This window comes from Perognathus longimembris, chromosome 6, assembly GCF_023159225.1.
Source record: "Perognathus longimembris pacificus isolate PPM17 chromosome 6, ASM2315922v1, whole genome shotgun sequence".
Taxonomy (NCBI): domain Eukaryota; kingdom Metazoa; phylum Chordata; class Mammalia; order Rodentia; family Heteromyidae; genus Perognathus; species Perognathus longimembris.
The window spans coordinates 63,214,898-63,502,384 of NC_063166.1; the positions used below are offsets into that span (position 1 = coordinate 63,214,898).

General features: G+C 44.8%; 4 protein-coding genes across 10 annotated transcripts in view; 3 read left to right on the forward strand and 1 right to left on the reverse strand.

The window, feature by feature from the left end:
- Tmem230 (transmembrane protein 230) overlaps positions 1 to 805 on the forward strand; it is a 9,928-nt gene extending 9,123 nt beyond the window's left edge. For both annotated transcript variants that reach the window (XM_048348838.1, XM_048348839.1), the window contains exon 4: positions 1 to 805. This exon is cut by the window's left edge and continues 647 nt beyond it. The gene's annotated coding sequence lies outside the window, so the exon portion shown is untranslated.
- A 72,791-nt stretch (positions 806 to 73,596) lies between these two features.
- On the forward strand, positions 73,597 to 192,924 carry Slc23a2 (solute carrier family 23 member 2). 3 transcript variants are annotated; one of them, XM_048348841.1, is made up of 17 exons: positions 73,624 to 73,652; positions 74,596 to 74,648; positions 138,678 to 138,946; positions 145,263 to 145,361; positions 149,190 to 149,306; positions 152,833 to 152,990; positions 166,297 to 166,385; positions 167,326 to 167,396; positions 169,671 to 169,852; positions 172,338 to 172,458; positions 172,923 to 173,079; positions 175,857 to 176,004; positions 177,475 to 177,580; positions 182,554 to 182,683; positions 183,805 to 183,942; positions 186,783 to 186,878; positions 188,215 to 192,924. In XM_048348841.1, the coding sequence occupies exons 3-17, from the start codon at positions 138,839 to 138,841 to the stop codon at positions 188,445 to 188,447; spliced, it is 1,953 nt and encodes a 650-aa protein (XP_048204798.1). In that variant the 5' UTR covers positions 73,624 to 73,652; positions 74,596 to 74,648; positions 138,678 to 138,838; the 3' UTR covers positions 188,448 to 192,924. The 3 variants fall into 3 exon arrangements, with proteins under 3 accessions (XP_048204799.1, XP_048204798.1, XP_048204800.1); XM_048348842.1 differs by lacking the exon at positions 74,596 to 74,648 and having other exon boundaries at positions 73,597 to 73,652; XM_048348843.1 differs by lacking the exons at positions 73,624 to 73,652; positions 74,596 to 74,648 and adding an exon at positions 123,020 to 123,651.
- Positions 192,925 to 209,682: 16,758 nt separating this feature from the next.
- Positions 209,683 to 251,332, forward strand: Rassf2 (Ras association domain family member 2). Of its 4 annotated transcripts, none has more exons than XM_048348845.1 (12): positions 209,683 to 209,701; positions 210,803 to 210,861; positions 228,996 to 229,086; positions 232,658 to 232,733; positions 235,351 to 235,502; positions 239,133 to 239,218; positions 240,507 to 240,667; positions 241,516 to 241,617; positions 243,165 to 243,216; positions 245,255 to 245,376; positions 247,006 to 247,103; positions 249,636 to 251,332. In XM_048348845.1, exons 3-12 carry the CDS (start codon positions 229,028 to 229,030, stop codon positions 249,703 to 249,705), a joined length of 978 nt encoding a protein of 325 aa, XP_048204802.1. In that variant the 5' UTR covers positions 209,683 to 209,701; positions 210,803 to 210,861; positions 228,996 to 229,027; the 3' UTR covers positions 249,706 to 251,332. The 4 variants fall into 4 exon arrangements, with proteins under 4 accessions (XP_048204802.1, XP_048204801.1, XP_048204803.1 ...); XM_048348844.1 differs by lacking the exon at positions 209,683 to 209,701 and adding an exon at positions 209,774 to 210,033; XM_048348846.1 differs by lacking the exons at positions 209,683 to 209,701; positions 210,803 to 210,861 and adding an exon at positions 212,800 to 213,156.
- An 18,925-nt stretch (positions 251,333 to 270,257) lies between these two features.
- On the reverse strand, positions 270,258 to 270,791 carry Prnd (prion like protein doppel). Its single transcript, XM_048349367.1, has one exon. It carries the CDS (start codon positions 270,789 to 270,791, stop codon positions 270,258 to 270,260), a length of 534 nt encoding a protein of 177 aa, XP_048205324.1.
- Between the last annotated feature and the right edge of the window lie 16,696 nt (positions 270,792 to 287,487).

Genomic DNA, 287,487 nt, shown 5'->3' on the forward strand with positions numbered 1-287,487 from the left:
TACTTTTTTTTTTCTTAGCAGCAACCAGGACTTTTTTTAAATTGCTTAGTATGTTTTCAAAATGTTACACACTTTCTCTGATAACCAATGCCTGGCCAGCTCTGAACTAATTTCCTGATAGGATGGCCAACATAATTTGGATCATTCTATCCGGTGGAGATCAAGACATTCTGAGTATCGTGCCTTTAAGGGCTGGACTTTTAGCTGTTTCTTAATGAGAAATGTAGATGGGTGATTACTATTTAGGGTTTATAACCTTATTGCTAGCACTTACTACTATGATGTCATTCCGCTAAAGATTGCAATATTTGGCCTACATTCCTGGAAGATTAGATTGCTTTTCAAGTTGATTCTGTTTCCTACCTTGCAAAAAAAAAGTGACTTTTATTCAAGAGAAAATGTCAAAATCCAAATCCTAGACTTAAATGAACTTGAAGCATGTTTCAAAAAAACATTTTAGTGATTATATGGTATCTTTGATCTTAGTACCAAAGACTTTATTTTTAGGTAACATGATTCAGACTTTCCAGTGATTCTTGTACTCTGAGATTGTGGGCTTGGACAGCTAGAGGCCTAGACATGCCATTGCTGATACTTAGAAGGCTGTGAATAGGACAAGGTTTAAGGGAACATTAGTTCATTCTTGCCTGTGTTACACACTCTGGATGTGTACTCAACATTCCTGGGGAGCCATGGAGGAGGCAGATGCAGTATAGTACCACTGGACTTTAGGAGTCAGTCTTTGGGCAGTTACCCTCAGAGCCATGCTGTTGGTTGAAGTCACCAGTGCAGTGAGTATATATGGGTAAGGAAAGAGGACTTGAAAAACAAAGAATGACTCAAAGCATCCTCTGAGTTTGGGTGCATTTGGTAATGGGAGGAAAGCCTGGGACTCTAGTGCTCTGAAGTTTTGGGGCCTCGAAAGTTAAAATGTGAGTGGCATATAGTAATGTATAGTTTTGTTGGGCAGTGCTTGCAAGTAAAGCTCAGACTGGGTGTTTTCAGCCAAACCCAATTACTTTTATTTGGTAAACATAATGATAGTGCTAGTAAGAAAATTCAAAACTGAACGAAAAGGCCAGGTGCTGGTGGCTCATTACTGTAATCCTAGCTACTCAGAAGGCTGAGATCTGAGAATCACCGTTTAAAACCTGCCTGGGCAGGAAAGGCCATGAGACTCTTTATTTCCAATTAACCACCAGAAAACCAGAAGTAGTGTTGTGACTCAAGTGGTAAAGGGCTAGCCTTGAGCGAAAAAGTGCAGGGGCAGCCCAGGCTCTGAGTTCAAAACCCACCACCACCAAAAAAAAAAAAAATTGAACAAAAGCAAAAAACATTTGCTCCTCTATGTCCCTTCCCAAAGTTGTCCAGTTCCTTATGTAACTCTCCAGAATGTTTATAGTACATATCTTAGCAAAAACAAAAACTTGGGGTGGATGCTAGTGACTCATATCTGTAATTCTAGCTACTCAAGAGGCTAAGATCTGAGGATGGCTGTTGGAAGCCAATCTGGGCAGATAAATCTAAGAGACGTAATCTCCAATTAACCAGAAAAATGTCAGAAGCAGAGGTATGGCTCAAGCTGTAGAGCACCAACCTTGCACAGCAGGCCCCTGAGTTTAAGCCCCAGTATCCCCACCCACACAAAGAGCCCTCATATGGTTACTTAATTTCTTTCCCTCACCTCCCTTTATTGTATATCTTTATATATTTAAGTTCTCAGCTACATTTTTTTGCTTGTTTTTTATTTCAGTGTTGGGAATCAAACTCTGGACATCATACATGCTAAAATTTTTATCACTCAACCATATTCTCATCCATAGCAACATTCTATTTTTCTTTTTTCAAAAAAAATAGTACTGGTCTTTGAACGCAAGACCAGATGCTTGCTAGACAGGTGCTCTACTACTGAGCTTTGCTTCCAGCCCTAGCCACATTCTAAGTGTTATTTTCATCCTGTGCCTATATGTAGGTATAGGATCCTGAAACAGTATCTCCTTAGGAATAACCATTGCTCCATTCCATTCCACTTGGCTTTACTACAGAAGTACCTTTTAACAAACTGTGGTGGCTCACATCTGTAATTGTAGCTACCTGACAGGCTGAGATGAGACAGGATCAAGGTTCAAGGCCACCCTGGGCAAAATTCTTAAGACCCTCCCCTCCCTCATCTCAACCAATAGCTAAACACAGTAGCACACTTTTGTGATCTCAGCTACATGGGAGGATCAAGGTCCAGGCAACTTGAGCAAAATGTGAGACCCTGTCTCAAAAATAACCAGAGCAAGAATTTGGTGGAACTCCACTGAGTCAGGAAGCCCAGATTTCCAACTCCAGTACTGCAAAAAGAAAAGTATCTTATTAAGCCAAAATCAGACTTCCTCAGCTTGTATGCACTGACTATAATTATATTCCTTGGTGCTTTATTGAAAATACCAAAATTTCCAATAATGGTGAAGGTTTCTTGGCCACTTTGTCAGAGGTTGTGCTAAATACTCTCATTACGTATTCATTTAATATTTGGGGAAATGTTTAAGGTTTCTAGTAGTAGAATAGGGTATTTGGGAGTCAATTAGATGTGTTTAGAGGCTGAGCAATTAAATGGGGAAGGAGATATGGACAAGGAATAGTAGGGACCAAAGTCAATTGACAAATGGATATTTGCCCATTAGTAGCACTCTCTGTTTAAAACTGTTGGCTAAACTAGGTGCCCCAAATACTTTTGTGGTAACAATTGTGCTTCCTGTTAGTCATTTCCAAGGCTGCAAACCAGCCCTAGCTGCTTCAGCTGTTCCGTACAAGGAATCCAGATCCATTACCACTGATCACTTCTGCTGGGAAGATGGTAGGTGCTAGGAGCCCAACAGGAAAAGATGCTGTTTAATGTTTCACATGTTTTGAAAAGTATCTGTTCTTTTGCAGTATGGACAGGTGGACTGGTTTCATGTCATTCAGGCCTTGATAAGTGGACCTCCATCAGACGCCCAACAGGCCAGGTACTCTCCAAACAGTTGCCTGGTTAGTCAGCTCAGGGTCCACAGTCTATGCCCTGCAGCTAGCATAGAAGAGCCTTGAGTTAGTGGTGTGTGCCAGGAGAGCCTGGTATAGGATCATTCATGACTCACTGCAGCTCTTTGAAGAGCCATTTGCCAGGTCCTCTGTAGTTGCTAAATTCCCATATTGAGGCTCCTCTTCTAGGTCTGAATCTAGAAGAGGTATGTGCTTCATTCATGATTTACTGCATAGGAGGGAAGAGCACTGACTCATTAGCCATAAAGTTGAGATAACTAGTTTTTAACCTTAGGGAGTAATTAGAATAAAATGAAACAATTCTGAAGGGGGCTCCTGCATGCAGAGCCTGGCACATGGTAGGGCATTCAATAAATGAAGTTTCTGTTGGAAATCACTTGGCATCGAGGGAGCAGAGTCTGGTGTGAGGCAAAGGAGGATGGCAGAGAGCCCATCTACTGTCCCTGGGGCCATCCCATGGAACCTGCTGTTCCAAAGTGGAAGAACTCCGAGCCAGAAGCAGGAGCTGGCTCAGGCAGGGCTTGCTTACCAGGCAAGTATAGAATGATGGGAGGAGACCTAAGGCTCGTGGCTCTTCACCAATCTGTAGCTGGATCTGAGTGGCTGTGTGTTCTAGTCCTCAGACAGAAGGACCACAGAGCATCCTGGTGTGTTCAGAGGACTGCAAGCAGATCTTAATGAAATGCTGGAACAAGATCAGAACTAGAGTATGTTCTTTCCTCTGTTCACTGCCCCCCCCCCACACACACACACATACCTTGTCCCTTGCTACTCAGGTTGTAATATGTAGTCCAGCAGCATGGGTATCACTTGGGAGTTTGTTAGAAATGGAGCATCTTAGGCCTGCCTGCTAAGTCAGAACCTGCATTATGACAAGTCCAGTGCACTTATTGTACTTGCCTGAGAAGGCTGGTCTGGTCACCTACTCCATTTCTTCATTCTTGGTCTGCATCTCCTGTCAGTAGGAAGAGTATAGTCTCTTCGTGATTTTCATTTACCCTGACTGAAAAAACAGTCATTGGCAGAGCCCTGCCAAGGAAGCTTCACAGAAAGGCAGGGATACCATATAGAAAGACCGTTTTTCAGTAGTGAGAAAGACAGGAGTCCCAATGGTGGGGAAGGTCCATGACAGAAAAGGAGCATGCTTGAGTTCCCTCAGGCCAAGAAAAGGAGATAATGTGCAGTTTATGGCCCAGTGGGAAATAGGACAGGCTTTTGTCTCAATTTCTGTGGGAGGCAGACTTGGTACTTTGCAGAGTTACCTCTGTCATTGGAGGTAGTAGCTTTCCTCATATCTGTGACTTGCATCTTCATGCTTTTATCCAGCTCACTAGAAATGCTCTCAATCTGAGGGATGAAGTTTCTTGGCCAAGATACTAATCCTCTGAAGAGAGATTCTCTTAGTAGAATTAGTAGTATCTAGAAACTCTACAAAGACTGACAGCAACCTAATCACCAGTAGTCTCTTGGAGGGTTTGTGGCCTGGCAGAGGGGTGAGTGGGGGGAACAGTGCTCACAGCTATACTGGGAATCGGGAAGTAGGAGTGACTGGGAGAAGCCTGGGGCGAGTCAGGCCATTGTCCTTGTTTCTGTGGTCTGTGATTTTTTTTCTTTATTGCTGTTTACTTTTCTGGTGCTGGGAAGAACTTAGGGTCTAGCACATGCTAGGCAAATGCTCTTAACACTAAGCCACATTTCCAGCCCTGTGATGTATAATATTAAGATGGGGCATTTGCTGAGAGCAAGATGTTTTCCTCACAGAGATATCAGTTTTTCTATGTAGCTGTTATAAATAGGATTGTTTTCTTGAAGTCAGTATAAACACTGCTGACTTGTATGTTGATTTAGTATCCTGCAACTTTACTGAATTTGTTTAGTTCCAATAGTTTGAGTTTTGTTATTTGTTTCTAAGGGAAGCAGTCTTTAGAGCTTTGCCATCTATAAATAGGGACCTTTTACTTCCTTTCTAATGTGGATTCCTTTTTCTTGCCTAATTATCATGGCTAAGACTGATATATAGCAGTGCTAAGGTCGTCTTTATCTCATTATGAATCTTAGAAATGTTTCCATTTTTCCTCATTAAGTACAATATTAATTAAGGTTTGTCATATATGGCCTTTATTGTATTCTATACCTAACTCCATGAGAGTTTTACCATAAAAGGATGTTGAATTCTATCAAATGCTTTTCTGCACTTATTAAGACAATCATGTTTTTTGTCCTTCATTCTGTTAATGTTCTTTATTCTGTTATCCATTTGCTTATGATAAGCCAGGAATGTGAGAAAATGGCAAGTGTTTCTCCATTTAATGGGGAGTAAAACCTCAGACTAAAAGGGCCACTGGGCACCTGTGGCTCACACCTGTAATCCTTGCTACTCAGGAGACTGAGATGTAAGGATCACAGTTTGAAACCAGCCTGGGCAGAAAGGTCTATGAGACTGTTATCTCCAGTTAACCACCAAGAAGGTAGATATGGAGCTGTGTCTCAAGTGATGATAGAGTGCTAGCCTAGAACAACAACAGAAACTCAGGGACAGCATCCAGGACCCAAGTTCCAGTCCCAGGACTGGCGTGCGCACATACACACAACTAAAACAGCTATGGTATAATGCAGCTCTAGATTTAGGCTCCTGGTCTTGTGAATCTTGACTCACCAAGATCTTCCACCGTGCTACTACCCTGGTCATCTCTATCTCCCACCTCCAGTGGTAGGCAAGAAAGTCACTTCCAATCGTTTTAATCTTATCAGATTTGTTAATAAAAGAGGTTAACTTCTCAGTGTACAGAGATTAGGACTTTGCAATTTAGAAAAACAGGTACCAAGGTACCTCCTGTGAGTCTTATGAAGTCACATTGAACATAGGCAGAGTGGACCTACATTTACCTACCAAGCCCCAAGTCATTGAAACTTGGAGCTAGAAAATACTTTGGGAGAAAATAATCTCTTCATTAAAATAAGTAAATTTAAACATTAACCAAAAAAGTAGACCGCAGAACTTTGAAGTCAGTTCTATCTTGATATAATTAGGTCCTTCACATGTCTTAACTATTATCAGTACAGCATTAATCTAACCTTGGTTTTATCTCCAGACTTTGATTTGAATTTGCATGCTTATTCACCTTGATTCTTACATTTAAGTTTATCCATTATTTTTGAGCACCTTCCTTGGATATAGCACTTTGCCAGGCATCAAGAAGAAATTGTACAGGGTAGAGCACTAGCTAGTGAGCTAAAGCAGCCTTAGATACCAAGTTCAAGTTCCAGTCTTGGAAAGGGGAGAAGGGATTGTTTACCTATTTTCTAGAAGCCTGCAACACATATAGGAGAAAAGTTCATATATGAGCTAGCTCAACAGATGTTATACAAATAAATGAGTGATTTTAAAAATAGTTTCTCTGGCAAGTCAGTTGATCTGTAATGGTCTCTGTTAGGGCCGATGGGGTATAGGGACTTAGGGCTGGGCTGGGAATATAGCCTAGTGGTAAAGTGCTCGTCTCATACATGAAGCCCTGGATTCTATTCCTGAGTACCACATATATACAGAAAAAGCAGGAAATGGCGCTGTGGCTCAAGTGGCAGAGTGCTAGCCTTGAGCCAAAAGAAGCCAGGGACAGTGCTCAGGCCCTGAGTTCAAGCCCCAGAACTGGCAACAAAAACAAAACCAAACAAAGAGGGACTTGGGGCTAACCTATAGCTGGTAATGGATGCTCTTGTCTGGAGTCCACATCTGGACATGGGAAGAGTTGCAGGGCAAGCTTGGGCAAACAACACACGATTAGGTGTGTTAACACTACTGCTTAGGACTGGGAATATGACCTAGTGGTAGAGTGCTTGCCTTGTATACATGAAGCCCTGGATTTGATTCCTCAGCACTACATATATAGAAAAAGCCAGAAGTAGCCCTGTGGCTCAAGTGGTAGAGTGCTAGCCTTGAGCAAAAAGAAGCCAAGGACAGTGCTCAGGCCCTGAGTTCAAGCTCCAGAACTGGCAAGAAAAAAAAAAGACTACTGGTTAGAAGTATGGGGCTATGATGTTTTTCTTTTCTAAATTATCAAATGCACATTTATTTTTGATATTTAGGTCACTTGATTCTTCATATAATGAGAACAGACATTATGTCTTCAACATAAAAGGCATATTTCATAAGGTCACATATTTTAAATAATACAAATGTTTATAGTGAACATTTAACTTAAATTTCAGTTACTGATAAAATGGTAATTCCAAGAGTTACCTAGATAAGAAAATACGTATCTCACTAAGTGGTGGTAAACCATACAAATGTCTCACGATGGTAAAACTTTATGATGTTCTACAGGAAGATATAAACACCTTAGTCTTTCTGAGGGTAAAAGTATTCAACATTATAAATTTAAAGTGTAATGCATGAGTTCATAAATTTAAAGTATAAATTCATATAAATTGACAACATTTAAACCATATAATCTCTTATGAAAGCAATAAAAATGTATTTTTAATATGTATACAATTAAAACCAATTGATTTTTTTCCTTTACTAGCAACTTTTGATGCTTTTTAAGATTTTGGTTCCCAGAGAGCTTTTTTTAAATTTTTATTTTTTTAAGTCAGTTGTGGGGCTTGAATGTGGTACTGAGAAATCAAACCCAGGGCTTCATGCATAATAGGCAAGCACACTTACCACTAAGCCACATTCCCAGCCCTTCCATGAGACTCTTTATCTCCAATAAACTACTCAGAGCCTGAGGTGGCACTGTGGCTCAAGTGGTAGAGCACTAACGTTGAGCAAAAGACACTCAGGGACAATGCCCAGGCCCTGAGTTCAAACCCCAGAACACACACACACACACGCAATATATCCTCCTCTATATTCTTTGACAGCCTCTCTAGAGTGTACAAAGACAGACCTGGCAAAGATTAGTTCCTGAGATTCAAAACCCTATGAGTAACTGACAATCTGGAGTGAGGCCAAAAGGTGTGGTTGTCTGTTGTCCAGGAAGGAGTTGCATGATGAAATCTCTGGACACAGCTAAGGCCATGGGTCACCTAGGGACAGGCAGCCCTGGGTGTTTCTGCTAACCGTGTCATTTTTAAGACATTGAAAAATAATGTATTTACATATGAAGTTGTACCACACAAAATATTCAAACCCCTTATTCCAGAAAGCACAGATAACTATAGACAGATACATACTTTTAAAACTCTTCATTGCAGATGTTGGGTGCCAGTGGTTCACACCTGTAATCCTAACTAATCAAAAGGCTGAGGATTGTGGTTTGAAGCAAACCCAGGCAGGAAATTCTGTGAGACTCATCTCCAATAAACTACTAAAAACAAATGGAAGAAAACCTGTGAACAAGTGCTAGCCTTGAGTAAAAAGATCAGGGACAGCACCTAGAGTCTAACCTAAGTTCAAGTCCCAGTACCAGCAAAAAAGAAAGAAATGAAAGAAACCTCTTCACCAAGGACAGTGCTCAGGCCCTGAGTTCAAGCTCCAGGACTGGCCAAAAACAAAACAAAACAAAACAAAACTCTTCATTGTAAGAACATAATACATCTGGGAATATAGCTCATGCAGTAGAGTGTTTGCCTAGCAAGCATGTAGCCCTGGGTTCAGTCCTCAGTGCTACAAAACATAAAACATAATTATTTACACTTGTCATAAAATGTGAAACTTAAGGACATATTTTCCAAGAAATAAGACATTAGCATCCTGATAGATGGAACAGCACCAGCACTGTGGTGACAGGTAACAGCAAGAGAGCCCTGAATACTGCCTGACTTCTTGGCAGGGAGATTATCAAGAAGGACTTTAGGCATAAGATAGTAGAGGCCCTCTATTTTGGGTAAGAATCTGACCTGTCCTCTGCCTGGGTGTATAGCCTTTCTCCTTACTCAACTCATCCTCTAAATCTAGTAAGATGAAAGAAAGCATAGCTTTCTAGAAGATGAGGACAGAAAAGGCCTATCACAACTCTTGACACTAGACAGAAACAGGTAAAGCACTCATGAAAAACTTTAAGAGCGGGGCCTGGGAATATGGCCTAGAGGTAGAATGCTTGCCTTGTATACATGAAACCCTGGGTTCGATTCCTCAGCACCACATATATAGAAAAATCCAGAAGTAGTGCTGTGGCTCAAGTGGTAGAGTGCTAGCCTTGAGTAAAAATAAGCCAGGGACAGTGCTCAGGCCCTGAGTTCAAGCACCAGGACAGGCAAAAAAAAAAAAAAGTTTTAAGTGCGCAAGAAAGTAGAGCAGAAGAACTGGGGGAAGAGTTTCTACCAGTAATAGAAAATTTGTGTAGAAAATGTTTATGGAAGATTAGATATCATTGGAGGAGAGGACAATCGAGTCTAAGAATGTTGCTTTCAGATGAAACTCAATTCAGGGAGAGATGTTCCATTAACAACATTTTTACTTAATATTTCTGTAAGGTTCGCCAAAAGAAGACTGCTACACAGTTCAGGCAAAAAAGTTTATTTTGGGGGGGGGGATCAAACTGCCAGCTGCCAGGAAATAGAGGCATGCAGAGAGAGAAGAGAGAGAAATTGTAGGGAAAGATGAGGAAGTGTGACCACAGCAGATGCTGAAGCAATCTCAGCATAGGGAGCCTGAAGGAGGCATGACCAGGGAGGTTCAGGAAATGACCGTAGTGGATGAAGAAGTGACCTCAGAGTCTGAGCTCTTTTGCTGACTCACTGTCAGGTGATTGACAGTAGGTGATTGCTGGTTTCAGGCAGATGATTTTTGGTAAGGCTACATGCTGTCTTTCACAAAGAAGAAGGGGGATGAGGGCTATTCTCCTGGGCAGACCTAACAATTTCAACCTTATGCCTAATAATTACTTGAGCATTTAGAAATTCAATTTATTTTTTACAGTGTTGGGAGTTGAACCCAAGACTTCATGCATGTTAGACAAATGCTATACCACCGAGCTATACTCCAAGCCCAAAATAAGTTGTGTTTTTGTTTAGATTTGGTTTTGCCAGTCCTGGGGCTTGAACTCAGGGCCTGAGCACTGTCCCTGGCTTCTTTTTGCTCAAGGCTAGCACTCTACCACTTGAGCCACAGCACCACTTCTGGCTTTTTCTATATATGTGGTGCTGAGGAATCAAACCCAGGGCTTCATGTATACCAGGCAAGCACTTTACCACTAGGACATATTCCCAGCCCCTAAGTTGTGTTTTTAAATGAGAAAATGTAAACTATTGAAATAGAAAGAATTGGAATAGAACAATTATTCAGATAGGTCAACTTTAGTAGATAGAAAAAGGGTCAACGAAGTCTTAATATGAACTGGTGTAACTCAGTGTTAGAGTGCTTGCCTTGCATGTATAAGGCTCTGGATTTAATCTCTAACACAGAAAAAAAAAAGTCTTTCCCAAATATTTAAACCTAGTTAGGCAATATTGAGGAAATTTTCTGCTAAACTTTGAAGAGAGAAGACTGAAGGTAGTTTTATATTGTAGAATCTAAAGTGTTTGTTTTACAAGCCTCATTTAATCTCCATACCAAAATTTGTGCAAATAAATCTAAAAGCAAACTGTGTGCTGGGCCCCCATGGTTCACACCTATAATTCTAGCTACTCAGTGGCTGAAATCTGAGAGTCATAGTTAGAGACCGTCGGGGTTTTTAGCCCTCCACGCCCCCCCTGACCCATGGGAGAGATGGGGAAGGCACACCGCGACTGGACGAGCCAAGAAAGGAAAGGGCCGACAGACTGCCTGCACCCAGCCCTCCCTTACCGGAGGACAATCAGACAGGTCCGGGAGCTAAGTCAGTGCAAAGTCTCGTTTATTGAGGTAGAGCCCACCATTAAATAAGGCACAGGAGCCAATCAGGTCAAAGATCGGCAGGAAGGGTAGGGGTGTACATGCACCTATCTAGGGACTGTGAGGGGAGGCCTGAGCTGTCCGTCAAGGGTGGAAAGGCCAGGGACCAATCCTAAGAGGCGGCCTAATTTTCCGTCACAGCCCACAGGACTGCCTCCGGGTTCACCATCAGGCGCCATCTTAGCCACATGTGGTCCCAAGGCCAGGAGGCGGGGCCAACTAGAACCACCTTCCCAGGTCCCAGCATAATAGCCACACGTGACCCCGGGGCTGGGAAACAGGCGGGGCCAGCTAGTTGCCTCTTCCTGATCTAACATGCTCTGGCATGTCCCACAAGAGACCAGCTTGATCTCGAATTAACTAGTAAAATGCTGAACTGGAGATGTGGCTCAAGTGACAAGCATGACCAAAGAGCCAAGCAAGAGTGCAAGCATGAAGCTGGTGCTGGTGGTTCATTTCTGTAATTCTAGCTACTCAGGAGGCTGGGATCTGAGGATCACATTTCAAAGCCAGTCCTGGCAGGAAAGTCCATGAGACTCTTATTTCCAATTAACTACCAGAAAACCAGAAGTAGCACTGTGGCTCAAGTGGTACAGTGCTAGCCTTAAGCTAAAGAGCTCAGGGACATCACCCAGGCTCAGAGTTAAAGCTCCATGACCCACAAAAAGAGTACAAGCATGAGTTCAAACACTAGTACAAGAATGAAGAGGAGGGCTGGGAATATGGCCTAGTGGCAAGAGCGCTTGCCTCCTACACATGAAGCTCTCGGTTCGATTCCCCAGCACCACATATATGGAAAACGGCCAGAAGTGGCGCTGTGGCTCAGGTGGCAGAGTGCTAGCCTTGAGCGAGAAGAAGCCAGGGACAGTGCTCAGGCCCTGAATCCAAGGCCCAGGACTGGCCAAAAAAAAAAAAAAAGAATGAAGAGGAGGAGGAGGAGGAGGAGGAGGGGGAGGAGGAGGGGGAGGAGGAGGAGGAAAAATGTACATACTAAACTAATTTATAAATACTTTAAAGTTGTAAATATTAGCTGGGTACTTGTGGCTCATGCCTGTAATCCTAGCTACTCAGGAGCCTAAGATCTGAGGATCATGATTCGAGACCAGCCTGGGTAGGAAAGTTTATGAGACTCTTATCTCCAATTAACCACCAGAAAACCAGATGTGGAGCTGTGGTCCAAAGTGATGGAGTACTAATTTTGGGCAAAAAAGGCTCAAGGACAGGTGCTGGGAATATGGCCTAGCGGTAGAGTGCTTACCTTGCATGCATGAAGTCCTGGGTTCAATTCCTCAGCACCACATAAGCAGAAAAAGCTGGAAGTGGCACTGTGGCTCAAGTGGTAGAGTGCTAGCTTTGAGCAAAAAGGAAGCCAGGGACAGTGCTCAGGCCCTGCATCCAAGCCCCAGGACTGGCAAAAAAAATAAAATAATAAAATAAAAAGCTCAAGGACAGTACCCAGACCTGAGCTCAAGCCCCATGACTGACCAAAAAAGAGAGAGAGAGAGAGATTGTGAATATTATCAGAAAATAAAGCAAGTGCACATTAAAACAGTCAAAGTAGAAGATATAAAATTCTGCTGTACTATTCATTACTGTAATGGATAGAGAATCCACATTGTCTTAGTAGATGCCAAAAAACAAAAAGACAGATAAAATCCAACATCTATTTCTGGCTTAATATTTAAAAAAATAATTAAGGGTGACTGATTAAGATTGTACTAAAAAAGACCCATTATACAACTATTTAACAATAATAAAACAAAAATACATTACAACGTTAACCAGCTTTAAATAGATGGGCCTTACCTTCACATCATTCAGATTGGAGAAATAATAGCAAAACACAACAATAAAATACCAGTTATAGTCCCAGTAAAATTAGAAACAAGGTAAAAAGTGCCTGTTAACATTTGTCATTCTGGTAAAGCCAAAATGGACATGATTTTTACTCCACACACCGAGTTTGAAAAAAAAAAAAAAGACCTTCTAATATGTATGTAGGTATGTGTGTTTCTTTTTCCTTTAAAAAAATTTCCATTGAATTTCCATTATGAGTCACCATTCTCCCAGATGATGGAAATTTACTCTTGGTCATTTAGAGTATTCCCCTTCCAGACAGCATTCCCAACTCCTTTGGAGGCAGAGGTGTCACACCGTCTTAAGGAATCCAGAAAAGGGAAGCATCTAACTCTTAAGTGTTCGTTCTGACATTGCTGAAATCATCTGTGTCCTCAGATGTCAGTGCATACAGTAACTGCTCCATGGTTCTTTGTTCTTGGTTGAGAATTTTCTCTTTCTTTGCTGAGATCAAAGCCAAGGCCTTGTGTATGCTAGGTAGCTGCTTCACCACTAAGTCTCATTCTCATTGCCAGGTTTGTTCAGGTCTGTTCTTTCTTTCCTAGACCCCATGTACACAGGTGGAAGCATGAAGTGGCCTGTGTGCTTCCACCCCATAAGCTGTCCTCATTGACCAGCTGTACCCATACCTTTTTCATTTCCTTCCAAAATAATGGATCTTGCTGTGTCCTCCACAATACTGAGAAAGAAGCATGGACCTCATTAGACTTCCCAGTTTGTCAGGAATATCTTATTCTCCAACTGGCAGGTCTCCCCTCTCAGTGTCCATTATGGTGTCCATTGTGGCCATGTATGGGCTTCTGGTGCATGAGAACAGGATGCAGGGACAAGTAAGTTCCATTTCAATTCCCTGAGTCATTGACTCTTCTGCTTCTTCTTCTTTTTTTTTTTTTTTTTTTTTTTTTTTTGTCGGTCATAGGGCTTGAACTCTGGGTCTAGGCACTGTCCCTGTGCTCTTCAGCTCAAGGCTAGTGCACTACCACTTGAGCCACAGCACCACTTCCGGTTTTATGGTGCCTAATTGAAAAGAAGAATCCCACACAGACTTTCCTACCTGGGCTGGCTTTGAACTGAGATCCTCAGATCACAACCTACTGGGTTGTTAGGATTACAGGCATGAGCCTCCGGCACCAGACTGGATTCATATTTTCAATGCATGCAGTGTTCAGTGAGTTCCATTTTCCATTTGTTCCCCTTAATATTGGGACATCTAGAAATGCTGCTGTTTGTAACACATAGCTCAAGAACCAGTCATGGCCCAGGGGCTCCAGTGTAATCTGATATTATATATATATATATATATATATATATATATATATATATATATATATATATATATATATATATATAGCTTGGTTGCTTCATCATCATTGTCCCAAATCTGATAAAGACTTTACAACTTCCTTTTCCTTCACGTTCTGCTGTGTCACCCTGCCCTAAGCCAGTGGGCACAACCTCTGCCACGCCAAGAAAGAAACAATCATGGGATTCCAGAAAATAGTGGAAATGCAACTGTTATCAGCTAACATAGCAAGTTTCACTCTTGCTACAGAAATGAGAAGTATAACATCAGCTAGGAAAGAAAAAAATGAGAGACAAGTTGTGGTTTGTAAGTAAATTGAACAAAATCAGAAAAACAATGTCAAGCAGTTGGGACTATTATAAGAGAATAATTGTAATAATAAAGATATGGGTCAAGTGATAGAACACCTGCTTAGCAAGTGTAAGGCCCTGAGTTCAAACCTCAGTATTACCAAAGAAAAAGTTTAGTAGACTGGTTACAAAGAACACCGAAATTTAGATCATTTCTACTATAGTGGATAAACATATTTAAAATATATTTAGGCTTAAATAAGTTATAATGAAAGACTAATGAGATAATAATAAATGTCTCATTCACCAAAACTATAAACCAAAATGCTTGGATATTAAATTAATAAGTTACTGAACATGTTTGAAGAAAACCATAAAACTTTTCTATGTAAAACAATTATTAAACTATTAAATCTCAATAATGTAAAGAAATTTAAATTAAACTATAAATCAATTGCACTCTAATCAAAACCACCTAAAAAGCTGTGTGCTGGTAACTTGTGCATATAACATAATGAGGGGGAAGGGGTGTCTGAGATCTGAGGATAAAAGATTTGGAGCCAGGGGCTGGGGATATGGCCTAGTGGCAAGAGTGCTTGCCTTATATACATGAGGCCCTGGGTTCGATTCCCCAGCACCACATATACAGAAAACGGCCAGAAGTGGCACTGTGACTCAAGTGGCAGAGTGCTAGCCTTGAGCAAAAAGAAGCCAGGAACAGTGCTCAGGCCCTGAGTCCAAGGCCCAGGACTGGCCAAAAAAAAAAAAGATTTGGAGCCAACCCAATCAAGCAAGTCCCTAAAACTTAATCTCCAATTAACCAGCAAAAATCCAGAAGTGGAGCTATTGCTCAAATGATTGGCTAGAGTTCCAGTCTTGAGGAAAAAAGTTGAATATAAGGCCTAGTAGAGCACACACACACACACACACACACACACACACACACACACACATCAAATAGGATGAGTAGGGGCTGGGGATATGGCCTAGTGGCAAGAGTGCTTGCCTCATATACATGAGGCCCTGGGTTCAATTCCCCAGCACCACATATACAGAAAACGGCCAGAAGTGGCGCTGTGGCTCAAGTGGCAGACTGCTAGCCTTGAGCGGGAAGAAGCCAGGGACAGTGCTCAGGCCCTGAGTCCAAGGCCCAGGACTGGCCCCCCAAAAAAAACAAAACAAACAAAACAAATAGGATGAGTAGAAGGGACTTGACAAAAGAGATTCTTAAATCTAGCCAGGAAAAAATAAATCTCAAAGGAGACTTTTGGGGGAACTTTTACCCTTCTTCATATTGAAAGGCATTGTAAAGCTACAGTAGTTAAAAATCAGGTGATATTGCATAGGCAAATCAATGAAACAGATGATTGTCCGCAATAGAGGCCTATCAATAGAAGTTTAGCATTTTTTAAAATTCATTTGATTGTAAAGATGATATATAGAGGGGTTACAGTTACTTAAGTAAGATAGTGAGTACATTTCTTGTCAAGCATTGTTACCCCCTTCCTCATTCTCTCCCATAAGTTTAGCATTTAATAACTAGAAATGAAAATCACTAGGGAAAGTCAGTCATTGGTGGCTCACACCTGTAATCCTAGCTACTCAGGAGGCTGAGATCTGAGGATTGTAGTTCAAAGCGAGCCTGGGCAGAAAAGACCAGACTCTTATCTCCAATAAACTACTAAGAAAAGGCCTCAAGTGGCGCTGTGGCTCAAGTGTTAGAGCACAAGCCTTAAACACAAAGAAGCTCTAGGACAGAGCCCAGGCCCAGAGTTCAAGCCCCAAGACCAGCAGAAAGAGAGAGAAAGGGAAAAGGAGAAAGAGAGGGAGAGGGAGGGAGGGGGGGAGATGGAGGAGAAGGAGAGAAAAGAAAGAGAGAGAGAGAGAGAAATCACTAGGGAAAGGAGAGTTTGATTGTTCAATAAATGGTGTTGAAATAATTCATTCATAAATGAGCGAAGTTTCCTTGACCAAATTTGAACTGTATTTCCAAATGCCTTAAAGATGATATGGCGGGGCTGGGAATATGGCCTAGTGGTAAAGTGCTCGTCTTGTATACATGAAGCCCTGGGTTCGATTCCTCAGCACCACATATATAGAAAAAGCTGAAAGTGGCGCTGTGGCTCAAGTGGTAGAGTGCTAGCCTTGAGTAAAAAGAAGCCAGGGACAGTGCTCAGGCCCTGAGTTTGAGCCCCAGGACTGGCAAAAAAACAAAACAAAGATGATGTGGCCATGTGACTTGTCCTGGCCAATGAAATGAGGTCAGATGGCATGTCACTTTCAAGAAGCCACAAGAGCCGGGGCAGAATTTCCCTTTTCCATTCTGCCACGTTCCTGCAAGTGTGACAGAGTCCTCAGTGGACCTTAATGAACATGAGAGAGAGGGAGGGAGGGAAAGAGAGAGAGAGAGAGATCCTTGTTCTTTTAAGCCACTGAGCTTGTAGGTTTCTATCATTCAGCATAACCACCACCCCCCAATTTGGTACAGCTTCCATCTCTCATTTCCTAAGTGTCAGAGGACAAGTAAAGCACACCAATATATTAGAAACATGAATCATCAGTGCTTGCTGGGAGTATGTGCTCTCAGAGTGCTAAACAATACTGAAAGAAAAAAAAAAGGACTGTGTGCTGTGTGCAGGACTGCCTGTGCAACCCATACGTGATACCAAACACACAGGAATGGCCTTTTGAAAACCATTATCAGACTTCAAGATAGAGGCAGAGCATGAAGCATTGTGAGCATAGCTTCTCATATGATCTCGCAGGCCACACACTCATGATGCTGACTGGGGCTGTGTATAATTGATGTGTTGATGTTCTCCCCTTTCTCCTGAGGCAACTTCTTTTTTTCTTTTCTTGTGAAATTCTTTTTGTTCCCTTTATTGTCAAAGTGAAAGACAGAGAGGTTACAGTTTCATATGTAAAGCAGTGAGTACATTTCTTGGTTAACTTGTTACCCCCTTCCTCATTTTTCCCCCACCTTCCCTCTCCCCCTTTCCTTCTCCCCCTCCCCCCAATCTGAGGCAACTTCTTTCTTATCTACCTCAGATTATATGTCACTAGACACTGAGTTTGAGGTCTGATCTACTTGTGACATCATTTCTCAGATATCTCCTTACCCCTGATTTGGATTTATTTTTCTTAGTTAATTCTTAATTCTTACTACTATCTGTCATAATATAGCTAACTCACTTACCTTATATATGTGTTTCCCTCTACTGTTTTGGTCATTGTTTGCCTGTCAGAAGTAACTAAGTAAATATTTATTTAGAGACTAAATAAATGAATTTAACAAACATCAAGCCAGCACTGGTGGCTCATGCCTATAATCCTGGCTACTCCGAATGCTGAGATCTAAGGATTGTGGTTCAAAGCCAGCCCAGGCAGGAAAGTCCATGCAACTCTTATCACCAGTAAAGTGCTCCTACAAAAAAGCTGAAAGTAGAGTTCTAGCTCAATTGATAGAGTGCTAGCTTTGAGCAAAAGAACCTCAGAGACAGTGCCAGGCCTTGAGTTCAAGCCCCAAGACCAGTACAAAAAAAAAAAAAAAGAAAAATCTGGGCTGGGGATATGGCCTAGTGGCAAGAGTGCCTGCCTCGTATACATGAGGCCCTGGGTTCGATTCCCCAGCACCACATATACAGAAAACGGCCAGAAGTGGCGCTGTGGCTCAAGTGGCAGAGTGCTAGCCTTGAGCAAAAAGGAAGCCAGGGACAGTACTCAGGCCCTGAGTCCAAGGCCCAGGACTAGCCAAAAAAAAAAAAAGGAGAAATCAACAAAGAAAGAAAGAGGGGGGAGAGGGAGAGAGGGAAGGAGGACAGGAGGGAGGGAGGGAAACAAAAAGAAAGAAAATCAACCAGAGAATATATAGGAGGCATCTATGTCGTGGCTGATCCAACCTCTCAGCATAGTTATTTCAAAGTTGCCTGTCCAGTCACTCAATCACACCACCTACGGAGAACAGTAATGGCAGACAACAGTATCTGCCTCAGGATATTCCTTGTCCATAAAGGAGTTGGGTGATTGGGGTGTCCTTGAAACCCTGACAACAATTCTGAAATATGTCTGTCAGTATATCATGAGACTAGAACCCTGTAAGGAAGCTACTTATTTTTTTATGCTCCAGATCAAACCCAGTGCCTCATACGTACTAAACAAATGGAGCTATACCACCAGACATTTTTCAGTTTATTTTTGTGTGCATGTTGGTCCAAGGGTTGAACTCATGGCCTGGGTGTTGTTCCTGAGCTTTTGTGCTCACAGAAGGCCAATGATCTACCACTTGAGCCATACCTCCATGTCTGGTTTTTGCATGGTAAGAGTCTCATCAACTTTCCTGCCCGGGCAGGCTTTGAACTGTGATCCTCAGTCTTAGCTTCCTGAGCAGCTGAGCCACCAGCACCTGGCTTTCTTTCTCATTTTCTAACTCAACTTTACTGAGATAATTTATGTATTTCAAAGTGTAGATGTTTTAATATAGCACTAGATGCATTAAGATACATGAATACATCTATATTCCACATGATGTGTGTGTGTGTGTGTGTGTGTGTGTGTGTGTGTGTGTGTGTAGCAGGGCTAGAAATTGAATTCAGGGTCTCATACTAGGCATCACAGAGCTACTTAATTTTTCCCTACTTAATTTTTCGTAATTGTAGTAAAAAAGCTACATAATGTTAAATGTAATTATCAGCCATTTTTGAATGTACAAAAGAGCAGTGTTAAGTGCATTCACATTGTTGTGCAAGGGAGTTCTAGAACTTTTTCATCTTGCGAACAAGCTCTCCACGCAATACTATTTCCCTCTTCCTTCTTCCCTAGGGAAGAGATTCTTTTTGTTTCACCTTCATAAATGGAACATTAAGGATATTTAAAGAACTCCTTAAAATGATCTCTAAATAGGGCCACTTCCACAAAGAGTCAACAAATCAGACTGCAGATTTAACACACACACACACACACACACACACACACACACACACACTTTGGATGCAGAGAATTCAGGGACTCTTACACCCGAATAGCCCTTTTCAAATGACATGACCAGGATTGTTGCATCTTTTGTTTTTTAAAGGTATACTTTTTTTTTTTGGTCTTTTCTTTACTGGTACTGGGGAATAAACCTAGGACGTTGCATTTAGTAGGCAAGTGATTTGCCACTGAGCTACATCCCAGATGTTGCATCTTTTGACAAGCATTGTCTCCAGATGTTGCCTCCCTTCCAGGTAGGGGTGGGAGGTAGGGGGATGAGGCAGCACCAGTGGTTCCAGTCTGCCTTCATGGTCTTTCACAGCCTTCTTTTCCTAGAGCTTCCAAGAGTCTTCTTTTCTTTGGAAACCCAAGCAGATGCCTTTTCAAGTCTCTGTTCAATCGGTTTGGGTTTCCTGGCCACCATGGTCAGGTAATGAGTGTTTCGGGGGAAGTAGACTTCAGTAACTATGCTGCCTCCTATCTCCCATTTCATCAAACTCGGCACGGAGGCTGGCACTAGATCATCAGAATGTTCAAGCTCCTGCTCATGGCCAACAAGGACCAAAGGTTCTCCCATACCTGCTCCAGGGAGAACTCTGCCAGACCAGACGATTTTATCTCCACTTAGCCACCCCAAATCTGGAAACAAATCTATGGTCCAAGTGACAGAGCCCTAGCTTTGAGCAAAAGATGCTCAAGAACAGTAACCACACCCTTACTTTGTTTTTTTTTTTTTCAAATTTTTATTATCAAACTGATACACAGAGAGTTTACAGTTTCATACGTTAGGCATTGGATACATTTCTTGTACTGTTTGTTACCCTGTCCCTCATACCCCCCCTCCCTCCTCCCCCTTTCCCTTTCCCCCCCTGAGGTGTTCAGTTCACTTTCACCAACCGTTTTGCAAGTATTGCTTTTGTAGTTGTTTGTCTTTTTTACCCTGTGTCTCTCAATTTTGGTATTCCCTTTCAATTTCCTACTTCTAATACCAGTATACACGGTTTCCAAAATACTCAGATAAGATTACAGAGATAGTGTAGGTACAACCACTAGAAGGTGATACAAGAACATCATCAATAATAGAAGCTACAGATACACATGGTACGTTGAAAGTAGTTACAACTGTGATATAACAATCGTTTCCATAACATGGAGTTCATTTCACTTAGCATCATCTTTTTTTTTTTGGCCAGTCCTGGGCTTGAACTCTGGGCCTGAGCGCTGTCCCTGGCTTCTTTTTGCTCAAGGTTAGCACTCTGCCACTTGAGCCACAGCACCACTTCTGGCCATTTTCTGTATATGTGGTGCTGGGGAATTGAACCCAGAGCTTCATGTATACAAGGAAAGCACTCTTGCCACTAGGTCATATCCCTAGCCCCTCACTTAGCATCATCTTATGTGTTCATAAGGGTATAGCTATTGGGCTCTTGTGATGCTCTGCTATGACTTGCCTAAACCTGTACTAATTATTCCCAATAAGGGAGACCATAGAGTCCATGTTTCTTTGGGTCTGGCTCACTTCACTTAGTATAATTTTTTCCAAGTCCTTCCATTTCCTTACAAATGGGGCAATGTCATTCTTTCTGATAGAGGCATAAAATTCCATTGTGTATATGTACCACATTTTCCTGATCCATTCATCTACTGAGGGGCATCTGTGTTGGTTCCAGATTCTAGCTATGACAAATTGTGCTGCAATGAACATTGTTGTGCTGGTGGCATTACTGTGATATTGTTTGTGGTCTTCTGGATAAATACCCAAAAGTGGGGCTGCTGGGTCATAGGGGAGTTCTATATTTAGCCTTCTGAGGAATCTCCATACTGCTTGCCAGAGTGGCTGAACCAGTTTACATTCCCACCAACAATGAAGTAGGGTTCCCTTTTGGCCACACCCCCTCCAACAATTGTTATTGCTAGTTTTCTTCGTATATGACATTCTTACTAGGGTGAGATGGAATCTCAATGTTGTTTTGATTTGCATTTCTTTTATGGCCAGTGATGTAGAGCACTTTTTCATATGTCTCTTGGCCATTCTCATTTCCTCATCAGAGAAGTCTCTTTGCAAGTCTTTAGCCCACTTGATGAGGGGGGCTGTTGGTTCTTTGCGGTTTTGTTTTGGAAGAAGGTAATTTTTTTAGTTCTGCATATATTTTAGATATGAGGCCTTTGTCCGTTGACTGGCCGGTAAAGATCTTCTCCCAGTCTGTGGGCTTTCTGTTTATCTTGCGAGCTATGTCCTTTGCTGTGCAGAAGCTCTGCAGTTTGATGCAGTCCCATTTGTCCAACCTTTCTTTGATTTGTAGCCTTTCTGGGTCATTGTTAAGGAAGGTCCGTCCTGCGCCAAGGAGCCCAAGTGTTTCTCCTACTCCTTCCTTTAGTGTTTTCAGGCACACCCTTACTTTGAGCCCCAGAATAATCATGCATGCGCCCACATGTATGCACGCGCACGCAAACACACACACACACACACACACACACACACACACCTCTCCTCAGGAGTCAAGTACCAGTAGCTCATGCCTATAATCCTATTACTCAGGAGTCTGAGAGTGGGAGGACTGAGGTTGAAAGTCTGCCTGGGCAGGAAAGTCTGAGAGACTCCATCTCCAATTAACCAGCAAAAACCTGGGCTGCAGGTATGGCTCAAGTGGTAGAGTACCAGCCATGTGCAAGAAAGCAGAGTAAACGCAAGACCCCGAGTTCAAGCCCTAGTACTGACAAAAATAACACATACACACACAATACCATACAAAAATCCATTCTCAGGAGCTAAGCTTGATGGTGCATATGTTTATAATCCCAGGACTTGGGAGACAGAAGGGTAGGGAGGAGCACAAGTGAGGGGCTAACCTGGACTACATAACAACACTGAAAAATAAAAAGAGGGCCAGGGATGTACCACAATGGTACCACACTTTGTTAGGATACATCCTCAGCACTGGAATAATAGTAGTAATAATAATAATAATCTTTTTAAATAAAAATTAAAACATCCCTACAATTGGACTCCTAGGACCTTTGCAGACTGGTACTTTCTCTGTTTTTTGGTTTTTGTTTTTTTTGTTTTTTTTTGCCAGTCCTGGGGCTTGGACTCAGGGCCTGAGCACTGTCCCTGGCTTCTTTTTGCTCAAGGCTAGCACTCTGCCGCTTGAGCCACAGCGCCACTTCTGGCCGTTTTCTGTATATGTGGTGCTGGGGAATTGAACCCAGGGCCTCATGTATACGAGGCAAGCACTCTTGCCACTAGGCCATATCCCCAGCCCCCAGACTGGTACTTTCTCTCCCACTATTTCTTCTTTTTTTTTTGGTCAGTCCTGGGGCTTGGACACAGGGCCTGTGCACTGCCCCTGAGCTTCTTCTTTTGGTCAAGGCTAGCACTCTACTACTTAAGCCACAGCACCACTGCTGGCTTCTTCTGTGTATGTGGAGCTGAAAAACTGAACTCAGGGATTCATGCATGCAAGGCAAGCACTCTACCACTAAGACATATTCCCATCCCTCTCCCAATATTTCTTAGCCTGAGCTCCCACTCATTGTCTCTGTGGGTACCTCTAGATTATTGACCTCCTATTATCTGCCTGACTCCTGGACTTTGGAAGTGATTAAGCTGCCTTTGAAAATATCACAGAGTTACACAGGATGGGTGATCTCTAAGGAGTATTCTATGCACTGTGTTCCTAATACAGAGCAGTAGAGGGCCAAGGTCTGTTGACTTGGTACAGGCTAACTGTGAAGTTCTTTTGCCTCCTTAAAAGAGGAAACAGGAGCATGAATGAGTCAGTGCTTTCTTGTGTTTACTTTCTGGCTTGATTTCCTGAAGCAGGACCCAGAAAATCTTCATGTCAGCATCCACAGGACAAGCTGCTTTAATGAACTCAGAGACTAAACCTAGTGCCTCCTGGGTTTGAAACAATCATAGACCTAGCAACAAGACAAACACCATCTCTACTTTGCTGATCCAAATTCTCATTTTTTTTAGTGCTTATTTTCCACACTCTTTTTTTTTCTATCTAGCTTGTACCTTTAAAAAAAAAGAGAGAGAGAGAGAGAGAGAGAGAGAGAGATGATGTCTTGCTATGTTGTCAGGCTGGCCCCAAACTCCTAAGCTCAATTCATCCTCCCGCTTCAGGCTTCAGAGTACTGGGATTATAGCACATGCTACTTTACCACATTGAACTATTCAACTTTTACCTTTTAAATGTGTTTATTGGCAAATATTAGAAAAATCGTTTTAAAAGTGTAAATAAAAGTGATCAGTTCCAATCTACTTTGCCAACACAGTCTGTGTGATTCCTTTCATTTCTGTCTTTGGAGCACATTTTTACTTATTTATTTCTATTTGTTTTGTTTTTGTTGCCAGTCCTGAGGTGTGGACTCAGGGCCTGAGCACTGTCCCTGGCTTCTTTTTGCTCAAGGCTAGCACTCTACCTCTTGAGCCACAGCTCCACTTCTGGCTTATTTCTATATATGTGGTGCTAAGGAATCGAACCCAGGGCTTCATGTATACGAGGCGAGCACTTTACCACTAGGCCATATTCCCAGCCCCTGGAGCATATTTTTAAAACATAATCACACTCATCGTACATGCATTATTCTACATACCAACTTTTAAACTTACATTAAGAACATTTCCAAGTTTGAGGGTGAAAGTGTGGCTCAAGTGGTAGAGTGCCTGCCTAGCAAATGCAAGGCCCTGAGTTCAAACCCCATCGCCACCAAAACAAACAGGATATTTTAGGGTTGCTTGGAATTTTCCATAACCACGATTGTTTCTGAAAAGATTACATCAAGGAAATATTTAACTAGGCAGGAGCTCTACTACTTGAATCACACTACAACTCTTGACATGTTTAAAATATTTCCAGCCCTCTCAACATTCTCTTCCAGCCTTATCAGGAAAAAGTCTACCTGCCATACACATATTTATATTTTTATTTGCCATAACAGGTAAATAATCTCATTTAAGCATTTCACTTGCATATTTTCTGTATACATTTTCTTTGAAACGCACACACACACACACACACATATGCATCAACGTGTACAACGTGAGCATTTTCTTTTTCCCAGAGCTGAAGACCAAACTCAGGGCCTTATACTTGCCAGGCAAATGCTCTTCCACCGAGCTAAACCCCAACCCTATATGTGTGTGTGCACGTGTGTGTGTGTGCGTGTGTGTGAATTTATATCTCTTGACATATATTCAAGTCCTCATCTTTCTCCAGCTCCACATTGCCACACTCATTTCTGTATCTATGTGTATTTTATGCATGAAGATGAATTTGGTTCTAAAATGTAGCAGAGAAGCTTCCCCTGCTAAGAGTACATCCTATATCCATTCTATCCTCTACTTTAGTGACAGAACCATGAAATCTTGGCTTGATCACCTTAGCTAAACTACAAATGTAAAAACTCTATTTCCCAGTATCTCATGTAGTAAAGTATGGTCATGCGACTAAGCCTGGAGCAGTGGAATGTGGTAGAAGTTGTGTGAGGGTGGGATGCAGGAAACTATCCTTAACAATGTATATCTTTTACCTTTCTACCTGTCTAGTTGTAGACATGATCACTGGAATTGTAGTGTGGGCTTTGCCATCAGGAAAAGTTCTTGGTGACAGGCAATAGGACAGAAAAGCTAGAGACAGGACAGTATTTGTGTACTATAGTCATCCATACCTGCTGGACAGTCTCAGGCACCTGGCACATTCCCACTTAGCTGGATGCCAGTAGCTCTTGCCTGAAACCTTAGCTACTCAGGAGGCTGAGATCTGAGGATTAGGGTTTAAAGCCTGCCTGGGGCGGAAAGCCCACAAGACTCTTATTTTCAATTAACTACCATAAAAGCCAGAAATGGAGCTGTGACTCAAGTGATAGAGCACTAGCCTTGAGCACAAAGGCTCAGAGGTAGCACCTAGGCCCTGAGCTCAAGTCTCAGGACCAGTACACAAAACACACAAACAAAAAACAACAACAAAAGATCCTTGGGTTTTCTCCAACATTGTGGAAAACATAGCCAGTCAGTTACAGTGAGAGTCTGGATATACTGAACCTGCACCCCACATACAATCTCAAGCAAATACTAGGTTATCATGGACAAACAACTCAGTTTCCCACCTTCCATCAAACCATTCTGAAGCATCTTCTAGAGGACTTCCCAGAAGGTCCCAATAGGACTGACCTAGTATTCCACAGAGATTATCTTTCCTTCCCTGTCTCTTCTTGGAATTAATTCCAAATAACCTGAACTCAGAATATACTTTTGCCAAACCCCAGGCTGAGACAGGGTACAATAATATCTCCATTTGTAAGTCCACAGTGTGAGCCACTGGCACTTGGTGATATTTTTAAAGAAATTTTCTCTGGGGCTGGGATGTAGCTCAATGGCAAACTGCTTGCCTAGCAAGTGTATTATCCTGGGTTCAATCCCCAGTACCAAAAAAGAAAAGACCAAAAAAAAAAATACAGTTAGAAAAAAACAACCAAGAAATTTTCTCTGGGCTGGACACTGGTAGTTCATACCTGTAATCCTAGCTACTCACCAGGCTGAAGTCTGAGGTTTACAGTTCAAAGCCAGCCCAGACAGAAAAGTCCCTGAGACTCTTACTTCAATTAACCAATTAAGTGGAGCTGTGGCTCAAAGTGGTAGAGTGCTAGCCTTGAGTGAAAAAGCTAAGGTACAGCACCAGGCCCTGAGTTCAAGCCCCAAAGCCAGCCAAACACACACACACACACACACACACACACACACACACACACACACGAATGAAAGAAAGAGAGAGAGAAAGAAAGAAAGAAAGAAGAAGAAGAAGAAGAAGAAGAAGAAGAAGAAGAAGAAGAAGAAGAAGAAGAAGAAGGAAGGAAGGAAGGAAGGAAGGAAGGAAGGAAGGAAGGAAGGAAGGAAGGAAGGAAGGAAGGAAGGAAGGAAGGAAAAGAAAGAAAATGCCCTCTGCTTTATGCCTTTTCTGGAATGCTCTGGAACCATAGGGGAATACAGCACCCTTCAGGGAAGAGTGACTCACCAAGCCTGGACAGTAGAGTGGCTCAAAGCCAGGTCTTAGGGCAGTTGGCTGGCCAGTACCAGCTCCACCCAGAAGGAGGCAAGCCAGTGTGGCAATGATGTGTCACCTCCTTGGTTTACCAGACTTGGCTGGCCTGACCATGACTGAGCAATTTTGAGAGGTTTCCCAGTCTAGGCCAGTGTGACTGTGTGGGCCAAAGAGAGCTAGAGGGTGGTAGGCTGCACAGATGCCAGAGTTGAGACTTTGTGGTAGCCCTTTTACCTAGTGTTGCATAGCTCAGCTCTACTTCTCTGGTCTTCCCAGAAATGAGGGTCTATACTGCAGTCCCTCTCCTCTATCATGGCACTGCCCTTGTCCAGGGAAACTCTAATCTGACCTACAGTTACAGTCTCCAGCATGGCAGAGGTGTGTCATCAATACCCCAATAATGAGTCAGAGCCTGCCTGTAGACAAGTTACTTCCTGTCCCTCATTTTTGGCTTTAACTTGATTATTCTAGAAGCATGCTCACATGTATGCAGGGAAGCTGGGAAACTGGTAGAGCTGAGGAGTGGTCAGGGAACTTCTCCAGGCCACGCTCACTGTGCTAGTCCTCAACAGATCATTAGAGCAACTTTGCTGCTGGTAATAACAATAAACAACAATAAGTAATAGCAAACAGTTAATGAAGATGGATCATGAAAATCCCAGAAACAGAACTCTGTGTTCTGTTTTCTAGGAGCCAGCAGTCTTGCCGGACAACTGGTCTACCTCTCAACCTCAAAGCGTGTGATGTCCCTTTGTAGTGATGTAGTTCATGCCAATCATGGATCATTCCAATTTGTTAGATGTTATTCTATGTAATAGATTTTATTCTGATAATAAGACAAAAGTTGCTCTCCTCTATTTTTTATTTTTTGCATATGTCCATTGGATACTTGTTTTTTGGTTTTGATCCTTTGAAAATTAATAGCTTGTTTTTAATTTATCAGATCAAACCTAGGACCTTGTCCCTGCTAGTCACATGATGAACCACTAAGCTTCAACCCCAGCCTTCTTTTGGTGATTTGTCCCTGTAGTCTCAGCTACTCAGGAGGATAAGGCAGGAGGAATGCCTGAATGCAGGATTTCAAGGCCAACCTGGACAATGTAGTAAGACTGTCTTAAAAAGAAAAAATATATACTTTTATTTCTAAACTTTTCAAACTTATTGCTATAACGTCATGTGTATTTTCTTTTAATCTGTTGAGTATATACTTTTGTCTCTTTCTTATAGATGTTACCCACCAACCTTATCTTTGATCACATTTTTAACCGATGTTTCTTTTATTGCTTTTCCATTTTCCTTCAACAAATTAGTATTTGGTTTGATTGATTGAAGGATACTCAGTCATGAGATGATCCTTACCTAGTTCCTGTGCACTTTCTCCCTGTAGTCCCTGAAGATAATCCCAGCCCTGTTCTAGAGACGGAATGTTAGAAGCTGGAGAAGGATGTGCCTGTTAGAATGGCTATCAGAAATAGGAAAGAGGGGCTGGGGATATGGCCTAGGAGCAAGAGTGCCTGCCTCATATACATGAGGCCCTGGGTTCGATTCCCCAGCACCACATATACAGAAAATGGCCAGAAGTGGCGCTGTGGCTCAAGTGGCAGAGTGCTAGCCTTGAGCAAAAAAAGAAGCCAGGGACAGTGCTCAGGCCCTGAGTCCAGGCCCCAGGACTGGCCAAAAAAAAAAAAGACAAAAAAAAAAAAAAAACAAATAGGAAAGAGAAGACATTTCCCCAGAGTGACCTGGCCATGCATGCTTTTTAGTAGAAATGACTAGGAGGTTGGAACCTTACAAAACCGAAATAATTCATTACATGAATTTGGATACACACGTATCAACACTTCTTTTCTAAGTATAATTCTATTCATTTGGTCTATCATTCCAGCCTTCACAGATTGCCTTAAAACCTGGTGATATTATTTAATGTTCTGTTCCTCCAACTTTGAATCATTTACAGTTCGATATTTCTTCTAGTTTATTTTCCCCCCAAATTGCTGTTAAACATATGGAATAGGGGCAAGGATAGTCTCTCACAGAGCACTTTTGAAGAGAGTGTGAGTAGGACTGGAGACATGTCCAAATGGTAGAGCACTTCCCTAGCGAGTGCAAGCTCCTAATTTCAAATTACTAGCTCCAAACCAAGGAAGAATTATTAAGTAAAAAGTCCTTTAATAAATGCGCACACTTCTTGATTATGTACATGAGGGTATCTTAAATTCAGTTACATTTCACTATGTAAGGGTGTTAAGATTTGGAATTTGGCTTATACCAGTGGATAATGTATAAAGACATGGGCTTCTGCCATTAGAATCCATGAATATATTTAAATGACTTTTCTTTTTTTTTTTTTAATTTACTTTTTGTTGTGCTATGGATTGAACCCAGGACCTTGAGCATTCTATGCCACTGCTTTACCACAGAGCGATGCTCCCAACCTTGAAAACATTTTTTTTTTTTTTTGTGGGGGAGGATGGCCAGTCCTGGGCCTTGGACTCAGGGCCTGAGCACTGTCCCTGGCTTCTTTTTGCTCAAGGCTAGCACTCTGCCACTTGAGCCACAGTGCCCCTTCTGGCTGCTTTCTATATATGTGGTGCTGGGGAATTGAACCCAGGAATTCATGTATATGAGGCAGGCACTCTTGCCACTAGGCAATATCCCCAGCCCATTGTTTTTTCGTTTTTTTTGTTTTGTTTTGTTTTGATTTTGCCAGTCCTGGGCCTTGAACTCAGGGCCTGAGCACTGTCCCTGGCTTCTTTTTGCTTAAGGCTAGCACTCTGCCACTTGAGTCACAGCGCCACTTCTGGCCATTTTCTATATATGTGGTGCTGGGGAATCGAACCCAGGGCTCCATGTATACGAGGCAAGCTCTCTTGCCATATCCCCAGGCCATATCCCCAGACCCCTGAAAACATTTTTTTTTTTTTTTTTTGGCCAGTCCTGGGCCTTGGACTCAGGGCCTGAGCATCATTGCTGGCTTCTTCCCACTCAAGGCTAGCACTCTGCCACCTGAGCCACAGCGCCCCTTCTGGCCGTTTTCCATATATGTGGTGCTGGGGAATCAAACCGAGAGCTTCATGTGTAGGAGGCAAGCACTCTTGGCATTAGGCCATATTCCCAGCCCCCCCTGAAAAAATTTTTTTTAATTTATTTTTTTTTATTAATTGAACATAAATTTTTTTACAAGGTGTTGTGCAAAGAGGGTGCAGTTACATAGTAGGGCAGTGTGTACATTTCTTGTGATATCTTACGACGTGTTTTTCCATCCCTTGTCTAGGTCAGGTAGACACATATGCAATATACAATGTATCAAGAACATATACAGTGTTCACAGACTTGGTCTCTACTGTCTCTCCATCTCCCTTTCTTAACAGTCATATATCAGGGAGATCATGCCCCTTTGTTTTCTGTGTTCTAGGCTTGTCTCACTCAACATTATTTGTTCGAGTTCTGACCATTTCCCTGCGAATAACAATATTTCACCATTCCTAATCGCTATGTAGTATTCCATTGTGTATAAGTACCATATTTTTTGGATCCATTCGTCTGTGGAGGGGCATCTGGGTTGTTTCCATATTTTGGCTATTGTGAATTGTGCCGCGATAAACATGGAAGTACAAATGTCTTTTTGATACTTAGGTTTTGCTGTTTAGGATAGATGCCTAGGAGTGGTATGGCTGGGTCATAGGGTAGGTCTATATTGAGCTTTTTGAGAAACCTCCATACTGTTCTCCAAAGTGGTTGTACTAATTTGCACTCCCACCAACAATGAAGAAGGGTTCCTCTTTCCCCACAGCCCCTCCAGCATTTGTTGTTTCCTGAGTTCAGAGTATAGGCCATTCTAACTGGGGTGAGATGGTATCTCAGGGTTGTTTTTATTTGCATTTCCTTTACTAGCAGGGATGTTGAGCATTTCCTCATGTGTTTCTTTGCCATTTTTATACCCTGAAAACATTTTTAAAATAGGGCTGGGAATATGGCCTAGTGGCAAGTGCACTTGTCTCATATACATGAAGCCCTGGGTTCGATTCCTCAGCACCACATATATAGAAAAGGCCAGAAGTGGCACTGTGGTTCAAGTGGCAGAGTGGTAGCCTTGAGCAGAAAGAAGCCATGGACAGTGCTCAGGCTCTGAGTCCAAGCCCCAGGATTGGCAAAATAATTAATTAATTAATTAATTAAAATTAATTGTATCTCATATGTGGGAGCTAGATCCGAAAATAGATGGGGACATAATAAATTATACAGGATTCTAGGCATTCACACACAGTAAGACCAAAGGGTACTCTTAGGAGAGGAACACAAAGGTACAATGTCTGTGTGCATCTGATCATATAAAATAACATTTATCAAAATAAACTCCAGGATATGAAAACAAGGGTTTTTTTCTTCTTCTTTTTGCTGTTCTTATTTTCTTTTCTTTTCATCTTGTTTGTTCATTTACATGTGTAAGGTGAGGCACAGAAATAGAAGGACAAAGGGTAAACAAATGCAGTAGTGGTACTTACTAGACACTATATTGAAAATGAACTATATAATTTGGGGGTGGAAGGGAAAAACTGGGAGTGAGCAAGGGAAGGGGTGACATTATGGAAAAAGAAATGTACCCTTTATCTGACTTGTGCAACTGTAACCCCTCTGTACATCAATCACCTTTGCAATAATAATAAAAATTTCAAAATAAAATAAATTATATGAATGATTGAATTATAACACTGCTGCCATGGGACTGAATGTTCCTCTCCTCCTTTTGGGCATTGAATAAATGTTTCCACATTTGGGGTTTAGAGGCAACCTCAAAGACATCACATAGGATCTATTTGCTTTTGGTTAATTGTCTCAACCTATTTCTTGCTGTAAAAGAATGTCTGGGCCGTGCACTGGTGGCTCACTCTTGGAATCCTAGCTTCTCAGAAGGTTGAGATCTGAGGATTGCTGTTCAAAGGCCAGGAAAGTCCATGAGACTCATTGCTAATACACTACTACTCAGAAAAAAGCTGGACGTGATGCTGTGGCTCAAATGGTAGAGTGCTACCTTTGAGTACAAGAGGCTCAGGGAGAGCGCACAGTCCCTGAGTTCAAGCCTCAGGGCCAGAAAAATGAATGAATGAATGAATGAATGAATGAATGAATACCTGAGAGTCTGTAATTAATTGAGGGGGGAAAATAGGAGGTTGACTTTTCTGGTTGTTCTGCAAGTTCAACGGCAAGGTGTCCATATTTTGTTGTCTGTGGAGGGCCTCAGAGTAGAAAATGGAAGGAAAGTAGCTGTGTGCAAAGAGGCAAAATGTGACAGGTGGCATGTTTTATGAACAACATACTCTCAAGAAAATATGCTGTGAGAACAAGAACCATTTCATTCTCTTGGCCTGACATTAATTCATCCATGATGACTCTGCCCACTGTCCCCTGTCTGAACCACCTCCTACTATGACCACAACATTTCCTCTTTATGGAATTAAGCTTCCAGGGTCAAACAAACCATTACTCTTGTGTTCTTTTCTCCACCCCTCACTTTTTGTAGTACGGAGATTGGAGTCAGTGCCTCATACTTGCTAGGCAGGCACTCTATCAAGTGGGCTAAACACTCAGAAGTTTTTGCTTTAGTTATTCTAAGATATAGCCTTGTGCGCGTGCATGCGCGCACGTGTGTGTGTGTATGTGTGTGTGTTGGTTCTAGGGTTTGAATTCAAGGCCTGGGCCCTCTCCCTAAGCTTTTTTGCTCAAGGTTGGTTTCTATCACTTGAGCTACAGCTCCACTTACAGCTTTTTTTTGGTAGTTAATTGGAGATAGACCTGCTTGGGCTGACTTTGAACTGTGATCCTCACAGCTCAGCCTCCTGAGTAACTAGGGTTATAGGTATGAGCCACCAGAGCCAAGCTGGTCTTGCACATTTTTCCAGAGCCAGTGAACTGTGATTTTTCTTCCTATACCTCCTACATAGTTGGGATTATAGAAGTGCCCTAGTATAGAGGGACACCGAGGTGGTAAGGCCTTGGGAGAAAAGCAAGATTTTTTCCAGGAGAAGTGGGGATGCAACATGGGGAAAAGTCATTAATTCTAGACAGTAAGGACAGGAGGCCTGATTTAATACCTAGTCCCATGAGTTGTTGAGGCTAGGAAGGTAAAGTAAACCATACTGGGTAGTGGGCCTTGAAGGCCATGTCAAGGCAGATGAACAAACTGACTCATCAGATTGACCAGGGGAAGTAATGGAGGGTGGTACTAGAAGCAAGTTGGATGAGCCCTAGAGTTTGGATATGGTTTGAGTGCAGCCATCAAGGGTTTATGTGCCAGAAACTTGGTCCACAGTGTGACAATGTTGAGAGGTGATGGAAGGTAATTAGATTATTGGGAACCCTGCTTTCAGAAGGAATTAATGTAGTTCTCATGGCATTTTGGTTTGTTTTCACAAGATTTATTTGTTATAAAAAGAAAGGAACCTGACCTCTAAACTGTTGTGGTTTCCTGTCTGTATGTTCTCTTCCTATCTCATGTATTTTTCCATTTCCATGCCATCCATCATGTGAATCTCCCCAGAGGCCAGACTGATGGGGCTGCCTGAGCCTGAATGTTCAGCCTCCAAAGCTGTGAGCTCAAAAACTTCTTTTATTTATAAAGTACTAAGCTATAGATATTATGGATATATTCTTCTTCTTCTTTTTTTTTTTTTTGCCAGTCCTGGGGCTTGGACTCAGGGTCTGAGCACTGTCCCTGGCTTCCTTTTGCTCAAGGCTAGCACTCTGCCACTTGAGCCACAGGGTCACTTCTGTCAGTTTTCTATATATGTGGTGCTGGGGAATCAAACCCAGGGCTTCATGTATACGAGGCAAGCTCTCCTGCCATTAGGCCATATTCCCAGCCCTAAGCCACATATTTTGTTATAGTAACAAAAGATAAACCAATACAGCAGATACTCTTGGCCTGAGCTCTGTCCCTGAGCTCTTTTTGCTCAAGGCTAGTGCTCTATCACTTGGAGCCACAGTACCAATTCCAGTTTTCTGGTGACTAACTGGAAATAAGAGTCTCATGGACTTTCCTGAATAGGCTGTCTTTGAACTGCAATCCTCATAAGTCAGCCTCCTGAATAGCCAGGATGACAGGAGTAAGCCACCAATGCCCGGCTCTAGATAGTTTTAATCAGGCCAAAATGCATTCCTAATGACATGAAAAGATACTATGGAAAAACAGGCTGGGAAAAAACTGCCATGAGCTTTTGTCCAGGAAAGAGTTGCTAACACCTCTAGTTAATTTAGTGATTATAGGAGCACAGAGTGGCGGAACAGAATCAAGGGCCATTTCAAAGATAAAGGATGCAAAATACAATGGTAAGGTAGCTTTTCACCTTCCATTCCTAGATTTTAGAGTTAAAGATGGAATAATCCTAAAGGAAAACACCACTATCTTAAGTTATAATCTCTAGAAGCAGAGTCGAACAGGTATTTTGGCGTGCATGACTTATTGGGGTGAGGTTCCTAGGAAAGGAAACATACGGAATCCAGGTGGGGAGAAGTAGAATAAGGAGGTGGGTTTTTTTTTTTGCTAGTTTTTGCCTGTTGTAGGGCTTGAACTCAGGGCCTGGGCACTGCCCCTGAACTTCTTTTGGTCAAGGCTAGCACTCTATCACTTGAGCCATAGCTCCACTTCCGGCTTTTTTTCTGTATGTGTGGTACTAAGGAATCAAACCCAGGGCTTCATGCATGCTAGGCAAGCAGTCTACCACTAAGCCACATTCCCAGCCCAAGGAGGTATTTTTTTTCTTAGTTTTAGAACGATCCCATAGAGCCAGGCACTGGTGGCTCATGCCTCTAATCGTAGCTACTCAGGAAGCTGAGATCTGAGAATGGTGATTCAAAGCCAGTTCAGGCAGAAATTTCCCTGAAACCCTTATCTCCAATTAACCACCAAAAAGCCAGAAGTGGAGCTGTGGCCTAAATGGCAAGAGTGCTAATCTTTGGGCGGGGTGGGGGGGGGAAGCTCAAGGACAATACCCAGGCCTTGTGTTCAATCCCCAAGAATGGTACCTACACACAAAAAAATCATATGCCATTCCAGTGACTTAGAATGTGGCTCTATTAGAGAGGAAAGCAAACTAAAATGAGACCCTTAGAGTGACCTTCTAGTCCAGTGCAAATGATGTCTTTAAAAGAAAAAGAAACCAGTATGCTCAGACAGACAGCAGGGATGTGCATATACAGAAAAGACAGCAGTAAAAGTTAGGTGGCCATCTGCAGACCAAAGAGAAAGGCCTCAGAAGAAACCAACCCTACTGGTGTCTTAACCTTGAACTTGTAGCTTCCAGAATGGTGAGAAAATAAAGCTACCCTCTCTTCTACTTAGTTCCGACAGCCCGTGTGAACCAAGACAGCAGGTCATCAGGATCTAGAAGGCTCCACCAGCATCATTTTATCTCATCATGCTCTTCAGTCAAGCCATTCTTTTCCTTCCCACACTTTCTCCAGCACAGCCCACTGTCACCCTTCTCTTTGGTGGGAGCTCCAGGGCTAATTACAAGAAGCAACTAATTTTTCTTTTAGATGGGAGGCCAACTGTCTACCTTGCAAAGAAGCCAAACAGCTTTCCTAACCTCTATTAACAGTTCTGGCATCTCAGTGGAAGGAGTACAATAGCAGAGAGATTTATGGCTCTTCAGCAATAAACTATCAAGTAAAATTGCCTGTGTTGTTGGATTGCAACCCTTAACCTAGCCCTGATATCCAGTTCTAACGACTGAGGGGATTTGTGTGCTCTTGTCTTGTCTATAAAGAGCTTAAGAATCGTTTCCATGATTTTGACTGAAAGGCAGATCAATTAGAAAGGGAAGGAGGCTGGCTGAATTGGCTAGGCTTTCCAGAGGAGATTTTAATTTATAGGACTATCATTAAAGCTAATGTCTCTTGATGGCCAATTTTTTCTTTCAAAGCTAGATTCTTTTCCACTTGGAACAGTAACTCTGTTGATCCAGTTTCCATGTAGCAACAGCAATTCTTTAACTTTCTAATTTGCTAGAATAATTAGTTTCCAACCAACAGACATCAAGTGTGATAAGTTTATTATTTACAGATTTGTAAGTTTGAATACTGTAAAAACTTTGGTTGTTTTTCCCCCCTCTATATAAAATCAAGAGCCATTGGAATATATTAGTTTGTGTCGGTTGCCACAACAAAGCACCACAGACTAAATGATTCAAACAACAGAAACGTATTCGCTCACTGTTTTGGAGACCAGAAGTTCATGGTCAAGGTACCCTTCAGGATGATTTTTTTCCTACAGCTTTAGCTTGGACCTTCTCCTTGAGTCTCCCCACTAGACTTGCCAATCCTGGGGCTCGATCTCAGGGCCTGGGCACTGTCCCTGAGCCTCTTGTGCTCAAGGCTAGTGCTCTACTATGTGAGCCACCCTACCACTTCTGACTTTTTCTGAGTAGTGTATATGGAGATATGAATCTCACAGACTTTCCTGCCCAAGTTGGTTTTGAACCAGATCTTCCCATCTCAGCTTCCTAGGTAGCTAGGATTACAACATTTTCTTGAGTGAAGTCTTTGAAGATACATAGTAGCAGACTGAAGGAGGAAGCAAAATGTAAGTCTCAAGGGTAGACAACAATAGTGGACAGCAATGTTTTTTATTATGTTTTTTATTTGCAGTCCCCAAATGTTGAGCCTTTTTTTACGTACTTTTCGGCTACTTGTACATTTTCTTTGGAGACATCTTGGCACTTTTGTAAAATGTCATTGGTTGTATTCTCAAGGCCTTCTAGGTTTTCTGTTCTATTCTATCAGTTGATGGCTCTCTTTATGTTGCTACCATTGTTTTTTGTGGGGCTGTTTTTAAGGGAGGAGGAGTAGTATTAAGGTTTGAATTTAGGGCCTGGCATTTGCTAGGCAGGTTCTTTATCACTTCACTTGTGTTCTCAACCCTTTTTGCTTTAGTTATTTGCTTGAAAAGAGTCTCACACTTACACTTGTTCCTATCTGAACCCACAATCACCCTATTTACATTTCCTTCATAGCTGAATGACAAGCATGTGCCACTACACTCAGCTTCTTGTTGGCTGAGATAGTCTCACAGACTTTTTGCCTAAGCTGGCCTTGAACTGGGATCCCAATTTTTGCCTCCTTGAAGAGCTAGGATTACAGGTATGAGCCGTGATGCCCTGTCATACCACATCATTTTAATTGCTGTAGTTGTATAGGAAGTTAGGAAACAAGAAAATGGGAGTCCTTTAATTTTATTCTTTTTCAAGCTGGTTTTGGCTATTTCATGTCCCTTAAGATTCCCTATGTGCTGGGCACTGGTGGCATATGGCTGTAATCCTTGCTATTCAGGAGACTGAGACCTGAGGATCATGGTTTGAAGCCAGCCCGGGCAGAAATGTCTGTGAGACTCTTTTCACCAATAAGCCACTCAAAAAAAGCTGGAAGTGGAGCTATGGCTCAAGTGGTAGAGCACTAATCTTGAGCCAAAGAAGCTCAGGGACAGTGCCCAGGTCCTGAGTTCAAGCCCTAGGACCGGTACAGAAAAAGATCCCATATGTATTTTTTATATGTATTTTAAAGAGAGTTTTCTATTCGTCAAATAATGTTATTGGTATAATATTCTAAACCTATAGATAACTTTGAGAAGTATCAACATCTTAACAGTATTGTTTTCTAATCGCTGAACATGGGACGCATAGCTATGCGAGGCAAGTACTCTAGCACTAGGCCACATTCCCAGCCCTGGGATGCATATCTAAATTTATGTACCTCTTTTTAATTTCAGCAGTGTTTTTTGTTATCACTATACAAGTCTTTCACATACTTAGTTCATTTCTAAGTATTTGTTCTTTTTATGATGTCATGAATAGAATTAGTTTGCTAAAATCTCTAATTATTCTTCCTTAGTATATAAAAATGGAATTGATTTTTTTTTTAGAGGGGCTCCAGTCCTGGGTCTTGAACTCAGGGCCTGAGTACTGTCCCTGAACTTTTTGCTAAAGGCTAGTACTCTGCCGCTTGAGCCACAAGTTCAGATTTTTGGTGGTTAATTGGAAATAAGAGTCTCAGGGACTTCCCTGCCCAAGCTGGTTTTGAATTGCAATTCTCAGTCTTTAGAGTAGTTAGGATTATAGGCGTGAGCCACCGGTGCCTTATGCAATTGATTTTTATGCATTGGTTTTGTGTCCTACTGCTTTGCTAAACTTGTTTATTTGTACTAATGAGAGTGTTTTATTGGTGGAATCTTTATGAGTTTTTCTCATGTAAGATCGTATCTATGAGTGAATAATTTTCCTCCTTCCTTTCCAATTGGATACCCCTTATTTATTGACTTTTTTTTTTGGCCTAATTTCCTGGCTAGAAATTTCAGTACTGTGTTGGATAGAAGTAGTAAGACTACCTTGTGTACTTACTCATTTGACCATTGATCTCACCATCTCTCTCTCTCTCTCTCTCTCTCTCTCTCTCTCTCTCTCTCTCTTTTTGCCAGTCCTGGTGCTTGAACTCAGGGCCTGGGCATTGTCACTGAGTTCTTTTGCTCAAGGCTAGCGCTCTACCACTTGAGCCACAGTGCCACTTCTGGCTTTTTCTGTTTATATGATACTGAGGAAATGAACTCAGGGGTTCATGCATGCTAGGCATGCACTCTACCACTAAGCCACATTCCCTCATCTTGCCGTCCTGTTATTCCGTCTTTTACCACTGGCTGTGGCAATCACTGTTGAGTTTCATATTGTGTTGTGGTAGTCTCATCTAGTTCCAGTCTGCTGCATGGTTTTCATACCAAACATGTTAATTTCATCAAATCCCTTTTCTGCATTAATGATCACGTTGTTTCTGTCCTTCTTTGTACTCATGTGGTTCATTATATTGGCTGTTTCTGGGACTGATTTTAAATCCTTCTTTCCACTTCCTGTATTGACAGTCTTAGGCTGCATTTCCTCCAGATGTTTAGGAAGAGGACATAATAGGAATAATTCCTCAACTTCGAAACCACATTTAGGATCACTGCATTTTATATGACACGTTCTTTCAAATAAGTTCAGATGGTACACCCTTGTCAATCCTTTGTACCAGGTCAATACATACACTGCTGTCACTTACCCTGTATAGCTGAATTCCTTGGAGATACCAAAGGAAGACTTTTCCAGGAATATCTGGAAGGTAGCCTCTTATAGACAGTGGAGAAGGGGCTGGAGTGAATGGGTAAGAACTTATATCTAGACAGATATCTAGAAACTTTTTTTAAATATTTTTGTCATTGTAGGGCTTGAACTCAGGGACTAGATGCTATCCCTGAGCTCTTTTGTTCAAGGCTAGCACTCTGCCACTTTAAGTCACAGCTCTACTTCCAGCTTTCTGGTAGTTAATTGGAGATAAAAGTCTTTCCTACCTGGGCTGGTTTTGAATCATGATCCTCAGATCTCAGCCTCTGAGTAGCTAGGATTATAGGATTATCAGGATCTGGCTTCTGAAAGCTTTTTAAAATTATTATTTGGGGGGCTGGGGATATGGCCTAGTGGCAAGAGAGCTTGCCTCGTATACATGAGGCCCTGGGTTCGATTCCTCAGCACCACATATACAGAAAACGGCCAGAAGTGGCGCTGTGGCTCAAGTGGCAGAGTGCTAGCCTTGAGCAAAAGGAAGCCAGGGACAGTGCTCAGGCCCTGAGTCCAAGGCCCAGGACTGGCCGAAAAAAAAAAAAATTATTATTTGGAAGTACTGGGATTTAAACTCAGGGCCTGACATTATACCACTTTGACCCTTGCCCCAGCCCATTTTTACTTTAGCTATATTTTTCAGGTAGGCCTTTACATTTTTACTCAGGCCAATCATCTATGTCTATAATCTTCCTGCCTATGCCTCATACATAGCTGGGGCTATAGACAAGTACCATCATGCCCAGATTATTGAGATGGAAGGTCTCATTGAATTTTTGTTCATGCTAGCCTTAAACTTAGATCACTATCTCTACCTACCAAGTGACTGGGATGATAGACATGAGCTACCATAACTGGCTTAGAAGTTGTTTTCTCTTGGACCTAAGTGGGCTTTGCAGTAGGAAAATTGTTTAGAGGGGCTGGGAATGTGGCCTAGTGGTAAGAGTGCTTGCCTCATATACATGAAGCCCTGGGTTCGAAAAACATGTGGTAAGAAGACTCTCATGGGGGGCTTCAAAAGGACCCAACCAAGACTTGAAACAAAACAAATTAAGAATGTATCTGTGATAACTAGAAATCTCCTGGAGGCAGTCATTTTAAGCCAAGGTGGAAACTGTAAATCACCTATGTGAAGCTTCAAAACTACTGAGGCCTGGGACCTGGTGTAGCCACTCACACTATAACCACAGTTACTTGGGAGGCTGAGATAAGGAGGATTCGAGTTTGAGGCCAGCCTAGGCCAAAAAAAAAAAAAGAAAGAAAAGAAAAGAAAAATGTTAGAAAGACTGTCTCAAAGAACAAAGCCAAGTAGGGTGACACATCATACTTTATCTGAAAAATAATCAAAGCAAAAAAGACGAGGAGTATGGCTCAAGCAGTAGAGTGCTTGCCTTGCATGTACAAAGCCTTGAATTAAAAACCTGTTCCATGGGGCTGGGGATATAGCCTAGTGGCAAGAGTGCCTGCCTCGGATACACGAGGCCCTAGGTTCGATTCCCCACCACCACATATACAGAAAACGGCCAGGAGCGGCGCTGTGGCTCAAGTGGCAGAGTGCTAGCCTTGAGCGGGAAGAAGCCAGGGACAGTGCTCAGGCCCAGAGTCCAAGGCCCAGGACTGGCCAAAAAAAAAAACAAAAAAAAAACCTGTTCCATGTTCCCCCCTATGGCCCCAAATAAAAATTTAAAAATACATAATAAATAAAACCACTGAGGCCTGGTCCCCATCACCAGAGGTTTTAGTAGAAGCTACCTGCAAGTGTGCCTGAGCATCCACAGGTGCTTTCAGAGTGTCCCCAATGATGTTTTGAACAGCTGGCCTTGCTGGAGAACTTTCCTATGCCTCCAACACTCAGCAAATGGGCAGGAAAGATAGTAAGACTCTTTCCTCCAATTAATCACCCAAAAAGCCGTAAGTAGAGCTATCGCACAAAGGGTAGAACTCTATCATTGAACAAAAAAGCTCAAGGACAGCATCCATGGGGCTGGGGATATGGCCTAGTGGCAAGAGACCTTGCCTCGTATGCATGAGGCCCTGGGTTCGATTCCCCAGCACCACATATACAGAAAACGGCCAGAAGTGGTGCTGTGGCTCAAGTGGCAGAGTGCTAGCCTTGAGCAAAAGGAAGGCAGGGACAGTGCTCAGGCCCTGAGAGTCCAAGGCCCAGGACTGACCAAAAAAAAAAAAAAAAAAAAAAAAGGACAGCATCCAGGCCTTGAATTAAAGCCCCTGGACTGGCATTGAAAAAATAAATAAATCTGCCATACACCGATGGCTCACACCTATAATCTCCCTACTCAGGAGGCTGAGATCTGAGGATCACAGTTGGAAGCCAGCCTGGGCAGGAAAGTTTGTGAGACTCTTATCTCCAATTAACCACTCAAAAAATGGTAGTGGAGATATTGCTCAAAGTGGTAGAGCAACAGCCTTGAGCAAAAGAGCTCAGGGACAGTGCCTAGGCCTTGAGTTCAAGGCCCACAACTGACCAAAAAAAAAATCTGGGGTGGGTTATCAGAGCATTTCACCTTGGGTTTTCAAGTATCATTTAGCTGCACTGGTGGCTCACACCTGTAATCCTAGCTATTCAGGAGGCTGAGATCTGAGGATCAGTGTTCAGAGCCAGCCAAGGCAGGAAAGTCCATGAGACTCTTCTCCAATTAACCACCAGAAAACCAGAAGTGGTGCTGTGGCTCCAGTTGGTAGAGTGCTGCTAGCCTTGAACTGAAGAGTTCAGGGACCACGCCCAGGCCCAGAGCGCAAGCCCACGACCAAACAAAGAACAACAACAACAAAAGAAATACAGTTTGTGGGGGCAGCAGGAAATAATCACCTGAAAGCTTAAGCAACTGGAGAACTCTTCCAAGAGGGTGCACTCACCTGGCTATGGCCCACGGCTTCGAGTCTCCCAGGATGGGTGCTAGCTTGCATCGAAGGATGGTTCTGGGCTTGGGATGTAGCTCAGTGCTAGACAAGTTTGGCCTAGCATATTCTAGGTTCAGTCCCCAGCACAGAAACAGGGCACTGTCCTAGTAACACATTTTCATTCACCTTATGATGGAACTATTATGAGGAAACTGAGACATAGAGAAGTTCAGCTACTGGCTCAATCCTAGCTAAGAGGAATGGAGACAGAGTTTGAACTCTGATGACCTGGTGCCTAAGCCTGGCTGTCACCCACCCAGGGAGCATCACACCTTAGTGAGAAATAAAATCAGGATTAAAACAATGAGGATCACATCATATCAAAAGAGTTGAACAGCAAATAAGGAAAGGAAAAGTAGAGCAGGACAAAAAAAAAGACAAGAAACAAGAAAAATGACAGCAAGTGAAAGGGCTGGGGAAGTTAGTATGTTAGTGCAGATAAAAGATAAAATGAGGGCTGGGAATATGGCCTAGTGGTAGAGTACTTGCTTCATATACATGAAGCCCTGGGTTCTATTCCTCAGCACCACATAGATAGAAAAGGCCAGAAGTGGCGCTGTGGCTCAAGTGGTAGAGTGCTAGCCTTGAGCAAAAAGAAGCCAGCGACAGTGCTTAGGCCCTGTGTCCAAGCCCCAGGACTGGCCAAAAAAAAAAGATAAAATGAGTAGTACAAAGTGATACTTTGCATGGAAGAGAGAAGACCAGGGAAGAAGATGAAGCAGAATAAGACTAGAGCCTAAACTACTCCCGACTCAGATTAAGCATTTAAAATTGGTACAGGTTCTAGGTGAGGGTTTGTGACATTTCTCTCCAGAAGTAGGAACCCTGTACTTAGGGGTTTAGTCCCTGGCCCTTGACTTTGATCATGGAGTAAACATTAAGTTGCTAAAAAGGAAAAAAAAAAAAAAAGGAAGCTGTTGAGAGAGATGAAAGAGGTGGCATCAATCACAATGGTAAGAAAAACTTGGCAGAGCACTATTGAGTAAGCAAGAAAGTAGGCAAGCAAGGAATCAGGAAGGCAGAGACACACTCTAACAGTGTGGGTACTCAAAGGGAGACATACAGAGCTCTTTGACATCAAGTGTATATGCCATGAAAAGCAGGGTCAAAATGATTTTAGGATAAATATTTGTCTTTGTTCTTACACCTGGCACATTTAGTCTCACTTGGTGTTACCCTTTTACCACTTGGGCTCAGGGTCTCAAATACTCATCTGCTCATTAAACTTTGGTCATCAAGTTTAGGCATTCCTTCAAAGAAGGGATGCATTCTGCCATACATTGGTTTTTCGGTGTGGGCGTGTGCGCACGCACCAGTCCTGGAGCTTGAACTCAGGGTCTGACCACTGTCCTTGAGCTTTTTGGTAAAGGCTAGTGCTCTACTACATGAGCCACAGCTCTACTCCCAGCTTTTCTTTCTATCTTTCTTTCTTTTTTTTTTTGAGTAGTTTATTGGACATAAGAGTCTCAGGGATTTTACTTGCCTTGTCAGGCTTCAATGCATTACCCTGGGCTGGGAATATGGCCTAGTGGCAAGAGTGCTTGCCTCCTACACATGAAGCTCTCGGTTAGATTGCCCAGCACCACATATATAGAAAACGGCCAGAAGGGGCGCTGTGGCTCAGGTGGCAGAGTGCTAGCCTTGAGCGGGAAGAAGCCAGGGACAGAGCTCAGGCCCTGAGTCCAAGGCCCAGGACTGCCCCCCCCCCCAAAAAAAAATGCATTATCCTCAAATCTCAGCCTCCTAAGTAGCTAGGGTTACAGGTGTGAGCCACCTGAGCCCCAGCTCTGCCATACATTTTTAAGACAGATGTCCATCTTTGTTCCAGGAAGAAACATTTCCCCAAATATTTGCTTTTCCATGCTACATATCTTTCTTTAAATTATTATTATTATTTGTTGGTCATGGGGCTTGAACTCTGGACCTGGGCTCTGTCCCTGAGCTCTTCAGCTCAAGGCTAGTACTCTACCACTTGAGCCATGGTGCCACTTCCAGTTTTCTGGTCTTACAAACTTTTCTGCTGGACTGGCTTTGAACAGCCATCCTCAGATCTCAGCCTCCTGAGTAGCTAGGATTATAGGTGTGAGCCACCGGCACCCAGCTATTTATCTTTCTTTGTTATATTCTTACTTAGTTTTCAGTGCACACTAATTTTGGGGGACAGCAGGCAAGGTCAGATGGAGAAAGCTGCTCTTGCTTTTTTATTTTTCCTTATACTAAAACTGCAGTTTATGAAAAAGAGTAAGGGTTAAAGCAAAGAAGATAGTGTGTCTGTGTTTCTAAAGACAGTGTTTGTTTCAGAATTCCTGGATGCTGTTTACCATGCCTCCTTTTCTTTTCTTTTTTGTTTTTTTTTTTTGCCAGTCCTGGGCCTTGGTTGGACTCAGGGCCTGAGCACTATCCCTGGCTTCTTTTTGCTCAAGGCTAGCACTCTGCCACTTGAGTCACAGCGCCACTTCTGGCCATTTTTCTGTATATGTGGTGCTGGGGAATCGAACCCAGTGCTTCATGTATATGAGGCAAGCGCTCTTGCCACCAGGCTATATCCCTAGCCCCCCATGCTTCCTTTTCTCTAATCTATCCTGCCTCCAAATGATGGCAGAGAGCTACAGCTGCAGCACAAGGAAGGTTTACAAAGGCAGAAAAGATAAAAATCTGGAATAAAACCTTTGTGATCAAAAGTTAAGCATAAAAAGATAGTCAGGGAGGAGATTAAAAAGGCTAGGGAGCTTTTAAAATCCAGTCACAGGCCTCCAGGGAGAGGCTGAAAGAGGGTTTTCAGGCCAGGCCAAGCTTCTAACTGTCCTAAAATAGCTCCCTCGGTATCCACAGCCCCTGGGGACTGAGTCTCCTGTGGAGTCTTCTGAGCTGGGTCTTTGTCTCTACCTCAAGAGGCCTAGGATGGAGTTTTCTAGAGCACTGCTTTACAAAGAGGGGCCTTGGAGCCAGCAACACCACATCTTTAGGGCTGGTTAGGAAGGCAGAACTTCAGGCCTTCCCGGACAGCCACAGTCCCTTGAATCAGCAGCAACCAGTGTGCCTGCAGGCATGACAAATGCTGCTTTAGAAATGTCTTTCTCATTCATTCATTCATTCATGTCTGCCCTTACTAAGGTGTGAACTCAGGGCTTGGGCTCTGCCCCTGAGCTTTTTTTGGCTCAAGACTGGCTCTCTACTACTTTAGCCACAACACTTTCTTTTGGGTGGTCAATTGGAGATAAGAGTCTCATACTTTTCTGCTGGCTGGCTTTGAACCACCATCCTCAGATCTCAGCCTTGTAAGTAGTTAGTTAGGATTACAGACAATGAGCCACCAACTCCTGGTCTTTCTTTTATTTTTAATTGATTACTGTACTTGTCACTTTGATGTTATAAAGACAAAATACCCAAGACGAACAACAGAAAAGGTCTGAGGTTTATTTGGCTCACAGCTATGAGGTTTAAGTGCATGGTTTCTTGGGCTTGTGGCCCTTGGGCCTTGGTGAGGTAGAACATCATGGTGAATGGGGATGGGGGGTTGATGAAGGAGGCTGGTCACCTTACAACTGTTAGCATAAAAGATAAAAGCATAAAAGATCTGGATGCTAATGGCTTATGCTTGTAATCCTAGCTACTCAGGGGGCTGAGATCTGAGGATTGAGGTTTGAAGCCAGCCCAGGCAGGAAAGTTAATGAAACTCTTTTATCCAATGAACCACCAAAAAACTAGAAGTGGAGCTGTGGCTCAAGTGGTAGAGTGCCAGCCTTAAGAACAAAATTCAGAGGCAATGCCCAGGCCCTGAGTTCAAGCCCTAGGAAGGGCACCAAAAAAAATTTACAGACAAAGCTGTGTGGGCACTAGTGGTTCACACCTGTAATCCTAGCTTACTCAAAAGACCGAGATTTGAAAATAATGGTTCAAAGTAAGCTCAGGCAGGAAAGAAAATCTATGAGACTCTTATTTTCAATTAACCAGAAAAATACAGGGCTAGAGGCGAGCTTTTGAAAAAGGCAAGCAAGAATATAAAGCCCTGGGTTCAAACCCCAGTACCAGCACAATTTCTTTCTTTCTTTTTTTTTTTTTTTTACAGACAAAACTATGTAGCCAGGCACTGGTGGCTTATACCTGTACTCCTAGCTATGCAAGAGGTTGAGATCTGAGAATCATGGTTCGATGCCAGCCTGGGCAGGAAAGTCCATGAGATTCTTATCTCCAATTAACCACCAGAAAACCAGAAGTGGGGCTGTGGCTCAAAGTGATGGAGCACTAGTCTTAAGCAAAAGAGATCAGAGGCAAAACCCAGGCCCTGAATTCAATTCCCAAGACCAACAAAAACAAAAGCAAAAGAACTCTGTATGTATAAACTCTATACAACATAGTATTTGTAGAGAGCTGGGTGAGTGGGGGGAGGCAGGGAGGCCATGCTAGTCCTGTGGCTTGAACTCTGGATGTGGCTGCATCCCTGAGGTATTTTTTGCTCAAGACTAGTGCTCTACTGCTTGAACCACAGCTCCTTTCTGGCTTTTTTGGTAGGTAGCTGTAAAGAAGAATCTCGGGAAATTTTCCTGCCCTAGATGGCTTCAAACTGGGATCCTCAGATCTCCAGTCTTCTGAATATCTAGGATTACAGGGGTGAGACACCCAGCCTGACTCAACATGGTATTTATAAGTCCAAGTACATGGTAGAATGACTAAACCTAGCCCATTAACATGCATTATCTCATTTAAAAAATCAGTTTTGTGGAACTGGGAATATGGCTTAGTGATAGAGTTCTTGCCTTGCATGCATGAAGCCCAGAGTTCGATTCCTCAGTACTACATAAACAAAAAAAGGCCAGAAGTGACATTGTGGCGCAGGTGGTAGAGTGCTAGCCTTGAGCAAAAAGAAGCCAGGGACAGTGCTCAGACCCAGAGTTCAAGCCCCAGGACTGGCAAAAAAAAAAAAATCAGTTTTGTGTTGAGAATACTTTACTTTACACTCACCCCCTGCCAGCATTTTCAGGAATACAATATATTAATTATAGTCACCATGGTGTATGTAGCTCTCTTGGGATTACTTTTCCCATCGAGGTGAAATTTTGCATCTTTTCATATCCCCAGCTCCCTGCCTCCACCATTCTATTCTACTCAATTTCTACAAGATCAACTTTTTTTAGATTCCACATAGCAGTGAGATCATGCAGTTTTTTTTTTGTCTTTCTGTTTTTAATGGTGAAAAGAAGTATATATTTAGAATTAGCCAGCTGGGCTCCGTTTAGATGAGTCCAATTTTGTTGGCAGCATGCAAAGCATGATAATCAGGAGCTAGCAGAAGGAAGGTAGCCCTCTTCCCCTTGTCAGGCCTGGTCAAGGGCTTGACCTTGGCCACATCAATGTCACAGAGCCTCACAACTTTTTGTGGCCTGGTGGCTTGTTGGATTTTTTGGTTGGGGCTTTTTGTGGGGAAGGAAGGAGGTTATTGGTTTGTTTGCCAGTCCTGAGGCTTGAACTCAGGGCTTGATCTCTGTCCCTGAGCTTTTTTGCTCAAGGCTAGCACTCTACCACTTGAGCCACAGCTCTACATCCAGCATTTCAGTGGTTAACTGGAGATAAGAGTCTCACAGACTTTCTGAAATGCTTGAATTCAGATCCCCCGAGAGACCACCAGAGACCAAGACCAATGCAAGCAGCAAAAAGGGCGTTTATTTGGGGCTAGCTCGGTCCTCTGTGCACTCAGTAAACTAGTGACGCTAAGAGGCCCTGAGCCTAGGGCTTCCAGCTGTTTTATACATTCTTTGGGGAAGGCAGGGACTTAGCATACATCATAGCATCTTTTAACAAATCAACACACACCGCGGCAAAATTATAAAATAATTCTAAAGCATGTTTGGTGCATTTGGCAGCAGGAGGAATCTGGAAAGGGTCATTGGTCAGATCAAGGGACTGATGCATTTAAAATTGATTGGTTAAGCCATAGGGGTGTAGCAAGGGGGATACGTGCACAGCTGCAGGATTTTAATTAAATACTGGAAACCACACCTGGGTGGGTGAGTTCTGGAGTAACTCCAAAACTTGTTTTTTTTTCTCTGCTGGTCACCCTTATGGGTGTTTATGGTTTTTCTGAGAACTCTCTGTCCCAGGGCGTTTTATGGTCTTTAGGGCTTACAGTAAGGTCAATCAGGTGCATAATGGGGTCTTACTACAATATGGTATTACTCTGGTCCTTCACTGTGACTCATTTCCTGCCCAAGCTGACTTTGAACCATGACCCTCAGATCTCAACCTTCTGAGTAGCTAGGATTATTATACATTGTGGTCCTGTTGTAGGGAGTACATCTGACTCCATCTTGATTAGGGAAACATGGTAGCAATTGTTAAAATGGAATGAAACATTAGGTCAATTTGGCTGCAAAATTCTGCTTCTGTAAATGGCTTACTTAACTTGTTTGTTGCTTACTCTACCCCCTGTGTTATCCCCCTACATCTCTACTATGCTTCTACCTTTATAAACCCCAGCTCAATAACTGTTAGTCATCACAGTGTTAGCTCCTGAGTCTGCACTGCGTCCCTGGCAGGTCAGTTCACTTTTTGCTTCCCCAATAAATCCATCTTTTTTCTTGAGACTGTCTCTGAGTGGTAGACTCTTGGAGGATGTGGAATCCCCTCCCTTGGATCCTGTAACAGTCCTCTAGCTTCATGCTGACTCAGTGATAGAGGAACTTGATAGTGGCTAGTGGTCATATCTGTTTTCCCTAGGGCAGTCTTCCCAGGATATTGGGGCTGCCTCTGGAGCCGCTGAGCCTTGGGATGCTGAAAGATAGATGGTGGATATGTGTGTGCCATCTTTTTGTGGCTGTGGATTTCTTTTAGCCCTGAATGGCCTTCAAAGCCTTGGCTTTGGTTTGGACTTCAGAAGGCACAGGACCTTTCTCCTAAAGTACTATCTTGGCAAAACAACAACAACAACAACAAAAAACCCCAACTGGGACTTTTTCTTATTTTCTTGGAGGTATTAGAACTTGAACAGAAGGCTTACCTGGCTCTTTACTACTTGAACCATGCCTTCGACCCTGATTTTTGCTGGTTATTTTGTAGACTGAGTCTTGAGAACTGTTCTGCCTAGGCTGGCTTGGTACCTTGATCCTCTGAACCTCAGTCTCCTGAGAAGCTAGGATGACAGATGTGAGCTACAGCACTGGACTAAAACAAACAAACAAAAAAAATGCTTGCAGGTGTCTTTCTGTGCCTGGTTAACGTTAGCATGTTTTTGCAAATGACATAATTTCCTTCTATTTTATGGTCGAATAACATTACTTGTAGTTTTGTTGTTGCTGTTGTTGTTGTTTGCCAGTCCTGAAGCTTGGGACTCAGGGCCAGAGCACTATCCCTGGCTTCTTTGTACTCACAGCTAGCAGTACTCTACCCCTTGAGTCACAGCACACCTTCTGGCTTTTTCTGCTTTTGTGATGCTGAGGAATTGAACCCAGGGCTTCAGGCATGCTACCAAGCATTCTACTGCTAAGCCACATTCCCAGCCCCTCTTGTGTTTTATTTGTTTTGTTTTTGCTGCCAGTCCTGGGGCGTGGACTCGGGGCCTGAGCACTGGCCCTGACTTCTTTTTGCTCAAGGCTAGCACTCTACCTCTTGAGCCACAGCACCACTTCCAGCCTTTTTCTATATATGTGGTGCTGAGGAATTGAACCCAGGGCTTCATGTATACGAGGCAAGCACTAGGCCATATTCCCAGCCCCCCTCTTGTTTTTGTTTTTGTTTTTGTTTTTTTTTGGCCAGTCCTGGGCCTTGGACTCAGGGCCTGAGCACTGTCCCTGGCTTCTTCCCGCTCAAGGCTAGCACTCTGCCACTTGAGCCACAGCGCCGCTTCTGGCCGTTTTCTGTATATGTGGTGCTGGGGAATCGAACCTAGGGCCTCGTGTATCCGAGGCAGGCACTCTTGCCACTAGGCTATATCCCCAGCCCCCCCTCTTGTTTTTTATATACATTTTTTCCAGTGTTGGAATTTGAAGCCAGGACCTAGTTTTTGTTTTGTTTGTTGTTATTTGTTTTGTCGGTCCTAGAGTTTGAACTCAGGTCCTGGGCTCTGTCCCTGAGGTTTTTTTGCTCAAGGCTAGCACTCTGCCACAGCACTACTTCTGGCCTTTTCTGTTTATGTAGTACTGAGGACTCAAACCCAGGGCTTCATGCATGCTAGGCAAACACTCTACCACTAAGCCATATTCCCAGCCCAAGGACCTTGTTTTTACTTAGCAATTTAGGCATCTAGTCGGGGACTGGTGGCTTACACTCATAATCCTAGGTAGTCAAGAGGCTGATCTGAGAATCCTGGTTTGAAGCTAGCCTGGAAAGGAAAGTATGTGAGACTTATTATTTCCAATAAACTACCAAAAAGCCAGAAGTGGAGCTGTGACTCAAGTGGTAGGTACTAGCCTGTGGAGTGAATGAAGCTCAGTATCAGTGCCCAGACCCTGTGTTCAAGCCCCAGGACTGGCACAATCATCATTGGTATCATCAGAAGTATGTGTTATATTGTTTTCCGTGCTTCTGTATTTTGAAATACTTTATGCAGAAATAATTATTTGGAAGGCACCAAACACTTTTAGTTTTTATACAAGGAGTGTTTCTATGTTAGCTTTGTTCTTTCTTCTCTGATTTGGGCTTTAAAATCTGATGAGATGGGCTGGGGGCTGAGGGCTGCATGTTTGTCATCCTAGCTACTTAGGAGATTAAGATCTGAGGGACATGGTTCAAAGCCAGCCTGGGCAGGAAAGTTCTTGAGACTCATATCTCCAATTAACAACAAAAGAGAGATGAATCTGTGGCTCAAGTGGTAGAACACCATCCTTGGTTAAAAAAAAAAAAAGTTCAGGGAGAGTGCCCGGGCCTTGAGTTCAAGCCTCAGTACTGGCATAAATGAATGAATGAATGAATGGCAGAGGCCATCCTTTTTATCTGTTATCCAGTGATTTCTAACATTGAGTTCAGAGTTTAACAACACCAAAAAGTAAGTTAAAAATCGATCTCGTTCCAGTGTGTTAGAATGTGGCAAATAGTGTCTGAGCCTCATCTATATCTTGTACATTTTGAGGTCTCAAGGTTCCACATAGAGTGCCAGAACCAGCCCCTTTGATTCCATTCCAATCTATGCAGGGTGACTTTGTTCAGAGGAGGGAGGGCTGGCTGAGCTGGGGAATGAATGGACCCAACCAAGATCATTTCTCAAGCCATGGCTTTCTCTTGGGAAGGAGAATGTAAGCATCTGCACTCCTTGCCCGATTCCAGTAGGATGATGATCAGGTATGCAGTGTGCATTTTTCTAGAGGTCCCCACCCTAGAGGTCTGAAGCACTTCTCCTGGGCCATCTTGGTCTCCTTCACTGTCTCACTTCCTCTGTGTGCTCCTCACTACTTACCCCTGACCCCCAGCTCAGGGTCTGCCTCTCAGGGAACCCACTTGAGGACTAAGTACTTTCCTAAAGTGCTTGCTGAACTTCTCCTGCTTTTGTTTTTCCTGAATCTGTGGAGATGATTGTATGTTTTTTTTTCTTCTTCTTTAATCTGTACTGTGTAAATCACATTCCTACTTCCTAATGGTAAAATAATGAGCTTGTCTCCTGGGGATAAACACAACTTGGCAATGCTTAATTTTGCATATTGCCGTGTCTGATTCACTAATGTTTTATTCATAATTGTTGCATTTGTGGAAGTGAAACCAAACTCTGTTTCCTTCTTTTGCTGTCCTTTCTGCTCTTGGTAAATCTGCTGGCAGCAGCTGGTGACCAGCCTTATACAAATTGTTCTCTCTCTCTCTCTCTCTCTCTCTCTCTCTCTCTCTACTGGTCTTGAGGGCCTGAACTCGACCTGGACACTGTTCCTAGGCTCCTTTTGCTCAAGGTTAGAGCTCTACCACTTGAGCCACAGTGCCACTTCTGGCTTTTTCTGTGATTAATTGGAGATAAGAGTCTCATGGACTTTCCTGATCTGTCTGGCTTTGAACCGTGATCCTCAGATCTTACCCTTTGGAGTAGCTAGGATTACAGGTGTGATCCATTAGCACTTGGTAATCGCTCTCTCACTCTGTGTGTGGTGGGGGGGTGAGAGAGAGAGAGAGAGAGAGAGAGAGAGAGACTGGCTTGAACTTAGGGCAGCCCAGGTGCTCTCCTTTAGCCTTTTCCACTCAAGGTTGTCACTGCAACCAGAGCTCTACTTCCAGCCTTTTGCAGGTTAATTGGAAATAAGAGTTTCATGGACTTTTCTGCCTGGGCTGGCTTTCAACAGCAATCCTCAGATCTCAGCCTCCTGAGTAGTTAGGATTACATTCATGAGCCACTGGTGCCTGCCTCAAATTGTTCCTTACTTTGAGTAAGATCAAGTGGTTTTTGTTGTTGTAGCTGTTCCTTAGAAAACCCAGATTTAAGCTGGATGCCAGTGGCTCAAGTCTGTAATCCTAGCTACTCAGGAGGCTGAGATCTGAGGATCACGGTTCAAAGCCAGCCCAGGAAATAAAGTCTATGAAACATTCATCTCTCAATTAACTGGAAAAAAGCTGGAAAAAAGCTGGAAGTGGAGCTGTGGCTCAAGTGGTAGAGTACAGCGGTAGCCTTGAGCACAAAAAGCTCAAGAATAGCACCCAGGCCCAGAACCAGCAGAACAAAAAAAGCAAATGAAATTCAGATTCAGCTTTATTACTGTGTTAATTACATTCACATTTTCTACTCACATTGAGCAATTTTTAGTGGTTGGAATTGTTCTATATATTTTTCCAGTTTAATTTTTTGAATGAATAGTCTGACATACAGAGTTCAGAAATTTAGCCTTTAGAACTTAGAGCCTTGGGCTGGGGATATGGCCTAGTGGCAAGAGTGCCTGCCTCATATACTTGAGGCCCTGGGTTTGATTCCCCAGCACCACATATACAGAAAATGGCCAGAAGTGGCGCTGTGGCTCAAGTGGCAGAGTGCTAGCCTTGAGCAAAAAGAAGCCAGGGACAGTGCTCAGGCCCTGAGTCCAAGCCCCAGGACTGGCCAAAAAAAAAAAAAAACACACACACACACACACACACAAGAACTTAGAGCCTTGCCTTTACTAGGCAGGCTCTCTACCACTTAAGCCATGCTGCCAGCTGAGTTCATAACTTTAGAAGGAGAGCTATCAGTCTCTGTGCTTGTTGGAGTTGGGGGGAAAAGTGACAAAGAAAAGTGACAAAAAAGTTTTATTCCTCTCTAGTGAGCCACACCCTCAGAAAGACAAGAAAGGAATCGTTGATTTTTTTAGTACTCCAGACTTCTTGTGATAACTTTAAGAATCTCATGAAAGGACTGGAGGTTAGCTCAGTGGGGGTGCACTTGTCTAGCATGTGTGAGTCCCTGAGTTTGATCTCTAGCATTTTAGAAAATACAACAAAACTGTTAAATCACAAGGACATTCTGAATATGGGCCCACAAGTTAGGCAGGAAAGACAAAGTTGGTTTTGTTTGAAAGTGAATCCCAGCTTGGGCAGATAGGGTAGCTTCCTTGGGCCAGGTATAGAGATAAGCTGGGATGATTACCTGCTCATCAGTTCACCTAGAAGAGGCTGGGATTACATGATGGAGACCTTGAGGCCGGGCAGCCAAGGAGGAAGAACTTTACCCTGGAGTCACCTGGTCTCCAACCTTTTGCCAAATGCACCATTCTGAAGAGAAGCACAGCTGGAGAAAATGGAGAGGCCAAAGGTGATTTCAGATGAAGTAGAGCCCCAACTTGAATAAGAGAAGGGGATTGGAGACATAGCTCAGGGAAACCTGAAGTTCAAAACCTTGTGTCTCATACTCAGCAAGCAACACGGAGGACTGAGGTTCAAAACCAACCTTAGTAGCAAAGTATGACAGATCCCATCCCCAATTACCCAGCAAATTGTCAGATGCTGAACCAGAAGCATGGCTCAAGTGGGTTGCCATGAGCAAGAAAGACAAGAGCAGCTGGGCATCAGTGGTTCATATCTATAATCCTAGTCAAGAAGCTGAGACCTGAAGATAACAGTTCAAAGCCAGCCTATAAAGAAAAAGTCTGTGAGACTCTTATCTCCAATTAACCTCCAAAAAAGCAGGAAGCAGAGCTGTGGATCAAGTGGTAGAGTGCTAACCTTCAGCAAAAAGCTAAGGGACAGCACCTCCAGTTCAACCTCCAGTACCAAGAAGGAAAGAAAGAAAGGAAGAAGGAAGGGAGGAAGGAGGGAAGGAAGGAAGGAAGGAAGAGATTTGGGACTGATGGACACAAATGTACTTTTTTGTTTTACTATTTCTAAGCCTAATTTTGTTTGCTTGGTTTTTTGTTGCCAGTCCTGGGCCTTGAACTCAGGGCCTGAGCACTGTCCCTGGCTTCTTTTTTGCTCAAGGCTAGCACTCTGCCACATGAGCCACAGCGCCACTTCAGGCTTTTTCTGTGTATGTGGTGCTGGGGAATGGAACCCAGGGCTTCATGCATGCTAGGCAAGCACTCTACCGCTATGCCACATTCCCAGCCCCTCTAAGCCTAATTTTAAAAGACAGTTTACAGGGCTGGGGATATAGCCTAGTGGCAAGAGTGCCTGCCTCGGATACATGAGGCCCTAGGTTCGATTCCCCAGCACCACATATACAGAAAACGGCCAGAAGCAGCGCTGTGGCTCAAGTGGCAGAGTGCTAGCCTTGAGCGGGAAGAAGCCAGGGACAGTGCTCAGGCCCTGAGTCCAAGGCCCAGGACTGGCCAAAAAAAAAAAAAAAAAAAAAAAAAAGGCAGTTTACAGTAGAAGAAAGATTAGCTTGGCCTGTGGAATGGGAGTCCCTGCGGGGCAGGGGGTGTAGGAGTGTGCCCTTAAGGTGTTGAGTTGCAGCTGGGACCAGAGCAATAATAAGCCAGCAAGAAATAGAAGTACAGCTGCAAAAGTGCCCTTGGGAGGAAACTGTCCAGGGTGTGGGAAGTGCAGGTTTTGCAGCTGTGTGACCTTGAGTGAGTTACTCCACATCCAAAGCCTTGAAAGACTGGAATGAGGTCTGCACTTTTCAGTTGAGTGAAATTCCTGTGGGTTGGCCACAGGGACCTGGAGATCAGTGGGCTGAAGGAACATCAGGGTCTTATTTCCCAAGGCCCCTTCTTCAACTTCATTCCCCACTCCTGACTTGTGTACTCTGCACAGGGCATCTGGGCCATTACATAGTGTGAGGGAAGCCAGAAGATTCTGCTGTTCCAGAGACAAAGTCCCTAGGGGAAGGACAAAGAGAAAGACAGAAGGCAATTTTTTTTAAATTTTTTATTGCTATTACAAAGGTGATGTACACAGAGAGGTTACAATTACGTAAGTCAAGCAATGAGTACATTTCTTTCTGGACAATGTCAACCCTTCCCTCGTTCTCTCCAAGTTGAAGGTGAATCATTTTAACAGAAATATGTCTACTCACCTCAAATATGCATGATATTTGATTTTATAGAATTATGAATCAGCTGGGTGCTGCTGGCTTATACCTGTAATCCTTGCTACCCAAGAGGCTGAGATCTGAGGATTGTGATTCCAAGCCAGCCTGGGCAGGAAAGGCTGTGAGATTCTTATCTCTAACAAACTATTCAAAAAAGCCGGAAGTGGCACTGTGGCTTAAGTGATAGAATGCTAGCCCTGAGCAGGAAGAGGCTCAGGGACAGCACCCAGGCCCCGAGTTCAGGTCCCAGGATCTGCAAAACAAAAAACAAACAAAACAAAACAAAACAAGAAAGTGAAGGCAAGGGGAAAAACAGAAGGTTATCAATTTAGGTGTCCTTTCTTTTTTTTTTTTTTTCCGGCCAGTCCTGGGCCTTGGACTCAGGGCCTGAGCACTGTCCCTGGCTTCCTTTTTGCTCAAGGCTAGCACTCTGTCACTTGAGCCACAGCGCCACCTCTGGCCGTTTTCTGTATATGTGGTGCTGGGGAATTGAACCCAGGGCCTCATGTATACGAGGCAAGCTCTCTTGCCACTAGGCCATATCCCCAGCCCCTTTTAGATGTCCTTTCTACAAAGACAAATCTCTCCTTTAACACTGTGCAGCACTGACCAGGTTCTGAAATCTCATAGTGAAGATGCAGGAAACAAAGTCCTCCCAGTAGTGTGACAGGAGAGGTATGAAAGTGAACTTGAACTTCCATCCCATAATTTGCCTTCGGCCAGCTTATAGTAGGACATTTCCCAGGCTGTCCTAAGAAAAGACTCACCCAGAGTAAGTAGAATACGTGCTAAACTCCTCTTTTTTTTTTCTTTTCTCATCAGGATCAATGCTGTAATTATAATTTAAAACTACTCATTACTTGTCTGTGGAACATAGCACGAATTTGCATATTGTGAGTTACTTTACATTTTTTAAACAGCTTTATTGAGATAGTCATCCACCATACAATTCACTCTTTTATAAAGCACAAAATCCAAAGAATTTTTAGTGTTTCACAGAGTGGTGGGAGCAGTGCCACAATAAACCAGAGCGCATATATATATATATATATATATATATATATGTTATCAATGCCAAGCTGTCCTCCTTCTCTCCACCCCTCCCCACCCTAGGCACTCATCTACTTTTGGCCTTTATGGATTTGCCTGTTCTGCATGTTTCTCCTAAATGGAACCAGACAACATGTGGCCTTTTGTGTGACCTGTTCCTTCACTTGGCATTAATGATGACAGGTTCATTGACATTTTCAGCTCATAAATTAGTGAAAAGAAACAATCTTTTTAAATGGGTGAAAGTCTTGAGCGGCTCACAAGAGAATATACAAATACAGTCAAGGAATTATGATGAACATCCTTGTCACTGAGGAGATGCATGAGGACTGGGTTGGGGGGAGATAAGAGTCTAGACCTTGGGTTCAAATTGCAGTACTACCAAAAATAAATAAATCTACTGTGGGAAGACTGAGAGGTAACTCACTCAGTAGTAGAACTCTTACCTATTATTTTGTCTTTACCAGGATGGCTAAAATATAAAAAAAATGGACAACATTTAAGGTTAGGGAGGGAGAGTATATGCCCCTTTAGGATACTCAGGTAGTCCAGGGCTGGGGGTGGGGGGCAGCCATTCAATGATGCTCTAGCTGCAGGAAAAAAAGGGAGGGGCCAAGATTTAACCAGAAGGCTGGACGGGGTGTATCTTAATGATAGGGCATATGCTTAGTTTGCCAGAGGCCCTGGATTTGATTCCACAATTAAAAAAAGAAAAAGGAAGGGAGGGGCTGGGAATGTGCCCAAGCCCTCAGTTCAAGTCCCAGGATTGGCAAAAAAAAAAGGAAGGGAGGGAGGAAAGAAGGAAGAAAAGGAATGAGGATTGGGGGTGAGTGAGTCCTAGGCTCTTGGATCTACTCGGGACACAGAAGACAAATCTATCATCATTCTTTATGCCATAAAAATCACTTCTTTTCATTTATTTATTTATATTGTTATTATAAGGATGATATACAAAGGGATGACAGTTACATTAGTCAGATAAAGAGTACATTTCTTTTTGGACAATGTAACCCCAAAATCACTTCTCTAATTAGTCATCCATACATGGGCTCTACATCCTGGGGTTCAGCTAGCTGTAAATCAAAAAGAAAAATCTAGTCAAGTGCCAGTGACTCACACCTGTAATCCTTGCTACTTTGGAGGACAGCTGAGGATCAAAGTTTGAAGCTTGCTGAGCCGAAAAGTCTATGAGATTCCATCTCCCATTAAGCAGCATAAAGCCAGGCTGAAGGCAATAGCTAAGGTGGATGAGTGCCAGCTCTAAGAAAGCTGGGTGAGAGGCCCTGAGTTCAAGCCCCAGTACCAGCACTAACACATACACACACACACACACACACGTACACACACACCCCTATACCTGTTTTCCCCAAGCTCTCAGCCAGTCAATGCTAACAGCTTCAAGGCAGCCTTTTAAACCAGTTTGTAACCTTTTTCACATCCTGCCCCACCTAGACAACAGCTGTTGCTGGGGAAGCCACAGTCTCTAAATATACCTGAAAGCCACTCACAGCACCAGCAGGCCTTGGCAGTGGGTGGTTCAGGGTGAGTGCACGTTCCCTTCCTGGTCAACTGAACTGAGGTCCAAGGTTATGATGAGGAGTGTGGAAAAGGCCTCCTTGCTCTTAGAAAGAGACCCTCAGGCAAAATAGTCCACATTCACTTGGCATTTCCAGTGAATGCACCCAGCACAGGGAGCCACCAAGCCACCTAGTTAGCCTGGTAGTTCAGAAGCCAAATGAATGAATGATGAAGAATGGAGGGGAATGTTGAAGGACCAGAGTGGCTCAGAGCACCTGCTTAGTCAGTGCAAGGCCCTGGGTTGAAACCCCAGCACTGAATGGGGGTCCTTAAAGATATCACTAAAACTATTCATCAACATGAAGCCCATCCTACCTCTGAGCTTCCTGTCAAAAGAATTTTACTTTCCTTTTCTTCTTGTATACTCTACTCCTTACATATAAATCAGAGCTGAGATTCTGTTATTTACAGCCAAGACCAATCTAATTTATTAATTTTATTTTATTTTGGTGCTAGTATTAGGGCTTGAATCTAGGTCTTGGGCACTGCCCTTTAGCTTTTTCTCTTGAGGCAAGCACTCTAACCACTGGAGCCACAGATCCACTTCCTGCTTTTTGATGATATATTAGAGATGAGAATCTCACTGGACTTTTCTGCCTGGGCTGGCTTTGAAATATGATCCTCAGATCACAGCTGACTGAGTAGGTAAGCTGTATTTATTTATTTGTTCTGCTGGTCCTGGGGCTTGAACTCAAGGCCTGGGCATTGTACTTGAGTTTTTGTTGTTGTTGTTGTTCAAGGCTAGTGCTCTACCACTTCTGCCACAGCTCTACTTTGGCCTTAATTGGAGATAGGCTCTCATGGACTTTCCTGCCCAGGCTGACTTTGAACCTCAATCATCAGCATCCTGAATAGCTAGGATTACAGGTATGAGCTGTCAGCACCCAGCAAATGCATCTTGATGTGTGTTACTGATTCCATCATTCCTTCTTCTCATCTAGCCAATCCCCACTCATCTCCTGTGTCCGGTGTTAGAGGGGTCCCCTGGGCCTTTCCTCTTTTCCATCTATGCTCACTACATCGATGACCCTATCGAATTCCTTGGTTTTTACTATTACAGGGAACTGATGACTCTCATGTGTGTAACTCCAGCCCAGTCCTCCTCCTTATGTGGAGTAAATGAACATGGACGCGGAAGCCCAGCTGCTTACTTGGTGCCTGCCTCCTTTGGAGATGTCACAGATAGAAGTCTTCTATGCAGTCCCCCATCCCAACCTCTCCTCTCCTTTCCCCTTTGTACATAGAGTGGCCCCTTAACTACCTGGCACCCCAGTCTCCTAACCCTCAAACTGTCCTTGGTTCCTTTGTCCCTTTTGTCTTCCACATAGAGCCGATTGGCAAGCCCTGTCAGTACTCCATTACCTTCAAAGTGGGTTTCATAGTTGCCCTCACTCCTGGCCCAGCCACCACTTCAGCCTGAACTATTATAACTGCTCTTGGGCTATTTGCTTTATATTTAGCCCCTTCGACCCATTTGCTGCTCATCAACCAGAATGCTGCCCTCTCCCTCTCCCTTTCCCCTTTCCCCTTTCTCATTCTTCTATTTATTTATTTCTGAGACAGAGTCAGGGCTGGCCTTGAACTTGCCTGCTTCATACTGCTGAGTACTGGGGTTACAAGTGTGCACTACAATATTCAGTTCAGGGTGATCTTAAAACATAAATGTGATCATGTCACTCACCTGTTGAAACCTTCTAACACCTTCTGACCATTTTGCAGTCTCTTATTATTTCTTTTAAGCACTTATCCTAACTAGTTTTTATTTGTTTATTTCTTGTCTGCTATCTTGGATCTTAGAACACAAGTCCAGTGAGAACCAGGAGCCCAGCCCAGGCTCCAATTTTACAATCGTTTCTATATGATCATACTTCCCAACCCAAAGGCTCCTCTGGGGGCAGTCGGATGTCAATATTGTCACTAGCCCAGTGCCTGCAAGATTGCTTGGGACCAGAAAAGAGGGTGCCAACTTATATCAGATGAGTGAGTGACAAAGCCAACAATCTAGCCACAAAGAAACTGAATTCCAAGTAACCTTCCATAATTGGAGGGTTTATCAACTAGATTAGGCTTCTTGTATCAATTCTTTTATTTGTCTAGGACTAGAAAAAACATTTGAAGAACACACATTTATTTCAGTTATCTCATTTAGTCCTCAGAAATAATCTAGGTGGTAATGGGTTAGACAGAATTAAGTTTGCTTATGAGGAAACATATAGGGGAATTTGGTTACACTGTGTCCTCAAAGTCACCCAGAAAGGCAGTGGTGGAGCAAAAACTGCTTTTTCTCTCCAAGCCTGCAATTATTCTACAATTAATGGAGGCTGGGAATATGGCCTAGTGGCAAGAGAGCTTGCCTTGTATACATGAAGCTTTGGGTTCGATTCCCCAGCACCACATATATAGAAAATGGCCAGAAGAGGCACTGTGGCTCAAGTGGCAGAGTGCTAGCCTTGAGCAAAAAGAAGCCAGGGACAGTGCTCAGGCCCTGAGTCCAAGCCCAGGACTGGCAAACAAAACAAAACAAAATACAATTAATGGAACATTCAAGACGGGCATGGTGATATACACTTGGAAGATGGGGAGTTTGAGGTCAGCCTGGGCTATATAAGGAGATCTTCCTGTCTTAAAAAATAAACAAATGGGCTGGGAATGTGGCTTAATGTGGAGTGCTTGCCTAGCATGCATAAAGCCCCAGGTTTGATACCTCAGTGTCTCATAAACAGAAAACAGAAGCGGCACTGTAGCTTAAGCCATAGAGTGCTAGCCTTGAGCAAAACAAAGTTCAGGAACAGTGCTCAGGCCCTGAATTTAAGTCCCACCACTGACCCCTCCCCCCAAAAAAAGTAAACTAATAAGCCAGAATAGTGGTTCATCCCTGTAATCCCAGCCCTCAGAAAGTAGAGGCAGAAAGATCTCAATTTCAAAGTTAGCCTGAGATACAGAGTAAGACTCTATCTTAAAATGAAATAAAATAACCTGGGCACATGTGGTCCATGACTGTAATCCTAGATGCTGAGGAAGCTAAGATCTGAGGATCAATGTTCAAAGCAAGTGCAGGCAGTAAAGTCTGTAATATTCTTTTTTTTTTTTTTTGGTCAGTCCTGGGGCTTGGACTCAGGGCCTGAGCACTGTCCCTGGCTTCTTTTTGCTCAAGGCTAGCACTCTGCCACTTGAGCCACAGCGCCCCTTCTGGCCGTTTTCTGTATATGTGGTGCTGGGGAATCGAACCCAGGGCCTCATGTATATGAGGCAGGCACTCTTGCCGCCACTAGGCCATATCCCCAGCCCAGTCTGTAATATTCTTATTCCCAGTTAATCAGCAAAGAGCTGGAAGTGGAAGTGTGGTTCAAATGCTAGAGTACTAGCTATGAGGGGAAAATGCCAAGCAAGAGTGTGAGGCCCAGATTTCAGTTCAAGCTCCAGTATTGACACACAGACACACACACAGACACACAAATGAATACATTAATTAATAAAATAAAATACAGAAAAGGAAACAAAATGTTTTATCTGTCATCCAAGAATTTTTTGAGTAAAATATTTAATGAATAAAACCTCCATATCTTAAACATATTCCTCTTCGAGGCTAAGACCTGGATCAGTTTACTTTCTTGGGTCTGAACTTTTGCCTCAAGCCCCTCCCTGGTAAATCAACCATGCTATTTCAAACAAGGAACTTCTAACTTGTGTTGTTGGTGGTCATGGGGCTTGAACTCAGGGCCTGGGCACTATGCCTGAGCTTTTTTGCTCAAAGCTAGTGCTCCACCACTTTGAGCCACAGTGACACTTCTGGTTTTCTGGTGGTTATTAGACTTTCCTGCCTGGGCTGGCTTCGAACCATGATCTTCAGATCTCAGCCTCCTGAGTTGCTAGGATTACAGGTGTGAGCTACTATCACCAGTACATCTAATTTACTGAATATAAACAAGATTTTTTTTTTACTAAGTTTAATTGTTGTATTCACCCAATACATTTTTTTTTGCATTAGACCTAGAGAAAAAAATGCACTTAAGTATTTGGCTTAATAAAATCTCATAAAGTAAAGTGCTATGTGTCTAGCAGCCATACTAAGACAGCCTGAGCAGCTTCTCAGGAGATCTCTGTCAATCCTAAATTCTAATAGCTTAGTGTTTACTCTTTTCCACTTTGTTCTACTCTACAGATACATTTTTCTTTCCTCACCCAAAGACCATCAATGAGAGTCTAGGTTCAAATAATTCCCTTATTAAATAAAAGCCCAGTTTCTTTATCCAGGAATTGGCAATGTTCCTTGTTTTGCCTCTAATCTAGGTTTCCTTCTAGGTTTTTGTGATAGTTCTTCTTAGATGTCAACTTGACTGAGCTAAGAGATGCCCAGATAAAGATAAAACACTATTTCTGGGTGTGCCTGGGCCCCTGAAGGTGTTTGCAGAAAAGATTAGCATTTAAATCACAAGACTGAGTTAAAAAAAAAAAAATCTACCCTCCCCATATGAGCCAGATCATCCAATCCGGGGTGAGGGATGTCAGAACAAGAGAACAAAAAGAGGAAGAGCAAATGCTTTCACCGCGTGCAGTGAAGCTGTAGCTTCCTTCTTCGGCTGCCCTTGGACCTCAAGGCCCCAGGTTCTCAGGAGTCAGACTGAATTGCCATCACCAGCTTCCCTGATTTTCCAGCTTGCAGACATCATCATGATTTTGTGAGCTAATTCTCATAATAAATGTTCTCTTATATAACTATATGTCTCTTTATATCCTATTGGTTCTGTGTCTTTGGAGAACTCTCTGTTTTCAGTTCCCTAGGAGCCTGAAGGTTAGTCCTAAGTCCTTCTTTCTCTTCATGTTTTACCTTCTATCTGTGTCTACCCCTGTCAATTCAATTAGTAGCAAATGTCATTGAATACCATCTGGGAGTGTGGGTCAAGTGGTAGAGCACTTGCCAAGGAAGCATGAGGTCCTGGGTTCAACCTTAGTACTGCCCCCCCAAAAAAAGTTGGTAAACACTGAGTAATGACTGTGTTGAGTTCTATGTAGAGTTTGCATAGAGTTACGTGTAAATCAGGATCTCTGCTCTCTGCTCTGAAGAACTGACATTTAGTGTCAAGAGAGAAATAGAAAAATAAGTCTTTTCAAGGAAGTTTCATTCTACATGCTAGGAGTCATGGGGGGAATTCGTTTAAATCAACCTTGGAGAGGCAAAGTGAGACTGTATGAAGAAGAATGAGCCACAGAAGGAATTAAAGTAAGATTTAGGCAATTGGGTTGGGAATGTGGCTTAGTGGTACAATGCTTACCTAGCATGCATGAAGCCCTGAGTTTGATTCCTCAGTACCACATACACAAAAAAAAAGCTGGAAGTGGTGCTGTGGCTCAATGATAGAGTGCTAGCCTTGAGCAAAAGAAGCTCAGGGGCAGTGCTCAGGCCCCAAGTTCAAGCCCCAGGACTGGGAAAGAAAGAAAGAAAAGGAAAGAAAGAAAGAACGAAAGAAAGAACAAAAGGAAAGAAGGAAGGAAGGAAGGAAGGAAGGAAGGAAGGAAGGAAGGAAGGAAGGAAGGAAAGATCCAGGCAATAGAAATGGCTTCCCTGGCTTTACTCCTTTTCATTGAAGGGACAGGAGGAAGAAGAGGCTAAGGAAGGAGGAGGAGGGCGGGGGATGAGGAGGGAAAGTAGGAGAACCAGCAGGAAATGAAGCTGCAAAGCCAAGAAAGGAGAGATTGCCCAAGAGCACACAGTACTAGGTGTGCCAAACACCTCTCCAAAGTTCTAGTAAAACGTACCAAAAAAAAAAGAAAAAAAAAAAAAAGAAAAAAAAAAAGAAAAAACCCTGGATTGTGTAATTTGGAGGGTGTGGCTAATTTAATTTGGGAATTTCAGTGGAGTGAAGAGATAGAAGCCCAATTGTCATGGGAGAGGAGGAATGTGAGGGACAGGAAGCAAGGCAGGAGGTAGTTTTTTCTGGAAACTGAGTTGAGAAGGGATGCAAATTTCAGGAATGGGAAGAGGTGGTTTTCAGAAAGAAGGAGTGGACCCTATGGAGATGTGATGCCAAATCTCAGGGGTCCCTCAATGAAAGAGATGTTGTGAATAAAGAGTAGTATGGAGGGGTCATAAAGTAGGTCTATTTTTAACTTTTTTTTTTGCCAGTCCTGGGGCTTGAACTCAGGGCGTTGGTTCTGTCCCTGAGCTTCTTTTGCTCTAGGCTAGCACTCTCCCACTTGAGCCATAGCGCCACTTCTGACTTTTTCTGTGTGTGTGGTACTGAGGAATTGAACCCCAGGCTTCATGCATGCTAGGTAGCACTAAGCCACATTCCAAGCCCTTGGCTAAGGATAGTGAACATTGCTTCATGTATCTATTAGCCATTTGTATGTCTCCTTCTAGAACTCTGTTCAATTCACTTGCCCATTTACTAATTGGTTTATTTGTTTTATGTTATTCCTATGGCCTTATGTTGTTTAATTATTTTAGCTACTTTATTTGTTGAATAGCTGGCAAAGATTGTTTTTTCTTTTGTTGATGGGTTATCTCCTGGTTCTGGTAATTGTTTTTATTTTGCTGTATAGAAATTTTTAAATTTGTGGGCTGGGGATATGGCCTAGTGGCAAGAGAGCTTGCCTTGTATACATGAGGCCCTGGGTTCGATTCCCCAGCACCACATATACAGAAAACGGCCAGAAGTGGCGCTGTGGCTCAAGTGGCAGAGTGCTAGCCTTGAGCAAAAAGAAGCCAGGGACAGTGCTCAGGCCCTGAGTCCAAGGCCCAGGACTGGCCAAAAAAAAAAAAAAAAAAAAAGAAAAGAAATTTTTAAATTTGATGTGGTCCCATTTGTCCATTCTTGCTCTCACTTTTAGGTAACTGGAGTCCAATTCAGAAAACATATATCTGAGTTTTCAAAAGGATAACTTTCATATTATGTGTGTTTTACAATAATTAAAAGAAATGGAGCTTAGGACCTGGCTCAAGTAATAGAGTGCTTCCCTAGCAATCAGGAGGTCCTGACTTCAATTGGCAGTACCACCATTAAAAAAAAAAAAAAAAAAAAGATATGTGGTATAATGTGAGTGAACCTTGAAAACCTGCTAAACAAAAAAAAGTCACAAAAGGCCACACATTATCACTTCATTTATTCTGAATGTCCAGACAGCTAATGTCCATGGCACATACCTGGAATCCTAGCTACTTAGGAGGCTGAGATCTGAGGATTAAAGTTCATAGCAGGCCTAGGCAGGAGAATTCATGAAACTCTTATATCTAATCAACCACAAGAAAACTGGAAGTGGAGCTGTGGCTCAAAGTGGTAGAGCTCTAGCCTTGATCAGAAAAGCTCAAGGACAGTGCCCAGGCCCTGAGTTCAAGCCCCAGGACTGACAAAATAGATAAATAAATAAATATTCAGAGATGGCAAATGTATAAAAAAGAGAATATAGACTAGTAGTTTCCAGAGGCTGGGGAAGAGGGTGACTGGAAACAATACCTTTGTGTGTATGTGTGTGTTTATGTATACATGTATATATATATATATATACACAAATACTGGAATACATATATATACATATATACTGGCATACATACATACACATACATATACATGTATATGTATATATACATAAAAACTGGAATACATACATACACACGTATATACTGACATACATGTATATACATATACACGCACACATATACACTGACATACATATAGCCATACACATATGTAAAAGAAGAAAGCATGGGTTAATGTGGGGGGGAAGTCTCTCTGGTAATCCATATAATGCTTATATTACCCAATGTTTATTTTATTCTATCTCTGTCTCTGTCTCTGTCTCCTTCAAAAAGGGACTTGCCGTGTATGGGGCTGGGAATATGGCCTAGTGGCAAGAGCGCTTGCCTTGTATACATAAAGCCCTGGGTTCGATTCCCTAGCACCACATATATAGAAAATGGCCAGAAGTGGCGCTGTGGCTCAAGTGGCAGAGCACTAGCCTTGAGCAAAAAGAAGCCAGGGACAGTGCTTAGGCCCTGAGTCCAAGCCCAGAGACTGGCACAAAAAAACAAACAAACCCAAAAAACAAAGGGACTTGCCATGTAGCCCAGGTTGATCTCAAACTTTCAGTCTTTTTGCCTCTCTTTTCTAAATACACAGACACCACCATGTTTCTAACACAGATCACTGATCACAGGAAGAGGTAGGGGGAGGCCTTTCTCTTCCCAAGCTGCCTGACACCGGGCATCTATCCCTCTCTATAGGAGACGGATGGGGTTCTGCTTACATAGATAGCAAATGCATGGAGCTCTTGCCTCTGTTTCCAAGTTAGATGATGGGACCTTGAGAAATTTTCCTTCAGTTTTCTCCTATCATCCAATCAGATCTTTTCAAAATTAAAACTTGTATCTGTCCTGAAGCATTACCCTGATGAGAGGTTACAGTCTAGATTGAGACCTAGCAATGTAAGGCCCAATTGCCTGTTCTTAGTTGTTGTTTTTTTTCTTTTTTTTGAGATAAAGTCTTGGTAGTCCAGGTTGGCCTGAAATACACTATGTTGCTCCAAGCTGGCTTTGAACTGTGATCCTCCTGCTTCAACCTTCAGAATACCTGGACTACAAGCAGGTGTCACAACCCCAGCTCAAGAATAATTTTCCACTCCTCTCCTTTCTTTTTCTTCACCTTCCTTTGCTTCTTCTTTCCTTCTCTCCTTCCCTCCTTCCTTCTTTTTCTTCTTCCCTTCCCTTCCCTACCCTCCCTCCCTTTCTTCCTTCTTTTATTCCTTCCTTTCGCTCCCTCCCTCCCTCCCTCCCTCCCTCCCTCCCTCCCTCCCTCTTCCTCTTTCTGTTCTCCTAGTACTGAAGCTTGAACTCAGGTCATCATACTCCTACTTGGCTTTTTCACTCAAGGCTGGAACTATCACTTGAGTCATACCTCCACTTCTGGGCTTTTACTGTTTAATTAGACACAAGAGTCTCATGGATTTGTTTGCCTGGACTAGCTTTGAACTATGATGCCCAAATCTCAGTCTCAGGAGTAGCTAAGATCACAGGTATGAGCCCATGGTGCCTGGCATAAAATGTCTTGCTGTACTCTTCAGGTTTTAGCTTGGAGAAGTAGAGGGTAGGAATGTTTGTATCAATTACAGTAAGAAGGAAAATAAATGGAAAAGAAAAAAGTAAATAGGAACAAACACATCTATTTTTTGAACTGATGATGACAAAAATATTTATATAAAACAATAACATTAACCTCAATACTACCACCAAAATAATAATAATAATAAACACCTATGCATCCAAGTGTCCAGTATGTATTTTGCATGTATGATCTCCTGCAATTTTCATAAAAGTTGTCTTTTCTTTTTTTTGGTACTGGGGATCGAACCCAGGACGTTGCACTTGCTAGGCAAGTGCTTTGCCACTGAGCTACATCCCAGCCCTTCATAAAAATTCTGAAAGGCTAAGGTTAAGGGTTTCTTTTGACACCAATTCCAGCCTGCCAGCAGTGAAAATAGTACTCGGGTATTAGGTCTGCCCTAGACAACAACCTCTCTCCTACTTCTTTAGCTGCCTGAGACCAATAATCACATGACTGTCAATCACCTGTGAGGTCACCCAGACTCTGAGGTCACTTCCTCATCTGCTGAGATCACTCCTGGACCTTCCTGGTCATGCCTTTTTCAGACAGTGAGAGGTTCCCAGGCTCTGAGATCACTTCCATATCCACTGTGGTCCTGCCTCCTGCTTTTCCCTATAGAATCTGTGTCCTCTTTCTCTTTCTCTTTTTTCTTCTCTTCTTCTTTCACCTCTATCTCCCCAAACCTTCATCTGTGTGGGCTTACAATTTGCTCTCCCCCCAATAAACTCTTCCTGAACCATGTGGCAGGTTTCCTTTCTGGTGAACCTTATAGTTGTCCACAAAAAACAAAAGACAAAAAAGAAGATTAAGATTAAGTCAAGGGTCTTGATTGTTTCAGTGGGCTAGAGTCTGTTCTGCTTGTTTGCTGGGTCATTCTTCTATTGTGTTGAGTTGAGGCCCTTGAAAGATTCTAAGAAGGGGTGTGAGGTTGGTCAGTTCTGTTTGGAGATGATAATAGGGATGGTTTTAGGAGATACTCTTGAAGTCAAGAGGCATGTGAGAGGACAGTACATACCCATGCTGGATGAGAAAAAGATTTCAGAGACAAGTGGCTCCAGTTGACTGTAGATGATTGAGTGGATATGTGGTCTTAAAAAAGGATAAGGAGCCAAAGATTACCTCAGAGTTTCTGGTGGTAAAACGTGAAACCCCAGATAAGAACTAAGTGTGTGGGGAAGGATGAGGGAGTGGAGATGTGTTAAAATGATCCTTGGTATCCATGAGACTTGGTTCCTGGAAACCCCACATCCAGTTACCGAAATCCCCACAGGCCCAAGTCCTTGCATAAAATGTCCCAGTCTTTGCATATAACCTGTACACCGTGTTCTGTCTATTTTGCATCACCTCTAGATGATTTATAATTGCTAATCCAGTGTAAATGTCATGCAAATAGTTGTTATGCTCTAGGGAATAGTGACTAGAAAAACAAGTCTATATGTGTTCAATATAGATTCAATTTTCCCTACTTCTTCCTTTCTCTCCTTCCCTCCTTCATGCCTTGCCTCCTTCCTCCATCTGTCCCTTTCTTCCTTCCTTTCTACAGGTGCCAAGCCTCCTGAGCTAAGTAAGGTCCTTGTACTCTTTTTTTAATCTTGAATTTTTACATTAGTTATACAGAAGGGGATTCGTTATATTTTCACAATCTATACCAATCAGTCTTGTACTTCTGCTCAGCTTTATTTTTTTAATAGAAATTTGACAGTGATGTCCTGAGGGGTTACAACTAAATAAGGGAATGGGCATGTTTCTTTTTGGACAATGTTATCCCTTCCCTCAAATTGCTCAGTTTTTTTCCTTTACAGTTGGTGTGAACCATGTTCTCTAGTACTGTTTGTTGCTGGCTTATAGGAGCTGGAATTGCTCAGAATTTTCTGCCAGGGCTAGTTTGAACCACTCACTATTTTCCAGGTGTCAGCCTCCTGAATAATTAGCTACTGTACCCAGGCCTTGGGATGTTTTTTTTAATCTACAGTGGTTTGAATCAACTGATGCAGAACCCAAGGATACAGCCAACTCCATCTACAATTTCTGGAGACCATTTAGGGCTTACTCTTGAAGGGACATTGGAAATGTGTTTCTAGAAGCTCAGAAGAATGTCTGGTATAGAGAGAAACGCCTAGGAAGCATGAAGAGATGACTTTCTGTGGGATTTTGAGGGATGAGTAGGAGAAAGGATGGGAAAGGAGATATTATGGGAAACTGGTGTGTCTAGAGTAAAGCCTGAGCTCTGAGGTCTTCTACCACTGAAGGGGATAGAAAGCAAAGTACAGAACCCAATGCCTTACCAGGTGCTATGATCTCAAGAGAAAAAAAAGTAGTGTGGTTTTTTGTTGTTGTTGTTGTTGTGCCAGCCTTGGGCTTGAACTCACATCTTGGGTGCTGTCTCTGTCACTGAGCTTCCCCCCCGCCCCTCAGGGCTTATATCTGTCACTTGAGCCAGAGCTCTACTCTAACCGTGTGTGTGTGTGTGTGTGTGTGTGTGTGTGTGTGTGTGTGTGTGTATTTAATTGGAGATCAAAGTCTCCCAGACTACCTTTCCCAGTATGGCTTTGGACAGTGATCCTCAGATCTCGGCCTTCTGAGTAGCTAGGATAACCAGCATGGGCCACTGGTGCCTGGCTAAGCAAATAATTTTTTTTTTTTTTTTTTTGGCCAGTCCCTGGGCTTGGACTCAGGGCCTGAGCACTGTCCCTGGCTTCTTTTTGCTCAAGGCTAGCACTCTGCCACTTGAGCCACAGCGCCACTTCTGGCCATTTTCTGTATATGTGGTGCTGGAGAATTGAACCCAGGGCCTCATGTATATGAGGCAGGCACTCTTGCCGCTAGGCCATATCCCCAGCCCTAAGCAAATAATTTTTAAGAGGAATAAGTCAATGGAATGTTACAGAGCCATCACCGAAGAAAAGGACTACAAACAGGCAAATAGACTTGTCACATAAAAATAAAAGGTCACAGATGATGTCTGAGGAGGCTGCAGGGGACAGAGCATGAGGAATGATGGAGGTGGGGACAGGAGGAGAGGCTTGGAAGAGAGGCTGGACAACTGCAGAGCCCAGGATAGTGGAAGTTTTTTTGTTCTTTGTTGTTGTTATTGTTTGCTAGAATAGGGGAAAAAAAACAAAAACCAAACAATAACAACCACCACTCCCCAACTATAAATGTCTATGGAAGGACAGGAAAGGTATTGAAATAATTCATAGAATTATTATGTGGAAGGAATAAATTAAATGTCTCAGGAGGTCTTGACTTTGGAGCATCCTCCTAATCCAGAGGATTTCACCCCTTTGCTGAACAGAACACGGAGCATTTTCTTTTTAACTGGCTGGGAAATATTCTCATAGGTATAGGAAAGTGAATATTATTATTTTTTCTAGTCCTGGGGCTTGGACTCAGGGCCTAAGCATTGTCCCTGGCTTCTTTTTGCTCAAGGATAGCACTCTGCCACTTGAGCCACAGTGCCACTTCTGGCCTTTTCTATATATGTAGTGCTGAGGAATCGAACCCAGGAATTCATGTATGCAAGGCAAGCACTCTACCACTAGGCCATATTCCCAGCCCCTAAAGGTAATTATTTAAGAGTACTCAAATGTCTCACAAAACCTTCATCTCTTACATTTTTCCATCTTCAGTGAAAAGTAAACATCTGGCCTCTCAGTGTATTCTGGATTTAGTGATCCAACACTTACTATTTTATTTTGTTTGTTTTTTGAGAAAGGGTCTTATTAGGTAGCCAAGGCTGGCTTTATACTTGTAGTCTTAACCTTGGCCTCAGTGAAGTGCTAGGATTACAGGTGCATGCCACCATGCTGGACTCGATGCCTGTAATTTTAAAATATTAAAAGTTATTAGAGGGCCGGGAATATGGCCTAGTGGCAAGAGTGCTTGCCTCATATACATGAAGCCCTGGGTTCAATTCCTCAGTACCACATATATAGAAAAGGCCAGAAGTGGAGCTGTGGCTCAAGTGGCAAAGTGCTAGCCTTGATCAAAAAGAAGCCAGGGACAGTGTTCAGGCCCTGAGTTCAAGCCCCAGGACTCCCCCCCCACCAATTTATTTAAAAAGTACAAAGCACATACCTGTTTGTCATCAGAAAATAGACGAAAGTTTCCAGCTTCCTCCTCAGTTCACATGCAAAAACCATAGGTCTTTGAGATCCATTCATAAGTAGTTCGGGGTCCTTGATTCATCATTTGGCCAGGTAGCATCCGAGAAGGATTTGCTTGACAGTTTGGTTGGTAAAGGTCCTCATCATTTCCATGAGAATAGTTATCAGAGACAATGGGTGTCATGGTTCTTCTGGCTACCTCCTGAAGCTTGGGCACATCAAGGAGTCACTGGGGTTGGGGTCTTTAGGATCCAGATCTGTGCTGGGCAGTATAAATGAAGCCTCCAGTTGCATGTAGTAACAGGATGGCCTTGAACGGCAAGTTCCCAGGTGGTGTCCTGGGTGAGTGATGTTATCCTGTTAAAAGAGACTTTTGAAAAGGTGAGGCAAAAGGTTGACAAGTTCACAGGGCCAGTTAACATTAACGACATGGGCGAACACACCCTGGCCACAAGCCAGAAAAGTTCCATTTGGAGCATAAACCCAATTGTGGCTCATTACAAGGAAAGAGGAATAACTGGACTGGGGGGGGCAGGAAGGGAGTGTTTAGGGGTATTATTTTTGGGAAACTGAGTAGTGGACTGGTTGGGAGTAACCAGTCAGAGGCTAATATATACAAATAGCCAATAACAAAGCAAGAATGCAAGTTCCTGTCCAGATGGAAAGTGGACAGGTATAGACATTAGGTGGGCAAGCAACTATTCCTCTTGATCCTACTACTTCCCCCTTTCACAGCAAGAACTAGCTCCAGAAGAAACAACCTCGGCCCATACTCCCAGCCTGGTACCCCTCCCTAGTTATTAATAAACAACAGATGGGGGAATGTTAGCATTCCCCCCTCCCCCCCTCAGGTCCTCAACTCTTCCCATTAGCCCCCAGATCAACCCATACCTAAACTCCCTGCCCTAGAACTATAATGGGCCACTCCCACTCACCATTAAGACCTACCTACTTCCTCTTTAGCCCCAGAGAAGCTACTACCTGGGTAAGGTGCAGAAACCAGCTGCCATATTGTTAATAAGCCTCCTTATAAACCTTCGTCTTCTGTCCGTGACTATCTCCACATGGTCCCCTGTGATGGCTGGGACATATCCTTTCAATAAGAAGCACTTCAGGTTATCTCACAAGCTGAAATTTTTAGTAAGGATTTATTTTAGTATTTATTTAGTACAACAGGATTAAAGTAGGGAGAAGTAAAAAAAAGAAAAAGAGAAACACTTGCTGTTTCTCATGCAGGGTGTAGGAATTAAGGGTTCAAAATGGCAGCTATTGTCTGCTGCCCTTTCATTCTTTCTTTTTTAAAAAAATATATTTTGTGAGATAGGACCTTAGGTCAGACTAGCCTCAAACTCACTCTCTCTCCTCTCTCTTACTCTTATGCCAGTACTGGGGCTCAAACTGAGAGCCTTGCACCTTTACTTGCCTTTTTCTCTAGAGGCTGACAGCCTATCACTTAAATCATACTTCCAGTTCCCTGTCTTTCTTCTTTCTAGGCTTGGGAATATGTTCATGTCCATCTAATGATACTGTCCAGGGCTACCCGTCCATTCCTCACCCGTAAAGAATTAAGAGGCAAAGTGATAGTTGCTGGTGAATCACTGTTCCATTGATCTGTGTGATGCTAGTCCCCCAAAGTTCAAATGCTCAGGCAATTGCAATGATATAACCTGCTTTTAGCCATGCCATGCGAGGACAGACAAGGTCTACCATACTTTTAAGGCTCTGGAGGAAGTGGCAAATTACTATTCGGTTAGTAGAACAACAAGCTGTGGCTTCTAGATGAAAGGCTTAAAGTGCTATTAGCTGGTCCTAGTGGTTCATGCCTTTAATCCTAGCAACTTGGTCTGGAGGCTGAGATCTGAGGATTATGATTGGAGGCCTGCCCAGGTTGGAAACTCCATGAGACTTCTATTGTCAAATAACCATTAACAAGTCAGAAGTGGAGCTGAGGCCCAAGTGGCAGATGGCTAGCCTTGAGAGAAAAGGGTAAGGGACAGCGCCAGGTCCTGAGTTCAAGCCCCAGGACAGGCATCTAAAAAAAAGTGCTATTATTTTAGCCATGAACACAGATAGTTTTAGCAGTGGCTCTCAAGTGGTTCCCACATCATCAGCATTGAGTCCCTTCCAGAACCTGTTGAGAATGCAAATTCTAGCACCTCTGGGGGTGGGGCCCAGTGTCCTAACCTTGCAGGCAAGCTTGCAAGGGAGCACCCGAGAGGGCCCAAGGGGTTTTGCACCTGGCCCGTCTGCAAAGCCGCCCAAGCGTCTTACTTTTGGACTTCCATCACCTGGGGTGGGGGGTATAGTTTAGAAACGCAGAATCTCCGACTGCACTCCGACACTCCCCCCCCCCCCCCAGCCAAAGTTGTCCCTAACCCTCTCTCCAGGGAATTCCCAGTCTGAGATGCCAGGTGCAGACCTCCGGGTGGGCACCCAGCAAGGCAGACCCCCCTTCTCCAGCCACCAAAGCCACCCCACGGCCTCATTGGAGAAGCGGTGAGACCGGTGCCAAACACGCAAGCCAAGGAGCCCCGCGCACCGCCCACTGCTGGACACCAGCCGGCAGCGATGGCAGGGCTCCGGGTCCAGCCGCGTGCAGCCCGGGAGGCGGGGGAGGGATCCGGAGGGGAGACTCCAGGCGAGCGCCGTGCGCCCCAGGTGGGTCCCCGGAGCAGGTGTGACGCGAAGGGTGGAGAACGCGGGGCAGGCTTTCCGTCACCGGGTCGGGGAATGAAAAGAACAGGAAGGGGACCGCGGGGGGTGGGGGCGAGGCCCGCCCCGGGGATGCTCCGCGGCGTGATCCCGGCTGGGGGCCGGGAGGGCGGGAGGGCGGGGGTCGGGGGCGGGGAGGGAGGTGGGTCCCGGGCCGGCGTGGGGGCGGGCAGCTCCGCGGCTCCCCGCCCCCGGCCCGCCCCTCCGCGGCGCCATTTTGCAGGCGGCTGACGCGGGGACCGGAGGCGGCGGCAGCGGCAGCGGCAGCGGCCACGGCGGGCACTGCGGCGCCGAGGCGCGGAGACAGGACGGGAGCCCGGTGAGCTGCGGCCAGGTGAGAAGCGGACCCGCCGCGTCCCCCCACGCCTCCCGTCCAGCCCGAGGCTCGCACCTGCCGGCCGGGTCGCCAGTTGCCCGCCGCGCCCACGAGGCCGGCCTGGCACGGTCCCCTCGCGCGCTGTCACCGACCCCGCGGCGCGGCCTGCGCCCTTCCACACCACGGGGCTCCCGAGGCCCTGTGTCCGCGGGTCACCCCTGTCCTGCGGCCCGAGATGCCCATCGTCTCCAGTCCCTTGCTTCCCCGGCAGGCCTGGTCGGGGGCCCCCCCCCGGGCGCTCACCTCTGCCCGGCGTGGGAGCCGCCGCGCGCTCCGGGGAGACAAGTGGGGTTCCCCCAGAACCGAGACCCGCGGGCCGCCCCCGCCTCCACCCTTCGCCCCCGTGCTGCGTCCGCCTGTCCCGGGTTCGGTCCCCTCGCTTCTCTCCAGGTGGTGCGCGCTGGCATCATCCCTGCGCCCCCCGGAATTGAGAGCCAGGCAAAGGGGCAATGGTGGTGTGACGGTGTGTGTGTGGGGGGGGGGGGGCACGAGGGTGCCATTTACATGCTTGCTTCCTGCCCTCCCATGACTGCTACGACAAGTAATTTTTAGAAGCATCTGCTTCGACATCTGGGCCATTCTCTCTGGTCTGCCCCTCAGGAGTCCTGGGCTCCCTCCTCCGTGGTTGGCACCTTTCTGGGTGGAGACATGGACGTTTTGAGTGTAGTACTTTAAGGGCGCGGAATTTCCTCCGTCCTTCGGCTCCGAGTAACCCCCCTTGGATGGGTAGCCGATAGGAACTCGGCTTACGGACTAGGAGATCTTAAGCATGACTGATGGGAAATTGACTTTCGGCAAAGGGTAAATGAGGGCAAGCACAGGTGGAGGGAAGTTACCCGGTCGGGCTTTCTGGGGTCGGGGGTGGTGGGGCTTTTGCGGTGGTTGTTAGTGTTTTTTGCAGTGCTGGGAGAAAGGAGACGGAAGATGCCGTCCCTGCTGACATTTGGGTCATGCGTAAGCAGGGAAGGCCAGGAGGACGTGGGACCCAAGTCTGGGGACAGTCTGGCGTTAGCTGTCATGGATTGACCATGTGACCCCACTTAGCCAGTTTCCTCCTCGCTAAAGCAAGAAGGCTGGAATCCGGGGTTGGCAGTCGCCTTTCTGTTTTTATGATTTTGCATTTGAGTGCTGTTGGGCGCCCAGCCTCACCTGTTCCAGTCTTCTGCACTTACCTTTTCACCTTTGCACGTGACTGCCAGCTGCCCAGAAGGTGTTTGACTCTGGGGAGATTTATCCAGGGCTCCTTCAAGCCTCCACATTCAGAATTCTGGGTTAGAGTTGACTCCCACAGGGTCACTTATGAATGCAGAGCTTACTGCTCGCTCTGCACGCATCCAAAATTTAATAGCTTGTGGGCTCTTATGGATCTGAGCTGTGTAAGCCCTTGTGACTCACCTGCTAGTTAAAAGGAGATGTTGGGTGTGTCCAGCCAGACACCTGGGCTACCAACCTCCTCAGCACCGGGTGTCTGCTTTCTAGACTTACTTTGCTGAAAGCCATTGGCTTTATTTTTAGTATTTTTTCTTTTAGTTGCTTTGCTTGGGGTGGCAAGTGATTTTCGTAATAAAATAGGCATTTCCCAAACTTTCTTTTTTCCTCTCAAACAATTTTTTTTTTTTGCTGTTTTTGCACCAAGATGGTACATGGAAGACCCCCTACCCCCAGGGTCCTAAGGTTTGAACTCAATAGGACCTTGTGCTTGTTCTAAAGTAAGCAGTTCTAGCTACTTGAGCCATGTCCTCAAAGCTGGCAGTTGTTTCTGATTGCTGTTATGCTGAGATTATTAAACATCTATTAAGATGCTTAAAACCAAGTGTGTTGGCACATGCCTGTAATCTCATTACTCTATACATAGGTAGAGGTAGGAAGATTAGGAAGTTACTGGAAGCCCTGGACTACAGAGAGACCCTGTCTCCAAAACAGTGTAAAAAAGGTTTATGAAAGTACCTGGCAAAAATTTTATAGAAGGTTTTGCTAGTTTTCTTACCTCGATGCTTGTCTTGTTGTGAAGCACTGCAGAAATGTTTCCCATCTAGTCATGTATCTTCTTCCATCCATCCACTTACTCTTCCCTCCCTCACTTTCTTTGGGGGGGGGGGTGTCAGTCATTGGCCTTGAACTCTGGACCTGGGCACTGTCCCTGAGCTCTTCAGCTCAAGGCTAGCGCTCTGCCACTTGAGCCACAGTGCCACTTCCCGTTTTCTGGTGGCAAATTGGAGATAAGAGTCTCATAGACTTTACTGCCTGGGTTTTGAACTACCATCCTCAGATATCAGTCTCCTGAGTAACTAGGATTACAGGTGTGAGCCACTGGTGCCCAGGTCACCTCCCCTATTAGAAAAAAAACCAAAACCAGGTCATTCTTGATTAAAACCTTGGCTTTTTTTTTTTTTTTGTACTCTTGGAGCCTAAAGTCTGATTTGTTGATTGTTGGAAATATCAAGTCAATTTTTTGCATGATCTTGGGTGTCTTAAAAGACAAACATGGGCTCCATCTGGGGAATCTATATCTGGTACCAGTAGGAGGTTAAGAAACTTTATCATTTTGGTGAACTTTCTCATTAAAAGTGCTGAAGTAATAATTAGCAATTATACTGGTGCTTTGTACCTGTTAATGGAAGCTTTTGAAAACCTTATTTTTATTTAAAGTTCTTAGGGTTTTCAAATTTAAACCTCATAACTGCCTTCCCTTGGCCTGTTTTCCTGACCTTGCTTATAAAAGTTCCCTAGTCCAATAACCCCATTAATTCATCTTTACATCCTGCTGTTCTCCCAGTCTTTCTCTGCTGAAGGCTAAGACTCTAGGTTTGCTTTTATTCTTTCTTTTCTGCTTCAGGCTAAGCTGTGCATTACTGCCTCAGGGTTTAAACAAGCCCTTTATGCACCCTGAGTCAATCTTCTCATTTTCTCTTTGGCTTTGCTGTCTTTAGTCTGTTATTTTGTCTAGGTTAGGGGTGGGAGACCTTACTTCTGCCTTTGTTCATGGGCCTTACAAAATTATCAATACAAGCCTAGGGGCTAGAGGCAGCTGACCAGAAACATACATGTCATCATATGATGGGCCCAGTAATTTTTTTAGCTTTATGCATACATGGGGAATGAGAAGAATCTAGAATCTGGGTTGTGGCCCTTCTGTAATTGAGATCCACTTTCAGTCTGTAACTTTCTTGAGCCTTTTGAAGTCTGTCAGTCTATCTGCCTACCTATCTTATCTAATCTATTAATCTATTTATGTACTTTGTGCAAGTCCTGGGGCTTGAACTCTGGTCTGGGCACTGTCAGTTTTTTTTTGCTGTATTCTAATGCTCTACCACTTGAGTCACAGCTCTTGCAACTTTTTGCTAGTTAATTGTAGGTATGAGTCTCCTGGCACTGGTGGCTCACACCTGTAATAATACTAGCTACTCAGAAAGCTGAGATGGAGGATCTAGGATCAAAGCCAGCTTGGGCAGGAAAGTCTGTGAGACTCTTACTTCCAGTTAACCACCAGAGAAGTGCGCCCTTGGCTCAGGGTTGTGGAGCACTAACCTTGAGCAAAAATGCTCAAGGACAGTGCCCAGGTCCTGAGTTCTAGCCCCACAACTGACAAAAACCACACCGAGTCTCCCAGACTTTCCTGCCTGAGCTGGCTTCAAACTATGATTCTCAGATGTTAGCCTCCAGAGTAACTTGGATTGTAGGTATCAGTTGTTAGAAAAATGGAGAACAGAAAAGGAATAGGTCGGACTAGATCACCAACTGGTGAGGACTGTTTATTGAGGAACAGCAAGGGGCATAGACTTTCCCTCGGTGGAGGGGGTGAATTTGGGACCAGGCCTTTATGGGGTCTGAGCAAGGAGGCAGAGGTTATTGAAAGCTCCTCTAGGTCTGGGAAGTTGGTGGCTTTTCCTTGGGTGCAAAGGACTGTTTACAGCTGGGCCTAGGTGAATTGCCCTCCAGGGATATGGAAGCAGGTTTGCAAATATCTGAGGTCCCCCCCCCCCCCCACACTATGAGCCTGGGGCAATAGGGTGGGTGTCTTAGAAAGAATGGGCCTAGAGGGGGTGAGGAAGGCATAACTTTACATTTTGTATTTTCATCTCTTTTGGTTCTCAGTATTGAACCTGAGGTCTCTAGCTTGCTATTTGGGTCACACCCTCAATCCCTTTAGTTTTTTATTCTCTTTTTGAGATATCCCTCACTGACTTTGCCCCAGGCTTATCTCAAATGCAGAATCCTTTCCCTTCCCCCCAGAGCTTTACCACCTTACCTAGTCATTTATTTATTTTGATAGTTTTCCTTGCTTCCTTGCCCAGATAGGTGGCAAACTCCTGGGAACAAGCCATCCTCTTGCCTCTGCTTCTCCCATTGCAAGCTAGCTAGTACTAGGCTACCCTCGCAGCCTTTTACACATTTAATACTGTGAGTTTCTACTGGGTCAGGAGAGTATATTGGTGGTCAGATTCTGCAGGGAGATTGGTTGCCCAAATGGAGGGGAGGTAGGTAGTAAGACCTCCCAAGAATGTGTTGGGCCCTGGCTGGGAGCTGAAACTTCCTGAGGCTGGGAAGATATATTCATCTTTGCAGGCTGCATAACAAAATTCCACAGATTGGGAGGCTAAAACCCTGAAACTAATTTCTCTTGGTTTAGGAGGCTGGAAGTCCAAGGTCAAGGTTCTGGCCTATTTGGTTTCTGGTGATGGCTCTCTGCCTGACTGGTATGCATTGAGTATTCACTTGGCTTTTCCTCAGGGTCAACTCTTTGTCTCTGTCTCTCACCCCCCACCCCTACCCCCCTTTTTTTTCTCTTGGTGCTGGAGATTGGATCCAGAGCTTTGACATACTAAGCTTGTGGTCCACCACTGAGCTACACTCCAGCCCTGCTGTAGCTTTTAACTTGGACCATTGCTGTATGAGGATAGATGGGAGGCAGGGTAGGGTTGAGGATGGCATTGTCAGTCAGGGTATTGACTACAGAGATGTGAGAAGTGGCCGGATTCTGAGGTAGGACTGAGATTTCCTGATGGACCAGTCAGAAGCAAGTGACCATTAGCTGCCTAGGAGCAAGTTCAGGGTATGTGAAGTTGTGATGACAACTTGATATACTCCAGTGGGAAATCATGCTTATTTTAACCTCACTAGAAATGTAAGTCTTCTAGGAAACAAGTCTTTGAGGTACAGCTCTAAGGTCCTATTAGAAAATTGACTCCATTTCCTAACTAAGGCTCTCTCTAGTCTGTGGTCAGGAAAGCTGCCTCTCCACTCACAAGTTCTCTCCATAGGTTTTGTCCAAAGCATCTGATAGCCAGACTTAGTGTCCATTGCCTTTGGCATTTCATAAGTACTGGTAAAGGTCACTGTTCTATCTGGCTTCCTCTGTGTGTGTGTGTGTGTGTGTGTGTGTGTGTGTGTGTGTGTGTCCTCCATCACCTAAGTTGAATGGGAATTGGATTAATAAGATGCACCTCCTTATGGGAACCATGGCAAACAATACTGGGGCTGGTAGAAAGGTAAGACAGTGAGCTCATATGATAGGGTCAATGAAATGGTGCTGGTGCTGGGTATAGATTATATGTGGCAGGCAGGGTGTTTCTAGTCTGCATCTTATCCAAGGAACTGGAGCTCCAATCATAACTGGATCTTGAATTCTGCTCCTAACATTCCTTTGGACCTTATTGGTGGTGGACCATTTCCAGGTCGTATCTGGGTTTCTGAGTTCCTGTTGAAATAGAAGAGCAGAAAAGCCAGTGGCTGTTGGTGCCTGGTGATTTACCCAGCACTTAGTTGAATCATAGTAACCCCCAGTGGGATGGGTATTAATTAACTCTCCCCATTTTACAGCTAGAATGCTAAAGACTGGAGGTTTGGGGCTCCTTCCAAGGTCTTTTGTGTCAGTGAGCAGTAGATAGAGTAAGGACTCACTAGGCTAGTCATTGCCAACCTCAAAGTTAGACTCTAATCATACCATGCTTCTGTGTTCCAGGAAGCTCTCCACCAACTTGGGATAAAAGATAAGGTTGGGCCAGGTACTTGTGGCTCTTGCCTGTAATCCTAGCTTCTCAGGAGGCTGAGATCTAAGGATCAAGACTCAAAGCTAGTCCAGGTAGAAAAGTCCCTGTGAGACTCTGATCTCTAATTACTCAAAAACTGGAAGTGGTGCTGTGGTTCAAGTGGTAGAGTGCTAGCCTTGAGCTGAAGAGCTCAGGGACAGCACCCAGGCCAGAGCTCAAGCCCCACCACTGACCAAAAAAAAAAGGTAAGGTTGGGCTGGAAAGATGGGAGCAACATGTATGAATATCAGCAAAGGGTGAAGGTGGGAAGTCCTGTGGGGGTTATAACTGGATTGGGACAGTGGGAGAGAAGCTCAGAATGTGACATGGTGAGGCCGAAAGGGCCCATGCCACTGCATTCCGGTGGGCAGTCCAGCAGATTCCCAGAAGAGGTGGCTTGTTCAAATGTGCATTTTTAGGAAACTCCAAAGCGGGGTAGAAGAAGATACACTGGCAAGAGGTGCAACAGGACTCTTCTTGCTTCCTTCGCTCCGGAGTTCATTTGTGGCTAGGGTGTTTTCCTTTGTGCACCCCAGCTGGTACTCCTTTCATTAGTAACTCACTTATTTCTCTGGAGGATTCTTCCATGACTCTTCTACACCCAGCTTCACAATACTGGCAGGCGTGTTTTTGCTCAAGTAAATAAAACTTCCCACCAGCTACATTCGCGTAATTAAGTTTGAATAAGCTTTTTGTGGATCACCATTTCATTGTAGGCCTTGATTTCATGGCTCTGGGACTGTCTTCACTCTGCTTTGGATTTGAACGCACAGGGAATGTTTCCTATAATTCTTAAGCTATGATTGCAGCCACAAGTCTGGCTTGGCTTCCTTGTCTCCTCTGCACCTCTGGCTAAAAGCCTTCCTTATCCCCAAAGGCAGATCACCTGCCTGGGGCTTGATTACTTGTCTGACTTGGTGGGTCTTATAATTTAGTTTCTCATTCAGAAAGGTCAGGTAGGACCCAGAAATTCCCACTTCTAGTAAGTTGCTGAGTGATAAGGTTACTGATTTGATCTGTGTTTTTGTAACATAGCCATACATATTCAGGAGACCGTATAACCTGCAAGGCTTAAGCACTTTTTGCCTTTTTTTTTTTTTTTTAATGCCAGTCATTGTACCTGAGCTTTTTTGCTTGAGTAGCTTTCTACCACTTGAGCCATAGTTCTGCTTCTGTTTTTATTTTTTTATTTTTTTTTTTGTGTGTGTGTGTGTGTGTGTGTGTTTAATTGGAGATGAGTCTCATGGACTTTCTTGCCTGGTCTTGCTTCAAACCATGATCCTCAGCTCTCAGCCTCTTGAGCAGCTAGGGATATAGACACGAGCCACCAGTATCCTGAGCTTTCAGACTTTTCTAAGTTCTGTTTCACAGGACTATGTCTTACTGTGTTACATGTGATCCTTCTGCTTTAGCCTCCAGAGTTCTGGGACTATAGTTGTGCTCAAGTTTATGCCAGCTGTCTGGCTTCTTCCATTGTTTTGTGACTTCAAGATGTTGCCTAGGCCATTGGTTCATACCTGTAATCTTAGTTACTCAGTAGGCTGAGATCTGAGGATATCAGGTCATAGCCAGCCTAACCAAGAAAATCCTTGAGACTCTTATCTCAGGTTAACCACCAAAAAAGCTGGGAATGGAGCTGTGGCTCAAGTGGTAGAACATTAGTCATGAATGCAAAAGTTTAGGGACAATATCAGGCTCTGAGCTCAATCCCCAGGATGGGCGTGCACGCACCCTTGTGCACACACATACACACACACACACACAGATGGAGCTTTGGGCTGGGCTTGTAGCTGAGTGGAGGAACACGTACCTCACGTGTGCAAGGCTCTGGTTTGATCCCAATGTTGGGGGGAGAAATGTGGCCTCTAAATTTGCCATGGAATTTTGTGCATGAAAGATTTTTTTTTTTAACAGCCCAAGTTTAGAAAATAGTGTTTTCTCCCACCGTCTGTTCACTCTTAGAAGCAAGAAGCCTTGGGAATGAAGTCCTTCTGTGTATTTGTTTAAAAAAAAAAAAAAAAGATGAAATGGTCTGCAGTACAACCTGACTTATTTTTCTGTTGATTCTCTTAGGTTTCATCTGAGTGAGCAGCTTGAAGCTTTCCTCCTTCTCTTTCTCTGTGCATTGTCAAGTCCTTGTAGAATGGATTAAAATGGGATCCATAGTGGTTGGTCCTGATTTTATTGGAAGGAAATATTGTAGATTTTTAAATTTTTCTGTGCTTAAATGCCCAACCCAAGGCATCAAAGCATCTAACCTTGAGCTGTAATCCCAGCCCTAGACATTGTCTTTATTTCTTACTTTAATTTCATTTAAACATTATTATTATATAAAGGTGATGTACAGAGGGGTTACAGTTATATAAGTCAGGTAAAGGGTACATGTTTTTTTTTGCTAGTCCTGGGGCTTGGACTCAGGGCCTAAGCACTGGCTCTGGCTTCTTTTTGCTCAAGGCTAGCACTCTACCTGTTGAGCCACAGCGCCACTTCTGGCTTTTTCTATATGTTGGTACAGAGGAATCGAACCCAGGGCTTCATGTATGGGAGGCAATGACTCTACTACTAGGCCATATTCTCATTTCCCAGAATGTATTTCTTTTTGGATAGTATCACCCCTTCCTTTGCTCTCTCCCAGTTTTTCCCTCTTATACCCACTCACAAGTAGCGTAATTCCTTTTAAATCATAGTGTTTAGTGGATACCACTGCTGGATTTGTTTACTCTTTGTCCCTCTATTTCTGTGCCTCCCTTTTTCCCTCCTAAAGGCAGATTAACAAATAAGACAAAAACAAAAAAGAAAACAAACAGCCACACACATATAAAAACCCCTCCTGTTTTCATTTCCTGGAGTTCATTTTGATAAGTAGTATTTTACATGACCAGATCCACATAGGCGTTGTACCTTTTTATTTCTATCCTGTGAATATTCTCTTTTAGTCTCACTATGTGTGAATGCCTAGCGTCCTGTATAATTTATCATGTCCCAGTGTATTTTAGTTCTAGCTTCTGCATATAAGAGAAAACATGGACTGTTTGTGTCTCTGAGATTGGCTTATCTTACTTCACATGATTTGTTCTAGGCCCATCCATTTCCCTGCAAGTGATAAAATACTCTTTCTAATGTCTGTGTAAAATTTCATTGTGTATGGGCACCATTTTGGGGGGATCCACTCATCTATTGTAGGGCATCTGGGTGTTTCCATAAGTTGGCTATTGCAAAGAGTGCAGCAACATGGAAAGTACAAGTGTCTTTATGATATCCTGGCTTGTGATGTTTTGGGTAGATGCTGAGGAATGGTATGGATTGGTCTGTTTACATTCATTCATTTTATTTATTTATTTTTGTCAGTCCTGGGCCTTGAACTCAGTGTCTGAGCACTGTCCCTGGCTTCCTTTTGCTCAAGGCTATCACTCTACCACTTGCACCATAGCACCACTTCTGGCTTTTTCTATATATATGGTGCTGAGGAATTGAACCCAAGGCTTCTTGTATATGAGGCGAGCATTCTACCAGGCCATATTCCCAGCCCCCCCCCCCCCCCCGCTTGTTTGTTTTTAAATGAGCAAATGGAACACTTCTTTGGAATGAACAAACTATCACTTTGTTGGAACCCTTGGTAGAATCTGTTCCTGTTAACTGCACTACTTCTGTTTCCCTATGATTTTAGCATGACTGCAGATTTGTCACAGGGAGGAGATAGGTGAGATCTATCTATGTTCAGGATATCCAGGGGCTTCTCTTTTTTGGCTCATGCTGCTGGATTGTGTAGCTGTTTGCCTCTTCTGTGTCAGCTTCTTTGAGAATATTTCTGTCCTTGGAAGCCTTGTGGGCTCTGGTTTCTCTTCCTTTATTCTTTGATGCTAGCCTTGTCTCCTAGGCTAGCCCACCTGGCTCCTGGTGAGGTTTTCTCTGATTTCCAACCTTCTTTTTTTATTTTGGCCAGTCCTGGGACTTGGACTCAGGGCCTGAGCACTGTACCTGGGTTCTTTTTACTCAAGGCTAGCACTATGCCACTTGAGCCACAGTGCCACTTTTGGCCTTTTTTATATATGTGGTGCTAAGGAATTGAACCCAGGGCTTCATGTATACAAGGCAAGTACTCTTGCCACTAGGCCATATTCCCAGTCCTCTGATTTTCAACCTCTTGACACCAGGCTTTCCAGGCTACCCATCCTGGGGCCTGCATTCCCCCACAGCTGTCCAGTGGTTGCTGGGTGTATTGGTTGTTTGTTCTCATTGCTCCTGAGCTTCCTCTGAGAATTGGTGCAGCCTCCCCCACAAAAGCCACTAACAGGAAGCTTGGCTGAGCCCTTGGCTGAAGCCTAGGAGATACACTGGGTATGGAATCTTTTATTACTACATGTGACCCATCAGAACAGATGCAAGGTCAAGCTCACTTTTTCTGGGGTTTATTTTGGTGTTTACTTAGGGTGATGGGCCAGAATACCTTCTACTTCTTTTCAATTTCTGTTTTTGGCTCTGAGATATCACACTTACTGTTTTATTTCTTGAGGTGTCCATCAACTCCTAAAATAGATTTTCCAGACTTTGTTTTGACTGACCCACTTTTTCATCCAGAGATATACATATCTTGATGTATCTCTCTCTCTTTCTCTCTGTGCGTGTGTGCGTGCGTGTGTATGTGTGTGTGTGTGTGTGGTGTGTATTCTGTATTCTGAATTTTTCTTTTCCTATTTCACAAAAGCGTACTTCCTGATTCTGATAACCTAAATTGATTTTGTGATCTGGTTATAAATAAATACAGGGCCTGGAGTCAGGCCATTGAGTTAGAAAGGTTATTTATTCATGCTCTGTAGCCCATGCAAAGGCAGGGAGGGGCTCCTGACATTTCAGGATGACACTATAAAGCTCTGTAGAGAGAATATACACACCATAAAATTTACCCTTTTAAAAGATACACTTGAGTTGCTTTTATTATATTCACTGGATTTTATAACCACTAGTACCTAATTTCAGCCAATTTTACTATTCTAAAAAGAAACCTTTGTGTCAGTTAGCAGTCATTTAGCAGAAGTAGCCCCAGGAAACCTTTATCTGTTTTTTTGTTTTGTTTTTTTCTTTTTCTTCCCTGCCAACACTGGCCTTATGTTCTCATTTGGCTTTTTCACTCAAGGCTGCTGCTCTTACCACTTGAACCGCACTTCCACTCCTGGCAACTTCTAATCTACACAGTCCTTCCCAATGGATTGCCAATTCTGAACAAATCAATGATGTTTGTTGTTTCATTTCGGATAAGTCTTCTCCAAAGTAGCTTCTTGTCCTTTGTCTTAATTGTCTCTTCTATCTCAGTCTAGGTCTAAGGTCCTACCTACAAGGAAATTCATCCCATGAAAGAGACTGGCTTTCTCTAGGTCTCTTTTACTCATTGATTCTCTTCACAGGTTTTTGTCCAAACAGCTGATAGTCAGACTTCCCTGCCTTTAGGCGTCTCATGAGTACCTGGTGAATCTTGGTGACCCATGTAACTGGGTCCTCTTTGCTATGTCTATAAATCTTACAGAGTTGAGGCCCCTCATCACCTAAGTTGAATGTGAATGGGATTAATAACATGTGCCTCTCTGTAGGAACCTTGGCAAGCAATATTGGGACCCCTAGAAAGGTAAGACTGAGCCTACATGATAGGGTGCTGGGTGTAGACTATATGCTGGATACTTGATGTCCTTGCTTCTGGTCTTTATGACTGGTGGGCAGGGTGCTTCTGGCTTGCATCTTGTCCATAAAGGAATTGGTCTTTTGTGATTGACTGTTCTTTTCCCTTCCCTCCCACTGTTCTTCTCTCCCTTAATTCTGCTCATCATCTTTTGTTTTTTTGAAACAGGATCTCACGATGTGGCCAGGTGGCCTGGAACTCTGGATCCTCTGGCCTTAGCTTCTAGAGTGCTAGGATTCAGGGTGTGCCACCTGCAGGGTTATCAGCATATGTCAGCACTTCTTTATTACTTACTGCTATTCAGATTCAACCACATTTGTGTGTATTCATTCTTGAATTACTAGACATTTGGGGTATTTTCACATTTTGGCCATTATAAATAATGCGCATGTGTAGATGGTGGTGTTTTTAAATGTTCCTTGGTAAATACCTTGTAGTGGAATTAGTGGCTTGTATGGTGATTCCATACTTCATACTGCTTTCCAGAGGGGGTTGCACTGGCAATGGAAGTCTTTCTCCATATCCCCTCCATTTTGTTCTTGTCTTCCTGTTTGTGGTTGTCCTGCAGGGAGTGCCAGGGTTTGGAGTTGCATTTCCCAAAGGACCACAGGAGCTCCTTTTCATGTGCTTATTGGCCATTTGGATGATGTCTTTGGAACAATGTCTGTTTTCTTTTGTTCATTCCTATTACAATTCAGTGCTTAGTTCTTTTGTTCTTCATATGAACGCCTTGTGTGATATGTTACTTGACAGTGTTTTGTTTTTTTGCCTTGCTGTGGGTTGTCATTTCACTTACCTGCTGCTGTGGTTTGAAGTACCAAGGATTTACATTTTGATAAAAAATTAAATTCCTCTTTTTTTTTTTTTTTTTTGGTGGTACTGGTCCTAGGGCTTGAACTCAGGGCCCCTTAGCTGCCCCTTAGCTTTTTTGCTTACCACTTGAAACACAACTCCACTCCCAGCTTTTTGGTGGTTAATTAGACGTAAGAGTCTCACAGACTTTCCTTCTGGGCTTGCTTCAAACCTTGATCCTCAGATCTCAGTCTCCTGAGCAGCTAGGATTATAGGCATGAGCTACTGATGTCTGGCATTTAATCCTTGTAACTGAAAATTTTCATGATACGGCAGTACAACTCATCAAGAGTTCATTCAGCTTGAGTATTGGAGTTTTAAATCTTCCAGGAAATTTTTGTGTAGTCAGGGTTGAACACTATTATCCAAAATGAACTGAAAAAAAGTAGATATTACAAAGACTTAAAAAGATTAAAAGCCTTTGCATAGTTGTGAGCAGATATGAACTGATGGAAATGCGCACATTACTAACTATAGATCTTCCGGTATCTCTTGGGTGACGGAATCATTCTCCCTGTTTGCGCAGTATGTCTTAATTTAATGTGATTTGATCCCTGATGTTGCTCTTCTGAGAAATGAAATGGTTTTAAAGTTGACTTTCCAATGTGTCTGTAGATTGTGTCCCTGGACTACATTTTGAGTGGAGATAGTGCTGAGTCCCTGATGAGGGTTATTTCTCAGGAAGTTTTGTGTTTTTTTTTTTTCTTTTAAATCGGAAATAGATTGAGAAAAATATGCAGGAAACTCATGTCTATTTTTAGTATTTGTCATTTAGAAAACACTGAAGCTATGGGTTAGAATTACTGTTGGAATACTTGAGGTGGTTGATGGGAATATGACAAGAATTACTGGGAAAGTTTCTGAAACAAGGACTAGTATCCTGTCTTGTAGATACCAAGAAATATTTGGATTGCTGGGCACCAGTGGCTCACACCTGTAATCCTAGCAACTCAGGAGGCATAGATTTGAGGATCAGTTTTAATTTGGCCTGGGCAGGTAAGTCTGAAAAACTCTTAACTGACCAGCAGTATACTGAGAAGTAAGGGTGTGGCCCAAGTGGTAGAGTGCCAATCTTGAGGGGAAAAAACCAAGCAAGAGCTCAAGGCCCTGAATTCAAGCCCTAGTATTGGCACCAAAAAGCAACAACAAACTAGAATTGTGGTGAAATAAAGTAGTCTTATTTTATTTACCTGGTGCTCTTTTTCTGGTTATGTTTGAAAGCAAAATTCCTGTATATGTGTATGAATATATTTGTACATATTTGTATACTTAGTGGTTTGTTTCCAAATAGAGATCACACACAAGCTTTTGTACTTATCTAACCTCTTTTAAACAGCAGTGAGTCTTAGAAATGCAACTAAGTTGTTAACTATTTCCTTAAACTTAGTATTTAACAGCTCATTTGTGCTGAGCACATCCTTTTTTGCTGGACATTCTTACATTGTTAGATCTTTAACTTGAGCCTTTATAGTTTGGGTGTGATGAACATAATGCACTGCTGATTAGTTGTGTACAGAAATCTATGTGTGTTTTTTGTTCTGTTTTGTTTTTTGCCAGTCCTGGGGCTTGAACTCAGGGCCTGAGCATTGTCCCTGGCTTCTTTTTGCTCACAGCTAGCACTCTACCACTTGAGCCACAGTGCCACTTCCGGCCTTTTCTATATAGGTGGTGCTAAGGAATCGAACCCAGGGATTCATGTGTATGAGGCAAGCACTTTACCACTGGGCCTTATTCCCAGCTGGTTGGTGTGTGTGTGTGTGTGTGTGTGTGTGTGTGTGTGTGTGTGTTTGGCCAGTTCTGGGGCTTGGACTCAGGGTCTGAGCACTGTCCCTGGCTTCTTTTTGCTCAAGGCTAGCACTCTGCCATTTGAGCCACAGCGCCACTGTGTATATGTGTATATGTGGTGCTGAGGAATTGAACCCAGGGCCTCATGTATACGAGGCAAGCACTCTTGCCACTAGGCCATATCCCCCCCCCCATGTGTGTTTTTTGAGTTATTTCTTTAAGCTTTTGAAAGGGGTATAATTTGAAATTTTCGAGTTCTTATGTATGCATAACATACCAACTGATACCTCTTGTACCCAGGTTAATGTAGTAGACATAAGTGCTATATTTAAACTCCCTTCTTCCTTTCTTCCTTCCTTCTTTCTTTTTATTTTTTTCCTATTTGGGTAACGAATGGAATCACCATGTTCATTTTGCTTTGCTTTTTTTTTTTTTTTAGCCAGTCCTGGGCCTTGGATTCAGGGCCTGAGCACTGTCCCTGGCTTCCTTTTTGCTCAAGGCTAGCACTCTGCCACTTGAGCCACAGCGCCACTTCTGGCCGTTTTCTGTATATGTGGTGCTGGGGAATTGAACCCATGGCCTCATGTATACGAGGCAAGCTCTCTCGCCACTAGGCCATATCCCCAGCCCCATTTTGCTTTTCTTTGATAACTAGCAAGCATGAATAATTTTTAATCATCATTTTGTCTTCATCTTGTTGTTCAGTGTATTTTTCCCCAAGTTTTTTACCCGCATTTTTCTTTTTTTCCTGTGGTGATTTATAATACTCATTTTTTCTTTAACAATTTTTTTATTGTTATTATAAAGGTGATGTACAGAGGGGCTACAGTTACATAAGGTAAAGAGTACATTTCTTTTGGGACAATGAAGATTCTAATTTACTTTTTAAATCTGTTATTGTTATAAGGATGATATACACAGGGGTTACAGCCACATAAGTCAGGTAAAGCATATATTTCTTTTTGAACAATGCTTCCTTCACTTTCTCCCAGTTTTTCCCTCCCATCCCCACCCATAAGTTGTATAGTTCATATACAACATAGTGTCCAGTGAGTACCATTGCTACATTTACTTACCCTTTGTCCCTCCATTTCTGTGCCTTCTCTTACACTTCCAGACACACAAAACAGAAATAATAAAAAACTCTTGTTTTCACTTCCTAGAGTTCATTTTGATAAATATTATTTTGTATGATCAGATTGCACATAGATATTGTGTCTTTCGGGCTTGGGAATATGGCCTAGTGGCAGGAGTGCTTGCCTCATATACATGAAGCCCTGGGTTCAATTCCCCAGCACCACATATACAGGAAATGACCAGAAGTGGCGCTGTGGCTCAAGTGGCAGAGTGCTAGCCTTGAGCTAAAAAAAAAAAAAAAAGAAGCCAGGGACAGTGCTCAGGCCCTGAGTCCAAGCACCAGGACGGGCAAAAAAAAAAAAAAAAAAAAAAAAAAAGATACTGTGTCTTTCTGTTCCTCTCCTAAGAGTATCTTCCTTTGTTTTTTTTTTTTTTTTTTTTTTTTTTGGCCAGTCCTGGGCCTTGGACTCAGGGCCTGAGCACTGTCCCTGGCTTCTTCCCGCTCAAGGCTAGCACTCCGCCACCTGAGCCACAGCGCCGCTTCTGGCCGTTTTCTGTTTATGTGGTGCTGGGGAATCGAACCTAGGGCCTCGTGTATCCGAGGCAGGCACTCTTGCCACTAGGCTATATCCCCAGCCCAAGAGTATCTTCCTTTGATCTCATTGTGTGAGAGCGCCTAGAGACCTGTGTATAGTTTGTTAGGTCCTGGTATTTTAGACCTAGCTTCTGCATAGAAGAGAAAGCATGCACTGTTTGTGTCTCTGCGCTTGGCCTACCTCATTTAACATGATTTGTTCTAGGTTCATCTATTTCCTTGCAAATGACATAATCTTATTTTTTCTAATGGCTATAAAATTCCATGGTGTATAGGCACCACATTTTTTTGGATCCACTCATCTATTATAGGGCATGTGGGCTGTTTTTACAACTTGCTATTGTGAACACTTGTTTTTCTATCAAGGTTATTAGTACTTTAGTAAGAATTATAGTTTGCCATTTTTGTTTTTGAAATTTTATTTTGTGTGACATATTGAAGAAATAAGTTTTGTGTACTTCCTCAGGGAAGACACTATCACTTGACCAAGGCCTCCAGTCCAAAGTTGTATTTGTTTTGTTTTGTTTTGCCAGTCCTGGGGCTTGGACTCAGGACCTGAGCACTGGCCCTGGCTTCTTTTTGCTCAAGTCTAGCACTCTACCACTTGAGCCACAGTGCCACTTCTGGCTTTTTCTGTTTATGTGGTACTGAGGAATCGAACCCAGGTCTTCATGCATGCAAGGCAAACACTCTACTGCTAAGCTATATTCTCAGCCCCCATAGTTGTATTTGAAAATCATTTTTCTTGGGCTGGAGGTATGGCCTAGTGGCAAGAGTGCTTGTCTCGTCTACATGAGGCCCTGGGTTCAATTCCCCAGCACCACATATACAGAAAACGGCCAGAAGTGGCGCTGTGGCTCAAGTGGCAGAGTGCTAGCCTTGAGCAAAAAGAAGCCAGGGACAGTGCTCAGGCCCTGAGTCCAAGCCCCAGGACTGGCAAAAAAAAAAAAAAAAAAGAAAATAATTTTTCTTGGATTTAATTTTCAAATTAGAAAACTGGATTTTTTTTTTTTTTTTTTGGCCAGTCCTGGGCCTTGGACTCAGGGCCTGAGCACTGTCCCTGGCTTCTTCCCGCTCAAGGCTAGCACTCTGCCACTTGAGCCACAGCGCCGCTTCTGGCCGTTTTCTGTATATGTGGTGCTGGGGAATCGAACCTAGGGCCTCATGTATCCGAGGCAGGCACTCTTGCCACTAGGCTATATCCCCAGCCCAGAAAACTTGATTTTTGAACTTTTAAAACCACAAAGGAAACATTTTTCTTCTTCTTTTTTTTTTTTTTTTTTTTTTGGCCAGTCCTGGGCCTTGGACTCAGGGCCTGAGCACTGTCCCTGGCTTCCTTTTTGCTCAAGGCTAGCACTCTGCCACTTGAGCCACAGCGCCACTTCTGGCCGTTTTCTGTATATGTGGTGCTGGGGAATCGAACCCAGGGCCTCATGTATACGAGGCAAGCTCTCTCGCCACTAGGCCATATCCCCAGCCCTAGAAACATTTTTCTTAAAGATGACAAAAATAGGTTTTTTTTTTTTGGGGGGGTGCCAGTACTGGGACTTGAATATAGTGCTTGGGTGCTGTCCCTGAACTTTTTTGCTCAAGGCTAGTGTTCTACCATTTGAGTCACAGCTCCACTTTGCTTTTTGGCAGATAATTGGAGATAAGAGTCTCATGGAGGTGCTGGGAATATGGCCTAGTGGTAGAGTGCTTGCCTAGCATGCATGAAGCCCTGAGTTCAATTCTTAGTACCACATAAACAGAAAAAGCCAGAAGAGGCACAGTGGCTCAAGTGGTAGAGTGCTAGCTTTAAGCAAAAGAAGTTCAGGGACAGTGCCCAGGCTTGAGTTCAAGAACGAGGACTGGCAAAAAAAAAAAAAAGAAGACACAGATTTGCCTGCCTAGACTTGGCTTTGAACCATGGTCCTCAGATCTCAGTCTCCTGAGTAGCTAGGATTAAAGGTGTGAGCCACCAGTGCCTGGCTAGAGAATAAAACTTTAATTTGAATATTTTTATCCCAATAAACATGAACTTTTAATGAGGTGGTAGAGAGCGGATGCTCTTATTCCCAGCAGCAAATGCATGTTCAGTGCCATTCACAGGCTTTCCATTTTACTATTACCTTTGGCTAACTGGGATGGTTTATTTCCTGGGCACATATAAAGACTGTTCCCTGGGTTGTTAGAACTTTCTTACAATCCTTAGTTTTGCTAAGTAGAATAACAAAGTAAAACATGAGACTTTTGCATCATGTTTAGGTAATAATAGCTTTTAACTGTTTGATGTTACCCTTCAGGTATGTATGTATATAAATATGTAGTATGTCATGGGGCTTGAACTGGGGCCCCGGGTGCTGTCTGCTCAAGGCTAGTGCTCTACCACTTTGAAACACAGCTCCACTTCCTGTTTTCTGGCAGTTAATTGGAGGTAAGAGTCTCGCAGAGACTTTCCTGCCCTGGTTGGCTTTGAACCTTGATCGTTAGAACTCAGCCTCATTGCAAGCATAAATCACCAGTGCCCAATAGGACTTACTTTTAAAAGGAACTTTGGAATCAGTTGTGCTAACTAGGTTTCTTTGTTCTTATATATAGTCTCTCTGTGTGTGTGTGTGTGTGTGTGTGTGTGTGTGTGTGTGTGGTGAGTGTGTATTGGTACTAGGGCTTGAATGAACTCAGGGCCTACACACTCTCCCTGAGCTTTTGCTCAAGGCTAGCACTCTACCACCTACACCACATCTCTACTCCAGCTTTATTTGAGTAGTTTATTGGAGATGAGAGCCTCTTAGACTTTCCTGCCCATGCTGGCTTTAAACCTTAGTACTCAGTTCTCAGCCTCCTGAGTAGACAGGATTACAGGTGTGATCTGCTTCCACCACCAGGCTTTTTAGTGGTTTCCTTCCTTGAAGTTGTGAAGGGAAACAGTGTTTGCTGCTTTGAGGTAGCTGGCTTGATACAGAGGGGAGCTAAGGACCCTCTGTGCATCTGACCATTTCCCTCCTGACAGTGAAGGGAGGCAATGGGTATAGGTTGTATTTCTGGAGCTACCTTCAATGGGATGTGAGCCTCCTCCTGCTGGATGCCCTCCACTGACTGCAGAAGCAGTAGGGCTAAGTTCTTGCTGTTTATTCCTTCAGCTACCTGTGCTGGGCACAGGGGCCATCCTTTGGCAGGATGCTGGGTCAGATGTGGTATGGCCAGGAGGAGCAGCCTGCCTAGGACTTGGGCAGAACCATTTCTAGGTCTCCTTCCTTCTACCAGCTTCATCATTCTGATTGAGTCACCCTAATCTATTTATTACCCAATTGTGATTGCTCTAGGACATTTTGGGAAAGGATTTGTTTTGGGGGTTGGCACACTTAAAATAGTGTTTTTCTCCCTAGCACAAGGTTGGCAGAGCTTAGTCACATGGAAAGGCAGGCACAGTTTATTGAAGGAAAACCAGAATCATTTGTTAATGAGTGTGATTGAGTACCCTGATAATTGCCACTGGACTATATCTTTCAAATGTTGTCATTTTGCCAGAAATATAAACGAGAATATTTCTACTTACATCTTAATTAGGGTAGGTGAAACCTTCTTGTTGTTACCACCCTCCTCTCACTGCTGCCCACTCATTTCTTTTTCTAGGATCGATTATCCTATTTCCGTGAGGGAATTAAATGTGTCAAGTGAAGGAAAAATGCATTGGTTTGTTTGTTTTTTGTTGTTGTTTTGTTTTTGTCAGTTGGGGGGCTTGCATTCTCAGCCTGGGCACTGTCTCTGAGCCCTTCAACTTAAGGCTAGCACTAACACTTGAGCCACAGTGCTGCTTCAAATTTTTTGGTGGTTAATTGGAGAAGAGTCTCATGAACTTTTCTGCCTGGGCTGGCTTTGAACTGTGATCCTCAGATTTCAGCCTTCAGAGTAACTAGGATAACAGGCGTGAGCCACCGGCACCTGTTCTCTTAAAAAAAAGTATGTATTTTTGAAGTTAGTTAAAACATAAGCATTGGATACAGTTGTCTTACTTCTTAAGGCTTTTATTTGTTGGGCTTATGTTTATGATTTTTTTTTTTTTGTCATGCTGGAGCTTGAACTCAGGGCCTTGCATCTGCTAGGTGAGTAGTTATCTACTTCTCAAGCCATGAGCAAAAGAAGCTCAGGGACAGTGCCCAGGCCCTAAGTTCAAGTCCCAGAACTGGCAAAAGAAAATGGCTTTAGAGTATTTTTATTTTAAAATATCCTGCTAGTATAATTTATTTAGACAGTCCTTCAATATCAGACATTTATTTATCTTATAAGTAAAGTGAATACAATTGTATTCATCTTTTTTTTTTTGCCAGTCCTGGGCCTTGGACTCAGGGCCTGAGCACTGTCCCTGGCCTCTTTTTGCTCAAGGCTAGCACTCTGCCACTTGAGTCACAGCGCCACTTCTGGCCATTTTCTTTTTTTTGGCCAGTCCTGGGGCATGGACTCAGGGCCTGAGCACTGTCCCTGGCTTCTTTTTTTTTTTGCTCAAGGCTAGCACTCTGCCACTTGAGCCACAGTGCCACTTCTGGCCGTTTTCTGTATATGTGGTGCTGGGGAATCGAACCCAGGGCCTCATGTATACGAGGCAAGCACTCTTGCCACTAGGTCTGGCCATTTTCTGTATATGTGGTGCTGGGGAATCGAACCCAGGGCTTCATGTATACAAGGCAAGCGCTCTTGCCACTAGGCTATATCCCCAGCCCCTCTATTTTTTTTTTTCTGAGAAGAAAAAAAAAACTTTAAAAAACCTTTAGAAAGAACTTAAACTTTGATTATAGTCTGTTAGTTGCTTGGGGTGGGGGAAGTGTTTGTGACACTTCCATATATGCATATAATGTACCTTGATGCACTGACCTATACTGTGTATCTTGATGAGGCCATAAGATGTTTACTGACCATCAAACTTGCCTCCTGCTATTACTTTCCCTTACACCCCCTCTATTTCTTAAAATGTCACCTGGTTTCATTGTTCTATTTTTGTATATGTTGATAATTACTTTAATCATATTCACTCTCATTTACCTTCTTCTTTAGCCCTCTCCCTACTGACCATACCCATCCTCAAGATAAAACAATGCTCTTAAAAGAATTAAGGGTTATACATTTTACTTTTTTTTTTTTTTTTTTTTTTTTTGGCCAGTCCTGGGCCTTGGACTCAGGGCCTGAGCACTGTCCCTGGCTTCCTTTTTGCTCAAGGCTAGCACTCTGCCACTTGAGCCACAGCGCCACTTCTGGCCGTTTTCTGTATATGTGGTGCTGGGGAATCGAACCTAGGGCCTCATGTATACGAGGGAAGCTCTCTCGCCACTAGGCCATATCCCCAGCCCCACTTTTTTTTTTTTTTACTAGAAACATCAGGCTGAAATAATGATGAATGTTTTTCTGATTTTGGAGTGAAGAAAGACTTCCTAAGTATGAAGGAATTGCAAAATGATACCACATTTGACATGTATGAAGCCCTGAGTTCGATTTCTCAGTAAATAGAAAAAGCTGGAAGTGGTATTGTGGCTCAAGCAGTAGAGTGGGTAGCCTTGAGCAAAAAAAGCTCAGGGACAGTGCGCAGGCCCTGTGTTCAAGCCCCAGGACTGGCAAAACTTAAAAAAAAGTACCACATTTGATTTCAGAAATATTTTAAAATGACTCTTGTTTCAAATGCTAGTAACGGGAGCTGGGAATATGGCCTAGTGTTAACGTGCTCGTCTCGTATACATGAAGCCCTGGGTTTGATTCCTCAGCACCACATATATAGAAAAAGCCGGAAGTGGCGCTGTGGCTTAAGTGGCAGAGTGCTAGCCTTGAGCAAGAAGAAGCCAGGGATAGTGCTCAGTCCCTGAGTTCAAGCCCCAGGACTGGCAAAAAAAAAAAAAAAAACAACAAAACAAACAACTCAAATGCTAGTAACAAATGGCAGCCCCCAAAGGATTATTATCCTAATAAGGAACTCACGAAATTGAGTAGAAACTACCTGAAAGCATTTAGAGCTGCTAGAACTATAGGTAGACACAAGATCAAGACTGGAACTGGAGGTAATCCTGTTCATGTCAAAGCTGAAAAGACCTCCCTTCCCTTCCTTCCCTTCCTTCCCTCCCTTCCTTCCCTTCCTTCCCTTCCTTCCCTCCCTTCCTTCCCTTCCTTCCCTTCCTTCCCTTCCTTCCCTTCCTTCCCTTCCTTCCCTTCCTTCCCTTCCTTCCCTTCCGAAAGGAATTAGGAAAATTTGCTGTTTTCCATTTCTTAATGGGAAAGTTGTGAGTCAGAGACCTATGAATTTGAGCCTGTGCCTGTTTTGAGGATAGTTATTGCTTTGTAATTTCCTCCACTCACTTACTTGTTAAGTTTTTATTTGTTCATTTGTTTATTGTCCTGGGGCTTGCTTTAGGGCCTGGGCACTATCCCTTAGCTCTTGTTCAAGGCTGCCAAGAGCTACTTACACTGTGAGATTTGTTAAGGTGTCCAGAGAAAGTTTCCTGCCAGGAGCCTGTGGCTCATGCTACTCGGGAGGCTGAAATCTGAGGGCCACAGTTCAAAGCCAGTCTAGAGAAGGAAGTCCCTGAAATTCTCATCTCCAGTTAACCAGCAAAAAGGCAGAAGTTGAGCTGTGCCTCAGTTGTTAAGGGTGACAATGTGAATAAAAAAGCCAATCAAAGAGTGAAAAGCCTTGAGTTCAAATACTCTAATACCTCCACAAAGAAAAGTAAAATAAAATAGAATGCTTAGGAGTAAAAGTGATTCAGAATTCTTTGGGGTTTTAGAATATTTGTAATGATCTCCTTGAAGAGATTTTAGGAATGAGACTCTAATTCACACATGAAATTTATGTGTTGCATAGCATGCAGGAATTTTTTTTTTTTGGAGGGATGTCAGTTGTGGGCTTTGAACTCAGAGCCTGGACATTGTCCTTGAGCTTTTTTGCTCAAGGCTAGTGCTCTACCACTTTGAGCCACAGTGCCACTTCTGGTTTTTTGGTGGTTAACTTGGAGATAAAAGTCTCATAGACTTTCCTGCCCAAGCTGACTTTGAACCACAATCTTCAGATCTCAGCCTCCTGAGTAACTAGGATTATAGGTGTGAGCTACTGGTGCCCAGCTGTATATAGGAATTTTATACATGATTTTTAAAACAACTTTATACATTAAAGAAAATTTTGTGGTGTGAATTTTCCCCTTGTGATATCATGTTTGCACTCAGAAAGTTTCAGATTTTGGATTTTTAGATTAGGGGTACTCTTTTTTTTTTTTTCTTTTTGGCCAGTCCTGGTTCTTGGACTCAGGGCCTGAGCACTCCCCCTGGCTTCTTTTTGCTCAAGGCTAGCACTCTGCCACTTGAGCCACAGCGCCACTTCTGGACGTTTTCTGTATATGTGGTGCTGGGGAATCGATCCCAGGGCCATATCCCCAGCCCCCTCTTTTTTTTTAAATATTGTCAGTCATTGGTGGCTGAGACTACAAGTCCTAGCTACTCAGGAGGCTAAGATCAGAGGATCACAGTTTGAAGTCTGCCCAGGCAGGAAAATCCATGAGACTCTTATGGCTAATTAGCCATAAGAAAACTGGAAGTGGCACTGTGGCTCAAAATGTTAGAGTGCTATCTGTTTTTTTTTTTTTTTTTTGCCAGTCCTGGGGCTTGAACTCAGAGCCTGAGCACTGTCCTTGGCTTCTTTTTGCTCAAGGCTAGCACTCTACCATTTGAGCCACAGCGCCACTTCTGGCTTTTTCTATATATGTGGTGCTGAGGAATCGAACCCAGGGCTGCATGTATATAAGGCGAGCACTTTACCAGTAGGCCATATTCCCAGCCCAGAGTGCTATCCTTGAGCAAAAGAGCTCATGGATATTGCCCAGGCCCTGAGTTCAAGCCCCACGACTGACAAAAATTTTTTTAAAAAAATGTTATTAAGTACAGAGAAGTTTCAGTTCTGTAAGTCAGGTTATGAGTATGCTACGTCTTGATCAGTGTAACCCCTTCCATCATTCTCCCCAATTTCTCCCCTCTTATCTCTACCCTCAAGTTACACAGTTCATTTTTTATATAATGTACATTGATTCTAATGACTGCATTTGCTCACCCTTTCTCTCCCTCCTTTCACATGTCTTCTACCCCATAGTCCTCCTGAGGTATTCATTCCTATAGGACTTTTTGCAAACTTAATAAGCAACAGTAAATACTAGTTTCTTGTCAGTTCACCCTGGCCTTTATTCAGGGAGAAAGTTAAGTGGCTGACCTTGTGCTCCCAGTGATATATATGCCTCTGACCTGCTCCAGGCCCTGGGCTTTGATCTCAGCCTTGTGGCCTTGTGTATGAAGGGCTGGTTTTCTTGTTCCCAGAGGATGGGGTGGCAGGGGGTGGCAGGCAGGGGATGGATGATGATGCCTGTGCCCTGACTCAGGTTCAAGTTCATGGATAACTCCGTTTGTTTGGTCTCCTGCCTAACTCTTTGGTCAGTGATTTCTCTCTCAAAGACTGCATCCCCCCTCCTCCCCCTATTATCAGAGCTTGTGACCTAGTTCTGTGATTTGGTCTCATAGCCTTTTCCACTGAGGTAGAAAGTCATGTCCTTCTAAATACTCATTTTGCCAAGCAACATAGGATAATACTTTGAGATACAAATCTTTGTGGAACTTTGGCTTGCCCTTTGAGAATTTTCCTGCTCTAGGCAGCTAAAATGGCATTCTTCTAATTTGCAAATTTTGTCCTAAATTAAGACTTTTTCAAAAAGAAGCACACATGGGAAAATAATTCTAATTCACGATAACTGTACATTGGGAAAGCTTCATAATCTCTTATGTGACTCCCCCATTTCACAGTAGCTTGATGCTTAACCCTGCCAGCCCTTTCCTGTGTACGTAAATCCATACATTAAATGAATACTTCTCAGTGAAAGTGGGTGCCTACTATAAATATTGTGCAATTCATTTTAAAAACTTCATTTAAAAAAAGCACATATTACGTTGCAACTTACTTAACTGGAAGAAAACCTTTTTTTTTCTTTTTGTTTTTCTTTTTCTTTTGTTGGTTGTGAGCTTGAACTCTGGGCCTGGACTCTGTCACTAAGCTCTGGAGCTCAAGGCTAGCACTCTACCACTTGAGCCACTTCTGGTTTTTGGTGATTTATTGGAGATAAGAGTTCCAAGGACTTTCCTGCCCGGCTGTCTTTCCTGCCCAGGCTGTCTTTGAACCCTGTCCTCAGATCTTAGCCTCCTGAGTAGGTAGGATTAAGAGTGAGCCACCTGGTGCCTGGCTATTTTTAAAATTTTGTGCTGATACAGGGCCTTTGTACCTTCAGCTTACAGCCTTTTCTCTTGACTGGCACTCTCTTACTTGTCCAGTTCAGGCTTTTTACTGGTTAATTGGAGATAAGAGGCTCAGATTTATCTGTCTGGGGTGGCTTCAAACCTTGATTGTTAGGATCTCAGTCTCCTAAGTAGCTAGGATTATAGGCAGGAGCCACTGGCACCCAGTGTCTGTCTTTTAAAGTATTACTCCTCCTAGTGTTTTATGTTCAATGATTCCTCTTAATGAACCTTTGTTCTTTTCATCTCATCAGACTTTATCAAGTTCTAGTTGCCATGGCTTGAAATCCATTTATTGTGGTAAAGATTTTTTGAGATTTTTAAAAATAAAACCTTGAGTGCAAAATACATTTTAGCAAGGAAAATATTTTCTTCATTCTTAATCATGTGTGTGTGTGTGTGTGTGTGTGTACACGTGTGTGTGAATGTGAGCAACACTAGGGACAAACCAGAGCCCATGTCTATGCTGACCAAAGCATTCTGCCAATGAGTTACAGCACCAATATCACTTCATATCCTAGTCACTTAAATATTTCCCAGTCCCAAACACAATAAAATAAAATAAAACACAAATCTTACTCTGCTCATTGAGGGCTAGACTGCTAAGTAGTTTGATGACATTTGTGTGCTGATTTACCTCCTGGCCTGGTGAATCAAGATGCTAATTCATCCAACAACAAATGGAAGAGATGAGAGATTCTCAGCACAAGTATTTTCCAAGGAGGCAGAATCTGGCTAAACTGTCAGTTACCTCGAACATCTTTCATCACTTTGGAGAGCTGGGCTCATGGCTGGGATTGTGCCAGCTGTTGCTGAGACTATATTGTGAAATATTTGTATTGTGAAATGTATGCACAGGTACTAGAGTGTATAAGACGTTCATTTAGTGAATAGTAAAAGAATATCTGTACCTATCAACATCAACAACCTAGCTTTAGAATAGATTGTGACTGGCTTTTTGAGAAACACTGTCTCAATATATGAAAAAGAATCTGGGTTTTTTTTCCCCCAGTGGTATTTAAGGCAATGTGGAGCAGCAATGAAAGGCAAGACTCTGATCTCTATTCTGTTGGTTCTGAGCTCTATAACCTTAAACCTCTTGGGTTTTCCTACCTGTAAGATGTGGACCAGGTAGTTCTTGTGTGTGTGTGTGTGTGTGTGTGTGTGTGTGTGTGTGTGTGTGTGTGTGTGTGTGTGTGTGTGTGTGTCTTTTTCTCTCTCTGTGTATGTATATATGTCAGTACTGGAGGTTGAACTCAGGGTTTCCTTCTCACTTGGCTTATTTGCTTAGGGTTGGCCTCCTCTCACTTGAGCAACGGCTCTACTTCTGAAAAAAATTTTTTTTTGGTTGGTTGTAGGGCTTGAACTCAGGACCTGGGTGCTGTCCCTGAGCTCTTTTGCTCAAGGCTAGTGCTCTACCACTTTGAGCCACAGCTCCACTTCCAGTTTTCTGGAGATTAATTGGGGATCAGAGTCTCATGACTTTCCTGCCCAGGCTGACTTTGAACATTAGTCCTCAGATCTCAGCCTCCTGAGTGCCCAGTTCTACTTCTTGATTTTTTCTGGTTAGTTGGAGATAAGGGCCTCACAGACTTTTTTGCCTGGGCTAGCTTTAAACCACAGTCCTCAGATCTTAGCCTCTTCAGTAGCTAGGATTACAGGTGTGAACTACCATCTCCTGGCCAAAGTTGCTTTGAACCTCCGATCCTCAGATCTCAACCTCCTGAGTAGCTAGGATTACAGGATGAGCCACCAGTGCTTGGCCCTGAGCTTTTTTGATCAAGGTTACTTCTCTACTGCTTAAGCCACATCCATTTCCAGATTTCTGGGCAGTTAATTGGAGTTGAGTCTCATGGACTTTCCTGTGTGGGCTGGCTTCAAACTGGAATACTCAGACTTCAGCTTCCTTAGTAGCTAGGATTATAGGCATGAGCCATCAATGCTTGGCAAAATTGCTTTTTTTTTTTTTTTAAACACACTTGTTCTAAAAACCTTTTCAGGATATTTTGTGCAAATGGAAAGTTGATGTGATACAGCCTGTGGATGGGCTGGAACCTTGGAGATGTTCCACAAGGAGTGAAGAAGAAAGGAGGGAGGGATGTGGGATAAATGAAGAAGTGATAGAGGGAAGGGGTTGGAGTGGCATATACTGTTTGCACATGTGGAAATATTACATTTACCACCCCCCTTTTACAACCAGGACTATGCTAATAAAAATCAGATCGAGAAGAGGGGAATAAGAAAGAATACCGAAGGGGGCAGACATTAATCTAGGACATTATATGTATTTATGAAAATGCCATGATGAAACCCTTTACTTAATATACACTAAAAAAAAAATAAACAAAAGAAAAATGAGTTAGTTCAGAAGTAAAAGAGTTAAGATCTAGAATTAGGTATAGTCCAGTGAGAAATAGCCTCCATTCCTGCAGAGTCCCTCCTGCTAAGTTTTTGATTACTTTTAGTTTTAATATACCATTTCCCCCCCCCTCTAGCTAGGACTTAGCTCCACTCATTAGGGCTTCCTGTGTGGCTTTGAGCTTGGACCTGGGCAGCACAAAGAAAGGTAGCTCAGGCACTTGTAAGGAAAGCAACAGGCAGGCTTGTACCATGACATTTAGGTGCATCTAAACCACAGTCTCTACTTCTTTCTGTGGAAAACACTATGCTGACAGCCCTTCATCATCCAACCCTTTTGTACTTGACCTCACCCTCTGTGCTTGCCAGGAATGGTCCAAGCACACAACCTGGGAGTAATGAGCTGTTAAGTTAATGCTGATGATAAGGTAATGGGGCTTCTTAAGGCCAAATTCCATGTAAGTAGATTATACCAGAAAATAAGCAGGCATAGTCTTGCCACTTGTATTAATTGCAAGGTAGGAGGTAAATATTTTTGTTTTTCTTTCCATGCTTTTGACTTTTTTTAAAATCATCAGCAAATATATGTGTTGAGTGCCTGCTGGTGTTTGGGGGCCCTGGGGAGGGTTGCACGTGAGGGCCCTGGGGATAAAGTGAATTGAGAACTGTTTCCTTGCCCCTTTCCAAGCTTTCTGTAATTTAATTAAGGAGGCTAAGCACATAAATATTACTAAGAAGCATTCTCCCTGGTCCCTTTTTTCTATTTGCTGGTTTTTTTTTTTTTTTTTTTTTTTTTTTTTGCCAGTCCTGGGGCTTGGACTCACGGCCTGACCACTGTCCCTGGCTTCTTTTTGTTCAAGGCTAGCACTCTACCACTTGAGCCACAGCACCACTTCCAACCTTTTCTGTGTATGTGGTGCTGAGGAATCAAAACCCAGGGCTTCATGTATATGAGTTACCAGTAGGCCATATTCCCAGCCCTCTACTTTCTTTCTTATCCCAAATCTTGAGAGACAGATTTTGTTTCCCTGTGTAGACTCTGTCTGTCTGTCTGTCTGTCTGTCTGTCTGTCTCTCTCTCTTTCTGCTATTATGAAGAATACAGACAAGGACATTTTTTCTTTTTGGGGAGAATAGCCTAGTGGTAAGATTACCGGGCACAGTGCATAACATTTAAGTTTAAAAGTTTGATAGACATAGAGTCTCTTACTCAACCCTTTTGTTCACTACGGTTGCTCTACTACTTGAACCACGCCTTCAGTCCAGCATCTTGGCTGCTTAATTGTAGTTGGAATCTCATGAAGTTTTTCTGTCTAGGTTGGCTTTGAACTCTGATGCTCCTGGTCTCAGCTTCCTGAGTAGCTAGGATTATATAGGCCAGTACCACTTACGCATGCCTAAGAAATGACACTTTTTTTTTTTTTTTTGCCAGTCCTGGGGCTTGGACTCAGAGCCTGAGCACTGTCCCTAGCTTCTCTTTGCTCAAGGCTAGCCTAGCACTCTCCCTCTTGAGCCGCAGCACCATTTCCAGCTTCTTCTGTTTATGTGGTGCTGAGGAATCGAACCCAGGGCTTCTTGCATGTTAGGCAAGCACTCTACCGCTCAGCCCCATTCCCAGTCCAAGAAATGACACTTCTATTAATACATTTTCTGGTACTTTTGTCAAAACTAAATGTATTCAGTGTGGTATGTAATATGTCATGGTTTTTATTTAATTTATGACAGTGAAATTCACTATGTAGGTATATAGTTATGGAGCTTTCAGAAATGTAGATTTTTTTTTAAGAAATATTACTAAGAATTACTAAATATTACTAAGAAGCATTCTCCCTGGTCCCTTTTTTCTATTTGCTGGGGTTTTTTTTTCCAGTCCTGGGGCTTGGACTCACGGCCTGACCACTGTCCCTGGCTTCTTTTTGTTCAAGGCTAGCACTCTACCACTTGAGCGACAGCGCCCCTTCTGGCCATTTTCTATATATGTGGTGCTGGGGAATTGAACCCAGGGCTTCATGTATGCGAGGCGAGAACTCTTGCCACTGGGCCATTTTCCCAGCCCTCATTGCCTTATTTCTAGTAGGGACATTTTTGTTCTTGTTCTTAAAGGTCATCTTCACTTGTTTTCTTTGAAATCAGTCCCTCTATTCATTCCTGTTTCTTGTCATGTTCTAGTTGCCAAGATTTTAAAAAAAAAATTATTTTTTGCCAGTCCTGAGGCTTGAGCTCTGGACCTGGATGCTGTCCCTTGAACTCCCTCTTTGAGACACAGTGCCACTTCTGGCTTTTTCTGTGATTTAACTGGAGATGAGTTTCACAGACTTTCCTTCCCAGGCTGGCTTTGAACCATGATTCTGAGATCTCAGCCTCCGCTCAGTAAATAGGATTACAGGCGCGAGCCACCAGCACCCCGCTGCCAAGATTCTTATATAGCAGACCCTCAGTGTCTCTGGGTTCTGCCTCTGTGAATTCAGCCAAGTGTTCATTAACCAACTGAGATCTTCATAAATACTCAGAAGAAAAAACTGTACCTGTACAGAAATAAATATTTTTGTTGTCTTTTTCTTTCTCTAAACAATACAGTGTAACAAAAGCAAATGCTATTGGCATAGTATTTACATTATGTTAATGTAATGTAGGGATTATGTAAAGTATACAAGGCAATGTGCATATGTTATATGCAAATACTATGCTATTTGTATAGGACTTGATCCTCTCTAAGTTTTGGTTTGGAGTCCTTGATTCCTTGATGGACCTAACCAAAGGATGCCAAAGGACAATTTCTTGTATTAACATAGTAGCCTGTTAAGTTTTCGTGTGTGTGTGTGTGTGTGTGTGTGTGTGTGTGTGTGTGTGTGTGTTTTACTGGGGATTAAACTTGAGGCCTTGAGCTTGCTAGTCAGGCCTGACTCCCACTAGAGCAATGCTTCCAGTCCCACAGTAGCCTTTTGATCTTTCATCTTGAAATGGTTCTGTGATAGACTGTGTGTATTCTTACACAGTCCCCTCTGACCTTGTGAGAGATATTCTTCTCCATCACCCCTTGAGTTGTATAGCTGGGCTGGTCTTTTTTTGGGAGGTGAGGTGGAGGGGGGCAGGCAATTGAGATCCTTCCTTTACTTGCGTACTTCTGTCGACCTCCATTGTAATCCCTCTCGATTCAGGCTATCTGACAAGGTGCCAAGTCCTACTTCCCAGAGTGTTCCTGATCTTTTCCTAAGCCATCACAAGCCTTTCAGTACCTGCTGTAATTCTTCTCTCCCTCGCTTGTCCTGGCTGTCCACTTATAGATGGGAAATAGCCTCGGGTGTGGTCCATTTCCATCTCAGTGCTTAAACCATGGTCAGGGTCAGGAAATGAATGGGATGGTTGGTTTCATTCACTTGGCTTTCAGACTGTCAGTCCAGATGCTAACATATCAACCTTTTACTAAGTGAGAAGAAGAGAAAAACCCTTCCCCTTTGCCACCAGAACATGCGGGTTACTTCAGTGCTTGGCTTTCCTAGTTGAGGACTTGTCAGAAATGTGTGATTCAGGGGCATTTTAGAAATTGTTAGACCTGCCACACATGTGAAGGGACTTGGATAACTTTGAGCTGTGAGGAGAAATGCTTATTATTTTGATTGGCACCTGATTTCCAAGAGACCTTAGTATACTGTCTGTCAATTTCTGTGTTTTTTGGTTTATAGATGGTGCTGTTGACGTCAGTGACTGGGCTTTCTCATTACCAAATATGTTACATAAAAATAACGTGTTGTTTATGTCTTGATTCATGGCAACAAGGGAACTAAATATTTACTGGAGAAATTGGGCAGTTTCAAAAACCTATGTAAACACTGATGGTGAATACACCGCTTGCATAAGAAGGAAAGAGAGAAGAGACGGATGGTTGTGTAATGAATGGTTGCTATGAAGGAGAGTTCAAGCAGACTCAAAAAATGGGCCTTTTCTATTGGAATTAAAAAAATAATAAATCAGTAAGTTAGTGGTGGATTAAGACCAACTGTTTATATAAACTAAGTTGTTTGCCATTTTCCTCTGGAGTGGAAAAATGCCACTAATAACTCTGTCCTATTCTTCCTAAGGACAGTCCTTTTCAAACCACAGGTATTATTTTGTCTTAGGTTTCCATTCAGAGGTAGAACCTGCAATCTAGAAGTTAAAAGCCCTTTTGGATTTCAGTAGTGTTTACTCTGTGCGGCCTGTGTCATAATTTAAAAGACTTCTTCCGCTGGTTCTGGGTTTTTAGCAAACAGCCCTTGACTAGAGCCCTTTTGACCTTTCTTTCAGTTTTAAGCTTCTTGTTAGCACACGGATTTCTGCTTTGGCCTCTCTCTTATCTGCCCTTTCCCTCCAGTTACCTGTGTGGACAATTAGGTGATGACAGCTGTTCCTTCATGCAGGCTGCTGAGCTGGTTGGGAAGATACCAATTACTGGGTTTGTATTTGGGCTAAGGCAGATGATGGCTGTGTCTGTGCGTACATGAGTGGGTGTATGTGTGCGTGCTCTCCAGTAGCCTTTTCTCACTTCCCTGCATCCATTTTCTTGGGATCAATGCTGTCTAATACAACCATACAACTGAGAGTCATATAGATAACTTTTTAGTAGCTACATTTCACAGAGTAAAGAAACTTTAGATTTAACAGAGTAGAAACCAACAAGGAAGAACAATTAATCTATACTGAGAAATCTGCTACTGAGTAATCTCCTTGGGGCCTCTTAAATAATTGGGATTTGGGGTGTGTTTTGCAATCCACTTCTCTTTCAGGAACTGTATGATACTCACTCTTCCTGTCAGACTCAGAGGTTTTCTATTGCCTGGAAAATACTTGCGAACTGCTTTAGCAAGTAAACTGATTACCACCCCCACCCTGATTTGAGAAGAAGAAAACAGTCTTAACGTATTTTAAGTTCATACCTCTCTCTCTATTTTTTATATATAAGTCAGGTATAAGTACATTTCTTTTTTGGACATTCGTGTGTGTGTGTGTGTGTGTGTGTGTGTGTGTGTGTGTGTGTAAAAGTAATCTTTTTGTTATCCAAGAATTGCAGACATGTCTATAACCCATAAATTCTAGGCAAGGTAAAGTTTAGGTAGCTCCCCCCCCCCCCCCATAAATTGTAGACCTAGGATAAATGAAATAGTACAGTAACCATGGCTAAATGAAATTGGCCTTTGAAAAGGTTGAGGTGCAAGAATAAAGGATATGAGAAGAAAAACAGAACCCTCTGAACATAGCTCTGCAGAGTGCTAAGAGTGACTATCATTTTTCTTTTTATGCCAGGCCTGGGGCTTGGGACTCAGGGCCTGAGCACTGTCCCTGGCTTCTTTTTGCTCAAGGCTAGTACTCTACCTCTTGAGCCACAGTGCCACTTCTGGCCTTTTCTGTTTATGTGGTGCTGAGGAATTGAACCCAGGGCTTCATGCATGCCAGGTAAGCACTCTACCGCTAAGCCACATTCCCAGCCCCAAGAGTGACTATCTTATAAGGTTCCTTAGGTGTTGGAGATGAGGGACTTGTGTATCTGGTCACTGGGGGGCTTACTTGCCTCCATGCTCTCTTGGGGAGCATATATCTCTTCATAGGGCATACTAGGTTTGAGTGCCTTCATTTCTAGTTGTTTTCTCTGTATAGTCGCCTGACTATTGTCCATAGGCAATGACTCGTGGTTTAAAAAATTATGAAAATGATACATACATATTGTAGAAAAATAATATACTAAAAAATCATTCTGATTCTATCAGCTAACCACCTGCCATGTTGATGCCTTTCTGCACAGGGTTATCAGGTATGTTTTACTACTGCCTGTCTCTTCACAAAGGAATAGATGGCAACAGAGTTACTGTGTCAATGACGTTACCAGGGTGTCTTGTTTTATTTCATTGTTTGTTTGGGGGTATCAGGGTTTGCTCCGCACAAGGCTTCACATTTGCTAGGCTTGTTTGGTCTGCTGGTGGTCTACCACTTGAGTCATGCCTCTGACCTGGCTTTTTGCTGGTTAATTGGCAATGGAATCTTTCAGATTTTGTTTTCTTCTTTTGCCTAGGCTGGCTTTGAACCACAGTCCTTGAGATAATAAACTCCAGAGGGGCTAGGATTACAGGTGTGAACCATTGGTGCCTGGCAACAATCTTAATTCTTGTGACTAAGCAGTTTTCCCTGTTGACCCCAGACTGGCCTTGAGCTCTTGATCTTGATGCTGCCTCCACCTTCAGTGTACTGTGCTAGCAGGAGTGTGCCTGAGTTATTCTAAAGCCAGTGTCCCCACCTTCCTGACCTGACAGCTTGCTGAACATACTTTTTTCAGTATATCCTTTACTCTCCAAAGTTGTATCTTTTTGCTAACTTAGAAATCATATAGACACAGAAGACATGGATCTGTCACGGCATGAACTCCAGAAGAGTACAGATCTGGATAAAGAAGGATACTTAGTATGAATTATAGTCACTGCTTTGGGGAGAGAGTACAGTGAGTGATATTTGAGTTTGCGGGAGTCTGGAGGAATTTGCTGATACTTAAAACAGATCCGAAATATGACTAGATTTCTCTTGGGGGTATAGTATTCCCAGGCAGAGAGAGCAATAGGCAGCATCCTCCAGCCTTAGTCAACACCATCTTCTGCTTCCTGCCATAACTTATAGTATGTGATCCTCTGCTCCCAGCTTGCTGCCTTATGTTGTGTCTTGTAGTCCCAGCGCTGAGTTGAGGCTCACCCGGCCTCTGTGCTTCACTGACCCTTCACCTTATCTTTGCAGGGAGCTTTACTTCCAGCCTGCTTCTGAGCATGACCTTCTCATGCATGCTCAGAGACGATCTTTAACTTTGGGGTTCCCGAATGTGCATGTTCCCTGTCCTTTGTATCACTCATTCCTCTCTCCTGTAGTTGTCTTCCTGTAGACTTTTCCTTCTGTGGTCTCTGACTTTCTCCTCTCTACCTACTGAGGACTTGAACCACAGTACCTGTGGGTCCTCTTACCTACATTTGTACTTTGCTGTCCCTGGCATTGCTTTAGTGTCCCCCACTCCTCTCCTGCAGGGCTTTAGTCTTATTTGTGTGTGTGTGTGTGTGCATGTGCGTGGGTGTGTGTGTATACTTGCATGAGTGCTGGTTGCTGATTGAAATCAGCCAGGGAGAAATCAGGTAATAAGGTGACTTTTCTCAGAGTTATGAGTCTGGGGATCAAAATGGACTTTTTTTGTTTTGTTGCTGTATCCTTTTTTCCTTCCCACAGCTGCTTCTATCCATTCCCTTACTCAGCCACCTTAACTTTCAACTGGAACCTTCAATTGTGACCTCCACTACTCAGTTCATTAAGAGAATAAGCCATCAGATAAGTGCTCCCTGACCTGTCCTCCCACCCTTCAACTGGGAAGCTCCTCCACTCCTTAGTTCATTAAGAAAATAAGTCATCAGATCCATGTTCCCCCAACTTCCTGCTCTCTTGGCCTGATCTAGTTTACTGGCATAACTAGATACCACCCACTTATAAGCCGCAGAGGAAGTGACACCAGGGCCACAGAGGGTCTGTGTGAGCAGTTGTAGCATTCTGCATGTTTCCTGACCAAGGTGACGTGCTGTGGTTTCCTGGGGCAGAGGGAGAACTTACGGGGATCTGTTTATGTCTTCCTGGAGGACAAGGAGGATGGATGTTTAGAAGTGGGATGGTAATGACTCTTGTGGAGAGGAGGTTAAGGCCCTCTCTACTGCCCCATCCTCAAATGATAGGATTCCTTCTTGACACAATCAGGACTGTAGACTCCCCCCTGCCTCTCCTGATCGTAAATAAGAATACTTTAGACTGATTTCCCGCCAGGAGGAGGGGAAATTGAAGATGAAGAGGACATCAGGTTAATTTGTCATTTAAGTAATTGATCATAGATATAAATGGAATAGAAATCAAGAGGAGCATGAGACCAGCACAGAGACATTAAGTCTTTCGGTGTGATTCTAAGTCTCATCTGGGGGTGGGGGCAGTTGCTTTTACCTTTTTTTTTTTTTTTTTTTGCCCTTCATGGGGCTTTGTCTCAGGGCTTGAGCACTGTCCCTGACTTCTTTTTGCTCAAGGCTAGCACTCTACCTCTTGAGCCACAGCGCCACTTCTGGCTTTTTCTGTTTATGTTGTGCTGAGGAATTGAACCCAGGGCTTCATGCATGCTGCCTAGGCAAGCACTCTACCGCTAAGCCACATTCCCAGCCCCACTTTTACAAATTTTTCTGTATCATTTTGTATACCCACTAGCAACAGCCTTTGGTTAAACGTCCTTTCTTTTTTCTTGGTTTGTTTTTAAACTTAAGTTTGAAAGTTGAATGCAAAGAGAAAAGAATCTGGGCACTGGTGGTTCATGCTTGCAAATCTTAGGAGGCTGAGATCTGAAGATTGAGATTTGAAGCTACCCTGGGCAGAAAAGCTCATGAGGGTCTTATCTCTAATTAGCCAACAAAAACCTGGAAGTGGGGTATGTGGCTTAAGTGGTAAATTGCCTGTTTTGAGCAGAAAAAGCCAAGCAAGAGCACAAGGCCTTGAGTTTAAGCCTCAGTACAAGCACAAAAGGAAAATTAAGAAAAAAAAGGGGGCTGGGGATATAGCCTAGTGGCAAGAGTGCCTGCCTCAGATACACGAGGCCCTAGGTTCGATTCCCCAGCACCACATATACAGAAAACGGCCAGAAGCGGCGCTGTGGCTCAAGTGGCAGAGTGCTAGCCTTGAGCGGGAAGAAGCCAGGGACAGTGCTCAGGCCCTGAGTCCAAAGCCCAGGACTGGCCAAAAAAAAAAGAAAAAAAAGAAAAGAATGTGGACTAGAGATGTCGCTCTGAAGTAGAGTGCGTCAAACAGGCCTGGTTTCCATCTCCAACATGGCAAAAAAAACAAAAACTAAAGCAAAACACAGAAAGCATAAAGTTTGCCTAATAAATCTGAGTATGTTTGCTCTTCAGGTTTGTGTTTTTGTTGTTGTTTTTTTTTAAATAAAACATTTGAGGTAGCCTTGCGGTAGCCTCTGCTAGTCTTAACTTCCCTCTGTCTCTTCTCTGGTAACTTTGCTTTTTTATGTTACATGGTATTTGTATGTCTACAAACCAACCCATAGTATCGATTACATAATTAATACCATAGGTGGTGGTTTGCTGTGTGTGTGTTTAGTTACTCTGGCATAGGAACCACTGATCACATTTTCAAGCCACATTGCCACGTGGCTACATTCAATCATTGTGACAACTCGCCTTATCCCATTGTTTAAATACATCATAGCTTGGAGATTTTCCTGCTGCTGCTTTGGTGGCATACTGTTAACAAAGTGGCATCATAAGTTGGATGATGGTGGCGCATGCCTGTAATCCCAGCTACTCAGGAGTCTCTTTTCTGGGGATTGAAATTCAGAGCTGGCCCAGGCAGTAAAGTCTTTGAGACTCTTATCTCCAGTTAATCACTACAAAAATGTAAGTGGAGCTGTGGCCCAAGAGGTAGCATCATAGACTTGAGCAAAAGAAGCTCAGGGACAGTGCCTAGGCTCTGGGTTCAAGCTCAAGGACTGCCACCAAGAAAAAAAAAAAGGCATCATGATGTACATAGTGACTGCTCTCACCTGGGGGAGCTTCTCTAGAGTCCGAGCATGCTGAGGTGGCCTTGCTAGGTGATGCAAATACCTCAACTTGTGTGTATTACCAAAATGGTTCCCCTAGGCATGTGAACCAGCTTACAGTTCTGGCAACAAGTGAGGGGAGTTCCTTTATCCACATAATGCTCTCACTTGGTGGCATGGAACGCTTATTCTGTTCTCATCTAGTAGATGTGAAGTGATATCTTCATTGAATGTGGATGTGTCATGGCTTGTCTGGCCATTCACTAGTTGCAGGTGGATGTTGTTTCCTGGTCTGGGCTGTCATTAAGTAAAATCAGTATAAACACTTACATACAGGCTTTTGTCTGAATACAAGTTTCATTGTGATAGGTGGGTATACCCAGCCCTGGTACTGCTATGCATGAATGAAGGTAAACTTATAACAAATGAGCTATTCAAATTAGTTGTACCATTTTGCACACTGGTGAGGAGTGCATGAGAGTCCTAGGTTCTGTGTTTTGGTCAGCAGTTGGTATTATGTGAACAGTGTTTCTTATTATGTTATCTGTATTTGTTTAATTTGAAAAAGGTTGAGAAAAGTTGTGCTTTAAAGTAATTGTAATTATTTAAAGTAATTGAGTTTTGCCCATTTGGTCATTATTAGGGACTTGAACTCAGGGCCTCACACTCTTGCCTGGCCTTTTCACTCCAGGCTAGCATTCTACCACTTGAGCCGAGCTGTACCTCCACTTCTGGCATTTTGTTGATTAATTGGGGATGAGAGTTTCCTGGACTTTCCTTTTCTGGCTGACTTTGAACTAAGGTCCTCAGATCTTAGCCTCCTGAGTAGGATTAAAGGGGTGAAACCATTGGCTCCCAGCAAGTCTCCATTTTAATGATACCCTCCACTTCTATTTGGGTGATCCCCATCCCCTTCTTCAGGGCTTTGAATAAGATTTAATTTGAATATTCCTTTTCCATTACTAAACACCTAAGTGTGAAAGAGCAGATGAACAGTGCCCTTATTTTACAAAGTGAGTGGTTATGGCTAGTTTAATGACTTTGCGGGGATCACAGGCTCCAGGGGGGGTACTGCAGCCGTGCATTGCTGATTCCTCCAGCCCTGTGTCTGCCGTGTGGTTGGTGCTGGGCAGGGCACACAGGGATGGCAAAAGTGCAGAGGAGACCATCCTCAGAGCTTACCTGGAGAGTCGAGTGAACTCTGGTTTTACCTCAGTGCTGGAATCACCAGGTGCCTGCCAGCACACATTCCAAGTCTTGTCTTCAGATTATGGATGAATAGCTAGCCTTTTAAGCATCTGCCAAAGAAGCCAATTTAATAAATCTGATAGCCAAGGTGAACAATGAATTTATTCATCTGCACCAGACGCTTACCCTTTATCATGAACCTTCCATTTGGTCCCTCTGGAGGAAAATAACTTTGACCCTTTCCCCCAGCACGCCCCCAATTTTGAAATATGTGCTGACCTATTCTTTTTTGAACAGGAATTAGCTTATGCTAAATAGCTTATGCTATCTTGCCAGGACTCTGCTCAGATTTTTCTCTCTGTGTGATTTTTCCCCCTCATTTGATTGTCAGATTATTTTATAGTTTATATAAATATAAATGTGTATGTGTCTGGGGGTATATCTCAGTATTAGTGTGCTTGTCTAACATGTTTAAGGTCCTGGATTGAATTCCTCGGATATGTCTCTCCCCCATGGAAAAAAAAATTTTTTTTAAGTGCTGGGGATTGAACCCAGGGCCCTCATGCATTCTAGGCAAGTAGCCCAGATTTCTTTATTTTTTAGAGATGCCTTTATGTGAAAGAAAAGCTTTTTATTCACACCATTGGGGTTCTTTTTTCTTAATAATTAAAAAAAAATAATCCCCACCCCTCACCCCACCTCCAGGTACTGGGGTTTGAACTAAGGACCTCACATTTGTTCAGCTTGCTTCCTAGGCTGGCCCTCTACCTCTTGAGCCAAGCTTCCAGCTTTGTTTTGTGCTGGTTATTTTAGGGATGGAATCTATTAACTTTTCTGCCTGGGCTGAGATTGAAGAAGGGTTGTGATCTTCCAGGTCTCAGTTTCCTGAGTAGCTAGGAAAGATTACAGTTGTAAGTCGCTAGTGCCTGGCAGAGTCCTGACTCCTGAACATGGTGGTGGATGGAACTGATGGCAAGAGAGGCACAGGAAGGGGAGTCATACTTCTTTCACTCATGTCCTCGTAGCCAGAGCTGCCCCAGATAGCTGCAAAGGGGGCTGTAAATGGTGCCTTAGCTGTTGGCCACGTGCCCAGATTCAAAACCAAGAGTTGTTTTAGTTTGAATTAGTAATTAAAGGAAAGAGAAGAGTTCACTTGTTTCTTTGGAATTTCCAAAATAAATTTTCTGTAAAAAAAATATATATATTTTATCCTTAAAAAAAGCACCAAAAATGTATTATGTATTCATTCAAACACTAGAGGGCACTGCAAGTTAATTCATTTGCTTTGTTTTTTTTTTTTTTTTAATTTTCCCTCCCTCTGACCTTTCTTTTTTTGCCTCAGAATTAGTTTTTGTCCATCTGATAATCCTAAATCTCTTATATTTACTTAGTTTCACAATAGTAGGGGCACTGAAATGTCAGTGTGTATGGTTGTTTCATGAGAAAGATCAAACAGATAATTAGTAAGTATGGGGAAGTTTTTGTTCTTGTTTTTGGTAAGTTAAAAAAATAATAAAATTTTGTGTTGGTATTGGGGTTTGAACTCAGGGCTATGTCATCTTGCTTTGATTTTTCTCTCAAGGCTAGTGCTGTGTTACTAGAGTCACCCCTTCATTTCTGTCTTTTTGTTGGTTAATTGAAGATAAAAGTTTCGTGTACTTTTCTGCCTTGGCTATCTTTTGAGCCATGACCCACAGATCTCACTCTTGTGAATAGCTAGGATTACTCTGAGCCATCAGTGCCTGGGCTGAGAAATGTTTTAGAGTTTATTTATTTATTTATTTATTTTTATTTTTTATTTTTTGGCCAGTCCTAGGCCGTGAACTCAGGGCCTGAGCACTGTCCCTGGCTTCTTTTTTGCTCAAGGCTAGCACTCTGCCACTTGAGCCACAGCGCCACTTCTGGCCATTTTCTGTATATGTGGTGCTGAGGAATTGAACCCAGGGCCTCATGTATACGAGGCAAGAACTCTTGCCACTAGGCCATATTCCCAGCCCTACTTATTTATTTTTATGCTGGGGATTGAAGTCAAGGTCTCGAACTAGCTAGGCAGACATTCTACTACTTCAACCATACCTCCAGTCCCCTCCTCGCTTTTTTTTTTGGCCAGTCTAGGGGATTGAATTCAGGGCCTGAGCTCTGCCCCTGAACCCACCTGTACTCAAGGCTAGCACTCTACCACTTGAGCCGCATTGCCACTTCTAGCCTTTCCTGTTTATGTGGTACTGAGGAATCGAACCCAGGCCTTTATGCATGCTAGGTAAGCATTCTACCACTAAGCCACATTCCCAGCCCCTCCAATCCCTTTTTTACTGGTTATTTTTGAGGGAGCATCTCACTTTATGTTTGGGCTGTCTTGAGCTACAATTCTTCTAGTTGTGCTTCTCTACATTGCTAGGGATGGCAGGCATACCCACCCTGCCCAGCCATTGTTTGAGATGGAGTCTTGCAAGCCTCTTTTTGCCTGGCATGGCCTTGAACTGTGATTTCCCTACCTCTGCTTCCCAAGTATCTAGGATTAAAGGCTTGAGCCCACTGCATATGACTTACAATTTATTCTTTTTTTTTATTTATTTATTTATTTATTTATTTTTTTATTTTTTTATTAATTGGACATAAATTTTTTTACAAGGTGTTGTGCAAAGAGGGTGCAGTTACATAGTAGGGCAGTGTGTACATTTCTTATGATATCTTACAACCTGTTTTTCTATCCCTTGTCTAGGTCAGGTTGACATATATGCAATATACAATGTATCAAGAACATATACAGTATTCACAGACTTGGTCTCTACTGTCTCTCCGTCTCCCTTTGTTAACAGTCATATATCAGGGAGATCATGCCCCTTTGTTTTCTGTGTTCTAGGCTTGTCTCACTCAACATTATTTGTTCGAGTTCCGACCATTTCCCTGCAAATAACAATATTTCACCATTCCTAATCGCTATGTAGTATTCCATTGTGTATAAGTACCATATTTTTTGGATCCATTCGTCTGTGGAGGGGCATCTGGGTTGTTTCCATATTTTAGCTATTGTGAATTGTGCCGCGATAAACATGGTAGTACAAATGCCTTTTTGATATCTTGGATTTTGCTGTTTAGGATAGATGCCTAGGAGTGGTATGGCTGGGTCATAGGGTAGGTCTATATTGAGCTTTTTGAGAAACCTCCATACTGTTCTCCAAAGTGGTTGTACTAATTTGCACTCCCACCAACAATGGAGAAGGGTTCCTCTTTCCCCACAGCCCCTCCAGCATTTGTTGTTTCCTGAGTTCAGAGTATAGGCCATTCTAACTGGGGTGAGGTGGTATCTCAGGGTTGTTTTTATTTGCATTTCCTTTACTAGCAGGGATGTTGAGCATTTCCTCATATGTTTCTTTGCCATTTTTATATCTTCTCTTGAGAAGTCTCTCTTTAGCTCTTTTGCCCATTTCCTAATAGGTTTATTGGGCTTGGAGGGGCTTAGTTTTTTGAGTTCTCTGTAGATGACCGATATCAGGCCTTTGTCTGTTGCTGTGCTGGTAAATATCCTTTCCCATATCGTTGGCTGTCTTTCTATTTTGGTGGCTATGTCCTTAGCTGTGCAGAAACTTTTTAATTTGTAGTAGTCCCATTTGTCGAGTCTTTCTCCTATTTGTTGTGCCCCTGGGACTCTATTCAGGAAATTCCTTCCTGTGCCTATAAGTTCTAGTGTCTTTCCTACTCTGTCCTTCAGTAGTTTCAAGGATTCAGGTCTGATGTTGAGGTCCTTGATCCATTTTGAGTTGATCTTGGTGCATGGTGATAGGCTTGGGTCTACTTTGAGTTTTTTGCATATGGCTGCCCAGTTCTCCCAGCACCAGTAGTTGAAGAGGCTATGTTTATTCCATTGTATATCTTTAGCTCCTTTGTCGAATATCAGTTGGCTGTAAGAGTGCGGTTTTATTTCTGGGTCTTCAGTTCTAATCCATTGGTCTTCCGATCTGTTTTTATACCAATACCATGCTGTTTTTGTTATGATGGCCTTGTAGTAGATCTTGAAGTCAGGTATTGTGATACCTCCTGCATTGCTTTTTTTGCCTAGAATTGCTTTGGCTATTCTAGGTTTTTTGCTGTTCCATATGAATTTATGGATTGGTTTCTCTATTTCAGTGAAGAATGTGGCTGGGATTTTGATAGGTATTGCATTGAATTTGTATAACAATTTGGGCAATATGGCCATTTTCACTATATTGATTCTGCCTACCCATGAGCATGGGAGGTCTTTCCATCTCCTTGTGTCTTCTTTGATTTCCCTTATTAGATTTTTGTAGTTTTCATTGAATAGGTCCGTCACTTCCTTGGTTAAGTTGATCCCTAGGTACTTTATTCTTTTTTTGGCTACTGTAAATGGAATTGTTTCCATAATTTCCTTTTCTGTTTGTCTATTGCTGGTGTACAGAAAAGCTGCTGACTTTTGTGGGTTGATTTTATATCCTGCTACTTTGCCAAATTGGTTTATTAGGTGTAGGAGTTTGGGTACTGAGGTTTTTGGGTCCTTCAGATACAAGATCATGTCGTCTGCGAATAGGGATAACTTGATTTCTTCCTTGCCGATGTGGATCCCTTTGATGTCCTCCTCTTGCCTTATTGCTATGGCTAGGGATTCCAGCACTATGTTGAACAGAAGTGGGGAGAGTGGGCATCCTTGTCTTGTTCCTGATTTTAGGGGGAATGACTTAAGTTTCTCTCCATTTAATATGATATTAGCAGTTGGTCTGTTGTATATGGCTTTTATTGTTTTGAGGAATGTTCCATCTATTCCTGTTCTCTCCAAAGCTTTTAATAGGTATGGATGTTGTATTTTGTCAAAGGCTTTTTGGGCATCGACTGAGATAACAATGTGATTCTTGATTTTAGCTCTGTTTATGAGGTGAATTACGTTGATTGATTTACGGATGTTGAACCATCCTTGTGACTGAGGGATGAAGCCTACTTGGTCATGATGTATGATATTCTTGATCACTTTCTGGATCCTATTAGCTAATATTTTATTGAGGAGCTTTGCATCTGTGTTCATTAGTGATATTGGTCTGTAGTTCTCTTTTTTTGTTGGGTCTTTGCCTGGTTTGGGAATTAGTATGATATTAGCTTCGTAGAATGAGTTTGGAATTTCTCCCTCCATTTCTATTTCGCGGAAGAGTTTGAGGAGTATTGGAATTAGCTCCTCACTAAAGGTTTTGTAGAATTCGTTGGTGAATCCATCTGGGCCTGGGCTTTTCTTAGTAGGGAGGTTCTTGATTACCTCCTGTATCTCACCGTAAGTTATTGGTTTATTTAGCTGATTTATTTCTTCTTGGTTCAGTTTGGGCAGTTTGTACTTCTCTAAGAATTGATCCATTTCTGTAGAATTATTGTTTTTTGCTGAGTAGAGGTTTTGGAAATAGCTCCTTATGATTGTTTGAATATCGTGTGTACTTGTTGTAATTTTTCCTGTGGAGTCCCTGATTTTACGAATATGAGTCTCTTCTCTTCTTTTTTTTGTAAGTCTTGCAAGGGGTCTGTCAATTTTGTTTATTTTCTCAAAGAACCAGCTTTTAGTCTTATTTATTTGTTGAATGGTCTTTCTATTTTCAATCAGATTTATCTCTTCTTTAATCTTTGTGATCTCTCCTCTCCTAGTCGTTTTAGATTCTGTCATTTCTTGTTTCTCCAGTTGTTTTAGTTTCATCGTGAGGGTATTCACCTGCTCTGCTTCCATTCTTTTAATGTGGGTGCTGAGTGCAATGATCTTGCCCCTCAGAACTGCCTTAGCTGTGTCCCATAGGTTTCTTTGTGATGTGTTTTCTTTGTCATTGTGGCTTATGAATTCGTTGATTTCATCTTTAATTTGATCTGTGGCCCAAGTGTTGGATAGCAGCGTGGGGTTTAGCCTCCAAGAGTGTGTATAGGCTCTGTGGTATCCTTTGTTGTTGAGGGTTACCTTTAATCCACTGTGGTCAGATATAATACATGGGATGACGTCAATACTTTTGTATTTGCTCAGGTTCTTTGTGTGGGCTATGACGTGGTCTATTTTGGAATATGATCCATGGGCTGCTGAAAAGAAGGTGTATTGGGTCTCTGTGGGGTGAAAGGTTCTATATAGGTCTGTTAGATCCATTTGGGAAATGGTGTTATTTAGGTCCTCAGCTCCCTTACTAATCCTCTGAGTGTTGGATCTGTCTCTTGGAGAGAGAGGAGTATTAAAGTCACCCACTATGATTGTGTTTGCGTCTATCTTGCTCTGTAATTCTTTGAGAATTTGCTTGACATATGTCGGGCCTCTTTTGTTTGGTGAGTATACATTTATCACCGTGATTTCTTGATCCTGGATTTTTCCTTGTATTAATATGTAGTGTCCTTCTTTGTCTTTTTGAGTGGACTTTAAAGAGAAGTCAAGCTTGTCTGAGATCAGGATGGCTACACCTGCCGTTTTGGTGGATGCATTTGCTTGGTAGATCTTGCTCCATCCTTTCACTCGAAGCCTGTTTTTGTCCCTTGCTGTAAGGTGGGTCTCTTGTAGACAGCAGATGTCAACTTTTTGTTTGCGAATCCATTCTGCCAGTCTGCTCCTCTTTATCGGGGAGTTTAAACCATTTATATTTAAAGAGATCAAGGATAAGGGTGTTTTTTCTCCTTCCATTTTCTTGGTGGGCTGTTTTTTCTTCTTTTTTTTTTTTTTCTTCTTGTCTTTAGTGAGCTTGTGTTTCTGCTGGGCTTTGGCTATTGAAGTTTCTTTCTGATTCTGTCTGTGTGTCTTTTACGATCTCTGTTGGGTGGGGTTCCCCTCTTAATATTCGCTGTAGGGCTGGTTTTTTATTCACATACTCCTTTAGCTCCTCTTTGGTGTGGAAAGATCTGGTTCTCCCTTCGAATGTGAACTCCAATTTCGCTGGATATTTGATCCGAGGTTGTAAATTGTTATTCTGGAGTACTTGGATGGTGTTCTTCCACTCGCTTCGAGCTTGGTAAGTTTGTGTGGATAAGTCGGATGTTATTCGAATCCTCTTCCCATTGAAAAAAGTTTCCTTCTTCGCTTTGGCTGAATTCAGAATTTGCTCTTTAATCTTGAGGTCTGAAGTCTTGAATATTATGTGCCTTGGGGTGGCTTTCCTGGGGTCTGGCCTGCCAGGTGTCCTATAGGCTTCGGTTACCTGGATGGGGTCCCCTGTGAGATTGGGGAAGTTTTCTGCAATAACTTTATTGAGAACATGATTAAGCCCTCTGCTCTGATATTCGGCTCCTTCTTCTATTCCAATTATGCGCAGATTATATCTCTTGTCTTTGTCCATTAGTTCCTGGATTAGTCTTCCCTGAAGCTTCCCCTTTTCTTGGAGTGTGGTCATTTTCTGGTTGTTGTCAGCTGCTTCATCGTCCAGGCGAGAGATTCTGGATTCTATATGGTCTACTCTTTGTGTCATGGTTTCAATTGCGGAGTTTATGGATGTCAGAGAGCTATTTATGGTTGTCATATCAGCTCTGATCGTGGAGATTTCTTCCTTTAAAGAGTTGTATTTTAAATCTATTTTTTCATGCATTTCAATTCTTAGGATGTGGAGATTTTCTTTAAAGGCAGCTTGCATTGTATCCATTTTTGCTTCCATTTCTTTAAAGCAGGTTTGCATTGTATCCAGTTTTGCTTCCATTTCTTTCTTGGCTTCCTGGGTGTCCTTCCAGATTTCCGCTCTAAATTCCTGGAATTGTTTTCTGATTTCATTTCTGACGCTTTCGATCATTCCTGTTAACATGGCCTCATTTGCTTTTTTAGTCTCCATCTCCTCTTCAGTCGTGCTGCTTTTTGGAGCTGGCGAGTTGGCTTGCCCTTTGATGAACTGAGTTATGTTTCTTTGTGATTTGCGCATCTGGAGATCTGGATGGCTTCTCAGGTTTGGTTTGTAGCTCCTCCCTCCCTCCTGTGTAGACGTGTCTACGGGCAGCAGGTGTTGTCGCTGTGTCCCCGCCCACCAGTGCAGGGTACGCCTACCAGAGCGGGCGCTGTCGCCGGAGGCCCCGCCCTCCTGTGCGCTGTGCGTTCAGTGCAACAGGCACTTCGGCGGGATATGCCTCCCAGAGCGAGCCCTGGGTTGTTGGGTTGTGCTTGCGCCCTCCCACGAGTCCGTTGTGGGGGGGGGGGGGTACGTGTGGGGCCCAGTGGGATCGACTGTCCGGGTGTGGCTTGGCACCTTCAGACCTCACCTCCGCTGTTAGGAGGGGGGACGTGATCAGGCTCCAGTGACCCTGCTGGGCTGGTATTGCCCACCAGCGCCTGTGGTTTTAGTTGTAAGAGTCTGCGAGGTCCAGGCGCCTCAGGTGGGGTTTGCACAACCGGCTGTCTCCCGGCCCCTGTTGGGAAGGGGGCGGGGCCGGTTCTGCCAGTTCAGGAACCTGTGGGGTGTTGGTGCTGCTGAGCCCTTCCCCTGCTAAACTGACTTCCCAGCGCCTGATGGGGGTTTCCCCCGCCTGATTTGTGGGTTCTTTGTTCCGTCAGGGGTGGGGGAGGGGGGAGGGGAGGGCACTCACTTTTGCTGCTTTGTGTGTGTGTCCCGCGCTGCCGTTGGCCCTCCAGGGGTTGGCTAAGTGTCGTGGTGGCTTCCCTGGTTCCCGATTTCTGCCGCGCTGGGTTCCCTTGTCCAAACCCGGTGTGGACCCGAACTTCTCGTCGCTGCCGGTGTGTCTTGGTCCGCACCCTGCCTTGTGGCCGTGGGGTCTCCCGCTATATGAATTCTGCGCTCCTGGCAGCCTGTCTGCCGATCGCCGGGTTCCCCTTTCCCAGCCTGACCCTGTTTGGGCCAGGGTCGGCTGGTGGGGGGAGGGTGCCCCGGTGAATCTCCGGCTCCGTGTAGGTTTTCGGTTCTTCTTTTTTGCTCCTTTTTGTTTTCCTGCGTTTCTCCACTGCTTCTGGCTGCTGGTTTTGCTGGGTTCTTGATGGGGTGTTGGGTGTTGGGGTTCCCAGCTCACTATGCCGTTGGAGCGAGTCGGAGTGCCTCCCTATTCCATCGGCGCCATCTTTCTTCTCCCCTACAATTTATTCTTAAAGGAAAACATAAGTCAGAGGTTTCATTAATAAAATTAGGATTTTTTTCCTTGTATTTGTATTGTCTTATTTTCTGCCTTAAATTTATCAACCATATAAAGGTGTTAAGAATGGAGGTGCTGGGGCTGGGAATATGGCCTAGTGGCAAGAGAGCTCGCCTTGTATACATGAAGTCCTGGGTTCAATTCCCCAGCACCACATATATAGAAAACGGCCAGAAGTGGCGCTGTGGCGCAAGTGGCAGAGTGCTAGCCTTGAGCAAAAGGAAGCCAGGGACAGTGCTCAGGCCCTGAGTTGGCCTAGGACTAGCCAAAAAAAAAAAAAAAATGGAGGTGCTCATGCCAGGCATGGTATTATGTGACTGCACTTCCAGCTATATGGGAAACAGAGGCAGGAAGGATGAGAGAGAACCAGACCATCCCAAAGCAAACAAACAAGAAAAGGACAAGGTGCATTGCTTGGTTGGATTCAGTCACCACTACCACTACCACCACAGAAGAAAAGAATGGCACTACACATTTGTTTTGCTTCATAATACAAAGAAAGAGACAAACTTGGAATTTAGAACATGCAGATAAACACAAAAGTGGCATCTATAGCCAGCTCTCAGTGGCACAGGCCTGTGATCTTAGCTGTTCAGGAGGTTAAGATCTGATGATCTTGTTTCAAAGCCAGCCTGGACAGGAAAGTCTGTGAAACTGTCTATCTCAGTTAACCACCAAAGAGCCAAAAGTGCAACTGTGAGTCAAATGGGAGGGTACCATCCTGAATTCAAGTACTAGTACTCTAGTGCATGTGTACATACACACACACACACACACACACATGCATACACATGTGCGTGCGCGCGAGCGAACTATATGAGTTAGTGGGGAAACGGGAGTTTTTGTGTGTCTGCCTACTGGGGATTGAATCCAGGACCTCGTACATACTTGGGAAGTACTACTTGAGCTACTTATTTCCCCTGTCTTTGTTTTTATTTTGTATTTGAGCTAGGTTCTTCATACCATTGAACTTACCATCCCTGCCTCTGCCTTCCAAGTAGCTGGTATTTGAACCACGGTGTTTAGCTATTTTTTAGCCTTAAAGTAGGTTTCTAGACTGGCTGGCTTTCTTTTCCCTCTTTCTTTTCCCCTCTCTTCCTCCTCTCTCCCTCCCTTTCCCCTCAAACTTATTAATAATTACCTATTAGTAATTGTTTTGCTTTTCCTTTACTTTAACTTTCAGTCTTATTTGTGTTATATTAGTTAAGAACTTTTCCTGACTTTTTGCTGGTTAATTGGGGACAAGAGTCTCATGGACTTTTCTTCTTGGTCTGGCTTCAAACTTTGATTCTCAGATCTCCGCCTCCTGAGTGGCTAGGATGACCAGTGGGAGCCACTGGCCTCAGTTTCACTGTTACTGTTTCCCTTGGCTCCTGCAGTATGTGTTCTCAGAGGCTGGAGCCATCATGGACTATCCAAATAACAGTCCTTGGCTCCTTGGGCATGTTGGCCCATCAGATTGGGTAGTCATGAGGTCATGTGGGCCTTTGGTTTGCAGTTACTCGTGGTGGTGAGTGGCCCTGCATTTGACCCTGAACGGTCTCCTCAGGTTTTAGATGGCAGCTTCTTCATCACGTGCTATTGCCAACTTACTTCCTCAAGATTTTCATGAATGAGTAGACACCTCCTCCCTCCTGCTCGTTGTCACCCAAGCCTCGTGGTCCTTGTTTGGATCAGGGAAGCACAGGCAAGTCCAAAGGAGGTATGGCAGGTCCCTGCCCTTGTGACTGGTGGGCCCTGGCCTAGGTCAGGAGTTAGGACAGTCTGACTACAAGTTTCTGGTGTTCCTGGTGTTAGGTGTTGTTTTGCTTTTTTTGTGTCCTCACAACCACTTCCACTGCTCAGAGGAACTGTGAGGCTGGAGCCTGCATGCCAATACTGCAAAGGCCTGGGCTCCGCTACCAGCCCTCCAGCACTGGTTATCTGTTCACCTTGTCTACTTAAGGAAGGGTTCCTATCCTGAGATTGGTGATAGGCTTTGACAACGATTGGCTGTCTGTGGAAAAAGAGAGACTGCCAAGGAGTAAAGTTCTTCTGTGCTGAGCTGACAGCAACAGGGTGGACTTACTCATCTAAACTGTAGGGTTTGCAAGGACAGGTTTTAATGTCTTCTTTGTTTGGGCTTGAGGAATGTAATCTTATGTGGGCTTCTACAGTAGGATATAGAAAGCAGCTACAGATGAGCTGGAGCCAGGAACAAGGGCCTGCAGTAACCGTTTGTAACCAGGCGGTGGCTGTTGTGTAATGCAAATAGCATTTCTGACGAGGCGGTGCAGTTATACAATTTTGGCCAGCCTGTGTGGGTTATAAAAGCTGAAATTGCCTCAGCACCTGAAAGCGTCTCACGGTGCACACCCGTAGTGTCACGGCTGGTACTGAAGGAGGACCTGAGCCTTACACAGACGTGGCGGGTGGGGCTCTGATTCAAGGACGCTTGTGTGGACTGGGTGAAGTGTCAGTCTGAAGGTAAGACCATTCTGGGTACCAAAGCTTCGTTTTTGGGAATGAGTTCCGAGGCTGAGGATTGATTTCCTGTCTGTGTCTGGACATGTCTGTCTGTTTCTGTGTGTGCCTCTGTGACCATGTGCGCATTTTGGTGACACTGTCTGTGGCCATGTGTCTGGTTTGCGGCATGTCCAGCTGTCTGTGCCTCCTTGTGTACGTGCATGTGTGTGTGTAAGGAGCCTGCAGTTCAAGTTCACCCAGTTGACTTAACTAGAAAATTCTCTAGTCTTTCTCAGTACTGCCAGACAGTATTTAAATATTAATAACAGAATAGTCACATTTATGCAACTGTGAGAAGACAGTGTCCCTCATTAAGTATGTGTGAAAGACTTATCTGCAGCAATTAAAGAGCCAGAGTCCATGTTTTCCAGATACATAGCTTGCTTTATAATTCCTGGGCAGGTCCAGGCTGGGATTGCCAAGGACGGCTCTGTGTGTTCTTTTATCTTTCCTTCCCTTTATTTAGAATTTCAGATGACCAGTGAAAACCAAGTGTCCAGCAAAAAGAAATGCAGATTGAGCAAACTTCAGGGATATCTTCTTTTAGCTGTGTATATTAACTTTGTTTCATCCCATTAAGGTTCTGGATTATAAGATGCTAGAGAAAAGTAGAGTATCTGTGGCATATAATTCTGTGACAGTAGTCTCTGTCATTAGTGAAAATTTTGGTTTTGTCTGGTATTATTTATTTATTTAGTGCCAGTACTAGGGCTTGAATTCAAGGCCTGAGGACTGTTCCTGAGCTTCTTTTTGCTCAAGGTTAGCACTCTACCACTTGAGCTACAGTGCCACTTCCAGCTTTGTTTTGTTTAGGTGGTACTGAGGAATCAAACCCAGTGCTTAATGCATATCTAGCAAGCACTTTACCACTGAGCCAATTTCCCAGCCCCTTCACATTGGGCTCTTTTTTTTTTTGTCTTTTAAAAATTTAATTTTATTGTCAAGGTGTTATACAGGGAGGTTAGTTACATATGTAAGATAGTGAGTATATTTCTTGCCAAACTTGTTACCCCTTCCCTCATTTTCCTCCCACCTTCCTTCCTCCACAACTCCCCCCAAGTTGTACAGTTAGTTTCCAACATATTGTCTTGTGAGTATCACTGTTGCATTGGTTCACCCTTTATGGTCTTAAAAAAAAAAAACCCTCTACTTTTCTGCTTGGGCTGACTCTGAACAGTGATTCTCAAATCTGAGCCTTATGAGTAGCTAGTATTAACTCATAAGCCACTGGTGCCTAGCTGTATTGTTTTTTTGAGACAGGGACTTGCTATGTAGCCTCGGCTGGCCTTGAACACCCCATCTTTTTTCCTTAGCTCCCTAGTGGTAGGATGACAGGTGACACTACCACCAAGACCAGTAGGGGATGCATTTTTACTGTGTGTGTGTGTGTGTGTGTGTGTGTGTGTGTGTATGTGTGTGTGTGAGTGAATGTTCCCCTGTAGGGAACAAAAGGAAAAGATAAGAAAAGTATGCCATACATACAAACACGGAGTATTTAAAAGGTTCTTGCTTAGGCCAGGTGCTGGTGGCTCATGCCTATAATTATAGCTACTCAGGAGGAAGAGATCTGAGGATTGTGGTTCGAAGCTAGCCCAGGCATGAAAGTTTGTGAAACACTTATCTCCAATTAGCTACCCCAAAAAGCTGGAAGTGGAGCTGTGGTTCAAGTGGTTGAGTGCTAGATGTGAGCAAAAAACTCAGGGACAGCACCCCGGCCCTGAGTTCAAGCCCCAGAACTGGCAAAAAATAAATAAATCTAAAGGACAGCCCCCAGTACAGGCACACAAACAAAAAGGTTCCTGTTTAGAGTAGATCAGAAACAGAAAGAAAAAAATTTACAAAATCCTTGCTACCTCTCATGGACTTTCCTACTCTGGCTGGCTTCGAACCTGTTGGAGCATCCTTTGAGATACTTGGGACCAGAAGTGCTTCAGCTCCTTCTGCCCACCCAGTGTTTGGAATACTTGCACATACAAGTGAACACTCACCATGTATTTGTTCCAGGCCTGGCATTGGGAGAAGACAAAGAAGGAAGAAGGAACTCAGTCCTGGCCTTCAATAAGTTTCCTGCCCTTATTGGAGCTTAAGTGTGAAGCAGAAGATAGATATGAATAAAATGATGACACAAATAAGTGGACTCCCCTAACTTAAAAAAAAATCCCTGCTACCTAGTTTACAGTGTACTTTGATGTTCCTCTGGGTAAGAATTATAGCATCTGGCCCAGGTAATAGAGTGCTCTAGCCACGTGATGTCATTGGGGTGTGTGAAAGGAGCATTCCTCTTTCCTCGTCTTGGGAGAGGTTGCCAGGAGGGAGGAGTAACTAACTCCAGGAAAGGTCCTGGAGCCAGCCAGGGTGGGTAGGCAGACAAAAGATAGTGTGAAAGAGAGGGAAGCAGGTGGTTGTGAGAGTGTCCAGGTCCAGCAAAACTGAACGGATCATTGGGAAAAAAAATAAGAGAGAAAGAAATGTGGCTCTGGCACTTGAGACACCAGGGAAGGACGGGAGCATTGAATGATGTGCTCAGAAGAGGGACCAGAGGCAGAGCGGGAAGCCCATGAGCTCAAGGCTGGGTTGTGGACACTTACTTGAAAGGCTTCTCTTGGTACATGTAGCTCCCAACCGATGCACAGGAGCTGGTGGGGACCCAGTGTGTACTTGGAGCTGATTTGGGAGATGACCTGAGTTGTGGGCTATGCTGGATATGGATAATGGAGCTGAGAGCCTGGCCCAGTGGAGCAGAGCCACGTCCTGAAAGTTAACCTGAACCTCCAAGGTCACCTTCGGAGACTGGGAGGGGAAGAAAACTTCTCTCTGCTTGTCATCTAGGAAGCTGGACCAAGAGAACAATGTGTGCTGTGGAGATGTGGAAGAGGGACAGCCAACTCAAGAACGCTTCCTGGAGGAGGTAGCCTCTTGAGCTAAAACCTGGGTGATCAGTGTGGGTAGCATCTGATGCTGTGGCAGAGTAGTCAGGATCACCGGGCTATAAGAGGGTCTTGTTACCGTTATTATTTCTGCTGCGAAGTAGTAGTCAAGGCAGGTAGGAGAAGAGCATCGGATACTTACACTGTTAACATCAGGGAAAAAAAGTGAAGGTTGTTTGATGACTTTGTATGTTAAAGCTCGTAAGCTCCCCCACTGACATTGTATGTAGGCTTAATGTCTCCCTAAGTGAGTCAGAATCTTGTCATCTCCACAGCATGGCCATTGCTTCTTATGGCTCAGATGTGCATGCCAGCTGATGCCGGGGTGGCGGGGGAGAAGCCAGGGGCAGTGGCTCACCCCTATAATCCTAGCTTCTTGGCAGGTAGAGATTGAGAAATTGCTGTTCAAGGCAAGCCTGGGCAAAAAAGTAAAAAAGTCCTAGAGCCTCCATCTCAACGGATGCTGGGAGTATTGATAGGTGCCTGTCATTGATCACAGTAATGCCGGGACGTGCAGATAGGTGGATCGCAGACCAGGCTGGCTTAAACATAAAGTGAACACCAATACAAAATGGGCTAGTGGAGTGAGTAGCTCAAGTGGTAGAGCTCCTGCCTAGCAATTAAGAGGTCTTGGGTTCAGCAGTGCAGAGTTTACTCTTCTAGGCTAGGGCTCCGGGTCCACAGTTTTTTGGCAGGCTGATGGGTTCTTTTGTGGACAAGTCCTGTTCTGTAACATCTCTCTCTATTCTGTCCATTGTGCTTCTGCTTTATGTTCTATGAAATACTTTTAAAAATGCTCCTTTTGCTAGGAGCCTGTGGTTCATGCCTGTAATCCTAGCTACCCAGGAGGCTGAGATCTGAGGATTGCGGTTCTAAGCCAGCCTGGGAGACAAAAGTTTGTGAGACTCTACCTCTACGTAAACACCAAAAAGCCAAAGTAGAGCTGTAGCTCTACTAATCTTGACCACAAAAGCGCAGGGACAGTGCTCAGGCCCAGAATTCAAGTCCCAGGACCAACAAAATAAATAAATACTCCTCGTCACTCACCTCATCTTAATGTTCCTAGAGATTTTGTCATGTTTATCCAGCAGCTCTGTGTCCTCTACCCCACTGGTAAAGACTTGGAATTTAGTTTGCAGGTGATTCCTAACTGCATTTAGCAGCATTGATCTGGGGACCTTTCTTCTACCGTCAGGGCGAAGCTGTTGCTTTGCTCGCTTCTATGCCTTGGAATTGTGGGCTGTAAGAGATCTCCCCACTGAAGCTGCCACTGGAAAGAGTTTGCCAATAAACCTGGGTTTTCCTACAGAAATCCAGGCTTCACTCACTTCTTTGGAAAAGCTCTTGTTAAAAGAACAAGACCAACAAGCAAGACAGCAAGTGACAGGTTGCCAAGATGGCTCATTGGAGCATGAAGGGTCCTTAGTTAATTTTGTGACAGAAGACTAGGCTGGTGGCAATGATTATAGGCCCCCTGCCCACTGAAGTGGCCAGGGCTGCATTATTTCATTATCATTGCCACTGTCTTGCCTCCATGCACTCACATCAGTGGATTGTTTCTTTGAATCTGTTGGTTTAAGCTCAGCAGATAACTTGACTTAATTCAGGCAACTGGAGTATGCTTTTGTGTCACTGTGTAGAGCTTCCGTTACATGACTGACTTTGAGACTTGTTTTGTTGACCAGCACTCCAAAGTATTTTATTTGACAACTTGGGTATATTTAATCAGTTTCCCCATACTGTAATGAAATACACCCAAGTCTGGCTAATTTGTTAAGAAAAGAAGTTTATCTTATGACTTTGGAGCCTGAAAGTCCAAATTCTATGGAGTAGATCTACTCTAAGTGAAACAAGGTCCAAGCAAGGTCTTGCCTCATGCCAGCATCATGGCATGGCACCATGGCAGGGATGTGTAGTTGAGAGGACAATTACAGGAATCCAGAGTAGGATTCCTTTGTAACAACCTTCTAGCAAGAACTGTCTAGGTCCCAGGAGAATTATTTAACCCCTTCCCAGGGCAGTGACTTCCCACTGGGATTTACTGCTCTGTGTGTGTGTGTGTGTGTGTGTGTGTGTGTCTGTGTGTCTGTGTCTGTCTGTGTCTGTCTGTGTCTGTCTGTGTGGTGTGCTGGTCGTGGGGCTTGGACTCAGGGCCTGGGAGCTGTCCCTGAGTAGCTGAAGGCCAGTATTTTTATCACTGGAGCCATAGATCTACTTCTGAGTACCTCCTTTCCCCCTTTATTTGAGATAAGAGTTTCACCATCTTTTCTGCCCGAGCTGGCTTCAAACCATGATCCTTAGATCTTAGCCTCCTGTGTAGCTAGAATTATAGGCATGAGCCACAGGTACTTGGGCCCACTGTGCTTTTCAACACCGTGAATCCTGGGAAGTCACAAAACAAATCTAACCCCTAGGACTAGATGAGCCTCATCTTGTGCTATGTGCTCTGAAGCTGGTTTTCTTTTCTTTCTGTTATTCTATTTTTTTTTGTTTTTCTGACACAGAATCTTTATATATATATATATTTGGCCAGTCCTAGGCCGTGAACTCAGGGCCTGAGCACTGTCCCTGGCTTCTTTTTGCTCAAGGCTAGCACTCTGCCACTTGAGCCACAGCGCCACTTCTGGCCATTTTCTGTATATGTGGTGCTGAGGAATCGAACCCAGGGCCTCATGTATACGAGGCAAGCACTCTTGCCACTAGGCCATATTCCCAGCCCCTCTGACACAGAATCTTAAACTCTGTTCCTTCTGCATCCCAGCCTTCTAAGTGTTAGAATTATAGGTATATACCATCACACACATACACACACACACACATACACACACAACCATTTCATTGTTTTTAATACTTCTGTCCAATGGTAGATCTCTTCCTTAGCATGTACCAGGCCTTCAGCTCAAACCCTAGCACCACAAAACACATAGCCTAGTCAAGATCACTGATATGGTAATGCACTAGTGCATAGTGACTTTGCAGTATAAAAAACAAGAAAAGTATTCTTGAAGTCTTTTGGAGAAGTCAGTAAGATAATTCAGTATTTTTCAGCCATGTCTTGTGAATTGTCATCCCAAGATCTAATAATTTTCACTGCTTACAGGTTCATTCTTTGCTGTTTAAAGATTTATATGGAGTAATTACAGCTAGGAATACCAAGCAGTAAACTTTCCAAAGTAGGACCCTTAAAGTATTAGGTAATCATTTAGTAATTTCATTTGAAGGGAGTTTGATCATGTGTAAAATGAAGGTATTTGTTCTTAGAATCATTTTTTAAAATTTCTAAATTGGGTTAAATGTGTTTAGGCCAAATGTTTAGCATTTAACAGATTTAATGCAGTAGCCTCTGTTCAACTATAGCAAACCACAGGTGGGCTTCAGAAGGTGATTTTTCATGGGATCAGGAACTTTCTTTTGAGGTGTTTTTTGTTTATTTGTTTGTTTAGCTTTGGTGCTGGTCCTAGGGCTTGAACTGGATGTTGTTCCTGAGCTTCTTTAGCTGAAGGCTAGCCCTCTACCACTTGAGCCACAGCTCCACAGAGTTTATTGGAGATAGAGGGTTTCTTGCCCAGGCTGGCATCAGACCACTGGCACCTGGCCAGAAACATATCTTTATCTCTCTCTCTCTCTCTCTCTCTCTCTCTCTCTCTCTCTCTCTCTCTCTCTCTCTCTCTCTCTCTCTCTCTCTCTCTCTGTGTGTGTGAGAGAGTGTGTGTGTGTGTGTGTGTGTGAAGGATAAATTCCTGTAGTTGAATCCCACCAAAGTATATTGATATTTAGGTCCTAGGGCTTGACCTCAGGGCTTAGGTACTACCCCTGAGCTTCTTTTTGCTCAAGGCCAGCACTCTACCACTTGAGCCACAATTCTACTTCTGGCTTTTTCACGGGACTTTCCTTCCTGGGCTGGCTTTGAACCATGATCCTCAGATCCCACTCTCCTGAGTAGCTAGGATTACAGGTGTAAGCTATTGGCACCCAGCCTTGTTTGAGTCTTGGTAGGGACCAGAGTTCTAGCTAGCATGTGGAGGTTCGATGTCCTCATCCCTATTTGTCCTTGGCCATACTCCCACCTATTTAGATAGGTTTATTCAAGTTGAGAAGATACCTTCTTCCCAATCCAGTTAGCCAGTCCCCAGGGGGTAGGGACATGATAATCACAAGCATGGGAATATATGTGCATTTGTAGAAATTTAGGATCCCAGCCCCATAGCAAAACTGCAGAATCAGAATATGAAAAGGGGATGTTTCTAAGTTGGCTGGGATTATGTAAGTTTTCAAGCTCCTTTCCCCACTTCCCAAGTTAACTTTATTGAAATAGGATTTATCTATAGTCAGTACATAAATATATGCATGGAACCCCAGAATCACATTCCAAATGGACCAGTTTCTGTCACTCCTTGGGCTCTCTTTTCTCTCTTGGTGTCATGTCCCATTCCTGTTTTTGGTCACCACTGTTTGCTTCTTCAGGTTTGTCTTCTGGAACTCTGATAGCATGTCTTCAGTCTGGCTTGTTTTACTAAGCACAATAGCCATGCATAGGATCTGTGATGCTGCATACATCAGCAGTTGCCTGTTTTTACTGTCTACTAGGATGCCTTTGGAGTTGGACCCACCTTGATTTGTTTAGCCATTCACTTATTGGTGGACCTTTGGGTGTTTCCAGTTTAAAGCTCTGAGGACTAGAACAGCATTATACTTTTGCTTATAAATATGTGTGCATAAGAAATCTACATTTTAGGTGAGTCTTGAGCACAGACACCACAGATTCTTGTTCTTTCCTTCATCCTTGTATCTTCTGAGAGAACTGTGTAGTATTTAGATCACATGATGGATTTACAGTGTATTTTTTTGAAGAGCCATCTGTCTGGAATAAACATGTATTTTCATCTGTTTCTCTTTTTTATTCGGGGTGTGGGGCGGGGGGGAGGTGTCCCAGACTTGGGGCTTGAACTCAGGGCCTGGGCACTATCCCTGAGCTTCTTTTCCTCAGGCTAGCCCTCTACCACTTGAGCCACAGTACCACATCTGCCTTTTCTGGGAATGTGGTACTGAGGAATTGAACCCAGGGGCTTCATGCATACTAAGCTACCTTCCCAGCCTGTCTTCTTTCTCTTTTTTCACTTTCTTTGAAAGCATTGCACTTGAACTCAGCCTTGCTTTTTCCCTTGGCTTTTTTTTTTTTTTTTTCTCTCTCTCAAGGCTGGTGCTCAACCACTTTAGCCACAGCTCTGCTTCTGACTTTGTGTTGATTAATTGGAGATAAGACTCTCAGGACTTTTCTGCCCAGGCCAACTTTGAACTTCGATCCTCAGATCTTAGCCTCCTGAGTAGCCAGGATTATAGGTATGAGCCACCAGTGGCTGGTATAAATGTATATTATATTGGCATTTGTTGTTAGCCTACTCTAAAAACTGGTACTATGATTTGTAGGAATGCAGATTTTACCCCTGGGGAGGAAGGACCCTTTTTGATTAATTAATTCAGCCACTGTCTGCTTTAAGCTAGGGACTCAGCTTGGGTGCTGATGAGGATACATTTTCAGTATTTTAAAAACAAACAAACAAAAAACCCCCACAGGTTTTTGGGGGTTTTTTTTTGCCAGTCCTGGGGCTTGGACTCAGGGCCTGAGCACTGTCCCTGGCTTCTTCTTCTTCTTCTTCTTCTTTTTTTTTTTTTTTTGGCCAGTCCCAGGCTGTGAACTCAGGGCCTGAGCACTGTCCCTGGCTTCTTCCCGCTCAAGGCTAGCACTCTGCCACTTGAGCCACAGCGCCACTTCTGGCCATTTTCTGTATATGTGGTGCTGAGGAATCGAACCCAGGGCCTCATGTATACAAGGCAAGCACTCTTGCCACTAGGCCATATCCCCAGCCCCCCCACAGGTTTTAAGACTCCAACAGGAGTATCTTTGACTTAAGATCTTTGTTTGGATAATAACATCATAGTTCCATGTCAGGTAGCCTGCTTAGTTGATTCCTAGGTGTGAGAGAAATATCTGGACAAAAAAAAAAAAGAAAGAAAAAGAGAAAAGAGAGAGAGAACAAGTGCAGAAGAAATTGTTACTAGCAAAAGTTCTAATCAAAATCTGTCATTCTGCATTTGTGCATAAATATGGGTAGCTGGAGAGCTAGTCCTTTCTTCCTTAAGGATTTGAAGGATTTGTTAAAGTAGGAATACATTTATACGCATATTTTCATACTCACAGCCCACTGCTAACGTGTTTGTTTTTGAGATAACTTTGATTGATGGTTTCCTTCTTGCTCTGAGGGAGTGCTGTTTAGCTCCTGGCTGCCAGAAGCTTAATTTTAAAGCAGTCCTGAAGCTGAATACAGTGTGCAGAACCTTGACTTTTCTCCACTGCCTTCTGTTTTGTTTTGTTTTGTTTTGGCCAGTCCTGGGTTTGGACTCAGGGCCTGAGCACTGTCCCTGGCTTGTTTTTGCTCAAGGCTAGCACTCTGCCACTTGAGCCACAGCGCCACTTCTGGCCATTTTCTGTATATGTGGTGCTGGAATTGAACCTAGGCCTCCTGTATACGAGGCGAGCACTCTTGCCACTAGGCCATATCCCCAGCCCTCCACTGCCTTCTGATGACAGAAGTTATGCTTGAACTTGAAACACGGATTACATTGTTCCAGCTGCTGAGCTCTCAGAAGGGCTGGATAGCTTTCCATCCTCTGCAAAGGGAAAGGATTGATAAATAATTTTAGAGAATACAAAGGATTATAGAGAAAACAAGAAACTATTTGGTGTGTGTGTGTGTGTGTGTGTGTGTGCTGGGACTTGAACTTGGGACTTCGTGCTCTCACTTAGCTTTTCCACTCAAGGCTGGTGCTCTACCATGGGAGCCACAGCTCCATTCTCTATTTGCAGTTCAGCTACTGTTTTGTTGGGTACACACACACACACACACACACGCATGCACGCACTATAGCCTCTTTTAAAACAGTCCATCTCTACAGTTACCTCTTTTGTAATTCTTTGAGAGCATTTAATACGAGATAAATATTTTTGGTGAGTGTGTATGATGGGCTACACAACTGTCTTTTTGCTCAAGATTAGCACTCTACTTCTTGAGCCACAGCTCCACTTCTAGCTTTAGGGAGGAGGGGGTGATTAATTGGGGATAAGAGTATCATGAGCTGGCTTTGAACTGCAACCCTCAGATTTCAGCCTTCTGAGTAGCGAGAATTACAGGTGTGAGCCATGGGCATCTTGTGGGCTACACATTTAAAACACCATTTAAAATGTATAGTAACAGTATAGCTAACTGTATGCACAGTATTTTAGAGCAGATTTTAAAAATAAAATTTACTCATCTTGTACAAAGGAACTATGCCTGTCCAATGGCAACTCTCCATTTCCCCTTTCTGGCCAGTGACAATTACCCATTTTTCCCTTAGTGTCCCGTGGCAGCTTTTCGTTTCCCTCTTCCTGTCCAATGACAATGCTCCATTTCCCCCTCCTTGTCAAATGGCAACTTCCATTTCCTCACCTCACCTCTTTCTGTTGGGGTGTCTCCTGTCAGTGCTTCTCTGATCACCTCATCATGGTGTCTGACAAACCGCTGGAGGTGATTGCACCACAGAAAGGTCTCCTGTGTTCAGCCAGACAGCTGCAGGATCCAGAAACAGACCTATCCCTCAGCTCCCCGACAAATGACAAGAAGGGCAATACAACCAGCAAATCTTGCTGAGATTGTGCTTACAGGCCATCTGGCCTGTGTCTGGCTGGGGAAGTCAGCTGTACGCTGAGCATTGAAAGGCCAATTTTATGCCTTGCTTGCAATAATAGCTAGAATGGGGTAGAAATACTGATAAGTTCACTTGCCACTATTATACAGTTAATGGGCAAATTAAATACTAATATATTCACTGACCAGAAATAACTGACACTTACAATGAGGCAAGATGTGCCTGGTGTATATAGCAAGTTGACAACTGCTGTTAATGTCATTGTCACCATCATGGTCTCTCATCCCTTAATCCTTCCTTCTCTATGGCAAGTGGCCAGCACAAGACAGTAAGTAGACTTTTTCTCTTCTCTTCCCCCTCTCCTCCCAAGGAGTACAAAGAGGAGCCCAGAAGCGCTATATGTTGATCACTGATTATAGTTTCCCAGGGTTAGAGACCTGGGAGGAGGGGGAGTGACATGTTAGAGGATTTGAAATTAGATCCTTGTGCTTACTAGGCTGCACTCTACCATTTAAGCCACACCTCCAGCCCTTTTTGCTTTATTTTTGATAAAGAATCCTGTATTGATGCCTAGCCAGTCTGAACTGCCCTTTACGTTTCCTATGTAGCTGGGATGATAGGTGTTCACCCCTATGCCCAGCTTTTAATGGGTTGAGATGAGGGCGGAGGTATGTCTGTTGAACTTTTTGCCTAGACTCCCAATCTTTGGCTTCCTGAGTAGCTAAGGTCCAAGCCATCATGTCTGGCTTCACAAATTCCCCTCTGCCTCCACCCTTTCCTTTCATCTTTTGCTTTCTGCTTCTGGACCTTGGCATTTACTTGCAGCAAAGTTCATCCGGTGGATGAAGCCTCTTATCTCAGGTTGGTGTGTGCTTTCTGGCCTTGCTGTTTGCATCAGCCTTGACTACTTGGCTGTAGTGTGCTCAATCTTTTTTAGGGACTTGTTAAAGCATTTTCTAAGGATACATTTCTTTGTGTTCAACAGCCACCGTGTTCTTTCTTTTGCTCCACAGTGATGACACTCCCTTACCCCTACTCTGCAGCCTCCTCCCTGAAGCCTTGCTCAGACCTCTGCCCCATGTGCTGTGGGGAGGGGTCTGTTGAGCAGCATCCCTCCCTGACCTCTACCACTCAGGTCCTGTTAGCTGTCTCCCAATCCTAATGGCCAAAAATACATCCACACTTCCTACCAAGAGAACACAGTCACTCCAGACTGACAAACTATTGCTTTTTTTTTTGGAGGGGGGTGTGTGCTTGAACTCAGGGCTGGACACTGAGCTCTTTTGCAGAAGGCTTTTCCTCTACCACTTTGAGCCACAGCACCACTTCTGGTTTTTCTGGTGGTTAATTGGAGATAAGAGTCTCATGGACTTCCCTGCCTGGGCTGGCTTTGAGCTGAGATCCTTAGATCTCAGCCTCCTGAGTAGCTAGGATTACAGGCATGAGCATCAGTGCCTGGCACAACTGTTGCTTTAAGCAGCTGTGAATATGATAGGAATGAAAATACAGACCACAGGGGCTGGGGATATAGCCTAGTGGCAAGAGTGCCTGCCTCGGATACACGAGGCCCTAGGTTCGATTCCCCAGCACCACATATGCAGAAAATGGCCAGAAGCGGCACTGTGGCTCAAGTGGCAGAGTGCTAGCCTTGAGCGAGAAGAAGCCAGGGACAGTGCTCAGGCCGAGTCCAAGGCCCAGGACTGGCCAAAAAAAAAAAAAAAAAAAAGAAAAAAGAAAATACAGACCACACACAGACCTCCCCTCCACAGAGTGCAGTTAGGCTCACAAAGTTCTCTGTCTCTCCCCACTAATACTACCTGATGGGGCTGGGCACAATGGCAAGAGTGCTTGCCTCGTATACATGAAGCCCTGGGTTCGATTCCTCAGTACCACATATGTAGAAAATGGCCAGAAGTGGCGCTGTGGCTTAAGTGGCAGAGTGCTAGCCTTGAGCAAAAAGAAGCCAGGGACAGTGCTCTGGCCCTGAGTTCAAGGCCCAGGACTGGAAAAACAAAAAAACAACTACCTAATGTTCTGGTAGCTGTTTGTTTTGGTTTTCCTTTTTGCCCTTTTGACCTCTGAACTGTGAAATTTTACATAACTTTCTCTTGTCTTGTTTGCTTGGGTGTCACCCTGCTCCCCATTCAAAGTACTTGTTGAATGAGAAGGTATCCCATGGTGAATAGCTTAAAACAGAAAGTTTTCATGCCTTGTAGCCTGTGGTTAGGTCCAAAGGATGGCTGGTTGAACTATTCTTTTTGTGGGGGAGGGAGGCTGATATGGAGGCTTGAACTTAGTGCCTAGGTGGGCTGTCCCTTAGCTTTTTTGCTTAAGGCCAGCACTCTGCCACTTAAGCCACCACTTCATTTCTGGCTTTTTGGTGGTTAATTGGAGATTAACTATGGATTTTCCTGCCTGGGCTGTCTTTGAACAAAGATCTCTGCTTTCCTGCGTAGTTAGGATTATAGGCTTGAGCCACTGGTGCCTAGTTGGATTTATTTGTTTTTGATAGGAAAGGAGGCGGTAGGATCTGCTATTTTCCCTAATTGCAGTGCTGGTGGGTGAGTCAGTGCACTTTGCCTTTTGCTCTTCTACCTACTTACTTTATCCTTTTCTTTATAAAAAAAAATCCAGGCACACCTAGGTATATTTATTGTGTGTGTGCCAACCCTTGTAGGATCTTTTGTGACTTGCAGCTTTGAAGCCAGGTTCTCACATGCTTGTTAACGTAGGGTGGGTCACTTTCATTAGCCAGACCACATTTCATTGAAATTGGGTTTTCATTTTCTGCGACATCACTGAAACTTGGTAGAATTGTTCCAGAAGCTTTCTGCATTTTCTCCATTTTTCTCCCCCCTGTAGTGTGGAGTATTGGGTATTGTCAGAGCCTCCATGATTTTCCAGGCTTCTCAGGTCCATCTTGGGTCTAGGGGTGTTATTTCTCTCTTCCACTTGCTACCCCTGGGGTTTGGGTTTCTTTTTTTAGGTTTATGTTTTATTTGATACTGAATTGGCCCCTTTTTCTGTGGCATACTAGCTTGTATACAACTCATTCTTCTGCCTTCCTGGAGTTCTGTGTGACTGTTTAGTCCTAGATTGGGTCTGTCTCCATTCTTTTTAGTGCTTGGGATGGTGGACAGTAGGGAATTCAGAATTAATTCAGAATTATTTTGCTCTCTTCCAGTCATAGCAAATTGACCATATCACATTGTCTAGTGTGGTGCTCTCTCTCTCTCTCTCTCTCTCTCTCTCTCTCTCTCTCTGTTTTTGGTGCCGGTATTGGGGCTTGAACTCAGGGTGACCTGCTTGCTTGTGGCTTAAATCTCCATGACTTGAATCACCCTTGCAGCCCAGCATTTTGCTGGTTAGTTAGCTAGAAGTATATAGTTTCATATACTTTTTGCCAGAGCTAGTTTTGACCTTGATCCTCCAGCTCTTAGCCTCCTTAGTAGCTGGGATTAAGGCATGAACCACTGGCCCCTGGTAGATATCTACATTTTTTTTTTTTTTGCCAGTCCTGGGCTTGAACTCAAGGCTTGAGCACTGTCCCTGGCTTCTTTTTGCTCAAGGCTAGCACTCTGCCACTTGAGTCACAGCGCCACTTCTGGCCGTTTTCTATATATGTGGTGCCAGGGAATTGAACCCAAGGCTTCCTGTATATGAGGCAAGCACCCTTGCCACTAGACCATATTCCCAGCCCCTAGATATCTACATTTTAATTAATTACAGTTCAGTTCCTTATTGGCAAGTGTTCCACAGCCACACGTGGCCAGTAATGATGCTCGGATGAGAAGATACAGAACATTCTACTGGGCATTGGCTGGTCATTAGATATATCCCATAATGCACAGCAGAGGAAGAACTTACCTTTTTTTTTCTTTTTTCCTATAGCATTGTGATATTTCTGATAATCCAGTTCAGTGTTCCTCCTTCCCCAGGGGGCAGCTCAGAAGCAATAGGTGACTGTCCTTGAAAAGTGTTGATGATGTCCAAGTGCCAGTGGCTCATGCCTGTAATCCTAGCTAATCAGGAGCCAGAGATCTAAGGATTGTGGCTCCAAGCTAGCCTTGGCTGGAAATTCTGTGAGATTCATATCTCCAACTAAATCACACACAAAAAAAGCTGAAAGTGGTGCTGTGGCTCTCAAATGGAAGATTGCTAGCCTTGAACAAAAGGAGCTCAGGGACTGGGCCCAGGCCCGGAGTTCAAGCCTTAGGACCAGGAAAAAAAAAAAAAAAAAGCTAATGATGTATTTTATGGTGTCTGGATGTAACTTGAGCTATATAACATTCTTTTAGTGCAGGGACCTGGATGGCTTTAGGTGTCCTGTTGTTTGTGTGCTTTGAAGTGATTTTCATGCACTCTTTCTTGCAGGTGCTAAGAGATGGTACTCACAGGTCTCAACTTCATCTAAGAATCAGGTGTTCCAGGTGTGCCAGAAGAGCTGACTGTGAACTTGGGCTCCCTGCTTGACTAAACCTTCACCGCAGCCCCTGGAGACCCAACAGCTGAGCAGGACTGCTCGGCTTCTCTTGATGATGGGTATTGGTAAGAACACCACATCCAAGTCAATGGAGGCCGGCAGTTCCACGGAAGGCAAATACGAAGATGAAGCGAAGCATCCCACTTTCTTTACTCTTCCGGTAATAGTAACCCCCTTGCCTTCTTTTGTTTGCGGACCACTGTAAAGTAGTTCCACGTGGGCTTTCACACTTGTGTGTTCAGTGAACATGGAGGCATGGAGGATGGTAGGATGTTGACTTTGGGCTGAGTCTCCTGACCTGGCTGGGCTCTTAGACCACAGTCACCTGCTGGGATTGACTCCTGAGGGGAGACACATTGTTACTCATGTTTTAAAAACTGGCCCAGTGCTTATTGGAGGAAACTGAAGTCTTAGATTTTTCTCTCCAAAAATGTGCTCTTACAAAATAACATGTAGGGTTGGGAATATGGCCCTGTGGCAAGAGTGCTTGCCTCATGTACATGAAGCCCTGGGTTCAATTCCCCAGCACCACATATATAGAAAACAGACAGAAGTGGCACTGTGGCTCAAGTGGCAGAGTGCTAGCCTGGGGCAAAAGGAAGTCAGGGACAGTGCTCTGAGTCCAAGCTCCAAGACTGTCTCCCGCCCATCCCCCCAAAAAAAGAAGAACAAAATAACATGTAATGCAACCTCTACTGATATTGCAATGGGAAAGAGGGGGTGGGGAGATGACATTATTTTCAGCCCGGCGTCCCTGCTTGGTACTGGAGCAGCAGTGTCCAGTGTAGAGGTAGTTTAATCTGAATAAGTGCTATTGGTTAGACAAGGATGAGTAGATTCATTCATCATATTCAATAGTAGTCACACTTATTCCCAGATGCAGGGTTGTGACTTGTTATGTGTAAAGTTAGAGAGAGCTTGCCTCAAGGTATTTTTCCTTCCATTGTTGAACGTGTGGTTAATGACTGGGATGTTCAAAAGACAGTTCTGGGATTTGTCTCCTCCTGGTAAGTTTAAGTACAAACAGGTTTCATTATTTGATTTCATACATGTAAACTATCTACTTTGACCACTTACCCCCAGTTCTTAATTTTTTTTAAGTTGCTTTCTTTCTCCTCCTCCTCTACTTCTTCGTGTGTGTGTGTGTGTGTGTGTGTGTGTGTGTGTGTGTGTGTGTGTGTGTGTGTGTGTGTATGCGTATGCGTATGCATGCCAGCACTGGGGCTTGAATTCAGGACCTCCCACTCTTTCTTGGCATATATTATATTGTATTGTATTATATTGATGTGTATGTGTGTGTGTACACGCAAGTGTATCAGTCCTGGGGCTTGAATTCAGTGTCTGGGTACCATCCTTGAGCTTTTGTGCTCAAGGCTAGCATTTACCATTTCTGACTTTTTGGTAATTAATTGGAGCTGAGAGTTGCACAGATTTTTCTTGCCTGGGATGGCTTTGAGCTGTGATTCTCAGATCTCAGCCTCCTATGTAGTTAGAATTACAGGTGCCCCTCCTCCTCCTCCTCCTCCTCCTCCTCCTCCTCCTCCTCCTCCTCCTCCTCCTCCTCCTCCTCCTCCTCCTCCTCCTCCCCCCCTCCTCCCCCTCCTCCTCCCCCCCCTCCCCCTTCCCCGCCTTTTCTGTTTATGTGGTGCAGGCCTTATGCATACTAGGCAAGCACTCTACCACTAAGCCACATCCCCAGTCCCAAATAATCTTTTCTTTTATTCTGGTGCCGAGGCTTGAACTTAGAGCCTCATATTCTCACTTGGCTTTTTCATTCACTTGAGCCACACTTCTAGTTCTGTTTATTTTGCCAGTTCATTAGAAAAGGGACTTTTTAGGATCCTCAGATATTAGCTTCCTGAGTAGTTTAAGATTACAGGTGAGCACCACCAGCACTGGGTGAAATCATCTTTTGTATGTATCTGTTGGGAAGGTAGTTTTAAGAATTACGTTATTGGCTTGAAGATAATGGCTCATACTTACAAACTTAGCTTCTTGGGAGGCAGAGATTGGGATTATGGTTTAAGGACAGCCTGGGCAAAAAGGTACAAGATCACATTCCAACCAATAATAGCTAGGTATGGTGGGGCTATCAGCTGAGGTACATAGGGAGCTGAGATAGGAAGGATTGTGGTTTCAGGCTAGCCTGGGCAAAGACCCCATCTCAGCAAATAAAAGCTGGCCCAGTGACATTCTTCTGTCATCCTTTCTACAGTGGGATGCATAAATAGAATGATTGCTGTCCAGATGAGCCTAGGCAAAAATTGAAATTCTATCTCAGACAAACTAAAGTAGAAAGGTCTGAGGTTTGACTCAGCAACAGAGTGCTTGTCTATCAAACTAAAGCCCTGAGTTCAAACCCCAGTACTATGAGAGAGAGAGAGAGAGAGAACGAACACTATGTTTTGCCTTTTTAAAAGAATAAAAATAGTTAATCTGAAAATAATTGGTTTAGTATTAAATAATTGTCAGGCCTGCTATCATGGTGGGTGGATTACACCAGATCCTAAATAAGTGAGGAATTGAGTTCTGAACCTTCTGTGCAGAGGTGTGGCGATCCAGATGTCCCGTGCCCTTGGCTTTCCATGTGTCAGAAGCAGCAATTCACACAGTTTCTGTTGGAATAACAGCATAGGCACACTTGGCCATTAGTTTAAACACTGGCCTGCTGTGATACAGATTCTCCTATGACACCCCAGAGGTGGCTCCTGTCCCTCCCTCCCTTCTACACCTGCCGTCATTCCAAGAACTGATTAGAAACAAACACTTCAGCACCATCAGCTTTGCTTGGTACAAACAAAAAATAACTCATTCTTGAGCAATGGTCACTCCCACCATTGAAGTCAAAACTAGCCCCGTACTTGGAGGCAGACAAACCTGGGCAAATTCCAGTAGAGGAAGCTGCTTTTGTGGGTGAGTAAGTACAATAGCTTTAGGAGGCAAAATTCAAAGTGCAAATTTGGTTTCAAATCCTCTTACTAGGGAAAAGGGACATCATGTCACATAAATGGATTGTAAATATACAACCAGTTTGTGTTTTTATAAATTCGTGGTCAATTTCCTGAGAGGAGAGATGACAAGATTGTCCTCTGTTAAGCACTTAAACACTCCAGAGACAAAGGGATCAGATAAGAATGGCCCCCAAAGAGCCTGGCCTGTCACAGCCTTCCCCCCTCTAGGTCCAGTCCCTCACTGCCTTCCCTTTCTGTTTCCATTCCTATGTTCTGATGGAACAGGACAAGGGAGCAATGGAGACAGGGCCAGTCTCCTTTTAGGGGTGAGGGTGGCCTCCCACTTCTGTTGTTCCACTGAGCTATACCTCTGCCTTGTGTCCGTCTTTTGGGGAACATTTAGGCTGTGTCCAAGTACTCAGTAGTTCAGAAAATGTTCCAGTGTCCCATGGTGAACATAGGACCAGGTAAACAAGTACCAGGGGCATGGAAACTTCGGGAAGATAAGTTTGTGTATGTGTAATTGTTAAATCTAGGACATACCTATCTTAGAATGGCCAGAAGGGCCACTTGTCCAGAATTATAGCAAAATCTTCTCCTTCATCTTGATTCATATTTTAACCCCCCTCCCATGTTAAAAAGTAGAGTTTTATTTTAATTCTCATTTGCATAATTTTAAATGAGGTGGGACAGCTTTCTGTATGTTTATTGTATATTTTATGTTTCTGTGAATTGTATATTGCTAGCTTTTGCCCATCTCCTTTGGCTTTTTAAAAATTATGATTTGGTGTGTTCTTTATGAGTTGTTGATATATACCTCTTGAATGATATCTTAGATTATCATGTCTTCTTTGCGTATTTAAATCATAGTGATGGAATTGAAATTTTACATACTCTGTCTTCTAAAAATGTCTGTGCATTTCGTCTTTTTTTTTTTTTTGGACTGGGGATTTACTAGTATTTTTGAAATCAGTATCCTATACTTGCTAAATATGTTATTACAATGTCGTTGACTGAGTGCCAGTGGCTTACACCTGTATACTAGGTACTTTGAGGCTGAGATGGGGAGGATTGCAGCTTGAGGCCAGTTTGGCAAAAGGTTTTCAATACATCCATCTCAACCAATTGTTTGATGGGCATGGGCCTGTCACCACAGCTATAGCAAGAAGTATAAATTGAAGGATTATAGTCCAGGCAAAAAGCAAGACTAGAGCAAAAGGGACCTTTCTAGAAAGCTTGAAACTCTTGAGTTCATACCCTGCCAAAAGAAACTGCATAGTTGCACCATTACCATATATATAGCTAGCAATATTATCATATGTACATTTTCCTCAGAATTCCATATTCCATGTAAAATTATTTTCCTTTAAGTGTGATAGCTGTTAATGGTCTATAATGAGGGTGGTGGTTTTTGTTTTGTTGTTTTTTTGTTTTTTGGGTTTTTTTTTTTGCCATTCCTGGGGCCTGAACTTAGCTTGGACACTGTCCCTGAGCTGCTTTTTTGCTCAAGGCTAGCAGCACTCTACCACTTGAGCCACACCACTGTAATGGCGTCGGAGGGATGGGCGATCCCCCATCCCTCCAAGAGTCCACCACTCAGAGACAGTCTCAAGTAAAAAGATGAATTTATTGGGGAAATTCCGGATGGACCGGTCCCAGGTTTCAGAAAAACATATAACACAGAACAGGACAGTGACACAGAGACTTCTGAAGGATTTCCAATGGAGAGCTGAATTGGGACGCAATGGGGACACCAGACACAAGACATGTGGCATGGTGTAATGGCGCCTGAGCTGGCCTGCCCCTAAATAGGGTCAAGCCACAGGGAGCTCCTAGTTCCAAGCACTGGACAGACAGGTTCAACCTATAGGCCATGTGCCACCCCTGCCTCTTGGGATTCAGGAACTCCCATTACCTAGGGATGGGGCTTCCCTTCCTGTAGGAATCCAGGCACGCCTATCAAGAATTGGCATGCTGATTCTGGGAGGGGGGGACACTATTGTTTACAGGGAGAAGGAATCTTCCCTGGCCTCTGAGCAGAGGGGGCAGGGGAGATAGCGGAGATGGAGTCAGCTTCTATCCTCTTTCACTGGCCAGGTCTGACCTCCATATTACACCACCAGTTCTGACTTTTTCTGTGTTTGTGGTATTTAGGAATGGAACCCAGGGCTTCATGCATACTAGGCAAGCACTCTTACCACTAAGCCACATTCTCAGCCCAAAAATGTACTCTTTACTTGACTTACGTAGCAATAACCCCTCTGCATATCACCCTTTAACAATAAAAAAAAATGTTAAACTCATTATAAGGACTAGGAATATGGCTTTGTGGTAGAGTGCTTGCCTAGCATGCATGAAGCCCTGGGTTTGATTCCTCAGTACCACATAAACAGAAAGGCCAGAAATGGCGCTGTGGCTTAAGTGGTAGAGTGCTTGCCTTGAGCAAAAGCAGCTCAGGGACAGAGCTCAAGCCCTGAGTTCAAACCCTAGGTCTGCCCCCCTCACCCCCCCCCCCAAAAAAAAGTACATTCTTTTTTTTTTTTTCTTTTGCCAGTCCTGGGCCTTGAACTCACTGTCCCTGGCTTCTTTTTGCTCAAGGCCAGCACTCTGCCACTTGAGCCACAGCGCCACTTCTGGCTGTTTTCTATATATGTGGTGCTGAGGAATCGAACCCAGGGCTTCATGTATATGAGGCAAGCACTCTTGCCACTAGGCCATATTCCCAGCCCCGTACATTCTTTTTTGTTTTTTGTTTTTCCGCGGGGCTTAAACTCAGGGTCTGGGTGCTGTCCCTGAGCTTTTTTGCTCAAGGCTGGCACTCTACCACTTTGAGCCATAGTATCACTTCTGGTTTTCTGGGATTAATTGGAGATAAGAATCTCACAGACTCTCCTGATTGGGCTGGCTTTGAACTGTGATTTTCAGATCTCAGCCTCCTGAGTAGGATTACAGGTATGAGCCACTGGTACCTGGGTATTTCTTTTTGGGCAATATCACTCCTTCCCTTGCTCTTTCCCAGTTTTTTTTCCTTTCATCCCCAAATTATTTTTATTATACTGTAATAGTGATTACTTTGGGTGTGTGTGAAAGCTTCTTGCTTGATTTCCATATCCTTTTTTTAAAAATATGGTCCCCAAAACTTCATAAGGTTTTCCATATTCTTTAGGATAGATTCCTAGGAATCTAGGAACCTTGGATGAACCCAGTGCTTCATGCATGCTAGGCAAGCACTCTTCCACTAAGCTACATTCCCAGCCCCCATGGCCCAATAAGCTTCCTTTACCTGAACAAAAGGGGAAGCAGGCTCATCCAGCTTTAGCCCGTGGAGCATAGCATACTCTTACTCCATCAAAAATACACACAACTGTAGGCCATATCCATCAGTAGTTTTGTGTAAGAAAGCCCAAAGTTTTGCTGTTGTGATATGTGGAGATGTACACTTTGGAGCTCTTAGAATGGCAGGAGGCATTTTGGAAAGGACACATTTCTGTACGGCACCCTGTCTTAATGAATGTTTCTCCTCAGGTTGTTATCAATGGAGGAGCCACGTCCAGTGGGGAGCAGGACAATGAAGACACTGAGCTCATGGCTATCTACACTACGGAAAATGGCATCGCAGAGAAGGTAGCTCTCTCTCACCCCAGGCTGCTGCCGTTCCTGTGCTGCAGGAAACTGGACTGTTCCCTGGTCTGGAGCTGTATCTGCTTTTGTGTGTGTGTGTGTGTGTGTGTGTGTGTGTGTGTGTGTGTGTGTGTGTGTACGCGCTCGCATGCACGCATGTGCATATGTAAAGTTATTAGTATCGTAGACTGTTATATTCTCACAGTTCAGTAAATAAGATAAACCATCAGTGAGTTTCCATAGGTTACAGATGCCTTTGAGGAAATTCTTTGGCCAAAGCAGTGGAATCACACCCTGTATGATTCAGCTTTGCATCACTACAATGAAACCCTCACCACCTTCTACTCTCTCTCCTCATGGATCAAGTTGAAGATCAAGTGGTTTTAATGGGCTACTGGCAAGGACGGCTCATCAGGGTGGAGAGTGTATGTGAGCAGGTGCTCATATCCTGAGCTTGGGAACAGAGAGAGGAGGGACAAACAGGTATTCATATTTCTCTTCAAGGCCATATCACTGGTGGCCAAGGGATGTCTCATTAAAGCCTGCCTCTTTTTGACACAGGATCTTGTTCTGTAGCTCAGGCTGACCACCTTGAACTTGTGAGCCTCCAGCTAGGTTCTACCTCTTACAGGTCCATAGCACCTTCTACTAGTATGATACTTTGGTGGGGAGTATATTTAACCTCACCACCACCACATACTGTATGCTTTGTTACTTTGTAAGCAGTAACACTCTGTACCTGTGAGGGTTGTCAATTATGTGATGAAATTGAACTGACTTTGTGTAACAAGCTTGTATCCATAGTTGAATCATGGCTGAGCATAATGGTTACACCCATTCAAGGGCTCCTTAATCAGGTTTAAAATGAGTTTGTAGACAGACTCAGAGAACTCAGGCATACTACCATTCTCCCAGCGATTTCTAGAGAAAGGATACAGATGAGAATCAGCAATGGAAGAAAGGAATGGAGGCAGTGTCTGCATGACTGGAGGCACGCTGCACTAGCCTTCTTCATGCAGTCAGGCAGCCAGTGTCCTGATGGTCCCCAGTCACAAGGTGTGACAAAACTCAGCTTGTTCCCAGCCAGAGAAGCTCCCTGGGGCCACAATGTACTTACTGGATGTAACTCCTTTAGGTGTGGCTGACCACTGTGGCAGCTGACTTTCATCAGTTTCCCATCCCCAGAGGGCAAGCTGAAGCTCATGTCCCGAGCCCCTTGCTGTAAATCACATTGTTAGTGCAAGCTCTTGGCCAGCCTAAGGCTTTGGGGTTTTTCTTGTTGTTGGTGGTGGTTGTTTTTAAGCCTCTCTTCAGAGTCAAGATATTCCAGGAACTTAGAAGTTATCTTCCGGGTGCCAGACAAGCACCACACCAAGGTGCAGGGTTTGGGCAGTTCAGTCCTGTTGAGTGACACTTCCACACCCAGACTCCTTACCTGCAGGAGCCATTCCTACCCACTCTTCAAGAGACACACTGTCCATTCTGCGTCATTCACTGTGCAAATCTTCCAGTACCTACTTTTGGAAAAGAAGACAGACTTCTGTCTTATAAAGGTCACATTCGGTTACATTTGGATTAGACGAAATGTCAACTTACATCAGACATTTACCTTTAGGCTCTAGAAGGTGAGGTAGAACTAACTGTATCATTGCTTGTGTTAAGGGATCTTTCCTCATGTAAAGTTGAGTGACAGGCACATGGAGCCAGCATCTTTCTTTTCTTTTTTTTGCCAGTCATGGGGCTTGAACTGAGGGCTTGAACACTATCCCTGGCTTCTTTTTACTCAAGGTTAGCACTCTGCCACTTGAGCCACAGCACCACTTCCAGCCTTTTCTGTTTATGTGGTACTGAGGAATTAAACCTAGAGCTTCATGCATGCTAGGCAAGTGCTCCACTAGGCCACATTCCCAGCCCAAGCCAGCATCTTTCTTTGGGCCAGATTCATTAGATAAAAGCACTCATTGGACTAGATCAGGTCAAGGTCACAGTCATCATTTTCATCTTTTGTGTGTGGGTGTGTGGGTGTGGGCGTAACATCTTTTAATTTTGTTTCCTGTGAGGCGTTTTGTTTGCTAGATTATAAAAGATTTGAGGGGGGGGGGAAACCCCATACACCTCAGGTTCTAAGAAATGCAAAATTTATTTTCAAGGTTTAGACTCGAAAGCCTTTTAAAGGCTCTGTGGGTGAACTGTGTGTTACCTTGAATCTTCTGTTTGGCTCAGATGTTGCATGAGCTCAGAAGTGATGCCAAGGCTGACTGGAAATGTCTAGGCTATCTGAGTCTAGTCTTTGTGATGGTTATTTATTAGTTTAGCAAACATACAGCACTTAGCATTTAAAAATTTTTTTTGCTGATGGGGGGGTGGATTTTCACCTAAACTGCATTTTTTCATTTGTTTCTTTTGTGGTGCTAGACATGAAACCCAGGACTTGAGCTTTAGAGGCTGGCAGTCAACCACTTGAGCCATGCCCCAAGCACCTGTTTCTTTCTTTCTTTTTTTTTTTTTTTTGCACCAGTCCTGGGCCTTGGACTCAGGGCCTGAGCACTGTCCCTCGCTTCTTTTTGCTCAAGGCTAGCACTCTACCACTTGAGCCACAGCGCCACTTCTGGCCATTTTCTGTATATGTGGTGCTGGGGAATTGAACCCAAGGCCTCATGTATACGAGGCAAGCACTCTTGCCACTAGGCCATATTCCCAGCCTGTACCTATTTCTTTTTTTGGTGGGTGTGGGGGTAGGGGATTGGGCAGGACTAGAGTTTGAACTCAAAACCTCATACTTGCTCAGCTTGCTTGGCTGGTGCTTTACCATTTGAGCCATACTTCTAGCCTGACTTTTTGTTTATTTGTTTTGTTTTTGTTGCCAGTCTTGGGGGCATGGATAGGGCCTGAGTACTGTCCTTGGCTTCTTTTTGCTAAAGGCTAGCACTCTGCCACTTGAGCCACAGCGCCACTTCTGGCCATTTTCTATATATGTGGTGCTGGGGAATTGAACCCAGGGCTTCATGTATATGAGGCAAGCACTTTTGCCACTAGGCCATATTCCCAGCCCCAGCACTCTACCTCTTGAGCCACAGTGCCACTTCCGGCTTTTTTCTGCATATGTGGTGTTGAGGAATCAAACCCAGGGCTTCATGCCACTAGGCCATATTCCCAGCCCTAACCTGACTTTTACAGGTTATTTTTTTAGTCTTATGGACCTTGCTAGCCAGGCTGGCTTTGAACCTTGATCCTCAGGTCTCAGCCTCTTGAGTAATTAGGATTACGGGCATGTTTGCTTATCTTTGTGTACTGTTTTTATTAGTTAAAAAAAATGTGAGCCATTGTATTTACTTTTGAATTTTGCTACTTTTACTTAGTGTTGTTGCCTGAGTCATGAAGTGTTCCAGCGGGAGGTAGATAGTCTGTATTTTCAGTACAAAGATGTCTATGATGGAGTAGGAAGGGCAGATCAGTACTTGTGTTTGAAAATGACTTAACATTTTATATTTATTCATTGGCAAGAATTGAAGCCTTCGAGACTTTATAGTCTCAATCTGGAGCATCTTTGTCCATGCAAGAGGAGCTGCAGGCTTAGAGGGGCACTCTGAGCAAGTTGGGGCTTCTCAGGGATGAGTTGATACCAAGGAGACACAGAACTCCCAATTCTGAGAATTGACTACCCTCCCTTCCCACCTCCCTGAGAAAACAGACCTGATCTTTGTTTCAAAGGTGTCCGCTGCTCAAAATAATGGAAGAAGGATGACTTTGGGATACGTTGTTTTTCAGCAACAGTGGGTTTGCTGAGCTGGCATTGACTTAAGTCCATTGTCTTCTCCCTCCCCCTGACAGAGTTCTCTTGCGGAAACCCTGGACAGCACTGGCAGCCTGGACCCCCAGAGGTCCGACATGATTTACACCATAGAAGATGTTCCTCCCTGGTATTTGTGCATATTTCTGGGGTTGCAGGTAAGATAGGTCCTTCAGGATGTGTAGTCTACCAGCAGATGCTTGAATTATCTTTAAAATGTGTTGTGTGTGTGTGTGCACGTGTGCACACACATATGCTAGTACCAGGACTTGCACGCATGCATGCATGTGTATGTGCATGCATACACTAGTACTAGGACTTGAACTCAGTCTAGGCTCTGTCTCTTCACCTTTTCACTCAAAGCTGCCACTCTACCACTTGAACCATAGCTCTATTTCTGGCTTTCTTGTCCAAGCTGGCTTTGAAACACAATCCTCAGACATCAGTCTCTCGAGTAGCTAGCATCACAGGTATGAGCCACCAACATCTAGCTAACTTTTGATTTTTATTTGTTGAGGATTTTATTGTAAAAAATTTATTATTTTTTACTTTTTGTTATATTGGGTTTAAACTCAGAACCTTACACTGCCTGGCTGGTGTTCTATTGCTTGATCCATACCTACAACCCACCCTTTTGCCTGTTACTTTGGAGATAAATCTTGTAGATTTTTCTGCCAGGGCTTTCCTTGAACTGTGATTCTCCATAACTCAGCCCCTTGAGTAGTAGATAGAGTTTTAGTTACAAGCTGCTGCTGTTCGACTATGAATGAGAATTTTTAATATCAATTTTAAATTTCTTTTTTTTTTTAATGAGAATATGAATTCTAGGGCTTGAACTCAGGGCCTGGGTGCTATCTCTGAACTCTACCACTTTGAGCCACAGCTCCATTTCCATTAACATCGATTTTATAATAGGAAAAAGAAGGGGGGGAAATGTTCCAGGAGCAGAAAAATAGTGATATAAAAGGAAGAAAAAAGATGGCAATAGAATAGAAAAGAAGACAGAACCAGGTGCTCTTGACTCACGCCTATAATCCTAGCTACTCAGGAGGCTGACATCTGAGGGTCACAGTTCAAAGCTAGCCCAGGCAGAAAGGTCTGTGAGACTCTTATCTCCATTTAATCACCAGAAAACTGGAAGTGGCACTGTGACTCAAAGTGGTAAAGTGCTAACCTTGAGCAGAGAGCTCAAGGACAGAGTTCAAGCCCTATGACAGACCAAGAAAAAAAAGAAAGAAAGAAAGAAAAGACAGACTAGAGCAAGGAGGAAATCAGCATAACTAATCAATCCACAACCACATCAAGCTTTGCCATAAAGTATGGGTGACCCCCAAAAGGTACCCTGTTGTCCAGGTCACAAGTCTTACTTATGCACTTCCCTTCTTTTTTTTTTGGCCAGTCCTGGGCCTTGGACTCAGGGCCTGAGCACTGTCCCTGGCTTCTTCCAGCTCAAGGCTAGCACTCTGCCACTTGAGCCACAGCGCCGCTTCTGGCCATTTTCTGTATATGTGGTGCTGGGGAATCGAACCTAGGGCCTCGTGTATCCGAGGCAGGCACTCTTGCCACTTGGCTATATCCCCAGCCCCGCTTCCCTTCTTAAAGAAAGGGAAATCGTGCTGTTGGCCACTTTGCTGAGTTTCCAGCAGGAGGGAAGAGTGGATTGGGAGACAAGACAGGAGGTGACCCAGCTGGTCAGATGTCCTGCCTCCTGGGGTTTATCGTTTCTCTGTTGTTTTAGCTTGAACTGTGTTTCCCATGTCTGAGTTTCTACACTTCCTTGTTCAGGTTAGTGTGACCAGTTTCTAGATCCCACAGAATCAGTCTTGTTGTCCAGGCATGTGTGTATACTTACAGCTGGGCTGTGCCTAGTGACTGACCAAAGGATGTCCTGGTTAGGTTTTCAGCCTCTTAACTTCCCATCAGATATCACAGCTCATGGCGGCTTAGCTGTAAGGTATCTAGCAAAGGAAGAACCAGTAACCTTCCTCAGATTAAATATCCCAAACCAGGTGCAGAAAGCAAATTTTTGTTGTGTGTGCTGATTCTGGGACTTGAACTCAAGGGCACTGTTTTTTTTTTTTTTTTTTGTAGTTAACTAGAGATAAGAGTCTCATGGACTTTCCTGCCCAGGCTGACTTTGAGTCACAATCCTCAAATCTCAGTCAACTGAGTAGCTAGGATTGCAGGCATGAGCTATGGGGGCCTAGCCAAGGAAGCAAACTTTTTGAAATTTTTATATTGCAGATGTTTGTAGAAGTCTCCCCTAGTAAAACAAGAATAAAAGCCACTAGCCTTGCAGCCTCACACTTTTTTGGGGGCTGGGGGCTGGGTTGCTTTTAGGGCCTTGCTCCTTGCTAGGCTAGCTACTCTACCAGTTGAACCACACCTTCAGCTCTGCCTTTTACTGGCTATTTCATAGCTGAAGTCTAGTGAAGTTTTCTGTCCAGGTTGGCCTTGAACTAAGATCCTCCAAATCCTGAGTATTAAGGGTCAAAGTATGAGCCACTGATGATGATGCCTTTGTACTCTTCCTGACTACAAATTGTACATAAATGCATGAGAAGCCCTGAACAGTAGTGTTTCCTCTCCCTCACCCCCCACCCTGCCACCAGGACACACCTGGACTGTTGGGCTTTGTGGGCTGCAGTGTGTTGGGAAGATTTGGTCATAAGTGAGAAGAAGGAAGTTAACAGAACAGAAATAAACAGAAAACTAGGGGAAGAGAGGCAGAGAAGGAAGGGAGCTGTGAGAGATGGGGCTGCCCTCCTAGGGCTTTAGGACTGAGGAGGAGGTCTTCTAAGGAAGAGCAGGATGAGCTTCTTTCTGAAGGATTCCTGTAGTTACTGTGCCTTTAACCCTACTGAAACAGATAAATTCTGTTTGCCAAAAAATGCCAGGTCACAGGGGAAGGTGCAATGTGCCTTATGCAATGAATGAAACTCATGTAGCTTTAATCCCCAGACATGAAAGAATAAACCACTCCCACACAAACCATAGACTAATTTTTTTAGGAATCTGAGTATAAAAACTAAGCAAATAGAATCCTAGAAGAAAATACAACATGACTAACCAGATTTTGCCCTAAGAATGCAAAATGCAGTTTGCATGAACAAGCTAGAGGAGAAAGGCTCTATAGTTTCGCAATCAGTGGAAGGGGAATGACAAATATTTTCTAGTAAAAAAAATATGCAAGCTTGTGCTTGCATGCATTCATGCAAGTCATCACTCTTAATTAAAGATGGAAATAGAATAAGAAAATATAATGAAAAAGAAAAGAAGTGATTCAGCATGTTAAGAATGGATGAACCTAAAAACCTAGAAATCAAGGCTAGACACTGGTGGCTCACATTTGTAATCCTAATTACTCAGGAGGATGAATCTGAGGATAGCAGTTCAAAGCCAACCCAGGCAGCAAAGTCCCTGTGAGACTCTTACCTCCAATTAACCATTCAAAAACCAGAAGTGAAATTGTGGCTCAAAGTGGTAGAGTGCTAGCCTTGAGCAAAAGAGCTCAGGGACAGCACTCAGGCCTCGAGTTCAAGCCCCACAACCAACAAGAACCCAAAGCAGCAGCAACAATAACAATGAAAGTCTAATCCCTGTGGTCCGTGTGTACCTTAGAATGGAATCAGGAAAGAACACGGAGGGCTTACTTTCCCACTCTGCTGCCCCTCTTGCCTACAGCACTACCTGACGTGCTTCAGCGGAACCATCGCGGTGCCCTTTCTGCTGGCCGATGCCATGTGTGTGGGGTACGATCAGTGGGCCACCAGCCAGCTCATCGGGACCATTTTCTTCTGTGTGGGAATCACAACCCTGCTTCAGACAACATTTGGATGCAGGTGAGATTGGGGTGCCAACATGGGATGCTGATGCCCCCAGTAAGACCCTGAGCCCCGGCCATTTGCCCAGGGTTGCTTGGAAGGACCAGTTGAAGTTGGGGGGGGGTGTCCTTGGGACCACCAAGCCCCCACCTTGCCCCACAGTGTTTCTTCTCTTAATGGAGAGCACCATCCCCTCCCACTTGTACAACTTAGAAACTCCTCTCTGCTGTCCCCTGGCTGGCTAGGCCCTCACCCCCAGCATCCCACCTGTTCTACCTTGGGACTCCTCTTTCTGACCCACTCCGTGTCCTGCCCCTGCCATCTTTCTACCTCCTGTATCCTTCTGGGCTGACTAGACGGTTCCTCTACTCTTCGTTCAAATTAAGATGTACCTGGTGCCCAGCTTGTCTCTTGTTCCCTGTCCCTGTGTTTCTAGCCATACCCCTCAGTCATGCCTACCACAGTTCCCCAGTGCGCTGCTGTTACATCTTTCTGTTCCATTCACTCCCCACCCACCTAGATGCACCTGCCCATCCTCCATCCTGGCTTGTCCTTCCCTTCTTGTGACTCAAGCCTGACTCCCTGGAAGCTGCTGTTGCTCTCTCCTGGGTTTCCATACATGTGTCCTGTGTTCACTTTTCTGCTATTGCTCTTGTTCCAGCCTGCCCTTTTTGTTTTCATGTTGTTTTTTCCCTTGATGCCCAGGCTGTAGTTTGTTTACTTTTGCATCCCCCAAACCCTGCTTATATTGTTAGGGAGCTGGCTCAGAAAGGATGCAAAGCAAACTTTCCTAGCTCTTCCTGCTTTCTGCTTTCTGCCCTCTGTGAAGTGTGGCCCTTCCCTTTCCTGGGGTCCTGCTCACTCAGATGAAGTGGGTCCCTGCTCAGTATTGTCCTTAGAGAATAAGCCTGCTGATTCTTGCTCCTTCATAGACAATCACAGTCATGTTTAGCCTTCTCTGTTGGGGAAGGGCAGTGTGAAGGGAGCTTGGGAGTTGTAGGCTGTGTTCTCATGAACCAGAATCCTCAGGCTTCTCCTCATGGCTTCTTCACTGGGGGGAAGTGAGCTGCATGCTGAGAGGTGTTGGTGGCAGATTGCAGTGTAGATGGCGTCTATGGCGGCTTCCTCCCAGGTCTGCTAGGGAGGAGAGGCTGTTTTCACTGGAAGTCATGAAGCTGACAAGCTTTTGGGGGTTCATTCAGCCCCTGCTAGATTATTTGCAACCACCATCCATGCCATGCCAAGCAGAGGAGGGTCTCCTCAGGAGAGAGATGGAGGTCTTATTGACCTGCCAGGGAAGGAGATGAGCTCAGGCCTTCCAGAGAGGACTCAAACCAGGCTGTAAATGTGGTGGCAGCATCACACCTTCTTTTGGCATGGCAGTCAAGGCTCTATGTTACAAGGCAGGAGTGGATGGAGAAGCTTTTGTTGGCCCAGTGGCCTTACCTTGTTTGGAGCCCTGGTCTTTGGGAAGTGGGTCTTTTTCTAAACAGCTGATTTAGAGGTGAACTTATAGGCCAGTCCATCTGTAAATCTGAGCCAATACCTACAATTGGGAATGATTAGCTGTGCCAAAGAGGGGACTTGAACACATCTTTATTGCAGCAACATATGCCTATGGGAGCTATACCCCCATATCATGCCGAGAGCCAGATCTGGCAGAGGCAGCAAAGGCAGACAAAGTTGCTTAGTGACCCAGCAAGAGCTGTTGGCCACTTTGGGTGAGTACTGCTCATCCTGGTAGGGGACCCCTTTGCTCATTGTTAGGGTGTTAGATCCAGATCCAGAGAACCTCCTTGGTCAGCTCATTTCTCCTTGTCTCCTCTGAAAGAGCAGTGACCTGAGAAAGAGCGAAGGAGGAGCTGACACCTGGTGGGAGGAACCACAGGTGCGCCCCCCCCCCCCCCCATGTAGTACCAGCTATTAGAATAGCCATGGCAAATGAGTATACACTGGTTGGGGGAGAAGGTTCTCTGGGACACTTTGTGTTATACTGGTCTCAGGGCATGGAATTCCTCTGGCTGTTGGGGTATATGAGTGCTCACACTCTTAACCTAGGAGAAGAGGAAGAGTCCTGACTCAGTCCCACAGACACTTAGTGACTCATCCATGTCAAGGTGTGGGTGACTGGTGGTGGCATGCAGAGGTGACTGGGTACGTGTGATGAGGTCCAAGACTGCAGTGTACAAGGAGGCAAAGATGCCCTAGAGGGACTCGGGGAGTCAGGAGGGTGCTGGTCCTGGAGTCTCCTCCAGGACCTTTGGGCTCAGGAGGGATGAGGGGGCATTTTCTAATCTGGCAGAGCAGGAGCAGAGGTGGGAAGTCATGGCTTGATGTGGGATTCCTTAGAATTTGGAATGGCATGAGAACCTGTGTTAGCCTCTTTATCAGGACACCCACCTTCTGGGACCATGCTTTGAAGGCTTAAGCCTACAGAATGTGGCAGGTGAGGAGGTAGAGGAACCTACGTAGTGAGCCTTAGGACTTTGGCTAGGTGATCTCTTTAGTTCCTTTGTGAAAGTGAGATGAAATATACCTGAGGTGACCTGTGGATGGCCTTTTAAAACATTATCATTTTTATAAAAGTGATATACAGAGGGGTTACAGTTACATAAGTCAGGTAAAGAGCACATTTCTTTTTGGACGTTACCCCTTCCCTCTTTCTCTCTCTTTCTCTCTCTTCTAGTTTTTCCCTCCCATCCCTACCCACAAGTTGTATAGTTCATTTTCAACATAGTGTCTAGTGAGTACCAGTGCTGCATTTGTTCACCCTGTGGATGGCCTTTTGTCATCATTTTAATGATCTGTTGGGTTTTTGTGTATTGTTATATAAACTTGCTAAGATATTTTGCAAAGTTGTAGGCTGTGAACTCATATGGACATCCTGTTGGTTCTTTTAGATGCTAAGGGGACCATCATCTTAAGCCATGAGTTACCATATTAATAACATGATCCTAACAGGATTAAACAAATAAAGCACTTGGAGTAAGGGGGATTCAAAGGCTTGAGTACTACAAAAGGAAAAGCAGATGGTGTCCTGGCGATTGCAGGTGTTCTGTGTGGATTTGGTTTGATTTTGTAGTTCCCTACTCAGTTCCTCAGGCTTAGAGCAGAGAGGTTTTCTCATGATCGGCTTTCATGGTTTCTAAAACAGATTCTCAGGCTATTCCAACTAACTCTGAGGTAGTTCTCCATGTTGTATTCTGTATATATATGTATTTGACTGCCACATGCTAGCACACCATGCTTCAATCACACTGGGTATTGTGGATGTGGGGATCCCCAAGGACAACAATGACCCTACATTTGAAGGAAATGGGGAAATGAACTAGAGCTATGTATGTGGGTTCTGTAGTTAGGAGTGGAATGTGGTCCTGGAGTCCTATTTCATTTAAAATGAAAAAAGAATTGCTGAGTGCCCATGGCCCATACCTAGCTACTCAGGAGGTTGAAAGCCAGCCCAGATAGGAAAGTGGATGAAACGTCTCTCTAACTAACTACCAAAGGGGGGTAAGGGGAAGGCTAAAAGTAGAGCTGTGGTTCATATGGTAGAGTACTCTCCTTGAGCCCCAGGCCCTGAGTTTAAGCTCCTGGGCCAGCATACAAGCACACAAACAAGTCACCATTGATGGGGGAACCACTGCAATGAAACAGATTTGTGTTTTTGCAGACTTAAGCCTAAGCACAGGGTGCCAACCTGAAATGCCACAGTGCAGATGCCTCTCTGGGTGCATGCTGTCTCTGAGCTGACCCACCTGCAAGGCTGCCAGAAATGTGATACAGCACATGATCCCTCTTCCCTGTTCCCCCCATGGACACCTTTCTTTTCCTCCAGGGACTGTGATCTTACTGCAGTGGAGTTTGTGGGGCTCGGCCCCATTTATGGGACTTTGGTGGCTCTATCACCTCCCAGAGCCTCCCTCGGTCTGCCGGAGCACAGCAATATCTAGGCTGGCTGGCTGCCTCTTCCTCAACCTCTGCCTCCTGACACCTGCCTTTCCCTTACTCCTTTTTGTTTTCAATGTATTTGTCTTTCTTTATTAAGTTCCCTTGAGGGCTATGCCAATGGTTCTCATTCTGGTTGATTTATGCTGTCAATTTCAGCTCACTTCGGACTTGTTCTGGAAAGTACCGAGCATTTCTGATCCTGAGAGGCTAGGTCGCAGGGTTGTTTAGAGTCCCCCTAACCCAGAGTTGACCCCCTCCCCCTCCGGTTCTGCACTGAAATGTCAAGTCAGTGTGGAGGAGGGCCCTCCACCTCCAGTGTGGCTGCCTTTGGGGACCACCTCTAGTCCGCTTCAGATACCTGGCTCCCTCTGAGGTGGGGTGGGAGTTCTTCATGGCTTGTCTTCCTTGGCTGTGACGTCCTTGTGCATGTACTGTGTACACAGAGTCTAGGATGCTAGCTGGGCCTTAAGTCTGGGGGCTTTGTACTCATAATTGTTGATGGGAACTTAAAAGTTTGGAGAGTTCATGGTTGAGATTGCAGAGTGAGACTGCCCCCCGGCCCCCATCCCACCTCCGTAGTACTGGGATTTCAATTCAAGATAGCTTACTAGACAGACACTCTACTTCTGAGCCATACCTGCTTCCCCTTCCCCTTTTAACTCTTTTAAGAAATTATATTAGCTATATACAGGGAGATTTCTTGAGATTTTTGTATACATGTAAACAGTATATCCCTACCAAGCCTCCCCCTTCTCTCATTCTTTTCCCTCTTTTTTTTTTTTTTTTTTTTTTTTTTTGTTGTTGGTTGTGGGTCTTGAACTCTGGGTCTGGGTGCTGTCCATGAGTTCTTCAGATCAAGGCTAGGGCTCTAACACTTTGGACCACAGCACCACTTCTGGTTTTCTGGTGGTTAATTGGAGATAAGAGTCTCACAGACTTTCCTGCCCAGGCTGTCTTTGAACTACAATCTCAGCCTCTTCAGTAGCTAAGATTACAGGCATGAGCCACCAGCACCCGGCTCTTCTCTCTTCTTGCCCCTTCTTAAAACAATTTCAGAATGTTTCATTGTTCAGTTTTCATGTATGCAAATAAACAACATCAGCCAAATGCACCCCCCATTTATCCAGCCCTTTCTTGTACTGATTACTTTGACATCAGGTCTTCCTTTCTTGCCTTGGCTGTCATCTGTAACCCTTCTTATTTTCTACTTCTTACCATAACTGAGATGATAGGCACATGCCACCATGTGCTGACTCTTCCGTGAGGGTGGAAGAACTTTGTTTTGCTTAGGACAGCCTGAAACTCTGATCCTCTCACTCTCAGCCTCTCATATAGCTAAAATGATAGGCACACACACCACTGTACCCAGCCATCACTCATGAAAAGATCTCGTGCATGAACTTTTTTTCCTGGGGCTGGCCTTACATTAAGATCTTTCTGATCTCAGCCTCCTGAGTAGCCAGGCATATAGACAAGCCACTGGATCTGGCTTTGTTTTTATTGTTTTGAACCACTTGAAAATGAAGTTGCAGATGGCATAATGACTCCCCTCTAAATAGTCAACTAGAAATGAGTCTCCCATATCACTATAGTATCCTTTATCAGCCTGAGAAAACGAACCTTCTCTCATACCCTCTAATATGTAGTCTACACTTAATTTCCCCAGTTGTCCCTAAAATATATTTTATAGCTGCTATCCCCGTTCCTCCAAGCCAGCCAGGATCTAATCAGGCTCATATGATGCTTCTGTTTGCTGTATCTCTTTGGTCTCCTAATAATAAGCTCTACCCTTTTTCTTCTCTACCTTATCATCTCTTAAGAGTCCAAGCTAGTTGTCTCATGGAGTGTCGTAGAGTCTGAATTTATTATGAGACTGCACATAGCCATAGTTATAAATTAGAAGATGGGCCCAAAGGCTTGGATGACTCAGGGTGGACTTTTTTTTTTTTTGCCCAAATTATATCATGCGGGTGATGTCAAGCCCTGTGTGTTCTGCCATGCCACGTATGCCACGTAAGCACATAATAACAGGATGTAGAGATTTCTGTCTACCAAATAAAATATTTACCACCCAGTCCACTAGGAAAGAATCTTAAAGCAGGGCGCCCTTGGCCCATGCCTATAATCCTAGCTACTCAGGAGACTGAGGATCCCATTTGAAGCCAGCTGTAGCCGGAAAGTCCATGATATTCTTATCTCCAGTTAATCACTGGGGGGAAAAAAAGGTAGCTCAAGTGGTTGAGCACTAGCCTTGAGAGAGAGAGAGAGCACAAATTTTCAGCAATGCACTGAAATGAGAGGCCACCATGAGGATCTGAAGGGGCAGACCTTGGAAGGCCTCAGTCTGGTGTGGGCCCCTTTACCAGCTATGAGACTTTGGCCAAGCTGCCTGGTCCCTTATCTTCCCTCCAATGTAAAATGACCATATAAGGGGCTGGGAATATGGCCTAGTGGTAAAGTGCTTGCCTCATATACATGAAGCCCTGGGTTCGATTCCTCAGCACCACATATATGGAAAAAAAATTCATATAAGTGTTAATGAACATCAAAGGTGGTAGTGTCTGTTTCTGTCCTCCCTCACCTAGGAACTCTCTAGAAAGGAGGAGGCAGAAAGGATACAGCCCCACACAGCAGTAGGCCCCTGATAAATATAGTAGAAGTGGATGTGTGTCTTGGCCACACAGTCAGCATGCTGCCTGGATGGGCCCACTGACTGCTGAATCTGTCATAGTCCATCAGAAAATAGCATTTGATCCACATCCTCTTGAAGCCTGAGCAGCTCCTGCCTTAGTGTTGTCTATTTCTGGGCTACTTGCTCCAGATCAGGCTCCCTAAGATTGCTCTTCAGATCTCTGTTATGGGTGGTTCTTCTTGAGGTGCTAGGGATTAGGAAACTGTCTAGGTCTTCTTACTCTAAGAGGGTACACTGAATTTTGTTCTACACTTGCCTTTTGGCCCTGTTGGCCTGCCATATTCCTCACCACCCCAGCCTCTTCCTCCTGGCCCCTGCTTCTTACCTCTCTACTCTTAATTTTTAATCAGGTGACTGCCAAAAATAGCTGACACAGGAATACATGACAAAACTTGTGACCAAAATGTAGGAGGGAAGCTCTTTATTTTTTTCTCTTTTTTAAAAAAGCTTGGAACTAGTATGCATGACTGGTATTAAAGGGTATGTTATCTTCTTTATCATCCTCCAGATGACACTGGTAAACATAATTTTCATAAAGTCCAGTTTGCAGATAGTTGACTGATAGTAGAATCCTCCTTTTTCTAACATGTATAGTCAGGTGAGTTTCTACCTATGTGTGAACAACCACTACTGTGATAACAGATAAAAACCTTACCACGCCTTACAGTTCTCTCCTGGCCCTTTGTACCTGGCTAGATCTTTAGTTAAAATGTATTTTATGCTAAGAAACCTTTGGCCTGGGGGCTGGGAATGTGGCTTAAAGGTAGAGTGCTTGCCTAGCATGCATGAAGCCCTGGGTTCCATTCCTCCGTACCACATAAACAGAAAAAGCTAGAAGTGGTGCAGTGGCTCAAGTGGTAGAATGCTAGCCTTGGGCAAAAGGAAGCCAGGGACAGTGCTCAGTCCCTGAGTTCAAGCCCCAGGACTGGCAAAACAAACAAACAAACAAAAAAACCAAACACAAATCAAACAAAAAAACTACCTTGACCTGGAATAGTTGATAATGTCATATTTCATATTTTAAAAGGAGATTACCCACAGGAAAAGGAGAGACATGGAAAGGAAGCTAGAACCTAGTGGTATTGGATTGGGTTGTATGTCTCATCCCTGACTTTCAAAAGTTGGTGTTTCTGTTTACTGTATATGAGGGCCTAGAAAGAGTGATACTGTAGGGCTAGCCCACCCAGTACCCAGGTTTTGGTTCCTAACTAACCATTCTCCATTGTAACAAACCAAGGATCTCTGGTGAGATGGTTGGCTCCAGGGTAGGGGTTAGAAAAGACAAGTTGAATCTGGTACATCTTGTGCTATACAGCTAGGAACTTGCTTGAAGCCTTCTGGAGGGTGGGGATGGCCCTGTCAAAAGGAACAAGAACCGGCATGTACAGGTTGCTTTGGGGGAGCTTTGGGGCAATTTAATCATAAACAGTCATGGCAGTAAAAATTTTTTTGGATTGCATTTATTTGTATTTTAATTTTAACAGCATAATTGAACATGTGATACACTGAGATACTTCAACAGTTTGAGAAGGATTATTACACATACCAAAGAAACCACTACTACAGTGGAGACCGTGAACAGATCCCTCGGCCCTAGAGGGTTATTTGTGCACCTTGGTAACTATTGCCTCCAACCCTTCCCACAGCCCAGCTTCTCCAGGCAAATACTTGTCTTTCTCTTCCACTGTAGACTTAGTTTGCATGTTCTAGAACAAATACAAAAGTATATAAGTGGAACTACACAGTATGTACTACTTTGGGGATGTGGATTCTTTTCACTCAGCATAATTAGTTTAGGGTTATCATGTTGTCGCCTGTACCAAAGGTTCATTCCTTTCTATAGTAAATAGCATTCCCTTTCATCGATAGGCCAAAATGTGTGTTCCCACTGTTGCTGAACATGTGTGTTGTTTCCAATTTAGAACTATTAAAAATAAAACTACTGTGGACACCATCCTGTTGTATTTTAGGGACATATAATTTCTCTCTTGGAGAAATACTTAGGAGAGGAATAAATGGATAAAGTGGTAAGAAGAATATGTTAAGTCTTAGAAAGACTCCTATTTTTTGTTTTTTGTTGTTTTTTTCCAGTCCTGGGCCTTGGACTCAGGGCCTGAGCACTGTCCCTGGCTTCTTTTTGCTCAAGGCTAGCACTCTGCCACTTGAGCCACAGCGCCACTTCTGGCCATTTTCTACATATGTGGTGCTGGGGAATTGAACCCAGGGCTTCATGTATAGGAGGCAAGCACTCTTGCCACTAGGCCATATCCCCAGCCCCGAAAGCTTCCTATTTTTATCTTCCTTTTAAAGGTTTCATTTTTGCAAAGTCACATAGCATTTTATATTTTGTATCCTTATCAACCCCTCTATATCATTGTCAAATGTTTGACCTGGTTACCATTTTTTTTAACGTCAGCTGTTAGAGATATTAGAATGATTTCATTATAGTTTTGGGGTTTTTTTGTTTTGTTTTGTCTTGCTGGTCCTGGAGCTTAAACTTAGGGCCTGGGCTCTGTTCCCAAGATTCTTTTGCACAAGGCACTAGTGCTCTATGACTTGAGCCACAGCTCGACTTCCAGCTTTTCTGGTAACTTCTTGGAGATGAGTGTCATGGACTTCCCTGCCCTGGCTGGTTTCACAGTGCAATCCTCAGATCTCCGCCTTCTGAGCAGCTAGGATTACAGCTGGCAGGCATGAGTCGTGGCAGTAAATTTTAAAACTGAATGAAAAAAGGGTTTAATGAATTCTACTATGATATTTAGAAATAAGAAAGGGAAATGGAGATGATATTGGACAAAAAGGAAAGCTCTTCTTTCAAAAGGGTATCAGTTAATAAAAATAGATGGAAAGCCAGGCAAGGTGGTGTATAACTGTGATCCCAGCATTCAGAAGCCTGAAGCAGGAGTATCATGAGTTCTAGGCCAACTTGGGCTATATGGTAAGATTTTTGTTTCAGCATAATACAGATGGAACACTGAGACTGGAAAGTCATCCTATTTAAATCCTCTGTTAGAATATAAAGCTAGCAATAATAGCTACATAGTCTACAGTTTGTTTCTTTATTTTAAATGCTAAGAGCTATGTTTGAAAGATACGGATGTCAAACATAAAGCATGTCCTACCGTAACACAATAATAAGTACATAACTCTGTGTGGTGTCCTTACCAAAAAATGCTTATCGTTGCCCTAAACACAATACATAGTAGAGAAATGTTATTCTAGGTCATGAGGAAAGCTATAAATACTTTTTAAAACTATGGAAATATGTCTGAATATTAGATTACATTATTAAATTGATATTCTTTTTTTTTTCCTGGTCGGTTATGGGACTTGAACCCAGGGCCTGGGTGTTATTTTTTGCTCAAGGCCAGCACTCTACCACTTTTCTCCATAGCTCTACTTCTGGTTTTTTGGTGGCTAATTGGAGATAAGAGAGTTTCATGGACTTTCCTGCCTAGACCGCCTTTGAACCCGTGATCCTCAGATCTCAGCCTCTTGAGTAGCTAGAATTACAGGCATGAGCCCTAGTTCCAGGCTGGTGAATAAGCTTATTCTTAAAGAGATGCCACCTTGTATGAGGTGTACTGGTTGTGCCAGCAACTTGCCAGCACCAGGTGATCTGGTTCACAGATAGTCAATAATCAGGAAATGTCATCAGCTGGCAAGTTTTCTTGGACACATTGTGGTTTGCTTTTCTTGAAAGACATTTAGGACATAATCCTGGTGGGTAATTGGATGACAACGTTATAGCTCCTCAAAGCCAAGCTTGTTTATATTTCTTAGAGATCCTTGTGAAGTTGTCCTGCAGTCCAGATTGAAGTTGGTGTTTGTTTGGGAATGAAAGACTTGGTACCAAATTTTGTTGCTGTCATGGCAGAGGAAGCTAGGTCTTCAGTCCTCTCAGGAGTGCTGTGTTCTTGTTTGATTCACTTCCAGTAAAATTTAATTCTGTTCCTTCTGGTGCTTGCCATAGGATGCAAGTGTGGCCTTTTAGCCTCGTAAGACCTGATGGCACCTTCGGAGGTATCGCATCTGGGTTTATTGTTAACTCCCATATATTTCAGCACTGCAGTCTCTACTGAGTGCTGTTTTGATTAGCAATGTTCCCAATTCTCAGTTAAAAGCAGTATATTAGGAAGGCTTATTACTTTCTGGCTTCTAGTCTAACACAGTTCCTTTCAAAGAGCATTTTAAGCAACACCTTCAATTCCTTAAGCATGTGGGTCTTGGGGATAAGATAGTGGTTGAAAAGGGACCCTCCTGTTAGAGTCCTAGCCTTGTAGGTGGGATGGGCAGGTTAACATGGAAGGAGCCATTAGAGGCCAAGGGTCATATGGGACCTGAGCCAAAGGATGTGAGAGTCAGTGAAGTAAGACCCATGTGTAGACCAGTGGCACAGCCTGTCAGACCATCTGTTTAGATTGAGAGTAACTTAGGATTTAAGGTCCCAGTGATCCTTTTAGATCAAAGCAGTTGTCTTACCAATAGAAGGACATGGGACACTTGACATCATTTTCCCATGACCTTTATTCTATCTCCTCTGTACCTTCCTCTGAAGAAAAGTAGCCCCAGTTCTCCAGGGGGCCCTGGGTCTGTCCCATGGCTCTCATTTTGGATCTGTCTTCTCTCTGCCTGGAACCCTCATATAGCTCATTGTAGATGAGTAAAGTGCTTGTCATTCTTGAAGGTCAACCACCCTCAGCCCTACAGCATCTTCACCCACACTCTGGCCTTCGTAGATGACCACCACTAATGTCTTCTCCACATGAAAGGAAACCCCTCAAGACTCCAGGTAGTTTTAGTTGTGCTTGCATTAAGCAGATACCCAATTAATGTTAGTCAAGTGACAGAGTGACAGATGCCATCTCTGATGACAAAGAGGTAGTCTGATTCAGCCAGGCCACTGTCAACAATTCCAGAGCCCATCCTGACTGCTAGGTATTACCAACCTGTGCAGGTGCATGCCTGGCTGAATGGTGAGCATGTGAAGCTGGCATGGAAAGTTCTCCCAGCCCAGCTTAGGAGACTTTCTGTTGTCACCCAATTAGAGGAACCCAAGGTGCTGGCCAGTGAACTCTGTAGAAGGCTGTTAGGTCCTTCAACTCTGGTTAAGCTATAAAATACTTGTTTTGAAAGGTACTAAGTTTGAGGTCAAGACTGAAGTCTGAGGAGTGGAAGAGCCAGTCTTTACTCTAGGTGCAATTCTATATTCATGTTATATTTCCCCAAGGATGCCATACTTAATGCCTGAAACTGTAGTAAGATGATGTTGCTTGGATCATTCAAGATGGTGCCCATTCCAATCTTACTAGCCTTTATCCTTGTGGCATATTCCTAAAACTTGTGTTTGAGGGAATTTTATAAGTCTTAACAACATTTTCCCTTTGATGTACATTCCCTCTACTTCTACTTTAAATAGCTGGCTCCAGGCCCCTCTGGCAGATACTGTAGCTGGGTAGTTGGTGGAAGGCATGCTCCATGTGATGGGTGGTCAGCAGTACAGCCAGTTGGTACCATATGATTTACCTCTGTCTTAGAGTTGCCATCCTGCCTTCTGTCAGTTGGCTTCACTGCATGGTTAAAAACGGATGGAGAGCATTTGTAACAATGGAGTCATGACTCTTAATCTGGTCCAGAATGAGGTGCACCAGGCTCAGCATTTTGCAAAGCAGCTGCTTGTCCTTTGGCCAGAGTTACTTCCAGTACAGTTCTAGTTTCACTGGGGAAGCACTTGATGTCAGACAGCTCAGAAGGGAGAATACTGGGCTTCTGACTTGCTGGCCAAGCCACTGACAAGACTGTCTGGGGCATTTAAGGATTTGAATATCCAGCAGTCACCCAACACTGCAAACAGCAGGAGCCAGTTTCATGATGTTTTATATTTGGTGAAAAAATTGTGATTAAGTTCTCTTGCTAGCCCATAAAGATGCTGTACATTTCCAGTAAGAATGGCAAGTCATTTTGAATAGCTAAATTATTTATCAAATCAATAGGAATTACTTAAAGTCTAATTGACAATATTGTGAAGAGTTGAGCAGGAAATTAAATGGGGAGTCTGCCGCCTTTTTGGGCCCTTTAAAATGCCATAGAACACTTTTTTTATGATTAAGCAGAATATTTGTTAATATACCGTCACTTTGTAACGAATAGCTTTTGTCTCCATGCATCTATATCACTAATATAATTTTAATACATAAAATTTATAACAAGGTGGGTTTTGTTTGGCTCCCAAAATAAAATGACAGAGAGATGTTTTTCTGTGACAACCAATAAGACTTTGAAAGGAAGAGGAAGAGAAGCAGGAAGAGGAGGGAAGAAACATAGCAGCTGCACACTGATGTTTAGTAAGGAACTCAAGAGCTCAGCAGGGAGGAGCGAAGCCCAAATACCCCAAAGGCCACTGCCCCAAGGAGAAAGGTGGCAATGGCAGGGGCTGGTATTGGGGTGTTGACATGGACCACAAGGGTCCCCCAAATCCCTCCTGGAACTGCCTGGGAGCAGAGCTGCAGAAGGGGAGGCTGTGTGCCATAGGAGATCTTTGTAGACGGGGCTCTTTTCCTCCAGGTGTGCCTGCGTTTACTCATGTGCTGTGTGTCTACGGAAAAGACTGTTAAGCTGTCAAATAGTGAACTACCTCGGTAGTTCCCGATGCCGTGATCATGGTTTTGGTCTCGTTTCTTTTAGGTTACCCCTGTTTCAGGCCAGTGCTTTTGCATTTTTGGCCCCTGCTCGAGCCATCCTGTCTTTAGATAAATGGAAATGTAACACCACAGGTAATTGCAGTTATTTCCACATATGTCATGGGGGTCCTTTAATGCAGGTGATTTGTAAAAGGGAGGTCTGGACATGCTGGCCCAGCTATGTTCTCTCCTGGAAGTAGGCACAGAACACACCAGCCCATAAAACAGCTCCAATCTGTGGATCGTGTCTGTCTCTCTCTATCTCTATCCACTCATTCATCCCTAACCCTAGAGCAAAAAAGGATCAGAAGTGACTTCATTTCTCCATGCTAATGAAATTGATAAATATGGGAACAGAATAGAAAAAAAAATGTTTGTGCTATTTTCCTGCCTCTCTCTTTCAGTGGATTGTAGGACCCACCAGTAATCACTCTTGCTGCGTCAGCATCCTTTCTCTGAGACATCTTTGCTTTTTTAAGGATCTGGCTACTGTGGTTTTCTGCAAGTGACTTTTATTCCCCTTCCTCAGTGATTGCAAAGATCCTTCAGGCACCTGATTAGGGACAGATAGAAAATTGGAGAAAATCCAAGTCTGACTGTTGTCCTCTCCAAAGGTTCTAGGAGCCAAACTCTCCAGCCTTCATTTCCTTCCTTGCTCCTAGGAGTTACTTTGTGACCATATTTGGGAACTGGAAAAGGCCCTTCATTTTATCTTGGTTTTTACAACCTCAGTCCAGCAACCTTGCTGTCAGACATTTCAGTTCACTCCTTGTGAAGGTTGGTTTTCTGCGTGAAGCTGGTAATGGGTAGCGCCACATCAGTCAGGTTTTGATATGTTGGGGAGCTCTCAGTCCATAGATTTGGTTAAAGTAGGGCTAGGGAGTCCACCTTGCAGGATGATGAGCCCTACTTGGCATAGGATGAATTTGAGAGATGGGTAAAAAGAAAGTCTTCTTAACGGGAAAAATGACTATGTTCTATCAAACATCAGTATCACTCCAAGAAAAACTTTCTTTTTGTTTTTGTTTTCAAGATGTTTCAGTTGTCAATGGAACGGCAAAGTTGCTGCCACCAGAAGACAGCTGGTATCCCCGGATCCGCGAGGTAAAGGATGGCCATTGTCTTCTTTCCTGACTGCTTTGTGTTTCTGGGGCTTCAAGACTAGAGGTGCTGGGGCTGGGAATATGGCCTAGTGGTAGAGTGCTTGCCTCGTATACATGAAGCCCTGGGTTTGATTCCTCAGCACCACATATATAGAAAAAGCCAGAAGTGGCGCTGTGGCTCAAGTGGTAGAGTGCTAGCCTTGAGCAAAAAGTAGCCAGGGGCAGTGTTTAGGCCCTGAGTTCAAGCTCCACGACTGGCCAAAAAAAAAAAAAAAAGACTGGAGGTGCCAAATAGGGGTTGTGCTTACTTACTGCAGCCTTCTTGCCATGTTCAGCTACTGAAATGTCTATTCCCACTGCTCATCTAAACCACCAGACTGTGTGGCTCTTTTTTTCCTACAGATGGCGGCCAGACCTATTCACTCACAGCTTGTTCACTGATGGTTCACTAACCATCTTGTGGCAGAAATGCTGAGAGGCTTGTTGATAGGCAAAGAATTGGTCCTGGAGCTACAGTAGTTGCTTGTGTTTGTTGAAAGAACTAGAGAGAGAGAGATTTGCTAAACTGTACTTGAACAGAGGCAGTAAGTAGCAGTCCCCAGATACAAAGAATAGCCCATGATTCATAGAGTTCAACCTCCTAAGCAGTTAGAATTATAGGCTGTCAGCTCCTAACCTGTTGTTATTATTTTATGCTGGTCCTGGATCTTGAATTCAGGACCAGGGTGCTGTCCCTGAGCTTTTGTGCTCAAGGCTAGTGCTCTACTCCTTTGAGCCACAGCTCCATTTTAGTTTTCTGGTGGTTAATTGGAAATAAAGAGTCTCATAGATGTTCCTGGCCAAGCTGGCTTTGAACTATAATCCTTGGATCTCAGCTTCTGAGTAGCTAGGATTATAAGGATGAGCCACTAGCACCCAGCCATCTCCAGCTTTTTGGTGATTAAGTGGAACTAGAGTTTCATTCATTTTTCCTGCCCAGGCTGGCTTCGAAACATGATCTCAGATCTCAGCCTCTTGAATAGCTAGGATTGCAAATGTGAACCATTGGTGTTTGGCATGTTGTTGTCATTATTATTATTATTATTATTATTGGTGGTAGTGGTGGTGATGGTGGTCATGAGGCTTGAACTCTGGGCCCGGGTGCTGTTCCTGAGCTCTTTAGCTCAAAGCTAACACTCTACCACTTGAGCCACAGTGCCACTTCTGGTTTTCTGGTGGTTAATTGGAGATAAGTCTCATAGACTTTCCTGCCCTGGCTGGCTTTGAACTGCAATCCTCAGATCTCAGCCTCCTGAGTAGCTAGGATTACAGGCATGAGCCACCGGCGCCTGGCATTATTATTATGTTTTCAAGTACAGTCTTGGATTTATCCTGAGTCTACAATTCTATTTATGTATGCTTTCTGTGTACCTGGGATGATAGACACATGAATTTGTGCCAGCGACACTTGTAAATGGTGTCCAGAAGCTGGGCGCCAATGGCTCACTCCTGTAATCCTGGTACTCACAATCTGAGATTGTGGTTCAAGCCAGCCCAGGCAGAAAAGTCCCCATGAGATTCTTCAGTTAACCACTAAAATACTGGAAGTGGTGCTGTGACTCAGGTGGTAGAGTGCTAACCTTGAGCACAAAGATGCTCAGGGACAGTACCCAGGACTGACACCATCCCCCCCCCAAAAAAAAAATAGAACAAAAATAAAAAAATGATTTCCAGGCTGAGATCTGAGGATCGTGGTTCAAAGTCAGCCCAAGCTGGAAAGTCTATGATATTCTTTTCTCTGACTAATCACCAGAAAGCCGGAAGTGGCACTATGGCTCACAGTGTTAGAACACTAGCCTTGAGCAAAAGAGCTCAAGGACAGTTCCCAGGCCCTGAGTTCAAGCCTCATGACCAGGCCCCCCCACCCAAGGCTTCCAGGAGCTAATTCTTTAAAACCAGGTCTTGTATTGCAATGTTCCTGTAATTGGAAATATCGTATTTCTTTCTAATTTTGGCAGTGCTAGGGTTTAAACTTAGGGCCTTGCACTTGCTAGATAAGTACTCTACCACTAAGCCATACCACCAAGAGGAAATGCCTTATTTCTTAAAGGAGAATTCTAAGCTTTTGTCTATCTCATTTATCAGTGGAAAGGGCAAGCTACCTGGAAGCGTTTGCAGGGCCCAAAGGAGACTTTCAGCTCTTATGCTAGCTGTCTAACTTGGGGTTACAGATGACATTTGGAGTATTTGACATCTAAGCAGCTCACTCTCATGTCTGTGCCATCTCTTGTTTCAGATCCAGGGGGCCATCATCATGTCCTCATTGATAGAAGTGGTCATCGGCCTCCTCGGCCTACCTGGGGTTCTGCTGAGATATATTGGGCCCCTGACCATCACACCCACTGTGGCCCTCATTGGCCTCTCTGGTTTCCAAGCAGCAGGAGAGAGAGCAGGGAAGCACTGGGGCATCGCCATGCTGTAAGTGTCCTGAGAGTATCTAGAGGGGACAGGGTGGGCACCCCTGTCCTCCTACCCCCACTGCCATTGTGGGACAGCCTTATGCAACATTTGGACAGTTACACCAAAAGACACAATATGTCATTTAACTCATGCTAGAGAATAGTCAAAGAATTTTTTTCTTTCTTTCTTTTCTTTTTCTCTTTGGGTAGGGGAGAGTACATAGAGGTTGGGAAGTGACTGACAGTCGCAGTATTCAATCAAAGGCAGATTTAGCAGTGACATGTAGAGTGAAGACTGGATGGTTTTAAGCTTTGTTAATGGTATACAGCCATTGTGCCATCAGCTCTGGCCTTTTTGAAGTCATGCTAAGTCTCATGCACATGAGTTGAAATACTGAGAAGCTTCATTTTTAAGATGTGATTCAAAGAACTTTCCAGATTGGCAAAAAATACAAATGCTCTCGGAAGGTGTGCTTTCATTGGTGGTGTGACCTGGCTCCCTAGACTAGAGGAGCTTTTCCAATACCTGTTGTTCAACACCGATCCTTTTACACAGACGATCAGGTTCATTAAGCATAGCAACATCTTATATTAGTGAAGAAATACAGGACTTTGGTAGGTGTGTGTATGCACACCAGCACTGGGACTTGAACTCAGGGTGTGGGCACTATTTTTTTATATATAGCTTTTCTTTTTTTACCTCAAGGCTGGCTCTACCACTACCCTGTGGTGCTCTAACCACAGGTTCTTTTCCAGCTTTTTTTTGGGGGGGGGGCGGGGTTGATTGGAGATAAGAGTCTCATGGACTTTCCTGCCAGGGGTGGCTTTAAACTACCATTCTCGGGGCTGGGGATATGGCCTAGTGGCAAAGAGCGCTTGCCTCGTATACTTGAATCCCTGGGTTGGATTCCCCAGCACCACATATACAGAAAATGGCCAGAAGAAGTGGTGCTGTGACTCAAGTGGCTGAGTGCTAGCCTTGAGCAAAAAAGAAGCCAGGGACAGTGCTCAGGCCCTGAGTTCATGGCCTAGGACTGGCCAAAAAATAAAAAATATAAACTACCATTCTCAGATACCAGTCTTTTGATATCTGAGATATCTTAGTGGGATTATGGATGTGAGCTACCAGCACCTGTCTACCAACCAGTAAAACTTCTAAAACAAAGCATATGTTAGAAAATAGTTATATAATTAATGACAGACAACATTCATTGAGTTTTTTTCCTATGCATCAGGGGGATTACAGTAATCTGTACATCATCACAAATTAAATTAAGGTATGTGATATCAAAGATATTTCATCAAAAGTTGGTCAGTCTTTCTCCAACCAGTATGGGCATGTAGCTGACTGACATTAAGAATGTTTCTTCAGGGAAATGCAATAAATACCAAAAGAGGAGGTATTGTATTAACAAAACAGAAACCTATAACAAAAACATGAAGCAGTAAAGAAACCTGACTACTTAGCTTTAAGGAAAAAAAAAGTGTTATAAATAAATAGTTAAAAAGGAAATTGAAACCTCACAATTACAAATCACTTAGTGAACGATGACAGTAACAGCACTAACCACATTTAGAGTTCTCTGGGTTGTACTCAAGAAATTCATAACCTTCAAGGCAAATAAAGTACAGGAAGCATTTATCTCCAGTAACTAGAAAAGCAAGATAAAAAAAGGAGTGTAACAAGCCATGGGCTAGTGGCCTATGCCTGTAATACTAGAGGCTGAAGTGTGAGGGTCATGGTTCAAAGCTAGCCTAGGCAGAAAACCTAGCTAGCCACCAAAAAGCCAGAAGAGGATTTTTAGTTCAAGTTGTAGAGCAACAGCCTTGAGCAACATAAGCTGAGAGACTGCACCCAGGTTCTAAGTTCAAGCTCCAGGATAAGCACAATTAAAAAACAAAAAAAAGATGATGATGATGAACAGAAAGGCTTTAGAAAAATGTTGAGGATGCACAAACCTTAGAAAATTAACACTCTCTGTAAGGTTAATACTCACTGTAAATAAATCAGAAAATAAAGTATCAAATGGACAGGAACAAATTATATCATTCAGAGCTAATCCCTTTGTGCATTTGGGTCATGGCCTTCTTACCTGTCAGTGTGTGTGTGAACATGTACACACAGTAAGTAGTATCTGGGTGTTTGTAGCTAATTCATAGTTGTAGAATATTGTATGGCATGTTGTGTCTGGCAGATACACTGTGAACTTGACCCATCGCTTTGTACAAACCCAAACCTTGGGTTTTCTTACTCAGGAAAACTTAGGCAAAGCATTAATATTGTGATTGCATTTCATGATCAATGAAATGGTCCATGATGTATACCACATCTTCCCCAAATAGCATTTCCAAGAAATAAAATGGCCACATCCTAGCCAAGAGAATTAGCTCCCTGGGTATACGAATTGTCCACACACCATCATTGCTGACATAGAAACTCTTGAGACTTTCAGAAACACAGGTGCAACAGCCTTTATTAACTTCATTTCTTCTTTCCTTCTCAGGACAATTTTCTTAGTGTTGCTGTTTTCTCAGTATGCCAGGAATGTTAAATTTCCTCTCCCGATTTATAAGTCCAAGAAAGGGTGGACTGCATACAAGTTACAGCTTTTCAAAATGTTCCCTGTGAGTATGACTCCCCACCCAACCCCCCTCTCCCTGGTGCTGTTGTCTTTGCTTCAGAGTTAAGGTATTAGATGAAGGACAGGTTGGGGCACCCATGTCTGTGGAAGACATTGGGGTATTTATTACCTCCCCAGGCATCATGGCTTTAACAATGAGAAACTGTACAAAGTTCTACCTCAGAAATTGGATCCCCTGGGTGGCCCTTGCAGACATGAGATCCATTCTTGTTTTCTTAGCCAAACTCTGGAAGGGCAGCTTGATTCCCCCTGCATAAAACTCCTTCTAGTGCAGTTCTTATCCAAGAGTAGGTCTGCCAAGTAGTGAGTGACCTTTGTGGGCTTGGGGGCAGGGGGGGCGCTAGGAGTGGGGTGTGACACAGCAGGAAGGGAAGGTTGTGTGTCCAGTAGCCACTAGCTCTGCCAAGAAGCCTTGTCTGACAGAGCTTCTGTCCTTGACCACTTCAGATTATCCTGGCCATCCTGGTGTCCTGGCTGCTCTGCTTCATCTTCACAGTGACTGATGTCTTCCCACCGGACAGCACCAAGTATGGCTTCTATGCCCGCACGGATGCCAGACAGGGAGTGCTTCTGGTAGCCCCCTGGTTTAAGGTTCCATATCCATGTAAGTATCTAGGTGGCTAAAGGGCTTCGCAGCACAGGACGCCCCAGGTTAGAGGGATTGGACATAGCATGAAGCACTTTCTTTGTTCCAAAACATCTAAAGGTCTGGCAGTTTGGGTGATTAGAAGGTTAGATAGCAAAAAAGGAAAACATCCCCAGAGGGTGACCATTAGAACACCAGCACTAACCAGCTTCCGTCTTGGGTTAATTGCTTGCCTCTCTGGCTCTGCTAGGATTTAAATCCTTGCCAAGTTTGGCCTTCATTGGCCAGGATTTGAGGGTAAGGATGAAACTGCTCGGTTCCAAAATGAGCTGCCCAAATCAGAAAGCTTGAATAGGAGAGGCCTGGAGATTAGCAAGCAAACTGCTAACACATGATGGGATTTAGATAATCTTTTAATGGCCATCCATAATCTTTTTAATTTGGTCACAGCTGCGGAGGTAAACCAATACCCACAAGCACCGGAAGATGGATCTTAAGTTTTCCTTTAAGTGTTGAGTGACTCATGGGGCAGAGCATATGATCTCCCACTGAAGTATCACCTGAAGTCACGTGTAGTGTTTTCTAGACCCCTGAACTCAGAGGTCATTCATTACCTGCTTGGTTATTGTACTGTTTTCACCATTTGGGGTTTTTATTAAACTCAAAGCCTGCACTTAGCCAATTTGTTTATCTAGTCTTTTATATTTTATAAGGAAACAGGGAAAAAGCGAGAGAAGCCAAGAATAATTCAAGTTAGGTCAAGGATGACTGCTCTAAGCATGTTGAATAATGACAGTGTTGGCATTGCTCCTTTTACTCTTGATACATTCACAAAAGCACTAAAATCTAGTCTTTCTACCATAACATTCTCATCCGATCACATGAGGGCTAAGTATATATTTATATATACATATCTTGTTTCTACAAAAGAATGTACATGGTTCATAAACATACCTCTAATCCTAGATAAAATGAGATTAAAAATTACTTGGTGGGGTGATGCTGCTCCAGCACAGACGGGGGTAGCTTCTGCCTATACAGGCAGCTCCCCAAGCCAGGGGCCAATAGGACCCTGAGACAGGGCAGGTATTCCTGTTTGAGGATTGAGGATTCCCCAGGTGTGACAGGGTGAGTGGTGTTTCTATGATGATGCAAGTCCAGGGCACTTCTTCAGGTTACCCCTTCATGGCTGAGAGCTGGTGAATTACCAGCGATCCCCTGCATACAGAGCATCCTCTAGAGACCCAGAACAGGGGTCCCTCCAGTGATTCAGATTAATCCAGAGGCAGTTTTTCATGTGGAGAGCAGACAGCCTTCAGGGTAGAAAGAATTAGCTGGATCGACAGTTAATACACGTATTTCTGTCTGATCCAAAGTGACAACAGTGTCAAGGTTGAAAAAGTTCTGTTGTAACAAATGCATTTTAGTTAAAAGGAGAGGTAAAATATGAGAGCTTTAAGACAAGGCTGGGAGCCATCAAGGTACTTGTGAGTGTGTGTATGTATGTAAAAGGGGATCAAAAATTAAGATGATGAATTTAGAATATTAGCCTAAATTATTAGAAATCAGCGTTAAGGACCTCAGGTAAAAAAGAAAATCATAAAGCAGTGAAGGGAAGAGGGAGATGGATATAACAGTCTCTCAGGCAGAAATCAATCCTGTAGCTAGGGGGACAGGACAGTTCAAGTTCAAATGAAGGCAAGCCAGGTATAAGGGAGGCAGTTAGTACCCTGTCCAGGCAGGGGGCGGGGGGATGGAGTCTCCCTGAAGGATAGGAAGGGGTGCAGGACAGGAATGATTGATGTTCACCAGAGTGGGGGTGGAGGGTGGGGCATGGAAGCTCCCTGGAGGGGCTTTGGCTTTTGTGTTGCAGCTAACAGAGAGGAAGGATGGGCTTGGGAAGAGAAAGATGGCACATAAAGTACAATGTGCAGAATATGCCTGGAGTGAAAGCATAGAACTGCTCCCACATGGGGCTGCCCTGCCCTGTGAGATTAGTTAGGGCAGACGGAGGCCACTAGGTCAAGGGTACAAGTGCAGCTCCCCGTAGGTGTATAATAGGCTTGGCTAGCACCTCCTCTCAGGGTTGATTCAAAGCCTTAATCAAGTCACATTTGGGCTTACCACTTCTGGCCTTTTCTGTGATTAACTGGAGATAAGAGTCTCATAGACTTTTCATGCCCTGGCTGGCTTCAAACAATGATCCTCAGATGTCAGCCTCCTGAGGAGCTAGGATTACAGGCATGAGCCACCAGCACTAGGCATCATTTGGGCATTTTCTAAATGATTCTTTATGCTATTTCTGTATCACCACTGTGCCACTATGGCTTCATTTCACTGTCTTGATTTTTTTAAAAAAAAAGTCCCAGTAACATCATTGGGAGATCGATGTAGCTAGCTAGTGATTTTTCATTGCTTTGATATGATGCTGTCACTTTGTACATTTTCTCTCCAGCAATGCCATAAAGCCCCTTCCTATAAATTTCCTAACACAACAGAGTGTGTGGAATTGTTAGACACAGAGCTTGACAAGGAGCATCTTCCTCTTTCAGCCAAGTGGCTTCTTTTTTTAGATGAGGATGTAGAAAGGATCTGTCCTTTCCAGAGCCCTGACTCAGTAACTTTCCCAGACATCTGGCTGGGATTCCAGAAGTAAATTTCCATCCATGAGCTTCTAAATCTAAGCAGATCTTTCAGAGAAAGAGATCCCTGAGATGCTCGTGATAACTTTTGCCTTTCCTTCTAGGAGACTAAACGTGGTTTACTTGACTCTCACGGTTGTCTTCCCTCCTCAGTTCAGTGGGGACTGCCCACCGTGTCCGCTGCCGGCGTCATCGGCATGCTCAGCGCTGTCGTTGCCAGTATCATCGAATCCATTGGTGACTACTACGCCTGCGCCAGGCTCTCCTGTGCCCCACCGCCTCCTATCCATGCCATAAACAGGTACGATATATCTCCGGGCAGCCCCATTCTTGTCAGTCCAGGCCAATGGTTTAGCTAACCTAGGAATTTCAGCATGAAGGCTGCCAAGGAGCAGGACTGTTTATTGGCTGTTTGTCTTCAGAAACGTCAGTGCTCTCTTTCCCTCATCTGTAATGCAAAACACAGTGCCTGCCCTTCTTTCCAGTCACTCAGACATTCTGTGAAAATTACTTTAAACCTGAAACTCACACAATAAATGCCAGGCACCACCTGCCCCTTTTCTTCTCTTGGTTTCCTGTCATTTTGAGATATTTACTTTGATTTTTTTTCTGTTGTCTTTGTTTTTCCATGTAAACTCAAATTTTAAGAGTCTGGAGTAAAAAAAAAAAATAGCTCTTCATAGTTTACAAGGTTCTTTCTGGGTTGCAAATGTTCTCCCGCCCCCCACCCCCTTCTCCCATTCACTCCTGATACTAGGACAGACAGAGGGCACAAGGACAGTTTTCTCACTTCTGTAGAGGAAACCTGAACAGCAGACAGTAAATCACTCTGGTCTCTCAGATGCTTCAACTGTTTTTCACGGCAGCTGCTGTGCGATCTGTTCACCATTACAGAGCATAGAAATAGGGACAGGAAAGTCAGGAATAGATGACATCTGCACACTGTAGAAATGTACGAACTTTGCTGTGGGTTTTGTACTCTCAAAACCCTGGTCTTTTTCTTTCCTTCCTTCTTTCCTTTTTCTTTCCGTTCCTTCCTTCCTTTTCTTTTACTTATGCCTTTCTTTCCTTCCCCCTCTCTCCCTTCATTCCTTCCTTCTTTCGTGTGTGTGGTGAGTGTGTGTATGTGTGTGTGTGTGTGTGTGTGTGTCTGTCTGTCTGTCTGTCTGCATGTGCATGCCAGTCCTGGGGCTTGAACTTTGGGCCTGAGCATTGTCCCTGAGCTGTTGTTACTCAAGGCTATCACTCTACCACTTGAGCCACGGCACTACTTCCAGCTTTTTCTGTTTATGTGATACTGAGGAATGGAACCCAGGGCTTCATGCATGCTAGGCAAGCCACATTCCCAGCCCGTGCATGGACTTTGAAAAGTTTAAGTGTTGGCAAAATTATGAAACGTTTCCTTCCTGATGAAAATGGACTTTAATAGCAAAAAAATGAAATCAGTGTGTTTTACTACAATGGATCACTCAAGCTTGCATTAGTACTAAAGTCTTTCATTTTCACTTGCAATGATTTCAAAACACGTGTGTCTAACATGCAGTTTCCAGGGGGTCTTTTCAGAATCAGTCACATGCATGCCACAGCCTGTGAGAATGCAGGTCCTGCCTCTTCTGCAGGTCCAGGGTGGAGCCTGAGATTCTGCACTTCCCCTCCTTACCCTTAGGTGGTGCAGGTTTGTGCTATACTTGTGGGTTGCAAAACAGAACTTGTTTCAGTATTTTCCCCATTAAAAGAATGTTTCTCTTTCCTCCATTCCTTCACATTTTAGGGGGATTTTCGTGGAGGGTCTCTCCTGTGTCCTCGATGGCATCTTTGGCACTGGGAATGGCTCTACTTCATCCAGTCCCAACATTGGAGTTTTGGGAATTACAAAGGTACAAATATGTTCACAATTAAGGAATTGGGCAAGTGTTTATCTGTTTTCCGTCGATCAGTCCAAGACAGGGTGGACTTGCCGTTCTCACCATCTTCCTCCCCTCCCACTGATTTTCCCTTTGGTGAGTTTGTGGAAGGTCTGTTTGAAGGTTCTCCTCCCTGGACTGGATGGTTAGGAGGCATGCCGGTGCTCTGACTGCTTCATGCAGTCCTCAGATGTTGATGGAGTACCTACTTCCATCAGCTCCACCAATGTGTGTCAGTTTCTGTTCTAGGTACTTGATGGTACATCAGTCAATGAAAAGTGAGCATGGAAGAGAACGTGATAAAGAGTTGCACAAAATAGTGGCACAGAAGGAGGCTAGTGGGCAGAGGTGACAGAAAGTAGGATAACAAGTGTGATCCAACAGGTTCTTGAAAACCAGCTCACACACAGGCCTTCTGAGGGGCCACAGACAGACAGGGAGTGGAAGAGGTGCCACAGGGAGCAACTTGATCTGACATTTTAAGGGTCACTTTGGCTGCTGTGAAGAGAGTAGACTTTGGGGTGGCTAGAAATGGACCAGTTTGGTGGGTATCAGGAGTTATAGATGATATCCCTCATTGTAGAAAACTATCTCACATAAAGAGCCTCACTATGACACTGGGGTTGGACACCCTAAGACCCTGATTGATTCAAGGCTTGAATCAAACCCTACCCTGACCCAGAAGCTGCCACTGCCCCACCTCTAAATCAACTTTCTGAAGAAGAGGGCTGCTCCAGGACCTTTCAGCTTTATTACAGCAATTAAACTTTACATCCCAGTTGCCTTAGGCCAAAGAGCACAGTTTGCCAGGAGCAGCTCTACCCACGGGAGGCCATTGGATGTTGTGTAACTGAAGACTGTTAAAACTGGTTCCCCATCCTGAATGGCTTGCATGAGTCACAGGCCTCACCTGAGAACTCCAGGTGAACCCCGGAAGACTTTAGACCTGTTTGACCTCTGTAATATTAGATGGGATAGGGGATGAATTTCCAGAGAAGTCTTCCCTCCAGCCCTGTCTATGATTCTATAACCAGATAACAAGAAACCTAACACTAAATTTGATTAATCTGGATTACAGATCCAGGTGAGAGAAGCGGCACATGGATGCAGGGTTCATTTTGACTTGTTTGTTGGCTTTCCCCCTAAGTTGGCTGGGCCAGGCCAGAGCTCATGAGGCCTCATGTGTGCCAATGGCCCCACCTGCTGCCTGTTGTACCCAGTGCATGGCACCTGAGGGAAAGGTTGCATAAGGGACATTCCTTCCAGCACTGTTCCTAGGTCTTGTTGCTGTCCATGGTCAGAACTAGGTGTGGAGCCTATGGAGTCCAGGAAGCTGACCCCAGGAATGGTCTAATGGGTGCAAAATGGGCCACCCCTGAGCTAGACTAGGATAGAATCCTACCATTCCAGTTCTTGATCCAGGCTTACCAAAACAGTATTCAGTAGCCACCTGTGTCTGCCTTGGGCCTGTAGGCACAGAAGGGGCCCAAATAGTCATAATACAGTTGTTGATAGAGAGAGACTCTCTTCAGGGGAAATAGTTTAATAAGCCTTCTCCTTTGGTTGTACCCCTTTAAAATAAGTCACATTACTAAGCCAAGGTCACTGAAGGGAGAGGGCAAAGTTTTTTAACATAAGTGACCCAGGTGGCTTGGGGAATAATTGTCTTTATTAAAACTTGGATGGTACCAGCTTACTCTAAAAAAGGCACCCTGCCAGCACTTTTTAATGTGTTAATTGATGTTTAGCTGAATCCCTGTGGACCCAGCCATGGGAGCCACTTCCCCAGGCAGAGACATCTCTCCAGTCAATGGCAGAAAGTCAGACCAGTAATCAGATTTGCATTCTGGTCAATCACACGTCATGATTCCCCCAGAAAAAAAATGGGTTCTAAGCACAGCCAGTCCATCTGCATCTTCCTGGAAGCAGTGTAGTGAGACCTGAAGCAGAACTGTCTGTGTGACCTATCCTGCCACACCTCCACTGTAGGACTTGGGGCAAAGCCACGTTTCTGAGCAGAACTCTGAAATCCTGTGGCTCCAGATCGTAGCCTCATGTGTATATTGAAATAAATTAGATATTCATTTTCTTAGTGGCATAAGCCACGGGTCAAGACTCAGCATCTCACACGGCTTGATGGCTGCCAGTGGGCAGTGCAGCTGAACAGCATTTCCATTGTCTCCTCAGCCCTGGGCTGAGCCATTGAGCCAGATTCCATATCAGAGAAAAGGTCCCCAAGGTCCTACCTCCATTTCCCAGCAACTCCGTTACTTTAAGTTGTTCATCCAGCTAATCATTCCAGGTACGTGGAATCGCTAACTTACTTTCTTTGGAGTTGGAGTTCCAACCCAGACCCCCTGCCAAGGACAGTCCTAATGTTTATCCTATACAGAGGAGCCATGTTGACACGGCAGGAGGTAGCTGCTTTGGATCCCAGCTCTGGCTCCACTCTCCCTGTGTCCATGGGCAAGTTACATCACTCCTGGTCTTCAGGCCCTACCATGGTGTCTTGTAAGGTATTAGAGCAAATCACTTGATGTAGAGCACTTAGCAGGCCTCCCCAGCAGGTAGCAAGTTCTTGGTAGGTAATAGCATGTTCATTGGAGCTGTTTGGCCCTAGGTTTATCTCTAGGAACAGAGTAAATGAATAATCTCCTTGGATCTCTTGGTGGTTTCCAGGGTCACTGCTCTCTGCCATATTCGTACTGCTGAAATACTTGGAAAGTCAGAACACTGGATTGTCCTATGCAGGCAGATAGTCCTGCATGAAGCTCTCACTGTTGAGAAAGGAGGTCAGAAGGAGACCAGAGATGGTCAGCATAAGAAGAGACACAAACTCCTGGGAAGGATACTCTTGGAGGCGAGGGACTTCAGGACTATGTGTGTGGTATTTAGGTAGTGGCAAGTGTACGTGGACGGACATTCAAGTACTGTTCATTGAATAGAACAGTAGCTTAGTGGCTGCCTGGTTTTTGACAGTGTGAAAAGTCTTATGTGTATGGTAGCTTAGTGGCTGCCTGGTTTTTGACAGTGTGAAAAGTCTTATGTGTATGGTTTTCACATAAACTTCCTCATGGCAGGGCTGCTGAGCCCTGCTAGAAATCTTCATACAAGCTGTTCCCTCTGCCCGGAATTTCTTCCAGTGACCTCTTACTTAGCCTCAAGACCATCTCCAGCAACCCTCTCTAACTCAGATTTTCTTTTCTATACTTCTGGGAACCCACACAACAAAGCAATGTTAGATCACAAGCTCATGATTTGTCCATCTTTGGATCCACCCCTGCCTAACACGTGCTAGTCCAGTAATCCACTAAGGTGTTTACTGAGAAAAGAGCCATTTGCAGATGAAAGACTTCTTTGTCATGTAATTGCAGCTAAGCACAATTCATTTCTGTGTAATCCAACTGTTTGTATCATCCTCCCCGCTACTTGAACTCTGGAATTGTTGACCATGAATTACGCACTTCCACCAGCAGCCCTGAGAATGCAGATTATGCTGTAAATTTGCCTTGTTCATCCTGGGGCCCTGAGATGGTAAGCTGGAGGATGGCAGGAGCTGGGGAGCACTTGCAGTGTGTAGCCCAGGCTACAGGAGGGATTCAATTTGAAATTTCCCTTCTGCTTATTAATCAATTTAAATTTAAGCTAGCCATCTTTTCCTCACTATAAATCCACATAGTCCTGTGGACATGCCTCCAGACATTTCTGGAAGTTTCTTTATCTGGTTTACATCAGCCGGTGTAGTCTAGGCAGGAAAAGTATAGGCCAATAGTGAAAAATTCTTGAGCCAGAAGCCAGTTGTACTTCGTGATCTCTGGATGACCTTAGGCTAGATGGAAGCTTCTAGAAAGCAGAGGTTAGGTCTCAACACAACAGGACAAGGACACAGGCAAAGGTGCTTACTAGGAGGCACGGTTTCAGTGTGTTTAGAGATCCTACTCAATCCATGATGGAGAAGAGGAAGCCCAGGTGGGCAACCTCAAATAAGTCTGTGTTGGCCAGCCACCATCCAGTCTACCTCAGGTATGTCAAGCAAGACCATGAAGTTATCCAGAAGATCCCAGACCCATGGAGGCTGACTTGCCTGGCCATATGTCAGAGGTAGAGTGCATGCCGTAAACCAGTGACAGAGCTTAACACCTCTGTAATCGTTGGCCCCTGCACAGCACCACCTCTCACAAATGAGACATACCATGAGGAAAGATGGTTCCCAGAAGTGTTGGGAGGGTGGAGGGTAGGTGTCTGACAGTGGGAAATGCAGAGAGAATAGAGTTGGGCCAAAGGCTCTGGAGGGCTGCCTTGGCAAAGCAAGATGTGAAGAACCGGGCTGGGGATATAGCCTAGTGGCAAGAGTGCCTGCCTCGGATACACGAGGCCCTAGGTTCGATTCCCCAGCACCATATATACAGAAAAACGGCCAGAAGTGGCGCTGTGGCTCAAGTGGCAGAGTGCTAGCCTTGAGCGGGAAGAAGCCAGGGACAGTGCTCAGGCCCTGAGTCCAAGGCCCAGGACTGGCCAAAAAAAAAAAAAAAAAAAAAAAGATGTGAAGAACCCGGAAGAGAGGTAAGGTTAGAGTGTAGCTTTTGCATCTGAGACCCCCTGAGGGTCACCCCAGCCAATGGCCTTGCCACCTGAACACAGGTGACATTATTAGGGCATGGAGAAACAAAGCTCATCCCTGACCCCTGGTCTATGAGTCCACCTACCCACAGTCAGGACACAAATAAGATAGCTTGGATGCTGCGAAGGGAAAGGAAGGAGGGTGAGCGAGAGATCTGCTTGGCTTGTGTGGATAGTAATTTACAGTCACCATGTATTCAGATCAGTCACTGAGAACAGTTTATAGAGTAATCCAGGTTCTACTTGAGCACCTGCCGTTTTTGCCCAAGGACATTGGACTGGAAGGATGGCAAGTGAACTGGTGTTTGCCTCTGGTGTATCCACAGGTGGGCAGCCGCCGGGTGATCCAGTATGGTGCAGCGCTCATGCTTGGCCTGGGTATGATTGGCAAGTTCAGTGCCCTCTTTGCGTCCCTCCCAGATCCTGTGCTCGGAGCCCTCTTCTGCACACTCTTCGGTAAGTAAGATTCCACTACCTCCTTGGTAGCCAGCTTCCTTCTTGGAATATCTCTCTCTCTCTCTCTCTCTCTCTCTCTCTCTCTCTCTCTCTCTCTCTCTCTCTCTCTCTCTCTCCCTCCCTCCCTCCCTCCCTCCTTTTCCCTTCCTCTCCCTTCTTTTTTGCCCAAAGCTAGCACTCTACCTCTTGAGCCAAAGCACCACTTCTGGACTTTTCTGTTTATGTGGTATTGAGGAATCAAACCCAGGGCTTTGTGCATGCTTGGCAAGCACTCTGCTGCTAAGCCACATTCCCAGCCTGTCACATTGGCTAATTCTAAATAAATGAATATCATGGTATTTTTTTTCTTTTGCTAACTCCCTTCATTATGATTGAGGTTAATGATTTCTGTTTTAAAGTATAAAAGGTTATGTCAGCATTAGTCTCCTGAATTGAATTATGTTTTTTTTTTTTTTTTTTGCCAGTCCTGGGCCTTGGACTCAGGGCCTGAGCACTGTCCCTGGCTTCTTCCCGCTCAAGGCTAGCACTCTGCCACTTGAGCCACAGCGCCGCTTCTGGCCGTTTTCTGTATATGTGGTGCTGGGGAATCGAACCTAGGGCCTCGCGTATCCGAGGCAGGCACTCTTGCCACTAGGCTATATCCCCAGCCCCTGAATTGAATTATGTTAAAGGTAGAACCACAATAAGAAAATTATGCCATAAGAATTATGATTATAGTCAATTAGAGTTTCTAATTGATTGAATTCATCTATCATTTTTCTGTGAATGGGATATTTAAACTTGACCATTATCACAGTGGAACTGTGGATTTGATCTCTGACCATTCAATTCTAGTCATCAGGGTCATGCATCAGATTTTTGGTGGATTCTCCAATTTGGTTGGAAGAGGAGCTACTGTTCTTAGCCATCCTTAAATCTAGAGAAGATGTGCATGGTATTTCTGCCCAGACTGCCCAGGCCATTTGAGTAGAGGCAGCGTGCTTACATTCCAGCTCCACGCTTCACTTCTACTGACTGCACTGGTCTCCCAGCTGCCACTAATGGCGGAGAAAGGAAGACAGGAACCTGTCCCCTTGCAGCCCAGAAATCCATGAAACATGACCTTGTATTTTTCTCCCCAGGAATGATCACAGCCGTTGGCCTCTCCAATCTACAGTTCATTGACTTGAATTCTTCCCGGAACCTCTTTGTGCTTGGATTTTCAATCTTCTTTGGACTTGTCCTTCCAAGTTACCTCAGACAGAATCCTCTAGTCACGGGTAAGGAAAGCAGGCCTTGAATCTGGGGTGAGGGGGTTAGAACCACAGCAGGAGTCACAAGCAGCTCCTTCCCAGTGGGAGAGGGCCTGCGGTCCTTGTCTGCCTCTCTTCTGAACCTCACGCTTGCAGCTTCTCTGGAGCCCCATGGGCCTTCCCCATTGGCTGTCTCTACACAGAGCTGATGTGGGTGTCATGGTTTCTTTGATCACCAGGACTACCGTAATAAGATGTGTAATTTCTTGCCATGGTGAATTTCTTGCCATGGAACTAAAGGCAGGAGGATCATGAGTTCCCAGGCAAGCCAAGGCTACATAAGTGAAACCTGTCTCAAAAAAAAGAACTATAATTTCTTAAAATCAACCTCACAGACTTTAAAATACTAATTTTTCTACTAAGGTTATAACTGCTTCAAATAGGTCTATTTGGTTGGCTCCTAGTTTTTATTTTTAGTAAATATATCGTGAAGACTGACGGGGAAGGGACCATATTAAGAAATATCTATCATGACTGATATTTTATTATTGCAAATGTGCAATTGAGGACTTTTTAGGGAATAGTTATTTTTTTAATCTTCTTGTTTCCATTGAGTTCATTTCCATAAATATTATATGATCAGAATCACAGGGGCATTGCGCACCTTGTGTTCCTCTCCTAAGAGTACCCTCCTTTGATAGTTATGGGTTTTGATCTCAAGGCCTTGTATTAGTAGACAAGTAAGTGATCTACTGCCTTAGCCACGTCTTCAGCTCTTTTGCCCTAGTTATTTTTTTCAGGTAAGGTATGATTTTTTTTGTTCCCCAGAAATCCAATTTGTGTTCCACACATAGCTGAGATTATATTTATATGTCACCTTGTTTATTAAAGTAGGGTCTCATTAACTTTTTTGCCCAATCTTAACCTTGAACTGCAGTTCTGTGGATTAACTCTCAAGTAGTTGGGATTACAAACATGAGTCACTATACCTAGCTGAGGTCCTAGGGTTTGAATCAAGGATTTTTTGCTTGCTAGGCAGATGCTTTACCATTTGAACCATACCTTCAGCCTTATTCATTATGTATATCTTTTCAAGTGAAACTCACATATAAAATTATCATTTTAAAGTGACATTTTACTCCATTCACAATTTTATCTGACCATTACCCCTATCTAATTTCCAAAACTACGGACTTTCCTGTTCTAGACATTTCATATAAATGGGATCATAGAATATATGACATTTCTGTGTCTGTTCGCTTTTCTGTTAAGATTTTCAAGACTCATCCATGCTGTAGCATATTATAAGTATTCTTTCTTTATTTCTAAGTCATGTGTGTGTGTCTGTCTGTCTGTGTCTCTGTGTGTATACCATAATGTTTTTATCCAGACATCCATTATGAGCTGTGTTTTGACTGTTGTGGCATTGTCTCAAGCAGAATTAGCAAGTTATGAATCATTTGCTTCTGGGAGGAAATAGAACCAGCAGTACTGTAACTCAGGCCGAAGTGGATCTTGTCTTAACACCCACCTTCAGCCTTCTTGTGCTTAGGGAATGCCAGACAGCACTGCAGCACACATGAGGCCATTTTTAACAACACAGCCACCAAGAAAAAGCACACAGTGTGATAGACAATAAGTAGACTGCACAAAGGACACTTCCAGTGAGAGCGCTAAAATAAGAAGGCAGAGGTCCTTGTTTAACTTCCTGTGGGAGTTTGCATGCTGGGTGGCTCAAACCTCTCCCTGTTTGTGAATGTCTGTGGCTGGGCACCTAGAATATTCATTGTGGGTTTGTGGTTAGATGTTAGCGCCCCCTTACAAATGCAAATGCAAAATCTGTGATTGATGACCATAGACATTATTTGATTGGGACCTTTTTTTTTTTTTTTTCTTAGCACATGTGGAATTGCTGGGTCATGTGGTAATTCTGGGTTTAGGTTTTTGGGGACCTGCCAAGCTCTTCAATGGTGGCTGTGCCATGAACAATCCAATCAGCTGTGTTTGAGGCTCCTTTCTCCATATTCTCTCCAGCACATCCCATTTTCTAAGTGCAGGAAGTGTGCGAACTTCCTAACATTAGGGGAGAGGCTTACATGCAGCATGTTATTTTTTTCTTTTTTGTTCAGCTTGAATTTGGGGCCAGAACACTGTCCCTTCATCTTTTAGATTCAAGGCTAGATTTCTGTTTGAGCCACAGTTTGTTTTGTTTTTGTCATTCCTGGGACTTGAACTCAGGATCTGTGCACTCTCTCTGAGCTTCTCTTCCCCCCCCCACCCCCACCCCGAACTTCTTTTTGCTCAAGGCTAGCACTCTACCACTTGAGTCACAGTGTCACCTCTGGCTTTCTGAGTAGCTTATTGGAGATAAAGAGTCTCACAGACTTTTCTGCCTGGGCTGGCTTTGACCCACAGATCTCTGTCTCCTGAATAGTTTAGGATTACAGGTGTGAATCATTAGAACCCAGCTAGCTTCTTTTCCATTTTAATACATCACATTCATGGGAAAATGTCTTCAGAAGTCCAGTTGCTCCTAATTAAAAGCAGCAAGGCTCTACTCAGCAATCCAGGATTCTTAAAACCCTTGTTTGACTATCAAACAGTCATATCACATTTCTGTTGTCTAGCTCATTTTGTAAGGTGGGTTTTTTTTTTTTTTAGCCTTACAACAGCTGCCTTTAATTTTTGAATAATTTTTAAGTCTGAAGACCTCCCTTCCCCAGTATTTTCATAGATCATCATGGGGTGAACCAACTTCCACACACGGCTCTGACTGGCACAGTCATGCCCAATCTATGTCCTGTCAGTCCGGGACAGGCCTGGCCTGGCAGCAGTGATGGCTCATGGTGGGCCTGCTCTGTTTTCAGGCATCACAGGAATCGATCAAGTTTTGAACGTCCTTCTTACAACCGCAATGTTCGTAGGAGGCTGCGTGGCTTTCATTTTGGACAACACCATCCCAGGTATATGGTCTACATTATCATAAGTCGATTCACTTGGGTTCCTGTGTATGGTAAGATAGCAGCGAATGTCCCCAGGCTCCTTCTCCCCACTTAGCCTTGCTCAGTCCCTGCAGTGCGGCTTTTCTGGACTCATCCATAGAGTCCTGAGCTGCTGCATGGCCTTTGGTATTTTCCTCTGGGAGTCTTGGTCTTCCAGTGAGTTATTCCTAAGCTGAGCTTCCAGCTTCCTGACCAGAGGACTAAAGAATAGTGGGCAGAGGCTGAAGAATAGTGGGCAGAGGCTGAGATCTGCAAGGCCCAAGATCAGTGATAGGAGATGGGGCAGATGGGGAGGTGAAGATCACCCTCATTGATGGGTGCACACCATGCTGCATTAGGTGAAGGACTGGGCCAGTGTGTAGTCCCACCTTGGAGTCTTCTGAGCTGCTATGTATCTCAGCACAGAGCGAAAAGTGCTGGCCTTAAGAAGAGGAGGTATAATTCCCTCTGCCTGATGTGTTTGTCCCTGCCCCGCCAGCAGTCGTGTGACTGAGGCTTTGTTTTGGAAGTGGGTTTGTTTTAAAGGACAAATCTTCATAAGCCAAGTGCAGTAAGCAGTACAAGCCTGTAATGTCAGCACTTGGGAGGCAGAGGCTGGAGAATCTCAACTTCAGTGGTGGTCTGGGCTTAAATAACATCCTGTCTCCAAAAAAAACCCAAAAAACATCCTGTCTCAAAAATAAATAAATAAAAATCAAGAGTAAGAACACGTGATCTCCTGCATGCAGACAGGAATGAGCCAAGCACCCTGAAGGTCAAGTGTGTGCAGTTACAGGCTGGGGAAGGTGTGGTGTGTTGAAATAAAAACTGGGCCTGTTTCACAAGTTCAGATTTGGGAGAGGGTGGGGGGGGCAGAGGGGTTCCCACCTTATTTGAGGGACAGATTTGGGAGAGGGATGTTAGATGGAATGCTGGACAGCTAGGTAGAAGAGCAATATGGTGGCCTAGGGAGGCAGTCATGATAATGGCCTGGGCCTGACCTTGAGGGTCACGGATTATGGGTCTCCTAGAAGGTCAGAGAGTGGGAAATCATCCAGAGACAACTCACATGGGGAACAGAAGGGACAGGAAGGGGTGAGGGATTCTCCAGCTTCTAGTCTGGGCACCTGGAGAGTTGAGACCCCTAATTTTTTAAGTGTTCTTTTTCATCCTGCAGGGAGGGTAAGGATGCCGTATATGTACATGGGGGGTGGGTGTATACATACTCACACACACACACACAAACACACACACACAAATCAGGGTCTCATAGAACTGTTAAACTAAACATTTCTTTGTTTGGGGTGTTGTGTGACAGGTACCCCGGAAGAAAGAGGAATCCGGAAATGGAAGAAGGGTGTGGGCAAAGGGAACAAGTCTCTAGACGGCCTGGAATCCTACAACTTGCCATTTGGCATGAACATTATTAAGAAATACAGATGCTTCAGCTACCTACCTATCAGCCCAACGTTTTTAGGCTACACATGGAAAGGCTTCAGGAAGGGCGAGACCAGCCGGAGTTCAGACGAAGACTCCCAGGCCACCGTATAGCCTTAGCTGTGCCCTGTGGCTCAGCCGCAGTGAGGCATGTATCTGTAGTCCCATGCTGAGTAACAAGAAGCAAAATATCTGTTTGTATATCTCCATTTACATCCCAAGCCCCAGAGCTAAAACAGGTTGCACATCCCTTTTCTGTTGTGGCTGGTGATTGTGTCTAAATATGGTGTCTCACTCGTTTTCCTTATTTAAGCCCTTATCCCTTGTCCTTTGACAGTGTCCATTGCTGGCCATGGTCACTGAACTTGAAGTTCTCTGGGTCTTTCCTTTTTGGTCCCTTTCTACTACCCAGTGCTAACGTTCCTGAAAAGCCACCTCTGGGGTCCAGGCCCACTTTCTCTTTACTTAACCTCAGTCCATGTCTGCAGAGATCTCCTCTGGCCAAGGGGCACGACTAGCTCCCTAGTCCTGATTGTCCTATAAGGTCGGAGCAGAAACTGTTGAATGGGATTCTCTTTAGGGGATTGAAGGGGAAAGGAAAGGACCCAGAGCCAATGGGATTCTCCACTCCTCTGTCTCCTTGCCTTCCTGCCCTCTCTGGGCCAGCACATTCATATTGGCCTGTCTTAGTGGCTGAGATACCTTATTTGACATTTCTCACTCCTGGCTGGTGTGGCATACACACACAGGCACCAGTCAGCTGAGTGTGGGTGTCTTGGCTCTGTTGTCATGTGGATGTTACTGTTGTGTGCATCTATAATTACAGCGTTTTATTCAAACTATTTAATGTTATTGACTTATAGCAGATTTTTTCAAAATCAGTGTTTTTTTTTCCCCCATGTCATCATCTTCCCTTGTATCCCTATTCCTTGTCGCCCGTTCTGCACCTCCTCCTTCAGAAAAGAACCAGCATTTGTAAAGCTGTGGACACCATCAGGGAAGTTTGTTGTATCGGCTCTTGAAGGCCAGTAAACCATTATTGTGGTTGTGTTTTGTATTGCTTGATACCATGAAAGTGTAAATACTGTAATGCCTAATCTATTTATCAAAACTGACTACTGGACCAGAGCCCAGAAACCATGGGTGTCAAGTTACACATGAATGTGTTTTGTGAAGAAGGGAAGCTAGGAGCCGCCATATTGAATGGCCCATCATCCTGGTAAAGTCATTTCTCCCATTCTTCTGTGGCAGCAGACATAGCACAGAGACTCTCTGTAAGAAGTCATATTGCATGCCCGCTAGAGCTTGATTTCACCAACTACTGCCTTTTCAGTTGCAGAAGATAGTGAGAAAAACAGCTAGCGGGCACCCTCTCTTTAACATCCTCACTTATAACACTAAATTCTTTCTGACAAAATGACTTCTCCTGGATTAGGTTCAAAACTTTGCCACCAAAGGAAAAGCCTACTTTACAAGGCTGTGCCTCCTGCCTGCTGGCTAACCTGCTGACTGAGCATTGGGTGGCAACAGGTGTTCCTGTCTCTCCCAGCAGGATGTGGTTCTCGGGCCACCTGGTGTCACTGGGTGCTCTCCTGTGCCCCCATCCCAGGCTGCCTTTCCTTCACCACATTGCCAGGTCGTTGGTGTATCACCATGGTCCCCTTGACTCTGGAAGTCTTGGGCTCCAACAACACCTCAGAGCCATTCCTGTTTTGCCAAAATTTTCCTGCAGATTAAGTAAAGAACTTAGATTCTAAACTACATTTAATTTGCGTATTTTTAAATGTGTACTCAATGCACAGTTACTTTAGAAACACACTGGTTCATGGTTTCCAGTCCTCTTACCTTGATAAGATGAACAGTTTCTCTTGGAGCCCTGAATTGCTCCCATTTTCTTCTGTCTGCTCAGGATCTTCAGTTTCTCTGCTCTGAAAAATAGAGAAAACTGTTAAATGTCCCAGAAGTTGGCAGGATTCTAGCTTTCTAAGGTGAGCAGAATGAACACAGATATCCAACTAAAAGGCATTAGAACTGCTGGGTGTGGTGTTGTACTCCTGTAATCTCAGCACTTAGGAAGCAGGAGTAGTATTGTGAGTTTGAGGCCCGCCTGAGCTAATTAGCAATTTCCAATCTGGCCTGTGCTCTGAGACCCTGTCTCCACAAAACCAAACAAAGCAGCAGTACTACTGATAAGGTAGGCCCAAGTTCCCTTCAACTTAATATGACCAGGCATCTTCCCTCCTGGGAGTTCTGTCTACCTAGAATGTGGGCCTCTGATTTCTAGAAACCTTTTCCCTTTGGAATCCTTTTTTTGGCCAGATTTTATCATGAGGCTCCAATGCTGTTCATCTTGGGGAATGGACTTGGCAAGCATCCACATGAAGGAAGTCCTACAATCCTTGGAAGTAGCCCTCCCATTGGAAATAGGGGTTTTGCCCTTCTTGCTCCTTTGGAGTCAGCTGTTGATATTCCATCCCAGGGGGAGAAGAGAGAAGGGAGTTGGGAGACTAAAAGAGCAGCCAGAGCACATTGCCCTCACTGAATCTGGTCTCTTCTAGATAGCCTTGAGCAATTGGAGTTCTCTAACCAGTCATGACTCTTGCACGTGCATCGTTTATTCCCACAAGCTACCTTAGGAAGCCATCCTCCCTCTACCAAGTATACTACAGAATGGAAGCCTATCACTGAACAGAAAAGAATATGTGTGTGTGTGTGTATGTATGAGTCCAAGCACACGTCTGATGGGGAGATCTTCTGGAAGGAAGGGTTTGGTGGTCCTGCATGGTCTCTACCTGATACATTCCCTGTCTGTGCTGTTGGTGTGTGCCTTGCTTTGGTTTGCTAGGAGACCATTACGAAATACTCTGGATGTAAATGTGTTTGCAGGGCAACTCCCATTTCTGTTTTTCAGTGACTACCTACCCAGTGTCTCTACCTGTTTGGTCCCTGAGAAAGCCTTGTTTGTGTTCACTCTGAATCTCAGAAAGTGTTACCAAGGGGAGGGGGAAGGAGGAAGAGATGCCAGTGCAGGTTCAGAATAATGGTAAATGGCTAAATGATTTTCAATCACATTGGGAAATTCGTTAGCTTCATGGGTACATTTATTTCCAGAACCTTCCATAAGAGGGGTTCCAGTGTCCACTTTTAGATTCTTGGGATTGATCCAGGCAAGAGAAGTGGCTTTTCCAGGCTAGCTAAAACAAAGCATCATTGATCCTATGGTTTCCCATTTTATGGTAACAAATTTACTTGCAGGAATTGCTTTATATTGTAGAATATTGACTTATGATGACAACTTGGTTTATGCATGAATATTGCAGTATTTCCATATAGTAAAATAACATTTCTGCCCAGGATAATAGTCACAGTTTTCCAGGGGGGGGAATGATATAATTTTCATGACAATGTCATGTGCTGATAGGATTTCTCCATTGATGAATCTCTAGTATGTGTGGATACTTTGTTTACCCATATGTATATTGTATGATTGTGAGCTAAATTGTTCATTTTTTCATTCGTGTCCATAGTCTGATATCAATACAAGTCTAGCCTTTAGTAATCAGTGCCACAAGAGTGGCCAGGCTGGACAGAAGATGCATCAGGAGTGGTTGCTGAAGTCTCATCCCAGACCCAGTGTGGGCGGAGGAGAGGCAGCACCCTGAAGGTGGCTATGCTTGGTCTATATTCTCAACCCCACGCCTGGCATGGCTTGGAGTGAGGGCCTGCTCCCCCAGCTATCATTGCATGCCAGCTGTGCCTACCCAAGCCACACCCACTGCACAGGTTCGTTTGCAGCTCTTGCACCTGAGCAAGTTCAGAGCACTGGTCTACAGGGAGCCTCCCCTTCAGAGAAGAGGCCAGGCTCTCGCAGGCTACACATTGTCCTCCATCACTTTAGGATGTGGACACAGAATAGAACATCCCACCCTCTGCTCCTCCTGGGGTCAGAACCTCAGTAGTGCAAGAAGGCTGCCCATCTTTGCCAGTGTTCACCTTCCACTCATGGATCCCCAAAGCATATGAGTGCTGAGAATCTGTCCCTCTCCAGCAGCTTCATGAACATTCCCGTCCTTCCTTTCAGGTTGTTGTTGGCTGTGCCTCGCCATCACTCTGGTATCCCGTCACCTTACCATTGCTGTGTGTGTTTGCAGGCACTTAGGATGACCTTGCCAGTGCCACTGTCTGACAAACAGTTCATGAATACCCTTCTTGCCACGTTCCTAACTACCTTTGCTTTGACACATTAATACATTTCTGACTGTTCTTAAAACAGTGGAGATGCCTGTTTTTCTTGAGTTTTTGTGACTGACCCTGCCTATACACGTTCCTGAAGTTCTGTTTTTGTTTTTATTTTGCGTACTGAGGGTTATTTGGGGTAGGGTTGTTTTTTGAGATGTGTAATTCTTTTATGGAGTTTTTAAAAAGAATTTTCATATTGTTTTTTCTAACATGGCTTCATTAAACGTTTAAGTATTTTAAAAAATAATGTAATATTTGGACCAGATGTTGTGAATAATAGTAGAGATAAAGCTATTTTATTCTGTATTTTTAAAACTGTTCCGTACAAATAAAAGCTCTCCTGGACACAGTTTTGTTGTTCACATGCCTCCTTCTTTGGCTGGTCTCTAAGAAATGTGCAATTTATTAAATTCATTAAAATGTGTAGTTCATTCACCTAGGGGAGGGAAATCAGCAAATTAGAAATTCAGTTAGCCAGGTACTAGTGGCTCACACCTGTAATCCTAGCTACTCAGGAGGCTGAGATCTGATGATTACAGTTAGAAACCAGACAGATAAGTCCCCTTGAGACTCTACCTCCAATATAAAAAAAACTCAAAAACTAGAAGTGGTGCTGTGGCTCAGGTGGTAGCCTTGAGCACAAAGAGGCTCAGGGACAGCACCCCAGCCCTGAGTTCAAGCCCCATAACTACCACCAACAACAAAATTTCAGTTGAACAAATTTACAGGCATTTTTGTCAGGTGCTTGGAAAATTTGGAAAGTGAAAGCTGGAGTGGCGAGCATGGCTGTTTCCTCAAAATGTTTGGGAGATGTTCCTAGCAATTATTTAAATCACAGAATGAGATTAGTAGATCACCAACCTCTTGATCACTTTCGTACAGTTTTTTTTTTAATTCAATGTGATGATGATAATTATTATTTGTCAGTCATGGAGCCTGAACTCTAGGCCTGGGCACTGTCCATGAGTTCTTCAGCTCATGACTAGCACCCCTCCACTTGAGCCACTGCGCCTCTTCCAGTTTTCTGGTGGTTAATTGGAGATAGAGTCTCATGGACTTTCCTATCCAAGCTGGCTTTGAACCTTGATCCTCAGATCTCAACCTCCTGAGTAGGCGGGATTACAGGCATGAGCTCCTAGCCCCCTGCTCTTTTTTTTTTTCCAGTATAATTTTAGTTGTTGTTTTTGTTTGTTTTTTTTTGCCAGTCCTGGGGCTTGAACTCAGGGCCTGAGCACTGTCCCTGGCCTCTTTTTGCTCAAGGCTAGCACTCTGACACTTGAGCCACAGTGCCACTTCTGGCTGTTTTCTATATATGTGGTGCTGAGAAATCAAACCCAGGGCTTCATGCATGCGAGGCGAGCACTCTACCACTAGGCCACATTCCCAGCCCTCTAGTATAATTTTATTATTGTTACTAAGGTGTTGTACAGCAGAGTTACCATTTTACAATTTAGGTGATATCATATGAAGTAAGTGTGTGTGTGTGTGTGTGTGTGTGTGTACCAGCCCTGGGGCTTGAACTAAGGGCCTGGGCACTGTCCTTGAGCTTTTTTGGTCAAGGCTAGCTAGCACTACCATTTGAGCCACAGTACTACTTCTAGTTTTCTTGGGTGATTGTAGCTAAGAGTATCACAGACTTTCCTGCCAAGTTGGCTTCAAACTGTGATCCTCAGATCTCCGTCTCCTGAATTAGTGCATATTAGTTATACAAAAAGGTCTCCTTATGATACATGTATACCAATATACTTTGATGGAATTCACACCTCTATTACTCTTTTTATCCTTTTATACCAGTACTGGGGCTTGAACTTGGGGCCTAGGCACTGTCCCTGAGCTTTTTTGCTCAAAGCTAAGGCTTTACCACTTGAGCCATAGCTCTGTTTCCAGCTTTTTTATGATTAATTGGAAATAAGAGTCTCTTGGACTCTTAGGAAAACCTAAGCTGACTTCCAAATGCCATCCTCACATTTCAGCCTCCTGAGTAGCTAGGATTACAGGTGTGAGCCACTTGCACATGGCTACTTTTTGTCTCTTTTAAAATAACTTTTTTCTTTTTTTCTTTTCTTTTTTTTTTTTTTTTGGCCAGTCCTGGGCCTTGGACTCAGGGCCCGAGCACCGTCCCTGGCTTCTTCCCGCTCAAGGCTAGCACTCTGCCACCTGAGCCACAGCACCCCTTCTGGCCGTTTTCCATATATGTGGTGCTGGGGAATCGAACCGAGAGCTTCATGTGTAGGAGGCAAGCACTCTTGCTACTAGGTCATATTCCCAGCCCTAAAGTAACTCTTAACAGGTTTCATTGTTATAGTTCCCTTTAGTACAGTTTAAGATTTTTGGCCACTTTCAAACATATACAAAGTAAAGAGAATAGTATGTGACCATCTTCTAGTTTAATACCATAGAGCCATGGCCAGTTGTTTCAAATCCATTTCGCTACTTTTCTGCTCTTGTTTGGAAGTAAAACCCAGAGACACTACTTCATCCACAGTTATTTCAGTAATGACAAAAGATAGTCCTTTAAAAATAAATTAGCCTAGGGGCTGGGAATATGACCTAGTGGCAAGAGGGCTTGCCTACTATACATGAAGCCCTGGGTTCGATTCCCCAGCACCAGATATATAGAAAATGGCCAGAAGTGGCACTGTGGCTCAAGTGGCAGAGTGCTAGCCTTGAGCAAAAAGAAGCCAGAGACAGTGCTCAGGCCCTGAGTCCAAGCCCCAGGACTGGAAAAAAAAAAAAAAAAAAAAACCCTAAACATGAGTAAAGCTACCAGTATTTTCCCAAGTCAAACCTCTGGCCAGAGTTCAGCTCAGGCATCTGATACATTTTGAAATAGAATCCACCCAAGGTCTCCATTTTGCCAATAGCGATAACTATCTTCTCTCTCTCTCTCTCTCTCTCTCTCTCTCTCTCTCTCTCTCTCTCTCTCTCTTTTTCTCTCTCTCTCTCTCTTCCTTGCAACTTATTTGTTACCCAAGGGGCTCAGACCTTTGAGAGCCACACAGATATATTCCCAGAACTTCCCGAGCAACTGGGATGTCTATAGGCGGTAGCTCAGCCCTCTCCACAAATGAGACCCAGCTACCTACAGACAGGTAGGGTGAGAGGTGTGGCTACATTCAGTGCCAGATGTTCAGGGAAGAATGAAGCAGAAAGAAATTGTTACTATTTTAAGATTCACCCCCCCATTGATGTTTTGAGACTTTAAAAATACTGCATTTGTTATGACAAATCAATACAAAGAGGTGCAAAGTGAAATGTATATGTATATAATTTTTTAATTTAATTTTTATTTTTGATGCTGGTCCTGAGGTTTGAACTCAGGGCCTGGGTGCTGTCCCTGAGTTTCTTTTGTTCAAGAATAGCTGTACTACCACTTGAGCCACAGCTCTACGTTGAGTTCTTTGTACCCTTATTAGAATCATCTCTTATTGGAGGTAAGAGTCTGAGGGAGGGGATGGGAATATGGCCTAGTGGTAGGATGCTTGCCTCTTATACATGAAGCCCTGGGTTCGATTCCTCAGTACCACATAAACAGAAAAGGCTGGAAGTGGCACTGTGGATCAAGTGGTAGAGTGCTAGCCTTGAGCAAAAAGAAGCCAGGCCCTGAGTTCAAGCCCCAGGACTGGCAAAAAAAAAAAAAAAAAAAGTCTCAGGGAATTTTCTGCCTGGATTGGCTTCAAACTAAAATCGTCAGATCTCAGCCTCCTGAGTAGCTAGGATTACAGGTGTGAAAAATTATCTTCTCTCCTCCAACCACTCTGCTGTAACCCATTACTTCCACTTGATGGGTCCTTTCACAGTGCTCCTGACCAGCAAAGGTACAATCATCAGTGCACGTAGGCAAGGGTTATTCCTGCCTGTTTGTACGGAAACAGGAGTAGCATAAGCAGTTGTATGTGGAAGGTAGGAGCAGGAGCCCAGCACCGCTGAGGCTGCACTTGTCCCCACCCCACCCCTCCATCTGCTCTATGGCTTTGTCAGCACAATTCCCTGTCAGACTGCCCACTCCTCCTCCTCCTCTAAGATCCACATGCAGCTCTGAGATTTGGGCACTGGCACCTTCCATGAGTCACCCAGATGATTGAAAGACAGACATAGGTTATCGTGTGTCCCAGGTTCCCGTTCACCTTTGCTTTCTACCTACCATCCCCTGAGCTTTCCGTCTGCCTTTTCATTGCAGGCTCCTCCAGCTGGCCGGGCTTCCCAGAGTGCACAGTGCGCAGGCCCTTCCATAGATATCTTCATCCTTTCTTTCCCCTGAGGATGTTTTTGCTGAGCTCTCAATGATCTTCCTACAGATACGACCTCATCAGCTTCTCCCATCTGACCCATGAGAATCCATTAATTGCAGTATGGAGGAACCTCAAACTCCTCACCACGAACCATAGCACAAGGAAAACCAGGCCTCTCCCTCCACCTCATCTCTTGCCCTCTCCTGCTTAGCTGGCACTATCCTATCCATCCTTGGACATGGGTTATTCTATTCTCTGGAGAGTCATTTCAAGACCTTCCTCCCACTCCTTCCCTGCTAGCCAGGCTGTGGGGAGGAAGAGGTTAAGTTTGTTGAAAGAGTTGGACAGCTCGGGCCTGTTCTCAATCAGGGCGCAGCAGGAAGGCGTGGGGAAGTCTCCATAGCAAAGTGATTCGGTAAAGCGTGGGAGAGAACATGCTGATCATTCATCTCTGCATGCATGGAGGAGGGCTGCTGGGCCCTGGGCAGGGCCGAGGCACTCAGTGTCTCCAAGTAAAGCCCTGTGAGTTGGCTTTGTAACTGGAGAAATTCGGCTAGATCTGGCAGAGGGTCAGTATCTCAGGGCTGGCTGGAAGAGGCCCATGGGCCATCCCGCTGGCTGTGCTGTCCTGCTCGCCCCTCCTTGGCGTCTTCCCGAGGCTTCTTGGCCCAGGAATCATGTATATCCTCCAAGAAACTTCCCCCAGCTGGCTCCTCTCTCAGTTTCTGCAGCCCTCTGTGAGAGGGAGGTGAGGCTGGCTCCCTGGTCAGCCCTGCAGTTTGAACCACATTCACACATTGAGGAAGGCGCACGATGTCCTGATCACCACAGGAAGCAGGGAACTTGTTGCTTGGACTTGTTCCTTGGCTGCATAAGGGGAACATAAAACACCTCTCATTCCCTACCTTTTGTTCCAGCCATGCTGTCTCTGGCTGAGCCTGACTGCCATGAACTTGCATTCTTCCCATTCCTACAAATCCAAAGGAAGACTCAAGCTAGATGCCACTTTCTCCCAAAGGTCACTTCCTAGGCATCTCACCCTGTCTGTCTAGGGCCTCCAAAATGGCACTGTACCATGGCTGAGGGTTCCATCTTTAACATTCCTTACAGTGTATCTGGTTCGGAATTTATCATTGACTCCCAGGTGATGGTGATGCTACTGGCCACGGAGCATACTAATCAGGAAAAAGCAAAGCCTTCATCTTTTTCTCTCAACGGAAATTTCAGGCCCAAAGACTCAGTGGGATGCACATGAAACAAAAAACTCAGCCTCAGGGCTGGGAACATGGCTTAGTGGTAGAGCGTTTGCCTTACATGCATGAAAGCCCTTGAATTCTCAGTACCACATACACAGAGGCCAGAAGTGACGCTGTGGCTCAAGTGGTAGAGCGCTAGCCTTGAGTAAAAGTATCTCAGGGACATGGCCCAGGCCCTGAGTTCAAGCCCCAGGACTTCCTCCCAAGAAAGAGAGAGAGAGAGAGAGAGACAGAGACAGAGAGAGAGAGACAGAAAATACAACTTCATCTCTAGTGTTTCTTTTTTCCTGATGTTGGTACTGGAGCTTGAACTCACAGCCTGTGCACTCTATTGACCTTTTCAGTTCAAGCCTAGTGCACTACCACTTGAACCACAGCTCTACTTCTGGCTTTTTGTTGGTGAGCTGGAGATAAGAGTCTCATGGACTTTTCTTCCTGGGTTGGCTTTGAACCATGATCCTCAGACCACAGCCTCTGGAGTAGCTAGGATTGCAGGCCTGAGCCACCAGTGCCCTGATTAATCTCTACTTTGAATTTTCATTCCACTAATTAAAAAAAAAAACCCAGCAACCATGATGGCCAATTTCTGGCCAGTGTGGTCATTTCAGGTGAAAAGTCAGTTAATTCTGAAATGTGCCTTCTTACTTGTCCTAGAAATGTTGGCTGCTCTCCCACAACTCCCTGTGCCCTGGGTACCATGTTGCTCCAGGTGATAGATGTAATGTGGACTCAGTTCTTCTCCTTGGGATCCCACACTGATCTGAACACCCAGGGTCTTGTTATCACCCATTCTCATCCTTTGGAATCCACCAGAAGCACACAGATTTCTCAAGATCCTTGCCAGCATCCAATGAACTTGCTCCACCGTTAAGTTTGCCTCTCCCTGTCTTTCCTTCTTTCCCTGGCCTATGGGGTCCCCTTTGCCTTTCAACTACTTTTTAGCTAGCTCCGGAAACATGGGAGAAAAATAAGCCATGCAGTACAAAAAAGCACTCTTATGTTTATGCAATGTGTTGCATCTACTATTTCTTAGGACATAATTAATTGATATTCCACCAAGAGCAATGACAAATCCTCCCCTTAACTTTGGCTGATCATTGCAACTAATAGTTCTATTGCTTTATTTCTCCATAGGGATGTCGTGAGTGGATAGAGGCGACTAATCTTGGTCCAAGACAGTTGAGTATTTTGCAGTTTGCTCTGTGTCTTTGGTCCAAATGATGTCAGCACTGCTGGAGCCCTCAGGCCACCAAAGATGCAGATGTCCCTGACTGAAGAGTTCGAGAAGTTTGAGAAAGAACTTCACATGTATTCGTATTTTTAAGAGCTGAGTCATTTATTTCAAACAAATCTTTTCATTCCCTTTCTATAAAATATGAGGAAATGGTTACATTTATCAAATTCTGGCTTTCATTTTTTTCCCTTTTATTGGTCTTGTTTTGGTTTTGTTTTGACAGTACTTGGGTTTGAACACAGGGTCTCAAGCTTTTGCTTAGCTGGCTTGCTCAATTGGCACTTTACCACTTGAACCACATTCCCAGCATGGCTTTGGCTAGTTCTGTTGATGGAGTCAATCTCCTGGACTTCAATTTTTTTTTGCCAGTTGTGGGGCTTGAACTCAAGGCCTGAGCACTGTCCCTACCTTCTTTTTTCTCAAGGCTAGCACTCTACCACTTGAACCACAGTGCCATGTCTGACTTTTTCTGTATATGTGGTGCTGAGGAATCGAATCCAGGGCTTCATGCATGCTAGGCAAGCACTCTACCACTAAGCCACATTCCCAGCCTAGACTTTTTTTTTTAACCAGAGCTGTCTTCAAACTCTGATCCTCCATATCTCAGGCTTCTAGGTAACTCTGATAGGCATAAGCCACCAGCTCCTAGCTCTTTAGTGGTACTGGGGACCTCACACTTGCTTGGCAAGTGCTCTAGCATTTGAATCTCACCCACAGCCCACTTTCATTGTTTTCTTTCTATTATATCTTCATTATAACTTATACTTTCCATATTTATAACATGTATATTTTGTGTTGTAACCATAACCCCAGTAATTGTTTTCAATTTTAGCTCCAAACATAAAGATAAACCCCAAGCATGGGCTGGGAAGGTGGCATAGTGGGAGAGTGTTCGCCTAGCATGTGTGAAGCCCTGGGTTCGATTCCTCAGTATCACATATACAGGAAAAGCCAGAAGTGTTGTTGTGGTTCAAGTGGTAGAGTACTAGCTTTGAGCAAAAGAAGCTCAGGGATAGTGCTCAGGCCCCGAGTTCAAGCCCCAGGACTGACAAAAAAAATGTTTTTCTTTTCATTATGTTGAATTCATGAGAAAATCCTTGGCTGAAATTTTTATCCATCTGAGACATAGTCTTTCTCAAGTGTTAATATGGTTAATATGAGGGCTTTCTCTGGTTCATAAGAAAGCTGTCGGAACAACACAGAACGGTGTGTGTGTGTGTGTGTGTGTGTGTGTGTGTGTGTGTGTTAGCAGGAAGTGTGTCTTTTACTATCCTATGCCACACACACACAAGCTACTAACCTCTCACAGACTTTTCTTCATTTTGTGGCTTTCTTCTCTATGCGTTTTTTCCTCACAGAGCATGGCCCTGCCACTCCCTGGTGTAAAAGGGGCTCAGGAAAGCTCTTTTTCTGAAGCTGGAACTCTGCCTCTATTCTCTCCTGCCCACCCCCACCCCCAACAGCTGTTAACACTTAAGCATGTTATCTCACCACAGAAATATATATTTACTTTTTTACTCCATTATAATGCCTTTATAGGGCTTTGTCTCCAAGTGTTGCAAACAATCCTGGTATAGTGATGTCCATTAAATGTCTATTGAATGAATCAGTGATTAACAATGACAAAAAACCAGGTGTGGGATAGGAGAGAACAAGAATACTGCACCAGGGCTAAATTGGGCTGGTTTCACAGCTTGGCCCACGGTGGGTGGCATTGTGCACTCACCCCAGGGGGCTCTGGGAGGACGCTCACACTACCTTCTGTGCCCAGTCCCAGACACAGTAACCCTGACATCTTCTGCTTTAGGAGCCTTGACAGCCTCCAGGCATTATTCAAAGCTAGCTACCTGCACTGAGGCTCAGTGGCCATCATCCCTTAAACTGGACCTGGCTGTACAGAAGTCAGAGAGTACAAAAGGAGAGAGAGAGAGAGAGAGAGAGAGAGAGAGAGAGAGAGAGAGAGAGAGAGAGAGAGAGAGACAGACAAACACACACCTAAGACAGGTGCCAAGGTTCTCACATCCTAGCTTTGGCGTTGATCCTGAGCAAGTTCTCTACCACTCTGTGCTTTCGTTTCCCATGAGTAAAGCAAGAATACTAAAAGTGCCACCTCTCAGGGTTAGATGAGGGTTAAATGAGTTAATACTTAAAATGCAAGGTGAGGGGTTGGGAATATGCCTATTGGCAAGAGTGCTTACCTCGTATACATGAAGCCCTGGGTTCGATTCCCCAGCACCACATATACAGAAAATGGCCATAAGTGGTGCTGTGGTTCAAGTGGCAGAGTGCTGGCCTTGAGCAAAAAGAAGCCAGGGACGGTGCTCAGGCCCTGAGTCCAAGCCCCAGGACTGGCAAAAAAAAAAGAAAAATGCAAGGTGATTTGAATGGCCATGCCCCTTACGTTGTATTATCTAGGCGCTACTCTTGTGAATGTTCACATGGGCCCCAGTGTGAGTTCTCAGCACATGCCTGGCAAATTTATTTCTTCATTTATCAGACAGAGGTTGAAGCCTCACAGAGTGACAGGTGGAGAGAGAGATGCCATCTTGGCCCTGAAGCTGGCTAGCTGGTGGACCCACTCACTGAGCCTTTGCCCCAGGCCTTGGAGCCTGAGAAAGCATGACAAGTAGCATGGGAATATGGGAAGGGCTTTGCAAGTCATTCTAGTTGGATGGGGCTGTGTTGGGTGATTCTTTTATGTTGGTTGCATGTATATTTTTATTTATTTACTTACTATTTTTGTCTGACCTGGGGCTTGAACTCTGGGCCTGGGTGCTATCCTTGAGTCTGTATGTACTGAAGTTAGCACTCTACCACATTTGAGCCACGGCACCACTTCTAGCTTTTTCTTAGTAGTTTATTAGAGAGAGTCTCATGGACTTTCCTGCCCAAGTTGGCTTTGAACCAGGAGTGTTAGGAAAATGGAGGAGAAAGGAAGGAAACAGGCTGTACTTGATCTTCCACAGGCAAGGATTGTTTATTGAAATAGAGTAGCAAGGGGTACAGACCTTCCTGTAGGTATGGAGGGTGTGCAAAGAGGTAGAACAGGCTTTGGGCTTTTATGGGGTCAAAGCAAAGAGGGAAAGGTTAATGAAAAAGCCATTAGGTCTAGGGAGGTGGGGGGCTTTTCGATTGGAATGTTTCCTGCCAGGCTTAGGTGGTTTGCCCTGCATGTATCAGGCAGTCTTTGGTGGCTTCCCTGACCTTTGTATGCACCTGGGAAAATGGGGGCAGGGGTAGGATAGGGCAATCCTTCAATGAGTAGTTAGGATTACAGGCATGAGCCACCAGTGCCCAGACTTGGGTTGCTTATTTAAAGTCAGAAGCCAAAGGGTAGAGGGCAATGGTGGAGGCTGCATGGCTAGGTAATGTCTTTCCAGACCACCCACCCTTGGTACTGCTATGAGGGAAATAGTTGAATAGGGAAAGGAGATGAGGACATCTCAGAGACACAGGAAGGTATGGGTATGGGTTCAGGAAACCCACCACTGGAACCTCTCAAACATGCTCAGGCTATAGAGATAGATGGAAAAGGACCTTCAAGCTTAAACATAGCCCTGGGTGTAAGAGCCAACAGGTGTCAGATGACAGGTCATGTCAGCACTCAAGCAGATATCCCAAACATTTCCCCACCTCTACTGTCCCCTGGCTCTAATGAGTGGCTGCCCACTGACCCTGTTCACACCTTGGTTCCCACCTCCAATGGCTCAACACTGTTGGTACCAAGAGACTGTGAGAGTTGATTGTGTGGCAGGAGTTTGAAGGGAATGTAGACACGGGGTCCGGTTACCATGTGGGGAGAAGTAGGATTAGATAAGAAAGTACTACAGGTGGGGGCTAGTGGCTCACACCTGTAATCCTAGCTACTCAGGAGGCTGAGATCTGAGGATCGCAGTTTGAGTGAGACTCTTATCTCCAATTAACCATCAGAAAACCAGAACTAGTATTGTGGCTCAAAGTGATAGAGCATTAACCTTGAGCAAAAAATTCAAGGGGAACACCTAGTCAAGCTTCATGACTGACAGAAAAAAAAAAAAAAAGAAGAGCGAGATACTACACAACCCAGGGAGGAACCAAGAAAAGTAGAGAGAAACTGAGACTAGACTGTGGAATATAACCAAAGCCCATCTTAGACCTAACTTGCTTCCATTCTTTTTCGGGAGTTCTGAAAGAGATCTTAGTTCTTTAAAATCATTATTTGTTTAAAATTTAGCCCACATGGCTTCTATGTCCTGCAACCAGATAATTATAAGATTTGATAGTTAGTGGCAACTTGATTACTTTTCCATTCGAGGCTGGTGCTCTATCACTTGAGTCACAGGAACGTATCTGGCTCTTTGCTGGTTACTTGAAGATATGAGTCTCATGGACTTCCCTGCCCAAGCTGGTTTTGAACTGTTATCCTCAGATTTCAGCCTACTGAGTAGCTAGGATTATAGATGTGAGCCACCAGCTGGTACTTGATTACTTTAAGTTCCTATTTCTAAACCCACCAAATATATTGTTGAATGATATACTGCTTAATAGTTCTTTTGGATTCATGCTTCCTATTTTTCTTTTCTTTCTTTTTTTTTTTTTACCATGCCTACCACCAATGCCTTATTAATAACTATTGATATAATTTTAACTGGGTATTCAATTGGTATTATGATGGTATGGATGTATTCACAAGTAATTGGTTTTTTCTTCCAAAAATGGAAGAAGAGCTTTGATGGAATGTAACCCAGGGTTAAGAAAACTTGAATGGATTCCTAGGAAAACTCTATGAAGTTTTCTATTAATTTGGAATTGTTCAGTTACCAAACTATTTATAATAAACACTTTGTTTAGCAGGGTTACTGCTGAGAGATCAGCCTTGAGGCTCACTACAAAATACTTTTTGTGAAAAGAGACATGGTTGGTAGGAAATGAAAAGGCTAGGTGATGCACTTCAAATCCTTTGCTTTTCCTAATTCTTACCAGCCCATGTTTATGTTTTAACTGGAGCAGGAAACACCTAGTTAAGTCTCCTGACTGGGGCCTATTATTTCCAAGAGCTTTAATCCATTCTTCCATCTCTGAGGGTGATTCTAGACACTGTCCCATATAAATATTTTAGATACTGTGGCTATTTCTTACTAGAGGATAAAGTAGACTCTTTTAATTAAGATAGACCTTTCCCATGAAAGATAAACTTACAGGGTTCACTGACAAAAATCTTGTTACTCAAATTTCCCTAGGTCTCCCCTGATCAAGAGAACAAATGAGGTCATACGAACAGATGGAAATCTAAATTTCACCCATTCCTTCAGACTTGAGCTGTTTGAAAGTACCTGTATGTTGCTTTGGTGGTTTCCCAGGGCACAGGACCAGGCAAGACAGATGTATCTCACCTAAACTCATCAACATATCCATTAAACATCCCTAAATATTATGTCAGCCATGATTACAGTAACTGGTATGCTGTTTTTTGTTTGTATTTGGGGTGTGTGTGTGTGTGCGCGCGTGCATTTGTACTGTGGCTTGAAATCAAGGCCTGACACTCTCATTTGACTGTTTCACTCAGGGTATGTGTATGTGTCGGTCATGGATTTGAACTCAGGGCCTGGCACTGTCGCTGAGCTCTTCTTTGGTTAAAGCTAGCACTCTATACTTTGAGCAACAGCATCACTTCCGGTTTTCTGATAGTTAATTAGAGATAAATATCTCACAGTTTCCTGCCTGGGCAGGCTTCAAATTGTGATCCTCAGATCACAGCCTCTTGAGTAGCTAGGATTACAAGGCATTCGTCACCAGTGCCCAGTTATCCCCAAGACTTTTATCTCCAATTAACCAGAAAAAAAAGCCAAAAAAAAGTGGAGTTGTTGCTCAAGTGGTTGAACACCAGCCTTGAGGGAAAAAGCCCAGGCCCTGTGGTTAAACCCCAATACCAGCACACACAGGAAAGAAAGAAAGAAAGAAAGAAAGAAAGAAAGAAAGAAAGAAAGAAAGAAAGAAAGAAAGAAAGAAAGAAAGAAAGAAAGAAAGAAAGAAAGAAAGAAAGAAAGAAAGAAAGAAAGAAAGAAAGAAAGAAAGAAAGAAAGAAAAAAAGAAAGAAAGAAAAAGAAAGAAAGGAAGGAAGGAAGGAAGGAAGGAAGGAGAGGGAGAGGGAGGGAGAGAGGGAGGGAGGGAGGGAGGGAAGGAGGGAGGGAGAAAAAGAAAGAAAAGGAAGGAAAGAGAGGAGTAGTTGTAGTCAGTCTAGCCAACATTCTACATCTTTCTGAGTAATGTTGTCAAGCCCCTGAATTAGAAAAGTTAAATGGCAGCATACTGATCCCTTAAGTATGTACCTGGCTTGGGGATCCCCAAAGTATGATTGATTGAATCTCAGAGTATCCCTGAGGTGTCACTGTGAGCTCTCACTTGGAGGCCCAGAGTCTTCTAGGAGCCCCTCCCATGTAGCCAGGGGACCAGGTTCCCGGCAGAGATGAGTGACACAACCTCACCTCTGGTCTTTCAACCAAAACCCTATTACTGAGTCTTACTTTCCTCTTTCCTTAGAGTGGAAATGACCTCCCTGGATGGATGGCCTTTTTCCATCTCTCAAGCAAAAAATTCCAGCCAGCTTAGCTAAACTGCTAGTGTGCCAGGTATGCCAGATGTGGTTGGGTCCCAGGGGTAGACCTTGTTTAGGCTTCCTTATTTTTTTAACACTAATCTTCCTCTGTGTGTGTACATATATATATATATGATATATATCACATATACACACACACACACACACACACACACATATTTGTTGTTGTTGCTGCTGCTGATGCTGGTTTTTCGGTCATAGGGCTTGGACTCTGGGCCTGATCACTGTCCATGAGCTCTTCAGCTCAAGGCTAGGGCTCTACCACTTTTGAGCCACAGCATCGCTTCCAGTTTTCTGGTGTTTAATTGGAGATAAAAGTTTCCTGGATTTTCTGGCCTGGGCTGGCTTTGAACCCCAATGCTCAAATCTCAGCCTCTTGAGTAACTAGGATTACAGCCACTTGTGCCCAGCCCTTTGTAGATTTTTTTCTTCCTGTAACATTATCAGTCTAGAGAATGAAGTCTGGTGCAATAGTTTAAACTCAAGCTTCTTCCCAGTTGTCCTCAGGGTAGATCCTTGGGGGAGATTGTATCTTTCTCTTTCAAAGACTTGAGGTCCTCCTCTCCAGAGTCAAAGCTCACAGTGGGCAAGATGGAGCTTCTTTTTCCTTTCTCCCAGGGCCCTCTGGGAACTGAGAAAGAGCAAGCTGTGGGCTTCCTATCTCAGGGAACATAGCCGCAGAGGTCTCATCTAGAGGCAAAGACTGTCTCTTCAGATGCCATAATGGGGAAATAAAGGAAACTGAAAATTGGTTCTTTTTTCTGGTCATGCTTCAAGATTCCTCCCCTGTGTGTCTCAGGAGAAGAAGGAAGTGGGCTTTGGGCCTCTGGGTTCATCTGTGGCTTCTTGCTCTCAGGCCTGTGCTGTCCCAGTAGGGAGCCACTAGTGACATGTGGCTACTGAGGACTTGAAACGAGGCCTCCGAGGGAATGAATTCTAATTTCTTTGTTCACAACTAAAATTTAAATTCATACATTGATATTTGTGATGCAGTGACAGAAACTTTTAAGTATGTCTGGAACACCTTGGGTCTATGAATCTTCTCTTTCAGCCAGGAGTTTCCTAAACTCTTCACTACAGATGGAGTATTTTAAGTGATAATTGAACATGAGTTAAGATGTATGGAAGAGTAAATAAATATACACTGGATTTCAGCCACAATGTGGAAACAGGATGTGAAACATCTCATTAATAATTTCCCTATATTGATTACATGCTGAAGTAATAATATCTTGGCTCTACTGGGTTAAATAAAAATATTGAACTTAATTTCTGTTCTTTATTTTTAACCATTTTAATGATTCCTAGAAAATTTAAAATTATACTTGTGGTTCTCTCTCTCTCTCTCTCTCTCTCTCTCTCTCTCTCTCTCTCTCTCTCTCTCTTCTCTCTCTCTCTCTCTTACTGGGGATCAAACCCAGAGCCTTGCTCCTATTTAGGGAAGTGTTCTACCACTGAACTACCCAGTTTTTATTGGAGAATTCCTTTTAGATAGCACACACTTGCCTTTTTCCTGGGCCCTGAGCTTTCCTGTTCAGCTCCCGAGGGTGAAAGCCTGAGGAAAAAAACATGGTTTAAAGGTAAACTTTAATGCATCAATTTAGTATTTGCAAAATAGTATCTCCAAGCTTGCTTTGAAGAATGTTACTGGGGCTTGAACTCAGGGCCTCATGCTCTTACTTAACTTTTTTGCTCATGGCTGGCACTCTACCACTTGAGCCACTCCTCTCATCTAGCATTTTTGCTGGTTAACTAGAGATAGAATATCATAGATTTTTCTGCCTAAACTGGCCATTGAACTATGACTCTCAGATCTCCACCTCCTGAAAAGCTAGGATTACAGGTATTAGCAATTGCTGCCTGGCTTCCTGTGGTTTCTATATGTGGAAACTGATGAATAGAAATCTCAGCATTCAAGAGGCTCAGCATTCTGAATCTTAGACCATAGCTTCATAGCAACTTCCAAATCAGCTTGAACTAAACAGACAGACTCTCCCTCAAGAACAACCAAAAGCAAAGATTTTTTTCAGTGTCTTGAATCAATCAATCAGCATGAAGAAATATAAGAAACTTGGGCTTGGGTTTTTTTTTTTTTTTTTTGCCAGTCCTCAGGGTCTGAGCACTTTCCCTGGCTTCTTTTTGCTCAGGGCTAGCTAGCACTCTGCCACTTGAGCCACAGCACCACTTCTGGCTATTTTCTGTACATGTGGTGCTGGGGAATTGAACCCAGGGCCTCATGTAGACAAGGCAAGCACTCTTGCCACTAGGCCACACCTCCAGCCCTTGGGTTTGGTTTTAAACAGAGCCTAGGGTCAATGTTTCTGACAGTCCTATTGGACAACAGGAGTCCATCCCTAGCCCCAGATGATTGGCCATAAAGTGTTCATCTGAGAATAGATAAGCCAATGAACTGCTCTCCTGAGAGACTAGATAGAGACTAGGGGCCTCTGAGCAGTACCTGGCAGGTGTTTTGAACAATGGAGCAGCAGGGATCAGTGATGAGGGTCCTAGCCACCTATTGTTATGTGCCAGAAATGTATGGAAGCTCAGTGCAGAAGAGAAGAAAGAACCCCTTACAGAAGACTTTCGGGGTTACCCAAACAAAGCCCTCTAGGCGCTAGGTTTGCCTTTTACTGAGCAATCCCTGAAGATCTGATAGAGAATACTAGGTCTTCAGAATATACTCTCCTTAAGTTCCTCTTGTTACCTAAGGAAGGAGAACGCTTAACTAATACAGAACAGTGGCTCCAGAGAGGAGAGATTAATGAGAGAGATTTGTGTTCACAGCTCAAGGAGAAAGAAGCAGACTTATTTATTTATTTATTTCAATAGAAAAGGCTGATCAGTGGCCTCCTTGTACACAGGGTAGCTGACAGTTCCCAGCACCACCCTGCAGCTGCATTTTTAGGTTCTGCAGACTTTTGTGGCTAGCCTGGGAAGCAGATCACCATTTATAACATTGTTTCTAAGGGAGACGCATTCCAAGATCCAAACAATGAATTTAGTGAAGAATGTTTGGCTCTCAGGCAAATAGGATGAGCTGGTCTGGTCGGGGTGTACCTTGGGCCTGGCCACCCCTTTAGCAGCTAGCCTCCCTTCTTCAGTGTGGGTGGGGGTCGAGAGCGGGGGTTGGGGCCGCAAGGGTGGTAAGCAGATAAGGTATTCGCAGCCAGGGTGCTCCAAGACCTCTTGTGCACTCGGAGTGCCGGGAGGTCCAGGGATGGGGCAGAGGGGGCAGTGAGAGATGGACAAAGAACCCTGGCCTCCTTCACATTGCTGTCACGTCTAGCAGCCCGCGAAGTCGAAGGGGCCGGCTTAGCCCCTACCCAGCTCAAACCCACTGAAGGAAGGAGCCTGGATGTTACAAAACAACACAAATCACACAAAACCCTGCACAATTCGGGGCGCTCGCGTGGGGCCTGCGGAGCTTCGGGACTGCTCCCTGGGAGTGGCTGTCACCGAGCCAGGGGAGCCAAGGGCTTGCGCCAAGTCTCCATCCCAGTTTGGAGAGAGGGTAGCGGCTCTGGGGTGAGGGGAGCCAGCTCATCCTCCGGGCCCCACACTCCTGGCCACTCCGCATCCCCTGCCCCGGGCCGGGAAGGGACGCTGGCCGGCGGATGCTGGGTTTCGCTGGCGGGGACCGGGGACGCGCGCAGACACAGCTTTGTCTAGGAGGGAGGGGAGAAGCTCCGCCCCGTGGAGGGGAGGGGAGAGGAGAGGGAGGGGAGGAAGAAAGGCCAGGGAGAGGGCGGGGCGGGTGGGTGTGAGATGGAGAGCGAGAGAAAGAGGAGGAGAGAGGACGGCCAGACTCGGTAGGGCTGATAAAGGCAGAGGGGCGGGAAGGAGGGCGAAGAGGGGCGGAGGGGAGCCAGGAGGGCGGGGCGCCCGACCCCCCCCCCCCCCCCCCCGCATCACGCTGCCGCTTGCCGGGATCCAGCCTGGCGGGATTGAACCCCAACTGCGGAGAGCTGGCCCAGGCGCCGCTGGAGCAGAGCCCCCCCATGAACCCCCGCAGCGGCACCCCCACTTTGAAACTACACAGTCCTTGTGGTGCACGCGGGATGCAGCTGGCCTCGGACGCAGGCAAGGCGCGGGGCGCGGGGCTCCTGGAGCCAGGCACTGGCGCCCGGTGCTGGGGCGCAAGGTGCGGGGCGCGGGGCGGTCCCCACCCTCTCTCCTAAAGTTTTCCCACGATGGCCCCTCTCAGGCCCAGCTCAAACCGTCAGTCTTCCCCTGCCACCGGTGCCCCATCCTCTCCTCGGCCACAGGGGGTTCCTTGTATCCCGATTGCACAAGGGCCGCGTTGGCGCGGACCCGCAATCCGCCGGCCTCCTGGCCCAAGAAAGTTGTGGCTAGGAGCTGATCCTCCGCTTCTGACCCCCTGGGGGTCCTGCCTTCTCTTGGCCTCGGGGTGGGGGTGTCCCCACCCTAGATCTAGGGTCTCCAGGACTCCCTACCGAAGTGAGGCCGAGCAGCAGGTGCGGGGATCGCAGGCCAGGATAGCCCTGGGGAGGGTGCGACCCCACTCTACCCCCCTTCCTCCTTGTGCATGGACTGTCCCCTAGCTGGGTGGGCCCGGGCCCCGTGGTCCTCGGGCCCTGCCCCGTTGCGGTCTCTTGGTTGGCCTCCGGAGCCGCTGCCCGAGGTCGCTGGGGACCTCGCTTTGAGTTCTCTGGCGCCCCGAGCGAGGGAAGCAGGTGCCTTGCGCTGCGGGGGCCACTTCTGCATTTCAAGGGCTTAGTTTGCTCTTGGCTCGAATGGAGTCAGCAGCGTGGCTGTGGTCTGGCACAGATACTGGGGTTCTGTTTCACTTCAGGGGTGCTACGTGGATTTCGGACGGTGCACAACACCCCTGCGCCTCAGTGACAAGCTGAGCGCCAGGCCTCTCAACGTTTTGTACACTTTATCCCCAGGTGTCTGCTATCCAGGGGTCTAGATCGCACTCTCCGGGGAAGCAGAGGACTGGGACATAGTAAGTACCTTCCTTTTGATGAATAGTGTGTGAAGGAATGCGCTGGCAAATAACTATTTGTCGCGGACCCCACTCGGTTCCTGCCACAATTGGTCTCGGTACAATGGGAGGAAAGAATTAAAAAACTATAGCCCGGAGTCTAAGCCAGGGGCCTTCCTCCAGGAGCATGTGGAGAAGCCATCTGGGGTTGACCTATCTAACTGTTCAGTTCACACTGATGAAGGGAAACTTTTACTACACATGGGCTGAGGGTGAAAGAGACCTCCTGTAGCTGAGATATACTGGGTTTGAGAAGGGAGGCAGAGGAGGTGTCAAACCATGGCTGAGCTTGCTGAACTTGGAGAGTCTGTTTTTGCTGTTGCTGCTGTTGTTTGTTTTTGTGCCAATACTGTAGCTTGAACTCACAGCCTCCTGTTCTCACTTGGTTTCGCTCATGGCTAGTGCTCTACCACGTGAGCCCCAACTCCACTCCTGCCTATTTATTTATTTATTGCTGGTTAGAGATAAGAATATCATGAACTTTTCTACCCAGCTGGCTTCAAACCTTGGAGCCTCAGATCTCAGTCACCTGAGTGGCTAGGATTACAAGTGTAAGGCACCAGCAATCAGGGCTGGATGGCTTTGGAAAGAGAGATAGTTTTTGCTCTGAGAGAAGATGGAGACACAGTATGTAACCTTTCTGGGTACCTAGGGGGTATGGGTTGGTAGAGTTTGGGGTTCCCCCTGTTAGGGAACCTAGCAGGGTAGACTCGCTCCTCCTTTAGCAAATGGGGGAGCAGAGGAAGAATGTTAGGATGGCACAGGATAAAAGACTGTAGTCTTGATTATCCAAGGACTTCATTACCTTCCTGTATGCTGCTGAAATCCCAGCATTCCTGAGGGTAGTCTCTCTGTGCCCATGGGACCCCACAATTCTCCTGGGAGCCTTGCTTTTGGGAAGTTCAGGCCTTCTTTCAAAATTGTGTTATTGAGCCAGATGCCAGTGGCTCACACCTGTAACCCTAGCTACTCAGGAGGCTGAGATCTGAGGATCAAGCCAGCCTGGGCAGAAAAGTCCCCATAAGACTCTTAACTCCAATTAGCCACACAATAACCAGAAGTGGTGCTGTGGATCAGGTGGTAAAGTGCTAGCCTTGAGCACAAAGGGGCTCAGGGGAAGTGCCTAGGCCCTGAGTTCAAGCCCCACAACCAACCAAAAAAATGTGTTATTTTATGAGCCAGTGGGGAATGGTACCCTGCCCCTTGTTGACCCTACCCCTTGCTTTTGGTCTCTCAACTAGCATCCTTGTCCTACCCACCTGGGACATCTCACTAACCCCAGTTCCTCTTGGACTTCTTGGTCTACTAAATGGTGTTGCAGAGCCAGGCTTCTTGTGTGTGTTGTGTGTGTGCGCTGCCTGGGAATGACTGGGGGAGCTGTTTGGAGTGGCGCCCAGGGCCATGCATCTTGGCACCTCTGCTACCTCAAAGGGCTGGACTGTTGGGTTTTGGAAAGAGGATCAAACACAGAAGGGCCTGGTAACTGCTTCAGTTCTCTTCGGGTTATATTGGCAGGAAGTATCCTCACTGCCTGGGAAATGGGGGTGTAGAAATTGCCAGAGTCCTAAGGAGAGCCTAGGAGATGGATTGGGGATCCAAAGAACTGATCCAGGAACTGGCTGAGATTCCTCTGCTCTCAATCAAAAACTGGGCAGATCTCAGTAGAGTGCTTGGAACAGAAGGTTTTTTGTTTTTTGTCGGTCATGGGGCTTGAACTCAGGGCCTGGGCGCTGTCCCTGAGCTTTCTTTACTCAAGGTCGGTGCTCTGCCACTAGGAGCCACAGTTCCATTTTCAGCTTTTAGATGGTCAATGAGTCATATGAGTCTCACAGACTTTTCTGCCCAGTGTGGCTTTGAACTGTGATCCTCAGATCTCAGCCTCCTGAGTAGTTAAGGATTACAGGTGTGAGCTACCAGCACCTGGCTTGCAAGATGTCTTTAAGTAGAGATGCTGAGAACTGGTATGCTGGATTTAATAAAGCTGGGGTGCAGGTAGAAGTCTCTCCTGCCATGTCCCTTCCCTCTTGCCCCTCTTCACAATATTTTTTTAACCCCAATGATATGCTGTCCCATTTAAACACCTCTTTTAGGTGTGGTAAGCATTCACAGGCCCATGATTGCTGGTTTCATTTATTTGTCCTGCTTGTGGGTTCCTTAAGAGGGGCTGGGCAAGCAATGCAGTAAACAGGGCAACCTGGCTGTCCTTGGGTCATTGTTGATTATCCAGGGAGGGCAAACGTGGAGCCTTAATCACAGGTTGGTGAGCTATAAGGATAATAGCTTGTGGCTACAGAATTCCTGCCTGAGGCAGCTGTGGCCAAACCAGAGAGGGAAAATTTCTCAAAGAAAGAGATGGGGAAGAGCAAGCAGTTAATTCCAGTGAGCCAGACAAAGTGACTTTGAAAGGCTTTTCCTCACTCTTTATTTGTAATGGAAAGAGTTTGCCTTGTATTCTATCATTTCCTAGCTGTAGAATATGGGGTAGTAGGTACCATCCTCATCCTGCTTGTGTTCCCTTGGCCCCAACTCCCTCATTTCTGCTGGGATTACGTGAGGACATGCTTTCTGCTGTCTGTGAAGTTCTTAGCAGGACTGGCTTCTTGCTCACTGTAGTCACTCCCTCCCATCCCAGACTACCTTTCTTTCCTGTCTCATTTCCTTGTTCCACCTGCAGTTGCTCTTGAATCTTTATCACAGTGTCTACTTCTGGGAGAAGCCAACCTAAGACAGGCTTTATTCTGTAGTTAAAAGCGGGAAGTTATAACAACTTTCTCCCAGTGGTCCTATAAAGATCAAATGAACTATCTTCTATAGTTAAGTGTGGGGCCTGGCACTCAAGCATTTGGGAAAACACTTGCTGGCTCACTGGTTAATCCAGAAGGGGGGTAATGATGGATTTGAGGATGTAGGAGTGTAGAATCCTACATGAAGCATTACAGTGCTTTGGTGAAATAGGCTGCCCCTAGGTTAAGTGAGAAAAGTTAGGTCATCTGCCAGGAATGTTCATACCCAGGTTGTATTCAGTGGTCCATTGGTAAAGGTTTAGCTACTGACTAACTCTCAGAGGGGTGGCTTGGAGAACTGCATGGTATTTGCCAATTTCGGTGGTATGAATATTTCCATCATGGTTGATTTCAAGCTACCAACATGGTATCACTAAACTCTGAGTTGTCAAGAGTTGTTAAGCAGGAGCTCTTGAGAGGCAGTGGGAGTCAGTTCCAGTATGCAGCTGACTGTGACTGAACTGGAATGTGACCTCAGTGACATCAATTTCCAATTGAATACACAAAGAAAGGGAGGCTAAGAATTGTACTAGGTATACAAAATCTGAGGTACATTTAAGCTCTGCCCTGAATCTCTGACTGAGATAGTTCTGGGGTTCATATAGTGATTATTGAGATAGTTATGCTGAGACTTTTCTGGACCTAAGTTTCCTCATTGCTGAGGTAAGGGCTTAGATGGTCCCATACATCCATTCTAGCCCCTAAAAAGAGCCCATTGCCTTTTCTTTCTGTGCCCCCAGGAATGGGATTCTTTCACGTGCCCCTATTTGTGATGTGGACCATCAGTCACCCAGCACTTGGCAATGGGCAAAAGAATTCAATAGATGTTAACCCACCCCTGTATACCAGGTTCTCTTCATGGCAGGGGCAAGGTGCCACTGCCCCCCCTCCCCCTCCCCAGAGACCCTGAGAGAGGGTTAGGAAGATTTTGGTTTCTCATGGAAAAGACAGTCTCTAACTTTCTGAAATACCGTGCAACATCATAGAAATCCAAATGGAATCCAAGAAAGGATTATAATAGTGTATTATTTAATATTATAGTATAAAGACATATAATAAGGCAGAATTCAACATCCTGGAGTTGTTTCTCTCTTACTGCTCTATGGACACCCTTCCCCCACCCCCAGGGAGTTCCTGACTCAGCAATTCCACTAAGGATATAATTGGACAAGTGCACCCAGAGGTCCCTTGCACTATTATTTATAACAATCAGCAGCAACATTAAAAACTAAAGCTAAATACTATTATAAATGAGTTAATTATGGTTTATCTGTATATTACAATACCATATGTCTTCAAAAAAGCCATGTTATCTATTGATAAACATAAAGAAATACAGTGTATTTCTAAGAAGCAGGCAATAACAGTGTGCTATTTTGTAAAAATCAATCATCTTTGGGATTTGTGTTTAGAAGGATGAATGACAAAATATTAATAATGGTGATGGATTGGATGCTGGAATTGGATGGGGAGATCTTGATTTCGATCTGCTTGTTTTCATAGGTAGTGCATTTTATGTTTTATTATGGTAAAATGTATATCATAAAATTTATCCTTGTGGGGGCTGGAAATATGGCCTAGTGGCAAGAGTGCTTGCCTCATATACATGAAGCTCTGGGTTCGATTCCTCAGCACCACATATATAGAAAAGACCAGAAGAGGCACTGTGGCTCAAGTGGCAGAGTGCTAGCCTTGAGCAAAAAGAAGCCAGAGACAGTGCTCAGGCCCTGAGTCTAGTAATAAATAAATAAATAAATAATTTTTAAAAAATAAATAAAATTTACCCTTGTAAACTCTGTGTGTGCACACACACATGTGCACACGCGTGCACCAATTCTGGGGTTTGAACTCAAAGCCTGGGTGCTACCCCTTAGCTTTTTCTGCTCAAGGCTGGTGCTGTACTATGTGAGCCACACCTCCACTTCTGGCTCTCCAGTGATTAAGTAGAAATAAGAGCTTCATTGGCTTTCCTGCCCAGGCTGGCTTCATACGACAATCCTCTGATCTCAGCCTCCTAAGTGGATAGGATGATAGGCATAAGCAACCAGCACCTGGCCCTTTTAATTATTTTAAATGTATAATTCAGTGGCACTAATTGCATTCACAATCTTGTGCTTATGAATGCCAATATTGCCATTTCTAGAACTCTCCTATCATCCCAAATAGAAACTCTGTACCCCTCATCCTTTCCTTCCTCTAACCCCTAGTAACCTCAGTCCTACCTACTGTCTTAATGAATTTTCCTGCTCTTGGTACCCCTTAGAAATGGAATCATAGGGTATTTGTCCTTTTATGGATATTAATCTTTTCAATGTGCAATAGAAATGAAATTCCTGGGATAGAGTTATAGAATTGCCTCTGTGGTACCATCTCTGGCAGGGCCATGGGTTCCTGGCCGAACTCCTGCCCTAGGGCATGTGTCCGTGTTTCACCTCTATTTCAGCCTAGCAGGGCTGAGGAGGGAAGCCCTGCTGTCCTGGGAGCTGGGCACAGCTATGGCTTGCTGGATGCTGGCAGCTGGACCTCTGGCTCTAGAGTCCCGTTGCTAAACAATCTTATCCCAAGGTTGTCTAGGTGGCTGGTGTGTTTGGGAGGGTGTCACATGGTAACCTTGACACACTACCTGCCCTCAGTGAATGAGCGTTCAGCCTCATAGAAGTGGAGTTGTTGAGACCAGTTTAAACACTTTTTATATTAGACTATGTTAGTTACACACAGGGATTTAATTTCCACCCATGAATATCATGCACTCTGAACAAATTCACCCTTTCTAGTATTTCTTCACATCTCTTCTCCCTGCTGAGTCTCACTTTTTGTTTCAAGACACACACACACACACACACACACACATATATATATTATACATACACATACATACACACATACATATATATTCTTTTCGTGTTAGTACTGGGGCTTGAACTTAGGCTTCAGCACTGTCCCTTTTTGAGCTTTTACATTCAAGGCTCTATTACTTGAGCCACACTCCATTTCTGGCAAGAGTCTCATGGATTTTCCTAGGCTGTCTTCACACTGCAATCCTCATATCTCAGCCTCCTGAGTAGTGAGGATTACGGGCATGAGCCAGGCACCTTCAAGAATCTTTTGAAAAAAAACAAACAAACAAGAAAAAAAAAAGAATCTTTTGAGTGTCCTAAGCCCCCATGGCTAAACTAGACCTGCTAAGAAGCCATCATGGAAGCCCTGGGTATGGCTGTTGGAACCCTTCGTTATATATAGCACAGTGTGTGGTACCAAGGGGCACTTTTAGTTAGAGTCCTGAGGGTTCACTAGGGAGATGAGCAGTAGTAGATGAGTAGTTTCAGATAATCAACACCTTCTTTCCAAAGCTCCATGTTAGATGAGATGTTTGGGGTGAGGATTTGCTCTACTGTGAGTAGGAGGGGGTAATTGGGGCTCTGGAGTAGTGGAATGGGATTCAGTAAAATATATGTGCATTTCAGGTCATGTCTGAGGTTAAAGGAGGTCAGGAAGCCATGGGACTCACAACTAGGAAACCAGGTCTCGTTGCTTTATTCAAGGGTCACAGGAGTCAAGCAGCTTTTCTCTGGCCTTGTTCTCTAACCAAGTCTTTATGTTCTTTAAGTGAGCTCAGGTTGGACCTGCCAGCCCTCCAGCCTGCTGATCCCAGGGTGCAGGGGCTGGGAGGCCTCTCTGGAAGTTGGGATTCTCTAGCCTGGCTCCCTCTTTTCATCTGTCCAGTAGGAGGCTGCCCTTTTGACTTCAGGCAGTTAGGGAAGCATAAAGAAGATTCTCAACAAACATCCTTTGAGGACCTTGTAGGAAAAGTTCTTTCTTCCTACTTTCCTTCCCTCCCTTCTTCCCTCCCTCTCTCCCTCCCGTCCTTCAGTCATGGGGATTGAACTTGGGGCCTGGACACAGTCCCTGAGCCGTTTTGCTCAACAGTAGTGCTCTACCACTTTAAGCCAAAGTGCCACTTCCGGTTTTCTGGTTTAATTAGAGATAAGAGTATCACAGACTGTCCTACCTGGGCTGGCTTTGAACCGAGATCCTCAGACCTCAGCCTCCTGAGTAGCTAGGATTACAGGTGTGAGCCACCAGTGCTTGGCTGAAGGTCTGTTTTGCATATATTTTTAATTTTTTCCTGTAGGGTTAATCAGCTATGATGTTGTAGAAGACTTCCCTTTGGCCTGCTGGGAATGTTCTACAAACACCCAGTGTATTGGGTGTTTCTAGTACTAGGACACAGCTGAGATCAGCTATGTAACACATACATCATTGGATATGTCAATAATGTTAAAAGAAGGAAGGGAAAACTACCTGTTAGTGGCAGGGCACAGTATGCCAGACCCTTCTCCCACATTTCCCAAGAAAGGTACCCATTTTGGGGAATGGAAGAGGCCAGCCGTGTGTGTGTGTGTGTGTGTGTGTGTGTGTGTGTGTGTGTGTGTGTGTGTGTGACGTATGTGTGCAAGTACTGGGACTTGAACTCAGGGAGTGGGGAACTTCCCCTTAGCCTTTCCTCTTCAAGGCTAGTGCTGTACCACTTGAGCCACACTTCCACTTCCTGCTTTTTCATGGTTAGCTGGAGATGAGTCTCATAGACTTCCCTGCTCCAGCTGAGTAGCTGAGGATTACAGGGTAAGCTACTGGCACTCGACAAGGCCAGTCATTCTTGCTTTTCATTTCCAAACCTGACCCCAGGTAACAACTAGACGAAATCCCAAGATCTCTGTACACAAAGCTCAGTCTCAGCCAATAGCACCAAAAAAGGAAGAAGTGCTGGGGTTCCCCTCAGGAAAGGGATGTGAGGTCAGAGGTGAGTGTCAGAGTGGTCTGCGACTTGGCAACCACTCAGTAAACAGGACACAGGGGCCCTCACAGAAAGTTGTGCTTAGAGGAAACGGCGGGGTGGTGGGGGGAGGCGGGGGGGGGGGGGAACAGGAGGCAGCCCTCCTCTCACCTGCTGGGATCAATCAGCATGTCTGCAGAGCTGGGAGACACAGCTCACAGTTGAGCAAGTAGGAGCTTGAGGGATGTGGACCTTAGGCGTGGGGTTGTGGCTTGACTTTCCTGGGAACCAGGGCGCCACTTATTTTTATTTTATTTTTTGTCAGTTGCAGGGCTTAAACTCAGGGACTGGGTGCTGTCCCTGAGCAATTTTGCTCAAGAGTAGTGCTCTACCACTTTGAGTCATAGTGCTACTTCCAGTTTTCTGATGGTTAATTGAAGATAAGAGTCTTACAGGGATTTTTCTGCCCTGGCTGGCTGCAAACTACTATCTTCAGATCTCAGCCTCCTGAACGGCTAGGATTGCAGGCGTCAAACACTGGTGCCAGGTCTTCACTTTAGTCTCTAGTGACTTGACTGAAAGGAAGGTGAATTTGCCTTTTCCAGTTAAGATGTTAAAATTGCCCTAATAAAATCATCTTTGATTTTAAGAAATTCAGGTCAGGAAGTTCTTCCTTGGTTTTATTTTACTGGGTCAGTGTAGTCTCTTCCCATGGTCCATTCTCCTCTGGGACCAAACCAGTTACACAGAACTTCCCTCATGGCTGAATCTTAGTCCACAAGTGGCCTCACCAAAACATACATCAGTGGGAAAGGGCCTTTAAATTTCCTTTGAAACACCCCTCCAAAAGTTCAAAAGCCTTTGGATGCCTGAGGGACTTTCATCTAGCACCCATTCGGTTGAGATGACCTATGGTGGCTCCGGTCCCACTCACTCACCTGCCCAACACCTCTGCCAACTGGCGTGGAATAGGAAATAGGACCTGTAGAAGTAGGGTAGATGAGCAAGACCTGTGCCTGGCCTTTTCCAGAGCTGAGGCTTTTTCTGGGGGTGAAGATGCTTTATGGGGCCTGTGATGGGGAGAGGGCTATGTGACTAAGGGCCTAGCTCTGTAACTACAGTGTCCAGACCCATGAGTAGGCAGGGTCTGCCTCTTCTATGGTCTGTCTACCGAGCCAATCATGTCATCCATCCCTTACCATCCTGCCCTAGGACTCTAGGCCATTTGACTGGTAACTGCAGCTAGAGCCAACTCTCAGCTGGGCACTGTAGAAGGAGCACTGAGCTGCATGCCAGCAGGGTGACCTGGTACAAGTAACCTACCCTCTGGGGCTGTTTCCTCATCAGTAAAATGATGAAAAGCAAGCCTTTCCTAGGGTTCCTGGAAGGGTGAAGATGACACACAAGGGGCCTGTGAATGGCAGAGCCAGCATCTCCAGAGTTTGTAAGGCCTCAATTCCTGACTCCACCTGTCACTGAATCAGAGCCAAGGGCAAGGCGTCTGGATTTTGCACAGCCAGCTCTTCAAGGGATTCTGAAACCCATTGTACCTGGAGGCCTACTCCTCTAGACTGCTGGATCGCTAATTTTACATGACAGCTACCTCCCTGTTGCCCCCAAGAGAAGCTGTAGTATATGAGAATTCTGCTTTGTGAGCTATCTTTTTCTTTTTTGCCCATCAGGGACTTGGACTCTGGGCCTGAGCACTGTCCCTAGCTTCCTTTTGCTCAAGGCTAGCACTCTACCACTTGAGCCTCAGTGACACTTCCAGTTTTTCCTCTTTATATGGTGCCGAGGAATTGAACCCAGGGCTTCATCCATGCAAGGCAAGCACTCTACTGCTAAGCCATATTCCCAGACCCTTATATTTCTTTTTTAATGGGGTTAATTGGTTTAGAGCAGGTCTCTGAGAACTCACAGTAAGCTGGTAAACTGTCCTGTGTGGGTGCTGTCTGGTTGGTCACATGCACAGCTAATGTTTCATCATTAGCACATTATCAAAGGCTCTCTAATCATTCGGTTCCCTAGTTATGGGGAAACTACATTTTGGGAATCTCTGAAACTATCTGTAGTTCTGGGATGAGCCCTTTTCCATGGGTTTCCTTCGTGCTCTTGCTTCTGGGGCAAGGCCAGCCAACCTCTTCTCCAACAATGCTGAAAATTCTGTTTGGGTGGGGGTAAGAGCTTTTGTTCATAATCTGAAGCTTTGGTGTACTTGACCTCTGGGCTCCCTGTGGCACTCCCTCCAGCAGGAGTAGGGGTATGGGGAGGAGGAGTGAGAGGGGGTCCTGGGGGCCTGACAAGGGGATGGAAGAGATTATTCCAGGAAGGCTCCTGGTGAGCATATCTGGGAGAAGACACAGCCTGGCCAGGAAGGGGCCTTCTCTCGACAGACACAGAGTATTGGGTACCATGCCTGGGGCAGACTCAAGTTGATAAACCACTAGGTGGAATCTCTTGCTATCTCTCTCGATCTTGGCAGGCCCCCAGCCCACTGCTCAAGTCTCCCTCCTTGTGTTGCAATGCGGCTGGGGTTTCCTGTTTGCCAGGGGCACTTCCTGCCCTGATCTGAGGAGGCTGAAAGAAGTATAGCCAACTGGGCCCTGTCTCCTCTAGCACTACTCTGTTACAAAACAAATCCCTTAGGACACCTGACCAACTCAGTCCTTAACACTGTGGTATGAACCACTAGGTCATCTAACTTTGTCTTCCAACCTAGGAGATCCAGATTGTTTCCAGAAAAGGGGGGGTAGGGGTCAGGCTCAGAGAAGCATTAGGGACTGGCCCCAAAAGGGGAAGCTGTGGGTTTCCAGCACATATTTCCTGTGTTTCAAGTCTAGAGCCCCAGCTGACTTCCTGACATTTGTGACTTGGTACCTTGGTTTGCAAAAGGGGCTCTTTGCACCCATTCTACCTGCATCTACTGGTCCACACTGTCTCCTTTCTCCTTGGAAATATTAATAATAGCAGTGGATGCTGAAGAGCCAACTTTGTTGGCTTTTAGATGACTCTATTCTTTCCTTTCTTAAATGGCTGCACTGAAATACATTTGATAGTGTTGCCTGGTAGTGTCTAGATGTTTCCCTCAGACTTCATGGCGCTTCTCAGCACTGGCTGTACCTGGCATTATCTGGAAAGGGACATGGTCTGGCTACAGCCTGGACGTGAGGATTTTAGAAACAAACTCTCTCCCCACCCACTTCTCTGCCCCCTGTTATGGAAGGGAAAAGTCACATGTTTTAAGGCCAGCTGCTTCCTTCTCCCAACCCCCATTCTTGGTTTAAACTGGGCCTTTCCAAGGGCCTGGCCACCCTGAGAATTCCCTGTGAAAGCCATCCCTGCCCTAAGGCCATCTGTCCCTTCTCATAGGTGTGTATTCTCAGAGAATGGGGCTGACCTGGTTCTGTACATTAATTATTGTGCTTCTCCCACAGGTCAATGGGAGCTGAGGTGGAAGTGGGGTGGGGTGGGGGTGCGGTGAGCCTCGCTTCTGTTACACAACCAGGAAAAGTTTAAGAAGCAAGAAACAAAAGCATGGCCAGTTGCTACTAGCTCATGCTTATATCCCTAGCTACTCAGGAGACTGAGATCTGAGGATCACAGTTCAAAGCCAGCCTGGGCAGGAAAATTCATGAGATTCTTATCTCCAATTAACCACTAGAAAACTGGAAATGGCATTCTGGCTGAAAGTGGTGGAGCACTAGCCTTGAACAAAAGAGCTCAGGGACAGTGCCCAGGCCCTGCGTTTAAGCTCCACATGACTAACACAAAGGAAAGCAGCCACTAAAGGGGGCTCTCCATCTGCCTCACGTTGGACTTTCCTACCACGTGCTGGGGCTTTCTGTTCTGCTTTTGTCTCCTCTCCTCTGGGGCTTCTCAGCAAATAAGATGAGAGATACTTAAACTATAGTGTCTATCTGGTGTCAGGCTCTTTGACTACACGGGGCGAGGGCATCGGCATTTGGAGGAACCAAGTGGCTAAGCGCAAAGGGATTCTGCTGCCTGTGGAAGATCTCCAGGGCTTTCCCCACCTCCTAGGATTGAGACTTGGTATTTGCTTTCCTCACAGGAAGTTGAGCCTATGAATTTCTGAGGGTTGTGGCGGGGGGGGGGGGGGGGGGGGGAGGAGAGGGGGAGAGCCTCCAGTGGAAGGCTGGAAACACCTGAGGCCCCTTAGAACAATGGTAACAGAACTTTGACCTGCCCAGAGCTTGCCAACTCCATGGCCTAGCTCTGCCCACTGCCAGGTGGGTCCCGAATGGACATGGGTGGGGCATGCATCAATTCCAGCGTGGGGCTGCTGGGGTGGATGCTGCTAGTACACAACAGGTTCCCTTTGTGGGCTGTGGGCTGTGAATTGGCATCCACATCTCACTTCTTAGTTACCTCTGTACCCTGAGACTAGCTCTCACAGGGAATGCCTGTGAGGTCACCTCCTCCCGGGAACCACTCTCTAACCGTGACCGACTGGCACAGTTACAATGCCTCACGGCTGAACAGCCCTGTGCCACGCTCTACAACTCAGGGCCCTCTTGGCAGGCTGTGGCTGACCTCCAGTGGGACTGTGCCACTCTTAGCTCCAATGCTGCTTGGCCCTGCTTTCCTCACTCCCAGGTTTCTCCTAAAGACACTTCAAGAGTGACAGGGGCTGGTGGCTCACACTTGTAATCCTAACTACTCAGGAAACTGAGATCTAAGGATCACTGTTCTAAGCCAGCCCTGTCACGGCACGCTGGGATTTGTGAGGCTCAGGGAGGAAGCTCCAGGCTCAGGTACCAGGTAAGTGCCTGAGGAAGGGCCAGCTGAGCATGAGCACCCACAAACAGGCCCAGCCAGGGATAGCAGGGACCGATCAGAGAAAACAGTAAGTTTGGATGAGTGTTTAGGAAACATGTGAGCTTGGTTGGGTCTGAGGAGAAGGAGGAGGACGCCCACAAACATGAAATACAGGCTTAGGTGGCTCTCTGTGAATGGGATGTGTACAGTTAATGTGTCTTTGCAAGAACATTCCCTTGAGTTTTTGGGAAGATCCTGACCCTAACTTGTCTTTGAATCAGGAGGCTAAGATCTGGGGATTGAGGTTCAAAGCCAGCCAGGTTCTTTTTTTTTTTTTTTTTTTTTTTTTTACCAGTTCTGGGCCTTGGACTCAGGGCCTGAGCACTGTCCCTGGCTTCTTTTTGCTCAAGGCTAGCACTCTGCCACTTGAGCCACAGTGCCACTTCTGGCTGTTTACTATATATGTGGTGCTCAGGAATCGAACCCTGGGCCTCATGCCTTCTAGGCAAGCACTCTACCACTAAGCCACATACCCAGCCCTGTCAGATCCTTATCTCCAGTTAACCACCTAAAAAAGGAGGAAATAGAGCTCAGACTCAAGTGGTAGGGTGCTAGCCTTGAGCAAAAATGCTTACGGACAGTGCCCAGGCCCTGAACTCAAGTCCCAGGCCAGGCACACACACACACACACACAAAGAAGTCATTATGGGTTTCTACACAGGACAAGCTAGGTCCCATTGGCATTCTGGGTGACATCATTAAGGCAAATCCAGAACAAAGCATGAAACTGGTTGTGAGAAGGGAAAACTGACTCATTTGGGGCCCCAGTGAAGGACTGGGTGACTAGGACCTGGGAGGCTAATATCCCATCTAGTGAAGTCCAGCAGTATTCACATCTCCCAAGGGGTGTGTGTGTGTGTGTGTGTGTGTGTGTGTGTGTGTGTGTGTGTGTTAACAGACTTTTTTTGGTGAATATACACTACAATTCAATATACACTTTATTTCCTAAAGTGATTTTTCCTAAAAGCATGTATTGGTTCAGAATTCCTGAAGCAATAAACAACCCTGTTCACAAGAGGAAATTCAGTAGATTTAAGTGTTTAGACTCTCAAAAAAATCAGCTTTATATTAATCACTTATCTGTGGCTTGATGCCTGTAACCCTAACTCCTCAGGAGGCAGAGATTGGGAGAATTGAGGTTTGAGAGAGGCCGGTGTGGCCACAAAACACCAGACCCATCTTAATCCATGGCTGGATGCAGTGGTATGAACCTGTCATCTTAGTTGCATGGGATGTGTAAATAGGGGGATCAAAGTCCAGGCCAGCAGCCTGGGCATATATGTGAGACTTTATGAGAAAAATGAGAACAGAAAGGGATGGGAGTGTAGTTCAAGTTGTAGAGCGTTTACTGAGAAAGTACAAGGCCCTGAATTCCATCTCCAGTACTACCAAAAAGATTTATCTACATAAAGTCTGCTGTCTTTCTTGTTGCCTTCCTTGCTCTCTGCTTTCTGGACATAAGATGTAAGGTGTTCCCATCCAGCGCCTGAGTGCTGCTTGGTGTGTTGTTCCCTCTCCTCCTGTTCTTTCCCATCCTATTGTGGGACATGTTGCTTGTAAACAATTCTTACAAGCATTTTGGAGCACAGAAGGGCTCCATCGGTTCTAGATAATCACAGGGAGTGCAGAAGAGCTATTATCAGCTGGCTGAGTGAGGCCCCCTCTTCAAGGCCACAGATGTTGGCAGCCACCCTTAGAGGAAGTCTCCAATTGAATCCACATTCCAACCCTATAAAGCATCTTCCTCTGACCCTTCCTTGTGTGAGGAACAATCCTCTGTTTAGGATATAACTCTAAATTTCCGGCCCTTTGTTTCTACTGTTGCTGTTTGTCTTATAGTGTATGTAAATTTAGCTTTTTATTTGTTTCTCTCTCCAACTGGCTGAGGATAGTCAGAGATTTGTGGTAGTGGTTGGAAAGTTCATGAAGAGATATAGAAGTCTTTGAGACAGAAGGGTTGAGTCCTAGATTCATTTACTTCTCATTTCAGTCTAACAACATAACAGATGTATTTATATAATCTCCTAATACTCCTTTCCTAAGAAAATGTAAAAGCAAGAATAAAGGTGTATGGGGAAAAGTCAGGCCAAGATAGCATGATGGGGCAACATGAACTTGTGGGTTGGATTTATTGCTATGATCTTGATAAGATCACCCACTAGCTGGAAGGTTATATTGCTGCAGAGAATTGCCATGTTTGGGCCCATCAGACCACTTGCTTTGGCAGCACTCAGATATGAACTCAGGGCATTAAGCTTGCTAGGCTGGTGCTTTACCTCTTGAACTCCCAGGAGGACTACTTACTTTGTACCAATATAGTAAGTAAAAAATGATTATGAGCTGGACATCAGTGGCTCACACCTGTAATACTAGCTACTCAGGAGGCTGAGATCTGAGGATTGTGATTTGAAGCCAGCCCAGGTAGGAAAGTCCATGAGACTCTTATCTCGTTAACCATCAAAAAGTTGGAAGTGAAAGTGCGGCTTAAATGATAGAGCTATAGCCTTGAGCACAAAACCTCAGAGATAGCACCCAGGTCCTGAGTTCAAGTTCCAGGACCCCCCCCCCCCACACACACACTCATGGAAGTAGAGAATATCTTCACAGATTTATTAAGAATTATAAGTAATTTTTTTCTGTGAACATGTTCATTTTTTTCAAAAGGGTGTTCTTTCTCATTCATTCATTTTATTGTGTGGATCCTGGGACTTAAACTCAGGGCCTGGGCACTGTCCCTGAGCTTTTTTGCTCAAGGCTAGCTTAACTTCTGGCTTTGGTGGTAAATTGGAGATAAGAATCTGATGGATTTTCCTTCTTGGGCTGACTTCAAACTGTGATCCTCAGATCTTAGCCTCCTTAGTAGCTAGGATTACAGGCATGAGTCACCAGCACCCAGCTCAACATTTAAATTTTTGATGCATGTATTATTTCTTTTGCTGGAAGGAGTAGAGAGATTTTGCTTCCCCATCTTTCTCTTTCCAAAGGCCTGTCCATTTTCTAGTGACGTTTTGTGGTTAAACTATCTTTCTATGTTCCCAGATATATTTGGGTCTATTTCTGCATGCTATATTGTTTCATTGATCTGTCTATTCTTTCCTCTAGTACCAAGTAGACTTAATAACTGTAGAGATGGCTTACATTTTCTAATTGGTATTCTCAGTAGATTTAAGAGGATATGATATCAAAAGGGTATTATCTTCAGAGCAGGGCAGATTGCTTTCAGATGTAAAGAAAAATGACTAAATTATAGGTTATGACAGAGGCAGTGAACAAAGAGAGAGTCCTGTAAGAAATTCAGTCAGTGAATTAGAAGGCTAGATGGAGGATTCTGGGAAAATAAGGGCTGAAGAATGTAAGTGAAAATGGCATGAGACTTGGAAAGATAGCTTAGGAGTGGATAGATGGATGTTTGGAAGGGTGGAGGGCTAGATAGGCCTAGACAAAGGAAATACAAGTTTACAAATGAAGAACCAAGAGTAAAAGAAAGAGGAGACATAACCAAAAAAAACACAGACCAGAATAACCCTTTTCCTGGATGAAGACAGATTTTTGTGTTCAGGGTGAGGAGGGTGTCATTGGCCAGGCATATTCATCAGTATTCATCTGATCCCAGCTGAAACCAGGCTGTGGAATTGCCTGGCGGAGGTCCCATGAACTTCATGTGGTTTAAATCAGGCTCCGGGCTTCCCTTCCTTGGGCTCCCACCACCAGCTCCTGGCTCCATTGACCATGGCTTCCTCCAAGCATTCAGAGCTTCCAGAGATAATAGAACAATGCTGTACCTCTTGTTTTCCCTCCTCCTACAGGGTCTCCTCTTCCTCAGCCAACTGGGCTCTTCAGAGCCCTGGCTTAGTCCTCTTTATTCTCTCCCTGGTGACCTCATTGCATCTCCTGACTTCATAGGCTTGCACACAGTCCCCCATCCTGCACAGTTGGGGTGTGTGTTTCTTGTGCTTGGACACATTATCTCTCACCTTTGCTATTGCCTCTTCATCTCTTAATTGGAAGGTCAGTTCTTCCAGAATGCTTCTAGGACCCCCATCCAAGTTCAGATGAGGAGTTCTTCCTACGTGCTGCCATCATAATACATTGTTTGTGGAAACTTTAGAAAGACCCTCTGTGTTCTTAGGGTCCCACTTTTAGGTATGAGAGTGGGCTATGAATTTTCTGAATGGAACTCAGCCCTCTGCCCCCTCCCCTGGCCTTTCCTTCCTTAGGAGGTCTCTTTATTGTTTCCTGTGGTTGTCATAACAAATCACCCAAACTCAGGGGCTTAAAACAACATGGATTTATTGTCTTACAGTTCTGCAGGTTAGAGGTCTAATGTGGTTCCCATGGGGCTAAAATCAAGGTGTCAGAGAGGGCAGGTTCCTTCTGTTTCCAGAAATACATGTTGAGCTCATTGCAACGATCTCCATGTCGAAGTATTTAGGGAAAGTACCTTATGTCTGCTATTTAGTTTGAAATGCATCCAAAGCAGTATGGACTGGTAGCTACAACAAAGAATGGCTGGATGGATAGACATGTGATTAGTATGATATTAAAATATTAAGGATGAAATAGTTATGATTTCAAGGCTATCTGTTGTCTTGTGTTTCATTTTCTATCTCCTGTTTTCATCTATCTATCTATCTATCTATCTATCTATCTATCTATCTATCTATCTATCTATCATCTACTATCATCTATCTGCTTATTATCTATCTCTTTTTCAGTTCCAAGGAAAGACATTGGGCCTTGTGTTTTCTAGGCAAGCTCTTTACCACTTGAACTATGCCCTGAGCCACTTTTTGTTGTTGTTGGTGGTGGCACTGGGGCTTGAACTCAGGCTTCCTTAGCTTTTTACCACTTGATCCACACCTCCAATTCTGTCTTTTTCCCAATTAACTGGAGATAAGAATCTCATGTACTCCCTGCCCAGGCTGGCTTTGAACCTGGATCCTCAGATCTCAACCTACTGAATAGCTAGGATTACAGGTGTGAGCCATTGGTGCTGGGCTACAGTGTTCCACTTTGATGCTGATAGTAGATTGCAGGTTGTAGCTTACTGCACCCAGCTCAATGTGGATGTTCCGGGTGGTTCCCCATCCCTTGTGGAGTCTGGCTGTTCTTGTCAGTTGAGTTGCTGTTTTGTGCTGTGGAGGTCCCCTAGGAAAGAGGCTCACAGATTGCCCTTGGGATCAACTTGGGTGTCAGCATTCTCTGGAACTGAGACATTTGTTCTTTTATTTATTTATTTATTTTGCAGTCCTGGGGCTAGAACTCAAGATATGGGCACTGTCCCTGAGCTTCTTTTTGCTCAAGGCTAGCTCTCTATCACTTGAGCCACAGTGCCACTTCTGGCTTTTTCTGTTTATGAGGTACTGAAGAATTGAACCCAGGGCTTCATGCATGCAAGGCAAGCACTCTACCACTAAGCCACATACCCAGCCCGTGAGGCATTTGTTCTTGGAATGGCCAAGGGTTGGCATTTTTCTTAGCAGTGATTTTTTTTTCTGAAAGCTTGCAGCTAGCAGAGGCAACAGCCGGGAGTGTGGCATCTCACCAGCACTGGCTCAATATTGGGTAGCACAAGCTGTGGGTCCTGAGTAATGGGAGCCATGTAGCTGAGTCTTCTTTCTCCCTTTGCCTCCTGTTGTCCAAATCCTTCCAAGTGTCCAGAGATACAACCTGCCTGATCTGTCTTCTTCTTTTGTTTACAGGCCTTTCCTGCTGAGGAAAAGAGAAAGAAAGGATGGACTACAGCCACCAAACTTCGCTAGTCCCATGTGGACAAGACAAGTACATTTCCAAGTAAGACTTTTATGTGTGTGTGTGTGGCGGGAGAGGGGGGTGGAGTGGAGGTAGGGGGTGGTATTGGGGCTTGAACTCAGGGCCGGGGTGCTGTCCCTTAACATTTTTGCTCAAGACTAGTGCTGCTTTACCACTGGAGCCACAGCTCCACTGTCAGCTTTTTAGTGGTTAATTGGAGATAAGATTCTCATGGAACTTCCTGCTCAGGTTGGCTTTGAACCACCATATTCAAATCTCAATCTTCTGAGTAGCTAGGACCACAGGCATAAGCTACCAGTGCTTGGCTTGGAGAAAAGTTTTTGTATTTGTTGTTGGTTTTTTTTTTTCTGCTGTAGTTTTGTGTCTGCAGCAGCTAGATTCATGGTAGAACTGTATAAGGGAGTGGGAACCATTGGAAAAGGAGTGTCCTTCATGCATTGGAGAGGATCAAAGCAGCTGAACTTGGGCCAGATCAACAGCAAGGCTGCAGCTGTAGATAAAAAACAAGCCCCTAATCCTAGCCAGGGAGGGAAGCAAAGTGAAAGCAGGACAACAGGACCTTGTAGGGTCTTGAAAGAGGTGAATCTTGAAAATTTTCCAGGAAGAGGAAGTAGCTGATGACTGCTTGCTATGACCTGAATAGCCATGTCTCCTCGATCTTTATATGCTGAAATCTAACTCTCAAGGTGATGATCTTATGAGGTTGGGCCTTGGAGGTCATGGGAATGGAGCCCTTACCAGTGAGGGTAGTGGGAGTGCTGAGGGCTGGGAATGTAGCTTAGTGATAGAGTGCTTGTTTAGCATGCACAAAGCCCTGGGTTTGATTCCTCAGTACCATATAAACAGAAAAGGCCAGAAGTGGCACTGGGGCTCAAGTGGTAGAGTGCTAGCCTTGGGCAAAAGAAGCTTAGGGACAGTGCCCATGCTCTGAGTTAAAGCCCCAGGACTGGCCCAAAAAAAAAGAAAGAAGAGAAAAGAAAAAAGAAAGAAAAAGAGAAAAGAAAAGAAAGAGGCCCAAGGGAGCAGTTTGAGGAACGCAGGGAGAAGCTGCTCTCTGTGAGGAATTGACCCTCATCAGATACTGAGTCTGAAGCACCTTGATCTTGTACTTTCCAGACTCTAGAACTGTGGAAAAGTGAATTCTGGTTTTTTATAAACTTTTCGGTCTATGGAGGGATTTTTTTGCCCTCCCCCCTCCACCCCCAACTGCCCAGCAGCCTGAATGGATCAAGACACTGCTTACTCTGTGTGTGTGTGTGTGTGCGCGCGTGTGCGCGTGTGCGCGTGTGCATGCACGTGTAGGGGAATCTTGGTTGCTGTAATGTGTCCTGGGGCTGGTTCTTGCTGATATTGGGTATATATGCCCTCTGAATAGAAGGGACAAATTCATTGCCTTTTGTGCATTAATGTCTCTTCAACTCAGAAATTTTGTTCCTGCTAATGTGACAGAATTGAGCCAAAATTACCCCCCCCACACACACAATATTAGAGAGCTAGGGCTTCACAGATGCTAGGCAAGCACCCTACCTGTGAGCTACACCCCCCCTCAACTCCCAACCAACCTTTTCCCTCTGTAAGTTTGAGAATATATTTTTATTTCCAGCACAGGAATTTTACATATTGGCTGCTCTCCATCTTAAACAAACAACAAACAACAAAACTGCACAAAACAAAAAAAACCCTCCATGTTTAGTTTATCTGAGACTAAATTGTTTTAGACACACCTGTATATACAGATGGAGGCTGAGATTTAGAACATTCTCATCCGTTCCTCCTTCCTCAGGGACTTCTACCACCTGGTACTTTCACATCCTGGTTTCTGCAGTATGTTCATCTTCAGTTTTAGGTCATTTGCAGTCACATTCTTCACTAATTCATTCCAGCTGTGTACAGTGACTCTTTCATGTAGGTTTAGCTGGTCAGGCATTTCTGGGAAATTCCAGTGGATCTTTTGACTTCTCCTGAAGTTCAAAATCTCTCCATTGGATGGCTGGGTGAAGGACTGAACTGTGTCACCTCCTACCTGGGACAAGGCAAACACACACAGTTGGCAGCATCTTCAGACTCTCTTATCCCCCAAGGAGTTTAGTGGCATGCACTTTTAGATACATGGAAAGCCCTTCTATCAAGAATAGAACAGTGGGGGCTGGGGATATAGCCTAGTGGCAAGAGTGCCTGCCTCGGATACACGAGGCCCTAGGTTCGATTCCCCAGCACCACATATACAGAAAACGGCCAGAAGCGGCGCTGTGGCTCAAGTGGCAGAGTGCTAGCCTTGAGCGGGAAGAAGCCAGGGACAGTGCTCAGGCCCTGAGTCCAAGGCCCAGGACTGGCCAAAAAAAAAAAAAAAAAGAATAGAACAGTGCCAGGGCCCAAGTCCTCCCTTCCACTGAGTTCTCCCTAGATGACCCATTTTCTAAATCCTTGTGCCCATTGCGAAGTTTTTAATAAATGGCATTGTACAGTATATTCTCTTCAGTGTCTAACCAGTACTCAGGATTGAACTCAAGGCCTTGCTAGACAGGCACTCTACCATTTAGCTATGTCTTCAGCCACTCTCTCTCTCTCTCCCTCCCTCCCTCCCCCCCGCCCCGTGCCAGTCCTGGGGCTTGAACTTGGGGCCTGGGCACCATCTGTTTGCTTGTTTTTGTTCAAAGCAACTGATCTACTACTTGAGCCACAGTGTGACTTCTGGCTTTTTGACAGTTAATTAGAGATGAGAGTCTCACAGACTTTCCTGACTGAGCTGGCTTTGAGCTGTGATCCTCATATTTCAGCCTTTTGAGTAGATAGGATGGCAGGCATGAGCCACCAGTGCCCTGCCTGTTTTGTTTTTTTAATTGATATGTTCTAAGTTTTTAAGACACACAGTAAGTTGTCATGTCCATGAAGCCCAACTTGGTATGATCCAGACTCATCCTTGTTGACCTCTTGAGAGTTCTGGAAGCATCTGAGTCTTGTGAAAGCCTGAGCAATGATTGTGCCCTCACACTCAGCATGCATGGAGGAGGAAAGGCCATGGAGAGGCAGGAAAGACCCTGTGTGTGGGCCTGTTAGGGTGTATGAATCTGTGACGTGGCATGCTCATTTTGTTTGGGTTCAGCCTGTGTCTGTAGACAAGGCTGCCTTGGTGTTCTGTAGCTGCTTCTCATATTAGTCTGGATTGGTGCTTACTCTTCTTTTTCTTTATGTCAGTACTGGGACTTGAACTTAAGGGCCTGGGCACTGTTCCTTAGCCTTTTCCATTCAAGGCTAGCCCTCTGCCAAATTGAGACACAGCTCCACTTCTGGTTTTTTTGACAGACAGAAGACTCTCATCAGCTTTTCTGCTCAGGCTGGTCCTGCACTATGATCCTCAGAACTCTGTGTCCTGAGTAGCAAGGATTACAGGCCATGGTGCCCAGCCAGGGCTTAATCTTGATGTTGATCTTGGGGGAAGATGGTGATGGGGTGGTTTTCATGGAACTTTGTGTGTGCACATACCCTTGTGGATACACCCCCAAAGGAGGCCTGAGGGCAAGCTGGAGGTGAGAAATGGGGAACTGCATGACATATGTGACTTCCACTGAGAATATTGACTCCCTCCTGACAGGAATGAACTTCTCCTGCATCTGAAGACCTACAACTTGTACTATGAAGGCCAGAACCTGCAGCTTCGACACCGAGAGGTGCTGTGACATGCCCCCCCCACCCCACCCCCTAACCCCGGGATGATCAGGCTGCCCCCAAAGGGCAGGAGCCTCCCAGTCTTTGTGTCTTCGGTTCCCAGAGTCCCTTCCTACAGCAAGTAGCCTCACTTAAGATGCTGGTGGGAGTCCCTGGGTGTGGGCTCTGTTTTGCTCTGGGATGGGTGAGGTTTCTGTTCTTTGCTGTGGGAGTGTAACGGCAGCAGAGCCTCACAGGGGGTGTGCCCAGGGGGAAGGGAAGTTGTCCGTGAAGGGACTCTCTCAGTGCCCATGTAGCTGTCCTCTGGTTGGGCAGTGATTCCATTTTGTACTTATCTGGACCCAAGTCTTGTCACTGTAGCCATTGCTTTACACAAACCCTGTGATAACATGAAGCTTTCTTCCTAACTCTGGCCTTGACTGCTTTTCTCCAAATGCTCCCTGCTGTCCCTCTGACTTTTCCCTAACCCAATCCTGACACTGAGCTTATTCATCCTATATCTGTTTGTGGAATGCTAGGCTATCAGATCGATAGTGGTGGAGTAATTCATACTCAAGTGTTCTCGACAGATAAGAAGGCCTGTGGAATCCCCCTCTCAAACACGTTTTCAGGGTATCAATCTCCGTGGCAATTGAGCCCACGGGAGGAGCTAGCCCATAGTGGAATTTCAGCTGCAAAGGCAGACTGTTTGAAGATGGTAGAGGGGATGGCCTGGGCTGCGCTGTGTTCCTCAAAACATAGGCTCTCCACTTAGGCCAAGTCCTATTGTGGGTTAAGTCTACCCTGCAATCACACAATGTATACTGATGCTAGGCCTGGCCTGGGAAAGACTGTATAAATAGCCAGTGGCTACACAAAGCCTTTCTCACCAGGACCCTCAAACGCCCTTCCATTCTTCTGCCTCCTTCCCCCTGTGCCCCCACAGGGCTGTGCCTTTGGTCCACATTGGTTGCTCCTGGGGAAGATGCCATTTCACTTGGGAGGGGGCGGGGGTGTCCTGAGAAGGTGACTATGGCCAAGTCTGACACACAGCTCTGATGCCTGCCCATAAAAAAATGGGTTCAGAGGACTGGAGGAAAGAGGAAAGAAAGCTGGCCTTTTCAGATACTGTCCTGAAAGCTTGTAATCATTAACAGCTGGGAATGAGCAAGTCTGTGGTCCATAAGCAAGCTTTTCTGGGTGGATCCTGTGAAGTCACTCCTGAGAGGGCTCCACAGTGGAAGGATCCAAAGTCATAAGTGACATCCACAACTCCACACTAGAGCGTTGCAATGTCCTGAGGAAAACTTCACATTTCACTTCTTGTTAGTCAACAAGCCTTGAGTATAAATCTGCAGATCTTGCAGGACTTAGGCTCCTCTTGGAGTCATAATATAGCATATCAACTCCTTACAGGCGCTGGGAAGTTCTGCTAAGAAATTTGATTAATGCAGCCTCTCCCAGCTCATAACTACTTGACATCCTTTTAAGGCAACAGTTTGTCTGTTGGAGGAGGTGGTGTTCTGCAAATAAACTCGAGGAAATATTGCTTTGAATTCCCTTCATCCAGTATAGCTAATGACACATTATTTTCCAGAGCAGGGGAGGGGTAAGTAGTTAATACAAAAATTCAATTCGTGATTCAGTTAGCATGGCTAATAAGGTATTCTGGATTATTATTATTATTATTATTTTGGCAAAACTGAGAGTCTTGTACATTTTAGGCAAGGTCTCTACCATTTGAGTCATACTCCAGTACTTTTGTTTTAGTTTTATTGTTTCATTTTTCAGATAGGGTCTGAAAGCCCAATGGCTCAGGGCTGGCATGGATTGGAGTCATCTCATTTATGCTTCCCACGTATCTGGGATGGCAGTTCCCACACTCAATTTTTTATTGGTTGAGATGAGAGTCAGGTGAACTTTTTGCTCAGACTGGCCTCAAATCACAATCCTCCAGATCTCTACTTCCCTAGAGTACGGAGAGTTGTGGGTATGAGCCACTATACCCAGCTGTCCTCTGACTTTTTTTTTTTAAGTACGTAGTATAAAAACTACAAGAATGAGTTGACAAATTGTACATACATGCTTGGATTTTACAGCAGTCATCTTGTTTTGTGGTGCTGGGGATCAAACCCACAGCCCTGCTCATACTGGGTGAGTGGACTACCACTGAGCAATACTCTTAAATTCTTCATAGCTGCTTTTGCATTGATTTTTGAGGTCAACTTCTGGGTGTCAGGGAACTTATTATTATTATTATTATTATTATTATTATTATGTCAGTCATGGGGGTTGAACTTAGGTCCTAGATATTGTCCCTGAGCTTTTTTGGCTCAAAGCTAAGACTCTACCATTTTGAACTGCAGCGCCACTGCCAGTGTTCTGGTGGTTAATTAGCAACAGGAGTGTCATGGACTTAACTTCCTAGACTGGCTTCCAACGTGATCATCAGATCTCAACCTCCTGCGTATCTAGAATTATAGAGGCACTGGTGCCTGGGACCAGGATGCCTCAGGGCTGGGGCATGTGTGAATGTCATTTGCACCCTGTTACTACAAGGACAGGTGTGAGCCACCAGTGTGTGGTGCTGGCTTTGGCCCAGCCTTTTCTGGGTTCATCGAGTGGATTCGTTTGTGGCAGGAAGAAGATGAGTTCATTGTGGAGGGGCTGCTGAACATCTCCTGGGGGCTGCGCCGGCCCATCCGTCTGCAAATGCAGGATGACAACGAACGCATCCGCCCCCCTCCATCCTCTTCCTCCTGGCACTCCGGCTGCAATCTGGGGGCTCAGGGGTGAGTTAGGAGAGGTGGGAGGGGAAAGGACCAAAGTGTCTGGGGGCTTCTTCATGTTCTTAAGCAGGTAAATGCCATATGCTTTCAACCAGCTTGATCCTGGCTCCTGTGCCCACCTGCTTTGCCTTGGGATAAGGAGCAAAGGGCCAGCGATGGAGTGATTGGATCTCAACCTATTTCCACAATTAGGGAGGGGGGGCGGGAGGGAAGAGGGAGTGGGGAGGTGCTGAGCCTGTGGTGGGGGGAGGGAGATCAAGGACAACAGTGTGTCTTCCCTTGTGGAAAATTCCAGTCTCCGGGGATGTTGCTAGTGGCTTGCTAGGCCAAACCTGCAGACTTATGGAGATGCAGGTTCTCCCCGCCCCCCTGCCCCACCACCACACTGTATCCAATGCCTGCCCCAGAGACACTGAGAGCTTGATACTCCCACTCTAGGGGAGAACCTAGAAGAGGTCAAAGGAACATTTGTCCTCATCTAAGACACCCCTTAGAGGTCAGCCAGGGTCTGCTCTACACCTGCAGTTTGGGAGGCCCCCTCCTCTGGTCCCCACTGGGAGGCATGCATGAGGAGATTGTATCTGTTGCTTCTCACTGTCATGGCTATGTTGGAGGGAAAACCTGCCTCTCTCAGAACTAGCTCAACCCTGCCATCCTCAGAACTAGCTCAGCTTAATCTTGCCAGAACCAGCTTACAAGTCATTTTTGACAAACTGTCACTGTTGGGATAAACCAAAACTCAGAACATCCATGTTCTACCTGATAAAAGGATTGTACGCCTGAGGGTCAGGCTTGCTGGTGTAAATAAAACCAAGTTCTCCTACTTCTCCAAGGGACACTTGGTTTCTCACCAGTCTGTTTTCCTGTAATAAAATGAATAACCAAATGCATGCATCTAGTAAGCTGTGCTCTTTTTTTTTGTTGTTGTTGTTTTCTTTTTAGGGACTTTAGGCTTTTGTTTCTTTCTTCTAATTTTTGTTTTTCTTGTACTAAGCATTGAACCTCGGGCCTGTTTGGTATTCTGCCACTTGAGCCATGACTCCAGCTCCTGGCCCTTTTTTGGTGCCAGTACTAGGGCTTGAATTCAAGGCCTGGATTCTTTCCCTTAGCTCTTTTGCTCAAGGCTAGTGCTCTACCACTTAGGCCACTTGCAGCTCTACTTGCAGCTTTTTGCTAGTTAATTAGAGATAAAACTCTCATGGAGTTTTCTGCCTGGGTTGGGTTCAAATCATGATTTTCAGATTTCAGCCTTCTGAGTAGCTAGGATTTTACAGGTGGGAGTCGCTGGCACTTGGCTTTCTTGCCTCTCTTTGTGTCGGTTGTTTTGGAGGTAGGATCTTTTTTTCTGCCTGGGCCAACCTGGATGGTGATCCTCCTACCTGTGCTTGCCTGTGTGGCTAGGGATGACCAGATGCACCCCTGCATCAGGCCATTGGGCTTCCCCATAACTGAGAAAACAGGTGCATGCTACTGCACTCAGCCATTGGTTGAGATGGATCCTCACAAACTTTTCTACCTCGACTAGCCTGGAACAGCAATACCCCAATCTTCACCTCCTCAGTAGCTAATATTATAGGCTTGAGCTACCACACCCAGCCTGGACTTGGATTTTCAAGATCAAATGTCTGGCTTTGTTCCCTCACAAAACTTGCTGATGTTGGCTGCATTCAGGCCCAAGCCTGGGTGGAGTGTGCTGGTTTCTGCTTGGCCAAAACCACAGTGATGTGTTCTTTGGTGTAAAAAAAGGACTAGGCCATTTCTGTTGGCCACATGGAACATTTTGCTAAACTCTGTTGCCAAATCTATCTTTCCCTACCCTTGAGAGAGTGACCCTGGGGCTCATCTAGGTTCTTCCCAAACAAATTTATGAAGGACTGGGCATTGTGCCTCATGTCTGTAATTATAGCTACTCAGGAGGCTAAGATCTGAGGATAACAGTTCAAAGCCAGCCTGGGCAGGAAAGTTCATAAGACTCTGATCTCTAATTAATCACCAGAAAACTGGAAATGGCATTGTGGCTAACGCCTTGAACAAAAAAGCTTAGGGACAGTGCCCAGAACCTGAGTTCCAAGCCCCACAACTGACCCCAAAAGATAATTTATGGAGGAAAGTCATGGCTTGTCCCATTGAGCAACATTTTTGGCCAACTCCTAATGTAGCTTTAAGCACTTTCACCATACTTGATTTCCAATGGGCCTGACCCTGCTTGGCCCCGAATCCTCCATCATTACATTCTGTAAGAGGACTTTAAAAATTCCATTTGATCATGGGGCCTTGGGCTGGGCCTGCTGAGAGGCCCTTCAATCTGAGCACTTGTTTATTCCCCTTTCCCTGTGCCATCAAGCTGGCCTTGATTGGCTCTTGGGGCCTACAAATATATCAAGAGTTTTCAGGAATTTGTTCTGGATGCCAGCAAAACCTAAGTGATTTCTTGGGTCACTGTGTTCAGAAGGATGCCTATGCCAGAGGCCACTGGACCCGGTAATGAGCAATGGCTGCCCCGGGTGCTAAGAAGTCATTACAGACCCTGAGAGGATCCAGTCTGGTGTTCTGAAGGCAGTGAGTTAGAGTATAACAGAAATTCTTGCAGGCATCAATGGCTCATATCTATCATCCTAGCTACACAAGAGGATGAAATCTGAGCCTTGCAGTTCAAAGCCAGTGCAGGCAGAAAATTCTGAGAGATGTATGTCCAATTAACCACCAAAATGCCCAAAGTGGGAGTGTAACTCAACTTGTAGAACACCAGCCTTTAACAAGGAAGCTAAGGGGCAGTGCTCAGGCCCTGAGTTCAAACCCTAGTACTGGCACACATACCCACACACACCCTTAAAATCATCATTCCTGGATTACAGGGCCTGTCCTCCTGGGCTCATGAGGTCCAAACCTTTCTCACCTAGACCAGTCCTTTGTGGTCATACGTGATTCTCCTTCCTAGCCAAGCCCGCTGTTGATTCGGGGTGTGTTTCTCTGAGCTGCTTCTATTGTCCTTTCTGGCTTGGGGCAATCATTTTCCAGTTATTAGAGCAAACCCAGGTCTCAAGTCACACTGTTGGCTCTGGCCCTTTCTCCAGTTTGGCTGGGGACTCCATCCTTGGAATTCTAAAGGACACTGCAATCAGCTCCCCATCCAAGGTTTCCCTGACCCTGGGAGCAGCCAACCGATTATCTTTCATTTCTTGTAGATGCCAGAAGCAATTCCTGATTTATTCCTCTCGTAGAAATGAATCCAGACTAGAATCCTCTTCCAAGAAACAAATGGCTGCTAATCAGGAGTTTCAAATAAGCCACAAACCCTACACATGTGTAGCAATTCTGTGCGGGTAATATAAGCAGTTAGTTCTAAAGGCTTCTCCTCAGTAGGCTTATGAACTGTGTGTTTGCACAGTTCCAGATGCTGAGAAAGAACATCATTTTTCTTTTGAATGCTCTAATCTCCACCCAGTGCCCAGCCTGGGAGTGGCACCAGCCTCCTGAGATGCTCAGGATAGTCTGCCTGCATCCTTCATGGCCTGATGTGTTCTGGTACCTGGCCTGGTATCTAAGCTTCCTCTTGCAGGTTGCAGGGGGTTGTGAAAGGGTCTCTTGGCAGAGGCTAAACCTGTCTTCCATTTGCTTGTTTTCTGCCCACAGCACCATTCTGAAGCCCCTCACCATGCCCAACATTCAGATCTCAGAGGTGGACGCACCTGAGGGTGACCAGACACCAAGCCCCACAGGTACAAAAGGGCATGAGGGAGGAGACTCGGGGTAGTTGTCATTGGGGGACGCCTGCTATGACATATGCTATAAACTTGGTTTACTTGGGAATATCTCAAGCTCTTTTGGTTCAGGATTGGGCAAGTATTAAAAGGAGACCATTAAACTCTCTTGCCTTAAGCCTGCACTGGTGGCTCACATCTGTAATCCTAGCTACTCAGGATGCTGAGATCTGAGGATTGTGGTTGAAAGCCTGCATGGGAAGGAAAGCCCATGAAATTCTTAGCTCTAATTAGCCACCAGAAAACCAGAAGTGGATGTGTGGCTCAAAGTGGTAGAGTATTAGTCTTGAGCAAAAAGAGCTCATGGACAGCTCCAGGCCCTGCATTCAAGACCCACAACCAACAACAAAAAATAAAAAATCCTTATCCACCCACGGGTTGAACTTCCCTTCCCCTCCCAGTCAGCCTATGCAAAATGAACAATGCTCACTCACATTCCTTTGGAACTGGATGCAATTTCTTCTTTTCCCCGTCTTATACATGCTGCCATTGGAATGTTTTAGCAGCGTGTCCTGGAATTATAGCACATAAATCCATAAAGAATTTCCTCTTTTGTGTGCGTGCCAGAACTGGGGCTTGACCTCAGGGCTTAGGCAGTATTCCTTACCTTTTTCTTTTTCACTGAAGGCTGGTGCTCTACTACTTAAGCCACACCCCCACTTCCAGCTTTTTGGTGGTTCACTGCAGATAGCTTCAGAGACTTCCCTGCCCAGGCTATCTTTGATTTGTGGCCCTCAGATCTTACTTAGCCTTCCTGTTTTGAAGTGTATAGTTCAGTGACATTAATACATTCATAATGTTGTGTAATCATAACCATTCATTTCCAAAACTTGTTTCATCTTATGAAACTGAAATGAAGGGTTGTAGCTTAATGTTAAGAGTATCTGCCTTCCCTGCACAAGGCCTTGGGTTCAGTCATCAGCACTGTAACATTGTGTGTGATTGTGTGTGTGTGTATGTGTAATTGTGTGTGTGTGTGTGTGTGTGTGTGTGTAGTTCAAGAGATAGTTCAGCCTTCAGTGGTAAAAGCTATGATCCTGAGTCTCTCAGAGGAATGGGTTCACACCGTCCTTGCCTTTGGGGGGCTGCCTCATTTCACTCAGCATAATCTCCTCGGCTCACCCATGGTCTAGCATCTGTCAGTTTGCAACATTTCAAGGTCCTTAGGTCATAGTGGTCCTGTGCCAGGCACTGTTCTGCGCACTGTAGCTGAATTAACTCTTCCAAACCTTTACTATGGCCCCAGATGCTAGGGGCCTGAAGCCTGTGCAGGAAGACACACCGCAGCTGATGCGCACTCGCAGTGATGTCGGAGTGCGTCGCCGTGGCAACGTGAGGACGCCCAGTGACCAGAGACGAATCCGACGCCACCGCTTCTCCATCAATGGCCACTTCTATAACCACAAGGTAGAGTGGGATGGAGAGGAAAGGGAAGGGGACAGCGGGGGAGGTGTGTGTGTGACATGTCTTGCTGGGCACCAGCATCACCTCAGGGCCAGGGTCTCCTGGTTTCTAGTGGGACACTTGGGAAGCCATTTGTTGTTCAATGATTGGGCTGTGGGTGGGCACGGATTCTTCTTGCTTTCTGAAGGATGGGAGATCACAGGCCTGGAAGATCCCCCCACCTCTCCCCAGGCAGTGGATGACTTCTGTGGGGTATAAAGCAGCACCCTGCTGTAGCCTTGAAAGCCCCATAACCATGTGGTCAATAAATGCCCCAGTCCAGTCTCACCTAGGTAAATCTGCGTGGGACTGTCTCTCCCTGACCGCGTGTCTTCCACATTCAGAATCGGTGCCTAGTCAGACTGTCCCTGGTTAAGAGCTGCCCATCTCAGATCAGCCAGCTACTCACCGCACCCCAAGCTAGGCATCCCCTCTTTTCCTCTGGCTTCTTGGTTCAAGCCCCATGTGTAGAAAGAAGTCAAACAAAGCCAGAGACTTCCTACTGCTGAGTCCCAGGGAAGTGGCTTTATGAGCACTTTACCTGGAAAGGCAGTGTGATTATCTGGCGGGATTCCTTCTCCCAACCCTACCCTAAACAGACCTGACACCCCACCTACCCACCCAGAAAGGTTTTGGGAACTGAGTTAGGCTACCTCCAGAGGTGATTTGTCTACATTGAAGTCAGACAGAGGTTCTCCAGGTTACCAGGGGACTCGGATGGAGCACGCTGTCACTGTGCCCTGTACCACCTGGGTTTTAGTGCTCCCCCCTTGCCCTTTACTCTTATCCTGAGCAGCCTCTTCTGTTGACAGACTTCAGTGTTCACGCCAGCCTATGGCTCTGTCACCAATGTCCGCATCAACAGCACCATGACCACCCCGCAGGTCCTGAAGCTGCTGCTCAACAAATTTAAGGCAAGTTCCCCTGCTGTCTGCCTGCCTGAGGGGCCCCAGTGGGAAGCAGGGTCTATGGAACCTGTGTGGTTTGGGGGGTACTGAACAGAGGATTGGCTTCTCTAGACTTGTTATTCATGGCCAGGTCTCTCAGCATTAGACTTTCCAGAGCTTCTTAGAAAAGCAGATACTTGTCGGTGCTCGCACCTATAATCCTAGCTACTTAGGAGGCTGAGATATGAGATTCTCATCTCCAGTGAACCACCAGAAAACCAGAAGTGGAGCTGTGGCTCAAAATGGAAGAGCAGTAGCCTTGGGCAAAAACAGCTCAGGGACAGCACCCAGGCCTTGAGTTCAAGCCCCACAATCGACAGAAAAGCAAAGCAGAGTTTTAGTCCCTGCCCCAGACCTGCTAAGTTGGTGACTGGGAAGGGGGACAGGTCAGAGAGACTGGGCCACCAGCCTGTAGGAGACTGGGCAGTCATTAGTCCATCAGGGCCTGAGCAGCATGGACCCCCAGGTACTTTATGAGCTACCATAGTAACCCTGGAGTCTAAACTCTAGTCTAACCCCTGTGGGGCCTCAGCATACATGTCCCAAGAACATGATTGGAATCCTACTTTGAAAGTGTGACTTACTTAGATGTATAAGTAGATGCACACAAGGCTTTCAAGGTCCAGTGTTTTCATAATCCCTGAATCATTCTCTTGGAGACCAAGATTATTTTTTTTTCAGATTCTTTTCTCTTGAGATAGGGTTTCACAATGTTGCCCAGGCTGGTTTGAACTCATGGTTCTCAAGCAATCAAGCCTCAGTCTCCTAAGTAGATGGAACTACAGGCATATGCCATTGTGCCCTGCTAATCTTTTTTTAATTACTAAGGTTTGAACTCAGGGACTCATGCTTGCTAAGCAAGTGCTGGACCACTGAACCACCTCTCCAGCCCTTTTTGTGCTGGTTAATTTGTCTGGAGCCTGTACCTGGACAGCTGTAGGCTTCCAGCTGTATCTGAGATGACAGGCACTGCCACCACACCTCCCGCCCTCTGTTGAGATGGAGTCTTGTGGATTTCTTTATGCCTAGGAAGGTAGCTTAGACCCTCCATCTTCCTGACTCCAGCCTCCTGAGTAGTTGGGGTGGCAGGTATATGCCATGATGCCCAGCAACTGCAATATTTTTATTTTTAATGGGAGCCAGTGTAGCTGAGGACACAAGTGTCTGGGTTGGAAGGGCCAGGGACCCAGCTCGGGTGGTAGAGCACCTGCCTTGCAAATGCAAAGGCCTGAGTTCAAATTCAAAATCCCAAACCAAGTACGAGTTGCAAACTTAGGAGCATTTTAGATTTCAATTTTTTTGGATCCCAAATATGTCAGACCAAGGATGTTCACTCCACCTGTATTACCTGTTATCATTGAAGTTATCTGCTGACTGCATCTCCCTGTCACTATGAGAGCTATAAATAAAAGGCCCTCCCCACAGAGAAGCCTAAACTGTGGCTTTCTATGTTGAGGAGGAAAGAGTGGCCAGCCGCTACGATGGTTAACCTGTCTCTTCTGCTCCTGATTCAGATTGAGAATTCTGCAGATGAGTTTGCTTTGTATGTGGTCCACACCAGTGGTGGTAAGTAAGAGGCACACAATTGGCTTCAAAACTTTTTTTTGTTTTGCCAGTTTTGGGGCTTGAACTCAGGGCCTGAGCACCTTCCCTGGCTTCCTTTTGCTCAGGGTTAGCACTCTACCACTTGAGCCACAGCTCCACTTCTGGCTTTTTCCTGTTTATGTGGTGCTGAGGAATCAAACCCAGGGCTTCATTTCATGCATGCTAGGCAAGTACTCTACTGCTAAGCTACATTCCCAGTCCCCCCCCCCCAAAAAACCCCACCTTTTAATGAACTTAAAATAGCAAGTTAAAAAAAGGCAAACCCCTCAGTCTCATCTAGCTATTATTTGGGTTTTTAGAAACTTCCAAATGTTGTTTGCTTTCAAGCTTGGTGAGCTTGCTGGACAAGATGCTGGGGAGTGCCATAGATGGGAAGTAAACTAAACTTAAAATGACTTTTTCCCCCCTATTTCTGTCAGTCATGGGGCTTGAACGTAGGGCCTGGGTGCTGTCCCTGAACTCTTGCTCAAGGCTAGCGCTCTACCACTTTGAACTACAGCATCACTTCTGGTTTTCTGGTTGTTCATTGGAGATAAGTCTCAAGATAACTTTCCTTGAGGGCTTATTGGTATAGTGCTTGAAGCCCTGGGTTCAATTCCTTAGTACCACATACACAGAAAAAGTGCCTCATATCTGTAATGCTAGCTACTCAGAAGGTGAGATCTGAGGATCGAGGTTAGAAGCCAGCTTGGGTAGGAAACCCAGGAAACTCTTTATTTCCAATCAACCACTAAAAATAAAAAAGCTGGGAGCAGAGCTGTGGCTCAAAGACAGTGTCCAGGCCCTGAGTTCAAGCCCCAAAATGGGTGCGCGCGCACGGAACAGAGGAAGACAAACCCTATGCTTCCTAATTAGCATCTTTCAAGGAGTCTGAGGCAGGGTGGTGGTTTTGGGAGAGAGGTAGGGGAGAGGTTGCTTTGCCCAACACTTGTAGAACAGTCCATTTACAAATCAGTCTCCTTGAGGGGCTGGGAATATGGCCTAGTGGTAAAGTGTTCGCTTCATATACATGAAGCCCTGGGCTCGATTCCTCAGCACCACATATATAGAAAAAAAGCTGGAAGTGGCGCTGTGCCTCAAGTGGCAGAGTGCTAGCCTTGAGCAAAAAGAAGCCAGGGACAGTGCTCAGGCCCTGAGTCCACGCCCCAGGACTGGCAACAAAAGCAAAACAAACAAATCAGTCTCCTTGAGAGGCAGAGTGGGCAATGCAGTCATCCCATTCAATGTACATATGTAAAACCAGGGAACTTGAAGGTGTGAGGATGGTTGGGAGAGATGGGGGAGAATGCTGAAAAGGGTGACATTGCTTAAGATGCGTTGTATCCATAAATTGACACGTTCAATTGAAACTCCTTTGTACAACTACTTAAAGATAATAAAGCCACTAGCTTTGAGCTAAAGAGCTCAGGGACAGCACCCAGGCCCGGAGTTCAAGCCCCACCACCGACCAAACAAACAAAGATTTTTTTTTTTAACGTCTCCTGACAAGTACCTGTGACTCACACCTTTATTTTTTAATTTTTTCTTATTTATTGTCAAAGTGATGTACAGAGAGGTTACGGTTTCATACGTTAGGCCTTGGGTACATTTCTTGTACTGTTTGTTACCTCCTCCCTCATTCCCCCCTCACCAGCTCACACCTTTAATCCTAGTCACTCAGGAGGCTGAGATCTGAGGATTGCAGTTTCAAGGGAGCCCAGGAAAGTCTGTGATTCCTATCTCCAATTAATCCAAAAAAAAGAAGGAAGTGGAGATTTGGATCAAGTGGTAGAGTGCTAGCCTTGAGTGAATAGTCAAACAACCCCCCCCGTTAAGTTTTAGCCATACTTTCCCCCGCAAAAAATAAGACAAAAAAAAATAGTCTCCTGACATGCATGTCTTCTCCTAAGACATCTCCTAAGATGCCTAGTCCATTTGGCCACCCTGAGTTGACCACTACTTTTGACTAGGAAAGCCTCAGGCCAACCTCAGGCCTGCTCATGCTTGTATGTGATTCCAGAGAAACAGAAACTGAAGACCACAGACTACCCACTAATCGCCCGGATCCTCCAGGGCCCCTGTGAGCAGGTGTCTAAAGTGTTCCTGATGGAAAAGGACCAGGTGGAGGAAGTCACCTATGACGTGAGTTCCCTCGGATTGGATGTCTGTCCTGAGGTGGGTGGGGATTTGCTTGGAGTATAGCATGACTTTTTAGGTAAGGACCATGTCTCCACTGACCGCCATTCTTTAATGCAGGGCTTTCTTGGAGACAGTTGAGGATATGCCCTGTGGGAATTGTTAAAGGAATTATCTGGGGGTGGCAGGGGAAGTGATTTTCACTGAAGAAATGAATGTTTTTATGCTTTTTGAGAAACTGTAAGGGTTTGAAAAGTTTTTACAAACATTCTTTTAAGAACATCAAGAAGTCAGCAGTGTTTGTTGTTGTTGTTGTTTTTGTTTTGTGGTATTTTTTTTTTGCCAGTCCTGGAGCTTGAACTCAGGGCCTGGGCACTGTCCCTTAGCTTATTTTGCTCAAGGCTAGCACTCTTGAGCCACAACATCACTTCTGGATTTTTCTGTTTATGTTGTACTGAGGAATTGAACCCAGGGTTTCATGCATTCCAGGCAAGCACTCTACCACTAAGCCACATTCCTAGCCCACTGCTTTTTTTTTTTTTTAACCTCACATGTACTAGTCAGCCTTTGCTATAGTAACAAACATCTTCCAGATCTCAATAGCTTGAACAATACTCATATGTTCTGCATGTGACTCTGTCATACCTGGGGTATGTTCTTTATGGATGATGGCTAGAGCTTCAGAAACCCAAGTAAATCACACAAGCTCATTTAAAACCTCTACTCAGATTTAGCATACATCATAACTGCACACATCACCATGCATAAAGCAAGTCACACAACCAAGCTCAACATTAACAGGGTAGGAAATTCCCTTCTCCCAATTGAGGAGAGCTGCTCTCTTGGATGTGGGAGGATAAGCTGTCCCCTAACTTTAATTCACCTGGGAGCCTCTCACAGCCATTCAGAAGCCAGCGTTCACCTGAATGCTTGTTTGAGACTTAAGACAAATTGTCACTCTGAGGGGCTGGGAATGTGGCTTAGAGGTAGAGTGCTTGCCTAGCATGCACGTAAGCCCTGGGTTCGATTCCTCAGCACCACATAAACAGAAAAAAACCAGAAGTGGTGCTGAGGCTGGAGAGGTAAAGTGCTAGCCTTGAGCAAAAAGAAGCCAGGGAAAGTGCTCAGGCCCTGAGTCCAGGACCCAGGACTGGCAACGAAAACAAAACAAATTGTCACTCTGAACCACAATGATTCCTCAAATTCTCTTAGGGGACAATAATGAGGCATAAATACATTATTTTTTTCAGTGCCAGGAAGAGAACTCAGGGTTTCATATATGCTAGGCAAGCACTCTACTTCTGAGTTAACCCCAGCCCTAGGGGACTTATTACATAAGTTCAGTTTCTTCTTTCTATCACTGTATTAAGAGAAAATGCTTCTCTGTATTGGCCATCACCCAAATCATGGTTTCGATATACAAGATGCAAAGTGGAAAGTTGTGACGTGGGGTCATGCAGTTTCATTGACAAGGTCTGGCTCTTGCCTTTAAGGGTTTTGCCTTAACTAATCCTGGGTTAGTGGGAAACCAGATTTTTCATGGTTGTGTGCCTTACAGGAAAGGAATACAAAAGCCACTGCAACCATGCTGTGCAAGGCATACACCCCAGACTGACTTTCTACCACTGTCCTCAGGTAGCCCAGTACATAAAGTTTGAGATGCCTGTCCTTAAAAGCTTCATTCAGAAACTTCAAGAGGAGGAAGATCGGGAAGTGAAGAAGCTGATGCGCAAGTAAGTAAGGCCCTAGGGTGCTGGTTGGGCTTCTCCTTGGGCTTCAGCAAGAGGTGTCTCTGTTTGGGTGACCTGCAGGGCTATACTGGGCTGCTGCATGTGATTGGGTTTTTATCAGGGGATACCTGTTCATAAGTCTGATCTTAGATGGGGTGGTGAAACTTAAGTATTGTTGGTTTTCCTACTTCTTGTGTCGCTTCTGGGGAGGGGGTGTATGGGTTCGTGTGTGGTTGTGTGGTTGTGTGCTTGTGTGCCACTAGCCAGTACTAGGGCTTGAATCAGGGCCTCACACTTTTGCTTTGCTTTTTAAAAATCAAAGTTTCTGTTGGTTGTTTTTTCTTTTTCCAGTCCTGGGGCTTGAACTCAGGGCCTGGACACTGTTCCTGAGCTTCTTTTGCTCAAGGCTAGCACTCTACCAGTCAAGCCACAGTGCTCCTTCTGGCTTTTTCTGTTTATGTGGTGCTGAGGAATCGAACCTAGGACTTCATGCATGCTAGGCAAGCACTCTACCATTAAGCCACAGTCCCAGCCTATCAAAGGTGCTATTTTACCACTTGAGCCACACTTCTGCTTCTGGCTTTTTGCTAATTAACTGGAGGTAAGAGTCTCGTGAATTTTTCTGCCCAAGGTGGCTTCAAAACCTGATCTCATACCACCTCACTCTAGTTAGAATGGCCTATACTCTGAACTCAGGCAACAACAAATGCTGGAGGGGGTGCAGGGAAAGAGGAACCCTTCCCCATTGTTGGTAGGAGTGCAAATTAGTACAACCACTTTGGAGAACAGTATGGAGGTTCCTCAAAAAGCTCAACATAGACCTACCCTATGACCCAGCCATACCACTCCTAGGCATCTATCCTGAACAACAGGTCCCAAGATATCAAAAAGACATCTGCACTTCCATGTTTATCGCTGCACAATTCACAATAGCCAAAATATGGAATCAACCCAGATGCCCCTCCACAGATGAATGGATCCAAAAAATATGGTACCTATATACAATGGAATACTACATAGCGATTAGAAATGGTGAAATATTGGTATTCACAGGGAAATGGTCAGAACTTGAACAAATAATGTTGAGCAAGACAAGCCTAGAACACAGAAAACAAAGGGGCATGATCTCCTTGATATATGACTGTTAAGGTGGGGGAAGGGGGAGACAGTAGAGACCAGGTCTGTGAAACCAAAAACTTCTTGTCAAATGGTATTTCCCACAGGTTTGAGTCAGCGACCCTACATTATGTAACTAAAACCAAACAATTATTCAACATATAAAGGTCAAAAATAGACCTCTCAGTGGATTACAATAGCTCAAAAGCTATGTATGTACGTTCATATAAGACAGGGATAAGCAAACCCTATTGTCGACATTACATTTAAAGCCCTAGGCGAATTTCCTTTGGCGTAGGCCACGTGGCTACTGTATATGTTTTTGGTACACGGTATATTGTATATATGTCTACCTGACCTAGGGAAGGGAAAGAAAAACAGGGTGTAAGATATCATTAGAAATATACACACTGCCCTACTATGTAACTGTACCCCTTTTGCATAACACCTTGTCAAAAAATTTTGTTTAGGGGCTGCGGATATGGCCTAGTGGCAAGAGTGCCTGCCTCGGATACACGAGGCCCTAGGTTCGATTCCCCAGCACCACATATACAGAAAAACGGCCAGAAGCAGCACTGTGGCTCAACTGGCAGAGTGCTAGCCTTGAGCGGGAAGAAGCCAGGGACAGTGCTCAGGCCATGAGTCCAAGGCCCAGGACTGGCCAAAAAAAAAATTTTTTTGTTTAATTAATAAATTATTTAAAAAAAAAACAACCTGATCTCCGCCCCCTGAGTAGCTAGGATTACAGGGTGAGCCACCAGAATTTGGCAATTTTTTGATGATACTAAGATTTGAACTCAGGACCTTGTGATTTCTAGACATATACTCTACTGCTAAAGCCATACTTCCAGCCCGCCAACTACTTATTTTGATATGAGTCATTAAAATGTCTCCCCTGCCTTCCTTTTACAGAACTCTGAGACATACCCGTTTAAGATCTCTTTGGGATCTAAATTCTTAAATAGGGATGGAATACTCACCCACGGGCCAGGGACCCCATACCCAGTGGTGGCTGTAGTTTCCCCCCCCAAGAGTAAAATATTGACCAATTCATATACTCCACCCTGTGGGGGGGGGAGCTTAGTGAGCCACTGTGCATATAAAGTACTATGCACAGTACCTTGGTCATAGTAAGCACTCAGTAGGACTCTTATTGCTGCTGTTGAACATTTCACATGTCTGCCCTTCCTTTACCAAGCCTTTCTAACCATGATAAAATGATCTAATTAGGATTTGCCCTCTTTATCCATGCTGAGAAAATGAACACAAGCAAGGAAATGGCTAGACTATGACAGAAGCAAAGGGACAGGCACACATGTTTCCTGGGGACACCTGCTGCTACTTGGGTGCTGGGAAGGCCCTGAGGAAGGGCTGTGTTCCCCACTGCCCTCTACCATAGGCTGTTTCTCGCCCCCCCAGGTACACTGTGCTCCGGCTAATGATTCGGCAAAGACTGGAGGAGATAGCTGAAACCCCAGCAGCAATCTGAGCCCCAGGAATGAGGGGATCCAGACACCCCAGGGGCTGTCCTTGACCAGAGAAGACCCACAGGAAGCTGGGTGCTTTCCTTCCATGGAAATGTTTAATTACAGAGCTCTCCAGCTCCATCTTTTGCTCCACAGAACAGGATGGAGAAACCAGCGGACAACTCTGCACCCCAGGATCCCTGGCTCCCTCTTTTTCACTTGTAAGGACTTTTATTTCTGTCTGGAGGACTGAAAATATGTACATGCATGTGTGCATGTGTGTACACGCACACAATGCAAGTCTATGTGCCTCACTGTGATTTTCACATGCAGTTGATTCCACACAACCAGCACGAGAGCCATAGGCTGGCAGAGGCGCTGCCCTGGGCAGAAGAGACAGATGAACAATGATCTGAGGGGCCTTGGATGAAAGAAATATTTCTTCCCTTCAGTGCCAGGGCAGTTGCACAAATTGGCCCATGTGTGGAAGGAAAGAAGGTCCCACCAGCTCTCTGTTTGAGGACTTGCAAGTTCAAAGAAATTCTCCTGTTGGGCGCTGGTGACTCACACCTATAACCATAGCTATTCAGGAGGCTGAGATCTGAGGATCCTTGTTCAAAGCCATCATGGGCAGAAATGTACACAAGATTCTTATTCTAATTAACCAGCAAAAAGCCAGAAGTGGAGCTGTGGCTCAAGCCAGAAGTGGTGCTGTGAATGGTGCCCAGGCCCTGAGTTTAAGCTCCAGTACTGGCACACACGCACATACAAAGAGATGCTCCCTGTATGTCTAGAAGGATGGGTGAATGTAAGATTCTTGGAAATGAACAGAATGATAGCCCCACACTCTTGGGGCCAATTCAATGGCAAGGAAAAGAAGGGATAGATGCAATGAGCTGAGAAGTTCTTACACTGGAAATGTTTGTTGGTCGCTTTCAGTAAGAGGAATGTGTAGTTCTGGATGCCTGAGAAGAATGGATTCAGCCTCTGCCCCTGCTCCATGGCCACCATGAGAGTCAGCTGAGCTTGCCTCTTTCACCAAGCTGCCAACCTGTTTTCCCTAGTGTTCCCCTGGGGTAAAGAAAGTCTCAGGAGACAAAAGCATCACTGTTGGGCATGTGAGCCTGATTGGCTCATGCTCCGTGTCTGACTTGGTGGACAGGAAGTTCCCAAGCTCCTTCCTTAGTGAAAGGGAAGGGTAGAGGCCAGGTGTTTGAAGTTGAGGTTTTATTCTTCCAGGCTCTGGATTCTTGTTGCTTCCCTCAACTTGTGCATGGAGATGCAATCCAAGAATGAGGGCTCTCTCCAAAGAAGGTTTGCAGAGCTGGGCAGCTGAGAGAAGGGGAGCTTCTGGCCAGCACCCTAAACAGCACCCTAAAGGAAGGCAGACCTTTGGGACAGAGCCCTTCCTGCCCTAGGCCCTCTCCTCTCCCCCCAGACCTGCCTGTGTTTTGAGCCTCCTCCAAGGCCTGTTTAAATATCTCACCATTGTACTTTCTCTGTGAATTTTCAGAAAGATGGCATGCTGCCACTAGGCACGTTGCCAAGTATCTCTTAACAAGCCTACTTCCTCCTCTGGGGCAGCACCCCCATTCCCTCCAACCCCAGGGGGTGGAAAGCCAGAGGAGCTGAGTGTCAAGTATATACCTCAGTGGACTCTGGGGTGGGGGCGGGGCTTGGGGAGGGGCTTAGGGGCGGAGCAAAGCTTCCTTTGTCACCCATGAGAAAGAGTAGTTTTGTGTGCAGTTATACACCCAGATTTGCATTAGGGGGAAAAAAAAAGAACTCCGTCTGAGATTTTTCTTTTTCTCTTCCAGTTATTTTTATCTTGAATATTCAAGGCTTTCATCACTCCAGTAATTGTCTTGGGGTGGGGTAGAGGGGCTGGGAGGAAGAATTTCCACAAAGCAAATTACTAACTACTTATTCTTATTGGACAGCTATTTCTGGTTTATAGAAGTTCTCTGTAATTTGCACTAGCTCTCCAATCTGATCCTGTTAAATATGGAAACGTCACAGAATGCCAGTTTGCCAGGTCACTTTCCAAGAACATGAGACCAAGAAGACTTGGCTTTTAAAAGGTGGGGGTCTTGATTCCTCAGCACCACATATATAGAAAAAGCCAGAAGTGGCACTGTGGCTCAAGTGGTAGAGTGCTACCTTTGAGCAAAAAGAAGCCAGGGATAGTGCTCAGGCCGAGTTCAAGCCCCAGGACTGGCAAAAAAGAAAAAAGAATAGACATCAGTTTCTCACATCCTAATGATCTGATCAAGGGTTTTGGAAACAGCTGGGCACTGGTGGCTCACACCAGTGTTCCTAGCAATTAGAAGGCTACGACCTGATGATCACAATTCAAAGCTAGCCAGGGCAGGAAAGTCTATGAGACTGCTATCTGTGGTTAGCCAGACGGGGAGGTGTGGCTTGATTGGTAGAGTGTCAGCCTTGAGAGGAAAAAGCTAATGGACAGGGCCCAGGCCCTGAGTTCAAACCCCAGCACCAGCACATACACACACAAATTTGAAACTCAGCTAGGGGCACAGCTCAGTGGTAGGTCCCATGTTTAGCAATGCATAGGACCTTGGTTTCCACCCCTGGCACCGTTGAAACAGCAGCAGTTGAAATGCAGATGCTACACAGCAAGGACCAGCTTTTCTCAGTGTATTACATAGCCCGAAGCTTTGAACTCTTCAGTTGATTGGTGTGGGTTACATAATTGTGTGCAATGAACCTGAAATTGTGTAAAAAATACAACCCCCCCCAAACAACAAAAGACCAATGTATAGGGATTTTGTTTTGTTTTCCCCCAACTTATGAAAAGCAGTTTAGTTGCATCTGGCTTTTTTTTTTTCTACCAAAGGTTCAAGTTACTAGATCAAGTGGAGGAAAAGGCTTGGGTGAGGGTGGGGTAGAATTAAGCACAAGGTCACATTCTCTGTGATCAAATTAGTCAGGTGGCGATGACTTACAGGGGCAGAAGTGCTGCTACTCGGCGAGCAGAAGAGAAGCACAATGACAGATTGCCAAGGTGTTGGTAGAGTGTGCACCCTAGCCGGGCACTGGTGGCTCACGCCTGTAATCCTAGCTACTCAGAAGGCTAAGATCAGAGGACCCCAGTTCAAAGACAGCCCAGGCAAAAAAAAGTCCATGAAATTCTTCTCTCCAGAGAAAGCAGGAAGTAGAACTGTGGCTTAAGTGGTAAAGCACCAGCCTTGAATAAAAAAGCTCACAGTGCCAAGGCCATGAGTTCAAGCCCAAATACCTACACACACACACACACACACACACACACACACACACACACACACACACACACACACACACTATATCCTGTTTTCCAAGCTGGCTGGACTTCAACTTGGAATTGAGGATGAACATTCAGGAGAACCAGCCCTCCATGGCTAATGACCCAGCTCAAGTTAAGTTCTGAGATATGTCTTAACTTCAAAGACATTTCAAGAGAAGTAGTTATACCATTCTCTCCTTCCTACTTACCAAAAAAGAAAACAATATCCTATCCTGGAAACTTCCAGATGAAGATATTTTGTCATTATGCTTGTGGCCCATGATAATTCCTCCCTTCCAAATCTGTTCTCTCTGTAAAAACATCTTGATTTATATGAATTGTTTTCTGTGGAGTTGAGTGGTTATTTGGTGTCAGGAGGATGGAAAGAGGTAGGAGCCAAAAGAGAAAGAAATCGTGTGTGTGTGTTGTGCCAGACCTGGGGCTTGAACTCAGGTCCTGGGCCCTGACCCTGAGCTTTTTGTGCTCAAGGCTAGCACCTACCACATGAGCCACAGCTCCACTTGTGGCTTTTGGGAAATAAGAGAGATAATAGTCTTATGGACTTTCCTACCCAGATGGCTTTGAACCACAATCCTCAGATCTCAACTTCCTAAGTAGCTAGAATTATAGGCCTTAGGTGAGAAGGCCTTTCTAAATCAACAAAACCAGCCAACCAGCCAATCAGTCATTCAGCCAATCAACAAATCAACCAACCAAACAAAAATGAAACAAATAACTCACATTTTATTTCAAAGTTTTGTAACTCAATGTGGTGTTAAGGATACACCTTCAAGAAAGAAAGAAATCTCTACGTGTCCAAGGGAATTTCAATGTCTCACAGTGACCAAATCCTAAGTTGAGGGATGAGACACAGTCCAGATCACCAGAGCCTCTTAGCCACACAGAACTTCCAAGTTCCTACTTAAATTGTTTCACAGAGGTGTTGCTTGAGTCAGAGGAGAGAGATCTTCCTGGAGAGGTAAAAATAAGCATGAGTGTTTGTTTCAGACATAAGTGAAAATGTTTACTCTGTCCTGGGATATTAAAATTCCCCTTTCCCTTCCCAGGCTGTTTCTAAGCTGAGCACAGAGAGGCACACGCTGAGAAGGAAGTCCAGTTTCTTCTCCCTGGCATTTTCCTGGCAGTTCGCAGTCCTGTTTCCAGGCTGCTGGTTGCTGGTGTGTGTAGTGGCTAGCGTTTCTTAAAGGTTTTGTGAAATATACTTTCTTAGTTTTGTGAAATATACTTTTCCTCATCCTAACTTGCCTTTCAGGGATGGTACATGACTGACTGGGTTCAATGTTTGGATCTGAAGTGAAAATGGATACATTTAGACATCTTAATGTAATTTGACAAGGCCTCAATAGGGAGCCATACACTTTTGTAACCTTTTGATATGTGTTAATGCACCTGACTTAGGTCTCATTGAAATAAAGCACTTTTCAAAGAGAAGTCTCCCTGTGGATTTGGTCTGTGAGTCTCTCCCAGAGGGGAGTTCTGGTCCGGGGAGGGTGTTTGTAAAGTTAGGAGATGGGAATGGGAAGTTGATTTTCTTCCCTCAGAGTTTGTTTGAACAGGACCAGAGCTAGCTGTCAAGTTGCCTCTGTTCACTCTCTGTTCTTACAACAAAATGCCAGAGACTAGAGAGTTTAGAAAGAACAGAGAGTTTATTTAGCTCATTGTTCCAGAGGCTGTGAGGTCCAGGAGCACAGAGCCAACATCTGCTCAGCATCTGGGAGCTGGGTGGCTGGCGTCATAATAACCCAGAAGGCATCACATTGTTGATAGCAGAGCAAAGTGTACTAGAGAAAGCTATTTCATGATTTTGTGGTGTGATGTGCGGGAATGGAACCTGTGGCATCGTGCGCACTAATCCTCCTCCTGAGTAACTAAGATTATAGGTGTGAGCCTATAATCACCAGTGCCAGCTTGGACTTCCACTCACCTTATCACTTAAAGTCTGTTCCCTGATGTTTTGAAAGACATCAAAATCACAGGCAGAAAAGGCAAAAGTAAACAAATGGTGCCACTGCAACTTCACATGCAACACAGCCAGCCGGCGCTGGCAGCTGACACATCTTCCCAGCTACTCAGGAGGCTGAGATCTGAAGATCACAATTCAAAGCCAGCCTGGGCAGAAAAATCGGCGAGACTCTTATCTCCAATTAATCTGCAAAAAAACTAGGACACCAGCCTTGAGTGGAAAAGCTAAGGGACAGCATCTAGGTCCTAGAGTTCAAGCCCTAGGACCATCACATGAGAGAGAGAAAGAGAGAGAGAGAGAGAGAGAGAGAGAGAGAGAGAGAGAGAGAGAGAGAGAGAGGAAGAGGAAGGAGGAAGGAAGGAAACAAAAGGAAAGAAGGGAAAAAAACCCACAGCCAACAACAACCAGCAACACAAAAAAAAATCTTACAGATTGGGAGGAGATATTTGCAAATTTCCTAGCAGATAAGGGATTAATAACAGAAATGCTGCTCCATGACTCATGATTTTGAGTGTCCTCTGCTGGTCATGTAGTCCCTTGGAGATGCCCTGGTGCCACCAGCCCACACCTGCTCACACCACCTGGGGCCAGCAGCACCCAGATGTGGGTGTTCCTCGTGTCCTCCATTAAGAACCTCCGGCCTTTGGAAGGCAGCTGACAACCCTGAGGCGGAAGAAACGTGTTAACAGGCAGCAGAGCAGACACTGGGTCAATGACCTGTGCTAAGTGGTCACAGCTCACCAATGACTGGACACACCAGGCCCCAGAGAGCAAGGCTTTGCTTACACATTGACCTTAACTCTGTCTGAACTGGAAGGTCCAAAGTCCCAAGTAGCAATGGATTAATGCTCAATTGGCCCCAAATCTCCTGAGACTGATTCTCTGCTAAGATGGAAGACTCCATAAACGAATCACCCAGAACTCTTAACTCTGGAAAGATAATGGAACAGAGCCACAGACACATGAATCCCATCCCTAACTCTACATCTTCACCCCAATGATTCTAACGACACATCCTCAGACCTAATGATGACCTTGATTTTGTGATCCCCAAGGCCTAGTAAGCTAACTCTCAACCCCCAGCCCTGAACTTGCTCAAGCAGTATTTTTTGTTGTAAAGGTGATGTATAGAGGGATTACAGATATATAAGTCAGGTAATGAGTACATTTCTTTTTGAATAGTGTTACCCCCTCCCTCATTTCTCCCAGGGTGTGTGTGTGTGTGTGTGTGTGTGTGTGTGTGTGTGTGTGTGTGTGTGTGTCTGTGTGTGTGTTGTTTTGCTAGTCCTGGGGCTTGATAACACTCTACCACCAGAGCCACAGCACCACTTCCAGCTTTTTCTGTTTATGTGGTACTGAGGACTCGAACCCCGGGCTTCATGCCTGCTAGGCAAACACTCTACCACTGAGCCACATTCCCAGCCCCTCTCCCAGTTTTTGCTCAAGCAGTATTAAGACAGTCCAAGCATGACGCTGACTCTGATACCCTTCATGGAGACTTAACACCTTATCCAGCACCCTCCCCCCGTCCCCATGCATGCCACCACTTGAGGGCCTGTTACCCAAGAAGATGAAATAAGTGCTTTTTATAAATCCATTCCTCTTTTGAACTGGGATCCAAAAAAACATCTACCCAAGGATTATAAACTGCATGTTTCTCACTTTAGTCATTGAAATCCGTGCTAAATTGAGATGGAAATAATGCTGAGTACAGGCTTTTTGAGACTAAATTTAAGCTACTCTTATAGTCATGAAGTTGCTCTTCGGGACTGTGTAATTGACTTTACAGATTGGAGAAGAAGAAAGATCCCAGGAGAAGCTCCTCACAGGACAACTCAACCCAAGAAGTCACGTAGAATATTGTAAATGAATACTGCAGAGCAATAATGACATGGACTGCTTTCTCCCCCGCTAGGAAAATGCTTCCCTCAGACAACTGAAGAACCATAACACTGTGTTTCTTGGGGAACTTATGGAAGGATAATATTTTCATTTCCTTACACTTCATAAATGAGATTTGAGTCTTGGTGATAAAGACTGGTCTCACAGTAAGTAATAATTTATGCAGAATCTGTAGAGAAACTATATTAAAGTCTATAGACCTATCACAAAATCAATTCCAGTAACAGAGGATGGAAGCTATAATCTAATACTCAGTGAAAAAGTACAATGGCATGGAAATGCTTAGAAAAATTCTTTCCTTCCTTCCTTCCTTCCTTCCTTCCTTCCTTCCTTCCTTCCTTTGTCACTTATGGGGCTTGAACTCAGATCCTGGGCACTGCTCTTGAGCTCCTTTGCTCAAGGTTAGTGCTCTACCACTTTGAGCCACAGCTCTATTTCTGGTGGGTTTTTTTTTTGCCAGTCCTGGAGCTTGAACTCAGGGCCTGAGCACTGTCCCTGGCTTCTTTTTGCTCAAGGCTAGCTCTCTAGCACTTGAGCCACAGCGCCCCTTCTGGCCTTTTCTATATATGTGGTGCTGAGGAACTGAACCTAGGGCTTCACCTACACTCTTGCCACTAGGCCATATTCCCAGCCCCTATTTCTGGTTTTTGAGTGGCTAATTGGAAGAGACTTTTATGCCTGGGCTGGCTTTGAACCACAGTCCTCAGATTTCAGCCTCCTGAGTAGCTAGGATTACAGACATGAGCCACTGGTACCCAGTTTCTTTTTTGTTTCTTTAATTTTGGACCAGTAGTGGGTTTAAACTCAGGGCCTGTTCTCTCTCGTTCTCTCTCTCTCTCACTCTCTCTTTCTCTCTCTCTCAGATTTTTCTACTCAAGGCTGGAGCTCTACAACTTGAGCTACAGCCCCACTTCTGGATTTTTGATGGTTAATTGGAGATGATAGTCTCACAGACTTTCCTGTCTGGGCTGGCTTCAAACCTTGATTCTCAGATCTCATCCTCCTGAATGAGAAGCTAGGTTTACAGATGTGAGCCACTGGCATCCAACTCCCAACATAAGCTCATTGAAGCCATGGTTTTCTCTTTGTTCAGCATCTTAGCAGGAGGACACACTAGATTTGGGCGCAGTGGATTTCCTATAGCTCACTCTCACTTTTCCAGTATCAGCACAATGTTCCTTTGGCCAAAAAAAAAAAAAAAGGTCCCCTCACTCCCTTGACAAATGTCTTCCTTTTCTAGATATTCTTTTTTTTTTTTTTTTTTTTTTTTGGCCAGTCCTGGGCTTGGACTCAGGGCCTGAGCACTGTCCCTGGCTTCTTTTTGCTCAAGGCTAGCCCTCTGCCACTTGAGCCACAGCGCCACTTCTGGCCATTTTCTATATATGTGATGCTGGGGAATTGAACCCAGGGCCTCATGTATATGAGGCAAGCACTCTTGCCACTAGGCCATATCCCCAGCCCCTACTTCCGCCTTTTTTTGGTGGTTTATTTGAGATAAAAGTTTCAGGGACTTCCCAGCCATGGGTTGGCTTCAAATCACAGTCCTCAAGTCTCAAACTTCTGAGTAGGTAGGATTACAGGTGTGAACGATGGGCTGTCAGCTTTTTACTGTTTAAAAAAGATGCTAAATGAGCTTGGCACTGATGGTTCACACCTGGAATCCTAGCTACTCAAGAGGCTGAGACATGAGGATTTCAGTTCCAAGCCAGCTGGGGGAAGAAAGTCCTTGAAACTCATCTCCAATGAGCTAGCTACAAACAAACAACAAAAAGCTGAAAGTGGAGCTGTGGCTCAAGTGGGAGAGTATTAGCCTTAAAAGAAACTCAGGGACAGGGCCTAGGCACTGAATTCAAGCCCCAGGACTGGCATGCACACATGCGTGCTGAGCACACACATACACACAGTGCCATTTGAGGTGAAATTTCCATATAGTAAATGCATTGTCTTAATTGTCCAGTGTGCAGAATACCAGCAGATCTACCATTTCTGCAGCCGTGCCTAGTCTAGAGACTCCATCACTTCGTCCTTTCTTACCTTATTGCTTCGTTGACTTGGCACTGTAGGACTTGGCTTCTTTATTTGTTGGTTGGTTTACTTCTCTGAAACAGAAGCTTCCAGAAACCAGAGGTCTTTCTGCCATGTTCAGGGTTGTATTCCTCAAGATAGAGATCCTCCCTTTCCCCCTCAACCTATTCTCCCCCCACACCAGCCCTCCACCCCCCCCCCCCCCCGCCCACCTTTGGCTGTCTGGAGGGAAGGAAGGTCTTTGACACTTGAATGAGAAGGATCTGGCTTCTGGTTTCTAATGAGGCAGAACTCACCCAGGGGCTCTGCCCGCCATCTGGTGGGACACACTTGCAGCAGCAGCTACCCTTGGGGCGGCCTCCGCAGGACTCTACCCGCATTCTTGGCGGGTACCCATAAGAGGCAGAGGGAGCGATAGCGGCCCCTGGCGGCCCCTGCTGTCTCTGCGGTTCTCTGGCAGTTTCAGGGTCCTTGCCCATCCCCGGTGCAGCCGAGCGGAGGGGCTGGGCGACCATAGGCTTCCACCCGGGTGCGCGATGACGAGGAAGAATGCGGGAAACGACAGGCTTCCATCCGGTTGCGCGATAGCGAGGGAGAATGCGGGGAAAAGCCGGCTCCTTCCCGTGGGTCCCGGCCGGCGCAAAAGCGGCGGGCAGGCTGGGCCCGGGCCCTGCGCGGTGGGCGGTGCTAGCGCGCCTCCTGGTGGCACGATGACGCGTAGCCCCCACTCCCCACCGGGGGCAACTTGAATTTTAATGAATCTGTCTTTGCTTGGAATGTGCCTTCACCCCCACAGCACGATGTATAGGGAGAAGGGAGTCTGTGGGGGCGTCACATCCTGGAGAGAGATGTCTTTCTGGCTTCCGTGGCCTGAGATGCTGTTTTGGAAACACAGCCAGCACGTGCTCAGCTTCTCAGGTTCTCAGCTTCCCAGGTTCGAACCCTAGTTCCCCTCACAGTGAGATGTTGGATTCCACTCTCTCCATCTTGCTTTCTCCATCTTCAGAATGGGTGTAACACTGCAACATCTCAAGCAGTTTTTAGAGTAAATGCTTTAAAAATGCCTAGAAAGGAAGTTGGGGCTGGGAGGGGGGAAGAACTGGGAGAACATGAGGAAGGGGGTGACACTGTTGAAAAAGAAATGTACTCATTGCCGGGCTTATGGAACTGTAACCCTTTTGTACATTGGGGTATAGCACCTTTACAACTAAAATTAAAAGAAACACTTAGAAAAACTAATCACTATTATTAATATTATAACATTTTGTTTTGGTTACTTAAACTAAAACTTTCAAACAAATCCTAAGGAGTTTAAGGACTATTACAAAAATACAGATTAAGATAATACAGAGAATAATGAGTAATGATGTTTTAAAGTATATGTGTGTTATACTGGTATTAGAACTAGGAAAGTGAAAGGGAATACCAAACTCGAGAGACACAGGATAAAAAGACAAACGACTACAAAAGCAATACTTGCAAAACTGTTTGGTATAAACCAACTGAACAACTCATGGGGGGAGAAGGAAAAGAGGAAGGGGAAGGGGGAATGAGGGAGGAGGTAACAAACAATACAAGAAATGTATCCAGTGCCTAACATATAAAACTGTAACCTCTGTGTACATCACTTTGACAATAAATAAGAAAAAAATAAATAAAGTATATGTGTATACCATGACTCTAATTTTAGCTACTAAGGGAGGCAGCAGTCAGGAGAATCTCTGCCTAGCAAAAATGTTAGTGAGATTTCATTTCAACCAACAAGCCAGGTATGGTGATGTGTCTGTAATCCCAGTTATCCGGGTTTCATAGACAGGAAGATTGTGGTCTGAGGTCAATCTGAGACCAGCTCTAGCAAAAAGTGAGGGACCCTACCTGAAAAACAAAACAAAAACAACCTAAAAGCAAAAGTGGCTGGGGGTGTGATTGTAGTCAAGCTTAAGGCTCTGAGTTCAAACCCCAGTACTGCCAAAAAATGTATATTGTATAAATAAATTTTGACATAAATGAAAAAAATGCTCTCTAAGAGCTTGGACATTCAATATAAAAAGTTTGGGGACCCGTAGTTTTTATTGTTGTTTGTACTGTAACCATTCTTTATTTTTTTTAAAAAAAATTGTTAGCATTTTACAATCCAGGCTGGTCCCAAACTTGTGATCCTCCTCTCCCTCGCCCTCCCTCCCCGTGCTGCAACTACTGGTACACATCACCACACCCAGCCTTTAGCAAACGTTTGAAATGTCTGTGGGAAAAGTCCAGTCATTTGAAGGCAGAAAACCAAATGCTGGGGGTGCGGGGGGGGGGGGCGGATGCTGATGCCTGGTTTGGTGACAGACATGGGGGTCTCTGAGGACTCTTGGGTATATTCCCAGGCAATGACTAGTTCCCATACGGGTGTCCTAGTCCCTACTCCCCTCCCAGTGCGCTCCCAGCTGTCCCCTCCCCAGGGGACCTCGGACTTTCCCCTGTCTCTTTGTTCAGCAGGGTTCCCTTCCTTTCCAGCCAGCAGGAAGCAGTGACAAAACCCGGAGCCCGGTGCTTTGCCCTGGCCCCACGCGTGCCTTTGGAGTCCCGAGAACAATGGGAGCCCCCTAGCTCGCTTCCTCTTCTGCGTCTTCACCCTCATCTCCGGCTTCCTTCTTGGCTTCGTGGAAAGGTGTGGGATGGAATTTGTGCCCTGGGGACTGCAGGCTCCCCAAAGTGACCCAAGGAGAGAGATTCCAGGGGCTTTAAGAAGGGATGTGCAGGGCAGTGGAACTTCTGGAACTTCTGGGAGGGGTGCATTTCTGGTTTTTCATTTCTGGAAACAGAGGCAGAGGCTCCAGGCTGCTCATGTCTTGCCTTCCTTTCCACAGAAGTGTGGAAGAGATTGTAGGGTCCCCGTGCTCTCAGCCCTGCCCTGAGACCAGAGCTCTAGGCTCCAGTTGTTCTCTGTGCCCAGGTCCGTGGCCATGTTGGCCTGCCAATCAGGCTCTGAGGTGGGTTCGAGGCCCGGCTCCCTGGCTCCAGCCTGGGCAACTTCGCAGGTCCCTCAGAAGGTCCCCCACAGCAGCAAAGTTTTGGTTGTTTTTTGTTTTGTTTGTTTGTTTGGTTGTTTTTTGTCGGTTGTGGGCTCAAACTCAGGACCTGGGCTCTGTGTCTAAGCCTCTTTGTGCTCAAGGCTAATGCTCTACCTCTTGGGCCACAAAGCCACTACCAGCCTTTTCTGTGATTTAATTGGAGATAAGAGTCTCACAGACTTTCTGCCCGGGCTGCCTTGCATCTGCAATCCTCAGATCTCAGCCTCCTGAGTAGCTAGGATTACAGGCATGAGCCACTGGTGCCCAGTGTATATCTTTCTTTTTCCTTAAATTTGCCCATATTAATTTATATTTAATTGTGCAAGCTCTATGTGAATACATTTCAGTGATTCTCATGCTTGCTGGATATAACTTGTCCTTTAAACTGTTGGGCAACCATAATCGAACTGATATTTTAATGTCACATGTATCTCCCTAATCATTAGTGAGATTAAGTACTTTCATGTTTGTTTGTTTTTAAGACAGGTTCTCAATATGTAGCCTAGGCTGACCTGGAAGTTGCAATTCTCTTGCATTTGCTTCTCAAATTCTGGGATTAAAGGCCTGTGCTACCACACAGGGCTAAGCATTTTCCTTATTTCTTTTTTTTTTGGCCAGTCCTGGGCCTTGGACTCAGGGCCTGAGCACTGTCCCTGGCTTCTTCCCGCTCAAGGCTAGCACTCTGCCACTTGAGCCACAGCGCCGCTTCTGGCCATTTTCTGTATATGTGGTGCTGGGGAATAGAACCTAGGGCCTCGTGTATCCGAGGCAGGCACTCTTGCCACTAGGCTATATCCCCAGCCCCATTTTCCTTATTTCTTAGCCATTTGCTTGTATGTATTATCTGTTCACTTCCTTTGCCAGGCTTTTCTTTTCTTTTCTTTTTCCAGTCCTGGGGGTGGGGCACAGCTTGAACTCTAGGTCTGAGCACTGCCCCTGGCTTCTTTTTGCTTAAGGCTATCACTCTACCACTTGAGCCACAGCGCCACTTCTGGCTTTTTCTGTTTATGTGGTACTGAGGAATCGAACCCAGGGATTCATGCATGCCAGTCAAGCACTCTGCCATTAAGCTCAAGTTTGCTTGTTCATTTTAAATTGGATTGTTTAGCTCCTTTGGTTATGGAAGTTTTGTTTTGTTTCTGTGGTGCTGGGAATCAAACTCAGGGTCCTCATGCATGCTAAGTACCTGCTCTGTCACTGAGTTGCACCCCAGTCCAATTGTGGGAGTTTTTTTTTAAACCAATCAGAATAATAATCTTGTATTACAAATAAATATTTTCTGTTATTGCTTGCTTTTTCTTTGGCAATACTGGAGTTTGAACTCAGGGCCTCATGTTTGCTTGCTAAGCTAGCACCATTACCGATTCATACTTCCAATGCTGATTAATCTTTTTTGTGTTGTTGTTGATTGTGGGGCTTGAACTCAGGGCCTGAGTGCTGTCCTTGATCTCTTGTGCTCAAGGCTAGTGCTCCACCACTTTGAGCCACAGCACCACTTCTGTTTCTTTGTGGTTAATTGGAGATAAGAACCTCACTGACTTTCTTGCCCAGACTGGCTTTGAACCAGTTCTCAGCCTTCTGAGTAGCTAGAATTATAGGCGTGAGCCACTGGCACCTGGCTGCTGATTACTTTTTGAGCTGGGTCTTACTTCCCATCCAGGCACCCATTTTAGGCTTCCTATAGTTATATACTGACAGGTGTGCACTGCCACCCCCTTCTCCTGATACAGGATCTTGTGAACTTTTCTGTCTGGACTGGAACTGTGCTCCCGGTGTCAGCCTCCTGTGTAGCCAGAATAACAGGTGTGCACCACTGCACCGTTATTGCTGCTTGCCTTTTTTTCATCTTTTTGTTATCTTCTTAGAACAATGTTCAAGCCATGGGCACATTAAGAAGTACGAAGAGTTCCCATTACTCATCCCCAGGGCCCGCACATGTCAATCCTTCACATGAACGTGACACTTTTGTTTCAACTCCCGAGCTAGTGGGGCTGCCTTATCTCGCCGTCATGTTTCCTTGGGCTTCTCGGGACTGTGATGGGCTCTCCCACTGCTGGGTGACCTTGGCAGTGGTGAGGAGCCCTGGTCATGAGTTTTGCATAATATCCCTTTGATTTAGCCAGTGCCTTCTGCATGGCTAGACTGGGCTTATGGGTCTTATGGGAGCAAGCTACACAGGAAGCTTTGTTGATGTTCCACAGGACTGGTCACCGCTGGTGCTGGCTGAGGATTCTCCACGACAGGGCTATTCTTCTGTGTCCTTGGAAGAAAGTCGCCATGTTCCCTCCACACGCTCCCCCTAGAGGGCAGAGTGTCCACATCAGCCATTGGAGAATTCCTGGACCTGGGAATTCCTCTCGCCATTTATTTCTATTCCCATGGACTCATGGGTATGTATTTTATACTTTGTACTTCAATTCATGACTAGTGAATTTTGTTGCTCAAATTTTTCTACTTTTGGCCATTGGAAGCTCTTTCAGCTTGGTCTCTTTGACACAGCCTTGTTAATATGGATGTGTTAGATTTCACTTGCTGTAACACAACAACAAAACCCCCAAACAACAGGACAGTTTGTAAGAGAGCAGGGTTATTTTGGTTCACAGTATCAAAGGTTTGAGTCTATGGTTGCCTGCCCAATTTCTTTTAGACTTTTTGTAATGAGACAGCCCCACTCCCTCTTTTTTATTTTATTTTTTGGTGTCAGTCATGGTTCTTGAACTCAAGGCCTGGGCACTGTCCCGGAGCTTTTTTACTCAAGGCTAGCACTCTACAACTTGACTGCAACTCCACGTCTAGCTTTTTGGTGATTAATTGGACATGAGTCTCAAAGGCTTTCCTCCCCAGGCTGACTTCAAACCTCCATGCTCAGATCTCAGCCTTCTGAGAAGCTAGGATTGCAGGTGTGAGCCACTAGTGCTTGGTCCCTATGTCATTTTTGATTGCCAAGTAGCCCTGGGTTAAAACAGCCAGTTAAGCTGAGCATGATGGAACAAGCCTATAGTCCCAGCACTTGGGAGAATCTCAAGTTCAAGGCTAGTCTGGGCTACACATAGTGAGATTCTACCTCAAAAATAAAAACTGAGGGCTGGGGATATAGCCTAGTGGCAAGAGTGCCTGCCTCGGATACACGAGGCCCTAGGTTCGATTCCCCAGCACCACATATACAGAAAAAAACGGCCAGAAGCGGCGCTGTGGCTCAAGTGGCAGAGTGCTAGCCTTGAGCGGGAAGAAGCCAGGGACAGTGCTCAGGCCCTGAGTCCAAGGCCCAGGACTGGCCAAAAAAAAAAAAAAAAACTGAAATAAAACATACACACACACACACACACACACAACAACAACAACAACAACACAAAAACAAAACTCATCCAGTTGAAACACATGAGATCCATTTAATTACAGGTTTGGATATACTACAGAAAGACCCTATTCTCTATCTTAAGCCTTGAAACCCCTCTCCTTGGTGCTGAACTGGTCTCCTGGGGGCTGGGGGTGTGGGGAGGCAGCCTGATGCTCACATCATCTCCCACGAGTCCAGCAATTCTACCCCATATAGCCATGGCCTTCCTTCCTCCACCCCTCACCCTCATCCCTGCCCTGCCGCCATCTCTCTCCTGGGGGGCCAGCTGTGTTAGTCCCTCCAGCCCTGACCTGCCTGTTTCCTCTTGCTTCTCTGTGTGGCTTCCTGTCCATTTCCTTCCACAGTTCATGGCCCAGTCTGTTGGAGTTGAAACAATCTATATTGTTTAAGGAAGGCCAGGCTTTTCCATAAAAGGGTTAGCCTTAAGAAGATCTGGGAATCCCCGGGTGGAGGGGTGAGAGGGATAGGGGAGGATTGGGGTGGGGGGCAGGGAACTGGAGGATTGGAGGGTGAACAATTTGGGGGAATCAGTGGTGTCTTGACCAGGAGTGTCTCATTAGATAGGGTGGTCATAAAAACTGTACACACAAACACACACACAAGCATGCGCGTGGGCGCTCACACACACACACACACACACACACACAGAGAGAGAGAGAGAGAGAGAGAGAGAGACGAAGGCTGAGGGAGATGGCATTGCAATTCTTGTCAGTGTTTGTTCTGGCTCAGAAGTGAGGCCCAAGTCAGGCGAAGGCTCCCATTCACCAAAGGAATGACTGAGTGTGTTTTTTTTGGAAAACAGATTTTAGTCTAGACTGGCCTTAGAGGTGCCTTAAAAGCACACTAATTCCCCCCTTCTTCCACCTACACAGGCCTTCATTCCTGGGGTGCCGAAGGCTGAGGTCTTTGCTTTCCAGTAGGGAGAGGTTGGTGCCCAACTGAAATGGGTCTTCTGCCAGCCAGGCGGGCAAGAGGAGAAGAGGGAAACCCTGTGCTTGTCTCTGACCTGTGGCCTCTGGGCAGGGAGATAGACCACAGCAACTGGCCCCACATTTCTCTTTCAGATATTTTGGGCAAGGGCCACGGGCCAGGTTTATTTATTTATTATTATTTGCTAATCCTGGGGCCTTGAACTCAGAGCCTGAGCACTGTCCCTGAGCTCCTTTTGCTCAAGTCTAGCACTCTACCACTTGAGCCACAACACCACTTCTGGCTTTTTCTGTTTATGTGGTGTGGAGGAATCAAACCCAGGGCATCATGCATACTAGGCAAGCACTCTATAGCTAAGCCACATTCCCAGCTCAGGGACCAGGCTTACAACAGGAATCACTAACCATTTTAAGATACTCATCTGGTCCCCCAGCTCAGCTTAAACTCAGGAGGCTCTAGGCATGTGTTCTGCAAAGGAGAGAAGATCCACACATAGAGTTTGTGGTAAAGGTTGCTTTCATGCTTAAATGACATAGACTCTGTCAAGCTCATGTCATTCTTGGCTTTGATACTTAAAAAAATATTATGTTAGGGTTGGGTGGTTGGAATTTTATTCCCAAATGCTGGTAAGAATGGAAATTGTTCCAGCTAGAATGGAACAGAACTGGGTCATAACTACTAAAGTCTGAATTGCACATGTACTTGGTCTCAGAAGTCCTGCACATGGGAATCTATTCTGTAGAAATAAAAGAGGCAGATTGCAAGGTTGGATATACAAGGATGCGTATTGCTTGCAATGGCAGAAAACTAAACAATTTGAAGATCTACCCACAAGGCATTGATAGAATCAACCTTAATTCATTTGTACAAAGGATATGTTAACTAGTGCTATTGACCCAGAGAGTTTCAAGGTGTAATGTTAAATTAAGACATTAAATTGAAGAAGGTTACATATTATTTATATATTTCAATATGGTATACCGAAGTGGAAAAAAAAAACCACAAAAAACCTTGCTTTTATATCTGAGCACAATGAAGGAGTAAAAGCTATACCTCCAGGTGGAAAAAGGGGGTTGGATGAAGAAATAAGGAAAATGAGAGGAAATGGACAAAAAGATCATCCAAAAAGTTAAGTAAAAGTTTGAATATAGAAGTTCTCCTATATTGGGCTGGGGATATGGCCTAGTGGCAAGAGAGCTTGCCTCGTATACATGAGGCCCTGGGTTCGATTCCCCAGCACCACATATACAGAAAACAGCCAGAAGTGGCTCTGTGGCTCAAGTGGCAGAGTGCTAGCCTTGAGCAAAAAGGAAGCCAGGGACAGTGCTCAGGCCCTGAGTCCAAGGCCCAGGACTGGCCAAAAAAAAAAAAAAAAGAAGTTCACCTATATTATAATAGAAAATATGTACATTTGTATGTGCAAATTAAAGCATGGGAGATAAAATCATTGACATAATAAGATGTTGGTGTTATGATTATTTTTGGGATTTGCTTTATGTATCAATCTTGATGTCACTGTTCTAACAGCCATATTTAACAAGTCAACTTATAGAAAGGGAAAAAAGCAAGTCTTGGTGAAATTATTCGTGTTGTAAAGTGATGATTATCAGAAATAATTCAGAAGTGTCACACAATTCCATGACATATCAGGCATCCTCTCGGCTAAAGTGAAAATCCAGTTTCAAAAAAGTTTACCTCATAATTTCTAAACACAAGTCAAGCTGTTTAAATACATAGAGGTTCAAGTTAAAAAACTCTATAAACAGCTGTGTCAGTTGCTCATGCCTTCAATTCTAGCGGCAGGAGACTGAGTCTGAGAATCATGGCTCTAAGCCAGCCAAGGCAGGAAAGTCCTTGGGACTCTTATCTCCAATTAACCACTGGTAAAAAAAAATAAAAGCCAGAAGTAGAGGTATAGCTCAAGTGGTAGAGGTCCATCCTTGAGCAGAAAACAACTAAGGGACAGCTCCTGGGCCTGAGTTCAAGCCCTGGGCTGGGCACAAAACCCAAACCAAAAATCCCCATAAACAAATCATGTATCCCAGTCACTGAGTGGAAATTCACCTTCCCATGGCTGCTTGCTCCACCTACACTAAGTTTGAGGGGCTACATGGGACTCTGGAGAGTGGAGCCCTGGGACCTGAGAAATGAAGCTACTCTGCTCACAAGGCCTTGTGTGCCCTCCTGATGAAAACCAGGACTGAAGGGTAACATCACCCTCGGAGTCTTGTTCTTTGTTATCAAATTACTGTTTTTTCCAGGAGCACGCAAGAAGTCATCTATGCCAGCTCTGTGCTTTTTTATCTTGCTCTTTGACTTAGAGTTCCTAGGCTGGTACAGCAATGCGGAGTAACCCTGTCACTAGGCCAGCAGGAGCCACCAGGCCTGTCCTCCTCCCCCACCCCAAGTCCTTCCCTGCTGGCTTTCCTTGGTAACCTTGAGAAGGATCGATAGCGTGGGACCTCAGCACGAGTGGTATTGCTATCAACATTCATGTTCTAAACTATTGGGAATAGACTGTAGGGCCATCCAATGTGCATTTCCCCCACACATATAGATGCTCTTCAGAAGAGAATGCATTGCCTGTGTTGTAGTTTACACCTGTAATCTCACCACTGGGGACATTGAGGTAGGAGGATCTTAAGTTTGAAAGGGAGCCAGAGGGAGGAAGGAGGGAAAAATGGAGAAAGGGGTGTGTGAAAGTGAAGTGAAAACTATCAGAAGGGAAGAAAGAGAGAGTGTATGTTCACCAACTCCTGGGGGCTCTCAGAAGATCCAGCCAGCCTATCAGAACATCTTACAACATTAGATTCATTCTATTTTTTTATTTAAACAATATTCGTATTCTTCATACAGATTTTCACTTGAAAGCTTGTATATGAGCTTTTGCTGAGAACACAGATGGGTTCTCGGTTGGGTTTTCTAAAGCCGCTCTTTTTGGCTGCGTTGGTGAGTCATTACATTTTGTCATAGAGCGGTTTATAGAGATAACATTTCTTGCCAAAGAGGAGTCAAGAGCCACTGAAGTCATGAAAGCACTGTAGAGAATGCTGTAGTTAGACACAGGTACACAGGACTAGGAGAAGCAGACATGGCACTTCCAGTTTAGTTTTTTTCTTAAATATATAGACTTGCAGACTATTAATAGAAATCAGGCTATTTGCAGATACACTATGACCCCCCCCCCCCTTAAATGCATTATTAAAGACAATAACAGGGACAGGAAGAGTGAACACTTAACTTTGTTGTGAAAAAGAATATTGGTGCCCTTGACACCTCTCGCTATAAATCCGATCTCTGGACATTAGCTTCCCACTTCCTCACAACCCGACTCTGGGCCTCTAACTTTATTTCAATTTTAATTTCCTTCCTTATGCTTTAGTTGGACAACAGGGATGAAAGTAAACTTCCACCTGACAGGGTATCAAAGCACCCAGCTGTAGGCTCTATTCTTTGTATCTATTTCTAGGAGTGGACAGTCTGTGATTTCACAAGGGATGCGTGTGGCTAGGTTCACCTCTGAGCCCTGCCAGAGGCCTTGCGGCCTCCCTGGAGGTGAACAGAACAGCACACCTGAGGTGTGATAGGCTACGGTTGACTCCCAGCTCTGCCACTTACTGGCTGTGGGACTCTGCTGAGCCACTACGGCTCTCGGAGCCTCAGTTTCCCCATCTGTAAAATGGGAATAACCCCCAATGTCAAGGAATTAGTTGAGAAGAACGGTGAAGTGCTTGGCACAGTTCCCAGTGGATTTCTTTTTCCAACCGATTCACTGGACAAATATTGCTTAATGTGGCGTGCCAGGCACCCCACTGGGGGGGTGGGGAGGGGAGCGAGAGAAGGCAGTGAGGAGCCAGCCGCACAGACCCAGCCTCCATGGAGCCAGAGGGCCAATGACGCACGGACACGAAGGCCCAGGCGGGCGAACACGCACGCCGTGGCCCTTGAAGAGCCGGCCATCTGGGACGGCCAGGCCACGGGTGGGTGTGGGGGTGAAGGAGAAACCGGGGTGCCTCTCTCCACATTTGCACGTTTTAGGTCAGGATGAACCACATGCAGAGCAGCAGGCCGAGCATGGCGAGCTGGTTCAGGCCGGCCACCCGGCAGCCCTCGCCCCGCTCCAGCCAGAAATCGCACTGCTTGACGGAGCAGAGCTCCTTGATGAGCCGCCACAGGACCCGCTGGTAGAGCTTGTCCTTCTCGCGGGCGAACTCGGCCTCGTTGGCCGCCTGCGTGGCGTTGATGCAGCGGGCCACGAACATCTCCTTGGTGACGTTGGCGTCGGCGCAGCCCTCGTAGTGGATGCCGTCGGGGAACTGCCAGTAGTTGGCTTCGTAGTACCGGTTGCCCTCGGCTCCGAAGTCGATGTCGAGCTTCCGGCCTTGCTTGATGAAGGTCCCCGGGCGGTTCTCGGCGACGCGGGCCTCGGTGACGTGGACAGGGCTGGGCAGAGGCTTCCGGTTCCACTTGAACCTGTGCTTCACGCCGCGCGCCTTGGCCAGGGAGAGATGGCTGAAGAGCAGCACGCAGGCAATGGCCAGCCACCAGGCGCCCACGTGCTTCTTCATGGTGGTGGGATCTGCAGAGAACAAGATGGACCCCGGGCTGTCAGATTTCTCCAGTGGCCTCCGAGAAGAAGAGTAGAGTTCCAGCCAAGGGCCGTGCACTTTGTCCCCAAAGCTATTCCCATGGATGGGCTGCACCCATGGGGTGGGGGTGGGAGAGTGGGGTAGGGACCCCAGATACCAAATTCCATCTACCGCCAATCTCAGCTTTCTTGGGCAGGTAACAGATTGTGACTGACAATTATGAAGTCTTTGAATATGCATGCTATCTCTGAATATGTGCAATGCATTTGCATATACCTAATATTTTTGAATAAAGGAGTCAGGATTTAAAGCACACAGGTATTCTCTGGGACTCCCAAGTCTTTCAAGTCAAGGATCAAACCCTATTTTGTACATTTGTATTGTGTGTGTGTGTGTGTGTGTGTGTGTGTGTGTGTGTGTGTGTGCGCGCGCCAGTACTGGGGTTTGAACTCAGGGCCTTACATTCACTGAGCATTTTCTGCTCAAGGCTGGCGCTCTCTCACTTGAGCCACACCTCCCTCTCCCCCCCATTGACTCTCTAAGCTGGCATGCAGTAGCCATGTCCTGCCATCACCCTAAGAAACTGGTTGCTGCTTCTCAAGCCTTTATGGTAATAAGAAAAAGTGGAGGGGGGGTGGAAGAAGCAAAAGGGAGGAAAATGTGACTAAGGCATCTAGCATAACTGGAGGATCCCAGCCATAACTAGGGGATCCCAGGCATAACTAGGGGATCCCAGGCATAACTGCAGGATCCCAGGCATAACTGTGGGATCACAGCATAATTGAGCCCCTCCCTTTTTTTGGGGGGGGCAGGTTTTGCCAGTCCTGGGCCTTGGACTCAGAACCTAAGCACTGTCCCTGGCTTCTTTTTGCTCAAGGCTAGCACTCTACCTCTTGAGCCTCAGCGTCACTTCTGGCCTTTTCTGTTTATATGGTGCTGAGGAACCGAACCTAGGGCTTTGTGCATGCTAGGCTAGTACACTACCACTGAGCCACATTCCCAGCCCCCCTCCTTTTGTTGAGTTCAAAGTAGACTACAAGAATTGCAGCACCTCACCCCAAGGGGGAGAATCTTGCTCATCCTATCAGCTTTTATTATATACTTACTACATGCCAGCCACTGTGTTAAGTTCTAGGATATCACCTGACTTCATTTTCATACATCAGGTACCTTATTGTTCCTATTTTATAATATGCCTGAAATGCAGAGACTTGACCCAAGCTGCACAGTAGGAGAAGGTAGAACTCAGCTCAGCCTGATGCTGGCTTCCCAGCCACCAGAGTTGCCTACTGCCCAGCAGAGTTTCTGCACGGGATGGCACTCACATTCTGTGTTGTTGGGTTACAGTGGCCCTGAGGCCAGAGAAAGCGCAGGTTAGCAGAGCCTTAGGATTCCTAAAACAAGGTCATCTCAGGGCATGTACAGGGCTGCTGGGGACATCGTGGAGGATCCCCCCTCCCCCATCTCAGTTCTGGTAGCCGTTCCACCTGGCTTCAGAAATGACAATAGCCACTGTGGACATCCACCTCCCATGGCTGGCCAGCCATCAGGGCATTTTAGCACCTGGACTTCTATTTGTGGGGGTCAAGGTCACAAGAAGTTCTTATGGCTGGAGCTGTCTCTGAGATGGAGACTTATCATGATGTCAGGACGTGCCAGAGCCGGACAGGGCTGAGCGGCAGCTTGCTTAGTTCCTAACATACTGGCTGCCACCCCTGCCTGGTCCCCCAGGGTTTGATGTTCCTATTAAAATGTGCAACTCTGATACCACTCTGGTTCTTAATGTTTAAAAACAAATGGCTATGCCTAGCCTGAGAGCACACTGGTCATCTCTGGAAAGAGCCCCAAGGCTTCCCTGGCCCGTCCTGGTGGTGGGCATTGTGTCATCTCTGCCCCTGGAAGGGCAGAGCAACCAGCCTCTACCACTGCCTCTGCCTCACTACCCCTTTTGCCCCTCACCATAGGACACTCAGACTGGCCTTCTCCAGAGCCCCAGGCATGAAGCAAGCATTCATTTGGACCAGGGGCTACATTCCATGTCACCAGGTCAGACCTTTTGGTAGGAGAATAATAACAATAAATTTTTATGGATGAGTTAAATTTGCCAAAAAAATCAAAGCAGAGAGTCCTTGATTTTTGTAGCCAAAGACTTCAAAGCAGAATAAAATCACAACCACTAATATTGAAAGTAGCATTTGATTGTTGCATTAGAAATGCAAGGTCAGGCAGGTGCGGAGTGGCTTGCACCTATAATCCCAGCTACACAGGAGGCTGAGATCTGAGGTTTGAAGCTACCCCAGGCAACAAACAAACAAACAAACACCTCCATGAGAATCTGATCTCCAATAAAATACTTGGAAAATCCAGAAGTGGTTCAAGTGGTAAAGTTCTGGCCTTGAGCAAAAAGAAACTCAGGGACAGCGCTCAGGCTCAGAGAAAAGAAGAAGAAGAAGAAGAAGAAGAAGAAGAAGAAGAAGAAGAAGAAGAAGAAGAAGAAGAAGAAGAAGAAGAAGAAGAAGAAGAAGAAGAAGAAGAAGGAGAAGAAGGAGAAGAAGGAGAAGAAGGAGAAGAAGGAGAAGAAGGAGAAGAAGGAGAAGAAGGAGAAGAAGGAGAAGAAGGAGAAGAAGGAGAAGAAGGAGAAGGAGAAGAAGGAGAAGAAGGAGAAGAAGAAGAAGAAGAAGGAGAGAAAGAGAAAGAAAGAAAGAAAGAAGAAAAGAAAGAAAGAAAGAAAGAAAAAGAAAGAAAGAAAAGAAAAGAAAGGAAGAAAGAAAGAAGTACAAGGGCAGTAATAAATTGCACATTCTCACAAGTTGTCCCCCCACTCTACCACCGGCTGGGGACCCATCCTGAGAAGGTAGGGAGGGGCCTGGAAGTAAAGAAGTGACTGCATGACTTTCACTCTGGGGCAGACACCTGACTAGAATCAAGCAACCTTAACTGTAGAAATGCCTTCCCACATACCTGGGCTCTGTGCTGGGAGCGTGTCTCTGGAGCCAGGAAGCAAACGATTCAGCAGTCAGTCCTCTAGCACACCTCCAGCAGTCAGACCCACCCAGCTATATAGGATCTGCTAGTGGGAGGGGGCCTCCTTGCTGTCCACCAAATATGGCAGCCCTTCACTCCCTGGGCAGACCAATCAGGGGCTCCCAGGCCACTCCTTCATCCTGGGAAGGATGTGCTTTCCCATTCTTCTCCAGTGATTAAAACACACACACACACACACACACACACACACACACACACACACACACACACACAAACAAACCACGTGAAGATCTTGGAGTTCAGAAGGACTGGAGAGGCGCCCTGAGAACTGGAATTACAACGATGCTTTCAATGCATACAGCAGCTGTGGTTTAAGCTAGTGTTGCTTGCCATGTCTACTGTCCTGCCCCTAGGGTCTCTTCCAGACAGCCTCTGTGAGAAGGGACAAATGGGAGGACTTTCCCATTCCCCTAGGAATGCTTAAGCTTGTCCCAAAGCCAACAAGATATAAATCTGTGGGAACCCAGAAAGTAGAGACAGGTGGAGGTGAATGGAATTAAGTTTGATCACATGGGCACATGCATATGTTAGAGGCTGGAGATTGGGGACTTGACGTGGCTTTATCCAGGGTTTAAATGTCTGTGAAATTCATAGTGACTAAGTGACCATCCTCAAGCCTTCTAAGAGAAGACTTACTAAGGTGTCCCAGCTGTGAGCATTTCGGCAAGGAAAAATGACAAGTGAATGCAGGAGGGTGTGAGAATGGGGTGAATTAGGCCCGTAAATATGTAAACTTTGTTCTGATTGTGACCCCAGTAACATTTGCCAATAATTCCCTTCAGGGATCTTTTGCAAACCAAATTAAGTGGTTGTTTCTGAATATGGCCAGAAGATGGTGCTAGAAGATCTCACAAAGACTTCATCTTGGTGGTGGGAAATCCCCAGCTAAAACTACCACTGGGCCAGAGCTGCTGCTCTAGCTGGATTTGGAGCCTCCAACAGGAAGTTTTGTTATTCCTATTGATTGACTGATTGGTTGATTGTACTGGTCCTGGGGCTTGTACTCAGGATCTGGGTGCTGTCCATGAGCTTTTTTGCTCAGGGCTAGTGCTCTATCACTTGGACCACTGCTCTACTTTCAGCTTTTTTGGTGCGTAATTGGAGATAAGAGTCTAGCAGACTTTCCTACCTGGGCTGGCTTCAAACCACAATCATCAGATCTCACTCAGCCTCATGAGTAGCTAGGATTACAGGTATGAGCCACAAGTACCCAACTTCTTTTACTCTTCTTTTTTTTCCCCAGAGCTGAGGACCGAACTCGGGCCCTTGCACTTGCCAGGCAGGCACTCTTCCACTGAGCTAAATCCCCAGCCCTCTTTTATTCTTTAAAATCCACTTTTTTTTCCTTTTAAAAATAAAAATGGGGCTGGGGATATAGCCTAGTGGCAAGAGTGCCTGCCTCGGATACACGAGGCCCTAGGTTCGATTCCCCAGCACCACATATATAGAAAACCGCCAGAAGCGGCGCTGTGGCTCAAGTGGCAGAGTGCTAGCCTTGAGCGGGAAGAAGCCAGGGACAGTGCTCAGGCCCTGAGTCCAAGGCCCAGGACTGGCCAAAATAAATAAATAAATAAATAAACAAATAAACAAACAAACAAATAAATAAATAAAAAACGTTCCTAGCTGAGCACTGGTACCTCACTCCTATAATCCTAGCTACTGAGGAGGCTGAGATGGCAATTCAAAGCCAGCCCTGGGAAAGAAAGTCTATGAGACTCTTTTTGGTAGCGTATCAGCATTGAGTGGAAAAGCTAGGGGACAGCAGCCAGCCTCCAAGTTCAAGTCTGGTACTAGCACTAAAATAAAGTAAAATAAATGCATTCCTTTTTCCCCCCCAGTCATAGGGTTCAAACTCAGGAACTGGGAGCTATTCCTGAGCTCTTTTGCTCAAGGCTAGTCCTCTACCACTTTGAATCACAGCTCCATTTCTGGTTTTATGGTGGATAATTGAAGATAAGAGTTTCACCAGGACTTTTCTGCTGGGAGTGGTTTCAAACCACTATCCTCAGATCTGAGCCTCCTGAGCAGATAGGTGTGAACCACCAGTGCCCAGCACTTCTATTTTCTTTTAAGAGTGAAGACACAGGGTACAAACACATCATTAATGTAATCTTAGTGTAGATTATTTGCAACATGCAAAAGAAAGGGGGAAAACATTTATTTTACCTGCCAGAGACAAGTGTGCCAGTACAATTTTATTGAACATAGTGACTTTAAGGTAATAATTATCCATAATTTCTAACTTTGCGTGTTCGGAGCTAGAAAGGACTCAGAATTCTGTTGTTCAGCTCGTTTGAAATCACGAGCCCAGCTAGGCTGAAGGTCATGCAGGCAGGCAGGCAGCACCATGCTCAGAACCCATCGCCCTGTTCCGAACTGTGTGTACCCACCACCCGGCCAGTCCCACCAAGATGTGTTATCTCTGGCTCCCTGGCCCCCTGATTTCTCTTCCCCTTCTCAGTAGTCAAAGCCCAGAGGGTGGTGGGAGGCTGGATGAGAGGTTGCAGATTGCTGGTGAGTGAACAAAGGCAGCTCTCAGAAAGACAGAGGACTGTGGGAGACAGAAAAGCCGGCAAGAAAACTGGGAGGCAACTGCCAGGAAGGCCGGAGCTGCTCCCATCCTGCCTGGCAGCCAGTCTGGTTAAGAATAAACACAACAATCGAGGAGACCACGAGTAGGGAGACGTGAGGCCAAGGGCCTTTCCGTATCTCCCTGAACTGACAGATAAATCAGGAGGGAATAGTAGATAGATAATCTTTGGGCAAACAGGAAGGATGAGACTGATACCCAGGACTGGAGGTTCCATGAGGCAGGAGCTGTGACATATTCCTCTTGAGTATCAGAAAAGTATGCACAGGGACCATGAAGCAATAGACAAGGGCTGGGTTCTAAAGTGCAGGGATGAGTCATTAGTTTATTAATTTTTTGTTTTGATTAGATCTTGCTAGTGTTGGGCTTGAACTTAGTACCTGGGCACTTTCCCTTAGCTTTTTCCCTCAGGGATGGCACTCTACCACTTGAGCCACTTACGATGGGAGTCGCCAGCATCAGGGTTGAACCAGGTTTGAGGACTCATAAATCAACACAGTGAGTGACCTTCACTGTACTGATTCTCTTTTTCTTCATTCATGAACTACTCTGAGAGGTTTTCTTGGGGGAATATTACTCCCCAGGTTTTTTGCCGAGGAAGAGAGAGAATGAGCTCGGGTCAGCCAGGTCATGTTGCTGGAGTAGTTCCTGGTCTAATAGCAGAGAAATAATAGAAATCTGTTTTGTAAAGTATTTGTTACCTGTCCAGCTGTGGGAGCAGCTGCTGTGGGCTTACGGTGTGTATCTCACCATCCTAACCATCCTAACCCCCCAGGGCCTGGTAGCAGGAGGCAGATTAACTTACAAGGATGTAGCCCTCAGGATGGGAATTCACGCTATCATAAGGGGCCTCAGAGCTCTGTCATCCCTTCCATCATGTAAGGACAAGTGAGAGACAGACCATCGGGGAATAGGAAGTGGCCTCTCACCCCACACTGAGTCTGATAGTACCTCCATCTAGAACTTTCCACCCTCCAGAATGATAGGAAATAAATTTGTGTTGTTTACAAGCCACTCAGCATGTCCTACTCACTCAGTGGCGTAAGGAAAACAGACACAATGGATTTTTTGTGCCCTAATGTCTGTTGCCTACATAGAAAGCTGCACACATTTTAAGAGTACCTTACTATTTGTTTTCACAAACCAAATACATCTATGTATCTGGCATTTAGACGACGATGAGACTGAACATTTCAGCACCCCCACCCAAGCCTCCTCATGGCCTCCCTGGTTCTTGTCCCCTCCCTTGTTCTGGCAGCTGCCCTGCTTTCACCCCATAGGTTAGCATGCTCTCTACTTCATATGGACACAGACCACAAGCTTTCCTATGTGTATTTTCCTCAAAGCGTACCTGTGAGATTCACCTGAATCACGTGCTACAGCTCATTTTGTTGTGAGAATATTCCACAGCAGACTCATGTGTTCCCGTGAGGTGAGAATTTCAGGAACATTCTAGTATGTTCTTCCAGAGGGACCATCTATCCTTGGCATGTATTCTCCCAGGAGGGGACTGGCTGGGTCAGAGAACATGCCTCCATTCAGCTTTTCTGGTCCTACAGTTTTGATTATTGTTTTGCACATGTGTGTGTGTGAGGGGACACACACACACACACATACACACTTACACACCGGTCCTGAGGCTTGAATTCAAGGCCTGGGTGCTGTCCCTTAACTTTTTTGCTTAAGGTCAGCATTCTACCACTTAAGCCGTAGCTCCACTTCCGGCTTTTTGCTGGTTAATTGGAGGTAAGAGGCTCTCAGATTTGTCTGCCTGGACTGGTTATGAACTGTGATCCTCAGGTCTCAGCCTCCTGAGTAGCTAGGATGACAGATATGAGCCACCATGTGACATTGGTTTGAGATCTGTGTATGTGGTGTCCTATCTCTTCCACTTGCCACATTACCAGATGGAAGCTTTGTCCCATGGTGCTTGGCACTGTTGGGATTGCAGAATTCTGCACACATTCTCCCCCTACCCCTGGGATACTATAACAAGTTGCAAGCCGAGGTCTAAATTCTGCTTTGAACACCTGGACCTGTGTTAACATGCTAGCTCTTGGCTGGCTGGGAACTCGAGCTCTAATGAGGCATTTATGATTGCGGAGGCAGCTGGCAAAGCACGCAGAGGTGGGCCCAGTGCTGGAGCTGTGACAGCCTTTGGTCAGGGAAGAGATCAGCACACAGCCAGGCAGCCTGCATGTGGCAGCAGTGGCCAAGCTAGAAGACAGTAGGATGGTTCCTGGAGGTCACTTACTGTTTGTTAATGGTGGCTGCAGGCACTGGAACTTGCAAGGGACAGGACTTAGGGACGGCACATTGTAAATGCTCTTTAAGTGTTACATACATGTGAAGAGTGCACACACCATGAGCTCAAGTTTCAGTATATGTTCACAAACTTAAGACTTCTATGTAGCCAGCCAGTGGTGGCTCATGCTTATAATCCTAGCTACTCAGGAGGCTGAGACCTGAGAATTGAGGTTCAAAGCCAGAGAATACGGAGAGACTCTTTCCTCTAGTTAACCAGCAAAAAGCCAGAAGTGGAAATATGGTTCAATTGGTAGAGCACTAGCATTGACCAAAAAAGCCAAATGAAAATGCAAGGCCCTGAGTACAAAATTCTGGGCTAGTTTTATCTATTTTGTATATTTCATACAAGTGAAAACATTTGCTGTGGGCTTTTTGTGGCTGGAATCTTTGGTTCAGCATTATGTTTATGTTATTCACTAGTATCGTTGCCTAGAGATACGTGTGTGTGTGTGTGCACATGTGCGTGTGCGCGTGTGCACGTGCGCATACTCATGTGCTGGAACTGAGGCTTGAATTCAGAGCCCCTTAGGCCACAAGATGCAGGCTCTTAACTTGGAAGGGAACTATTCATGGACGGAACATAGAAAATGTATGGGGTTGTGTGTGTGTATGTGTTGGGGGTGGAGGGAACCCATCTTTATTTTCCACCAATCTCTGCTCAATACAGCTTCTCCTCTACGAAGGATAAAGACTGCTCTACCTTTAACCATAACCAGATGTCATCCTAACATGTTACAGGTAGGGTACCAGCCATCCTGCTTTGCCAGGGGCCAGGGGAGCTCCCAGAATACAAGATTTTTCAGGGTAACAATGGGAACGTTTGGGACTAACTCGGATATGTTGGCCACCTTCACTCCACAGGGTAGAGGGTCTTAAAATACACTACTTAACTTGAGAAACAATGACATGATGGCAGAGTTAAGGCCTACAAGTTAGTTCTTAGTGAGCTTTGGATGCTTAAATTTAATGAGTGTTAGGATATTTCAGTGACTAAATTTTAGCTTAATTTATTTTGTAAACTGTGTATTTTATCTTATGCCTTTAAAAATCATGATGAGGCAAGATCCATAGACCACACTTGGACTGACAAAGGAGTCCAAGATAGGGATAGATATTTCAGTTAGGTCTTATGTACACATAGGAGTTTTATAGCCAGGGATGGAAGCAGGTCTAGGCAACATTGCTTAAGAAAGAAAGAAACACATACACTAAAAAAAAAAGGAAAAAATGGAAGTCTCTTAGGAGACTGGTATGGCTTAAATATTTTTTTTTAAAAAACTGCACAGTGACATTCATTGTTCAGCCTGGAAAAACATCCCTTTTAAATTTCACACAGCAAAGCAAGTTAAAAACTTCACTCATCAAATAAATGATAATTTAAACAAGAATTTGCTAGGGCCTGATCACTTTAAGTCCATGGGGCCATTAATGAATATCAACCAAGTATTTCTTTTATAATCTGCAAGTCTTTTTTTCCTACAACAAGAAGGCGTAACATGTTTCCTTGACCCAGGTGATACGTTTAGAAAAGAAATCATGATCTTTTTTCTTTTGCTGTAACAGGCAGACACTGATTTCTTGGTGTGATCAGGAAAGATGGAATGACTGCTGCCCTTCTCTTGCTGATATCAACAGTTTGTCACGCATTATTTCAATGCTTGACTAGTCCGGCAACTTAAGATAGTTCACACAGAAGGTTCATTACAGAAGGTAAGAAATCATCTGGCTTCTCTGTTGATTCAAATGTCTTCCGGACAACAGTAAAAGGTGGATTCAGACCCCGAAATCCTTCAACAGGCAGTCATGGGCTACCAGTCACATGGTTTAAATATTGGTCACCTTCACTCTTATTTAATTTAATTGTCATTTTAGCTACAATAAGGTGATCCATTGAGTGCCAGTGGCTCAAGCTTGTGATCCTAGCTACTTAGGAGGCTAGGATCTGAGGATGGCAGTTCAAAGCCAGCCCAAGCAGGAATGTCCATGAGACTCTTATCTCCAATTAACCAGTAGAAAACTGGAAGGGGTGCTGTGGCTCAAGTGGTAGAGCACTAGCCTTGATCTAAAGAGCTCAGGGACAGTGCTCAGACACAGAGTTCAAGCCCCACTACTGACAAAAAGACCCAAAAAGAGCAGGTGACCCTATTGCACTGTTGGGAATGTAAACTAGTACAACCACTCTGGATAGCAGGCTGGAGGTTCCTCAAAAAAGGAATCGTAGATCTTCCCTGTAACCCCACCATACCACTTCTGGGTATCTAGCCAGAACATCACAAACCAGGATGCCATAAAGACACTTGCACATCCATGTTCATTACTGTGCTGCTCACAATAGCCAAGTTGTGGAAACAGCCCAGGTGTCCTACCATAGATGAGTGGATCCAATACAATGTGGTACCTATACCTAATGGAATTTTCACAGCCACTAGAAAGAATAATATTATGTCATGTGCAGGGAAATGGACGGACCTCTAGAACAAATTGTGAAGACAAGCTTAGAGGAACAAACGGCACATGTATACTCTCATATGCAGAAGTTAGATCTAAAATATACTGGCTATGATAAATTATACAGGACTGTAGGTATTCACACACATTGAGACCAAAGGAAGATTCTCTTAGGAGAAGCTCACAAAGACAGAACACTTATGTGCATCTGATCATATAAAATAATATTTATTGAAATGAAAATAAAAGAGCAGGTGGGGTGAGTGGGTCAGGAATGCAATGTGGGCACCAGGAAGCCTGCTGTTCACACTGTCAGGGCTTGTCACTACAGCTGTGTATGACGAAGGTGAGTCAACTCAATTACATAACTTCCCCATGAGACAGAGAGAGGAGATGGATGGACAGACAGAGAGAAGTCGGGAGGAAAAGGGCCTAGTTTCTACCAGGTGGGTATACGGTGTTGAAATAGTCTGTGTGACAGTAATCTGCAGGTCCCAGTCACCTTCCAGGCCTCAGAGCATTCCTCATTCATTCATTCACTCACTCAGTTATTCATTCCCCTATTCATTCATTCAGGACCCAGAGCTCTTATTTGTTGTTCTTGTTTCTGTTGTGTATGTGTGTGTGTGTGTGTGTGTGTGTGTGTGTGTGTGTGTGTGTGTGTGTGTGTGTGTGTCCGTGTCCTAGGGCTTGAACTCAGGTTCTGGGCACTGTCTCTGAGTTTTGTGCTCAAGGCCCTCTACCATCTGAGCCACAGTTCCATTTCCAGAGTTTTGGTGGTTAATTAGAGATAAGAATCTCTTGGAGTTGTCGACATGGGCTAGCTTTGAACTGAGATCCTCAGGTGTCATGTGTAGCTAGGATTACAGACATGAGCCCCTGACAGTGGGCTTGTTTCTGTTTTTACTAGTCTGTATGTTCTTTTTTTTTTTTGCCAGTCCTGGGCCTTGGGCTCAGGGACTGAGCACTGTCCCTGGCTTCTTTTTGCTCAAGGCTAGCACTCTGCCACTTGAGCCACAGTGCCCCTTCTGGCCGTTTTCCGTATACGTGGTGCTGGGGAATTGAACCTAGAGCTTCATGTATGGGAGGCAAGTTCTCTTGCCACTAGGCCATATCCCCAGCCCCAGTCTGTATGTTCTTGTATTTTTATTTTTATATTTTGGTTGGTCATGGGGCTTGAACTCTGGGCCTGGGTGCTGTCCCTCAAGGCTAGAGCTCTATAACTTGAGCCACAGCACCACTTCAGGTTTTCGGGTGGTTAATTGGAGATAAGAGTCTCACAGACTTTCCTGCTCAGGCTGGCTTTGATCCATGATCCTCAGATCTCAGCTTCCTGAGTAGCTAGGATTACAGGCATGAGCCACAGAGGCTGGCTTTAGTCTATATGTTTTGAACAGTTTCCCTGCATGATCCAAACTGGCCTTGAACTCATAGCCCAGGCCCTGCCTTCATGTGCCACTACACCCAGCTCCAGATTTCTTTCTTGAATAGATTTTATTTAGTTTTTACCACCGAAGGAAAGGGACCACACTTCTGTCACACATCGGTAGGAAATTCTTAAATTTCTGATGCCAGAAGGCTTTCTAAACACTGCAAATCACATCAGGGTTAGTGGATTTTAAATCTGATCACTCGCTGATTGAACTTCTTTCTTAGGCCAAGGAAGTCATTTATCTTACGTTTTCCAGCTTTCATTGATGTGGCCTTTGATACAGCAGCCAGAAGAGGATGGAGACCACACATTTACAAGCATAGAAGGACCCCAGGCTCTAAATGCTTCTGCACACTGCTGTCTTGGAAAACATGGAGGGGCTGGGGTAGGGAACAAGTAGGTTGAAATGTTCTCATAACAGTTTTAACCTCAACCAGATGCCAACACCCCTCCCCTCTTATCCCCTCTATTCTCAGGTAGGTAACCCTATGCTTCAGAAAGAAAAAACAAAAACAGCTTCCTTGCTACAACATGATTCACATGACAGCCTCACCATCCCAATGTATATGCCCACTGATATTTCACACAGCTCACAGAGTTGGCCATTGATTGCTAATGTCTAATTCTTACCCATCTTTATAATAAGACTGGAAAGGCAATAACCCTCTCCCTTCATTTACAGCCACTTCCCATTCTTCCATCTCGCTCCCAGCCCTATCAGTCATTAACCTACTTGCTGTCCCACACATATGTTTATTCTGGCCATTTCCTATCAATGGATCATACAGTTCATGGGCCTTTGTACTTACCTTCTTCCATTTTGCCTCATATTACCAGGTTCATCCATAATGTAGCATGTGATTGGGCTTCATTCCTTTTTATTTGCTGAACAGGATTGGAAGACTTACATAGTTCTATAAGGAAGGTAGTCCTTCACCTTGAAGGGCACATATGCTCTTTCATTCTATGTTGTGCTTTTATTATTACAAACTAAAGGTGCCTAATAAAACAAGGCTTATGTTGTCCAATAACTCTAGAGAAATCATGTGAAAAGCAAGAGGGCAGTTTTCTGCAGCCATTTCCCACAACTTGGCTGTACAGAACACACAACCGATCTTAAATTCATTTGCAGCATTGGTCTCCTGGGAGCCTCTAAGGACTGAAATCAGCCCATGGCACAGCCACAAGGGGCCTCTTTCATGAGTTACAGCTACAAATCCTAGTCTTAAAATTCTCTTACTGAAAGCCAGGCATGGTAGAACCCATCTGTAACCTCAGCACACCAGAGATAGAGACAAGAGGATCAAGAGGCAGGAGGATCAAGCAGGAAGTCTGGGCTCTAGAGCAAGACTCTGCCTCAAAAACATTCCTGAAGTTGAAAATGGTCTCTGATAGATTTCTTTCGGGAATCTGAGCTCTGTCTTTATTCGCCAGAGGTTAAAGATATTTCTTAAAACATTATCCCTGTTTCCTGGCCCTGAACGGAAGCCAGAAACCCTCCTTCTGGATTGAGTTGACCCATCTATGGTCTGAGCAATGCTTTAGGAATATCACTGAGCAGTGTGTCAATTGCCTCCTGGGCAGTGGCATAGAGAAAGGGTCTTTAGAATGGTGAGAAAATGCCTGCTGGAAGAGCTGGAGGGGAGTCAGAGACACCCAGAGAAAAAACAAAAATAAGACATTGGCTGGAGAAAGAAATGGTGGACTCCCTTCTCACTGGGTTCTTCAGTGGCTGAGCCAGGCCAACAGGCACTTGGCTAGGAGCACCTGGAGTGTCCAAGTTCCTCTTCGAAGAACTCTGTAGTGGGGGCCTAGGGAAGGTGAGCTTCAGCTATCAGGAAGCCTGATGTGGCCTGAACACATGCCATGGCTAGATGGCTGGCTGAATGCGCTGGGCATGTCTAGGCCTGAAGGCAGAGGCCTCGCCAGCCAGCCTTTCCTGGCTCCACTCACGGCTGCAGTTTAATTAACTCTTCATCAGCAGAGCTCTGCATCAGGGGTGTGTGTGTGTGTGTGTGTGTGTGTGTGTGTGTGTGTGTGTGTGTGTATGCCATGTATTTGTGTGTAGGAGGCACATTATCTGCCTTAGTGGTTTGGATCCTCAGGGACTTGAGCCAAACTAAACAAATTTGGTTATCATGAAACTGTGCTGGGTGCCAGCATGGGGGCATAGGGACTGGCAGGTATCTCTTGTTTTGTTTTGCCAGTCCTGGGGCTTGCACTCAGGGCCTGAACACTGTCCCTGGCTTCTTTTTTGCTCAAGGCTAGCACTCTACCACTTGAGCCACAGCACCACTTCCAGCTTTTTCTATATATGTGGTGCTGAGGAATCCAACGCAGGGCTTCATGCATATCGAGGCAAGCACTCTACCACTAGGCCATATTCCCAGCCTTGCTGGCCGGTATTTCTATTGCGGGAAGGCACCCTTGAAAATCCTAAGGCAGTGATTGCCTGTGCATGTGATGAGGTGACTCAGAAAGTGGGATGTTTATTCTGAAAAGCCCAGAGTAGTGTGTGAACATAGGCCCCTCGTGGTCCTGGTGCTGCCATAGAACTGGGCTGAGAGGAACACATATATGCACCTAGGACATTTCTGAAAAGGTGGTATCATGAGCTGAATTGCGTTCTCACAAAATTCATGTTGTAGTCATAACCCCTGCATCCCCAAAACCCCAGAATGTGACTGCATTTGGAGATGGAATTTTTTTTAAATCTTTTTTTTTTTTTTTTTTTGGTACTAGTCTTGGGGCTTGAACTCAAGGCCTGAGTACTGTCCCTGAGCTTTACTCAAGGCTAGCACTCTACCACTTCTAGCTTTTTTTAGTGGTTAATTGGGCATAAGAGTCTCTCACAGGGGCTGGGGAGATAGCCTAGTGGCAAGAGTGCCTGCCTCGGATACATGAGGCCCTAGGTTCGATTCCCCAGCACCACATATATACAGAAAAACGGCCAGAAGCGGCGCTGTGGCTCAAGTGGCGGAGTGCTAGCCTTGAGCGGGAAGAAGCCAGGGACAGTGCTCAGGCCCTGAGTCCAAGGCCCAGGACTGGCCAAAAAAAAAAAAAAAAGAGTCTCTCACAGATGTACTTGTCCAGGCTGGCCTCCAAACCATGGGATTCTTAGAGCTCAGCCTCCTGGGTAGCTAGGATTACAGGTGTGAGCCCTAATCCCAGATGACTGGATTCCTCATAAGAAGAGTAGGAGACTAAGAGTAAGAGACATAGACAGACAGACAGACAGACAGACAGACAGACAGACACAGAGAGACAGGCAGAGAAAGCAGACAGAATGACTTCTATGTCAAACTATTCACAAACTCATGACACAATTCTGTAGTGCATTATTTTGTGGGAGAATATTACCTGCATAATCTTAAGTGACAGAATGAATGTCTCTGGATGTCACCTTCTAAATTAGAGATCATTGTGATGATCTGATAAGACCAAATATACCAAGGGTTGGCCACAGCGACGACACATGGTCCATTCTCAGCAATGACATTTAAGTCTGAGAAAGTCTACACACAGGAGGCTTTGGGTTTCAAGGCAGGGCAACCTCCTAGGTCTTTTTATGTTCCTGTAGAGCAGTGGATTTTCCTGTACTGGGACTATACCACCACCACCAGCAGCACCACCAGCAGCAGCAACTGGGAATTTGTTAGAAATGCAAATTCTCCAGCCCTAGCCAAAGCTCTGGGGGCGGGGCTTAGCCCTTTGTGCTCAGTAATCTCTCAGGAGGCTTCTGATAGGAGTTCTACCTAGGTGCCCCCCACCCCCAGAGCCTTGCTACAGGGTGGTTTATGGGTCCAGTGTGGCATCATGGAGGAGCCCATTAGAAAACCTGTGGGTCAGGTCCAGTAGGCTCACATAACATCCAAGTTCGAGGAGCTCTGTAGATCAGGGAGGGCCATTTCTATACAGGCCCATGGACCAAGTGTGGCTTCCAGAGATCATGGTGGACTCACAGGAATGGGCAGGGGGGATGTAGAGGCTAGTGCAGAATGGATTGAATGCTGAGAACCCAGAAAGGAGGCCACCCTTCCAAGGTGGAAATTACTTACAGAAAGCTTAGTCCAGTCAGTGAGGTCAGACTTGGAGAGGCTGGGGGTCTGGATTAGGGAGGTAGTACAAGCCCAAACTCCCTCCAAAGGCAGAGGACAGTCCTCTGGTCACACTTCTAGGGTGGTAGTTGTAGTACTTGGATTTGAACTCAGAGCCTTGGCACTTGCTAGGCAGGCCTGCTGCCATTTGAGACATGCCTCCAGCCTTATTTACCTTTTTGGTTTTGTTTGTTTTGCCGGTCATGGAGCTTGAACTCAGGGCCTGAGCACTGTCCCTGGCTTCTTTTTGCTCAAGGCAAACACTTTACCACTTGAGCCACAGCACCACTTCTGGCTTTTTCCATATATGTGGCCTTGAATGCCGACTGGCACTCAGACTGTTGCATCAGTACTACAGGCTTTGTGTATGCAAGGTAAGCACTCTACTGTAAGTAGGCCATATTCCCAGCCCCCTTATTTGCCCTTTTAAAGCAAAAATTCTTTATACAACTCACCAGACTTGGGCTGAAAGAAGAAAAGGTGGGGGCTAGAGAAAGGTACAGCTTGATAATATTCACTCTGGTCATACTAATACCAATGTTTTACTATTGTTATATTACTATTGTTATTACAAAGTTGTTCAAAGACTGTTTTTAATGACTTTATATCTTCTTAGTGGGCCAGTTTTGAAAACTTGTGATTATCAGAGTTTATTTTCAAGTAACTATGGAAATAGCAAAAAAAATTCTAGGAAATTTTGGTGAAGGTCAACTTTGAAGTCTATCTGTGCTGGTGCTGGGCTTGAACTCAGGGCCT

Bases quoted from the DNA above. Each gene is read 5' to 3' on its own strand.
- Slc23a2 (XM_048348842.1), top strand. From the start codon at position 138,839: ATGATGGGTATTGGTAAGAACACCACATCCAAGTCAATGGAGGCCGGC. The intron at 138,947-145,262 runs GTAATAGTAACC...GTTTCTCCTCAG, and splicing joins CCACTTTCTTTACTCTTCCG to GTTGTTATCAATGGAGGAGC. The intron at 166,386-167,325 runs GTAATTGCAGTT...TTTGTTTTCAAG, and splicing joins ATGGAAATGTAACACCACAG to ATGTTTCAGTTGTCAATGGA.
- Rassf2 (XM_048348845.1), top strand. From the start codon at position 229,028: ATGGACTACAGCCACCAAACTTCGCTAGTCCCATGTGGACAAGACAAG. The intron at 232,734-235,350 runs GTGCTGTGACAT...CGTTTGTGGCAG, and splicing joins TGCAGCTTCGACACCGAGAG to GAAGAAGATGAGTTCATTGT. The intron at 240,668-241,515 runs GTAGAGTGGGAT...TTCTGTTGACAG, and splicing joins GCCACTTCTATAACCACAAG to ACTTCAGTGTTCACGCCAGC.
- Prnd (XM_048349367.1), bottom strand. From the start codon at position 270,791: ATGAAGAAGCACGTGGGCGCCTGGTGGCTGGCCATTGCCTGCGTGCTG.